The 288,358-nt window shown below is 48.3% G+C and overlaps 2 protein-coding genes and 2 long non-coding RNA genes across 7 annotated transcripts; 3 read left to right on the top strand and 1 right to left on the bottom strand.

Moving 5' to 3' along the window:
- Window positions 1-59,641: 59,641 nt before the first annotated feature.
- Window positions 59,642-93,062, top strand: LOC144145859 (cytochrome P450 3A41-like). Its single transcript, XM_077677664.1, has 14 exons — window positions 59,642-59,834; window positions 60,307-60,403; window positions 61,315-61,367; window positions 63,125-63,221; window positions 65,963-66,082; window positions 67,051-67,139; window positions 71,407-71,552; window positions 77,867-77,982; window positions 82,604-82,679; window positions 84,694-84,851; window positions 88,479-88,567; window positions 89,710-89,847; window positions 91,149-91,311; window positions 92,907-93,062. Exons 1-14 carry the CDS (start codon window positions 59,779-59,781, stop codon window positions 92,985-92,987), a joined length of 1,479 nt encoding a protein of 492 aa, XP_077533790.1. The 5' UTR covers window positions 59,642-59,778; the 3' UTR covers window positions 92,988-93,062.
- A 9,958-nt stretch (window positions 93,063-103,020) lies between these two features.
- Window positions 103,021-279,368, bottom strand: LOC144145856 (uncharacterized). Of its 4 annotated transcripts, none has more exons than XM_077677661.1 (10): window positions 278,999-279,368; window positions 216,136-216,206; window positions 146,673-148,010; window positions 142,877-143,336; window positions 129,781-130,028; window positions 124,232-124,386; window positions 118,285-118,313; window positions 113,965-116,873; window positions 113,335-113,457; window positions 103,021-107,702 (listed from the first exon to the last, which is right to left on the bottom strand). In XM_077677661.1, exons 3-10 carry the CDS (start codon window positions 147,924-147,926, stop codon window positions 107,652-107,654), a joined length of 5,229 nt encoding a protein of 1,742 aa, XP_077533787.1. In that variant the 5' UTR covers window positions 147,927-148,010; window positions 216,136-216,206; window positions 278,999-279,368; the 3' UTR covers window positions 103,021-107,651. The 4 variants fall into 4 exon arrangements, with proteins under 4 accessions (XP_077533787.1, XP_077533786.1, XP_077533789.1 ...); XM_077677660.1 differs by having other exon boundaries at window positions 216,174-216,206; XM_077677663.1 differs by lacking the exons at window positions 216,136-216,206; window positions 278,999-279,368 and adding an exon at window positions 160,724-161,147.
- Window positions 135,871-146,042, top strand: LOC144145858 (uncharacterized). Its single transcript, XR_013317610.1, has 2 exons — window positions 135,871-135,987; window positions 142,889-146,042. It is a non-coding gene; the product is annotated as an uncharacterized LOC144145858 (long non-coding RNA).
- Window positions 179,033-179,749, top strand: LOC144145857 (uncharacterized). The gene is made up of 3 exons (XR_013317609.1): window positions 179,033-179,265; window positions 179,365-179,443; window positions 179,549-179,749. It is a non-coding gene; the product is annotated as an uncharacterized LOC144145857 (long non-coding RNA).
- Window positions 279,369-288,358: the final 8,990 nt, after the last annotated feature.

Genomic DNA, 288,358 nt, shown 5'->3' with positions numbered 1-288,358 from the left:
TTTACTGCCGATACTACTTCGCTATAACGAGGTTCGACTGTATTTCTTTTTTCAAGAGAAGCTCGTATTGACTCACTGGTGTCGTGGAAGCTCGTGATGGTGTTCCAGAAAACCAAGCGCCTCACGAAAATAAGACTCTTCCCGTGGTAGGAATGGAACATGGGTTCGTCGCGGTATGAAGCCGACGCCTATCCGATCGCGCCTTGCGGACACAGTATTCAGATGCAAAGCGTTGGGGGTGATCCTTGCGCTGCGTCTTTGCATCGGTGCTGCCGTTGCTGGGCCATGGGACGCTGCCGTTGCCGCGTGCGTGCGTGCGTGCGTGCGTGCGTGCGTGCGTGCGTGCGTGCGAGCGAGCGTGTGCGCGTGTGCGTGCGTGCGTGCGTGCGTGTGCGCGTGAAGACGGGGTCAAGTGAGTCGTATGGGGTTAATTTTGGTTGGGTTGTTGTTGTTGTTGTAATCCTTTATTTCGAAGGCCAGGGGCTGGGTTAGGGTTGGTTGGGTATGAGCTGAGGTTGATTGGGAATGGGTTTGTTTAAAACTTGGTTCGGGGTTTTGAGTTTTGGTTTGGTTTATACTGACATGGTGACAAGCTTGGCGCGCACCCTTTTCTCTTTGGGGGAGGGGTTGGTTAGATTTTTGCGCATCCAGGCTAAAATATCAGGGAAACGAAGGAGAGCTACTTTCCCTATCCAAAAGCCAATCAATAAGAAGAGTTCATGTTTTCCCAAGTGTTAGGATAACATTGGCTGTGAACACGAGTCAGTTTGACGAAATTACGGCCTTGCTCTCCATTGTGCATTTTGCAATGTTCTCCCATGGAGCAACCCTTTCCATGCCGTGATATATGTAGTTCCTTCTTCTAGGTGAAGACTACGACGACGATGACTACGATGATGACGATTCCGGCGGCTACGATGAAACCAGTAAGTGTCGGTTTGATACAGCTCAACACAAAGCATTGCGGCCTCTTGATCCCCTGCACTGCAAAGTACGTACAAGCGCGGTATCATTCGGAGACTGAAAGGGCGGGCCACTCCGCCTGCGTGCGGGACAACCAATGCTGACGAGCCAGTGTGGCATCACAATATGTTCAATCCAATCCAGAGCCCAATCCAAACCCCGGCCACCCACCTTGTGCGCGAACGTGTCAGCATAACGACACTCCAATGATGTTCTACTTGGCCATGCGTGCTGCGCCTTTTCTTACGCGGTCGGCGGAACAGCACATTGATTCCTCGAGAGTAAATTTCCTACACGTCACTGCGCAGCCGAGAACCAATGCGCTTCTCCACAACCAATTCCGACTTGCGAATTTTTGTCGCCCTCTCAGACGTACAACGACCGCTGATTTCTTTCAACTACTATAATGTATCAGCTACTATAATGTATCGCGTATAACTGTGTTGCGAAGGAAAGCTTTTTTGAAGCGAAGAAGCAAATAAAATATTTGGGTCATTAGGGAGTAGAAATGACATGACCTGCTATTGAATAAGTCTCAGTATTTGCACATATTCCTTGCTGTATGTCATTGAAAAAAGAACGTTAGAGTACACCATTGTTATAAACTGAGTCTTGCATACAGGTCTCGAAGTATGAATCTTCAGACGATGTTTTAAAACTTAAAAAAAAATCTGAAACTGTGCTTGCGTTTAAAACAGCTCCTTGTGCGCTTTATTGACTGGGACCGGTTACGGAACTTTGTCAGGCATTAAATTGCCTTTTTGCCACGCCTTAATGTGTGACAAAGGTACAGTTCACTGTACTATGTAACCGATTTATTGATTGATTGATTTATTTATTGATTGATTGATTGATTGATTGATTGATTGATTGATTGATTGATTGATTGATTGATTGATTGATTGATTGATTGATTGATTGATTGATTGATTGATTGATTGATTGATTAAACTTCAGTCAGGGAGAAAAAAAGAATCGCATGAATTGTGACCTATGAACACGGGACCAAAATTGCTATTGTTCCTCTACGGAACACAGGCTTAACGGCGAAACGCTTATTCGTTCTCGCTTGATACATTTCGTGTGTGAGAAAAAAGTCCACTAAACAGCGTTGTGAGTACCCTCCTGGATAGAGAAGAGCAGGTGGCACAGAACCTCCCCCGCCTCTCCACCCCCCCCCCCCCCCATTGCGATGTTACGGGTGTGCTAATGTAGACTGCCGTTACGACGAACCAGAAAGGACCGGGAAAGTATGTTCGTGTTACGAGAAATTCTTCTTAAGCGAGGTTTCTTGCTTTGTGGACGTTACAAGGGAGCAAAAGTGTTGTTCGTCTTAACCATAGAGTTCGGCTTAACCAAGTTTCGAGTTCGTCTTAACCGGAGGCTACTGTTTTTTTCTGAACGTGGACCACAGGGACGATAAGCACAGCTGCAGGGGACAAAGATATATCAAACCTATTTATTGAAAACAATAGGCGTGCTTCGAGGTGGCATTCTGAGTGCAGCATACCCTAAGCCAGGGCTGTGCTCACTAACCTGCGCTCGAGAGCTATCCTGTCGAGCCGCTGTCGCCGGAGGCCTGCCAGAGTGCATGTACCCTACAATCACACAACACTACCTTATCTAAAAAAGCGCTACCCCTAAGCACGCAAACAACTCCCCAGAGAGCTGGAGCGACTCTCCGTGCCCGCAAGACCAGCACTATCCCGCACCTCAGCACCCTAAGCCACATTTTGGCTCTCACCTGCTTCCCTTCACATCGCTGATTTTTCGAGGACGCCGGGATACTTATATGCATGGTAGCAACTGCGCCCGAACCCCAATCCTATGTATGGATGTATTTATTGTTCGTTAGAAAGAGGAGAAGGTCCACCAGCAGGCGTAAATTGCTTCGGCCTTAGGGGTGGACACCGCAACGCCTGCTGGTGTGGGGGAGGTGGAATGGGAGGAAAGAGTACCGTACATGTTGATAGGAATTGCCCCACAACCTCTATCCCACTCACAAGGTTTGGAGAGAGCCTATCATAGACTATAGACAGAATCAAGGGGGGTGGAGAGGTGGACGCACAAACGAATTTGGCGAATTCATAAAAAAATAGCAAATGCTTTGTGTCTGTAGTGGTGCCAACATCATCCGCATTAAGCACCACTATCATGATCATCCGCATCCTTCCCCGACCATCATCAGCGGTGCGTGTCCTCGACCGTCAGCAGTGCCACGCGAGACGGATGTAATATGACTGCGCGCCTGGCCGAGCGCTTGACATCGCCGCTCCCAGTTCAGGCCGGGCTTAAGCACCAGCAATGAATGTACGAGACCACAGTATACCCAATCCAAAGCTCCTTCCTGCAGGTCTTAGGCACAACTGGTATTTTGCGTCCTTCGCGTAAAAAAATCAGTAAAACTACAGCAATGATTATCTCATTCACTAAATACTCTAAATCCTGCCTTCCACCGAAAAATATTCTGGGGAGGATCACCTAAAGTGTTGCGATTATCAGCGTTCTGGTAATCGCAACCTATGCCACGAATTTAGTCTTTTACATCTTGTCCACAAACCCACTCGTATTGCTGCCAGTAATGCCAACACTTCAGATTTAATTCTCACTACTACTCCAGACTTTACCCAGCACCTTACGTACGTCAGTAAAATAAGCGACCATTTATTACTTCACGTCACGCTAAAGGCTCAGCTACCATCAAAGAAAATAGTTAAAATATTTCAAGATTATTTTGGAGCGAACATTGAATTAATAAAGACTGAAATGCAACAATTCATGTAGGAATTTTTGGAAAACTTCGAGCAACGCTCGGTCGATGAGGATTGGTCCCTCTGCAGAGATAAAATTCTATCATTGATCAATAAACACGCAACTCAGAAAAAAAAAATCTGCTGAAACCCATGTTCCCAACAGCCTTCTAACCATTTATGCCGTGTACACAACAAAAAGAAGCGTTCGTTTCGTCAGGCATACGCGCGAATTATGCAGCCCCTTGGTTGGACTATTAGCTAACTAGCACAGAATACACCAGGGCTGTTCGCAGTGCAAAGCAAAAATTCTTTAACAACACACTACCTAGGCTTTTACAAACGAACCCACAAAAAACTTTGGAACATAGTAAATGGGATCAAAACAACGTTGGTTCAGCCCAATTCCACTGACGAGGTCGCGGTTTCCGTTGATGAATGCTGTACTGTTTTTAATAAACCGTTTTCTGCAGATTTCAATGTTGATGCCCTCGTTTGTTTTCCTGTTGCACCCAGCGAAATTTTTGAGCAAATCTAACGGATAGCTATCAACAAACTTGGTGTTCACAAACTAATTGCGGATCGGAAACTTTCTTCTACTGGCCCCGACTAAATTAATTCAAAAATGCTCAAATGTACTGAACTGTGCGCGGCCGTCATTCTACCCAAACTTTTTGCATGATCTTTACAGCAAAGTACTTTTCATGCTGATTAGATAAAAGGGAAGCTGGTTCAGGTTCACAAATCCGCTGATTCACATTTTCCTGCCAACTATCGCCCTATATTTTTTTACGGATATCCCCCGTAAAATGTTTGACGACATTTTGTGTTCCCATATATGTCATTAGGTAGTTAGAGAATAATTCATTTATCAGTAACTGCCAACATGGTTTTAAAAAATATATGTGTCGTGTGAAACGCAGTTGCTTTCTCTCACTAATCATCTGTTCATTAATGTAGATAAGGGTTGTGATACTGATTGTGTTTTCCTCGACTTCGCCGAGTCGTTTGACTCTGTTTCGTAAGATGACAATGTATTTTTGGATCAAAAGTTTCCTTCCTAACCACCCGCAGTACGTCATTGCTAATGATTTCTGCTAATCCCCTGTCTCTTCTGGTGTGCCACAAGGGTCAGTCCTGAGGCTACTTCTCTGTGTTATTTATATTAAGGACCTCCTTAGCTGCGTAACTTTCTCATATATTCATTAAACTTTTAACACGAAAGTGTTTTATTCCGTGATACATCAAGATTTCACTGACGTCATATCCGTCACGGAAATTGCGCCAGTACAATGAAGTAAGCGGCCTGTAAAGGCGCACCCCTGCACACGGGGTCTTCTTGCGGGGAAGCTACCATCAGTACTAAAGAGTACGTGATACTTAGGGTTGTTCGTTTTCTGGCTTTGTATTTTAACACGAGAGTGTTTTATGCCGGGATACACCAAGATTTCTCTGACGTCATATCCGTCACGGAAATGACGCCAGTAAACCTTTGCCGAAGCGACCCGCCAGCGGGACGTCGCTCGCCAAGCACATCCAGAAGACAGCCGCCGACCAGTAAACAATGCTCAGCTGCAGATTTCGCTTCACATTTCACTTTCGTGTTTTACCGATTCTATGACAGAGGAATCAACTAGAGCTCTTTTGCAGATGACTTGGTTATATACTATTGAATTAATTGCCCCAGTGCTTTGCATGAACTCCAGGAGGGTCTTAACCGCGTTTATAATTGGCGCGAGAAATGGCTTATAAATTAAGCATTATCATGTGGAAGACCATTAGAATATCTCGGCGGAGTAACAATACGCATGTATATCTTTTGAATAATATTCACCTGGCTTCTGTTAACTCCTACAGATATCTTTGGCTTCATACCAGGAAAGGCTTCAATCGGAATATGCATGTCGACTACATATCTAAGAATGCCAACCGCACGCTTGGATATTTGCACCGGAACTTCTACGTCGTGCCGTCGGCGGTTAAATTGACACTTTATTAGTCACTAGCTCGTCCAAAATTCGAGTACGCCTGCGCTATTTGGGACCCCAGAAAAATCACGCCGACCCAACCCATTGAAGCCATCCTGACTCGTGCCACTCGTTTCATCTTAGCGAACTGCAGCCGTAATACCAGTGTCACCTCAATGGGACCTGTTCTTGGCCTGTCTGACTTGTCCGTATGTCGCAACTACCATCATCCTTCACATTAAAAAAATTAAAGCGAAGCTTCAGTGTTCTCACGGACGCGTCTTTAACTCGAAAACGCCCCGCAGGAAAGCGAACATTCTCTGACGATGATGATGTTAAGTGACAGAAAAAAAAACACTTCCGGTGGCCGGAACCCAACCTGGGTCCCTTGCGCTATGAAGCCGGCGTCTATCCGATTGCTCCATTTCGACATGGTGGAAGCGGCTTGGAAAACTCAAACGACAACGAAAGAATCAGTCACGAGAAAGCGTCGCGTTTAACCATCGACGTCGTTAGACGGAGGGGCGCATGATTTTTTTCCCACATCGCTCACCTGAAAGAACAGCTAATGCTTCCGCCTGCATATATTTCATCCCGCGCAGATCATGTTATCAGAGTTGGTGCTTCTTCTTATCGGACTAACCTATATCGGACGAACATTTCATCCTAAGAATCAGTATTGACTGGAACCACCTCTCCGCCTCGACTGCTGCCATCTCAGAACACTCCAAATTCAAGACCGCCGCACAAAACCTCATTGGTTAAGTGTGTAGTGATACTAAGTACTCCCACTTATGTACTAGCACTGTTTGTTGTCATAGTTGTGTACGCGTACCCCCCCCCCCCTCCTTTTTTTGTGGTGCCTCTAGGCCCTGAAAATATTCTAAATAAATAAATAAATGCCACGGATGCAATTGCTGCCGTAGGTGTGCCAAGGCATTTCCTTAAAAAATTAATTTTTTATTTAAAGCATGTCCAGATAGGTATAAATTCTCGCTCCCTAATCACATTTTTATTCCTATTTTCTAGAGGCTGGGCACTTAATGGAACGAAAAAGGCGTAACTACCCCTTCACGCTTAGCCCTTTGGGCTTATCATATATCTTCCCAGCCCACGTCTACGTCACGCAGAACGATGTAGGTGGAGGTTTTCAATCTAATCGCAATGGCTAGCGGTATATGGCGTAATCGTTACATCTCTACTCCTGCGCTTGCCACCTATTCAACAATGAATAGCTCTTTTGAGCCGAAAATCTGCACGTAACGGACGCGACTGCGAAAACAAACCGGACGGGAATCCGGGTCTTGTCCTTTACGCGCAGATCCAGAGGGATAGCTATATCACTTCATATTCAAATCCAGAAAATGGCGCGTCCTCGTGGCATTCAATGTGACCTTCAAGCTCAGTCAGGTCAAGCCAGTGCATCGCGAAGTTCCGCAGTGAAAACGGCTAATCGCTCGTTAGTTCCAAGTGGAGGGATGCCGAGAAGGGGAAAGGGTGAAAGAGTGTAAGAGCGCGTGGCATCAGAAAATGATACAAGGAGGCGCTGGCTGCCTATAAATTTACTTCGAGACCCCAAGGAAGCTCGGCGACGCTACACCACGGCACATGAAATCAAAATGGCATGCGGGCAAACACTCCGAGAGACCGGCATCTCGACCATTATCAAGAGGGTACCAGGTCACGCCGACAACCCCGGTAACCAGCGGGCCCAAGGACTGCCGAGCAATGCAAAAATTAATCACCGCCACAACACCCAGGCTCAACTTCGGGCGTTCTACAACAGAGCCCCGAAAACGAAAGGCGGCAAACGAAACAACGTCGCCGCTGATACACTATTATAGCTGCCATCCCCAGAGCCGACGACCCGTTACCCAGAGAACTGTCTAAAGGAGCCCAAGTTTTCATCAATAAACGCTGATCTGGCAAGGTCACGACAGCTGACGTAATCACGTTGTAACAGCTGCGACGGAAACTTGGAAGCTACCCCGACAGCCCGCCATTATCACCGGTAATAAAGTTCTCCGGATGTGCCAATGAAGTGGCTGCTGACTTGCGCCACCTCTTCTGGAGGTGCGAGAGTCTCGAGTCCATCCGCAACAAGCATCGGCTAATTTCGTTTAACCGCGTTCAACCACGGCAAAATGTTTTAGGTCGCGCTCCTGTGGTTTCACGTCGTCCCTCGCCGTCGGCCTCGTTGTAACCGACAGAACGAAGAGGCCACGGAAGATATATTGAGCACGGAAGCGGAGGAGCAGAGGATAGTGAAAGTGGGAAGGTGTGAAGGGGAAAGCGGTTTGCCAAGGCCGCGCGAGTCATGCTCCCCGGCGGTGATGCGCTACGAGAGAACGCCAGAGTAAAGCTCGTGCCATATCTTGCTCCGTGCTCGTGCCATCGCGCGTTGCGTTCGCTGATAACGCGATCACTTCCTGAGACGCTGCAGCTCTGCGCCGCCTCCGGGAAGACTGCAGGGGCGGTATTCCCGTGTTTTGTCCCTTTTGTGTCCCTTTCAAAAGTGTCCCTTTTGAGCGAGCCCTGATTGGCTAAAAGCGAACACCCGGATGTGACGCCATGCAAGCACGGCGGAGCTATGAGCCGTGGCTACTCGGAGCAGACGATTTGGAGCAGACGATTTTTCGTCGCCTTATTTTTGGTCCGCTCGCGGAACAATAAACACATAAAAGACACTCTGATATGGTTTCAGTTCTTTAAAAGACCTTTGCAAGAACAGTTACGGTATTTGAATCAAAGGCCCACTGCTTACCGGAAGTACGTCACGATGAAAGGGACGCAAAAGGGACGTTTTCAAAAGGGACAGTTACGAGAATAGCGCCCCAGTTCGCTCTGCGCGTAGATTTCGCACTAGGAATTACCGTAACCGTCAGCCAGTGTTTTACCTTTCAGAGGCGATGCCCCTTAGCGGCCCGGGATGTCGGCGTCTCCTGTCGTTGTCGTTGTCATTTCGTCTAGTCATGGGATACTAAAACACCGGGACACTCGTTTCCCAACGCCTCAAGCTAGAACGCTTTGTACTTCAGACACGAGACTTTCACAGGAAAGCTCTACACCTCTACCGCCCAACCGTTTCATCTCCGTGGGCGAAAACACCAAGGCTCCAAGAATGCACTTATATACTGCATGCTCCGCCCCTCCCCAGGTTTCACGTTAGGGAAGGTAGCCCGGGATTATTTAGGTAACATGCTGGTGGCATTTGATGCACCATTTCTCGTTTCGAAATACAGCACCAACTATTGGCCAACAACGTACTCTACTGAACAAATGGCTTGCTATAGCAATTGCACGAAACTATTTGTTTATATTGTCATTTTTAAGGGACAACCATTACAAAGGGAGCCGCACCTAACCTTTTTCTTCCCCACACAGCTTCTATAGCGAGACATGACGACACCGATGAAGAAAGTAAGTGTCGCGCCGTTTTTTATTTACCGTTTACCGCCTGAAGTTCTCGTTCCCCGTTTTCTCATTCCCCTTTTCTTTGTACTTTGTTATTTCAGGCCCGAGGTGAGCACAAAGATTTCCTGCTTAAATATATCCACATTTCCCTGCAGGGTGATGCATGAAAACTAGCTGATAGGAATTAATATGAAAAAAAAAAAAGAAATGGCGAGTATGGTTCGCCGTTGAAAAAGCGACAGGATGCACGCACTGCTAAAAGTATTGACGCCACGAAAAAATCAAATTAACGAATGCTTTACTTGCCATCTTAAGTTCTCAAGCTAGGTGAGATTTTATGCGCTATCAACACATGAGAAATATACAGTGCCGATGCCTTTGCTTGTTTGGTGAGGGGACTGAGGGGTATACAAGCTCGGTTGTGGTTTCTTATTAGGCCCGTTGAAGAAAATTACCCTTTCGAAGATATATTAATATCTCTTTAACTTGTGGACTTGTCAACAAACCTTGACCAGCGCTCGCATTTCTGACACCGACCTCTACAGAATAAAATGGAAATAAAGGGTAATGTAAACGAAGATACAGCCACGGTGTTCGAATCGACGAGTGAGTAATTGGGTAGCCGTTCTCTTCTTCCAAAAATGACACATCCGAACACGAGGACTCTATAGGTAAAGGCGGGCTGACAGCCTTACAGAAATTATTAGCTTTCTTGGTCTCGAGTAGATGCATTCTAGGCAGGCCGTATAACAGTTGAAGCTATTGTATCTGACGTATAATGATGTCTTATTAAGTGATTGTCTCTGTACATTACCCATGTGTCGCGCGCCAAAACTCCTTGCAGTAGTGGCAAACAGCTCGAACAATATCGGGAAAGTATCGGTATGTTGATGTCTCCATAGCAGTCCGGAATCAGTTACCAACGAGTGTTGTTGACAGCACCAGCGTTGAACTGTTTCTCGCTAAATTGAAAGCTATGCCTAAATGATGCATATTTTTTGCTGTTGCCATATATTTGTAGTGGATGTATCTTTAATTCGTTTTTGAATTTTATATGCTCACTCTTTTAAAGCAACAGAGTCTGCAGTATTGTCAAATGACTTGCTAAACGTATACCCACCCAACAGCGATGACTATTTCTACGCTAATATATTTCATGTGACAGCGATTGGACGAAGCTCTCCGGAAATGATACGAAAAAAAAAAAACGATACCAGTTTTTTTCTGAATGAGCTACTCCTTCAACCCGAACTAAATGCTGCCATCCATGTCCTTTATTTAATAATAATACACAGGTCTTCTTTGGTTTTTCTCACATTTAATACTACTTCATGTCTCGCGTTCACCAATTTACACGGGATATCAAATATTTTCACCCTAAACAACGAATTCATACCACACGCACTGGTGTACGTTAATCACGCGGTTTACAGACAAAAAAAAAAACGCTGGCACTAAAATTCAAGTTTGGTTAAGACCCTGTTGAATAGGCCTGAAACCGAGCGTTCAGAGGTACGGCTGATCTTAAAGGAGCACTGACACCAATTTTCAGCGTTAATATTATTGCACAGTTCGCTTCCTTCACTCAACAGAATACCATGGCTGAAATATGAGCGGCCTGGGACGCGAAGAACATAGTTCAATTGAGTGAAGATCGTTTCCCCGAAGTCCGGTGTCGATCAGGAACCCAATCGCCCGGGCTCCGGTTGATTTGGCAGGAGGCTGGCTGGGCGATGGTGTTGAAGTTCTTGGAGGTGGCGGTCGAATTGACGAACTCTAGGCGTTGAAGTTGATTTAGTGAAACGGAAGTTTATGTACAGCTATTTACAGTACGAAAACTGGGTACATGAATAATAAACAGAAAAACTTCAAACTTCCGCTAGACGCTAGCTCCGAGTGCGCACAAATCACTCGAGCTCCTCAACTTTGTCTAACTCTCCTATTCTCGGAGCGTACACAAACCGCTCGAGAAACAACGGCCGAGACCCTGTCTCGCCGCAAGATCCGTCTAGTTGCCCGGTGCGGCGCTGCACCCTAAACCTCCGACGCGATCTTAACCTCGACTAGGGGGCTCACAACTCCCAACCTAGCGTTAACGGTCGAGACTCCTTGTCTCGCCGGGGACTGCCAGCTCAGCGCTCAGACCAGAACGATTTCCAACGGGCAAGTTCGGCCTTATAAAACCTCGAGATCACCCTCTCTCGGGAACGCCCCTGTAGCGTTCGTACACGTGTATGGGAGTGCCCGAATTCACGTAGACAGCTGTCACTCAGCACGCCACGGAATATTCAATGAGGCGCCGCCATCTTCGGGTCAACGGCACGCTCGCAGACGAGCAGGGGCGGGCGACCCCGCGGGGTGAAAGCGAAAGACGGCGACAGTGCCCTGCGCCGGCGGAATGGTTTCTTCCAGGGCGCGCGCTTCGACACCGGTAATCCCACCACCTCCGCGTGTCACGCCGACGGTGGTTCCTGGAATCCGGCGGTGCCGTCTGCTTTCTCAATGGGGGATTAACCCTGTGGTATGCGGTGGGCAAGAAGATCCGTCTCCCGTGCGCGCCGTGACGAATTAGCGACGGCTGCAGCGCAGTGTTGGCAGTGCTACGTCGCTAGACAGAGCGGCGGGTTCTCACTCGCAGCCCGGGCGCCTGGCCGCTAATCTCATAAGTGGACCTTACAAATTGGATCTCATTTATCTCGCCGACGGAGCAGCGCTCGGAGCGGCACTCAGCAAATGGACATCAGTGCGATATAACCCAGTGAAGCCAAAAGAAGTGACGCGCAGCGCTCGTCAAAAACTCGTGACGTCACTTAACGCGCGCGGCACCGCGAGCGGGCGCAACACCCTGTAAAACGGGCGCTGGTGACGTCCGCACAAAGCGGTGAGGTCAGGCCGGGATTCTGTCATATGGGCCGTTTGGGATGAAAGCGCGGGAATTCGAAACAAACGATTTTCAGGCCGTTCAATGTAATTAACTCTCGCGCGCTGAAGTATTTGAAGTGTTGTTTCAGGTTCGCCAGACCATTAAGCATCGATAAAAGCAATACAAGTGTAACAAAATTTTTGTGTCAGTGATCCTTTAATAAGCTACACCCTATTCTTTAAATAGCCCTGAACTTTTATACGCAACGACACCACCTATTGAGGAATGTGCCATGTTTTCCTTGATCGGCCACTATCTGAAGGCGCAGCTGGATTACGTTACTAGTCCCTGCGTTATCAACTGCACTATATTCAATCTCGAGTAAGACAGGTTTAGTGGACGCATTTCAGTCTTATCGGTGATGTCGTTCTGCAATTTCTCTTCCTTGTTCTTCTTCGAGCCTGTGTAACCTTGCACGCACTGTATGTTTTGTTGCCTACCGCAATCTTTACAAATGTGACAATACAGTAAATATTTGTTATAATGAAATCGTTTTATTTGAGATTTCGCGTTATTCGAAGCATTTTCTAATGCCCTTTAGAGTGCACTGCGAGCAAATCAGCCCTGCTGTTTACGAAGTGTCGCTTATAAGAAATCCAATTTCCAGTCCCTGGAATTGTTATACCGACGGTTTACTGTATTTGTTATTGCACTCTGCAAAGGTGGAAGGGGAAGCAGAAGCTCATTCTTGGAAGCCTCATGTCGGTACTCGCCCTTATCGGCATCGTCGTGGTGACCCAAATGAGTGAGTACAACCGACGCAACACAACCGGTGCAGCACAACCGAGTACAACCGTTGCAGCAGGGGTCACCCGCTGCTCGAGAGGCTAGCGCCCCCTATCGGCTGTACATTGACCTAGTACACCATCATCCGCCATGCGGCCGTTAGATGGAGGGACGGGTATTGACCCTTGACCGTATGACCCTATTGCCGCCGTATTCGCTGCGCATACTTTGCTACCTAGATTATTGGGCGCCACGGGAAAGGAACGATAGCCTTGACTCACTCTGTAGTGGCTCATGGTGTGACCATAGAATATGCAGACTTTACACAAATTAAGCAAAACCGCATTCCGTTCTGGGGCGGTGTTTTGTCCCTTTTTTGTACCTTTCAAAAGTGTCCCTTTTGAGCGAGCCCTGATTGGCTAAAAGCAAACAACCGGATGTGACGTAACGCAAGCGCGGCGGACCTACTGCGTTGGATCGCGGCTTCTTCGAACAGGCGATATAAATTTCCAACAGGCGGTTTTTGGAAGCAGTCATGAATGCGTTGATCACCACCTTGTTGTTGGCTCGCCGGAACAAACGGTCGAGAAGCAATGCAGACGCGTTCGATATGCCCCGAGAAGCATTCCGCCAGCATTTCCGCCTCTCAAAGACGTCGGCGCGCTGGCTGTGCGACGAGCTCCAGGACTAACTTGGTCGTCGGTCGCGCGGGCTCAGCGTCGAGGAGCAAGTGTTCGGTACCGGTGGCTTTCAGTCCGCGGTCGGTAACGAAGAAACGATATCGCTGTCGCAGCCCTCGGTGGGCCTGTGCATCTACGCCACCGCCATCACACAGTGCAATAAACCATCGTCTGTGATCTAGCTAATGGTCAGCAGGTGCAGTGGAATAAACGATCGTCTAGAAGCGAGCTTGATAGGTGTTGAGCAGACGAACAAAATTGACACTTATAACCTTTTATTGGTACTTTACGCGTATTGGTACTTTACGCGTACACATACCAGCTTAACGTTCGTAGATTTCACGCGCAACAGGTACGTCGTTAAGAAACTAAAATCGCCCCCCCCCCCCCCCCCGCTTCCCATTTTTCACTCGTAGAGCACCACGAAAATGTCGACGACGTAACGCACCATTGCAGGTTCTTGGAAAAGCCCGCGTCAGCATCCCGAAAGTGCGTTGATGCCAAAATACGTAACGGGAGGGTTATCTTGATGCACAAGCATTGTCACCGAACTCAAAACGGAGTCAAACCGCGAAAAACTGAGTAGCCGCAGCATTGTTTAGACTTCACTGTCACAAGAAAACAGCTCACTGCAGATGACATCTTTGGACGTTCCTCCCCTTGCGGTGAAAACTTTCAAAGTAGTAACAAAAAATTTCTTCGCGTTTAGTTTTTCAAAATACGTTCTAATAAACACATAAAAGATAGTCTCATAGGGTTTCAGTCCTTTGAAATGCGTTTGCAAGAACAGTTACGGTATTTGTATCAAAGGCCCACTGCTCAACCGGAAGTACGTCACGATGAAAGGGACGCCAAAGGGACGTTTACAAAAGGGACAGTTACGAGGATACCGCCCCTGGTTGCGTCAGGCTATCGTCAGCCTTCACTATGAGAAGCGTTGGCGGTATGTGGATTTGTCACGCTTCTTGGTGAGTGCAGTGATATTTCCGTCGTTCCGTCAGTTCTAATTCACTGTACCGTCAGTCCTTTTATTCCTTCATACGTCAGTCGTTCAGCATAAGTGTAATAAAGCAGTAAACAAATAAATGGGACATGGAGTGGGATGTAAAAAACAGTATAATGCAATCAAATTACTAGCCACAAACCCAGAACAAATGCGACATAATAGCACAAATGCGCCATGCACATGAGAACAGCTGTAATTTAAACTATATGTAGCACTATCGACGCGGCATTAGGTTTTCAAATAGGTGCACGCGCGACACATCCTGTGTGACTGAAAATGTAATTAAACGGTGAAGTATGGTGTGTCCCCCACCTAAACTGGCCGAAAATATACGCACCACCCATATTTACCAGAACAACGCGTGGAACCATGAAGACAAAATGCAAGTGTGGTTCATTCGAAGGAGCTCCTCGCCTCTCTTGCTGCAAATACCCTTTCGCACACCCATTTCTAACCGTGGAAGAGGAACTCCTTTGGCGTCAGCTTGAAATCCCTCCCTTGTTTAGCCGTACTTCATCACATACACCCCTCACTGTATCCCAGAACACTGTGCGAGCACTGCGAAGAATGGTCCACATTACATCATCATATGTGGGCCTGTAAATCTGACCCCTTCCCTCTCATCACCTCCCTCTACCAGCGGGAAACAGCGCTGGCTTGCTGAAACCCGGATATCCAGAAGTCGCTCACTGGTCGGGCAGCCACAGTCTCCGAAGCAATGCGTTCTTCGGCCCCCAAGCCGCGCTAACCCTCCGTTAAATAAAATTTTGTCTTTTTCAAGGAATTAGCCACCAGGGGGCTGACACGAACATCACGGCTCTATTTCGGCTGCCGTTTATGTCGCTCAAGCAGCGATTCTCGTGTTCATACAGCCAAAATCTAATTACCATCAGCTAGCGGAAGTCACGAGTTCTCACTGGACACCAAAATTATTCAGCTACTCCTAGAATTCATCTAAAGGCTACCATCAGAATATTCCAGGCTTCCAGGAACTGGGCCTACTTTGTAGGCCTGGCTACGAGCCCCGGCGCCGCGAGCTCGCGCCCAGCTCGAGCTTGCGTTCCAGACAACCAGGTCAGTGCATGTGCTTAAACTTGGCCGCCTGTTTGCGCAGACATTGACGTGGATGCGCTGAGCGGGCGCACGCGACCGTCAGACAATAAATAGGTCCCTGTGCTTCGCAAGAAGTTAACTACGTCGCAATCACCAAGCAGCAAGATAAAGCTACTGCGAAGACCCCCTCCTCTCGAAACCCACCACCTCGGCTACCGCAAGATCAACGTGTACCGCCTGAGAACCGGACTGAACGTTTCGCCGTGGACACCGTGCGCAATATCTCACAGTATTGCTGCAGCGAGCGGAATACTCCAGCAAGAATTCTACAAAAACGTGTTCGTCCAACTGCAAAGCCCCAACAACCTAATTGTTGCCTGCACCCCGGATTCTGAACAAGCCATCAGGCACGGAGCAGCGGACTATGAAGTCCAACCGTACATGGAGCCACCACACGCTACACGCCAGCACGCTACACGCCACACACTACATGCTACACGCCAACAAGCCTCTGCTCCTGCACGCATGCCTCATGGGCCGGGCGGCCCTACTGACCTTTCAAGGTCCACACGTCCCATTTTATGTTAAGGTGTGAAGCCTTTTATACCGATGCCGCCCATTCCGACGTTCTGTGCAAGTATGTCGCTTGTGCGGAGAACACGGCCACCGACAAGATGAGTGCCGAAACCCGGACTGTGGGCTCAACAACCCAGCCAGTGACCATCATTGTGCAACCAAAGGCAAACTGTGTAATCTGTCCCACACCACCGTTGGGAAGGACTGCCCTAAGAGGTTCGACGGCCCGTCACACCGCTACGCAGGGACCATCAACGCAGAAGGTAAGCTGGTCAGCCATAGTTGCTAATGCTCGCGCTGCTCCAGAGTTTTCCCCTCTCCCAGTCATAACGCCCGACATGCAAACACCACACACCAGCACCGGAAGTCACACAACTACTGCAGGAGATTAAACAAAACGCCGACTTGCAAAAAAGGGCAGAGGCATTGTAAACCTGCATACAGCGCCAACCTACCCCACTACCCGTCCCAGAGCCAGCACAGACAGTCTTGGAAGAAAAGGCGCTCCTACAAGTTGTGAGCCTCATAACAAAGTCCATCCAAGTCCTCAACAAGGCAATCTCTGATACTGCTGAAAATATGCTCGGGGTTATTAAAAAATAGAGTCGAGGCTGTCAGCATTAGAGAACTGGTTATCTAAAGAAATTTTACTTCCGTCGCTAGAATCAGTTGGAGACCTCAACTGAATAAACCCACAAAAAGCTACGCCAAGGTGTCTGCCAGCAGCCCCAGATGACGCAGGATGCTAGCGGTTCTTCCCCGTCATAATGACCCACTTTTGATGAATGGCGGCGAAATTAAATGAAATAAAAATCTATCAATGGAACTGCACGTCATTCCCAAGTAAAAAAGCACAATTGGAACCCTATATGCAGGCATCCCCTCCCGAAAGTTTCGCTCCGCAAGAAACGAATACGCCACAACCTACCTTGCGTGGCTATGAAACATATACGAGTGACCGCAATCACAGAACGGCGGTGTTTGTCAACAGAGAGGATGGCCCAAGAACATTTTATCGTCTCATGTATCCCCCATACCTTTATAGAAGTCATTCCGGTGAAGCCTGGCCAGTGGAACCTGTTCATCCTTAAAGGCACCCTTCAACACTATTTGAACACTGCAAGTAAACCTGCGCCACGTTAAGAGAACACTGCCAGGAATACTTGAGGCAAATATTACGCGTGCGCGTGAAGTGGTGAGCGCGCAAATCGCTGTGAAAGACGCGGAAAACCAACCACGCTCTCTTCAAATTTCCTCATTATGCCCCCCTGGCAAAGCCTAAAGGACGTCAATGCGGCCATGGCTGTCCTATTGGCCCCCGCTGGTCAAATTTGCGGAAGGAGGAAACAGCCGTCGCCGAAGAACAAGCCGCCAATAGCAACATCGAGAGCGACGAAGAACACCCCACGGAACCCAGCAACAAGAAAAGGATCATCGAAAACACCAAGGAAAGAAGACTCATGGCACGTCTCGACCGCATGGACAGGGAGCGCGAACAACTAGCAAAAACTACGAAAGAAAAGGATCTGCAGAGCGCAATGATGCAGATGCAAACCCAATTGCATACATTCATGCAGAGCATGGAAACCCAAACGTAAGCGTTCATGCAAAACGTGGAGACCGAGTTCAACACTAAATTGCAACAGTTATGGACGCAACAACATTAAGGACAAGTACCATGGCCAGACCGAAAGACAGTGAAAGACCAAGGCCGGACAGGGACCTCCTAATCTGGCAATGGAACTGTAATGGTTACCAAAGTAAAAGAGCAACGATAATACAACACCTAGAAGGGATAGAAAGGAAACCAGACATCTTCATGCTTCAAGAAACGCACTGCATAGAAACATCAAAACTACCAGGGTACAGAGCAAACGCCAAAGCAGCAAAGACCCTCAACGAAAACAAGACGGGAGCACACTGGCCTATCGGCGGGGTGTGCACGTTCGTCCGCAAGGGCATCATCTTCGTCGAGCACGAGCTGAACACCGGCTACTGGACCGACAGCTGCGCGGTGGAGGTTATCATCGGGAGGAGGACGAAGACAAGCACACTCGCCGTAAACGTGTACAGCAGCCCGATGCGCAGAAAACAAAGTTTCGTACGCTCATGCGAAAGCGCTAAGAACGATAAAGAAAGGAACGGTAGTAATCGGGGGCGACTTTATTGCTCCACACTACGATTGGGGCTATGACAAGACAACCGAAAATGGAAGAGACTTAATGCAAGACACGACGGACGCAGGGTTAACACTGATCACGAACCCGGAGACCCCAACGAGAACGGGCACATCGGTCGCCGGGGACACCACCCCGGACCTGACGTTCGTAAGGGTCGAAGACAGAGGAGACGCGACATGGAAGAACACCATGACCGATCTCGGCAGCAACCACATGATCATAGAGATACCCCGCTCGGAAACGACACAAGCCAAGAGAAAAGTAAGCACAAATACACGAACTGGGAAGAGTTTCGCCGCCAGCTCCCAACTCAGCACGAGAAAATAGAGGACATAGCCACGTGGGCAAAAGCGATCGTGGAAACAACCGAGGAAGCAACGATTGAAATAGAGACAGACGGAAACGTACACACAATGAATAGCCGACTGGCCCATCTCATCGAAGCAAAGGAGGCCTTAAAAAGAAAATGGAACCAACAACGTACGAACAGAATACTCAGAAAAAAGATCGCCGAAACTAACAGAGAGATAGAGAAACACAGCAGGGAGCTCGGCCAAGAACAGTGGGAACAGACATGCCGGGAGGCCTACGGACAACTCCACATGGGTAGAACGTGGGGACTGCTCCGGCACCTCCTGGACGAAACCCAAACCAAGGGGGAACAGCAGCATAAACTCGGCGAAATCATCCAAAAGGCGATCGCGAAGGACGGGGAGGACGAGGTGAAGATAAAACTCGACGCCAAATACCTCCCTGTTTCCCCGAAAGAAAAACAAACAGAATATCAGGGAGCGGGAAACGCCGAATAGACCGTGACATAGAAGAATGGGAGGTACGAAACGCCATGCAAGACATCAATAGAAGATCGGCGGCGGGACCCGACCGAGTAAGCAACAAGGCACTACGAAACCTGAACGACGCAACGGTCGCGGCACTGACGGAATACTTCAACAAATGTTGGAGGGCCGGAAAGCTACCGCGCTGATGGAAGGAAGCCAAAACCATTCTAATACGGAAGCCGGGCAAACCACCAGGCGTTGAGAACCTAAGACCGATATCGCTGACGTCGTGCGTAGGTAAACTGCTTGAACACGTACTCATCAACAGGTGGCAACACTACTTCGAAGAAGCAGAACTATACCCGTACTCGCTCATCGGGTTTTGCTGTAAGCTAGGCACTGAAGACGCTATGCTACAACTCAAGAAAGAGATCGTAGACTACGACACAAACCCCAGCGACAACAGAGCAATACTGGGCTTGGACCTGCAGAGTGCCTTCGATAACGTTCGGCATTCGGCGATCCTCGCCCAAGTATCGCGCCTGAATCTGGGAAAAATATCGTACAACTACATCTTCCTGACCGGCATCTTCCTGTACAACTTCCTGACCGACCGCACGACCCGAATCTGCGTGGGAGACCTACAACTACCAGAGAAGACACTAGGCAGCGAGGGAACGCCGCAGGGAGTGGTAATCTCACCGCTGCTCTTCAACCTAGTATTGATCGGGGTCGCCAACCGACTGCACAGCGTCGAAGTGCTCCGACATACAGTCTACGCCGAAGACGTAACGCTATGGGTTACCGGCGTCAGCGACGGCCACATCGAGAGCAAATTGCAAGACGCACTGGAAGCGAAGGGCTCGGGACTGGTATGCTCCCCCGCAAAGTCGGAGCTGCTAGTGATCCCGCCCAAGGGAGCGAGGCGCAACAAGCAGCCCACCAGAGACGGCGACAATATAAGAGTAAGAACAGAAGGGGGACACACCATTCCCTAAGTAAGCTGGATCAGAGTCCTAGGAATGCTCATCAAACGCAGCAGGGTCAACGGAGAGACGGTCTCCAAACTCGACGCCAAGACCGGCGTGGCGATGCGACTCATAAGAAGAGTGTCGAATAGAAGAGGTGGGATGAAGGAGGAACGACTCGTAAGGCTAGTCCAATCTTTCGGTGTCAGCCACGTCGCATACGTCGCCGCCTTTCACAATTGGCGGCAGTGCGAGCGGAAGAAAGACGACGCGATGCTGCGCAAGACATACAAGTCGGCGTTGGGGCTTCTAGGAGGCACGAGCACGCAGAAACTCGAAGCCCTCGGGCTCCACAACAGCCTGGAAGAAATAGCGGAAGCCCTGCAGATGGCGCAGTTCACAAGACTGTCGGAAACCAAGACTGGCAGAGCAATACGACAACTAGGCGTCAGCGTCAGAGAATATCTGCAGACGAAGGAGCAGATACCACGGCAGACGAGCAAACTCATCGTCGTAACCCCGATACCACGGAACATGAACCCAACGTACAACCAGGGAAGAAGAGAAGCACAGCCTAAAGCGCTGATAGCACTTCACTCAAACGACGAAGGGGCGGTATTGGTGGGCCCGGCCAGCTACAAAAACATCAACGGCGTCTTCAGCGTCCGCGTGGTCGAAGCCGAGACCGGCGAGACCAGGCTGGCGGCAAGCATGAAGACTAAGTCGCCGAACCAAGCCGAGGAAGTGGCGGTGGCACTCGCCACGGGGACCCAAGAACAAAGACGGTGCTGTATTATTCGCGAACGGCAGTGGGCAATTTTGCGAAGAACCATGTGTGCCGTGCGGCCGCGCGTATTCTACGCAAGGCCGAAACCAACAGCGACAACGACGGTGTGGTAATTAAGTGGTTCCCCGCACATGCGGGCGAAAGGGTGGCGAGCTCGCTGGGGCTCAACACCGTGGCGCGAGGATTAGCCGGCCGTGCCACGGGAACGACGGTCGCCGATGAAGTGGATCGTCCCGACAAGGACATCATGACCAGTTACAGCAAGGCGATCTTGTGGTATAGACTAGGAAGACGAACGATGGCCCTGCCTCATCCCGGGTTGACTAGGGAAGAGGCGGTAGGGCTCCGTCAACTACAGACAAACACAGTGATTACCCCAGTGCTAGCCAAGCACCTGTGGCCGGAGGTGTCGTGACTGATGTCTGAAGACTGTGCAGTAAGGAGCGGGCAAAGCTGGCCCACATCCTAAAAGACTGCATAAGCGCGAACAATGACAACAATGCTGACGTTCTCCGGCCCCACACAGAGGAGCGAAGAGATCCAACGACTACGACGTGCAATACAAGGCCGTCCAGCAGATTCTAGCGGCGGTCGAGAGGCAGCGACCGGTCGGGTCGGAGGCAGAAAGGGGGAACCCGAGTGCGCCGAAGCCCACCGAGAGCGACTCTCGCCGCTAAGAAGACGTCCGGCCTCGTCGACCCAAGACTCCATCCGAAGAGGGTGGGGTAGGGGTTACTGAGGAATCTTAATAAAGTTGTTCTCTCTCTCTCTCTCATTTCCTGTGACAATCCGACGTCGTCGACGCTGTGTACCAACCTCTTCTATTCCTGAACCTGTACGTACAGTTTTGGCGTTTCTTTTGTGTTTTGAGTGCTCGCGGAATTTGAGTGACGAGCTCCCCTTTCAACAAGACCACTTAAAACAAATGTTTATTACTTCAACAACACCCTACCTGTCTGAGCGCGCGCTTCAATCAGGCAGCCATGCCTGCTTTTTCGTGGAACCAGACCGGAAGTATACCCCTCCACGTTGGGGAGAAAAGAGAAAAAGTCTCCGGTCTGTGATATATCGAAGGCCGCCGAAGAGCACGCCGCGAGCGGCCCCCTCTCCAGAAAAGAGCGCGCAGCTTTCGTCGGGTTGTCCGCGGTCGAGTTGAGAGGGAACAATTATGCGCGATATCTCATCGTGCGTAGTTTCGGTGATAGTGAACGGATTTTCATCTTTATTGTGGAAGGAGATTGCTGGGACAATAGACTTTACCCCAAAAAAACATTCCGAGTAGTCGATGGTAAGTGCTGCAGGGTCCCTTTGATATATACAGTCCCCCAAACCAGCCCCTTACGGAGATCAACCCACTTCTGGCGGAGGCAATCAAGAAGGCTGGCCCCAACCCCTTAGTGTTCCTTGGCAACTTCAACGCACCTCATCACTCCTGGGGCTACCTGCAAGCAACTAAGAAGGGAACGGCGTTTCTGCAAGCAACACACAATTTCCAGCTTATGCTTTGCGATGACCTAACCATCCTACGAGACTGGGAGCAATTGGCGTTCTTTGCCCTAGTTGGCCTTGCGCCATTAACATTCAAACATCATCACCGTGACTGGAGCAAGTGTGCCAAGAGACACCATTCCAGATCTCGCATTTGTACGACACGTCACTCAAATTGATTGGCAGCGGCTACCGTACATCTTGGGAGCGACCACTGTATCGTCACATTGACACTGGTTCACGGCACCCTATGCCGCGAGCTAGGACAAGCCAAGCTCACAGATTGGCCCACGATTCGGCAACATTCGATTGACTTACCACATGCAGAAGAAAATCTTGAGCTCTGGAAAGCAAAGATGGTGGAACTGGTACAGCGGCACACCAAAACCATAAATTTTACTTCTGAAACACCGGTTATTGACACCCACGTCCACAAATTATGGGCAGCATTAAGAGGATAATCAAACGGTGGAAAATCCAAAAAAACCAACCGAAAAATAAAAATAAATAGCTCGAATTACTAAAGAGGCAGTACAATATGCTCTAACACTGTAAAAGCAAAATTGGAGAACATTTTGTAGTGAATTAAGTAGAACGTTGAGCACCAAAAGGACGTTAAAAATATTACGGCATCTACTGGGCTCAAAACCATCCAAGGCCGCGACGCAACAGCAGATGCAAAGCCTGGAGTATAAACACCCAAACCCACCGAACCAATTATTGCCAACTATACAAAAGAAACTATTCGGCACAGAACAGCGGCAACAAAATCACCCTCCGTACCAAGGCAACCCAACGCAAGCATGAACGCCCATTTTACAATCCAAGAGCTTCAGGGGGCACTTGCATGTCTGACACGTAACACCACGCCAGGCAAGGACAGAATTACAAGTAATCTACTACGAAACCTGAACGAAGACACGTACGAATCCATCCTGGCACTTTCCAACAAACATTGGCTAGCTGGCACCCTGCCACCACAGGGGAGGCACGCCGACATAATGCTAATCACTAAACCTCACAAACGAATCGGCATTGAAAACCTTCGACCGATCTCGCTTACATCATGACTAGGAAAGCTCTTTGGACAACTGGTGAACCGTAGACTGACAGAACATCTTGGAAATAATATCTTCTACCCTCACATAACGTTCGTATTCCGCTCCTATCCGTCTACCCAGGACGTATTGTTACAGATGAAAGAACAAATTATAGGCAACCTCAGCAAAACCACCCCAGCACCATCCTGGCTCTAGACGTTCAAGGCGCCTTCGACAACGTCACCCACGGAGCGATCTTCCAAAGACTGCGAGACACCAGCTCCGGAGCAGCGACGTACAAATTTGTACGAGCATTCCTGTCAGGTCGTACCGCTAAAATTCGACTGTGCCCAATACAAAAGCGCACATTTTCAATACCTACGAAAGGCACGCCTCAAGGCTCAGTTATTTCCCCCTTACTATTTAATATTGCCCTGCTTCAACTGCCTTCCAAGCTTTCAGACATCCCGAACTACATCACGCCTTTTACGCTGATGATCTTGCTATTTGGAAGAACACAGGATTAGCCGGACAACAGCAGGGCCGTACTTCAACAGACCATAGACTGCGTGACGGAGTACTTGAAAAGACGGGGCCTTGCATGCGCCCCTACCAAGTCAGCTTTACTGGCCCTTCGGGCACGCACACGAGGTACCACCCAACCCAACGCCACACCTAAGTCCCATCACTTCGTATACTTCAAGTTACATCACCTCAAGTCACACCACATCGCTTTTTGGGAGTACAATTTCATGCCGACTTGCTGCCTCAACTAAACACCACATTCATATAGCTGATGCACATGATACGACGGATCTGGACCCAGCAGAGTGGTCTTAAAGAACAAGGCACCTGCCGCATAGTACAAGCCCTGCTCACAAGCTGCATCGTCTATGGCACCCGATATGTCCAACTACGACCCAAGGAACACTCTAAAATAAATGCCCTAGTTTGAAATTTGTATAAGCGCGCCCTGGCACTGCCCGGTTTTACACCTACAGACAGCCTTCTCAAGCTTGGACACCATAGCACCTTGAGCGAAATTCTCGAAGCGTAACGAGCGAGCCAACTAAATCGACTAGCTCTAACTCCAATGAGCCGCGTGGTTCTCGACGAACTGGCTACTTCATCCGTACACCATCCAACGCCCCTGGGGGGCGCTGCGAGCGGTCGCCGAGTGCGGACGTGTCTCACTTCGGCTCCGTGCAAATGCCGCTTTTTATCGCGGAAGAAATTCGCCCAGTCTTCTGAAAGTGTGAGTACTTTCTCAGTTCAATCGCCGGCACCGCCCGGTGAAGGAATCTTGGAATTCCAACCATTTTTCGGCACTTTACGCCAGTTCTAACGATCGACGTGGCCGAGCGGCAGCTAACCCTAACGGAACGGCGGCTAGGCCTGGCGACGGCTTCGGCCGCCGCGGCGGCGACCACCCCTTGCGCCGGCTCCGCCGAGCGCGGGGACGCGTCTACGATGAAGAACGTGTCGGCGGAAACGCCGGAAGATCTTCAGGCAGCGATGGAAGTGAACGTGTCGGACGAAATTGGTGACTACGTGGGCCGGGATTCCGGCCGCATGACCGTTCGAGTGCGGGGATCGTCGATCGGCGGAGCCGCCTCAACGAGCGGCGAAGAAGAAGAGCACGCGGGCTGGATAGTAGCCACGCGGCGAGGAAGAAAGACCGAAAGGGAGACAACGATTGGGGACGTGTCGTCGGAGCACCAACGACAGCAGCTACATCGTCCTCGTTCTCCCGGTAAGCGTCCACAATTGACGCGTACGCAGATCAAGCAGAGAGTCAACATCAAGATGGCGAGAGCGGCGCGCATGCCTAGCCTACCCGCTAACGATCACCGTATTATAGTGCGGCCGCGATGCGGCTTTGCCATCGGGAAACAAGACCTCCTAGAATTTGTGGCGGCCATGGCAGCGTCGGCTCGGATACCGTTAGACGCAACGCTGGAAGATACAGTTTGTCCAAACATCGGACAGAACATCGTAGTCATCAGCACACCGAGCCGAGAAAGGGCGGACAAGTACGACAAGGTCAGAGCTATCACCTTGAAGGGCACCAAATATGAAGTCTTCGCGTACCGCGCAGCTCCTAACGATACCGTAAAGGGAATCATATACAACATCCCGCTTGCGTACACGCAGGCGGACATCAACGCGTGCCTCATCGGTGAGCGCAACCCAACCATCCTTGCCGCGCACCGAATGGGGGAGACTACGGCGGTCGTGGTGCTCTTTGAAGGACAAGTGGTACCTCAACACATCAAATTTGCCAGCCTCATTGTGAGATGCAAGATATATAAGCAACACAGAGAGGTCTGCCGGCAATGCGGGGAGGTTGGACATCGAAAAGATGTATGCCCCCGGCCGGACAAGAACGTTTGCTTCGCGTGCGGGCAACAGAACCCCCCGGAAGATCACGAAACAGTTTGCAAACCGAGCTGCAAGTTGTGTGGCGGCCCCCACCCGTCGGGCACGGGCAGATGCCGTAACAAGTACAAGACCCCCTTCCTCGTCCGACAACGCAAGATGGCGGCGAATGGATCAGAGAAACACAAAGGCCACGTCGGAACGGTCAGTTTTGGCGGGAAAGAGGACTTCCCACAGCTGCAGCGCGTCGAGAAGGAGAACAATGGAGGGACACGCCAGCGCTCGCTCAGCCGCAACAACAGAAGCAAAAGCAGAGAACGAAGCAAAGAGCGGAAACGTAGTCATTCGAATAACCGCATGACGTGGGCGAAAATGGCTGCGCGCAGGAACGCCCCGCCGCCCGGCCACAGCCCACTTGCGGAAGGGGCCCGGCTAAGAGGAATGAGAGATAAATCCACTCTCTCACAGAGAGGAGAAGGAAATAACGAGGTCGCTGCGCTACGAGAAGTGATAGCTCAGTTACAGGAAACGATCAAGGAACAAAAGAAAATAATTGACCAACTCATGAAGATGCAGCCGCCGCCGCAACAATCACAATTGACGTGGCAGCTGGGTAACGTTCCGCGACCCCCCGCCTTCGAACCGGCGGGCGATCGCGATGTAGCGCCATCACAGCCGCCAATCAAGATGAGAAAACGGACCGGCACGGTAGAAGCTGGCAACGAGGAGGGCATGGTGGAAGAGCCGCCCAAGGAGGACACTGGAAACAGCACCGCCGAAATTTTCAACACCGACGAGTGCCGACTCACGCAGGATGATGCGGGGATCAACTACGGTGTCCGCATCCACAAGCTCAGCAAGCGCATGGACAAGCAAGCTGGACAGATCAAAGTACTAGGCGAAAAGATCGTTAACATAGAGCGGACTACGACGAGCATAAAGAGGGACATCGTGGACCTCAAACAATTCATAACTAAACAACTCGGAACCCTCGGCGGGAAACAACACGAGACTACACAGGCATTCAACGATGGCCCGTAAAAAGACCAGTATACGTATTTGGCACTGGAACGCAAATGGACTCCGGTGCCGCAAAGCCCTTCTACAACAGGTCGTTAGCACTATGACGGACCCCCCGGAGGTCATTCTGATACAAGAAACACACATGGAGGATCCCCCCAAACTATTGGGGTACCGCACTCACTTCTCACCCCCAAGTGCTCGTACGCAAGGAAAGGGAGCGGCGCAGGGGGTCTGCACGTTCATACGCAAGGGCATCACTTTCATCCCACTCGATCCGCCGCACAATGGCTCGACGGCGCTGGAAACCTGCGCTACGGAGGTGGTGCTGGGAAAGCGTCAGCGTCACTCCCTCACTCTCGTCAATGTATACAGCAACCCGCAGCACGGGAGCCAGCGATTCAAGACTCTCTTCCAGAGAGTTCAGCAGCTTGTTCCGGGCGCGCCTTGTGTCGTGGGAGGTGATTTCAACTCTGCTCACAAGGAACTAGGATATCCACGCACGACAGCGAAGGGAAGGAACCTTCTGGAAGAGGCCGAGGCAGCGGGCTTCACCCTTCATACAGATGCCAAGCAACCCTCAAGAATCGGCACGTCCACAGTGCGCGACACGACCCCGGACCTCATCTTCACGAACGCGCCAAGCGAGGGTCCGGTAAGCTGGAGAAACACTGGTATGAACTTAGGGAGCGATCACTACATAATAGAAATCACACTGGAACTCGGTATCGAGGGCGCTAACACTCCCTTGCGCGTGCACAAGCTCACGGATTGGGCAGCCTTCCGCAGGCAAAGCACCTGCACCGTCATTGAAGATATCGAGGAATGGGCACACAACATAAATAAAGCGGTCCAGGACGCGAGCACGGAGGTCAGAACTGAGGACACCGTTCCTGCAATGGACCCTCATTTGGCCCACATGATCGAAGCGCGAAGGTCCCTTCAGCGTCGATGGAGGAGGAATAGAACAAGCAGGAACTTACGAAAACGTGTTGCGCAACTCGGTCGGGATATAGAGGCGTACAGCCAACAGCTAGCCAGACAGCAATGGCATGCAGTCTGCAAGGAAGCGGATGGGCAGCTTCATGCTAGCCGTACCTGGAAGCTGCTACGGTCTCTCCGAGACGAAACACAAAACAAGTCCTTCCAGAGACACCGGCTCGAGCAGATATTGCACACAGCGATTAAACAGCACGGGGAGGACGGAGTACGAGACTATCTCAATAACAAGTACCTACCTTCCACGCCTAGCGTCGCCCATCCGGAATATGCAGGGAAGGAAAACCCCGAATTGGACGCCGATATCAGCGAAGGCGAGGTTAGGAGAGCCGTTAGTGAACTCAACTGCAAATCCGCCGCAGGCCCGGATCGAGTGCACAACAAGGCGCTTCGCAACCTGGGCGACGGAGACATTACGGCACTCACGTACTTCTTCAACAAATGTTGGAGCACTGGTCACGTACCGAAGCAGTGGAAGACGGCCCGTACGGTCCTGATCCCCAAACCGGGAAAACCACCTAACATCGAAAATCTGCGACCCATATCCCTTACATCGTGTGTGGGCAAGGTCATGGAGCACATCCTAAACAACAGATGGCAACGCTACATGGAAGAGAACGGCATCTATCCTCCCACCATGATCGGCTTCCGTAATAAGCTAAGCACCCAAGATGCCATGCTTCTCATACAAAGTGACCTGCTGGACCAGCCCAGCGTCACTGATTGCCGAGCGATTTTAGGATTAGATGTCAAGAGCGCTTTCGATAACGTCCGGCACGCGGCCATATTGGCACAAGCTCAGCGCGTCGGCCTCGGGAAGCGCTCTTACGAATACATACGAGCCTTTCTCACGGGCAGAACGGCGCAGCTCCAAGCGGGCCAGATCCAGTTCGAGGAACGAGTGATGGGAGGCCAGGGAACACCACAGGGTGCGGTCATCTCCCCTTTCCTGTTTAACCTGGTCATGATCCCGGTTGCCAACAGCCTGGCCGACCTCCCCTCCGTGCATCATACCATCTATGCAGACGACGTGACCCTCTGGGTAAAAGGAGGAGCCACGGGGCACATACAGGAACAGCTGCAAGAAGCCATAGATCGAATAGAAACGCAACTGCAAGGGGCAGGACTGCAATGTTCCCCGCAAAAATCCGAATTACTGGTCTTACCCCCCGCCGGGCACTGGAGGAAGAGCGCTGAGGCAGAGGCCGCCGAAATCGTCCTGCACACCGGTGATAACGGCACCATCCCTCACGTGGCCAGCATCCGCGTTCTGGGCATGCACATCAACCGGGTCAGTGGAAACGCGACGGCAGTAGACCGACTCATCACAAAGATAGGAGTGGCCACGCGCCTAGTCAAGCAGGTGGCCACGAGGAAACAGGGAATGCGGGAGGCAAGCCTCCTGCGACTGGCGCAATCCTTTGTGGTCAGCCATGTAGCCTACATTGGAGCTTTTCACAAATGGCTCCGACATGAGAAGGACAAGATCGATGCGGCCATTCGCAAGGCCTACAAAGCCATCCTAGGCCTCCTACCTAGCACCAGTAACGTGGCACTGGCTGGCTTGGGAATGCACAACACCCTTGAAGAAATAGGGGAGGCGCAACGCATATCGCAAATAGTCCGGCTTGGCACCACGCAAGCGGGCAGGGAGATACTCCACAGGGCGGGTCTGACGTCGCCGGTGGACCCCCTGCCTGAAGAGGGAGACCAAAGGATACACGCGGGCAAGAAGCATCTACTTGCGCAGCAACTAGTCGTGCCTCCACTTCCCCGCAACGTGCAGCCGGGGCTGGACGAGGGACGTCGTAGAGCACGAGCAAATGCGTTAGCGCACATGTATGAAGACGATGGCTCGGCATATTACGTCGACGCAGCCGAACATCAGCACAAGACCGGGGTCTTTGCACTCTCGGTAATACGAGCACGCGATGGTCAGTGTGTAACGGCCGGCAGTGTCCGGACCCGTACGGCCGTGCAAGCTGAAGAAGCTGCCATAGCGCTTGCGTTGACCTGTCAACCCGGTCAAACCATCACGATACTGAGCGACTCCCTTTCTGCTGTCCACAGATACAGCAGAGATGCGATAAGCAGCGTCGCGTGGAAACTGGCACCCACAAACAGAATGGCCCGAGCATACCTCAGATGGTTCCCGGCGCACATGGGAAACTTATCGAAGGGGACCCCCAACCGCAATGAGGAGGCGGACAAAGTTGCACGAGAGCTCGCACACCGTGTAGCGACTGCCGAACCTCTTACGTCGCGGGCGGAGGGAAATGAGACTGACTGCGACAGCTCCAATGAAATGCACCCAATCCTGAACTATGGAGACGTACTCGCCTGGCATCGGGAGCAACGGAGGAAGACAGCGCAGCCACACCCACTCCTCACCCGTACCGAGGGAGTGCTTTATCGTCAACTACAGACAAACACAGTGATTACGCCGGCGTTGGCGCGTTATGTGTGTCCAGGATACTACGCAAGTGACACGTGCTGTGTGTGTGAACTGGTGCTAGCAGACTTACCACACGTAATGTGGGGATGTGTAGAACACGAAACTCAGGGGTACCCGCGGGTGCTCCCCCCGAATGTGCAGTGCGCGCTCAACTCTACGGACCTCAGTGCGCAACGGACGGTGATCCAGCAGCTGGAGCTAGCCCTGGCTAGACAGAAACGAGGCGGATCGGGCAGTCACCAAGGTGGTGGCTGTAATGCCCCTCACGCCCGGTCTCCCCAGGCACATTAGTCATCCAGCCCGGTCCTTTCGGGGACTCCACGGACGGGGCGGAGTCCTGCGTGACGCACCCCCCGGTGCCGGATTTTACCGAATAAATGTCTTTATCTCTCTCTCTCTCTCTCCAACGCCCCTACCCGGGTCCCATCAAACATAAGCCCCAATATCAAAGTCGCCGCCCTTCCAAGAAACATGCACCAGGAATACAACAAAGGGAGAGCACGAACAAGAACAAGATACTCAAGCAATAAATTCACCAACAACCCGGATGTCTATTACACAGACGTAGCTAGAAATCCCGACCGCCAGGCCCACGTTGCAGTGGTCGTGGGTGCTGAAGGGACAGCAATATCAGCTACAACACGACGAACAACCGACCGATGTCGCAGAAGAGACAGACATCGCCCTAGCGGCCACTTTCAGCAAAAAGCAAAATATTACAGTCATCACTGACTCACAAGAGGCATGCCGGAATTATATATCAAGGCGAATATCTCCACATGCGCGCACAGTTCTGCAACACGCCAAAACTCTACCGACCATTCACATTGTTTGGACGCCGGGTCATGCCACCCTCCCCGTAAATGAGGCGGTTCACGCAACTGCCCGCGACATTTTGCACTGGGCATTCCCAAGGGAGGTCGACGACACACCTCCGATCGCTTTGCCAGTCACACAGCTACAAAAACATACACGGGCATCTTATACCATTATCGCCGTGAACGTCTCATTTACCCTCCTTCTCACCCATCACTCAATACACAGGACTCTCGAACCTGGCGCCGAATTCAAACACAGACTTACTACAACATGACAATTTTACATCATATTTCACCAACTGTTTTCCCCTACAACTGCACATAAGCAATACACCGAACACCACCTATCGCCTCGCACGGGAGTGCGTCAAACATCGCAATCCAATTCTATCATTTACATTGGAGCAGTGGAAATTAGGCTGACCGGCTTCCAGCTCGAGGATCAGGAGCACCTGATCCTTAGGCGCGGGCTTCTCGGGGGCCCGAAGGCGGCCTGGGCTAAGGCTATCACTCACTCTACTTTCCCCGTCCCCTTTTCCTTGAAAAAAAGGGGTGTTCTTCCTTCTCTCTACCTCCCTCCTATCTCTCTCTCTCTCTCTCTGGAGGGACCCTGACACCACTTCTACCAGGAACTGATTGATTGATTGTGGGGTTTAACGCGCCGACGCAACGCAGGTGATGAGGCGCGCCGTAGTGGAGGGCTCCGGATTAATTTTGACCACCTGGGGATCTTTAACGTGCGCCGAAATCTCGTGCACACGGGCGTTTTTGCTTTTCGCCTCCATCAGAAAAGCGGCCGCCGCGGTCGGGAATCGCACCCGCGACCTCGTCCTCAGCAGCGCAACGCCTTAGCCACTGAGCCACCGCAGCGGGTGTCTACCAGGAACTTCACACAAAGAGAGAATAGCTATGCTACCCACTGGTGCCGTTTCCGCACTCAACTCATAGCATATTATGAGCAGTTTGTTGCATTGGCTGATGCCGACAAAATCCAACGCAAATAACAGGGTTTGTAAGCTTGCAGAACGAGCTATTTGCGCTTAAATTTAGTGCGCATTATTTTAACGGTATTAACTAATAGTGGGGTGAAAATGGAATTGACGAACAAATACATAAACACAGAAGCACTAGTGAGTACGGCGCGCGCTATGCTCATCAACGCTCCAAGCTGCTCAGCCCACTTGTGCAAGGCTCCTCTCCTTCGGCCGTATACCGCTTGAGTGGCGCAACGGCAGACTTCCCCAGGAGACATTCGTGCCCTGGGCCCTCCGATCTGCGACTTCTCAAGACCTCGTTCCCCCATGTTCTATCCCCTTAAGGGTTTTTTTTTTCATTCCACAGCAGCCTCCCAGGGTAATTCACGTGAAATAAAAACGTGCAAAAACAGCCATCGGGAGCGTTGGGCTTGACTGTCACGCCACAGACCAACTGGCATAACCAACACGTCATACCCAATGTTTCACGAAACATTTACTATCGAGAGTACCGATAAAACAACGAGGTACAAGTACGGCAACAAAAGACGTGTGCGGACAGCGGTACTAGAGCGGTACCGTCGCGTTATCCCTAAACACAAATGGTAAACAGGCTAACAAAAAAGATGTTTTTGTCGTTGGGAAACGTTGGGAGTGTGGCATAAACTACTTGTATTACATATTTAGTTTACCGCTATTTCTTCTTTAGTTACTTTTACGAGAGAAGCACCTTAGGGGCTCGGGCTGTTGGCGTTTCATGTCATCGTCTTCTCAAGTCATCGTATTCTCATGTAGTCACGGTACAAAACACCGGGACACTCATTTTTAAACGCCTCGCGCTATAACGCTTCATCTCCACGGGCAAAAACGCGTACTAAAAGAACACACCGGGGCACTCGTTTTCCAACGCCTCCCGCTACTTCTTAGCATACTTCTTAGCTTGATCTGGCGTGCGACACGAACGGAACTTACGGCGAGTCTGTCTCTCATTTAACTGCTTAAATCCGGTTCAACGCAAGAGAGGGCGCCACCGCCTTAGCAAGCGCGCGATTGCTCCTCCCACCGGCGCTTCTCCGGCGCCCAATCATCGCGTGCCGGGTGTCAAGAAGAGATAATTTTTAAATACACTTATACACTGCATACAGTGCCAACCCACGTTTCACGTCAGTGGAGATGGCTTGGCATTGTATTGTTACTGTAGAAATTAATCGAATTTGTGTTTTAAATATAAATTTGAAGCCCCAAGTTTTTTTCTTATTCGGTTATTTTATTGTTTATTAAACATACTGCCAATAACTGCTGAGATCCTCGCAGGAAGGCCGTATACATGTTACATGTCAAAGTGTTAGATAAATGTGGTGCGTACAGAAGCTGTAAGCTAGTACACATATATTGCCCATGCAGCGAAATAGGCAAAAATCCTGCGAATTTTACAAAAAAAATGCGACAGCCTACAAGCCTGGATAAAACTTGTTAAAACATGCATCAGCGTATTATGTTACTAGAGGCATGTATACTCAACAGTAGGAATATTTTCAGCAATTTACCCGGACATGTATTCAACAGTACAGTTTGTTCCCTACACTACAATACTGCGCCGTTTTAAGTGCAGAGCAGATCACTTTAGGGGCCGTACTAAACCACGGTCACGCTATTTAGCCACCGCGGTCATGCAGCGTCACGCACCCCAACAGAGGCTTCGAAAACAGAGGCTTGTCCCTCGATTCAGCCTTCCGGTCAAGTGTTAAGAGGATATTTGATCAAGAAGTTTATGTAAGCAGAACCGCTTGAAACTCCTGGAACCGCTGGAAGTTGTCGCACATGTCCTGCTTATTTAGCGAAAAGAAAACTGTAGGTACATTTCAGAAAAAAATATATCGAATTAACCGGCAGCCCCCGCGTCCATTTAGTTAGGAAAACTGATTGTATTGGTTTTTACGATACATAGTAAGGGAAAAAATGTAACCGCCGCAGAAGGAAAATACGCGACGCGTGCAAAACATTTCAGAATGGCTCAAGAACGTGGGAGATGAAAGTAAGCACAAAAAGAACAGAACTCCCGCTCGTCCTGTTCCCGGAAGAACAAGATACAACAGTTAAAGAAAACGATGCGAGCTGTCCCAAGAGAAGGCACGCGAGCACCGCGAAGGCGGGAAAATTGAATTGAATTGAACAAACCTTTGTTCAATTCATCAAATGGGGAGTGAGGGAGAGAGTATAATACCATGAGGGGAGGTAGCGAAGAGCGAAGAAGGGCGCAACAGCCCGTATGGTGAATCACTGCTCTGCACTTCCGACAGCTTTCACGTTAAGTGGACTTGCTTTACTTTTTTTTACCACTTCGCAGTCATTTCTTTTGCCCGGGCTCCCGGGAAGTCGGCAGCGGCGCGTGGTTCCGATAGATCGGGGTCGGCAACGCTGGAGGTGGAGGCAACGCTGAAACCAGAAGAGACCACTCTACCGGAGCGTACACCCGCGACACGACGGCGACCGCCGCCAGAGGCCAGGAGGGCCACGAGTCCGAGCACAAAGCGAGCCCCCAGGAAGAAGAAGAAGAAGAACGGCCGGAAAGGCACTACCCTCGCCCCCACCAGCGCCAGCAGTGAAGCACAGGACAGCACAAGTGCGATCGTTGGGACGAATGAAGGCGAAAGGCCTACAGAGGCCGAAACCGCCGAGAAGGGGGAGTCGAAGCTCGCCGAAACCGCCAATAATAGAAACTCGAAGCTGAACAGGACGGGAAAGATCCACGCAGTGACGCCCAGAGCGCATCCGAGGGCAAATAAGGCACCTTTGCGGCCTCCCAGGGAGCCTAAGGAAAGCTCAGACACTGTTACCAGTGCGGACGCTGAGGACCCTTTCACGCTCAATGACTTTCGTGAATGACTTTCAAGCACCTTTCTCATGGCATGTGTCGGGAAAAAAATTGTGGGGAAACAACTTTCCGAGCAGTGATAAAATGGTTTTTGAAAAAAAGGGTAAGGAATCGTGGCTAAATTGAATTATAAAGTGTTCCATGGTAACTTATGAAACACAGTTTAAAATATGTTTCGAGCAAACTTTTAAGGGTGGCAGCTTTTGGGTGGCTGGAACGTAAATGCTGTACATGATCGCCCACTTTCCACCGTCACATGGCACTTTCCACCTTGGCACTTTCACTGCCCCGAAATGTCCGCTGTCGGCTGGACTTATAGCCTTACTACTGTCGCTGCCCAAAAATTTACGCCGTCGCCTGGACTATAGTCATACTATGCTCTATTACTGTCCCCACATTTCCGGCGTCGGCTCGAATATAGCCTTAGTACTTTCACTGGCCAAAACATTACTGCCGTCGGATCGACTAAACCTGGAGTGGTGAGCGCTTAAACTTTTACTAGTAGAACAGGGACGAGAAATACTACAAAACAGGACTAAGCGCAACTAACAACGGATTTATTAACGCAGATTGAACATATATATATACACGTGCTTGTATAAAAAAGGTACAAAAAAGAAGCTTGAACATATGTGATAACAACTGTACACGGTTTACATGGAGCGCATGCTCAGTTCTTACTGCGACAAGACGTATATTTCCCTTTTTGATAATGTGATCGATGGAGCGCTGCCGTGTTCTCCTTCTTCTCCAGACACCATATAGTAGGTGTCCCATATCTTCCGCTGCATCTTGATCTTTGACCTCAGGACCACTGACGTTTTATGGTACTCCGGCGCGCATTACATCTTGCATAATACTGTGCCAAGTCGCTTGGCGCGTTTATCGACGGGCACGCGTACTTATGTTATCAGAGCCATTTATTGAGGCAGCGAACAGTCTGGCCGATGTTTGATTTGCCACCGGGAAGGGGAATTTCCTAGATAACACCTTGATCGCATTTCGCAAACTTCTGCACGTGTTTTACAGCACAGCTCGGTTCGGCAGTGTCGTCATTTCCGTGCAGGTTAACTTTCTTGCAAATGCCCCTTAATTTGTTGGGTGCTGTAAAGACAACCCGCATGGCGTGTTCGCCGGCCACCTTTCCAAGTCTGCGCGATATAGCATGGATGTATGGTAACACCACTAGCCTTCATTTGCTTTTCTTTTTCTTTGCCGTCCTTTCCGCTTTGCGCTCCTTCCCCGCCATCTTCAACACTTTTTATGCGGCTGATGCAATGACCTACTCCGGGTACCCTGCGTCCTTAATTCTCCTGCAGGCCGATGCTTTCGTGCGTGTTATCGCAACTTGACTTCTTGAGGACCTCTGCCAGACATGGCGTAGCAATGCCTTGTTTTATGGATTTTGAGTGGGCTGATGCATAATGGAGCCAACCTTTTTCTGTACGGGTCTTATACATCCACCCCACGCAGTAGCCAAACTTGATCGACAAGTCAAGGTACTGCAGGCAGGTATCCTTGTGCTGCTCAAAAGTGAAATTCCGGTCCTTGAACTTTTCAATTATATTCAGCGGGTTGTCCTGAGTGCCGCGCCCCATCTGTGTACACACAGGGAAGTAATCCACATACGACAAGCACTTGATGACGTGGATGACCTGGAACTCGTAAAAGGCAGCCTACAAGGCTCGGTCACCTTCTGAGAGGAATAGCTCGCACAGCACTGGGGTAATGCTGGAACCTATACAGATTCCGTCCTTCTGCGAGTACAGCTCTTCATAGAACTCGATGATTAACGAGTGCCTCTGCACTCGTTAATCATCGGGACAATGCACTGAATATACTAGAAAAGTTCAAAGAAACCCACGAAGGACTGGAATATCATTTTTTAGCAGCCCAGGGAGACCTGCCGGCAGTACCTTGACTTGTCGATCAAGTTTGGCTACTGTGTGGGGTGAATATATAATACCGGTACAGAAAAACGTCTGCTCCCTTAAGCGTCAGCCCACTCAAAAACCATAAAACGAGTAATTCCGACGTCATGTCTGGCACAGGTCATCAAGGAGTCAAGTTGTGATAACGTGCACGCGATCATCAGCCTGCAGGCAAAAAGACTTAAGGACGCTGTGTACCCGGACCAAGTCATTGCATCAGTCGCATAAAAAGTGTTGAAAATGGCAGGGAAGGAGCGGAAAGAGGGAAATGACTGCAAAGAAAAAGAAAAGCAAGAAAGGCCAGTGGTGTTACCATACATCCATGCTATATTGCCAGACTTAGAAAGGTGGCTGGCGCACACAACGTGCGTGTGGTCTTTCCAGCACCCAACAAATTAAGGGGCTTTTGCAAGAAAGGTAACCTGCACAGAAATGACGACACTGCCGAACCGAGCTGTGGTGTAAAACACGTGCAGAAGTTTGAGAAATGTGATCAAGGTGTTGCCTACAAAATTCCCCTTCCAGGTGGCAACTCGTACATCAGCCAGACTGGTCGCTGCCGCAATGAGGCTCCGGGAACATAAGTACGCGTGCTCATCGATAAACGCGTCAAGCAACTTGGAACAGCATTGTGCAAGATTTGAATGCACGCCGGAGCACCATAAAACGTCAATGCTCCTGAGGTCAAGGATCCAGATACAGCGCGAGATATGGGAAACCTACTCTATGGTGTCTGGAAAAGAAGGAGAATACGTCAGTGCACCATCGATAACATTATCAAAAATGGAAATAGACTTCCATTGTCACATTAAGGACTGAGCTTGCGCTCCATGTAAACCGTGTGCAGTTGTTATCGCGTATGTTTAAGCTTCTTTTTTGTACTTTTTTTTTATACAACCGCGTATATATATGTTCAATCTCCGTTAATAACTCCGTTGTTCGTTGCACTTGGTCCTGTCTTGTAGTCTTTCTCGTCCTTGTTCTACTAGTCAAAGTTTAAGCGCTCTCCGCTCCAGCCATGCAGCACCAACAATCCCTTACAGATGCCCTGTTAACGACTATAGGCTTTCCGCACCGGCTGGACTATAAGCCTTGGCACTTTCACTACCCACCCCGAAATTTCTGCTGCCGGCTGGACTATAGCCTTACTACTTCTGCTATCCCAAAATTTCAGCCATCGCCCGGACTATAACTTTGGCACTTTCACTGCGTCGAAATTTCCGCTGCCGGCCTTAGGTACTTCCGCTGTCCCAAATTTCCGCCGTCGACTGGGTACTTTCACTGACCCGCAATTTCCACCGTCGGCTAGCAAGTTCGCTTACCCGAAATATGTGCTGTCGGCTGCTGTTTAGCCGTAGCACTTTCACTGACCGACATTTCCTCCGCCAGCTGGCTATAGCATTGTCACTTTCACTGACCCAAAATTTCCGCCGTCGGCTGGGCCTTGGCACTTTCTCTGCTCCGAAATTTCCGCCGTCGGCTGGAATATAGCCTTCGCCCCTTCACTGGCTACAAATTTCCGCCGTCGGCTGGGCTATAGCATTGTCACTTTCACTGCCCCGAAATTTCCGCTGCCGGCGTTAGGTACTTCCGCTGTCCCAAATTTCTGCCGTCGACTGGGGTCCTTGGTACTTTCACTGGCCCGAAATTTCCACCGTCGGCTGGCAAGTTCGCTTACCCGGAATATGTGGCGTCGGCTGCTGCTTAGCCTTAGCACTTTCACTGACCGACATTTCCGCCGCCAGCTGGCTATAGCATTGTCAATTTCACTGCCCCGAAATTTTCGCCGTCGGCGGGGCTATAGCCTTGGCACTTTCACTGCTCCGAAATTTCCGCCATCGTCTGGGAGATAGCCTTGGCACCTTCACTGGATACAAATTTCCGCCGTCGCCTGTACTATAGCATTGTCACTTTGACTGCCCCGAAATTTTTGCCGTCGGCGGCGCTGTAGGCTTGGCACTTAATTTAATTGCTGCCAAAATTTCCGCCGTCGGGTGGGATATAGCCTTGGCACTTTCACGGATTCGAAATTTCCACCTTCGGCTGGGCTGCAGCCTTGCACTTACACTGCCCCGAAATTTCCGCGTCCGTGTCCGTTCAGCTATAACCCTGTCACTTTCACACCTCCGAAATTTCTGCCATGGGCTAGGCTATAGCCACAGCACTTTCGCTGTCCCAAATTTTCCGCTGTCGGCTATACTCTAGTCCTACTACATTCGCTGCTCGAAATTAGCGCGCTGAAACAAAATTTCGGCTGTCGGCTTACTGCATCCTTACTATATTCACAACCGAAAATCGCGGGACTGGCTGGTCTATAGCCCGAATTATTTTACTGCTCAAAATATCCGTCGTATGCTGGACTATCGCCTTGGCACATTCACTGCCCCGAAATTTCCGCCATCGGCTGGGCTAGACTTGGCACTCTCACTGACCCGCAATTTCTGCCGTCGGCTGGGCTATAGCGTTACAATTTCCGCTGATCCAAAAATTTCTTCCATCGGCTGGTATATAGCTTTGTCAAATTGACTGCCCCGAAATTCAGCCGCCGGGTTTATAGCCCAAATACTTTCGTTGACTAAAATTCCTGCTGTCGGCTAGACGGTAGCCTCACTACATTCGCTGCCAGAAATTTGCGAGCTCGGCTGGGGTATAGCACTAATACTTTCGCAGTCCCAAATTTCCGCCGTCGACTGGACTACAGCCTCGGCACATTCACTGAACCGAAAGTTTTGCTGTCGGCTGACTATGCCTTAGCACTCTCACTGCCCAACCATTACCGCCGTCGTCTGCATTATAGCCTCGGCACATTCACTTATTCGAAAGTTTCGCTGTCGGCTGACTATAGACTTATTACTCTCACTGCTTCTATATTTCCGCCGTCGGCTGGGCTGCAGCCCTAATATTTTTGCTGCCCCAAAATTTACGCTATTGGATAGTCCGTAGCATCACTCCATTCACTGTACGAAATTTGCGCGTTCGGCCTTACTATATCACTGCCTCGAAATTTCCGCTTACGGATGGACTATTAGTTTGGCAAATTCATTGACTCGAAATTTTCGCCGTCTGCTCGACTATAGCCTTACTACTTTCGCTGCCCCAAATTTTCATTGGCCTTTTCAGTGCCCAGAGATTTCCGCGGTCGTCTGGGCTATAGTCCTAATACTTTAGCTGCACCAGAATTTCCGCTGTCCTCTGGAATGTACCTTTAATATATTCACTGCCCGAAATTTTTTGCTGTAGGCTGTACAACAGCCTTACTACTTTCCGTATGGAAGCCTAAAAGCAACATGAGAAAAACAAATTGTAGCACTAAAACACGAGCTGGGTAACATTACGCACAACGTGGACGAGCAAATAATAGCTGCTGTAAAATTTATTATGACTACAACAGCACTAGGCCTGTTGCGATGGGAGGGGGAAAAGGGAAGGGGATTACGTGCATCGCACTATGGAGGCTTCACACGCAAATGTCCACAATGAGAGTGCATGAATTCTCTTGTTGTCGCGTGTCGGTCGGATCGAGTCCTCGTATGTAGATACCTATGACGGGCGATGTTTGTCACGTGCGTCCTTCAGTCCTTCACAGTCCCACACCAGGTGACGCATATTGGGCGGCTGGGCGGCCAAGCGCACACTACACTGGGGCGGCGACAAAGGTGGCGGGTTCGGCTGCTTGGAGTACTTCTGTGCGTGGTTCCACCTTGCGACCATGTCCTCCGTGACGGCACAACCACTTCGTGCTTTCACTACGAACACTTGGGCGCCCCGGGGAAGACCCTTAGGTAGGGGATCCTCAACGGGTGGTACGTACGTGGGTGAGGAGCTCTTTGGACCTTTGAAGCTTGTTCCTTCTCGCTTTTCTTCAGGGCTATGACTCAGGGCTTTGAGAGGAGTGCGCTGAAGCTGCGAGTGGTGGGAAGAGCGAGCGTCACTGGCCAGCTTGTGCACAGTCTCATTGTCCGTGTTGCCAGAGTGACCGGGTACTCAGAGGACCTTGACATCAATATTGTTGTTTCGTTGTAGTTCGCGGCAAGCCTGCTTTATGGGTTGTGGTCACTCGCGGGGGTCAACATAACGATCCTATACCTGAGTTTAGGCCAGCCACGTTAAATTAGAGGGAACTACTGAGCCTGCAAGGTTAGCTAGCCATGTCCCACTAGTAACTAAACAGGAACTAGAAAAGGCCCTCAAAGGTATGGAAAGAGAAAATCTGCAGGTTACGATGGCATAACTGTGCATTTTTTAAGGGAGGGATCAGAGACATTGTACTGCAAAAGCTTGCTGACCTATTCTACGAAGCCATAAGTACTTTGAAGGTGCCCATATCCTGTAAAAACGACAATACTCTCCTGATTGACCAAGAGGGATATGACAAAAATCTTAAGAATCACAGACCAGTCAGCCTACTTTCAGTTATTTACAAGCTGTGTTCCAAGGCAGGAGTTAACCGCATAGGCGACAGCCAAGATTTGCAACAACCCAGCGAATAGTCTCGATTCAGGATACTACAATAGACTACGTCCATATCATCAATCAACTAATAGAAAAATCCGCGGAGTATATACGCCCATTTATATGGCATTTATGATTTCGAAATAGCGTTTTATTCAGTAAGCACTACAGCAGTGCTTGGAGCATTGAAAGACCAGGGAGTATGGGAGCCCTACGCAAGACTCCTAGACGACATATATAATTGATGCACGGGCAGTATAATCCTTCGCAAGAAAAGTGAAAATTCCCAATCAGAAAGGGAGTGCGACAGAGAAATACCCTTTCGCAAAAACTGTTCACAGCGTGTCTGGAGGGGATATTTAGAAAGTTTGACTGGGGACAACGCAGAGCTAGTGATAAATGGGGAATACTTGAGCCATTTGAGGTTGGCAGACGAGATAGTTTCTCTCAGTGAATCTACACTGGAAAAAAATGATTGCAGAACTACAATCAGGAAGCTTCGCTGTTGGACTAAAAATGAATATGCATAAATCTAAAGTAATGCTAAACATGCTGAATGCTGTCCCTTCAGTATAGGCAACGAAACACTATAATAAGTAGAACAACATTACTACCTCGGACAGGTGGTCAGTGCTGGTACCAACCACTGTAAAGAAATCCGGCGGAAAATGAGAATGGGTTGTGCTGCCTCCGGCAAGTAGTCACATATAATGAAAAGTAAGCCAACTTTATCCCTAAAACTAAAGATATACCACCAAATGCCTTCTACCGATGTTGACATACGGAGTGGAAAATTGGAGCCTTACTGAACAACCTGAAAGCAAACTTAGGTCGTGCCAGCGGGCCACGGAGCGAAGAATGATAGGAGTAACGCTCCGGGACAGGAAACGAGCATCCTGGACATACCCAGCTTTCTCGCTCAAAATTACAACCTCTCGGGAACCTAGAAAAACCACTTTAGGAAAATGATATTTGGCATAAAGCTAGAAGTCAACGTGCAGATTAAAACGCTAAAAGAATATTTCAAGTTTCTGAATATCTTTTTTTTTGTGTAATTCGCTGTCAAATCTAACTCCCCATGCATTTCTATGGGATAGTTCCCATGGCTCAGGAACCCAGTCGCGCAACGTGCGCGACTTGAAACTGTGCACCAAGCAAGTATTCACCCCAAATATTAGCTGTGCAAAAAACCTTTTCATTTCGCTAAAAAATTGCAGAGTAATCACTGTTGAAAGGACTGCCATGAGCGGGAAGGCTGCACATGTCAAGGGGTAAACTCGAGTAGAAAATATCGTAGTTAAAATTTGGTTATAGAAATAGACTTGGGATGGCCATGTAGTGTGACGAACTGACAACTGGTGGGCAACGAAGGTAACAGAATGAATTCAGAGTGACGGGACTAGAAGAAGCGGAATGCCGTAACTCGAAAGGGGGACAAAATGAGGCAGTTCAGAGGAAAAGATTGTTCTCGGGCAGTGCAGCACAGTAGCGGGTGCAGGTCAGAGGCAGAGGCCTTCACGCTGCAGTGAACCTAGATAGGCTGTAGGTAATGAAGGTGGTAATGGTGATGACGATGAAGGATAGTCTACTTTTTTACGGGAGAAGTAGCATCCCCTCACCTACATTCCCGATTAAATGATCCACGGTATCTCATGGAGCACCGTTTCAAATAATCCAAAACAAAATGCCGGGATAAGAGCGTTTAGGTATTTTAAACCTAAAGGCTGCGACAGTCTACCTTTCTCTTAAGAAAAGTGGCACCCTCCGCCTCCATTGCCCGAAATCGAAGATGATGCAGAGATGGGGGCTCATCGTAATGTAAGGAGCCCGAACGGATTCGAATGCTCGTTTCCGCATTGCCGCATTTATCGCCGTGAATTCGTGATTTGTATTTGCACGCAATAGTGCAACGCCACGTAGGCATCGCAGTCTGGCGGTACACAAGGTCGTGCTTCCAGCACCGTGTTTTAGGGGCGAAGTACCTTAAGGCCGAGGCTGTGTCCGGCATCCGTCCGTCGTCCGTGCTCACGGCACAACACCCTGTAAATCGAGACATCTGTGAAAAGGTTCACAAAAGGTTAACAAGAACAAAATAAAAGGTTCACAAAAGGTGAGAGAGAGAGAGAGAGAGAGAGAGAGAGAGAGAGAGAGAGAGAGAGAGAGAGAGAGAGAGAGAGAGAGAGAGAGAGAGAGAGAGAGAGAAACGTTCATTAGGAAAAAAGAGGTGTCGCGATTGTCTTAGGGGTGGTGCCCTCCTTCCACGGGCCCAGACTCTTCTGCTCCTCTCCGGGCTGGACGCACAGCACCGTGTGCAAACCGAAACATCTGTTAACAAAAGGTTTCCACAAGGTTAACAAGAACAACATAAAAGGTTCACAAAAAGTTGAAGAGAGAGAGGGAGAGAGAGAGAGCTCCTGGAGAGCCATACTGCGCATGCGCGAGGATCATTGGATTGGATTGAATAGAATTAGATTTGGATTTGGATTGGATTGAAATGAATTATATTGAATTGGATAAATTTGAATTGTATTGCATTGGATTGGATTGGATTGGAAATCGTTGGATTAGAAATCTCAACGTAAATCACTCTCATGGGTGATTTACGTTAAGAACGCTCCCCGGTGCTTCGCCCACTCGTCACGATTCACTTCGGGGAGATGCGTGAATTTGTTTTCTTACAAAGTATTATAAAGGTGAGGGGCAAAGATGGGAGCCGTGCGCACGCCATCGAGTTAATACACCGAATGTTCATGGTAAACATGGCATTGAGCCAACGCGTTGGAACCATGGCACACAGGATGGGCGCCATGAAAAAAAAAACGATGCCAATTTTCCATGCTCTATTCGTGGTACAGAAAACGACGAAAGTCATGGGTATTCACCCGGAAATGGGCGGCTGTTGTGTTTCAGTGTTAGCATGCTCTGGTGAATTATTCGTAAGAGGGAAGAATGCTTGGCAGGCGAAATTAGGGTTTGCGTGCCGTTGACCGCACCGGATAGTTTATTTCCTGTGAGCTGATAACAGCTCAGTTTGTGATAAGGGCGTAATTACGGTGTTTCCGCGGGAAATGGTAGCGCTCGTGCAACATTTGTGGACACGTTTCTCGCACAACATTTGTGAGCAAGTTCAAGCGTGACTGTTCTCATCTAGGAATGCCCAGGAATGAACTGATTTGTATTTAGAGGCCCGGAAAATGCATAGGAAGACGCAACGCGGCGTAACTTCTTGATTCCTTTGAAATCGCTATTCGGTGCCGTTTTGCGTATGTAGTAAACATTGGCGTTAGTAGAAGGCTTTAAGTAGGAACTAATCACAAATGCGTGTAGAGCACCCGTTTAACCAACGGAAGAGCGCTTAGATACAGGATCATTTAACATAGTGTACATTGGGCCCTTTTTGTATACATCGTTATCGTCAAATAGGCTCGAATGACATCACCTTTGTCGCAGGCCTTGCATGAGTCGCCGTCAGAAATTATACCTGATCATCCCAAGGGCGGTGGGGGGGTTCTCCGAAGGGTCTACGTTTTTTAACACGAAAGTCTTTTATTCCTGGATACACCAAGATTTCACAGATGTCATATCCGTCACGGAAATGGTGCCAGTACAACGAAGCAAGCGGCCTGTAAAGGGTGCACTCCTTCACACACGGTCGTCTTGTGGGGAAGCAACTTTCAGAACTAAAGAGTACGTTGTAGTTAGGATTGTTCGTTTTCGAGTTATATATTTTAACACGAAAGTGTTTATGCCGGTATACACAAGATTTCGCTGACGTCATATTCGTCACGCTAATGACGCCAGTGCACCTTTGCCGATGCGACCCACCAGCAGGACGTCGCTCGCCAAGCACACCCACAAGACAGCCGCCGACCCGCAAATCATGCACAGCTGCAGATTTCGCTGCACATTCCACTTTCGTATTTTACCGATTTCTATGACAGAGGATGTTCATTTTGTGATTGCAACTGTGTTCACGGTGCGAGCTGCGACCTTCCCCTTTTCTTCTTATCCTTGCTCCCCCCAGGGACCCATGGCTTCTAGTTTAATAAAGTGTTTCACTGACTCATCAACCACAGTTTTTTGTAAACTGGTGAAGCAAGACTGTGGCGTCCCTGGAGCTCAATTAATAATGCCTTTATGTTTTCCCGTCCGAAATGCTGTAAGTGGGGCGTTGAAAAAAGAGGATCACGCGAACTTTACCGTCCTCCTAAAAACATATAGAAATGAATAAAAAAATAACACAGAGTGCAGAACAGTTACGCAAAAGTATAAATAAATATGCGCAATACCGCATCCTCGTTTGCTTTCCCTAAATTTAAAAAAAGGAGGATACACAAACGCCTTACAATGATATTATAAAGCAGTTGTGTAGGATACATTTGAACTATGGGGTGCTATTCCAGAAGGCCCGAGGTTGAGTGGTCCTCGGAAGACACGCGCTGTAGCGACACCCACCTAATGTGATGATTATATTTTGAGGTGGAGTTTGAGTGCTTTCAAGCGAAACCTCGGCCCTCTAAAACCGCCGCGGGGCGGCTCCGATTCTCTCGCTGTTTCTTCCACTGAAATGTGTTTGCTACGTGGCTTGAGGTTGGCTCCGGTGCAGCTCAGCGCCATGCCCAAACCAAGTAAGCGAAGCAGTTCACTGCAGCGAAAGGAACGCGCCCTTCTCCTGACTGTCAAACGTGACCGGCTTTGTTTACGTGCGGACGGCGGGCGTAGTATCAGACATCGCACCAATTTAGCGTGTCATGAGCGCGTTTCATCATTTTACGAGTGCATTTTAGACGTTGAAGGCGTGTCATCTCTCGTCGATTGGGTTGTTGCTATGTATGAATTCGGCTGCCGTGGGAAAATCTTGTCTTGGCCGCTCCTATCGTTCCGATTAGAGCGAACTCTTCGTTCGGACCGAACCCCCCCCCCCCCCCAAGACTGTGGCAGAATTTGACTGACGGTGGCCTGGGGACTCCATTCGTTCATTGTTTGCTGCTAATCTTTGTTACCGGAGCACCAAATGCATGTGACTTCGTGGCTGCAACGCCACCCCACCGGCGAAGTGGACGCCATGGCAGCCATGGTTGGGTGGGGCTTCGGTCGCTACGCCGCGCCCACGAATGAGATGGGTGTGTGTGATTGACACGAGAACTTGGAGGAAAATCGGGATAAATAATGCGTCGCCGAGTTGAACTCGTCACTCGTGTTGGCGGCTGCAGCGGCGTGGTTAATTGTTCACGGTCGCCGTAACAGGCATACCTATCCCAACGGAGTTTCTCTTTAGCGGGGAGGAATTTTAAGCTTTTTCTCGTCTCTCGAAAGTACTGTGCATTGGCTGTGCAGCCATCTGGCACCTGACCCCCTTTGTGACGACTTTGAGGGGGCTTTCCCTCCGTGACTGCCGAAGAGCAAATGTTGTGTGCGCTGCGGTTTTACGCGACAACACCTTCCACGGAAGCGTTGGTAGCGACTGCACCAACGACCGCCACCAGTCGAGAGTCAGCCGGTATGTGCGGAATAGAATTACTACAGACATGGTTTTCGCCGGACATGGCTTCGCAGGTTCTACCATGCGTTTATCCGTCTGCAGCTGGAGCGTACGCTTTAGTCGCGACCTCCGTGGTCGCGACCGCTCGATGTAAAGGAGGTTTCCCTCGAGAGGCCGTGCTTCAGTTATCACCTGATAGCAAAACGTTCCAATGTGGCGTTGCATGACCGTGCGCTTTATTTATCGTCAGCGCGGCAGTCTCTTGAGGCGTTGCGTGTCACACCATTTTTGCGAAAACTTTACTCGCAGGATAGTAGGCAATCAGCGGCGTGTGTCTATTATCGGAGACGATCTTTACGCATTTTAACGGGTTTTTTTCCGGCGTCTTCGTCATCTGGCAGGAAGCGGAGCATGCAAAGCTTGTGAAGGGAAGAGTTGAGACCCGTGGTTGGGACCGAAAGAAACAGCACGACGCCAGAAGGAGGGTGAAAGTATAGAGTCCATAAAAAGAAACCAACTGTAGAGAGCTTCGTCGAACAAGAGCTGTGAAGAGAAGTGTGAAATAAAGGAAATAAATTTGAAGAGCTGTGGTCGTTGGCAGTCTCTTCTTAGCACATGCACAATTGGGTGACTTACCCGCAACTGGGAGCTTTGAGGAGCGAATGGGCTCGGCTTATGAAAATTCCCAAAACAGTGAATTGGAAAAGTAGAAGTTCTGGAATAATGCGTGCACTGTGACACGTGAACGTGATGGCCCATGAGAAGGACAGGTGCGCACCAGCCAGGCAGAACCCCGATTATAGGGGGGCTGTGGTGTGTTCCAGTCGTCTTGCTGACGAGTTCACTACAAAATGAAAGAGAAGAAACTGACACAAACACGGCAGAACAGGAAAGAATCCGGTCGAAGTAATGCCGAAATTCATGCCGAATGACAAGAAATAAAAGCGAGGAAAAATGCGCAACTGCGATATAGCAGTGAAGAATTATCGCAAGAACAATTGTGAATTGTTCAGAAGTATCGCAAGTACAATGTCTCAGTTCTTATTAAGTATTGCCAAGCTAGCGTTCGCCTTCAAATCATGTAAGCAGATTTAAGTGCCCCTAGGGAATTTCGTATATGAAAGCGGGCGGAGGTTTCGATAACACCGAGCAGCATTTACTTTGAATGTGGCGCGTTTCCATCACTTGTGTTCGCCAGTCGGCCTTAGTCACTCGATTGCATTATCTGCCACCGACGGCAGAAATGGGCAGAAACTGCTTCTTAGGACAACAAATTTCAAAAAACAAGCTCATAATACCGCCTAAAATACAAAAAAAAAAATGAACTTTGTACTGAAATGCAGAATAACAAAATAAAAGCGCGATAAAGTGATGTAGTTGGATTTGCTTGCCCCCAGTAGCCGCTAGTGCAGCAGTGGAGCGAGAGAAAACAGTGAAAAAGGCGTCACGCCCTAGTCGCGCCTGCTTGTAACGCGCTGCCCTAGACCGGTTACGTCACCCCAACAATCAGCAAATAGCATGAATTGCGTTTTTAAAGCGCTTGAACTCCGCCTCAAAATATTATCATTACGTTACATGGGCGTCGCTAGAGCTCGTGTTTCGTGAGTTCCGCTCAATATCGGGCCTTCTGGAATAACACCCCAGGCCAGAGTTTTAAAAGAAATAGCGGTGTTATCAACGGAGTCTATATAGCAACTCGGTTCTAGGAGGCGCTGCACGCGGATTTTCACACAGGCCATCCTTTTTCAACTCAACTGGGCGCGCTGATAATGCCAAGCGCGGTCCGCGCGATTGTGCCGGAGTCGCACGAGGCATATCGGATGCTTTACTGTTGCTGCTATCACGACTTTGTTGACTCGAGCAGCTGTAAACGCAATAGCGAGCTATCTCGGGCTTTCTGGAATAGCGCCGCTCAACACAACATCAAGCCTTGGCAGTATATATATGCATGACCTTGGAAGATACTTACATGACCTTCACAAAATATTAGGAAAACAGTTGCGCAGCATATATCTCAGCTTTGTAGCTAAAATCAAGCTTCGGCAGTATACCAGCAGGTAGATCATAAATAACAGTAACAGGCAGCATGGCATGAATTTCTCTGTGCAGGAAGAGGGAAAAGAAAACCAAATAGTTACAGAAGTCTGAGTTGACGCAGACAATAAATTTAGGCTGTGTTCAGACTACCGATGAAAAGGCCATATCGTTATCTATGGACGTAAAAAAACAGCATGCCAGGCAGTTCGGTTGGCTGAGACGTGAAATGACGTCATTCCTTAAAGTAATTACGAAACTTGTGGCAATGATCTGAACCCGGCCTTATGTAGACGGCATTTTTACGCTGCACTCTGCACTTATTGGCTGCCACACGGTTTTCCTGGAAGGTCAAACTTGTTAGGATTGTGGTTCTATAGCATGTCCGGCTTCAAAATCTTGCGTTCTTATAATAATCAGGCATATACTTATTTGTGCTACCACTATCACGACAGCATAAAAGCAATCGCCGTCACTTTGATGCTAAATTACGGACATGAGGGCCGTTGCGGTTTACGTCACTCAATTCACGGTAACGTAATACGCGGTAATTAAATTTTTAATGCACTTCCTCTTTGCGTTCATATGAGTGACATTCTGAAAATTGTGGCTCGGATTGCTGTTTAGAGCAACAACAATAAATACAGAGAAAACACGACAACACACCAAAAGTAGATTTCAGCGATGTACAGACATTTTTCACATATACACTGCCATTTATTACGCCTTTTGCCACAGAGATATGGTCAATATAAATGCAAAAAACATGAAAGTAACCTATGTTTTACAGCTCTGACGTCGGCGTCCAGTAAGCAATATGTTACCAATGTAGTTTGCTTCCTACCAAGGTTTTCTAAAATCTTTGTTCTCGAATGTCATTTTCTTGGGCCCTGGACCAATCGCGATGGAGGGACCTTGGGGAACTAAATTGTATTGGAAAAACATTTTTGTGCCTGCAGTTTAAGTCCAAGTTAAGACTTCAGACTTGGCTAGTGTCGTCCTCGCTGTCGCCACCAGGGTTAGAGGCCCCCCGCCCGTTACCGGGCTGCGAAGACTCCTGCCTGGCCAACGCCACGATGACCCACTGGACGGCTTCGAGTTGGAGGTCTTGGTTGTCAGATCGCTTCGCCTCTTCAAATGCGGGCGGAAGTCTTCCTGATGTAGAATCTTCTGGGAAGTTCAGACAGTCCCAGACGATGTGCTCAATACAGGGCGGCGGGAGCGCGCGTCTGGCGAGCCGATAGGCATTGGTTATCTCGTTAAAGCTGGTCATTCGGTCTCTTGTGCTGAACCACAAGTGATCACCGCTCGACCCGGCGCGGTCCGTTAGTTCGCGCGCGTGGGCGTGTGCGGTTTCGTTACGGTTTGCGTTGGTGCCCGACACTTCCCCTGCGTGTACCGGAAACCACTTGATTCTTGCCCTTTCCAGGTGTCGCGGTGTCTCGTTTAAAATCTTCGTCGCAGCAGCAGAGACCCTGCCTCGGGCAACGTTCCTGATTGCCTGTCGCGAATCGGTAAGGACAGTGCGGCAGCCCGGGTCTTTGATGACCAGTGCGATGCCCACCTCTTCGGCCTCTCCGGGTGTACTGCTCGTCGTGCTAGCCGCCGCTCTGATACTCCCCCCGGCATCGATGACAACCACGGCGAAACCTCTTCTGCTCGCATATTCGGCAGAATCCACGTAACGGGTGCCCGCGTCACCGGCGTGCAGGTCCGCCAGCGCCTTGGCCCTCGCCTTGCGTGTGCCTGTGTTGTATTCGGGGTGCACGTAACGCGGGATAGTGTCCACGCGAATTTTGCTCCTGATCTCGTCCGGGACGGGCGTCTTGGCTCGTTGTTGTTCTTGATATCGGATTCCCAGCTTCTCCAGGATTCTCCAACCATGCTTGATCATAGAAAACCTTTCCAGCCGGGAAAAGCACCGCTTAGTTTCCTACGAGACAGTGAACTGGAAAAGTCTCCTTAGATTGTAAACACTGCAAGTTCCTCAGGATATGTACTCTTTCGCGCTGTGGTGTTTATCTACTTTTTTTCTTAGATTGGTGTTCTCTTTCTTTGCACCATTTGCTTTACATTTTAATCCAGAGTTATCTCAGCGCCTTCCTTTTCAAATCTGATTTCTGTCGGAACTTTGCTAGCAGCATTTCCTTGTATATCGCTTTCAACGTTTTTTGTTTGCGTTCTCGCCGTTCTACCAGTTATGTCCAACATTCACAACTCATCACTGTAGTCATCTGCCATCGTGCGTATCAAGCCCTGTCACTCGCAGGGCTCACCTCACCAGTTCACATTAAAGAGCCCTCTTGCCCTGTTTTTTCCAAGCCCCACATCAAATATTCAGCCGACACCGGTATTCGTTTGCAGTTTCTGTGTTGTAATACCTTATGGGCACTGATCAGTTCGTAGACGCGCTCTAGTTTGGGCTCGAGATTAAAGATGTTTATTGTCTCCCTCTCTCTTCTTTGGCGTAGCGGGAGGCTGAAAAAGTGCGCCGGGAGCTTGATAGTTGTGCGGATTTTTTATTTAGTAAGCCTCACTCACGCATACCTCGGCTCACTTGTCAAAAAAAAATCGCCATGCGTCGCCCCTGGCTGTGCTGACTAGGAAACGCGTATGCGCGGACCTGTCAGCCAAATTCCCATTGGCTACGCGGTGGCCCGCAACCTGTTATCAGAATTCCCATTGGCTGCGGGCTGCGACGGCCTAGCAACATACTATGTCATGTGAATTGCGGGGAGGCGATGACATCAGCTGTCAGAATCAACACACATAATTTACAATCGATTCAACAACACCCATGAGGCCACGAAGGAAAAGTTACACTAGCAGCATACCATCGGGCGGAGGGTGCGGTGGTTAGCGCGGAGCCACATCTTTGTCTCTTTTGCCTTCGTTCGCGTTCTCTTCCTCGTCGTTTGCACCAAGCATCTAATGGCATTGATGTGTACTACGCGCCAGTGTTTTCTGGCACCAACCATCCAGACAAGCGCTGAGGAGCATGGCTGGCGTTACGGTCGAACATAGTTTCCTCGTAGTCCTGGCTTTAATTTTTAACGTGATGAAGAAGACGATGAAGAAAAAATCAAATATACTTGTTCTCTTTACGTGTTTTTGGTTTGCTGATTTTGGCTTTGCTGACTTTGCGCGGAACTTTGCCCACGTGGCATCTATCCAAGTTTGGGGTGTACTTTTTCGCAAAGATGTATCGGGGGGACGAGGTAATGACATCCTTTTTGTGGCTCAGTCGCTCGCGTCCCATCGAACACGATCATAAATAAAAACGCCGGCGAACGCTGCCATCAATTCGCTTGGCTTTTTCGGCGAGTCAACCATTAGTGCGGCTTCTTTGCGACACAAAGAAGACTGGGGTAACAAATTCCGGGCCATCTCCCCTAACGTGAAGCCTGGTGAGGGGCGAAGCATGCAGTGTATAGCGTATTCTTGGCGCCTTCGCGTTTTTGTGAATCGGGTACAGGTATACAGGTATACAGCCAAAAAGTCTCTTGTCTTCGAAGCACAAATAACTCTAGCGCGAGGCGTAAACGAGTGTGCCGGTGTTTTTTAGTACGCTTTACGAAGCGCTCCGGCGCAAGGCCTAAACAAGTGTCCCGGTATTTTTTAGTATGCGCGTTACGTTCTAGCGCGAGGCGTAAACGAGCTTCCCGGTGTTTTAGTACCGTGACTACCTCATACGAACGACGATTACGAAAACGACGACGACGACAGGAGACGCCAACAGGCTAAGGGGCTTCGCGCCTAAAAAGGAATGAAGACTATTCTTCATCACTTGTCTCCAAGTCCAACGTACCCACTCAGGTGGCTTGGCCATGAACTATTACAGCGGCCTTCGGAAGGTCACGACCATCTAATTTGTTACGTTTGGCTGCGACTTCGACATACCCAGGGCCGTACCCAGAGGGGGGGTTTGGGGGTTCGAACCCCTCCCGAAATCTTTTCCAAGCAGCATGTAAACAATACTTACTGTTGCTTTCAACAAAACCATCCCCTTCCCAAAATTCATAACCTCCCCCGAAAAAAATTTCTGGGTACGGCCCTGGACATACCCACCAACAATTGACACATACTCACTAAGAAGGATTGGCCAATGATGTGTCAGCTGCCGTAAGAAGATCACGGCCAATTGCCAACTCCCAATTTGGCTACGACGTCTACATACCGACGACTAATCTCCCGTACCCACCCAGAAAAATGGACCAGTAAAGATGACGACACCCGTCAGAGGTTCGTGGCCAATTCGTTGGTTCTTATTTGCAGAGCACGTCAACATAGATAAGCGCGTACGAGGAGCAAAAACAGGCCGTGCAACTAACTGCGCAGGCAGGACTGCATGGTACGAATGGCGCGAAAGTTTGCCATTGAATGATGATTAATTCGCAAGAATTAAATAACTATGTTGGCGGGAAATCCCACGTCCATGGCCCAACAGATGGAAGACGTGTGGTATACCAAATTTCTGATGGACAGCACACAAAATGTTGGACTCTGAAAGAATAAAATAATTCCCATATCAATGTTCGTAATGATTCCACATTTCACAGGGCAGCTCCGATAAACAAAATAACCAAATGAAGTATTAAGAGAACTGGCACATTTCAACCAGTGTACTACGGAATGCAGGAGAAGCACGGGACCCCTCGACCCCCGCAGCTCGATGACTGCAGTCGGCTAAAGCTGGACCTAGCGATCGGGTTGTAGCCTTCGACGTAGAAACGCGTGTTACGGCCCCTTGTATTTAGTAATAAATTTGAAAAATATGAGCACGGTGGTTACACAGGTAGCAATTATATGAGCCGCATGGCAGAACCCCAAGCGAATATCAAGGGCTAACAGGCGCAATTGGCCAAAAAAATCCGCTCAGTCATGGTAACCGAAAGTTGAATCAAGAGTCGCAGATGGAAGACGATGATTATTATAATGACAGGGCACATGCGTATACCACTGAAAACTACACATCTGGCACAGCCGTGGCTAGAATGAACGCCCGGCGTCCTCCGCGGTCGACACATTGCACCGGCGAGGTGTGAAATACGATCGACTTACAACCGCTTACATCAGCAACAGCTGTGAAAAATGGCGCCGCACATAATACCGGCACATTCGTTCATAAGGAGTGCTTATACATCATAATCACAATCACAATACATCATAAGGAGTGCTTACGTACCTACAATATTTTTCAGTTTTGAGAGTGCTCAACAGAATCAGGACTCACGGCATGAGCCAATATTGTGACTTCTCCGCGAACAGGTGCTCTCTTACTCAATAGCATCTCAATAGCTTACTCAATAGCTTACTCAATAGCTTACTCAATAGTTGGCGTACATTCATAACATCAATAAACTCCTACACAGACACAAGGAAAGTATGGACACGAATACGTAAACTCAAGGGACAACAAACACACAGCCTGCCTCTGGTCAGCACTACAGGGGACACACTCGAAAACCAGGCTGACACACTCGCACAACACTTCCAACACGTGTCCAATTCAGCACACTACACAAACACTTTCCTGAAACATAAAGCCTGTTGTGAAAAGAAGTCCCTACGCGACAGCAACAAATCACAGACTTCTTACAACTCCCTGTTTTCACTACATGAGCTGAGGGCTGCTCTAAGCACATGTAAACCCTCAGCTCCAGGCCCAGACAACATCACATACACAATGATACAACACCTGCACGCAGACACACTTCTAACACTCTTACACCTCTATAACAAGATTTGGCTTTCGGGGCACATTCCAAACTCTTGGAAGGAGGCTATAGTTGTAGCTTTCCTGAAGGAGGGAAAGGACCCGTCGTCCCCCTCAAGCTACCGTCCTATAGCCCTCACGAGCTGCCTGTGCAAGCTCTTCGAGAAGATGGTAAATCGCAGGCTCGTGTACTTCCTCGAGTACAACGGTCTTCTCGAGAGCTGCCAGGCAGGCTTTAGGGTGGGGCGATCGACGAACGATCAACTGGTAGCTCTTGACTCGTATATCAAGGATGCCTTCGCGCATAAGCAGTATTGTTTAACTGTCTTTTTCGACCTTGAAAAGGCATACGACACCGCTTGGCGTTATGGGATCCTTAGGGACCTCAAGTCATTCGGTGTATCGGGTAACATGTTAAACACTCTTGTTAGTTACTTGTCAGACAGAACGTTTCGAGTAAGAGTTGGTTGTGCACTCTCAAACGTTTACGTGCAAGAAAATGGCGTGCCACAGGGTGGCGTGTTGAGCTGCACTCTCTTCATAGTAAAAATGAACTCTCTTGGTAAGGCACTGCCACCTACAATCTCTTATTCCATGTATGTAGATGACGTGCAGATATCCTATAAATCATGCAATCTGTCAATCTGCGAACGTCAAGTCCAGCTTGGTGTAAAGAAACTTGCCGGCTGGGCAGACAAGAATGGTTTTAAATTAAATCCTGTAAAAAGCTCCTGCGTTGTGTTCTCCAGGAAGCGCGGGGTCCATATGGACCCAGACATTACTCTTAATGGCGTGTCGCTTCCTGTGAACAAGGAGCACAAGTTCTTAGGTGTTGTGTTTGACCAGAAACTCACATTCATTCCACACATCAAGGAACTTAAACATAAATGTCTGAAAACAATGAATATACTTAAGGTTCTCTCCCATCAATCTTATGGTTCCGACAAAGAACTCCTACTACGGCTCTATACTGCTTTGGTTGGGTCTCGTTTAGACTATGGCAGTGTGGTATATGGGTCGGCGACTAAAACAGCATTGCAAATGATTGACCCAGTGCTACACTTGGGGCTTCGTCTCGCCTCGGGTGCTTTTCGCACTAGCCCTGTCGAGAGTTTGTATGTCGAGTGTGATAAGTGGAGCCTTGAGAACCAACGAACGTACATGGACTTGCTATATGCTTTTAAAATTTCATCACTGAATAATCATCCTTTTTATACTGTCTTTAACGATACATCAACATCTCTGCTCTTTGCAAATCGCCCATCCATTCCTCTGCCCTTTTCACTTAGAGTGAGAGAGCGAGCCTCGGATCTCAGTGCTTCGTTTTTAGATGTGTACAGGTCATCCTTTTCTAACAGTGTACCGCCTTGGCAAGTTCACCCTGTGTCGTGCGACCTTTCTTTTATGAGACTTGACAAAAATCGTGTACCACGAGCTGCAATACTGCAGCAGTTTCTGTCTTTGCAGTTTAAATACACATGTGCAGAATTTTATAGTGACGCTTCTAAAACCTCCAGTATGGTGTCGTGCGCTGCTCATGGTCCTAATTTCAATGCAGCCAGAACCATGAACATGCACACATCAATTTTTTCAGCAGAAGCGTATGGAATTTTACTGATTGTACGACACATCCTTGAAAATCACATTCCCAATTCCATCATATATACAGATTCTTTGAGTGTTGTTCGCGCACTGTCATCGCACAAGCCCCCCAGAAACCACATAGTTAATCTTGTATTCTGCACTATCATGTCCGTGTATGCACAAAAGCATGAGCTGGTCCTCTGCTGGATCCCAGGACACGCAGGGATCTCTGGGAACGAGTTGGCAGACGAGAGGGCCGGTGCTGCTGCACTCAGGAACACTGTGGACATTACAACGGTACCCTATACAGACCTCAAGCCACACATAAGACAACACCTGCGCAGAACATGGCAAACACACTGGAATGAACAGACAGACAACAAACTACATGTAATAAAGCCACACCTGGGACGGTACACATCTGACTCACACAACAGACACACGGAAGTCGCCTTGGGTAGGCTGCGGATAGGGCACACCCATGCGACGCACACGTATCTGCTGACGGGATCTTCTAGACCCCAGTGCAGCAGGTGCGGAGAGGCCCTATCCGTAGTGCACATACTAATCACATGCAAGGCACTTCACACAACACGTCACAAACACTTCAGAGAACTGTACAGACAACATATCCCACTACATCCATCGCTGTTTCTAGGTGACGATGCCATGTTTTCCGTGAAACGTGTGTTTGAGTACTTGTCAGACGTGAAGTTTTTAAACCTCATCTCCTATCACGCATAATCATATCTGGCCCTATACACCAGCCATCACCATTGCCGTTAATTGATTTTATTGTTAATTTGGCTTCAGTAGCTACTATTTTATTTTAGATACTTTTGTTTGGCGCTCTTTGCCCCAGCTGGCCTTGCGCCAAAAAACTCTAACCATCATCATCAACACATTGCACCGGTGAGGTGTGAAATACGATCGACTTACAACCGCTGACATCAGCAACAGCTGTGAAAAATGGCGCCGCACATAATACCGGCACATTCGTTCATAACGAGTGCTTATACATCATAATCACAATCACAATACATCATAAGGAGTGCTTACGTACCTACAATATTTTTCAGTTTTGAGAGTGCTCAACAGAATCAGGACTCACGGCATGAGCCAATATTGTGACTTCTCCGCGAACAGGTGCTCTCTTACTCAATAGCATCCGCTTAACCAAATCGCGCGTCCTCAAAGCCAGCAATGCGCAATCCCATGGCAATAAGCCTAAACGGTTCACTGCTGTTGCGAGGATACAGCTTGCGGCCTCTTTTGTCCACAGCAAAGGCCGATATTCGGCGCTACAACACATTGGTGCATTGAAATGGATTAGCGCCATGTTAAGTCGACAGATTCTACTAAAATTAGGCGCTTAAATTTACGTAAGACCACCTCTACATTGAAGTTATGCGACCAGGAGGACACAGAATGAGGTGGTAATTATTGATGTGGTGGCTTAATTAGCTAAAACTGGATAATTAACTTTTTAGTGGCTGCAGTAAGCAGTCATGTTTGTATTGAAATGTTGGACGCAATCGTGTTTCTATGCGGTTTCATTTGGCGGAATTTCTCTAGCGCATCTGTACTCCGAGATAATGAACTGCGAAGTTCAGTTGCCGTTCGCATGATTACGCATGCAGGACAGTGAAGACCGGCACAAAGCTCCTCCCTTTTTTGACGTGCCTGCTGTGTGCGATGTTAGTTTGACAACGGGGTGGAGGCATAGGCAAAAGCGATAACTGGCACACTTTCAGTCTTGGCTGGCGTTATCGCAATCTGCAGTATACTCGGAACCACTATCGAAACACAGATCAAAAGGGAGGAGCTTTCAGTGTCTTCAGTGTCTAGCATGCGTAATCATGTGTACGGCAATTGAACTTCGCAGTTCGATATCGCGGAGTGCAGATGCACTAGAAATATTCTGCCAAATGAAACTGCATTGAAACACGATTTAGTCCAACTTTTCAATACAAACACGCCTGGTTACTGCAGCCACTAAAAAGTTCATTATTCAATTTTTGTAATTAGCCACCGACATCAACAATTGTGCCCTAATTTTGTGTGCCCCTGGGCGCAAAAAATCACTGTAGAGGTGGTGATGACGTAAATATAAGCGTCTATTTTTTTAAAAACCTGTTGACTTAATTTTCATCATCATGTATAGTTTCATTAGGCAGAACTGTGCGCTTGTTGAACTCACGAACTTATCGCCACAACTTCCTGATTTGCTAGCATTTGTACTTTTAGTGACGACTGTTCAAATTTCTTCTGAAATGTCCCAGCCATCCATACTAGTGTACGGTGGTCCGGAATGAAAAAAACCTTCAAAGAGTGGCGGATTTATTCACCAGTTTACAAAGTTACTGCTTAATAAAGCGTTTTCAATCTTCAGTACATTTTCTCCATTAAGAACTGTTCTTCAAAATTGTTCTCAACGTATGGAATGCAAGAAGGACCCCTCAAGATCTATACTTATCGTATACCAAGAACAAGGCGTTGAAAGTGTGAATTTCCCGCAAAAAATGCTGAGAAGCACCCGCGAATTCATTCAGACATAAACCCCAAATGGCAGAACCTCACAGTCCCTGTCGTTTGCAGCCTGTAGTCCCAAGTCAATGTAAAACTTGTAATAACATTTCCATGGAATTATATTTGAAAAAAAAAAATGGCAGCATCTCCACTCCTTGGAGGATGGCGGGGGTGCGAATTACGGGGACTCGAAATGACATCCAAGTTGCGCCCCGAGTGACATCAGATTTGCGCCCCGACCGTCACTCGATTTGAGCCGTGAGTTGCGCCTTGATTATTCTCTAAATGAACTGCAACTTACTGCTCAAATCAAATTTCGCTTGCTTTTCGCTTGATGGTGGTGTGCGCACGGATGGACGCGGACGGGCATTGGGAGGTCCTAAGGTACTCCGAAATGTTTCAGGCGAGGGAGAAAGCCGTTTGACTCTCGGGTACTAACTCACGGTCGTAGCCCAATGGGTAAGACGACTGGCACTAACTCTGTCTGGTCTACCAGACACAGGCTCGCAACCTGTCGATGCCTGTATGATTTTTTTGCGATTGCAAATGCTTTGCGCACGTACGCGGACGGACATTGTGCGGTGCTAAGGTACTCCGAACCAAGAAAAGAGTATGTTATTTTTTGCAGGAAAGGAAACGGGTAAATTTCGTCTTTGTGTCCTGAGTTAAATTTACGCTCAGCAGTATTTAATCAATTATGATCCAACTATAGCTCAGATTCTGCCTGTTCTAGTAGAAATCCGTTCAATCGTATCAGAACTGGCGTACGTGCGCCAACTTCCCCCTTTCCTGTGTCAACCCATCTCGTTTGAATAACGCAACTTGGACACTGATAATATTAGTTGATTTGCTTATCCTTACATACTTATCGCTGGGCATAAAAAGTTGGGCAACTATCACAGCACTGGCGAGAGTTGATGCGTGGGCACGTGTTCGTAGTTTCTCCTTCTCTTGTTTTGTCATTTTTGCGCTGTACTAACCCCCCCCCCCCCCCCCCCATTCGTATCATAGTGCACTATTGTTTTTTTCCCGATCGATAAGAAGAGTCGGGAGGGCACTGTTTGCCTAGTGGCTATCCTTATCTGGAAGGAAGTATGTCCGCCAGAAAGTAACAGCCGAACGCCGCCGCACAGCAGCGAGCGCGAAGTTGCGGTGCGCATCGTCAATTTTAAAGGTAACCTTGCGAGGCAGCGTATACTTAACTTAAGACCAGAGATCAAGCCTTTCTTAATGATGGCACCAGTAATCATCCTCCTCCTTGGCATAATTCTACTCTATTGCGTAAGGTAAGCAAAACGTGCTCTTTCTGGTTTACCATAACATATTTGTTTGCAGCTTTCAGCCTTGGTTGTCACTCTCCTTCAGTGCCGTTCAGTGTTTAAAATGGTTAACATTCACACGAGTGTACAGCCTTCACTCCGGTGTACTATTAAAGGCGCAAAAATGTTCTGAGCAAAACAGGCTGTGTTAAACCTCGACCTTCTTCATGACCCTTGACCCTTGACCTTCTTCCTAAGTTCGCTTGTAGTTAACCTTCAACGTCTTTTCTGGAAAGCTGTGAGCGGGAGTTTGATTTACTTGTGATAGCGTACACTTATGTTTTCTGTCAAATGCGGAGCTTGGGTAAGTATAAAACACATCATGTCACTTTTAAGTTCTACACGTTTCATAAGGGAGCGGTCACGCTGCATGACATAAACATTCCGATACTGATGCACAGTATTAAGAGCCGACGACAACATTTGTTGTTAAATGCAGAGCTGTGAGGCGGACGTTCAGTTTCTGGCATGGAAAAGGTGTGCCGTATTTGACCCTGACAGAGTACCTCGGCGTGCTCTACGATGCCTTCACCAAGGTGAGACTTCTCTCCAGTTTAGTCTCCGTTGCAAACGCGAAGTTTTGGAGAACATGTTTTTTTTTCACAAAAAATGCCCACTCAATAAGTTACCCGACACCCCCTGCAAGATAAAAGTCATACTTTGAACAGTGCACAAATAAAGCAGAAGGTAAGCGGTCCGAATTTTGAAAGGAAGCAAACTAGTTCCAGCCCTCAGCAAGCGAACAGGATATATTTTCCGTATCGGTCTCATGACGTTCTTTCAGATACGACACCTTTACATGCGACACCTTTACCAAAATCAAAATAAAGCAGTCAAAGTTATTAAAACGTCAGTACAGAAGTATTTGTGCACTGTTTATTGACTGTTCTTCTCTTCAAACAGTGGCCAGTCATGCCAAAGTGCTGAATTTCGTTTCCTTGACCTTTAAGCGATTTCGTCCATGTGGAATTTACAATAGCATATCAGGCGCTGTGTTGCATATGTGGTATTAGGGATTAGACAGTGTAACATACACTGGTAATGTCGCACAAGTGGACTAGAAATTTACTTGATCTTTCTAGAAATAAATCCTTGCGGATATCCGAAGTCTATCAACTTGAATTTTCGGTCCGAGTCATCCAAGCTTGGCCTCGGAATGCCTCAAAAAAACATGCACTCCAAATGATTAGAGGCAATACCTCACCGGCTTTACTATATTTTCTAATGCAAAGAAATATAAAACAAATATAAACGTTGATTTATTATTTACAAGTAGCCCGTTTACATAATGATCAGAAATAAATACGTCGCGCATTACTGAATGACTGACTGGCAATTAGTTTCGACAAATGTGCGCAGTGATTCTAGTCCTTTAGAAGTCCTCTTGCACTAACAGGTTAATACAGTGTTCGTTTTAGCTACTTTGTTTCCTATTTTGCCTTTACAGCCCTTACCTGACGTCATTCGAAGCAACCATCTTAAATATGGCAAAATTTATGGGTAAGTGTAATCACTGCCGTTCAGTGATGCGGAGTTCACTCATAACTTTTGTACAACTTTTTGTGGAGTATGGCGACAAAACTACATCTGGATACATTTTAGCAACCATACGTATTGCAGAATAATGAAAATCTCGCATTATTCTGCAGTTCAATAAATACGAATATTTCCACATATATACTTGCTGTCTGTACATCAAACATTTTAGTATAAACTTCTGTGTGGTCATCCAGTATGTTAACCACCTATGCTATCATGAGCAGACAGTATTTCCTAACAAAATTAATAGGCCCTGTTGTTTGGATTTCATCTTATTTGATGAGCAAGAAGCTGTGAAACATGCGTTCAGTTTAAAATCATCGCTCTAGCGAACCGGCGCTGTATACTGGCAAAAACTAGGAGGTTGCTGGTTTCGACACCCCTTTTCACCTTGGGTGCGAAGTCCGTGGTTACGGTGCGTGTACTTGTAAATAGCTTTACGCTGGTTACTCTGACAGGGGAAAACACGATGGAAATATCGTACTGGGAAAGCTTTTTGACGATTTTATCGGCAATAAGCTTTTAGCGCACTGTCTCTTGTATCGCCTTTTATCCCGCGGTCTCTTGTACCGTCTACAGCGCCCGTCGAATTTATCGCAACAAATGTGTCAAGCTGAATGATAGGCCAGTGACTGATATATTGACCCCTTTACAATAGAGCGGATGTCATCTTGTTCTCCAAAATGGCTAGGGTGTATCATTGGCCGATATATGAGCGTCTCTGGCATGCTTAACTGTTCGCGGTAAGACTATAGTATTTATCGGAATTAAATCAGCCTGTTGTTTGGTATAGTCACATGAGCCTACTCTCCTCATGTGAAGCAAATCAAACAAGTGGCTTGAAATAGGCCGGCGCTGCTTTACAGCTGCCCATTCTCCCAACTTTGCCATACACCATAAAAAAGGTTTTGGGCACTCAAGTTTACTTACTTGATTTGAATGTGTAAGCAGTACGGCTTCTCTTGCAGTGGTTATAAAAAACTTCTCTTCTACCTTTCTTTTCCCTCGTTCGTTAGCAGTTTAAAGAGCATTCGGAACTCCGCACTGAGACCCTATACGACTCTGTATTATGCTTCGTTGAACGACCTTCCGTGGACCCAGCATTACACACATGATATAGCAGTAAAATTTATCTAGAAGAAGCCATGTTTTCGTGTTCCACGCACCTAAGCAGACTTAAGTGTCCCAGCACTTTTTCTCTCATCTCTCCTTCTCGAAAGATATGCTTCACGGGGCATTGGCGTAGAGTTGGGAATGAATCTTAACAAGTGTGAACAAATAGCCTCACAGCGGGGCCTCCCTTGGTTGCATTCCTGCTTCTGCCGTGGTTATTTATAAATTTGATGATGGAGCGTACGTTTTTTGGCACCATTCGCTTCCTACAAATGCATTTGTTTCACATCATCGGGCACACGATGATTTCGCATAGTTGGCAAAGTTTGAAATCTGAAATACGAGCTAAGAAAACGTTAAGCAGCATTGCTTCGATCTTCAACGAGCTGTTGTGCTGCCTTTGCCGCACTTTCTAAACAATAATGGCGGGAACAAATACCAAAAAATCCATCGAAATTTCGAAGTACTGATGATAGCTTATGCATACTGTGTTTTGCCCTCTTCTATGAATGTCATCCGTAAAGGCACAAAGAACATGCGTAAAGGCCCACTGGTTACAGTGCACTGACGTTATAATGTACTTACACCTACTTTATACAATACAGATCCTACCAAGGCTTTGTGCCATGCCTCGTCGTTGGAGATCCTGATCTCTTACGGGTTGTTTGCGCAGAAGATTTTAAGTCGTTTGTTGACAGAACGGTGAGTAGAGCTTACTTCACGTAATCAAAATATACATGTGCAGCAAATGAAACAAAAAAAACGCGTTGTTTTGCGAACTTTCCTGCTTAATGTTTGCACACGATTTACACGCCGTGATTTGTGAGCTCAAATTTCTCCCCAGAAAAAGAAAATGGGTGGGGGAGAGTTTGAGCCTATCAGAACAGTATTCTTTCCTTCTTCGCTCTGCCTTCATTTTCGCAGGCAGGAACAGGCGCCTTGAGCCTCCAAGGTTGAGGGCTACAAGCGAGCGTATAGGGAAGCTTTTTTATAGGGACATCTGTCAGACGTCATATGTAAAGGGCGCTTCCTGACGGCCTGGCGAGGGAGGGAAGATTTGCGCCGGCATGTGTTCATCGCGTTGTGCGCATCACCTTCTGCCCATCATCCGCAATAGAAGTAACCAGAATATTTAAAGGGGGCGAAAGAACCGCAGGAGCATGGACACAAAGAACAGGAAATCCTCAAAATGCGTTATTGTTAAACGTTGGATTGAAAGCAGTGCCCGGAGGTTTTTAACCATAAGAGTTCCGGGAACGCCTTCTCGGCTTGCAAAAGTGATGGGGACCACACGATAAAGTACGCTTAAACGCGATACAAATTCAAAACAATTTACTTTCGCAGCAGAAGTCACCCACATACATATTTTTATTCACGCCTTTGGTGTGCCTGGCTTTCTCGCACAACTGTAGCGTTGCCCAAAAAGCACGCTTTCCAAAAAGCTCAGCATACATGTCACGCGCCGAACCCCTTTTAAAGACGATGGTCTTTCTTGGGCTACTTACCCGCGAAAATTTTGTTGCGTCTCTATGTTTTTCGTTTTTTTAGCAAACGTTCATTTGGCAATACACGCAAAACATCACACTAGTACAAACACAGCAGAGAGAAAATTCATGTACAATGCCTACTGGTATATACAGACACTGACAATGGTCAGCACAATTACGTTAACCATGTGCAGAAGGGGAATGTACTGTATACCTGTGCAACAATACATAGCTACGTACAAAAAGAATTGGAATATATGTTAAACAGGAGAATCTGGCCCTCGGTTAAGCCGACCGGCCAAAAGAGAAAGCAATTCTTGAACGAGACGTTTCCACACTACTAAATCTGGGGTAATGTTCACAGTTGTTAACACTGTTGAGCAAAAATAACACATCAGGCATATTTGAAGCAAGTCATCAACGAGGAAGTTATATTTGCTTTGTTTTTTTAATTAAAAATACATGACTGCTTGATTTTTTTCAAAACCAAATAAAAAATACGCCTTGAAAAAACTATTTTTACCTCGAAATAAAAAAAAACACTTCCGGCGCCCTCTTGTGGAAGTATTGCAAGTTCTAAAGTAACGAAGGTTCCAGCAGATGGCGTGAACAGTGGAACGCGGAAACATTGATTTGCTTTGGGTAAACCTTCACTGTGTTTATCGGGACAAGAGCGAAATGGGAGGGTACCAGCTTAAGGCCATCGTCTTCCGACGGTATTTGCAGCGAAGTGAACATATAGGCGGCCTTTTGTGTGTGTCTGTGTGCGTTGGTGGCAAGGTTTGGTTGAAAGGCGAAAAGTAGGACTGGCCCGGAGGGGCTCGCCGACACTCTGCAGTTTCCTTACGAACCCCCTGATGTTTTCGGATCCCATTTGAAAACAACTGGTATTTGATACAGTCTCTATTGAAAACTCAACATTAATGGGTCCTAATACACTAACATTCAGAGTTTTAGATGTGAAGCCTATTTAGGTGAACCCCGACGGAAGTTAATCAAGATTGTAGACGGCTATTCTGGGGGAGTCTGCAAAAATACAACGAAGCGGCACGATATACGGCGACTATATTACATTTATGATTTTTGCTGCTGTAGTACGCAATTCCTGCGCCGGCTTTGCATGTTGACGTCTGTGTTTGGCTTCCGTGCTCCGAGCAGCATATCATAACTCTGAACAAAATCTTGGGGTCTCCGTAATTCGTGAAGCTACTGCGGCATCTATTCTTGTCTATCACGGACACCTACCTCTATGATACCGCACCTCCTCGTTGGTGAATATCTTCGGAGGAGCTATGGAAAATGATTGGATAGTGCTTTTGCGCTAGCGAAATAATGAGTTGGTGCTTCACTCAAGGCGCGTTCTCGTACGGCGATTTCACAGGTGAGTCACTACTGCAATGGCGCTCGTGCCAACGCACTCCAGACTTGCTCCAACTTCTCAAGCCCACCTTTTAGCAGTGGAAAGCTTACTTGGCTAGCCCATAATCGGATATCCAGCTCAACCTGTTGACCCGAGCGAGGTCAGTCAAAGTAAAGAAATCCCGTATTGGGGTTGCCTTTCACGAGGCGAGGTCCATACATCGGCCTCTGCTCGACGAACAAAAAACCTCTCTCTCTCTCTCTCTCTCTCTCTCTCTCTCTCTCTCTCTCCTCTCTCTCTCTCTCTCTCTCTCTCTCTCTCTCTCTCTCCTCTCTCTCTCTCTCTCTCTCTCTCTCTCTCTCTCTCTCTCTCTCTCTCTCTCTCTCTCTCCCCCCCCCCTCTCTCTCTCTCTCTCTCTCTCTCTCTCTTTCTCTCTCTCTCTATCTATCTATCTATCTATCTATCTCTCTCTCTCTCTCTCTCTCTCTCTCTCTCTCTCTCTATCGTTCTACAGTACCGATCACGCTGACGCGTATCCTTAGCAGCCGCTTTTCAAGAATGATTAATAGTGTCACAGTCCTGCTTTTTATTTTCAGGAGGGAGAGGTAACGGGGAACGTCTTGTGGGACAAGATGCTCCTCAACATGACGTCGGACGTCTGGAGGACCGAACGAATGGCCCTTTCACCGGCTTTCACGCCGAGCAAGCTGAAATCGGTACGTATCCAACCCCGTTTATTGCTACGTGTGCAGGCTGAATTTACCCGAGAGGAATGATTTGGAGCCATCGACAACAAGCAAATGGGCCACGCTTCCACAGCAAGAGAATAACCAAATATTAATTAAATGTCTTGATGGAACGCCTTGAGCACGCCCTTTGTCTGCAGTATCCGCCTGCGATTAAACCAGCAAAAGTTGGCGCATCGTTTCATTCTTATGAGAAAAAATAGCCGTCATTCCAAGTTGAGCTATTTTGTATCGGCAGTTGCACTTTCCCCATAACAGACTTTTTTGCAAGTTTCAACTCAGGACGCTAGCTTTGAAAGCCTATGTCACTGAGAGAAGGAGAAAGGACAGGGACTGTGAGAGAAAGGAAGACGTAACCACAACTGTCCTTTAGATGTAGGACCAAAATTGCACTTGACGAGGACGCGGGACAGGGGTGCAATGGTAAGGAAGCGTAAGTTTGTAGGAGCGGACGAATATCTACAAAGATGGAAAGGCAAACTAAATAAGTAAAAGTAGAAGCGGCATGGCATTTCCGCGTGCTGATTGATTACACACAATCATCCGGAAAAACGTCGGAAGAAAGTGCCAAAGTTCTCGCATGGCGTACTATGTTTTGATATTTAGCTCCGCACAGTTTATGGAAAACACCATGGCCAATTACGGTCGCTATTCAATACAAGAGGTACATTCACAATTTTGATTCCGGCACATGCTATGGGAACTTGACCCCTTCGATGTCCGTATAGTCTAAACAGCTTTAAATTCAATTTTGGTGACCAGTGCTTAGCTTATGTGCGCCTTTTCGACATTAACGGGCGTTTCAGTTTTCCAACAAGGGTACCTTTGTTATCTGCGAAGCCCTTTTTTACGCAGTGTAACTGAATTTAGCGACACTTCTACGCTTTAAGCGTCAGTACACACTTGTCTCACAACCTTTCTTTTTTTCTCTGCCACAGATCTTTCCCAGATTCCTGGAGCTTACGGAACGGCTGCGCATGCAGTTTGTCGAGCAGGCTAAGCACAGAAACATTGTCGCCGTTCAGAGGTCAGTCTTCGACACTCATTTACGAAACGTTTATGTAAGTGAACTTAAAGTGAGCATTTTACTTAATCGGACTCGTCAGGTTGGTCATGGCGTGTACAGAATTATTACATGTTTTCAGCAGTATGTGAACATCGGCTCAAGTATTGACGCTACGGAGCTATGACTTGTTTCCACACTCTGCATACCCTAAAGTCTGTTTTCTACAAACTTTGGCAGTCCTCTGCACGCAGGAGAATTTTGTGGGTTACTACCGGCCCTGGTGGTAAATAAATAAATAAAAAGTAAATAAATAAATAAATAAATATACCATCGCCCAAGATGACGCACCAGCGACAGCCGTTAGCTACAGAGGGGCCCTCAAAGAGAACTCGGTCTCGAACACAAATGACGTGAGTTTGCTGGCTTATTGTATTAGATACAGAAATGGTGTGATCCCCACACGTTGCACCAATCGACGAAGGCTTTGTTCAGGAATTTGTTCTTAGGCTCGTTGTCGGCCGTCACATATGCGGCATGGTGTGACTGCATTCGATAAAGGTTATCGGCGGATTGCCTCACAATGGAGGGCTCTATCGATATTCTAAGCACGCGCTTTCATTGATCGTCCTGCACGCGTACCTCCTCCACTAAGCGACATTCCCGCTGGCCTCCGACACTTGCGTCTATCAGTGTTCGAGGTATCCACATTCTTCAAGCGATGTAAGCACTTCCAAATGCCAAAGCATATTTAATGCACGACCGTCATGAAGTCGCGGGACGGTCATCTAGGCAGTGTGACAGAGTGCGAAACACCTCACAGACAGTTGCGTGGTGGTGGTAGTAGTGAGGAAGAATATGATGAGGGCGAGAGGGGAAATAATAACGCGTCGTGAACACCGAATCTCCAGAATTCTGTCAAAACGAAGGTGACACCTGGAAAAGACAAAATCGTATGAGAGACGAGGGCGTGATGTCACAAATCACGTGATTTTTGCGTCGCAATGACAAAATATTTTACTAAATCCAACGTGTTGTCACCCTAAAGCTTGTTTCACCGCACCATTCACAGTTAAGAGGAGGTGTATCCCGTACAGGAATGGTTGTCACTTTTTTTCTGTTGACATAACACATTGCGCGGACTTATCCTGTGAGACCTGCCGTGCCATAACAAACAGTTTTTTGCGCCTCACCTAGTGCCGGTGCTGGGCACGAAAGAGGCGCCCCCCCCCCCCCCTTTCCCATTTAAAGTTTTCCATTCGCATGCCGAGACGCGGCTAATATCGGACGAGACAACTGACTCAGCTTAATATCAAACGTCTAGCGACAATTATTTTTTCTGTCACAAGCATTGCCCTAATATTGGGTGTCTTGGATGTCTGGGCTCAGCACTGCGACCAGGTATCTTGCAATGCCCGTGAAGAAAAGCACAACTTAACAGAACAATCGAAAAGACGCCCACGGAACCTGGAAATTTTGCTTTTTTTTTCAATTTCGAATGATTTCATAATTTGGTTTTGTTTGCTTATTCCTTTCCTCCACCCTTCACCTGCTCTGAAGGACAATCCTGCGTGTGCCACTGCATGAAGGTGGAGAGTTTATTGCGGACGGCAGAAGTGAACTGTTCTCTACAAAAGCTGTCGTCCATTCAGTGACCTATTAAAAATCCTCAGCAGAGCAGAAAGCTGCGCGCACTGTACCACCCAAAGCCGCAGATCTCACATTCATGCACGTAGATCTGTTGGCTGCCTCACAACAAGACAAAACATTCCCCAAAAATCATAACTGAGAAGAAAGGTTACTACCGGTAGTAGAGAGGCCGTGTGTTTGGCGGTGTATACCATTTTGAGTTTCAGTCTATGGAAAAAGACTTGTTCGACAAACGTTATTAGGCACTTATTTTACATTAACATACTGTCATTTTCCATAAGAAAAACCCCCTAAACTAGCTCCTCCAAACGTTTTTATATATTCTGTTTTGTGACGTCACAAATCGCCGAGTGACAATACTCGTAAACCGGTCTTCTGCCTGTGGTCTTTCCGGGATTTTCTAATCAAATGCTTCCGCCCAAATCGCTGTAGCAGAATTATTGGCACCGTGATTTACTGATACAATACAACATATTTCGGTCTTCACACTATCGTTTGAGGGAAAGTGTTGGGACGCACGAATACCGCTTCCGCGAATGTCTTATGTCAGCCGTAATGCCGTATTTTCAATAAAGTACATTGAAATGTAATGACCAACTCCCGGAAATTTGGATTTATTCCCAGCCCCTGCGTTTCTGCGCCCCCCGCTAAAATTCCTTGCATAGGGGAGTATTTTTTTAAAGCGAAAGCTTTCTTCGTGGAAGCGATGGCGTTCGGTCGAAAAACGAATGTATTTTCCCATAGACCGGTTGGTCGAGCGAAAAGCTCTGATAAGATCTCTCGACACACAGCGGGGCGTGAAACTAAGCTTCCATTCTGTCAAAACGGCTACTTGAATATCGCGGAAATGGAATGGTTCTAGATAAGGCAATACACGCATCGATCCCGAAGAAGGAGCAGAATAATATGCCTTTATCTCATAAATCACGTATCGGCATACATTTAGATCGATTCTTACAGGTGTTCATTTAGCGCACGAAAGATCGTCGCATGGGTTCGTTCTTCGCTCGCGATTCGGGTCTTTGAATGTTGGACAATCGACTGGACGCGCTTTAGCAGCGAAGGTTGGACGCATTTCTAGCGAAGGTTTTGACGCCCTTTTGACGCAGTTTTGAAGTGAGGAAGCTTTCGCGCTTCTCTCAACTTTCCTTAAAAAGGTATGGTAAAGTTTTTTTAAAAGTAACCTTCATTGCAAATACAGCCTCGGCTTCCAAAAATCAAACCCGCTAGCTCGAGCGTATACGCTCGAGCTGGCGGGTTTGAGATAGCGGGTTGAGATAGCCTGCCTATATATAGGCAGGCAGCCCGTTATTACGATTCTTGAAAAAAATTCTTGCTTACCAAGAAACCAATGCTGCGTGTCCTAGCAACTAGATTGAGTTTTGACGGAGTGTTTCCGTCAAATGCCGACGCACGTAGAGTGAGATTTTTGTTGGTGCGGAGCGTCCATGACGCTCTGTGGTAGCAGAACTGGTGAAATCGGGGAACTTGATAAAGAGGCAGAATTTGGTGCTGCAGGGTGAACTTGTCGGTATACACAGATCACAGGTGGTTTCAGAAGTGTCCTAAAAACAACAAAAAAGAGAAAGTTCAGAGAGGGGAAATACGCTAAGGAAGAAACATCTGCTTCCTCCCTATGGCCGCCTGAGAGATTATTTAAATCCGGGAAGCTGTGGCTGGGCCCACGTGTGGCGTCGGCTAACACAGCGGGAGGACTAGAACTACATTCCAGAAGTAAAAGCAGAAGCTTTTATGTTTATACACCATTTCGTAATCTCCTGTAAGGACCATTTAGCGCAGACATTTCGCTGCTCTTCCCAGCTATCATACGTGCGCATGAAACGACGCGTTCTATACGGGAGATACAATGACTCGGCGCAAGTCTACGTACCTGGCCCTAACCCATTAGTTGCGGGCTCCTGTGGTGCAGAATTATCGTCAGCACAAGTTTTGCGAGAACACGCACCAAACCCGAATTTGGGATTTTGTTCTCTTTGTTTTTTCAGTTACTTCAGGATTTTCTTTTAATTATTGCCCAGTAGTGGCGCGCACGTCGTCCTGTGACATTTAGTAGTACAAAACATCTCCTTCCCTATAGCTTGTATGCACTTGCGAGGCACACAGGCAACCATGTAAGGGCGCCGTCGCTGGTTACGTGGGGCTCCGCGGGATGGCGGTACTTGTCCGTGCTAAGCGCGTGACGTGTGTTGGATGTTCCGAACTCTTGCCCGCCGAACGCAAAGTAATGCCTCGAGAATCCAATGTGAGTGCGATTAATAACCTATCTGTTGACACCACCGTTTAGAATCGGGTTGAAACGGAGCAGACGACGCACGCCGGTGTTATTGTTTCTTCGGCGTGCGGACGCAGTGGCACAAGCCGCGCCATATCCGGAGCGCATCGGCCATGTTCATAGCCGTTTCCAGTGTTGCCAAGCAAAGCAATTGACAGCGATTTTTTTCAATGAATACCACCTATACGAACACCCTAACAATTAAGCGGACGAGCTTGTATGTTTGCGCATGTACAGATGAGCAAGGAAATAAAAAGAACGCACGAATATCTCACTAGCTCGTCTCAATATAAAGCCACGCCTCTGCCTGGACAACCACCCTGCATCTGATGTTGTTCTTAATTGCAGGCTATTTGAGACCTGTTCCATGGATGGCATGGCAGCGTTTCTGTTCGGCCTCGACCTTCACACCAGCGCCTCTCCAGACCATCCTCTTGTCACGTGCTGCAACGGCTTCTTCAGTGCCAAGAGCGGCTGGAAGGTCGTCATGCTCTGTGAGCATAAAGCTTTGATCTCGTAGCATTTCATAAGGATCACTTCGTCACTCCTTAGGCGCTTGAGTGAGAGCTTCCAAGCTTGTATAAGGGGGACAAGGACAGTTTCCTGCACTACTGCTGTAAATAACCGTGCGAGAAACGCTAGCGGAACTCTCTGGGGCAGACACGCTTCTTTGCAGGATTATCGCCTCCAAATTAATTGACTTGCCCACCTAAACCATTGTAGGGCACCCACATGGACTGGATTCAGTATGACTCCCTCATACTCTTCATCAGGAACTGTCATTTTATGTCCGCGGAAGAACTAAGCTGCCTCCTGTGGTCTACATTACGTCACATCTTTTAACATCCCGATGTGTTTGTTCGGCTGAGCATTGTATAATTTTTGTGCTAGCAACTAATTTTTTAATCTCACCCCAGCTTCTTGTCTTGGCCTTCTGACTATATTATGACCAATGACCACGACAGCTCAAATTTTGTGCCCGTAGCTATCGCAGTTCATTTATATCTTAAGTGCGGTTCTTCATTCTATTTCTCTGCGCGACGAGCGATGCCATACTATCCAGAAGAACGTAAAGAATAAAAATAAAAGTAAAAAATTGTTTCGGAGCGTTTAGAAAATTACCTTTTAGCTCCTCACCTTATAATTTTATTGCACGTTTGGAACAAATTTCGAGTTGCAGTCGAGTTCAGGTAATGTGGAGTTGATCGCTTGGACCCCTAATCTTGCACATCATGCAGTGAGCACAATTAGGACAAGAAGCGCGTGATATCGGGTTCGCCGCCAATACGAAGTATACTTAAAGATTTCCTCAGCGAGGTTCACGATATTGCAAATGGTTATCATTCCGCAGTGGCGGTATATTCTTAAGTTCACGCTGTTGTATTTACAATAGGTTGGGAACCCCGACTTCATTAACACCAGACAAAAGCAATAAAAAGACACAAGCGACAGGTGTTCCCGTCTTTCTAGGTTTAACATATACCGGTTGATCAAAGTTAAGTCGACAGGTTTTTTTTAAATACTAGGCGCTTAGATATACTGCGAAGCTTAATTGCCGATCGCATGATAACTCATGCAAGACCGCGAAGACTGGCGCAAAGGTCCAGCCCTTTTTCTGTGTTTCGATAGTGGTTCCAAGTACTGCAGATTCCGATAACGCCAGCCAACACTGAAAGGGTGCCAGTTATCACTTTTGCCTATGCCTCCACCCCGTTGTCCAACTAAGCACCGAACACAGGAGGCACTTCACAAAAGGGAGGAGCTTTGTGCCGGACCTCACTGTCTTGCACGCGTAATCATGCAAACGGCAATTAAACTTCGCAGTTCAATACATTGGAGCAAGGATGCGCTAAAATAATTCTGCCAAATAAAACTGCGCAGAAACACAATTGCGTCTAACTTTTGAATACAAACATGCCTACTTACTGCAGCCACTAAAAACTTAATTATTCTTTTTTAGGGTATTAAGCCACCGAAATCAAGAATCACCACCTCAATCTGTGTCCCCCTGGGCGCATAACCTCCCTGTAGAGGAAGTATTCACGAATATCTAAGCGCCGAATTTTCAAAAAAACCTGTAGACTTAACTTTGATCACCCTGTATATGTATTTCAAGTTGCTTATGAATTGCTTAGAACGGTGAATGAGTAACTTGTTTTGCAAGCATTGAGGATACCTTTTTGATACGGAGCGCCTCAGCAGATTCAGTTTCACCGTCAACTTTGTCCTGCTGAGTGAACCGGCAAATGACCTTCGAAAAGTTATTAACATAATAGACCTTATATACTGGTAGTGGTAAAGATAACTATGCAGGAAAACACTCAAGTTACGCCATACAGTACGACCGGAAAGAAAGTCGTTTTGCGTGGGTCTTGAAAAATCGAAATCTTGAAAACCCAGTAGCAACCGAAATACGGAAAGACAAACCGTGCGATGGATTACAGTGGGCTGGTTGCACTACGGAAAGCACTTCCGCCGTATAATACACGATCTATTTCCTCTACTACATGTCTCCAATCATTACAAACTTCCGTATTTATAAACAGTCGAAACAGCACCTCAGGAAGCCCTTCCCCAAAAAAATCCATCACAAGAAACCATGTAAAGAACGGTGTAAGGTCTCATGTTAAATGGGTGAGTGAGCAAGCGAAGATAGAGGTTACTCTGGTAGAAATGGAGAAAACAGTTGTGTTGTGCACGCCATGGCGATGCGCACGAAACCGAGGGTCACAGAAAGTCAGGGCAGACGCAAGCATAGGAATGAATAATGTAAGAGGGAAATATAAGAAAATGTTCGAGGGAGGAATGGATCTGACCAACGGCGGAAAGAGGGTGGAAGTCGTACAACAACGTATATCGTGAACAATGACTCCTACCAAACCATTTTTTCCCCTTAACGAGGCTGTGATGTCATTAAAACGGCCGAATTCGATACATTGTTCTGTTGACGTGCGTCTGCAAAGCAATTATTGCATAGTGTAGTGCCAGTACGAATGAAGTGACATAATGCTGGTTTTGCTTTGCGAGATGATAGGGCATAATTTAGGTCTTCAGGTGTCTCAAAGCAGCAGCAAAGCGTACTGTAAAAACGTTCATTTATTTAAGTAGATTACAGTGTTGATCAATATACTTCTCCTAGCCGCACGTGCTACACACTAACACGGAAAATTCCACAATCATGAAGACGGCCGCCACCGGTTGCCTTGCAATCCTTGCAATCCAATCCAAGCTTTCAGTTGCGAAGGCAGTCAGTCCTCTGCTACTAATAAGGCGGGACTATCACGCCGAGATGTAAACAAAGAACGAAAGACCATTTAAACTTAGGCGCGCATTGTAAAACAACGACGGAAGCAGTGCAGCTAGATATGGGCTGGGATTAGTTTTAAGTTGAAGTAGCTCGGAGTGAAATGTGTTCTAATGAGAGGTTGAGAACAATGGACCGCTTAAGTGGACACCTTAATTTCTTAGGTACGTTTACATGAAAATCCTGGACATGGAGTTGCGAAGAAAGACTAAAATCATGGCGGTATGAAAAAATGCAAAGAACAGCAAACACGCAAAGACTGCGAGGATAACCAAAAAAGGGCCAAGAGAAATGACCAACTGGAGGGAAAAAGTGGAATCGAACATGTCGGTAGAAATGTGCAGTGCACGAAAACTTGATATCAGAAAGGAAAAGCTCTACGATAACTCCAAGAGTAGTAGGGCTGTTCTTTTCGGGCCTAGAGCACGTTGCATTACGAGGAGCTTCGTATGGGAGCATATTATGGCACATTATGCCACGTGTGCCACATTATGAAAAAACGTTATGCCAAAATATTACGCCACATTATGCCACATTATGCCACATTATGCCACATTATGCCACATTATGCCACAACGTATTCTAAAACATTATGCCAGAACATTATACCACATTATGCCGTATTATGCCAAATATTATGTCACGTGGGTTATGTTGGGAAAAGCCAAAACGCTTCAGCAATTTTTTTGCTGGGATGGGACGTTATCCGCCCAAGTTTATATCATCAAAATATTCGCCTTCCCAAGCCCTAGGGTATAAAACAGACTAAATGAAGATTGAAATTTTAGTTGGAGAAAGGCAAAACGAGGATTATTATAGCGTTTAACAGCTACCACCCGGTACTAACCAAGTTTAACTTGAGCCTGCCGCTCAAAGAATAAGCACAACATATAGCAGCACTACAGCATAAGTAGTACAGCATTAAGTCCTTTGATGGGGTGGAACAAATCGTCACCCCGATAAAAATGAAATGTCATAATAAATCAATCAATCGCGTGAAATTCCTTGCGCCACAAATCGGAAATGAGAAAACTGCGTCCACGGAGCTTGCCGAGCATTTTTGAGAAAAAAAAATTCTAGAACACTTATGATCCTCGTATTAGTTGCATGTAAATCGTACCATACGCATCCATCGGCGAATGTCAGGAGGAAGGCCTCGTCGGTGTCTTGTAGCCCACATGGGTCGGGCTTGTGCGTGGAGAAGTCCATAGGAGACATCTCAACCTCGCCTCCACGGCAGGAGCATGAGATATGGGTAGCCCAAAAAGAAACTGCAGAGCTAGACGTTCACGTCGTTCCAAAAGAGGGCGTTAGTAAAACGCCCACGCGCACGCACGTCATGCAGAAAGACGCGCCATAATTCGAAATGATCTTGCGGAAAACACAAGCCTAGTGGCGGCATCCGGTGAACGTATTTCAAATGAAGTTCAACCTGGCGGCAAATTAAGGCGGACGTCATGGGCAACGTCATTGCAGCGGATGGTAAAAAACAATCCGTGGGCCGAAGAATTCATATAGGGACGGAATACACAACGCAGCTGTTTCGGTTTCATTGGGTTGAACACATTCAACAACAGCCTGATTTATCGGGGCGCAGTACAAAAGAGTGCGGGAAACTGCTGCGTCTTTCCGGGCGGCGGTGTCACGTGATTGGCTACGGGAACGGCTGTGTCGCGTACAGAGAGAGAGAGCGAGAGAGATCTTTAATGTAGTTTGGCGATGTTAGCCAGGCTAAAATGCCTAACTTGCTACGCCAGTTGATGGCGTGATGAAGATGATGGCGATGATGTTGGAGAACTTGATGCGCACACAGACGTTGAGTTATTTACAGAGGCTGTATAGACCTGTGTGTTTCAGGTACTCTATCAGAGCTTTTGTAGCCCATAAAGCACGTGTGGGACATGCCCACGGTCCTAAAACGTCCTTTAGTTGAATGTCTACGCACACACACACGCAAAACTGCTGCGTCTTGCCGTGCGACGGTGTCCACGTGACTGCCTATGGAGCGGCTGTGCTGCGTTCAACACCACACTCACTGCCCCTCCTCGCGTTTCCGCTGTTGCCGCACCGACCGTTCTCATATTCTCCGCGCCTCGGCTGCTTGCTGCGCCGCATGCTCTCTGCTTACCGGGATGTAATGAAGAATCGCATGAGCGGAAAAGGACGCGTCTACACATCCGTCTCCGGCTGCGAAAACCGTTTTGGCTGCGGCAAGAACCCCCGGGGTGGCCGCTCCCACGCCCCTCCAAGCTGCTAGATATTTTTCCACGCCGCATTGGAAACGGCTTGCTCGGGGCACATGTGTCTGCCCCTAAATGCTCCCGGAAGCATTCTGTTCTCGGACCTTTCCCGCCTGTGTCCCCCCGGGAATACATGTGGGGGGTGCATCAAATGGCTTTGCTGTAAAACTGATACCACAGGCGCTACAACAATTAGGAGCACAATATTTTGGTAGGGGTGCCACATTCGTAATGATGAATAGACTGGTTACTGGGGCGGGAAATTCGCTTGTCATGTTGGGATACCATCGAGAAGCTTTGTCTGGAGCGTTACACCTTTGATTTTTATTAGGTTCCTGTCGAAGCAAAAGCGCTCGTCAGTCATTGCACTCAGAGGAACGCGCATTTTTGTATTCAAATGAAGACTATGTCAGCTAGCGAATTAATATACAGGGCAACTGAGGGTTCTCTTTTTTTACTAAGCGGACGGGATATAAATTTACTAGCGTATTGCATGGAATCCAGAACAGGCATCACGTGATTTACATTCAGTCTATTTAAACACTAAGAACATGTGAACTATATACCGTAATGTACTTGATATTTCATGGTAGTTTTCTGTAATAGAGACACTACGAAAAGCCCTGTGAGCACGTCAGCTATTTCTTTAAAAATGAAAAGCTTCAGAACTGCATCCCGATACGTTATACTAAGGTCAACTTCACAGCGTTGATGTATTCGAAGAACTGGCGTCACGAAACTGCAAATCTATCTTTCTTTCTCTTTTTCTATCTTCTCATTTTTCCCAGATTCCCAAAATTTTAAAACAGCCTCTAAACGTGCACCGCTATTCCCTAGACGTTATCTTAATCGACTTGGGGGTTATCGATATCTTTTGCCCTGCATTTAAAATAATTTCAAAAGCGCGCTGTTGTAGCCGAAGAGAGAAAGCCCAAACTTTAGTTGCTGCACACTGTGCGCGCCCTGAATGCATGATTGAATGTACGATAAAGAAATACTGCATCTCCGTGTGCTTCAGAATAATATATAAGCTTATATATATATATATAAATATATATATATATATATAAATATATATATATATATAAATATATATATATATATATATATATATATATATATATATATATATATATATATATATATATATATATATATATATATATATATATATAAACTGATGACCGGATAGCACAAAAAAAACAGTTTACTCCTGGCTTTAAAAAAAGTGCTTCTTACTTGTTTCAATTGTTTCTTTTTCCAGATTTGATGTCTAAAGTTTTCAAAATGCTGCCTATTGAATTCCCGAGCAAGTACGGCTCTCAGCAAGTCATGAAATTCGTCGAAGTGATGGTCGAGAAGCGACTGCGCTCTAAAGAGGTAATAGTAGCTCACCGAGAATTATGTATGGAAAATAAATTGAACTCCACCGCTGTTCCAGCTGAAAGAACCACGCATAAGATCGAGTCGTTGTGCCTTGAAGGGAAGTTTCGGCTCAGTCATATCTGCTGTTGAATAAGCTCGGGAGTTGTTTTCTTTTCAAAAAACAGAAAAAGGATTTAAAAGATCAAGTTTCAACAGCAGAGCTGCTCAAGCTTGTACTTTCGCCGTACGGCGTTGCCAGAAAACAAAAACAAAGAAAAAATACTGAGCGCACGTGAGCGTGTGGCTCGTGAGGAGAACCACGTGAAGAGCTCGCAAAAAACAAGAAAAATACCGAGTGCACGTGAGCCTGCGCCTCGTGAGGAGCACCCAGCGTTGGCCAGCTCGACCTTCGAGAACACTGTGCATTCCTGTCGCGGCGTGATCTATCGCGTGATCTTTTCTATCGCCGGTTCAAGTGCGTTCGCGCCTGAAGTGGGCAGCACAGACGCCGAGTTCACGCTACAGACACCGAGTTCTCGAAGCCGGTTTCCGCGGGTTCTAGCGCGAGCTAACGCGGTCCACTTTGGGAGAGATGTGAAAGCCTGTGGACGAAACGATCCGGACCTGCCAGTCATGGAGAATTTTCAGCGGGAAGTTCGGAAATTCATGTGAGGTGAACAGTCGGGTCGCCGACGAAGGGAGCAGGTTCGCCAGCGCTCTTCTGTTTCTCTAGCCTTGCACCACAAGTGAAAGCTGGGCCATTTTTTTTTAATGCACCAAACGTATACACACAGCGAGCTGCTAGTAGCGACAGAAGGTTCCGGCAGCGAATAATGCGGCAACGAAAAGAACTCGGGTTGCCTCCACCCGGCGGTCCATTGCAAATATCAATGGTTTCATCAACCTTTTAAAGAGGGTGCGCTTTTCAGTCGAAGCAAGTGCGACGTTTTAACTTAGCTCTCCGCAGTATATATGGCCCGTCGACAGAACACCATTTGTGCGCTTATCGCAAAAAATAAATATGCTTGTCACAAAAAAAACTCACAAGATATTTAGGGTACTCGGTTTCTAGTAAATGCTTAGTAGCCCGTTTCGCTTGCGCTAAATTTGCTGCGGCGGCGAGTATTGCATAAGCCATTTTGACATCACAACCAATCTCAGTCGCAGTTCGACGGCGCGAAGAATATAAAGCCGAAGTATTGGACCTGGACAAGAAATTTAGAATTTGAGACTGGGTGGGAATCCAACCGATAGCCTGTATGATGCCACTGCGGCTTTTTATCTCACATGATACTCACTACAGTACAAGGTGGTAATAGAGGTGTTGATATTTTCAGCAGTTATTTACAACTATGTACGCATACGAATGGTCTGTATGTACGAACAAAACTACAAAAACAACAATAATGCACACATGGCTAAAATGAGGGCCACAACGAACATCTATTCAGCTTAGAGTACCAGTATTAATGGCAGTCATTTAGGCCATAGAAGGTTTTGAGATTATGATCATTCTACAAAAGTGGATACGGAAGAAACTTGTTTATCCATCATACGCGTGTTCCGTGAGCTATGCGAGGCGATTCAAAAAATGACCACATGGAACATCAACGTATCCGATTGATACAAAATACCTAAAATTACGCTGTGTCAAATCAACGTCCTTCTTATTAGTTTTTTGTAAGACACCCCAGAACAGCATGGTATCTGGAATTCCTGCAATTTACGAAATAGTGTTCAAGTATTTTCGAGTACGTGCACAGGCGACAGTTTACCGAGTGTACGAAAACATTTCTTTCGCGTAGCCACCTCGCAACGGGCAATGCTTCGCTGGGAAGTTACGAGACGAAAGTTTTTTGTCGATGATAAATGGGGCATTTTATGGACACACGAGGGAACGCCTTCTCCGGGCCGATCTGAATAAAAAGCTCTATACAGCTAGTGGTACTGGGAAAACTATGAAAAAAAAAAGACGTAGCGAAGTTTCACCCAAGATTCTTTTAGCACATATTCAAGGGAGAAGCTAACCAAGAAAAACAGTATTAAAGTGTACACTTCATGCATACCCCCCCCCCCCCCAAGAAAAAAAAAACAGATTGTGAGAAACAGACTGTGGTACCACAAGATAAGGCAAGAAAACGATGAGGTTGACTTGCAAGAACGTGCGAATAACAAGGTGGATGAAAGAAAGTAGAAATCCGAAACTATTTGCCCTGCAAAGATGGGTTAACTCTTTCGTAACCGCGGGAAAATTAACCGATTTTTAGGGGTGCAAGAAAACATTTTCTTGCTAAAAAAATTGGTTAAACACTAATTACAGGAACACAAAACGCAGATTATTTAACTGCCTTTCCAACAACACTAGATTTCTCAATGTTTTCATACATCATAGATGCGAAAAAATATCAAAATCAAAATTTTAGTCAAGTTGTCGAAGAAAATGATGAAAAAGGAGTTGTGTATAAGAAACGAGCGGTAGTAGAGAATAATTATAATATACGTATTGTAAGGGAACATTTCGAAAACACGCCCTAGAAAAAATGTCGACTTACACGGAACAGTTTGTCGGGCTCCATGGAAGATAACAACGCAAGCGCAATGAAAACTGGCATCACATGCACCAATTTCATCGCCAAAAACACGTTAAAAGCACGAGCTCAGCCACATATTTGCAAATTATGCGCTGCAAAGTCCTTGGGATAACGACAAGGGCCGTCACTGCATGCGCTCCAGCGAAGAACGAGCGCGGTGACAATAAGAGTTCAGGAGGACGCCAGGATATTTGAGAGGCACACAATATTGTGGGGTGCCGGCATACTCAGTAACAGTTGATGTGAGTTCTTATCAGCCAAGAGAGCGAGCGAGCGAGCGAGCGAGCGAGAGAGAGAGAGAGAGAGAGAGAGAGAGAGAGAGAGAGAGAGAACTCTTTAATGTGGACAGGAGAGGACAGCTCTGTGGCAGTGCTTGCTACGCCATTTGGGGATGATTAAAATGCAGTGAGGTGGATTTGAAAGATTAGGAGACTAAACTAAACACATACTAAAACTAAACACATACTAAAAAATTCACCCGATTAGACGCAAGAAACAAAACTCTCAATAAACTTGCATAGAAAGGTTAACCACATGGTACCGAGGAAGCACAGCACGCCAAACCAACAAAAACGGTAAAGAAACGTTTATGAAGACGCGAACACGTACACATGTGGTCACGCGCACAGTTCAAGAGTTCCAAATTTTTCTCTAGTCCAGAGTCCGGAAATAGACGCAGCAAACGTTTTTTTTTTTTCCTAAAGATGAGTCATTATTGTTGGACCAGGGTCCAAGAAGGTGCCACAACTGAAGCCTAGCTCCACGTCGTACACAAGGCAGGCAGGTAGCCGCTGTTGCTCGCGCAGAGGCAAATCGCGGGCACATACACAAGTGTTCGGCAGTCTCGCGCTCAGCACGCGTGTGGCACAGTGGTGAATACTCCGAATCCATGTTGAACTTTAAGCTTCGGTGTGCGCCACATTGAGGCGCGGTCGATGCATTACTCCTTCAGGCCCTTCGTTCCGGAGGGGTGGAAAACAGAGTTTACAGAGAGAGTCAACGGCATGCAGAGGTGGATATCCGCTGTGAGGGTCCTGCCACTTCGTCATTCGCTCATTTCATCCAGTTGTAGAGATAAGGGCACAACTATCCTTGCGAGAGAAATAAAGCTGTCGTGTTGCGTAGCGAGTGGCCGGCGCTGGAAGCTGTATCAGACCTTCTATTCCCCAGTGACCGGGCAGCGTTTGAAGCACAATGTGATGGCTGGCGCGATCTGCCGCTGTGTGTGTTTCATTGGTTTCAACTAAACACTCGCCACTGCGGCATCACGGCTTTCGAAAAATGAAAAGGGACGCAGTGGAAGCGTAGTGAAATTAGACTTTAAAAACGTCGACAGCCGGTACACGCAGTTCGTCGTACAATCAATTTGACGTGGTTAGGCTAAATATAAAGGTAGCCACAGGTTGATGCTAAATACAGAAAGAACTACAAACCCATTTAAGTGGACTGGCCTGTAACGATTACCGCTATTGCTGGAAGCCCCTGTCAGTTTCACTGACTCCCATTTGGCTGCGACGTCAACATAATCATCCACAACTCTCATACGTCGAGTTAAGGGGATCTGCCAGAAGCGATGACAGCTGTCCTTAAAATCTCGTGGCCGATTCACCAATTCCCGTTTGGCTACGTCGTCAACATCAAACAAAATTCTCACAAAGCCACTCAGCAAGGGCAGTGACGACGCCAGCTACCATCAAAGGTTCATCGCCGATTCACGGATAAGCATTGGCTGTGACGTCAACGTATACGCACTCGGATTAGCACCTGGCGCCGTTCAATAGAGCATTAATGCTTTCGCATGTACAACACACAGAAGTGCTTACGTGTGCTCGGACCTTCTACTTTAGTTTTTGTTCGTCCCTTGCTTTCTGAGCCGCAATTAAAAGTAAAGTTAAATGTACAACTGTAGGCTTAGTGCGAATATTTTCATATCAAGGTGTCATTCACGCAGATTACACTAACCAAATGCAAGGTAAATTTTCCCATTTTGAGCTCGAGCGACAGGTTCTGACTACCGTATTTTCCTTACTTTTTTTTTCTTTCAGAGGTACAATGACGTCCTTCAATTCTGTTTGGACACTGTAAGAGAGGTGAATAAAAACAGCGACAACAAGCTAACAGGTAGGAAAATTCCCGATCGCCAACATTGTCATTACAATTTTTTTCGAACTAAGTACAAGCGTGTGCAGTGATTTGCATGAAGTACCAATGACAGTACCGAGTTGGCACAAAACACCGTGTCAGCACTATAGCTTCATTCCAAAATTGCAGCTCCCACGTCGCCCTTTTCTTTACTGACATGTTCGCTGGAAACGGTCAAACACCCTTTCCCACACAGTTACTTTCGTCAGCCGTGGGCTTTAGGAATGAGTAACTGAGCTTTGATGGGGCTTTTTTATGTGGTTACGTAGATCAGATATGAAGTCGAGCATTAGCCAGTTAAAAAAAACACGACATGTTCCCTGAGAAATTGATTTCAGTCGTTTCAAATGCGCTATCGCAAATGAACGGTACCTTCTATTTTTGTTCACTCCAAAATTTAAACCAAGCTGTTTTTGCCCAAAGCCATACACCTGAATTTATTTATATTTATTGAAAAATATAGCTGGCCAGACGAACATAAGAGGAAATAAGAATGTACAACCACATATGCTGCGTTGCTAGACGGAAACAGGTGTAGCAAACGAATACAATACACAGAAACTCGAGCAGTTTTATTAATACATCAGAACAGGGATATATATATTTCATGTAGCTTATACGATTTCACAAGCGCGGATGTGCAGTGACATGTGTCCATTTTATCGATAAATGCGTTCAAAACAGGATGTGGATCGCGGAGTAATAATACCCAGGTAATATCAAATGGCACATATGGCGATAAACTTCATCTATAAAGCATCCTTTTTTTTCACTTCGCTTAGTTTCAACGGGCGACTGTGGGACTTATGAGCAGAAAACACAGCTGTATCACTCGATATATGGTACCGGACAATAATAAAATCGTCTATGTTTGTCTTATTGAACAACATATAACTGTACTTGCCAACGATGAGCCTTTGCAAAATAATATAGCCTTTTCCTATATACGCTTGCTACGTACTTAAATATCCTGTATGTTTGGTCTCTTGATAGAAAAGATTGGTGCTTCAAAAAAAGATGTGTTCGTTTTCATGTCATTTCCTCAGTTTCGCCACACGGCCAGAGCACAAATATTTCATGTAAGCAACGCATGCTTCGGGTTTAATAAAAAGGTCCCAGCATTGTTGCATGTGTTCTGTATAAAAGCTCACTTAAAAAACTGCAACCTGTTGAAATTGAAGAGACTCAATTCGGAATTTTTCCCGCTTGATTTGTGCGGAAGTCACTCCATTAAAAACGGAAAGAGTACTGGTTTTTAGACTCGCTGGTGAGAAATTTTGGAAGCAGATACTTAACAGTTTCTAACGCACAGATCACCAACGTGTTTTTTTTTAAGTTAAAAACACTTGCGAAAGAGGCCCGTTGGTGATTTAACGTTTATTTTAATTTATGGAGAAATACTCCTTTTGAACAAACAAGGAAGTTAACAATTCCGACCCCTACGCAGACAAGGACTAGAGAAAAGTGCACGACAAGCAAGGGCTGAATTCACGTAGAAGTTGGCCCATTTCCCGCGGCAGATTTTAACGTGGAGTTGTACTTACCATACCACCGGGTTCCAGGTTTGAAAGCTTTAAGAAAAATCTGGGACCAGGTTTTGTAATATATACGGTAACCTCGAATGTCTCAAGGGAAAAAGAATTCAGACCAAATGCTTTGTTGTCTTGTCGCAAGGCTTATAGTGAATGATGGACACCATAAACATCTTTCTATGCGCACTTTTGTCGCTTGGTTCTCTTCCGTCGTCCAAAAATCTTGAATGCCTCAAATGTGAAATGAATATTATGCTAAAGTCAGCAGCGGCTAGTCGCAAGCTTGGAGCCCAGTCAACAACAAGTACCTGCAACAACAACAAGTACCTTGGAGTCAACAACAAGTGCCTGCATACACTACAACCGAAACAACCGAAGTCATTGGCACATTTGGGAGCCCATATTTCGCCCTAGCTATTCCCACAGTTACGCATTTGCCCCGTCTTTTTCCTCTATTACAGAGTCTGAAATGAAGGATGTGGCGGCAGAAATCATGGTGTTCTTCATCGCTGGCAGTGACGGCGTCGCGATATCGCTCACGTTCTCAGCTTACAACCTCGCAATGCATCCGGAGTACCAGGACAAGCTCGTCGAGGAGATTAATGAAGCCGTGAAAAAGGTGCGCATTCCTCGACACAAGTTTCAGCGCGTTAAAATAGTTCGTATGAATAGGCGAAGAGAATACAGGGTGGTCAAAATTAAGTCTACAGGTTTTTTTTTTAATTAGACGCCTAGATTTGCGTGAAGACCACCTCTACAGCGAGGTTATGCGCCCAGGGGGACACATAATTACTTGGTAATTATTGAATTCGGTAGCTAATTAACTAAAATTGAATAATTAACTTTTCAGTGGCTGCGTAAGCACGCATGTTTGTATTGAAAAATGAGACGCAATCGTGTTTCCACGCAGTTTCATCTGGCAGAATTCTTCTAGTGCATCCGTACTTCGAGATATCGAACAGCAAAGTTTAATTGCCGTTCGCATGATTACGCATGCTAGACAGGCGAGAACGGCGCAAAGCTCCTCTCTTTTTTTTCTGTGTTTCGATAGCGGTTCCGAGTACTGCAGATTGCGATAACGCCACCCAAGACTGAAAGGGTGCCAGTTACCACTTTTTCCAATGCCTCAACCTCGTTCACAGTAGGAACGTCACAAAAGGGAGGAGCTTTGCCCCGGTCTTCGCTGTCTAGCATGCGTAATCATGCGGACGGCAATTAAACTTCGCAGTTCGATATCTCTGAGTACGGATGCGCTAGAAGAATTGTGCCAAATGAAACGGCGTAGAAACACGGTTCCGTCAAACTTTTCAATACGAACATTACTGCTTACTGCAGCCACTAAAAAGTGAATTATTCAATTTTAGTTAATTAAGCCGCTGACATCAATAACCACCTAATTATGTGTCCCCTGGGCACATAACCTCATGGTAGAGGTGCTCTTCATGTAAATCTAAGTGCATCGTTTTTAAAAAACCTGTCGACTTAATTTTGATCACCCTGTATATTGTTAATGATCAAAAGGTAAAAGTGCGCCTACTGTGTTCATCCGCAATACGTTGCAGTGCATGGCTTTAACTTGCCATTAAGTTAAACTGGGAAATTTACAAAGTACCGGTTACAGAGAAAAGCTTTCCATTTGCGTCACGGAAAGGATGTTATGTACCCTGGGACACTGAAGTGGATTTGTCAAGAGAGTGGCTCAAATGAACACACTTTCCATCGTTTATCCGGTTGATAAGTCGGTAATTGTTTTATAAAGCCCGAAAGAAGAAAAACTACTATGCGCGGTCTGTGGCGGACGCACCAACTAAAGGCTGTGACGACGGGAGGAGGTACACCATGATTGGACGATGTCCAAGATTAGCATTCAAACAAGTTTCGGTTTCGGTTCTGCAAAACAACACCCTTGACATCCGCCGTTATTGTTGGATGGGCATTCTCGATATCTCAATAATTGTCATACCACGCTTCTGCCATGTTGTTGGCTGTAAAATGGCTAAGATAAGCCTCCCAGGACGGCTTGGAATCGTAGCATTCACTAGCCGAGGCCTACGCAGTGCATGAACGCTCTCCGCGTCGCCGCAGACGCTCAAATGCCATGCAATTTTCCCCCATATTTGGAGCTTGCCCCACTCATGCCTGTATCGTAAAAAGCGTGTTCGCACCAAGCCAAGGGTCTGCTGATTCTGGCCTGTGCCCACTGCCCGCAAGAAGTCGGTGTTTATGGCAACAGCACGCCAACGAGAATTCGCTAGCGAGTCAGTGTCACTCTGCGCGTGTTTGCGAACTCGCTCGTGGAGCAGTGAATGTTATGGCACAAAAATGGTGAACTCAGCATAGGAAACATCGGCCAAAAATGAAAAAAAAAATAAACTTATAACAAAGAAAAGGAGGTATCCTCGGGGTTTCGATTTTGCGACTTGCAACAGTAACATACCTAGCGGCCAAGACCAATTGGCCACGGGCCAGCGCTGCCGGCAGTGAAAATATAAGATATATACTGTATAACCAGTTTACACTTTTATTTAGTTTTAGCATTTCAAGCAGCTTCGATGACTATTTGTTGCATAGTGCTCGTGCAGTAATCGTGCCCCAAATTTCTACAATATCTCACGTCTAGCAATTGCATTTCTTACACGGAAAAGCATTCGCAGATGTGTGGTCGTGCTGCTGACCAGTGTGCTTGTTCACCCAGCGCAAAAAAGTGCTTTCCGCTACATAGTTTCACGCTGTACGGTAAAAGTTTCAGTGAATTTTATTTCCTTAGTACCTATATTGACTTCGCTGACTCTTCTGCCGCCTTCAAGTGGCCTATAGATTTTTCCCACCATACCAGTGTCGCATGTGCGCTTGTGCAGCGCTTGTGTGGAGCGACCTAGACTTGGAGCTTGATACAGTGTAAAAACTAACAAAGTAAAGAAAGGCACATTCTTCCATCCACAAACGTGTCGTGGCTTAGTTTCAACTGAGCGAACGAATTGCGACGACCCGTCGGCGGCCAGCGGACTAAACGCTGAGCCGACTGACTCTGTCGGCGAGCCGTGCAGTAGCGCCGTCAAGCCGTGTTATTTCCGTCTGGCGTCACACAAAAACGCCAAGGAAAATGAGCGAGGATGCAGAGAGGAGGACAGCATTTTCGAATTGATTTTTCTACTAAATAAATTCGCGTAACCGCACTCAGAGTGGCCGAAACATGGCCTATGGTCTCCGGACTATTATTTGCGGTGTTAATCGCGCGCAATGTTTACAAATCACTTCAGTGTTCCTTTAAAGGAGCCATGAAGAGAATATACAACTTCGTTTAGTTTGAAAGAACTAGGATTCAGTATCTCAGTCAGCTTCATTACAGCCACAAAAGATGTTTCTTAACGAAAAAAAAGCAAGAAGTATTTAAAAACTTTCAAATTTTGCGCCACAGTGACGTGTTATGAGCAAGAATGACGTCATACGGGCCAACAATAAAACAATTTTCAGTGCGTTAACTGCACGTTAGCATTCAATTGATGCGGTCAAATGGAACTAGATGCCCCATTACAGACGTACAGTCATTTGTTGTCGCGACAGGTCAGTTTGGCGGCCCCAAATCGCATAAACAAGGTTCCGTGACGTCATAGAAAAGTTGCGGGAAATTGGCTAGGGGGTCGCGACTGCTTCACACGTTTTCTTTAATATCTCCGTTATTTGTTCGAAGATTGCGATGATATTGGTATCATTGTTATCGGGACTAAGCAGTCTTTCTAATAAACCCAACTTGTATTTTGTCTTCATGGCTCCTTTAAGGCTGGGGTTCTTGGGAAAAGACTGATGGTTATGGCAACATTAAACACGTTACGGTCATTGGGCCTTTTTGATGATTCCAAGCGATTTTGGGACCGAAAGCTAAAATGAGAAAATCCGCCCGTCGCGGTAGCAGGCGGTTAAGTGGTCTCGTTGCTGAGCCCAGGGATGCGGGTTCGAATCCGGCTGTGCCATGTTGGCTGCTTTTCGGGTAGAAGCAAAAAAGCGAAATCGCCCGTGTGTTGTGATTCCGGAGCACGATAAAGATCCCCAGGGGGTCAAAATTAATCCGGAGCCATCCAGTGCAGCCCATGGCGTTTTCAACCCCGAAAATGAAAATTATAAAATGCAGGAATTGCAGCTTTCGGAGGGGCTATAGGTTTAGGGCATTATTACTTTCTGCTATCACATGAAGCTTGCGTTGATGAATTATAAATGCAATTTAAATTTTCTCTCGTTCATTTTCCAGAACGGTATGACATATGAAGCCATAAACAGCATGCCGCTGCTAGAGGCCGTCGTAAAAGAGTCTCTTCGTATGTACACACCAGACTCGTTGTAAGTACGTTTTGATGCTGGTAACGCCCACTGTTCTTCTATTAAATAAGAGGTTACATCGTTCATGCTCCCACTCCCAGCAAAAGCGATGTCATCGAGAACTCTCATTATGAGTTATTTGCCAACAACCGTGCTTTCTAATCATAGCGCATTTATAGTATCCTGTTGAGATCAGTACGTGTTTGCTGCGATGTGTTTTAACGCATGTCTGTGATTTTCAAAGAGAATAACGAGCACGCTATTCTGCATTTATTGCCTGTAGCTTGAGCTGCGCCGTCTTTAAAGGGACCCTGCAACACTTTTTTCAACTTTTTTTGACATCTTAAATGATCGCAGGACGTATAGTCAACCAACACATCACTACTTATGCAGGGGGGTCGCAAAGCACCTCAGCCACAAACTGCTTTGCCCATCGGCTAACTTTGAAACTTGCTGAAAAGATTTTTCTCTTCCTCGCTCTTGTCGTCCTTCGACCACTAGAATTGCGTCATTACAACGGTGCAGCGGCTATTAGCCGGCTTTCCTTCAGTTGCAGCAATGAAAGCATTCGATAGCCACTTTAAAAAAGTCACAAAAGCAAATTGGAAACGGAAAGCATATCTGCTGCGACGAGAAAATCACGCAGTGCTGCCCCGTGCTGGCGACAAGTATAGCTTTCGCAGTGCTACCAGACGCTAAGGAGAGAGTGGAAGCGTTTATCGAAAGTGTTGCCGAGTCCATTTAAAAAGGAACACTGCACTGCATGCTGGATTCCTGTACTCTAGAAAAAAAAAACGGACGTTCGAAACAGGCCGTCGGTGCTAGCTTTGCTTGATCATCAGGACAAGGACAGGTTATAAATACAAAAATCGTTCAAAAATCGTTGACCCCATTAAAATGCTCAGAAGTATCGATGAATAATGCGCTCTAAAAGTCAAGCAATGCAGTAGAGTCTGAAACCTTTATGATATTATCTTTCCAGATTTTACAGCTAAACATCCGATGCTTATTGATTTATGCACTTTTCCCAGCGTGGGAAAGGCGTTCTTGATATATTGTGGACACTCGCTGTCATCCACTGGCTTTGCACATCGCGGAATAACACCGACTTTTGTCACCTTTCATCAAAATTCGCAGTGATAAAATATGTTATCCTTCCACAGCCTGACGAGGCGTTGTAACAAGGAAACGACCTTGTATGGAATAGACTTCAAGCCCGGAATGTGCATCGAGTTGCCTCTAACCGGCGTACATTACAACCCAGACTTTTTTCCGGAACCCTACGCTTTCAAGCCGGAAAGGTACTGTGCGGCACATGGCGTTCATTATCAAAATTCCTATGAGCAGTATTACTGCCATGCAACCATGCATACGCACGTAGGTCACTAATGAAAAAATAATATATGAATTAATTTTCTAACTGCAGCGGAAAAAGTACATGATGACCTGTATAAGCTACTGAATGGCAGATGTGTGTAATCATGTACGCCTAAAGGCTAAAATTATGGCAATTTCACATGTGCTTATCTGTTTCTAGTGAGCTTACCCCTCATCGGAAGGCTATACGGGTTGAATAGCATTCAATTGCTAATTAGTGTGGGGTAGTAGAATACTGTGCATCCATCTGGCCGAATGGCCGCAGAAATGGACCGTTTCCCAATAGCGTAGCCCTCTTGCGGCGGACGCCCGAACCACGCTTGAGGGATCACGGCCGGACTGGAGCAGCGGCGAGCGCGCACGAAACTGCGCGCCCGCCGCTCCTCCAGCCCGGCCGTGGAGGGATCACGGCCTCCGCGATCGGCTGCCGGCGGCGCGATTATAGAAGAACACGCCCCTTTTTCTTTTTTTTTTTTCCCGCCTGCTCTGCGCATTTGAGGAAACGGTCCCGGGCGCCACGCATCGTTTTGGTGGCAGATAGATTTTTCAATGGCAGCCGTAGCGCGTGCCTGTCGGCCGCTTTCAGGGCTCAGAAAACGGAGCAGCACTTCGCTGGCTCGCCTTTCGCAACTGGCAATTCCAATATGGCGTAGTTTTGTTTACATTTTGACCCTCAATAATGACGGATCGGTCGCTGGGAGCGAGAGTAGCACATGCGCAGAGCGCTACTGGAAAGCAGTCCATCTCCAACTCGGACGCTCTAGTGTATATAGGAGCGGTAGTTGAAGTTGTCCCTCTGGGTATATTACCGCAAAACTTCAGTTGCTGCGGGCGACTTTTTATTGTTATGGTTTCTCCAACGTGAAAAATCCATTTAAAAACACAGAGGTATCTTAGGGAGACTGTCAGTCCTCGTAAAGCAAGGTCCCGTGTATCCCGAAGAACAGGACGCGGTCAGTCTGCCTATATACCTGTGAATGGCGCATTTCTTCCCGTGAACCCCGATACTCTTTCTTTTCAAACACAAAATTAGTCAGTCATGCCTTGTCGAGATGAGTTATTACTCGTCTCTTTTACCTCTCGCGTTGACTGGAAAATGTGCCTGTAAATTCTACAGTAATTTCTTTGTCTTCTCGCATCAGCACGCGGAAACAACACTTCTAGGTTGTTCAAACCAGGCCCAGCAAAGAGTTGCTCCTGCAGCCTCTTGTTTCGCGCCCCGCAGGTTTTTGCCCGAAATGAAAGACTTGCTCAAGCCTTACTCGTTCCTGGCATTCGGTGCTGGACCCCGAAACTGCATCGGTCTACGAGTGGCTCTTGTTCAGGCCAAGACGATGCTTGCCTGCATCCTCCGAGACGTGCGTTTCGAGATGTGTGACGAAACGGCGGTAAGTGACGACCATAACCGGCGAGGATGTGCGAGGCGCAAATTAAACTACCCGAAAAAAGTAATTTGCAAAGAACTAAAAACTAGATAGAATGGGCAGTAAGCACGGGTTATAAACACTGGTTTTGCACAGCGGTGATATTTGCTGCGTGCAGTACCTGCGGTACGGAGTTTAACAGTTTCGTGGTTCTCTTACATCGTCGATAATTCCTAATGCCCTCTAAAACCGGCCTCCACAATTGGCCGCTGCCTCGCCACAATTCAAAATTGTGAGATGGCTCAGGTATGAACAACGGTCGCGGGTTCTATTCCAGGCCACGGCGGTCGTTTTTCTGATGGAGGCGAAAAGAAATGCTCGCGTGTACGAGATTTCAGCGCACGTTAAAGATCGCCAGGTAGTCAAAATTAATCCGGAGCCCTCCACTACGGCGCGCCTCATCGCCTGCGTTGCGTCGGCGCGTTAAACCCTACAATCAATCAATGAAGCAATAAACAACCGAGAGAAACGGTGCTTCGAATACAGTTTTGGCCGCAGCTAATTTGACTACATCGTCCGAAACTTGCGTAGCAAAGTTATAATTATAATTACATTTTGCCTTGATTCATTGGTATTTCGTTGGAATAAAATTATTCGCGATTTTTGTGCTGGGTGGTGCGCCTGAAAGTGCACAAACTTTTTGGTCGTTTCGTTATTTTTCGCATTAAATCTAATCTTACCACCCTAGCAACCGACACCTTCGTGTACACGGAATCGTGTACGGAGTTGCCAGGGCGCAACCAAGCGCACCTCTCAACGGGAGCGCTGGCCCAGTGCAAGCTCTGGCCCTCCTCCCCAGCGCCGCTTTTGCCCTTTCCCTCACCTCTCAGACTGACCGCCCTTTGTCAGAACCCCCATCCGGTTATGGTGTGTCCGTTTCCCGCAACGCGCTCCGATTTTCTGCACCTCACAACGCGACCTTGAAACATAGATTTCCAAGGCTTTCGTCTTGCAATCCGCGTTGGGTAACCTTTTTTGCGAAAATGTATTCAGACCACTTTTGAACGTAAAATGTTCAAACGAAACCCTCACCACGTTTTACATCTTTGAGGCCCATTGGACCCTTGTATATTAGCCTGAGCAATCGCGTTGCACTTTTGAACCTAAAGTGTTCAAACGAACTCCTCACCAAGTTTTACATCTTTGAAGCCGATTGGACCCTTGTATATTAGCCTGAGCAATCGCGTTGCACTTTTGAACCTAAAATGTTCAAACGAACTCCTCACCAAGTTTTACATCTTTGAAGCCGATTGGACCCTTGTATATTAACCTGAGCAATCGCGTTGCACTTTTGAACCTAAAATGTTCAAACGAAATCCTCACCAAGTTTTACATCTTTGAAGCCGATTGGACCCTTGTATATTAATTAGCCTGAGCAATCGCGTTGAAGGTGGAAGCGTGACACCTCAAAGTATGGGAGGGAATTGTGAGGAAGGTGGTAAGGAGGGCGACAGTGAGTGAAACAGCATATTGTTAACCTAAGGAAATGTAAAACGTTTCCCCGGTAAGCATATCAATGTGCCCATCAACTGACATAACTTTTTTCTTGTCGTTTCTAGGTTCCTGTTAAGTTTGTTCCAAGGCGCCTGCTCCTTGAACCGACTACAGAAGTGAAGCTTCGCGTCGTTCCGCGCTGTTGACAACGAAGGAACATTGCTGCTCGTTCCCAGGGTGCTTCGTACAATTAATAAAAAGAACCTTGGCAAAGTTGTCGACATTGCGTGCATTTTCCTGTAAGAAGCCCCGAAAGGCATGTGAACAGCGTGACTAAAATATGTAAGGCGGAACCTTACACAAGTAGAAAACTTTCGAAGAGAAGCTGGTAATTAAGTGTAAAAAAATGGTGGCCATCTCACCTTACGAAAGTGGAGGTCCAGCGAAGCTGTCGTAAACCACTACGAATTGTAATGGAGGAGGGTATGAAATGTTCATCTTGTCTCGCCGGGCTTGTCGCTTGCGTTCGCCTGGTGTCACTAGACAAGGGTACAGAGTGTCGGCGCTCTTTCCTCCTATTTTTCCGTGCCGCCGCCATGATCATTGGCCGGTTCGCATTAAGTGACCTTTGTTTACACTACGACGGTTTATGGGTGACGCCATTTTGTTGTTTATGCATGTTGTTCGGTCAACTCTGGTGGGCTCAGCTTGTCCTCCCTGCTCTGCGGCTGCGCGCGACTGACGTTGTTCCGAATGCGAATCGAAGATAGCGCGTGTAAGAGCATTTCAGCAGCAGATCTGTGACCAAAGATGCCGTTTCGCTGCGTCTTCGGTAGTGTTGTTAACAAAATGAACCGGTCGAAGTTAACGGCGAGGCGCGGCAGTCTCGCAACACTGATAAACGCCAAAATGGCCGCCACTGCTGACTTGCGTTCCTCAGTGGCGGTACTCTAATACCTTATCTACTGACGCTACCCTCGGCATCTATGACGACAAATGCTGCAGACCCTGCCTAGCCTGACACATGCGCTCTGTGTCTTCGGCAAGAACTGTTTCATTTAGTGACACTAGTCCTGTATAGCCTTCAAAGATAATATGCTAACATTATTTTTACCAGGAACACATGGTAGGGGGTCCCATTATTCACAGGCGCCTTATAATCCATAATGCGGTTTCGGTGCTTGTTTTGTGCTTTTCTTGGCGAATTCTGAGTTCTATGCTGTTTGCCTGATGCATGCGCTCGGCGTCTTAGGCCTTGGCGCCTTGACGTTTTTGCCCACGGAGGTGAAACCTTTGAGGGATAGAGGTATACAGCTTTGATGTAAGAAACGTTATCGAAACTGAAACTTGTGGCGAGCGCACTGAGGTGTAAAAAATTTCAGGGCCTTGCAAACACTGGTCGCGTATATGCTCGCTTTGCAGCAAATTTCGCCGGACGGCGAGAGGCTTCTGCCGCCCCTTTCACATTAATGCCTCTCTTCTCCTTCCACCTCCCATCTCTCCCGCTGTGCCCCTCCTGTTCCCGGCCTACCGTAATAAATACAATGACGGTTTGCTGAATTCAATTCCCTTTTCCCGCGTCGCACTGCTGCCGCGCCACCGCCTTTGTCGTTTTGTTGTTGCGAGCCACTAAGGGCCCTGTGGCCTTAGTGAGCCACGAGCCCGAGGCGCCAGCGCGAGTGATTTTTCTATTATGGTGTTAAAATAATGTTTTACCGCGTTTTCTATTGTGTCCTAAAATTACGTCCGTGGCGGCTTTTAGTTAAAAAACGCCGCTGGTTAATCGCGGTCAATTTGGCTCAGGACCGGGTTAATTGGAGATTAATGGGATAGGCCTTTGCCCTGCAGTGGGAGTATATAGGCTGGTGATGATGATGATGATGATACCCAATGTTTTCTTTTTTTAGCTTTTTGAGGAATGTTAACAGTTTGAAACTGCTGCCAGATTTAGTAGTTTGGAAATTGCTTGCGTATATAAATTTAGTTCAACAGTTCTCTTACTTCTTTTAGTTGGGCGGCTGAATCGAGGGAAAGACAGGCAGACATACATACCAAATTTTCCGTTTAAGCAGAAGACTTTATAAACTTTGCTGTAGTGCATGCCGTGCATCCACCGTATCATCCCGCACCGTATGGACAAATTGCATGACAGCGGTTACAATGTTCACGGTTAGTGCAAGCAACAGAAAGCTGCTAACGCTACTGAGAAGGTGTCAGTCGGATGTTTTAGGATAGCTTTGCGTCTCGCATTGCTTCTTATTATCATGGTTATAACTCCTCTCGCTTTCTGGTTAACAGACTCCAGACTGTCTTCAGCGTCCTCTGGAGTAATGCAAGGGAGAGTTGAGTTCATGGCTTTTTGAAGAGCAGCTTTCTTGGTCTCACTGATGGCGGTGTCGTAAACAAAACCCACTGCAGGAAAGCCAACTTTACACAATGGGTTTCCACAAGGAGCACATGATGATGACGATGAACGCACTGCAGGAAAGCCAACAAGAGAAAAACGCTTCAAGCGGTCCGAATCGGACCTGAGTTTCCTCGCGTTATGAAGCCGACGTCTACGCGATTGAGCCCCAGGTCGCTTTTTTGTTTGTTTGTTGCCGGTCTTTGCAAAAGCCATTACAGCGAAAATACCACAAACTACTAATGGTCGAACACACATACATAATGTGGCCAGCCGTCACTATTGCTTGACTTAGTCCTTGCATCATTACTTCAGTACAGTCAGAGGCTCCACAAATTTAACTTTAACCAATCAGGGACAGGCTGTTGTGTTTTCTGCCTTTCAACAACCTGAGTAATATATGTAGGCGAACGATTCGTCCCCCTCCCATATTTTGCGTTTCCTTGTGTATTTTATTTTAGTGTCAGTGCTCTGTTTATATTTCGGACCTCTGTTTCCCCTTACGTCGAGCTGGCGAACGTGCTACATCGGTCGCCTCGTTGCTCGCCGTCCCGTGTGCTGTGTTTATGACCTACGGGGCGGCGCCAAGACATCCTACACCGGCAGCTTAAGTGGTCTGGCTCCGGGGCGCGAGACGGACGGTGCCCAGCCAGTGGAGCGTTTGGAGCGTCAGCGAGTGTGCGTGTGGTGAGAGACCTGAGCGGATCGCGAGAAAGCGCATGTGAGCGAAAAGAACGGCGCCGCCCAGGCGCATTTGTCAGTTTTGTACTAACCCAGGACAATAATAAAACAGTTTGTTTTTGCCTTCTCCTAAAATATCGTACGGAAGCTATTATTCGACCGTCCCTCTTCAAGCAAGAAAACGACCTGAGCGAAAGTTAATTCAAGAAAGTTAACATATATTTTCCCGAAATAATCCACATCTCCATGAAGCCAGACCACGCGTGCCCGCCAAACGCTGTGGAGGCCCAACAGCATAATTAGGCCGTAAGCGACCCTTCCTCATTATCAATAGGTAGGTACCGTATACCGTGAGAGTTCAGTAGAAAATCTTCCTGTGGTGTTTCTTGCATGATGTTCCAGAAATGTACATCCCTCCAGCCGTGTATGAAAACGTATTCAGTGTTGTCCGCTGTTTCAAATTGTACAGTCGGTGCACAACGATGTGTCGAACCCTCTTCTTTCAACCAAATTCGCACAGTTAGTGCCCAATTACAGGCATCCTTTTAATCCCTTTGAGTACGTTCTTCCCTGGTCCTCTACTGTACAAGGTTATGTATCCCGAAGCAGGGAACAAGGTGTCACATACATTCTTATACAGTTTTCTACGTGCCCCTTTACTTGGGCAGTCCGTCGAAAACCGTGCTGACCGGAAGCGATCCAACACGACCACCTCTTTAAAATAACGTATAAATCCTCCCTGCGTATGCAGGCTGGATACGACAAATTCCGGCAGCGCTTTAGACAATTCCATCTGACAAACTGTCCGCGAAAAATGGGTCATTTGTATGCGTCAGAAAAAGAAACCTGCTTACCAAATGGTGGACAAACAGGTGGGCCAGTCCAAGACCACCCTCTTCGACACGGCGAAAACGGTTACAAGTTGTCTATACTGCACCTTTCCCAGGTAGACAACCAAATAAACACAGCAAAAGCACAGTGCATCCTTCACGCACACGAGCAATGCATCACTTGCATTGCATACCACCCCTTGGTAACAAAAAATAAATTGCCCACTATCACTTTAGAAAACAGTTAAAGACTGACCTCTTTCCACTCCTCCTCCCTTTCATGTAGTTCTCTACATTTGTGCACGCCAGTATGGTTTGCTATATTTTTAGCGTTCTTAAGTGATTCCTAGATACTTGAAGGCCACTGCACTGAAATTGCACCTCGACCAAATTTACTTTGAACATTCCGCACATACCACCAAACACACTGGGGCATGCTAGTAGCCCCGTAAAATGCGTTGTTAATAAGTTATAATTGCGTTTAAAATAGTCTGAATAAAAATAGCCTAGTCTAAAATAGCGCAAAATACGGGATGAAGGAACACATTGCAAACAGACGGATGCTGTTTGCACTGTTTCTTTGCACTGTTTGTTTTTTCAGAATGTTTCACCAGCTCGCCCACATAAAGCTCCAGTTGCTGCAGGTTTAAAATATCTCCGTCGCAGGCAATTGTGCACCTGCCGGCGGATCGCGTAAACAGCCATGAAGCGGAAGTGACATTGCGACCGGCCTTGCGCTTTTTCCTACTGCTAGCCAGGCGAACCGGACGAGCTTCGCTGGGCGCGCTATCCGGCGTATCGCCAACAAACAGCACGGCCTCAATGAGCAGGATCGTCTACGGCTCGTGCACAGCTTTCTCATTAACCGTCTTATGTATCACCTCCCTTACCTTCGTCTCACACCCACCCAACTTAACACAATTGATGCCCTTTTGCGGAAAACCTATCGACATGCACTACTCCTTCCTCCCTACACATCCAATGGCAAACTCCTAGCCCTATGTGTCCACAATACCATCAGAGAGCACCTACACGCTCACCACACGTCTCAACTGACGTGGCTAGCCTTGTCTCCAATAGGGCCCTACATCCTACAAGCTATTAACACCACGCCCCCCACACTCCCTACCCCTCCCACCCCCATACCAGCTCACATCCGCGCACACATTAAAATCCGCCATCTCCCAAGACACATGCACCCCACATACCATGCAGCTCGCCGGCATGCCCGAGCAGTCGCGCACTCCCACAAATACCCCCCAGCGTCACACACCCTCTACACCGACGCCGCTCCGTACCCCGAACGCCCCGCGCACTGCGTTGCAGCCATCGGACATAACTCCCCTCACAGTACAGCCACTGCCACCATTCCAACCTCTAACATCACGACGGCGGAGGAGGCGGCTATTGCCCTCGCGCTTTCCCAGCGCCCCACCCCCCTGTACGTCCTCTCCGATTCGCAGACAGCCATCCGCCATTTTCTCCGGGGCAACATCTCCCCACAAGCCCTGAAAATTCGGACCATCCATCCCCCAACTGACACCGTGTGCCTGCTGTGGACTCCAGCCCACACAAGCGTAGGCGCTAATGAGGTGGCGAACGTACGTGCTCGTGAACTAGTAGACCGGGCCACCGCTTCAACTACGCCTACACGCGGTGCCCCTTCCGGTAGCCCCGCCGGGCTCCTGCATTACAGAGACATCACCCTTCACTACCGCCTCCTCCGCCGCCAGTACCCTCCACCACATCCCCAACTCACCCTAGACGCAGCTCACTGCCTGCGCGTCCTCCAGACCCACACCTTCCCACACCGCCCTCAGCTCGTTCACACCCACCCACACCTTTTTGACTCCCCAACATGCCTTGCCTATCATTCCTTGTGCGAGTGTCCAGCAGACCCCTTTCCCCCTCTTCCTTCCCCCTCCCTCAGGGAGCAGGCGCTGCGCGACCCGGAGGCATCGAGTCAAGGCTTCGTGACCACCCGGGCCCTGGCGGTCGCGGCGGCCCTGTGGACCGCCCCCACCCCCCTCACCTGATCCCTGAGCATAAACAAAGTTGTTTCTCTCTCTCTCTCCTAGGACTGCGGCGAGGGCGAAGCGTTGCGTGCAGGTTTGTCCAGGCCGGCTGGCCGGCCGCGAGCCGCCGCTCGCTCGCCGGCTGGGCTGGCTGGAACGTCCCTTCAGCCTGGCCGTAATGGCTGCGCTGTCCTCAATTTCGCTTTTAGAATCTCCGATATTTGATAGTTGTTCCCGCCGGGGATACGCGTATTTCAGCTGTCATATTTTGTATCTTGCAGCCTTTTTAGGCAGACTACACGGAAATAACGTTTTCAGGCCGTCGAAATTGTGAGTGGAGTTGGTCTTTAGTTAACAGGGCTTGTTTCGCAGCTCACGTTCGCGAGGAACCTGGTGCCGAAGGCCAGTTCCCATGCCAGAAACTCAGGCACCTCCTCCAGTTTACCCCATTCCCTGTTATGGCACCGAATAGCTTGACGTTGTCATCACCTAATGAACCCCTTTCTTTGGTTGTACAGAAAGCATCAATATCGTCTTCGTAGGCCAAAAGGTTTACTTCTGCGTTGCACAACTGAAACTCTTCAACGTGCTCGTTTTCAACGATCTGTAGGCACAGCGTCTCAAGATACAGAAAGAAAAGAAGAGGGGTTAGAGGATAACCCTGACATACCGACCCTTCCACGCTAATGGGGCGCCCAGTGTCAATTGTTTACGATTAACCTCGTAGTGCACTTCCGATACGCGAGAGCTACAACCTCCTTGACAATAGTGCCCAGATTCAAATAATCCAAAATATGTAACAATAATTCATGGGACACTATCAAAGGCTTTCTCCAGGTTGAGCTGAAGAACCCATACGCAATGCTTTAAGTGAGCTTCGGCAGCATCGCAACGATCCAACGCACACCGCGCCTTGTGCGTGTTTGCAAAAATCGTACGCCCTTTTATTCCACACGTTTGGCGTGGTACTAGGTGATAATGGTTTGTATTCTCTGTGCAAGCATCTTCATAAATATCTCCCCATTCACGTTTTACTCTTCCACAATTTACTCTTTGCCGATGATTGTGTTTTGCATAAAAGTACCTATTCTACCGACCGACCTTAAATATAGCATTTATAACATAGTGAAAAGGTGAGGTGAATGCGGAATGGTCCTTACTGCGAATGAAATATGCTTCCCCCTCTTACTCGGAAACGGAACGCCACATGTATGAATTGAAGTATATCTGTACAAACTAGTTATGTTGTCTTCGAACCTTCTAATCACAAAGAAATATTCCGTCTGCGTTGCGGGAACAATTTTGGCATTATACTTTGCATTAATAACAACAAAACTCGAGTATGCATGAATTGTTCTGGATCCACGAATTATAAATCCAACGTTCATAATGCCAGTGCAATCGAAAGAAAAGCTGCAGGATTTATTGTTAACAAATTTTCCACAACTGGCGAATGCAAAATTAAGTAACGGAATCCGTTTACTCGAAATATCAGGACAAGATTTCAGGTTAGAATTCCGTTCTTTCCTTCTCAACAAGTGTCGCCTGACCCATCGTATAATACTTCTCCGCACCGCCAACATAACGCGTTCATTCCTTAGTTTTCAAGAAACGGCATGCTCAGGTGCTTCAGTACGATAGCATTAAAATAACCCATTGAGCCAAAAGAAAAATTGGTTGGGAAATGGTGGTTGGGGAGCGCAAACGGTGTGGGAGAATAGAGAGTTTTCGCTCTACGTATGTTCCGTGTTGTACGTAGTTACCGTGTTGACCGGGACCCGTCTGGGCACTTGGGCATTCGTCGCGGTAGGGGAGATTAGTTCCGCGGGCCGGTCCTCGCCATGCCCGTGGATTCGTCACGGTGGGGTGCGCCTCCACGCCCTTCCGCGCGCGCAGGAGCAGGCGGGTCCCGGTAAACACGGTAACTACGCACACGACGGAACCGACGGACTGCTAAGCGGCATCGTAAACGGCCGGTAGTCACGGTATGCACTGGCACACCCAACCAGTGGTGATTGAATGCCCGTAACAATACCTTTCTTGACTGAAAAAAATTGCCCGCGTATCTGCTCCCTTCGGTGCAAATGCCGTCGAAAGACGATATTCTGCCGCCCCCTGCCAGGTAAACGGATTTTTTCTCTTCCCCCACCTCTACGCTCTTCCTCTCCCGTTTCGCTCCTCTCATGATAAACACTGTAGAGGTTTGCTCAAGTCAATTCAATTTTGTCGCATTCCACTTATCGCGCCATCCACTAAAACATTTTGCTATTGTTAACCTTGGAACACTGCCAATTGTTTTCAAGGCGTATTTATTTTTATTTGCTATCGCAAAAATCAAACCTATAATTAAAGGAACAATGCGAATGTAACGTCTCTATTCATTTCTTGTCTCAAATATGCCTACGTCACGCATCTGATCCTGTGCCCATTGCAGTGGAAGACTTCCTGTTTCTATTTAATCATTCATTTATATTACACTTTCGCGACCGTCTCCTCGCAAATGTTCGCGGCCGTTATAATCCTGCCGAGCATGCCTGCAGGATTGATTGGTGCGCCCAGTCCCAGGGCTCGATGGTGTCAGTATCTGCAGGACATAGGCTGTGCGCAAGAGCTGAAGCTGCCAGGTGAGAAATGGAGTGAAATTTCCCCAATTATAAATTTGTGTATTTTAAGGCAAAGAACATCATTGAATAAATCTAACACCTTTAACACGCGCGAACCTGGCTTACTGGCAGTTTCGTACACCAGCAAAACAGCAAAACGGCGCCAAAAAGCTTGTTCTGTGGGTTTCCTTAGCGGGCGGCCGCCGTGCTCCGATGATTTGCCCTGCCGCTGATTTGCTTAGTTGTAAAGCAAATGCACCATCTAGAGCTTGATAACGTAAGAACTTCAATAATAGCGGAAATTCAAGGCTTTGTACACCTGCACAAGGCGAAGTGACGATCGTTGGGATTACACTGCTTGGATTTTCTGACGATGCATGCATGCTAGCAGGTATGGTACCTTCGTTTTCGCCATAGAACTGTAGCACTTTTTCTGTGTTAACTATTTGGAATAAATGATGAGGTTAACGAGCTGCGCTTTGCTTGGCGCCGTATGAACAGAGATTATAAATGCAGCAAATTAATGTACGCAGTCCCTGTTGTGTTTTTTTTTGTTCTTGTATATACTACTGATTATACAAGTGCTTGGCTCTGCAAGTTTTTAGATTATTGCCAATACGTCATTAGAGTCCGACTCACTACTTTGCAGGTCGCTCCCGCAGCTCTGGCTCCAAGAATATTACATCGGGTATGTGAAAGCCGATCAGCTAACATTCAAGGTTTGGGGGTTTTTGAACACTAGCGGGTCAACGTTGTTTTCCGTAACTTGTTGAACCGTAGGAGTCTCCCTCTTTGCTTCCTGTTCCCAACGAGCTGCTTAGAAAGGCATGCATCTTCCAACTTCGTTTCAGTGCAGCCCGTGTCAGTGGTGGTAGGAACGTTGTGAATATATGCGAATCAAGTCTGCCCATTCCATCTCTCTTGGAAGCAAAACGATCATGCAAGTATGCAAAAGTAGTCTTTAGATAAGGCAGGTTGTGCTGAATTTGGAAACCGCAGATTTTGCGTAGAGTCATTTTGTGGAGTTACAGGGCATCGATTTTACTGAGCTAGGCATGCAAGGCAAGCACAGTTGTGGCTTCCGGTAGCTCTAAAAGCTCCTTTAGCCAGCACAGATCCCAAGCATTTATGTCCGCCTAAGCTACATTCCAAATAAGAATGGAATCGGACAGACCAGGATAGCAGAAGTCTACTGAAGAAACCTTCACCCTGCATTGGACATGAAAAAGGCTTTTGATGACGAAGCTGTATTCTTTATGCAATGTAGCTCTTTACATTACATTTGATGACGGAGCTGTATTCTTTATGCAATGTAGCTCTTTACATTACATTGAACACATGTTTCAGTTATATAAGGCGCGCCTCATCGCCTGCGTTGCGTCGGCGCGTTAAACCCTGCAATCAATCAATCAATGTTTCAGTTATTACGAAACACAATTTTGCTGCACTAAAGGTGGCCAAATTTGGGGGGCAATTAAATAAATGTTTGAATAAATAATAACTTCGGCGCGTTCTCATGGTTGCCCACACAACCTTTCTATTTCCCAGTGCTAGAGCATATGCGCTCAAATTTTATGCGGATGACACTCTCTTACCTGTAGTAACCACATGTCTATCCTTCGTTGCTGCTTGGTCTGCTGAGATGCTTTTTGTCTGCAGCGTACCCTGTTCGTATAATTTATAAAACCACGCACAAAGCTTGAACGTGAGGAATATAAGACATTTTAATGAACATCAATACCAAGTTTAAATGTTTCTGCACATTGTCAACGTTGAAATATTGTTGCGAAAATACAAGCAAGTGAGCACAGGTTCTCGTGATAAACGACACAATCAATTACTGTACATACTTAAGTTACAAAAGAAATCAAACAACTGGGTGATGCGCAGGCGGTTACATCAGGCGCTTATTTAGGCACAAAATACCATCATCAAACACTGTTAGCACCTCTCGTGAAAATAAATAAAAGAACATGATGCTATGCTTCAGTAACTTCGTCGTGATTGCTTCATTACCTCACTCTTTGGCTTCTAACTGCGAAAAGAATGTCCCGACACCCTTTGACACCGTCAAAAGGCAACACGCATTTATAGCATTGAGAGAAACATAGACCATATCGTCCCACCTTGGAACATAAAACGAGATCACAGCGTACTGGACGGCCGGCTGTTTTCACCGCATGAAACTTTTTTTTTTCTCACTGAGCGTACAATAAAAACACTGAAGAAATTATTGCAAGAGTCAGGGTTTAAATTTTTTCCCAGTGAAAATAACTTTTGTTCTCCATCCCACTCAGCTGTTTATGAAGCGTTCTTTTGCTGTTTTGATTTCACATGCACCACAAAAGTGACACAAGAACAGTTGCCTTGTCAAACTCTAGCATCCATCTTACAGCTGGCAAGAGAGCGCTTACGGAGAAATGTCGAGGTAATATTTGTGTCGGGAAATGCAATAATGATATTTGTGTCGGAAAATGCAATCAAGCCTACAGGACCCACAAACGCACCGTGCTGCTTACTCGGAAACAACAGAGCATTTTAAGTCTGTGTCTCAATTTTTTTCCTGTGTCAAGTGAGTCACTCACTGCAGCTTTGTTTAGTCATTGGAATGAAAATGGCACTGTAGTATCTAGTACCAATGGGAAATGTTAAGCCAACTGCTTTGAGTGATTAGCGGAGATCAGGTATTGGGTAAATCCACACGTGACTGCCACAGGCCTTGCCAGTCCTAAACATTATTCACTTGGCCCCAAGGGAGCATCAAAGACACACTATCATCAGGAACAACGAAAGGTTTAAAAGAACCAGTTTTAGCAAATCCGCTTCTTCAACTGCCCACCGCTTATGCTCATGCTGTTTATTGCATCCAATATCACTTCCAGACCAGCCAATGTCCTGCACACGATTTTCGGGGTTGAACTTGTAATGACGGGAGTGGTGTTGGCTGTTAAAAAAATAAACCGTACATTATGCAAGTCTTTGTTGCAGATGCAGCGGCAATAATATCTGCTATTGTGGCAGAAAAATGACTTGTTTTAATATATTTGCGGTGGTTTGGGCGTGTTGTTACTTCTACAGGATCGATGGAAAACGAAGACTAGGACGAAATAAGGACAAGAAGGTATGCAAGAGCACTGTTTCACGAGCCGCCATTTCGTGAAAGAACGCTGTGTAGGGAAAATAAAACGGTAGCACTGCATTTCCAAAACCCCCTAACCGTTTCTTTACCTCATTCTTTGAAGTGTAGAACAGTATTTTGTCAGTATGTGAAGCCCCTAAAAAGCACAGCACTAATTTTCATATAGGGCGTTTGTAGGCCACATGGTCCCCTCATTTTGTGCATTTTCAATGCCTCTACGTTATCCGCATCTTAGTTTTGCGATAACGCTTAGTACTTACGAAATTTATTTTTTAAACGGAACTCGTCTTAAACTCCAGCACCCCTCGCGGCCTTGTATCGTGCGTCCAGTTTCACAGCAGAGATATCCTGACTCACGTTAGGTGCTGCAAGAGGCCCTGTATTGCAGAAGTTATCTGTACTATATAATGGTCCGTTGTGAAAACGGTTTTATGCGCTAGTGCATTTACCAGTACTAATGCAAGGGCTGTACAACATTTTGATTTACAGCATTTTGCTAGTATGACATGAGTGGTTTCAAGTGAAACATCGGGAACAAAATAAAAACTTTCTTCGAACAAACGCGTCAAGTCTCTAGATAAATATAGTGACATCGTGCTTCCAACGCAAGACAAACACACCCACGAGTTCCCCATTCACACAGCGTTACCTCTTCGTACGAGGCACTCCTCCTGCCACCACTGTTCCACGAGTCGCATGCCTCTAGAACCAGTCCACACACAACTCAATTTTGTCCGGTCATGCAAAAGCTAATATTAAGTACAACCGGTCAAAGAAACAACAGGGTAGTTGCACACGCCCTTTTCCTGTCTCGTCGCTCCAGCACATAAATAAGTACAACAGGTTAAAAATGTCTCGAATAAGTGGCGGAATCTTCTAGAACCCAAAAACAATAAGAACTTCTGGTGTTCACTAATGCAATTACGTGCGAATTCCGAAATCCTGCACGAAGACTTCTTGGAGAAAACATCAATACCAACAGCTATTACACCTTCCACATCAACGCATCTCTAAATTGCCATTTCAGACCTGTTATGGAAGGCCTAATTTGATATGAGGCCAGTTTCCGACACCGCAGATGTATGCTGGTGTCGCACAACAGCAAGATCGAAGTTACCCTCGATCGGTGTCCCAAGTGGTTGAAGTTGGCGTCGGACAATTAATGACTGGCTCACGGAACAAAGCCAAGCTATCTTCCTCACGAAAGACTGTTAGTTGATTGCTTCAACGCATTTCGTCATTTTTTTCTAGCGAGTCTTAACAGATAGGCATTTTGTGTAAAGTGCGTTTTCGACAAAATTAAGCTATAAGACAGGACAGAAAAATATAAATGTTACAGTATTGCCACTTCTCCCTACGTGCGCCATGCATTACGATATGCTGTACTGTTGATTAACAGTTCCCTACCTTTGATTCACGCTACCTAATTCCTTTTGAAATTAATTTTTGTCTGTACTACAAGCTACGTACATTTTTAAAGTTCAAGCCACACCAAGAAAACACTGCATTGCCCCCTAAATCCCCTACGGCCGGTCAAAAATGCTACGTTGTTTAAAGTACACATGGCAGGATGTCTACTATGCAACGTAGTTGAGACTGGGAACACAGAGTTACATTTCCTTGAAGCACTGGTTAGATTTATTGGAGAGTTATTGCGTAGTCTTATTGTTTTTCCAGAAATATTGAGATGCAGAATTTGAAGGCCTCCTTGCAAACGAATTCGTGGCCACTGGCTGACGCATTTCATCACTCGTTCCAGGCATTATAAGGCACGTCCTATAGCAGAACTGCTTTGCTCGAAAATCTTTGTACCGAGCCTACGTGGCAGTGTGCACCGCTGTAGAGACTAGTTCTGGATGGCGATTTGTAAAAGTGCGCTGCTTCCTGACAAATTGAGTAAGCACGGTTTGGGGGCGCAGGTTATTACAAAAGAAAAAGCCATCTTGCACGTACAGTTTTATCAAATTTGGGTGTTGCAATGAAATTCTGCAGCCAACCAAAGCTATGTGCAATCACAATCGCTGATGTCACCACCTCAGCTTGCTTCAGTCATGCTCGCGATGCAGATGGTAACGATATCAGATCGCTGTGCACGCCACGACTTAAACGAAGCTCATGCAATGAATACGCCCACGACATCAATAAAAATAGGTATGCTTGACAATGAAGAAAAACGATGAAGTGAGGAAGTTTACAGCATCCAGTCAACAACTACAAGAGCTACGAGGTAATACCAAGTCACAACGGTAACAAAATATGGTCCAACAAGAGCAAACAAACAACTGAAGAACATGAACAAAGCTCACGTTCAAAATGAATGTGTGCAACACTCTGCAACAGGCCCTTATAAATAACGTGAAAAAATATGCACACCTGAAGCATAATAAAAACATGGATGAAATCGCAGAGTATAAAAAAGAAAGAAACGGTAACAAGAGTGCAAGAAAAAAAAACTTTGAATCCCGCACTACAACGAGTCCAGTCACACATGCGGAAACACCAACGCAAAGATAAGGTTCTCGCCAGTGACTTGTCCGGTAATGTTCGCCTACAAGAGATCGTTCCCAGGTGCGCTAACAAAACTAAAAAACTAAACGGCCAGTCTTCACCCCAGCACGTCGCATCCATTGCTGTAGCGAAGTAGAATCTGGCTAAAGTAAACAGTAACGACAGCCGGTGAAACACTGCGCACAGGAACATCACTTTTGACTAGAGCAGGGTGCCGTTCTCCGGTGTGCGTGCGTGTGTGTGTGCAGTCATTGGTGGCAGTTTCTTTGCGAGTCTGCAAATGAGCTGTCCTGTTAACTACACAGGGACACAATAACTATAGGGAAGAAAAACAGGAACACACGGCACGCGAGGACAACGATGGCGATGATGCTCATCATCATCATCACCATCAAGTATATGGCACGGCACGCAGATATCGCACTGGTCCTCATCGCGCGCACCACTCGACGGAGATTCCAGGCACGTGTTCTCCAATGGGGTGTTCTTCCCTCGTACGAGTTGTCTTGAGCAGTGTGAAGGACGGACCGGAGAAGGTGAATTACCCGGACGCAGCCTCAGTTAATCACATGTTCAGTTAAGCCTTACGAAGGATGATCCTGAGTTAGGCATCCCGGATGGCAGCAGAACAGGCAAAATTGTTGCTTTTTCTTCGCCGTCGGAGACTGAAGCACACGGTAATGCGGCGCTCTAACGCTTGGTCCCTTGGCATACGTGAGAGTGATTCACCCAGTTGTTCCGCTGCAAGCGAGAAAGAACAAAGAAAGTCGGACGTGTAAGGAGGCAGATCAATGGGAAATTGTTTATGCCATTTGCTCTAATAATGCAGTCAAAACCAGCGATAGTCCTGCCTCTTGTTTATGTCCTTTATGAATTTCTCTCACTCAATTTTAAAATAACCATGAACAAACTTGCCTAGCAGCAGCTATTATTAAAGTGTGAAGAGTGGATGCTCCAGTTTTTGCTGAATGAAATCCTTGGAAATGCCAGATAAGGCTCTAAAAAGCAACAACCAAGAATTTATGCTTTCCTCAGTTGTCGCTAATGAATCATGGCCGACCCAGTCATACTTAACGTGTTGCTCTCAGTGTCTTTTAAATGCTAGGAAAAAATGAAACCGCTTACGAAAGATGTGTAAAATGTTCCCCGACAAGGATGGACCTGAGTGATCCTCAACTAGTCAAACCTAGACATAACAGCGCAGAAAGTTGACGTACATCAACAAAAACCAGACAAGCAACAAGCGCTGCATTTTGTGATGGTTTAAGCCAGCTTCTGTAGCTGTTATGTCTGGTTTAGTGGAGTGTACATCTCGCCAAAATAACATATTTTTTGCAACCTCAATAGGTCGCCAAGCAGCATTTCCATCATGAGAAAATCATCTCCATATTGGCGGATTTGGTGTCAAAATAACTGCAGCCATAAATCTTTTTCTACACAGTATGACACCTTTATGGTGCAAGAGCACGAGGGCATGTATTTTTGCACAATATTGACAGGCTCACAAGGATCAATTCGGGGTCATGGCGGGTATGTCCTGCTTAGTGTAAGGAAAAAAAAACCACAGCTGTACAGGCCAGTCTCAAGCCCTCGTAACTCCTGAGCTGGCGGCGCATTAACCTTAAAAGTTCATTTTGACGACTGCACCATATCGTATTAACAAGAGTATAGAAATAGAATCTCCCACAAGCCGTAAGTACTCCATTGCCACATCACTCTTATATAAGACTGCGATGCTTGCAGTTCTAAAGAATTGCAATAAGAATGTAATCCTTTTTTACGATGGCCAGTTGCTGAGAAAACGCAGTGACTAATGAATTTATTGCTTTCGAGTTCGAACAGCGACGACGTAACCCAGAACAAAAATAAAAACAATACAATCTGCCAGGTGAATATACTAGTCTAAAAGTGTGTTGATATTCGAATGAACATAAAGAGTCGGCTACTGCACATTATGCCACTTAATACGATAACTATTCAAAATGATGAAAAACTAGAAAAGTGGGCAGGAAAAAAAACGCAACCAACCAATTAAAAACAGAACCCAGAAATTTTCTGAGAATGAAGCGATAACATACCTCCACAGCCTGAACGAAGGTGGTATGTAAAGGAAGAAAACAAAAACAGTTCAATGCCGGGTGCTACAAAGACATGTGGTTATGTGTATGGCCTTGCCACAAGAGCAACTATAAACTTGTTTTGGTGCAGTTAGTAAAGAGAACTGACTTGACACAGGTAGTGTAATCCTGACAGCAGGGCAGAAAACTTCAGCAGCTACAGCCTTGAGATAGTTACTGCCAAAAGATTAGAATCGCACAAAAAAAAAGGGAAGGCAAAAATTAGTTGTGCACTTGCTCTCTTTTTTACTCTCCACCGAAAAAATGATGGAAACTAGATAAAAGCCACTTTGCAATCTTACATTTCTGTGCAGTGTTTTTATGCGGCATGCTGTAAGTCAAGCTTTACACAAGTGTATTAGGTTTTGCCAAGTAAATAGGAAGTAGTAAGCATTCGATAGCAGCAGAAAAACTTCCTTCCACAATGGAAAAAAAAAAGCAACGCATCGTTTCGTGTCACAACGAAGTTCCAGGATTAACGAAAAATTTGTAGAAACACCTCAGTGGGAATTGTCTGGCTGCGCGAGAGCATTCTTTCCAGGGACCCACCTATCTAGGAGCTAGGACTTTTAAACATATTTGCCTTGAAAGCACAAGGATCAAGGTCATTTTATTAGATGAACAGTAAGATATTATTCAAAAGCCATTGGTATTTTCATCAATTCTCTTGTGACATATTACGGACGAACAGATCTCTGGGGGTGTCGCAAAAGAATGCTCGCACATTAGGAATGTGCACTGCATAACAAGTACAGTGTATTTCAACAGACAAGGAAAACTTGGACGTCACGCTACTTTCATTCCACATTTTCTGTGCACATCTTTCATTGCCTCTAACCTTTTTCCTACCTTGAACTAGCCTAAATAACCACTTTTAATTTGTTTGTTTCACGACCAAGTGCGTGGCCAGTATTTCTGGGCGTAAAACATCGCTAGATGAATAGATGGCGCCAGGAGCTGCACTAACAAAGCAGTTTTCTTATGCCTTATGATATGTTGGGCATGCTGGTCGGTTTCCTAGATGCCACGTACCAAAATGTTTTCTGAGTCCAATTCAAAAATACCTCATCAGTGTGACTAAATCTGCTTACAGGTTTTCAATGCAGCTTCCCTTTTCAACAGAACAAAAATTTCTGTACTGCTACACACCATTTGCATCTCTTTCCTTACTTTCCCTTTGCCTTCTGGCTCTCCTTGCTGTATTCTTTGACTTCTGTGCTTTACTTTCTTACTTGACTTCTGTGCTTTACCCTCCCTGGCACATTTGCATGGTTGAAAGCACTTAGCCAGTACAGATACTGGCAGTATATCCAACGTAAAAGCACACTTCATCCTGAGACACTGCACATATCCCTTCGACAGACAGGCTGGTCACACTTCACTGTTCTTCGTTGCTGGGGTGCATATGTTCTCATGTGCCACACCATGAACCTCTTCCCATTGGCTGCCCGGCGCCTGCACTAGGCACCTTTTTAGTCGGCCGGACCAGTAGAGAAGCCCTGGTGCCGGGATAGTGTGTTGATCTTGCATCCCGCATGCACGGATTTGATTCCCATCCAGACCAAAAGTGCCACATTTTCGTTTGCAAGCCATTATGTATTTACTTTGTTTACACAAACCCCCCAGAGATTGTTGACATCAACCCAAGCCTTTGCGACATGTTTTTACTCTGTGCCGTCAGACAGTTTTAGTGCCGTTCAATGACACTAGATTTTGAGACTCACGAATTATGGAATGCGTTCGCATTATTACAGCTGTTTTCGCCTGCATTGTCACCTGCATTTGTTCCACAACCTTCTTTAATAACAACATCTGCCATTTGCGTTCACGTTCTTCAGGAATTTGCTATGCATTTTTGCTGCAAGGGACTGTAAAACAAAATTTACAACATCCCTAGCTGAAACATTTTCTGATTAAAGTGCCAGTGTAAAATCAGGGAGTAAACCAATATGTACGGCAGATTTATTCCAGGTGTTCGTTTTAATTTTAGAGCACTAAAGTACTTAAAGAACTTCAAGCTCTTGCCAGTCTTTTTTAGCAACTCACTAGTATGAATGATTTTCATGATAGAACTAGTACTTCATTTATAGATTTGATCTCTTGCCTAAAAATATGATAATTTAATCACTGCTGTGTTTTCTAATGAATAAGTTGTAGCTTTCGGCAAATATTTTCCCCACAGTGGAACTGTATAGGCACTAATCATCATAGCATCAGTTAAGGGATTTGAATTAGACACGTTTCCCTGCCTTCACTGTCACACAAAAAACACAAAATGTACAGCTCTTATTTCCCCATAATGCTGTTCCAAAACGACCGCCCCTTGAAGCCGGTATTAAACGAATAACTCTCCTCAACAGAGTACTGAAACCAAATTCTCGCATGACGTTTTTTTTTTTTCGCCGTTATGGGTGCCAACCAGCCCACTCATCATAGACTGCCACATTAGATGGCCAGTCACTGAGTAAATAATTATTTGCAGCCTCGTTTATTCAGGTCAGTTTCGATTTCGACAGAATGAAGGCAGAGGCGGCCATGCATGACAGAAGAGCGCTCAGGACGTCAGCGTTCTCGGCACACCACTGCCGGTGTGTACGTGCGTGGGTGCTGTACGTGTGTACGTGCGTGAGCCCAGAGCGTCCATGGTCTCCACCATCCCCACACAACCAGGCAGCATGACGTCAGTCCCCAAACTCGTGACGTGATACAAACGTCAAAGCAGCGTGCGCCAACCACAGCCACTGCGTTGGCCATGTCATGGGGGCCCTCACGTCGGCAGTTTGAGGCCAGGAAGAGCAGATGGCGTCATGGTGATGGCGATTGCAAAAGGTATCCATTCTGAGCTTTTTTGTGTGAGCAAAGATTGAGATGGATTTAGAATATGCCATACCGAGCAGTTACTATTGAAACTTGCTGGGAGATAGTATCTCTATATTCAAAGGATGCCTTTTACATAGTTATCTCAGTTTGGAAATTTCGTGTCAGTACTCCTTTAATTCGGCGTTTCCAACTCCATTATCTCTGCGCAGCGCTTACGCAGTATGTCTGAACTGTGACCAAAGCACCCAAAGCAAAAGCAGGTAATTAGTTCAGAAGTGCCAGTGCCTCCAGAAAAACAAACCAGAGGTACTGCCCATGATCGCACCTCATTGCCGCAATCACTAGTTCCGTGCATTTATGGAAATGGCAGCACTAGCTACCAATGACCATAAAAGTAGTGTGCAGGGGCAGAAATGTGATTTCTGACCTGTTGGAGGGAAAATCTGAAGGTAACAAACACCGGTGTTTGCAGACAAAAGCGAGATCTTGCAATGCACCTCAGCTCATTTGCCCACATTGTAAACAATGGTTAGGGAAGTTTTTGTTGCATTTGTCGGTAAAAACTTTTGACCTCTGCCCTTACAACGATACTGAACCATAATGCAACTAAGTAATGTGACTCCTTGTATCAGCGGTAAAAAAATATTTCACATTATGAAAAAGTTGGAATAAAAGGTTACGCCTTGATATAACAGTGCTAGAGCTCAGTGTAAAAAAGGCTGCATTTAAGGGCATGATACTGGAAGTGTATAGCTCCATGGAATGTCTCGGCATGCTACCTTGAAAGGATCTAAGCTAATGTGCAATAAAAAAAAAACTAAACCAAACATCGAATAATCAATGCAACCTTTTGCACTAACTCGCGGACCCTGAACACCTGTCTTCAGAGTAGTATGTTCATTCCATCACATAAAGTTCAATGTACCGAAATCCATTAAACACAAAGCACATTCACACACTTAGCCTCCCCTAAGATCAAAACACAAGCGCTTGAAGAAAACACGAAATTAGTTCCACGCATTCAAAAGCAAAGCCCACTGCTGTACGCACATACACTTTCACCCAACGGGCTTCACGTGGCCAAATAGTTATACAACTCTCAAGCAATTGCGGGTGTCTCTTGCCTACCCTAAATTGCACTCCTCCTCCCTTCAGCTCAACCTGGTCTACTGATGTCAAAGTTCATTGCATTTTTTATTGCGAGTACGAACTGCTGTAACTAGACTTGAATACTGCGCCTTAGTAACAGGAACCTCAGAGCTCTGAGAGATCGGTCTCCCCTCCTTGTATGCTTCTTTCACCATTATCGAGAGCGACTGGTCGGGTGCGCTCATGTCGCATTTTCCTTCCCAAAACTCTAATCTCTTTGCTGTGCTGGTGACAGGGTCCCGACAGCAGTAGTGTTCAAAGGTAAGATGGGGATGCTCGGTCTTCACCTGGCATTGGGGCCCACAGTACCAGACGTTCTGGCAGCCGGAACACATATATTGGGCGTACTGGCCGCAGAGGACGCACGTGTTATTCTTGGCCTGCATGCCGCTTTGCGGGACCTGAGGTGGCTGTGAAGGCAAACGAAAAATAATTGAGAGACATTTAACATCCCTGGACTGCTAGGGAAAGCATCGGGTGTGACACATCCGATGTAGTGCTTATTGCTCTGCCGTTGTGTTTACGCTCTATGGCACCATGCACACTGGCTGCAATTACAAAGCGGCACTATAGCTTTTAAAGCGGTTTTAAATATGGCACTGAAAGCGGGTGTTAAGCCTTTTTCAGTACTAGTTCTATGTACAGTTGCGTTGAACCGACGAATTTATGTCACTATTTTGTAAAAAATGTTATGGAATGTTTCTACTCAACAACCTTGTCATCATATGGGAACTTAGTTACTAGAGGGTTACTATGTAAAATGTGCTGGTAAAAAAAAACAAGTGACATGTTTTTTGTGAGGTGCAATGCATTTAATAAATACCGGGTAATGACTCGGCTGAAAGCTACCAAGTCACGATGCCAACATGAAGTTAGAAGATGTCGTGAGACAACGATATCGTGTGGGTGGAACTCACCTGATGAGGCATTGCCAGATCGTGGGTGGGGACTTGTCTCGCCATCGACTGCGCGTGGGCAACCAACTTATCGTCAGGGCGCATTGCGAGCCTCTCCTTGGCCACTTGGTGATGTGAAAGGAACTCTTCCCGGGACAGTCGCTTGGCTGGATGCTCCCTGCTGGGTGGGGTAATGCCTTGAACTTCTGCGCTTCGCTGCTGCTGCTGTTGCTGCTGCTGCTGCTGTTGCTGTTGCTGCTGTTGCTGCTGTTGCTGCTGCAGCTGTTGCTGCTGTTGGTGGTGTTGCTGCTTTTCCAGACCACTCCATCCCGGTTGAGCACCATACAGACCATGCTTTGACATCTGAAAGGCGTAACGTTCGTGCAGTCCCTCCGCATAATTGCTCCACGTGGCGTTGGTCATTGCCGGATTCAAAGGCACATCTTCCGCAAGCAAGCGCCGTTGAGGAAATGGATTGTATGTCTGGAAAGCACTTTGCGCGTTGGCTGGATAAGCTGGTGGGCCGCCTTGCATTTCGCGTGCCTTCATGGCTTGCAACCACTGGGCATGCTCTTGGCTCAACGGTGCGGTGACCTTCTCTGGCTCTCTCTGTCGGTGCGCCGTCTGCGCCACAGATGGCTGTTGAGGGGTGACACGCACGTCTCCATTTGGCTGTGGAACACTGGTACTGGCTGGAGAGTATTTGCGCTTTGCCGGAGGTCTCTGCATTTCCGCTGGCGGCAGTGCCAGATGCTTGCTTCTTTCGAGCGAGTAATAGGGCCGCCCGAATCCTGCCATCATAGCTGGGTTCTGTGATTGGGCCATCATGGCTGCGAAATCCCGCTGCAGTTCCATGTTCCGCATGTTAAACATGCCGGCACCAATCAGTGGCATGTTCATAGGAATGTTTGGTTGAGGTGGCAACGGCAGCGGGTGCCTGCTCTGCTGGGGATGCGGCACGGAGTAGGGAATGAGCCCAGGCACAGGCTGATGCCCCGGTGACGTTTTGGACAACGGAGAGGGCAAAGAGGGAGGTGATTGCTTTTGCTGGGTGCTTCCCCCAGACGATGCTGACCTCTGCCTCGGAGCAGCTTTTGGCTCTTCCACTGATGGAGATGCCTTGTCTGGTTGAGAACCAGGGCTCTGTCCCTGTGCAACTTCAAACGAGCTCGGATATCTGGCTTCGTCTTTTGAGAACGTTTGTGGCTGTTCAAGGGACCGCTTGTATTTTGCTTCTAGTTGGTTTAATGTCCTGAGCTTCTCTGCTCTTGCACATACCACTTTTTCGTACTCGGCCTCCTTCTGAGAGGCCAATGCATCCAGGTATTTTAGCTCTCCCTTAAGCATCTCCATTTCTGTTTTTAGATTGCTCGTCTGCGATGACTGCCCAGCTGAGTCTCCCTGCGGTGTGTGGGGTGAAGTTGATGGAGGCTTTGCGTTGGCAGGCACTGGTTGGAGTGCTGGAGGGCCTGGTCTTTCTATTCGGCAGATTGTGGTTTCCTTATAGGCGGGATCCCCCTTCCCATCTTTGGCATAGGGGTTGAAGCCCTGGGGAGGAACATTTTTAGTTGTCGGCTCAGGACTTTTCTTAGGCCCTTGCAGCCCTGCATAGGCACCAATTTGCTGAGCTTGTGGATTCACTCCGTATGCCTGGTCCATTGCTTTGTAACGCTGCTGAACTTGACAAAACTCTGGCCTCACATTACGGGGTGAATCGTCCCGAGTGAGTGCTGGGAGCGGCTGAGGTGGCTGGTTCGCTGGTTGGGCTTGGTGTGCACGAGGCATCGGGTAAAATGGCTGGTGTGACTGCTGGGCTGGGTGGGACATTTGTACTTGGCGCATTAGCTGCGCTTGGTGCGACGGCGGTACCTGATGCGGGAGAGGGTGATGCGGAGGAGCCTGCTGTGAGGGTGGTGCCTGGTGTGGCTGCAATGCCTGGTGCGACGGTGGTGATGGCTGCAACATCTGTGCTTGGTGGGGTTGTGGTGGCTGATGAGATTGGGGTGACTGGTGCGACAGCTGCGGGTGGTGCGGCGGCGCTGCTTGGTGAGATGGTGGCGTTAGGCGAGGAGGTGGCCCGCCGCCTTGGTGGGCAGGCTGCGAGTGTTGTAGTGCTGCCGAGCGGTCTGAAAGTGCGGCCCTGTACTGCTGCTGTGCCTCAAAATGGCTCGGCATAATTTGCGGTCCTCCAGACACCCTTCTGAGTGGTACACCAGGAGGCATCTGCCCGGGTGGCAGATGCCTTGGCTGTAGGAGCTGTCCGCGAGTGTTCATCATTTCGTGGTAACGACGTTCTTCTAGCCACCTCTGATGGTCCGCCATTACAAATGCGTGAGGTTGGAAGAACGCAAGCTGCTGACGGGGAGCCACAAGACTTTCGCCGCGCCTGGCAGAGTCGCTGAGGTTTATCGGCTCCGGTGCGCCCGTCTGGGGCTTTTCAGGGCCCTCAGCTCGTGCAACGCTAGCTTCTGCAGACATGGGCGACTCTAACGGCTTGGCCGCTGCGGACAACAGCAGAGCCCTAGAATCTCCGCTTCCTTGTTCAGCATTGGGCGACGAGCCTTTTCTGGACACTCCAAGGTAGAGGACGTCGGAATCACTGGACTGGTCCTCCACTGCCGCTCGTCCCTGCGACATTCCCTCTGCCTGAGACTCGGGCGACTCCTGCTGTGCGGCTTCCCGGTCGGGAGTGTGGGGAACACAGGCTAACATTGGAGCAGACGTGAGGCTCTGTGTGGTCATGGGCATTTCGAGGGTGGCATTCCCAGCTGCCATGCCAGCCTCCAGAGAGTAGTGCGGCCGGAGAACGGACGTAGACGTGATAACTTGGGACAGACGAGGGTCGCTTTGATAGGCTTGCGGCATTGCTGCAACGAGCATCTGGCGCTGCATCTCCTCCTGGGCCATTTCATCTTGCTGCGGCACCTCATCTGAAACGGCAGAAAAAAAAATGCTATTTTCAACTGTTTCTACAATTGCTTATGAGGCATCTACAACTTCTGCTCTCTACAACTGCATGCCCAGACATCTGGGATTAAAATCGTTTTGGCCTGCCCACGATTATTCAGCTTTCATGGAGCGTTCTCTTCAAGTTATGACAACAAAATATTCATAATAACTCTTGTTTTCATTTTTCCGCCACTAAATGAGCAGAGCATACTGAATTTTCTGCGTTTCACTAATTTATTTTTATTAATTTACTTAAACACGCACACAGCTCAAAAGCCCTTCGTCAAATCTGCAAAAATGCCTCCAGTGCGTGCTACTTGCTTAAAATACATAAGCTTGCCACTCTGTTTTACTTTGTGAAGGTCAATCTTAACGAGACGTGCAATCGTTCTTTTCGAACTTGTTGAACGAAACTCTATATTTAATACAACAAAGCGTCACAAGTCAGCGTATGCATGAATGTTCGTTGAAATTTCTCCAAGGAGGGTGAACGACACCAGAGGAACCTGCACTATTTTTTTTACGCAAAGAAACCGAGCATGAAAAAACTGCATAATTATAAGCAAACAACACAAAAGTTATTTAGCTTCTGCACTGATCTGAGAAGTGAAATTTAGGTTCGCAGTGTGAGACCATCACTGCCTAGCAAACGGGATTTCGCCTTCTTTGTATGAAGCCACTTATGAGTTAGCAAAACGAAAAAAAAAATGTAACGGCAGACAATTTGGCTTCTCCAGTCTCTAGATATATAAGGAAAGCTCATTTCCTTGGATCAGTTTAGCCAACTTCTCGCCTAAAGTTAGGCACTTCTAGGCCGCTGCTTGGCTGGTGGCAATTAAATGCTGTGCAGCCGCGGTGTCAGTCGACAGTCGATCATGAGCATGTGACTGTGTGGCTAGGTCTGGGTCTAAGTGCAGATGTCCTCACAGACATTGGGTATCACCATTTTCAGTCAACCTCCCATGTGGATGCGTGCTGTGTGTGGTCATAGGGCTGGTGCAGCAAATCTCTTCCTACAATGTTTTTGATGAGAGCCCCGATGATCAATATTTATTTAGTAGACATGCAACCGGCGGCATCTTTAGTAACTTATGGTGCACAGATATTACATAAATGCTATGTTCACGGAGCACAAGTAGGCAGTGGGGCTTAATCCATAAGGCATCGTTTTCACAACCTGGGGGACTCGGATTCAACACCAGGTTTGGCAGAAAATTTTTTCACTATCTCAAAGAGGCTTCATGCAAACAGATGTGAAATCCAGTTTAAGCCCTCGGGCACTCGCTTAGTTCAGGTTGCATGGCTCTGTGATAGACACATTTTCATTAGATGCTGGGCTCGTAATACCAAGGAAAAAATGTTTCTAGCAAATGGTTGATTGAAACTGCATACCTTCAACTTTGACTTCATCTGTTGGGGTCCTGGAAGAAAGAAAACAAAGTATTTGTTGAGATTACGTGGTAGAATTTTGCGTTTCGCAAAGATACTAAACAATGCCTTTATAGAATTTCCGCATGTTATTCATGCATGCCGTCACTGCAGGTTCCAAAGTGAAATGAGTCCGAATTAAAATATATATGTTTAGTAAATATGATCACTAATTTTGGTTTAAACAGGTGATGACCCTGTGGCAGTCAATAAACAATCATTACATGCTGTCTGCACACATCCTGCTATCTAGTAGAATATAGATGAACAAGTGCTGTATACGTGAAGAACTCCCAGATACAAATTTCATAAGAATGTTCTGCTGGGAATGCAAGAGGACAAGAGTGACAATTCAACAGGTGGTCCCATGTACTATTATGAAATCAACAGCATATGCCAGGCATGCGTGTCTAGCAGCAATGCACTGATGCGCCAGTTGCTAGATGCTGTCAAAAACATTATAATATGTATTCTTAAATGTATTCATGACAGTTAACTGTGAAGAGCACAATTAAAAATAATAGCATGTGCTGAGAGTCGGGATGGGGTGACAGAGTGAACAGTGCTATCTTCCTCTTCACATTAGGTTATTCAAAATCTTCCTGTCACAACCACTTCTGCTAAAATACCAGTTTGCAGGCCCCTATTAAGTGAACTCCAGTGCTTTCACTACTATCTATAGAGATTGTGAGTATGTGAGTTGAACTTCGTCCAGTTTTGTTGAAGGCCAGGCGGGAGCAAGGCCTACTCAAATGTGCTAAATGGACAGCAAACGCAGCCTAAGAAACTGGTCACACACCTGGTCGCTTTGCTGCAAATTACGTCGAAAGACGATACTGTCTCAGCTGGTCCTGCCTAGCCCTCCCCCGATCTTTCCCTCCACTAATTCATACCTGCTTTGTTCTTCTCTACTACTGCCTTTGCTACCACTGACTGCATCAATCCTGCCTTTCCCGTCCTTCTCTCTTCCCTTCGAATCCGATCCTCTTCCTTCCCCTTTCCTACTTCCCCACAACACCCTGCCCTGTTTGGCTCCAACACTCTCCCTCGTTCTTCGCATTCTCCTCCTCTATGCTTTTTACAGACCCTTTCTCGCAATCACTTACTCCACTTCCCAATCTCTCCCTCCTCTCCGCGCATCTCTCCTCCGCCCATGCTCATTGTCATGTGTTTCCCCTTCTCTTTAATTTCCCCTTGTGCTTCTGTCCTATCACCCTCCCCTTATATCCCGCTCGCCATTTTCTATGCTTTCCTCCTATCTCCCCTGCCTTCCTTTACCCCCTCCTGTCTCCCCTTATCCTCTCCCTCTAATTCCCGTCGCCGCTCCCCATTCTTCTTTCTCCCCCTTTCACTATCCCTCCACTTCATATCTTAAGACATTCCCCCTTGTCTGCTACAACCTCACCACTTACCGCCCCGGCCGTTCCCGGCATCTTTTTTACCAGGGTGTCTAGCAAATTGCCGAATTCGATTACCCTGAGGTTTCCATGTTTTCCATGACCATTTTAAACGAAATTCCCTGACCTATACAACAGGCGCCATTCTGTGGAAATGGTCCGTGAAGCACATAAAAAGCGCAGATAAAACACATTCTATCACAGGGAAAAACACAGTTGTTGCAAGTGCCCTAATTCTCAAAATGCACTTTGATTAACTTCAGTTTGTTCAGTTTGAGTTTTGCTTGCCTTCAGTTACGGCTTCAGAGAGTTCATTTCATCTTGAGGGACAGAAGCTTGAAGTTGCGCTTCAGCGAGCACCTTTTGCTTTTTTTCTTGATTGTCCTGGCTCAACATGCAACGTGAACCGCATGGCGCGTTTCTGCACGCGATTGGGGCGTGCAGGCGTTGCGCGTGCTATTTTTTGACGCCCGCGTCGACGATTCACGCGCGCGCTCAGAAAATAACGCGCGTCGCGCGCGGCAGTGGGCGGAGCCTGACGACTTGCGCCAATAGGGAGCCGCGCGCCTCATGGCGGCAGTTTCGAACCTGTCGAGACAGCCGGCTGGCTCCGCCAGAGAGGTTTAGGCTTACTACCCCGGCAGGTATCCGCTCTTTCCAGCCCCTACAGGTGGCGCTGCGAAAAACGGCAATGGCGGTCGAGACGGTGATCGGGACCCGGTAGCAACATGCGTGCCAGCATCAGTACCGGCCTGAGAGCCCATTGCTCCGCTCGAAACGAGTACTTTCTTGAAAAGTAAACGCATGCATAGGTAGCTGATCCCGAGACAACATTCGATTTGTTTCAGGGTGTCTGCTGCGGTGGGAAAAGCGCTGTGTGCGAGGCAATCCGCTGCGCATGGCTCGGCCGCACGGAAGTTGTTTGAGCGCAACCCTACCTCATTGGGCAAAGAAACTCGTACAGAATGTGCAACGCTAAGTTTTTGGACATTATTGCAGTGTACGTCATCGTAGTGTACGTTTTACTTTAGGCGTGTTCGTTTCCGTGTGTACAAACTAGGCAGAAGCCCGTGCGCACGCGGCCGATATGTGCGTATTGCGGTGTTTTGTTTGGGTGTAGTAAAACATAGTTATGACATTGAGCAGTAAAACGGCGAAGACGAGGCATCCATTACGTTATATCAAGTTGTATACCAATGAACGAGTTAGCATTATATGAAAAAAAAAATTATTGTCCGCCCATGTATTTGCCCGTGCAGGTAGCATACACTGGCGTGTGACATTGAAGTGTACACTGTTAAAATACATGCAGTGCTTTACAGTTGCGCTTCTCCTTGTGATAATTAATTTAAGAGGAATCACCTGGCTGAAATTACGTTATGTTGACTTGACGGCGGGTAAGATTTTAAGTGCGTCGATATCAAAACGAAAACGGGAGCTACCAAATGCACTCAAGAGGTCGCATCTGACCTATCAGACCCATTTACAATATTCTTGCTCCGACACAATTATTTATATATTCAGTCATTAATCAATAAACGCACCCCCACATTCGCTTCTCGCGTTCGTGTACGTGCAAAAAGTTTTAATTTGTTTAATTTGTTTGCGTGCAAAAGCAAGTGGATTGGACAGCCTTTGCTACTTATATGTTTGAAAGCAGTGGAATTGAGCCAATTTCACAAAAGACAAGCGAAGATCGGCTGACACATTATGCGGCAGTAAATGTAAATAGTACAGGACGATCACAAGGTTATACAAAAAGCCTACAAAGTAGGAGTCCTCACAGCTAATAATTATAACTATTAAATGTGGCAGCCGTAATTAAGTAAAGAATAATGAAGGCCACGCGTACGCACGCGTGGGTCCGAAAGACTTCCGTTTTTCTCAGTAGCAGACGCGATGAGTCCCAAAACTCTGTTCGTTTACCTGCAGGCAGCTTCTATAGCTACAAGAACGTTTAGAGAATACGAACACTCGTTCAGCTTATATTTTCCGATTATTTATACAGCATTGTCGATTACTATATTTGCGATTTCTATTTTCCTTTCGCTTCTGCGAGCCCGCTCGGATGCCGCCGGCCGCCTGCGCCGGAGCGACCAGTCCGCCGATCACCATCTCCCGGCTTCGCACAAATTCCGCGCGGCGTCACTAGCGTCGCTGGAAAGAGCGAATTGCGTGGGCACTTTCACTAGCGGCGCGGATGATGTTTTATAGTACCGTGTTCGCCCTCATTATGATCGAGCTCCTTTACCTCACAAGCAACCTTCCCCATCTTCCCTCTGCGACAATTTCTCTCTCTTTCGGTTGCTTGGACATTCAATCTGGTTGTTTTTAGATATTCTCAATTAGTAGGAGTGTGCTTTGCTACTGATGTAATTCGTGCGTGCCTTCTGCGGCATTTTAGATAGCGCTTAGAAGCGGTCGCACGAGCTCCCGTCACCACTTTGCGACTTCGCGGTCCAAGCCGCTGCCGGCAGCCCCGCGCGCAGCGTGCGGGTGGTTCCGCGGCAGCGTCAGCGCGCCCATGCGCGCCTGTGACATGCCCGGCGCGTTTTCGCGAGCAAGAAACGCCCCATGCGGTTGACGCTAAACCATTTCATGTTCCTTTTTGATTATGTAATTCTGGCTCCTGATGTCATAAGAAAGAAGTTCTTTCAAGAGTCGCTCCTAAAAAGCGCTGCCATTTAAATTCGCTGAAAAAAAAAAAACGCGTTGTGCGTGCGATTTGGGTACCCCCCTACATCGTCCCTCTGCGCACGTGCACCCAGCAGCCTAAGCCAGCTGCGAGCTGCAGTAGACAAGTATTAACTCTATGGCGAGCTGCGTGAACCGCACGGCGAGTTTCTGCACGCGATTCGTGCGCGGTATTTTCACGGCCGCGTCGACGATTTCGGGCCTGCGGTGGCTCCTTTCTTGCACAAGCAAGTGCGTTTGTGCCTTGAATAGCATTTTCAAGAGCGGTTAGAAACGGCCGTTCGAGCTACCGCACTACTCCGCGGCCGGTGCTGCCGCTCGGCACGCACCCTGCGGGTGGTTTCCGCGACGGCGTCAGCGCGCCTCAGGCGTGCGGCGCGTTTTCACTTGCAGAAAAACCAGAAAATGGTTCATGCGGTTCACGCTTTCGTCGCGCGCGAGCATGTTGCGTTCGGTAACTTCTTGGGGGCCTCCAACACTGGTGTCCCCTATTCTAAAACTGTGTGGGCAGGCCCCGAAGTAATTTTGCCTGACTGGTACTGCTTTATTGAAAAATTCCGTGACAATTTCCTGACTTTTCCCGGTGGCTCAAAATTCCCAGACTTTTCCCTGTTTTCCCGGTCGCTAGACACCCTGTTTACCTCTTCTCTCCCTTTCCCACCTCCTCTTTTAAGTGCTATTCCTACCTCTCTACTATTTCCCCACTCCAAGCACACTCTCCCTCTACACTACGTTCTGTAACGAGTCCTCCCGTCTCCTTCCCGCTACTTTTTTCCATCCTTCTCTCCCTCACCAATCCCATTTTCTGTCCTCTCTTCCATTCTCTCTCTGTCCGGCTTTCATCCCTCCCCATTCCCTCTTCCTATTCTCCTTTCGTCAAAAGCACCGATTCTCCTGCCCCTTGCCTGTTATTCCCCAACTGCAAATGCGAACCACTTCCTTCACTTGATTCTTCCCTTCCGGGGCATCTCCGTCCCCTCCTGCTTCTTTTTCCGCACTTATCCCGCCTCTCCCTCCTCTATTCCACTCATCCTGTGTATCCCACTTTTCCTGTTCCCATTCCGTTTTATTTCTCTCACCTAGCATTTCCCCTCTGATTTCCAGTGGCTCAGTAACCGGGCTAACCAGTAACATGTCTGGCTGATTGCCCCCAAGAGCAGAGTGGGCCGGGGACCGGACACCGCAAGAAGAGTCGGAGCGAACCTGGCAACCGATCCTCACACACGCCTACATCACCCAACGTTACCGACTAACGAGACAACTCTATCCACCAGCTACTGTTCAAGAAACGAAAGAACAGGAAGTCATCCTGAGACAACTGCAAACTAACACGTACCCACAGCCAACATGACTACACGCCATCCATCCTACTCTTTATGCTCCTGTATGTAGTCATTGCCAAGCACCATGCACACTGTACCATATTGTCTGGTAACGCCAACTAAAACCAGATCTTCCCCCATCCCCAACCCCTCAGGCGAGCAGTGGGAGAGTACGCTGGCCATCTCCTCTCCTGAAACGCAGCTTTTGCCAGCGGAAAGGGCGAAGACAGCCGGCCGTGACCACAAATATGCGTACTTACTTCAACTGTAATTAAAGTCTCTCTCTCTCTCTCTCTCTCTCTCTCTCTCTCTCTCTCTCTCTCTCTCTCTCTCTCTCTCTGGCTCTCTGGCTCTCTGGCTGGTTCCAGTGACTGACAGATAGACCCACAGAGATTAAAATTTTCGCCTTTGGGTAGCCTAACAATCGTCTTTAAAGCATGGCTGCTGTGAGTACGTAGGCACGTTAATTTCCCGACCAACATTGGCGAAGTGGCTTACACAGCAACGTTCTCTATAACAGGGTTCTCGTCCACGGCGTCTTCCTCGCAGCAATCGTCCTGGATCTCGGACATGGACCGGCTGAGGATGTCCGTTCCCGGAGGGTAAATACGCTGAACCTCGGGGGCAGGAGCTGCTGCTTTTGGCTCCGCTTTCTGCGAACACATTGAAGAGAGGGATAAAGCACATGCTATGTTTTGGTGCCAACTAACTCACAGGCGGTCTTTTGCAGACATAGCGGGGAAAACCTCCATACAGACAAAAAAAGGAAAACTACTGCGGCGAAAAAAAATCGTACAAATAATGGACAGCAAGAATTTACGAGACAATCGTCGAATTCCTGGGCACAGTATTCATCATTGGTACACCCTCTCCTTTGTACGTCACTACGAACACATTGTTCTGTGCGACTGCCTTAAAATTTAAGGTCATCCACATTTGTCCTTTTAGAAGTATGTAGCGTACTAAGCATGAAGTATTGGGCAAAGGCACCCTGCGTCGATATGATACCGCCATACATTTAATTACGAATAAAGTGAAGCCACGCATTGCCTTATAGCTCAAGAGGAAAGCAGTCTGCTGATCGCACAACGCAATGTTGCATCGAAACAGACTTTTGGCTACTGCAGACCTTACTGCATTCTACTCCCTTGCTAACGCAGAATACTGCAAAGTGCACGCGCGAAAGAGGAGTTTGGGGCTACCTAAAATGGAGTTGTTATAAGGGACATTTTGGCTACACAGTTATTCAAAAACTCTTCACAACTGAAGAAAAATTCGTCCTGGGTCGGAGCTTGAGCTCGGGACGAAAATAATTCTAAGACAGCCGCTCTACCAACTCAGGAATGCAGCAGGCTAGCCATTTAGAGCATGAAAGCGGAGTAACCAACAACTGTAATTCCGGAAACGGTTAAGCTCGTTCTACAATGGTGCGAATTTCGCCGACGAACTTCGCCCAGCGGCTGCAGACGCCCCGACGCGGCGGCGTGGCGACGACGAACAAGCAACGCTGGGCGAAGTTCGTCGGCGAAATTCGCACCACGCAAAATGAGCTTCAGTCGACCGATGCTATTGGAATCCCCCAAGCGAAGCTAGTTTCTGAGACGAAAGAGTTTACGTATACTAGGAAATGCAGACATTGGTCCGCATAACGTTTACCTGGAGTGCGGTTTTTCTAACACACGCGGTTCAAATCAAATTTCACCCGCAGAAGATAAAAAAAATAATTTGGACAAAATGTTCATACCTAGAGGAACTAGAGAGAACCTGTGCGGAAAAACTAAGCTAATAAGCGCGCTGAGTTCCGAAAAACGCAAGGCAGGTCGCTCCATCTTTAAGCGAGCCAAAGGATTTCCCAAGTACCGCTCTTGCTTTAGTGCAGGCTGCTTCATTTATACGCATGCATATATATATATATATATATATATATATATATATATATATATATATATATATATATATATATATATATATATATATATATATAGTTGAGAAAATGGTAGACGCACGATTAAAAACAAAAACAGTGGTTTACTGACTACTGACGTTTCGACTGGAGGACCAGTCTTCATCTCGAGTCTCAAGATGAAGACTGGTCCTCCAGTCGAAACGTCAGTAAACCTCTGTTTTTGTTTTTAATTGTGCGTCTACCATTTTCTCAACTATTTCTTCTGGCTCCTCGAGAAGTTTCTTTTACTGCTTTTATATATATATATATATATATATATTGTGGGAACGCGACCTTAGCGCGTTCCCTTTGGTTCGGCTTCGCCACACCGCTTGCTCCTCGCGGGAACTTGCTCGGCAAGACGTCGGCGAGGGGGATCTACCTCCTCGCCGTAGGAGTGTCTTTAAGCCGGCGAGCACGCGCGGGATGCGAGCTGCGCGGGGGGAGTCGGAGCTCGGGAAGCGAGGCGTCAGGACGCGCCTGGCGACCTTCTTCCTACGAGGATCGGGCAAAAAGGAGGGCGACAATGGCTGCCATCGGTGTCCCAGCGAGGCAAACGCGAGCGCGCTGAGGCGTCAACGGAGATGACTGTTGTCGCGGTGAGTCGAACCTCTCGATTCCCTTAAATTGCCCGGGCGAGGAACTAGATCCTCGCCGTCAACCAGCTAGCCTGCATGCTCTTTGAATGTTTATTATCCTGTAATAAATGTCAATGAGCGAAAACACTTGTCGCTTCCTTTGTTCCGGTGAGCCACGGCCCGCCGCGGCTGGCGCGGCACAGTGCGCCGCCGCGGGGTGGGGGCAGATAGCTTGCTAGCTTGGCGAAACGAGAAGACGAAGACTGATTAGTCTCTCTCGTCGCCGGTTTTGCTATTGCAGGGAAAAGTAAACCAATCTACTTTAACCCCTATAATCCCACATCTGGCGCATCAACGTGGGGCTGGCTCTCGGAACATGGAACATGTCTTTGTTCGGTGTGAGAAACGTTCTTTGTCCGAACCTGACAAGTGTTACTGCTAGCGTGAATCAGATCGCTAGCGGAGGCAGGCGTACTTTCTTGAGAGCGGAGTGAACGTTGCTACATAGTGCTAGAACATGTGAGCGCCGAGTTTTCTCAGTGCGCCGTTTAGGCGGGACATTTCTGCCGCGGCAAATTGAGGCACTGAAATTCTAAAGTCCAGCACCCATGACGCGCTAGGGCATAAGGCCCGCGCTCTAATAGCAAGCCCGAAGTGAGCGAGTACGGAAGCTGAGTTGTTTGGCCCGATTTTCTTTTCTCTGCTGTCTCTTTTATCGACTCCGGGAGTCGGGCTCTGGGAGCCGTGTGGCCAGGGGCCACGGGTGCCGTAAGGGCTGTCTGGTATTGCGGCTCGGCACCGGGCGTTCCGACATCGCAAGACGCGATGGGCGCCGCCGCTCATTAAGCTGTTTGTATTGCAGCGAGCGGGTAGGGCCGACGACAAAGCCGATGTCTCCTTCACGGCTGTGCGAATGGGGCAGTAGAGCAAGCCTCTGGGTTGCCGGTCGTTGTCAAAGATGCGTGTTGCCCGAAGGCTTTTCGGAGCCGGCACCGCGTGGGAGAGGGCACGACCGAGGGGGACGTAGCTCGGGAGCAGACGGACGGGAAACGGCCCCTCTTCTCCAGTGAATGGCGGGGTGCGTGTCGTCGGAATGCTTGTTTTAAGTGGTTCTGCACGTAGCGAGAAAAAGATCTCCTTCGCCTCAAGAAAGTGAGTTTTTTTTGTGCGCTGTCGGAAACCGTCTTTTGACAGCCGCAATTGTTTAGCGTTGTGCCACGCGGCCGATGCTGAGGAATAGCATTTCTTCCTTGCCTGACTTCATGGCTTGCGGGAATGCCGATGTGATACGCAATGCGAGTTGAGTCACCCAGGCTTGCTTGCTACGCGATGTCTGTGATGCCACCTGCTGCTACGAGTCTATGAGCGTTCCAGAGCTGGGGACCACTCGCGGCTGTCCTGGCGTGGCGGCTACTTGGAGGAGGCCTGGCAGCGGCTCCGTGGGAGCTCCCTACGGCTGCTGTTTACCTCCATGATGGAGGGCGTGTTTGGTGCGGGCGGCGCCGTCGTGTGCTTCATCGCATGGCGTCACTTCGGTGCTGGGCCGCACTTTGCGGTCGGGAGGCTCCTGGGCCTGCTGATACGTCCTCGGCGCATCCTGGCTGAGAGCAGCGGCTGTTCGGCGGTCATCTGTCAGCGCAGTCGCTACACTTGCTTGGGCTGGCTTCAGCCCTACCCTTCGAAACCCTGGCCTGCTGTCTTCGGCCAGGGCCGGACGGGACCTGCTGATCATCACCACCGACTGACAAGAGCGCCAGTGCGAGCAACGATGCTTGCGTTGGCCTGAGCTTTGCTGCGCTACGTCGAACCTATGGCTGAGGACTCTGCGGCCCCCGTTGCATTGGGCCAGCCTTCTCAGCGGGTCTTGACGAACGCAGCCCCGGACACAGCTGTCTACGACGAGACTGCATCTGTGCATGACATGCGTGTTCGAACAACCTCGGTGTTACCTGCGACACCTGAGCGTTAGATTATGCATTTGGCTGACGATGCCTGTTTGATGACGGCGAGTGCGAGGACAGCTACTACGCGGGGGCGAACCTTCATGTTCTGTATAGTGTAACGAACATTGCGTTTAGATGTCCCCGTGTACTATCCTTTCCACCGTACGGAAACGTTTAAGGTTGGAGGGATGTGGGAACGCGACCTTAGCGCGTTCCCTTTGGTTCGGCTTCGCCACACCGCTTGCTCCTCGCGGGAACTTGCTCGGCAAGACGTCGGCGAGGGGGATCTACCTCCTCGCCGTAGGAGTGTCTTTAAGCCGGCGAGCACGCGCGGGATGCGAGCTGCGCGGGGGGAGTCGGAGCTCGGGAAGCGAGGCGTCAGGACGCGCCTGGCGACCTTCTTCCTACGAGGATCGGGCAAAAAGGAGGGCGACAATGGCTGCCATCGGTGTCCCAGCGAGGCAAACGCGAGCGCGCTGAGGCGTCAACGGAGATGACTGTTGTCGCGGTGAGTCGAACCTCTCGATTCCCTTAAATTGCCCGGGCGAGGAACTAGATCCTCGCCGTCAACCAGCTAGCCTGCATGCTCTTTGAATGTTTATTATCCTGTAATAAATGTCAATGAGCGAAAACACTTGTCGCTTCCTTTGTTCCGGTGAGCCACGGCCCGCCGCGGCTGGCGCGGCACAGTGCGCAGCCGCGGGGTGGGGGCAGATAGCTTGCTAGCTTGGCGAAACGAGAAGACGAAGACTGATTAGTCTCTCTCGTCGCCGGTTTTGCTATTGCAGGGAAAAGTAAACCAATCTACTTTAACCCCTATAATCCCACAATATATATATATATATATATATATATATATATATATATATATATATATATATATATATATATATATATATATATATATATAAATACGCCATAGATACTCGGGACATGACCCTGTCTGCTACGACTGTTGATTTCATTAAAATTTTTGCATTGTTACGCACTTCCTGGTGTTCACGCACAAAATATTTACAGTGGTTCAATGCATCTCTAAAAGCGGCACGTGCGTTCCCTATGTGCGCGCGCGTGTGTGGATGACCTTCCCGCAAATACTAAACAAGCAGCCTATATACGATGCCTTTACGAGGGGCTTTCTCCTTACCTACCTCATTTCTTTGCGTGCCGTATCAGCCCGCGTCTCTGCAACTGATATCTACCCTGGTCGCCTTTACGGCGCTTATCAGTATCGCCCGCGTCCTCGCTGCGTTCACAGAGCCCCCCAAAACAAAGCGGAGTTGCGCGCCGGCTTACGGGTCGAGAAGCCGTACTCAAACGCGCTTTGATCTTTCCCGCACTAAGAAATTGCTTTTCCCGGCAGCCAGCGGCTCATGGCAGAAGCGAGAACGGACGGGAACGATCGAGACGAATGTTGCTACCCTCGCCTTCGTCAGAATGGGTTGATGAAGATGGGCTACTAGATGAACAAGAGAGCAGCATCATCGTCTTCATATTCGTTTCTGTTCTCTAGTGTGAACCACTAACATACAATCAACCAGCCACCCCAAGTTCATATTTCCCGCGCTTTTCCGGTCTTACCTCGTGTGCGGTCGGAGCAGTAATGGCGAGCGGCTCCCTCATCGTGGCGTGCTTGGGCATAGGCGGCGCATCGGCGAAGTTGCCACCCCCGTGTCCCATGATCTTCTGCTCTAGCCAGTTGAAGCCCGGCAGTTCTTGAGCCAGCCGCTTGTAGCGGGACTCGTCGCCATGTTGAGGTTCGCCTCCTACAGTTCCGCTGCTGCGTCTGTGGTCCTCGGAGTTCTTTCGCTGCTTCTTGCCACTCGCTCCTGCAGTGAGCACCGACCGAAACAAAATGTGAGAACACACAGAGTGTTGCATTTCAGCCGAGCTTACATTTGCCTCGCCTTTTCGGGGCGCCAACGCAGGCATCCACAGGAGGCAAGTTGCCATTGCAAGACGTGGCATGGCGTCTTCCAGCCGAATCAACGTGCCAACAAGCCAGGAAAAGCACAGCACAAAAATAAGCATTGAAGAACAATACAAAAATGTAAAAAAGAAACATTGCTGCGTGTGGCAAACGTATGGTTATGGACGAACATGGCTACGAGAGCAGTTCATGGGTGTAAATCTGGTTCTCGCGCCTCTTCTCAGTTGGGGCGAAATCTATACAAGCAATGAAAAGTTTTAATTTTTTCTCCAAGACTTAAATACCGGACCCAAAGATCAACAGACAGCAGGCCGTTATAACTCAGCGAAAACTTGCTGGCCACGATTCCCGCCTCAGACACAGAGGTTCCTGGGACCGATACCCATACATTTTGAGCCGGCAAAAGCCTTTTCTTTTCCGGACACGTGAGCAGCTGCGCATGCGCTATAATGTAGCAACGAATACACGGCGACAGACACACGCTGAGAAAAAATATTCCCCGCAAGAAAATTTCGTGCTGTACTTCAATTGCGTAAAAAAAAGGAACGAAGACTGAAGACAGACGACACGAAACAAAGAGACAACACGAAACAGAGCGCTCTGTCTCGTGTCGTCTCTCGTCAGTCTTCGTTCCTTTTTTACGCAATTAAAGTTCAGCATGAATTACCAACTCGCCCAAACCTACAGCATACTAAGCCACAGAAAATTGCAACAAATGTCGCTGAGAAACGGCAGCTAAGAGCACCGTCTTTAGGACCACCGCTAAAGTAACGATGAAAAGCAACGTACAAACAATTGCCAGCCATACAAACCCACTACATGTCATCAAAGACAAACAAATATACAGAAGCTGCTTTCGAAAACATAAACAAATACACGTACGGAAGCTGTTTTCGAACCACAGTAATTAAACGTATCATGCCATTACTGAACTGAGGGTGCAATCGAACGAAGAATTTCACTAGTCGAAGCCATACTTTTCGCAGAAGGGTTTTTGGACTATTTTGATCATCAACGCCATCGGTATAATTATCCACAACGACAGCCTGTTATTTACTGCGGGACAACGCTATCTCCCTTAGCCCTCCGTCTCTTCCTACCTGCCTCCTCCGGATTCATTTTTTGCCGAATTTTTAAACTACTTTATCCAACCAGTCTGCCTTTCATCGTTTCTAGTTCAATTCCTCGCAACTGTTACTGATGTAGCCCACCCAATGTTCCCCCACATCGCATCCACAACATAATCCATTTTTTTTTAATCTAAGTTAAGACGTCTTCTACAAGTGTTTGCATTGCCTAAGCGTTACACCTATCGTATCTATTTTCATAAGACAATTGGGTGCGGTAAGAGCAGAAGTTATTGTCTTATAAGGTAGGATCCAAATATCAACAGCTATATCAAATACCCAATGATACAATGAGTTACCAGAACAGGCCGACGAAGACCGTAATAGTGATCTACCTGTTCTGCGACTTACCATGTTAAACGACGGCCACACTGCTAGGCGCTTTATAATTACATCACATTAGTTCCGCATTTACCTTAAAATCTACCAATGATCTTTCCACATGCTCGTTCTGGACAGTTTTTGCACGTACCCTCCGCACTCGCCAAGCAATGCCACAAAGAGTTCAAAAATACCTGCTCGACGACGACGAAGTCGCCTCTTGGCCATAAAAATTACGTCGTCGCTACCTAAAAAACAAGAGCGTCTGGTACCGTACTAATAGGGCGGCCTACATTGGAGGTATGAACGTCTTTGCACCGAACCGTCGCTGCCGACGTTTTCGTTACTTGTTCCAGACGGCAACACAGGTGAAGTGTTACTCAGGCGCTATGATGCAGGGAATGTAATTAAATGTGCTTGAGATTCGGGCAGAAGTAAAGAAAAAGAATCGTGATTGCACAACAATTCTGCAACTTACCTGGGAGCTTTTGAACACGGAAAATTATAGTTCTTTCTCCCAGACGCACAAATGTGCTCTTCTTGTTAATAGCCTTAGGAGTGGGAGAAAAGGTATAATAACCGCGCGAAAAGTGATTTTTCACTTACCCTGTCGTTTTGAACTAGAAAACTGCGTTTGAACGAAATGAGAACGATACTTAACAGGTTATAAAGCGAAAAAAGCTTCTTCATAATGCAACCAATGCTACTGAATATTTTGTAAGTATACTTTTCTTTCAACAGCCTCTTTTGTCGTCAGATGTTTCTAAAACTTGTCTTAAAAGAATAACAGACAACACCGCACATTGGATGGATGTGGAGCCCCGCACATAAGCCACGCGGTCGAAAGAGCGGATTGTTTACGAATTCCGAAAGGTTGCAAAAAATCTTGCAGCTGCTTTTTATCGCGCCTCTAACGCAAACATACAACGTATTCTTGCCACTTCTTGTTGCCCGAAAGCAAACGGACGCCACTGAACCTGTCTTTTCTCTCTTCCACGAGCATTCAAACTTCCCGCCACATATTGCCCAGTGGGCTTAATCGCGCTTGACCACTCAAGTTGGGGACTGTCCATCCTGTTGCAATGTCGGCAAACACGGACACATAACGCGCGGCCTTCTAACCTAAATGTTACACAGCGCGATTAAGCCTATTCGACTGCTTGGAACATACACGTTACCACGGAAAACTCGGCCGTTGAGGACACCTGAAAGTCGCTGGCATGCACAAGTACTGAAGAATTGTTTGTTTGCATCCCGGACTAAAGGAGGCCTCCCACCGGGCGCGCGCCCAACCATCAGCGCCTGAAGCTCGTCCAAATAAAGTTTATTCACGTACTCACTCACTCTCTCATTCACTCACTCAGGAAGAACAGGGAAATTTAAAATAACTATTGTAAGCATGACGTAAGTAGTGGTGGCGGAGTAGGTGAGAGGGTGCAGGGGGGGGGGGGGGGTTGTAGAAAGCGGAACAATCGTGTTTTTTTTTTCTCCTAGAGAAACAATACATAATCACTCCAGTCTCTCGTTCCCTTTATCCCATTTCAGGACACGAAACGGGCTCCTGTATCCGTCAACTGGGAAGTTAGTCAAACGACCTTGTTAAAATGCCGCAAATGAGACCGGACATCTAACTAAACCGCGGACATTTAAATGAAACGGGACGTCCAAATCAAGTAAATCAAGAGAGAGAGAGAGAGAGAGAAAGACTTTATTTATGGCCAGCAGGGAGTGGGAGGTCGGAATGCGCAGAGCCTCCACATCCCACCCACGTTCACGACGTCTTCGGGACTAGGCCCCGCCGGCGTCGGCGTGAGCGGTGCGCGAAAGGTACTCGGGAGTTCGTCCCTTTCCCCCCCGTCTGCGACTCGCTCCGCTTCTGCCTGGCGAGAGCAGCCTCGAGCTGCTGGACGGCTAGAGTTTGTGCGGCCAGGTACGTCGAATATACGGCACTCGTTATGGTGTCCGGCAGCCGGCCGTAGAGGTCGGCAGCTTCCACGGATCAATTGTCGACTGGTCTTCGTCCCGTTCCAATGTATCAAGTTTCGAAGGTTCAATGCGCCGAATCTGCACCCGGGCTATGAGCGCACCGTGGTGAAGGGCCCCGGATCCGTTTCAAATGAATCAAGGTGTTAAGCCGTACCCTTGTTTCCCGGAAAACCCGGCGTTAAGCTGCATGTCCACAGCCCGGTGCGGGCCCAGGTCGAACCTCCTTGCTTCACGGAGCATATCCATGGGAAGACTTCAGGCAGAGTCAGCTCCGTCCTCAATGTTTTCTGTCGATCGTCTTCGATCTAACCGTGAACCAAGTTCGTTCACCGAGCGTAGAAAGCGTAGCATGCTGCCTTCATTCAGTAGTTCATGCGGTCACGTGACAGTCGCGGCAGTATGGCGGCACCGGGCGCTCATCTCCTCATCTCGCAGACCGAATGACATAGCAGAAAAAGGCGGGAGAAACCGATTGATCGTTTCCCGGTGCTATAGCCGGTGTCCAATTAGACTCTCGGCAGCAAACAACAGAAGCGTCTGGCTGCTTCGAGTTAAGACGAGCCGGAAGAATCGGCTTCCAAAGTGCGCCGCCACCGCCATGTCCACGACGAGTGGCGCGCCGCTACCTAATAAGCCTGGGAACTGTCGGTTCCAAGGCTTATGCAACTCGAAGGCGAGTCCCAGACGTCTCACCTCGGCACTCGAGGCCGGAAGACGGGAATTTCCGATCTCATGATCGTCGCGTCGCGAGCATTCCCGCTTAGCGTTGGGGAACAGCTTTACCGTTTGGTACGATGATCTCCCGCTGAAGCAATGTGTGTTTTCCCCGCGGCAGTGGTTTAAATCTGATTCGCAGTTAACGGCATAGGTGGTATTCATTGAAAAGTTTAGCTGTCAATTTCTTCGCTTGGCAACACTGGAAACGGCCATGGCATGGCCGCTGCGCCACGGACATGGCGCGGCTTGTGCCACTGCGCCCACACGCTGAATAAAAATGAAACACCGGCGTGCGTCGTCTGCTCCCTTTCAACCCAATTCTCAACGGTGGTGTCAACAGAGATGTTATTAATCGCACTCACATTGGAGTCGAGGCATCACTTCGCGTTCTCGGGGGCAGAGTTTGGAACGTCGAACACATGTGCTTAGCAAGGACAAGTGCCGCCATCCCGCGGAGCCCGATGTGACCAGTGACCGCGCACTCACATCGTTGCCTGCATGCGTGCCTCGGCAGTGAATACAAGCTACATCTGAAGAGGACTTTGTTCTTGACGCCTCTTTGCGAAAGCTGCTCTCCGCTTATACGCTTATAATAACCCAGCCACCACGAGCACTTTGACGTAAAACGGTGCAGCAATGCTGCATTGTATGCACTGCCCTTGTGTCGTTCACCCTTATTAAACCCAGTGATCACAGTGTGTATTAACTAAATAAATAAATTACTCAGCACTTCTGAAGCATTCTGCACACAACGTATTTTAGAACAGTTGTTATTGTAGGCAAGCTCTCGCCTTGTGCGCTATGTCGACGTTGTTAGCTAAACGGCCCACATAGATATCGAAGCCAAGCCTCGGCTCTGTTGTGTACAGTGAAGTGAGGCGACGAATCACACCAAAGCGTTCCTCCTCCAAGTAGCTCCTGATTGTTCTCACGTAAGGTGCTGTACGAGAAATGCCGCGTTGCTGAAATGGTTCGGAGTGGTCTACCCTCAGGGCGACACTGCTAGGGGAACCGGCGGAGTGCGGGCGGGGATGGCAGCTGAAACCGAGGGAATGCATGCTATCGAAAGGGCTTCGTGCATTTAAAACCAAAAAAGCTTTAAAACAATACCTCGGCTGATGTGAGATGAGGCGTGTACTTGCGTGCAAAGGCCTGAAGAGCCGACGTTGCTCCGGAATAGGCTCAGATACAATAGAAATCTGCAGCTTTAGACTCAACGTCAACTGTTCGTGTACGCTAGAATGCGATATTGGCAACAAAAGTAAATACTCAATGCGACTGCATTGCTGAGCAGCTATTTCGGCGTGCTGTTCTTGACAGTTATTGCCAGGGGAGAAAAGCCGGAAACATCTGGACTACAAACAACGTATCAAAGTATACGTAAGCTCCGCTAGGCGAATTTCTCTCTCTGTCTCGTTGTATTTTTCGAGATAGAGAGAAGGACCTTTTCTTCTCTGGTGTAGGGACAAGAAACAGCTGTTCTTTCGCATTGTGGTACGCGTGTCTTTCTGGACAATAGCGACTTGATAGCTTCAGCGGTCTGCATGTGGCCACATTGTCCTAAGATTTTTTTTTCTTTTGCCGTCTCGGCAGCCGCGAGTTTGGCGTTGGGCATTGCGGAGGAAATATGTCCGCGCACGATACCGAAGGAATATTTGTTCCGTCGGCGGTGGATTCTGTAAGTCCCGTTATTCCCGAAAACATCGGGTAAGCATTCAACTCATAGCTTTTCTTTTTGGAAATGTCCCTTCTCGCGAGCTTAAAGAGTTCGCTATAGGGATGGAATATTGTTCACTTAGAAAAGCCACGTTCCAGCCAAAAAATCATCAAATCATGAAAAGCCAAAAAATCATCAGCAACATGGCTGCTGATGATTTTTTATCTTTAGATCGGTGAAGTTTATTTCGTCCACTGTTTCATAACGTATTCAGAGCACAGACGCTAGCTTGCCGTTCCATATTTTTCATTTGCTACAAAAGTACCACTGAACCATCTGTTTCATCGAAACCTCGCACACAATTAACAATTGCCCTGACACGTATCATTACACCACACTTCGTTGTTTCGATACCAATTTAAAAAGAAACTGATACCACCGAAAACCGCCCAACTGCCACACTGAAATACGGGCAATAAACGTTTTCGCGCTGTCATATCCTGTGCTTCACGCAAATTTTGACAGGTTTTCCTTGAAGTTGCCGCGTGTCGTACATTTTCACCTAAGGCCGCAGAAAAACGATGTTCAGGTATTAGCAGAAAATACCTCACCCACACCACTAGGGCACGCGTACTATATAGTACATAACATGAAACCCGCAGATTACCTCTGGAAGTCTATTTTCTACTGCGCTCAAATTCAAATTCAAACGAAAATATGAGAACATATGGGTACATATGGGTTCATATGGGCAACAAATAGGAAATTACTATTCACTGAAATTATTGCTTGCTAAAACTCAATAACTGAATGATTGCCTGAAATCGCTGAGTGTAACTGGCTAATTGATAGTCCTTGATTAGATGAATTATCAAAACAGCGTATGTAGGAATGTTTTGCTGCACGTATGCATGCACGTGCGCTGGCCGATGCATACCCAACTTGGCGAACGCCAGTGACGTACGTCACAGTAGCAGCAACTTCGTTGTAAAATACCTACTGTGCCAGCCTCAACCCGCCTCGTCAGCCACACGTAGTCCGCGGGAAAATCACTCAGCATTGTACAAAAAGATAAAAAGAATTGTCCAAACAGGGGTGAAAGATCCACTGATAAAGCGATTTATGGGGAAACAAATTCCCGGCGACCGCATTTCCTCAAGTGCATGCATGGAATGCTCGCCAGGTGTGCGCCAGTAGTTCATAACGCCCCACGCCACGAACGAGCCTTCACTTTTTCTGTGGGCTATTTTTACGCCACTGACTCACCGACGTAAACAGAGCAAAATCCAGACGAAGCAACAACAGCGCTTGAATTTCCCGGGTCCGAGTGAAACAACAACAGGTGGCGGGAGAGACTTACGTTCGTTGGGTTTTGCAGCCGAAAGATAGCCGACCGGGTCTGCCGGTGCCGTTCCGCGTATAAGATCTATCTGTACACGATGTTCGCGCTGGCAGGAACACAGCGCCGTTCACATCTCGTTTCGAAAGAGCAGAAACCTTCTTCCAGGAATCGGAAGAACGTTCTCCCTGAACGCGAGGAACAAAAGACTATAGACGGCAACAGTGTCGCAACACGGATAAATTTAGCAGCTTTTTTTGACACAGACTCGTCCCTTTCAACATTGCGTTGCTCAAGACGCTTTCCTAGGCACGTGCGAGAAGGTTACATGTGAGCCCGTTCGCAATTTTCCGCGGATGGGATCGCATTTCCGTCACCAGCTCCGAAATGCCGCACTCCGAATGCATAAGTCGCAGTTTGGTGGAAGTTGTATCATTCAAATTTTCTTTTCATTGCCTATACTAAACACGCAAAAGCTCGCCCTTTCGGAGTGTTAAAGGGACACTGAAGTGAATTTGTCAAGCTCCCGTTTTTGCTTGCACTGTGTAGTCTGGCTCAAATTAGCACACTTTTCATCGATTATCCGGTTGACAAATCGGTAATTATTTTACAAAGCGCGAAAGAAGAAAAACTACCATGCGCGGTTTGCGGCGGCCGCACAAACTAAGCTGTGACGTTGGGAGGAGGGGGCGCCGTGATTGGACGATGCCCAAGGTTAGCAATCAAACAAGTTTCGGTTTCGGTCTGTAAAACAACATGTTTGACATTCGATGGCGTCGTTGGATGGACATTCTCAATATCCCAGTTATCGTAGTACCGCGCTTCTGCCATGTTGTCGGCTGTAAAATGCATAAGATAAGCCTCCCAGGACGGCTTGGAATCGTAGCATTCACTAAGGCCTACGCAGTGCATGAACGCCCTCCGCGTCCCCGCAGACGCTCAAATGCATGCGCTTTTCCCCCATATTTGGAGCTTGCCTCGCTCATGCATATATCGTAAAAAGCGTGTTCGCACCAGGCCAAGGGTCTGTTGATTCTGGCCTGTGCCCACTGCCCGCAAACAGTCGGTGCTTATGGCAACAGCACGTCAACGAGAACTCGCTAGCGCGGCAGTGCCAGCCTGTGCGAGTTCTGTGGACTAGTTCGTGGAGCAATGAACGTTGCGGCCCAAAAAAAGGTGAACTCAGTCTAGAAAACATCGGCGAAAAACGAAAAAGTTAACTCATAAGAAGAAAAAAAAAACGCATGTACCCGCGGCAATTCGAACTTGTGACTGGCAAAACACTTGCGGAGACTTACCTAGCGCACCAGACGACTAGGCCACAGGGGGCCGCCGGCGGCAATGGAAAATATCAGGTATATAATGTATAACCAGTTTACACTTTTATTTAGTTTTAGTATTTCAAGCAGCTTAGGTGACTATTTGTTGTATTGCGCTCGTGCAGTAAGCGTCCCCCGAGTTTCCACAATAGCTCACGTCTAGCAATTGCATTTCGTAGACGGGAAAGCGTTCGCAGATGCGTAGTCGTGCTCCTGACCGCTCTGATTGTTCGCCCAGCGCAAAAAAGTGCTTCCCGCACCCTAGTTTTACGCTGTACGGTAAAAATATCAGTTGATTTTATTTCCTTAGTACCTATCTTGACTTCGCACACTCTTCTCCCCCTTCAAGAGGCCTTATATTTTCCTACTGGCGTACCAGTCAGCGAAGCGTCGCATGTGCGCTTGTGCAGCGCTTGTGTGAAGCGACCTTGACTTGGAGCTAGATACAGTGTACAAACTAACGAAGTAAAGAAAGGCGCATTCTTCCATTCCCAAACGTGCTGTGGTTTAGTTTCAACTGATCGAACGAATTGCGACGACCCGTCGGCGGCCGGCGGACTAAACGGTGGGCCGACTGACTCGGTCGCGGAAGGTCGGCGAGCCGTGCAGTAGCGCAGCCAATTGTCAGCTCCTCTCCTGCTGACGTCACACCAAAACGCCACAGAAAATGGGCGAGCGTAAAGAGAGGAGGACAGCATTTTCGAATTGATTTTTCTACTAAATAAATTCGCGTAAACGCGCACAGAGTGGTCGAAACAGGGCCCAGGGACTCCGGACTACAGTTTGCGCTCGTAATCCCGCATTGTTTACAAATCACTTCAGTGTCCCTTTAAGGGCACTACATGAGTAAACGCCGACCACATTTTTTTTCAACGGGCTCAACGAGGAAGGAAAGCATTATTTGATCGGGGGGCAACGTTTTCTTTTCTAAGTTTCATCCGAATAGGCCTCGCCTGAGATGTACCAACTGCATTCACCGAAAAGTAAGCACAGGGAAGCAACACTGCTTCGCCGAACCGCGGTGGAGAGCGGGTAATATCCACTGTGTCAACCATCCATAAGAATAAAAAAAAAAACGCCTTATTTTGCCAGATATCGACGGAGAGCGCAAATGAACGAGGCTTCGCATACTGTGAACCTAGGCCTAGTTTTTTATGACAAACTTCATCCGAGCGAAGTATCAACGTCTCCGTCACCACCATCGAGGTCTGTAAGCGCCTGTCCGATACGAGGTATCAAGCCCGCAACCTCGCACGCATACCCAACGCTCAAGCTGAATTAAGGTGGCTTTAGCCAACACGTTGTTGTCTTCGTTGTGCCTGCCTGACGTCAACCCTAACGTTACGCTTTGAGCTCTAACGGCGTAAGCCGATACCCTAAGTTTCGTATGCAATGGGTTTTCCGTTGCTTGGCACGCGCCCAGGCTCAACGCTACGCCTACCAAACGCGAAGCCGACAAGCCGGACAAGGCGCTCCCAGACAGACTGAGAAAAACAAAAAACACGCGAAGGGGAAGGGTAACGATGTTATGAAGGCAAAACCATCTGTTGATTGATTGTAGGGTTTAACGCGCCGACGCAACGCAGGCGATGAGGCGCGCCGTAGTGGAGGGCTCCGGATTAATTTTGACCACCTGGGGATCTTTATCGTGCGCCGAAATCTCGCACACACGGGCGTTTTTGCTTTTCGCTTCCATCAGAAAAGCGGCCGCCGCGGCCGGGAAACGAACCCGCGACCTCGTGCTCAGCAGCGCAACGCCTTAGCCACTGAGCCACCGCGGCGGGTCAAAACCATCTGTTGATTTCGACAGAAGGTAAAATCAACAGAATCGAATGAAGGCAAAATCATCTGGTGATTTCAACAGAAGGTAAAATCAACAGCGTTGATTTTATATTTTAGTTGTTTGTTATGTTGGAGTTAAATCCCGCTGTCCCTTTTGTATTGTCTCCGCTTATACCTTTATTTATTCACCCAATTATCCGTCCCTGTTACATTGTACTAAATTATGCACATCTCCTTGACCTCTTCTATTTTGCTCACAAGCGGTGTTATTTGCTAATATGCTTAATTCAGTATCCTTCTTGTTACAACTCACGCTTTGTGATATCTCCTGCAATTTAATTTGTTGTTCTTGTTGTTTACACGCTACACATCTTCGGAAACACTGTATTTGTTCACAATATTTTTTTTTTTACTTTACGCGATGCCATGCAAACCGCGCCACGAATCGCCTATGCCCCATTCAAGTTGTTTATAACAACTTTCAGCCCAGGAATCCATGTATATGTATCTAGATATTTTTAGTAAATAAACTCAACTGAACTGAATTACCAGAGGTAACAGCACCTGTTGATTTCAACAGAAGTTAAAAATCAACACAAGGCAAAACCATCTGTTGATTTCGACATCAGTTAAAATCGACACTGTCAACATAAGGTAAAAATCAACACAAGGCAAAACCATCTGCTGATTTCAACATAAGTTAAAATCAACACTATCAACAGAAAGTAAAACCACCTGCCGATTTCAGCACGCGCCGACCCCGAGCTTTCAACTCACGCCGCCGCCAATCCCAGCGCTTCAGCAGTCCCCAGAGATCTAGGGCGATAAGGTGGCGTCCACAATACCGGCACATCCGCTCCGCAATTGCACATCAGTGCCGTTGCAGTCACTACATCATAAGGTTTGCTTAGGTATCCTCGCAATTTTTTGTAGCCCTTAAATCCAATGGTGCCGTATTTTGCATCGTTCCACGCCACGTGGTGGAAGAGCCACGCTTCGCCCCTATGGCTACGAGTGTCCGACTAGGGGGCTAGTACTTTGGTATTTTGGCATTATTCAAACACAGCGCACAGGAACAGAACACAGGGCAGGGACACGGACTCAGCGCTGTGCCCGCGTTCATCCGCTGTGTCCTGTTTCTGAATAATTTCATACGATGTCGTCACTTTTTTCTTCAAGAAACCTGAAAATGAGAAGCCCGCAAATGATTTGATTCTGCCCTGCCCTATCATTAAAGCAGTAGATTCAACGGCATCACGCTCACATTTAACACAAGCGCCGTAAGGACCTTAAGACAAGAAAGACTCAACGAACAGGATGCCAAGCGGCATACTTGTCTCTCAAATAAGCTGCCGCGCGATTAAGAAATGAACTGAACAAGTTTTGCCGAAGCAGAGAAGCGTTCAATGCCCGCAAAGACGCGAAACGGTAACGCAATAATGCCTTGCGGTAAGGCAAACAAACGCATAAGTGATCACTAAGCGAAATTTATGAATTAGTACCATCTGTCTGGGCAGAGGCTTCTACAGCTTTGACATATTTCACACCACAGGAAGAAGAAAAAAACCTGGGGTAACACATGACGAGAGAGACTGGGTGAAATAAATGAAAAATTGCTTAACGTTGCAATACCACCCGGCGTGCGTGAGTGAACACCGGGTTGCATAGCTGAAGTGCGAGAGCGCTGAAACAAAAAAAAAAAAAGAACGTGGGGAGAAGAACAACGCAAGACGACCGTTCGTTCTTTTAAATGCAGAGCAGTTCTTTAACTCACGATGTCACCCGTTCTAGTTGTCTGTAGTAGTCCGCACCCCTCCCCCTACACTATATAAAAAAATAATACTTCCCGGCGCCTGGTTTCGATCCCACGACCCTGCGGGCGGAACGCAAGGTACATGGTGCTCTACCCACTGCGCCACAAAGCCGACACAGAATGGAGGGCTACGAACGCGCCTTATATCCTTGACTCATTCAAACTACGTCAAGAAGCTGATACAACGCATTCACTACCTGTGGGCGGAACGCGAGGTACATGGTGCTCTTCCCACTGCGCCACAATAATCATACCCACCTGCTAATAAATGATGTCACGTGACCACGTAATTACGTCTCCTCATTTAATTACAATACAACAACCAACAGCAACAAGTGCAACAACATTAACGTAACGCAAACTACTTAACGTCGTGCGCCCCCGGAAATGCTCTGCATTTGATCGTGCCCCTCGCGAGGGGGATGTTTAGTTTCCTGCCGCAGCAAGAACCAGGCGGCCTCCTGCGCAGTTTCTGCACGGTTTCTGCGGCACAAACACACGAAAACAATGACAAATTTCCTTTTTTTTTTTCTTTAAAATTTAAGCGCTTACTCATCTGGCGCCCACTGACACCATGCTAACAGAGTTGGGCTGAGTGGCATTATGCCAAGACGTCAGGGCAATATATCTGTGGTACGCCCGTCGTGCCGCGATCCATCGAAGACAATGGAATTCCTCTGCCTCACCTATTTGTGCAGGCGGAGGCGGCGGAGGAGTCGGTGTCGGCTGGTCTGAGGAGCCGCCAGTTCCCTTGGACGTTTCCTCGTCAGAGCTGAACTGGTAGTCGACGGTGTTGTTGCTATCTGAGCCGCCGGCGCCAGCGTTACCGCCACCGGCACCACCACCGGCAACGTCCTCTTCTTCTTGGGAGCCAGCGGTCTTCCACCGAGACCGCTTCCGCTGGCCGTTCCGGAGCGACGAAGACGCAGTTCCTTCCCCGTGGTCGTCACTCGGGCGGGCTCCTCCTCTAGTACCCCTGTCCTCTGGTTCGGAGGCGGTAGACCTCGAAGGAGTCTGTGCTCCTGCAGGTCGCGGGTTCGGCTTTCGGCCGCGCTTCTTTGCCGGCAGAGGGTCGGCTTGGAGAGGTGTCGTCGCGACGTCGTCCAAGTGGGCGGAGTCGGCGGACGCCGCTTTTCTAAGTAGGCCCTGCGAAGAGAGTACAAGTTCCAGGAGTGTATACGTGCGTGCTTACAAAAAACTGATCAGTTGTCATTTTATCTGTTCACATTACAGAGTCGCTGACCAAGCAACCGGTCAGAACAGCTGCGGGATTTCACAGTGGCATTAGATTCATAATGGGTAAAGCGCTACAAAGATGAGGACACGCGACGAAGACCTTCGTACCGCTTACTTGTAAGTCTTCGTCTTTGCAGCCCTTTACAACCATGGATTTCCCATTCGCACTTCCGGTTTTCTATGCACAGGTAACATCGGCATCGAAGGTTGATGGAAGATGAAAATAGTTATGTACCAAGATTATTTGGTCACCGTATGTGGTGGAGAACCTTCTTTTCGAATGCTGTACATTGACTAACTGATGTGGGGATCATTAAATACCCTACCCCCCGTCCGCACAGAAACATGAAAGAGCAAAAGCACGTGCCTGATGGAGACATAGGGAAGAAATTGGAATTGTTTTTTAGGAGTACAGTGAATTGAGCGAGTTGGTATTGATTCATAATGTAACTGCGCGGCAACGCGAGGACACAGAAAGAGGCACAAACAATACAGGACGCGGCCCAGACTAACAACTGATTTTTATTCAGAGAACAGGTAATTTATGGAAATTCTTGAATGTATTCCTGAATGAAAATCTGAGTAATTCCTGAGTAAAAATCAGTTGTTAGTCTGCGCCGCATCGTGTACTATTTGTGCCGCTTTCGGTGTCCTCGTGTTACGGAGCAGTTATATTATGAATTGTCCTTATTTGACTTCTGGCGTGTACAACCGTTTAAGATACACGAGGCACCCACCATTTATTCCTGCTGGCGTCAACAGAAATGATTTCAGCATTGTCTATGCTCTCGTTTGTTAAGTGCAAAGGAAAAGTTGAATAATTCTAATTTTAGACATTTAATTTATTAATTAGACATTTAGACAGTTAATTAATTTATATCGAAATTCAAACGTTCACCGAATCCTTCGTCATGTTCGGCGACCACAAGTATCACATTCACAGTACTCCTGAATACGAAATCGAGGCTTCGACGGAAGCCCGTCTGGTCGGGAATACTCCTGAATACTTCCAAATCAACGAATGCTTAGAGTCTGGATCGACAACTTACTCAAGGCGCGGAAACAAAGCCACACACATGCGGTAAACATGAGGTACACGGGTGCAGAGTGTTCACAACGACTGGTGCACGTGTCGGCACTTCTGGCGAGCTTGCGCGAGAAAGTCTGTACACAGCCACAGTCTGTACACAGCCACAGTCTGTAATCAGCCACAAGTATCGGATCCCCGTAGCGACGTGCAGCACGTCCTTCATTCCATACTCAGTATTCATTTATAACGTATCCAGGATAGTGCTGATAAATTCTACAGAGGAATGCAAAGACCTGGAATTTCTCCCTCTACACGCGTTTCACTCTAGCTAACTAATAGAAAGCGGAACTTATTGAAGTTGTTCTGGTGTGGTATCACCAGCACAACTTGAGCGCAACAGACCTAAAGAGACCAAAAGCTAGATTCTCTGGGGTCTATTAGTTCGCTAACCTAAGAGAATCACCTAGAACACCTAAAGGATAAGTGGTCTTGCTTGCAACATCAGAGTCAATTCTAAAAACTTATTCCGACGAAGTTCTCAAGGTACGTGCAACCGGTTCGCAAATATGATGCTACAGCCCGACGTTATCACATATCCGTAAATCCTGCGAAATGTAACGGTAACACGAGAAAACCGATGGGGAGAACACTGAAAATTCGGTAGTGCTCCAATGAAGGCCCATTGATTCACCGGTCAAGCACAGTTCGCTGCAAGCGACGGCGGCCATAAGCTAACGCAACTTCAAGCGAGATACACTTGACTAATACCCGCATGTCATTCGATCAAATGAGTGGCTTCGAATGCCATTCATAATCTGCCGGGCTCCACTACAATTTCGATGGCATTTGAAAGCTTTAACAACCGCTCGCCCATTTGCATGGCGCTGCTCATGACGAGTTCAGTTTTTACACAAGAATGCAACAATGAAATTTAGCTGCAGTCTTTGGAAGTAAAATGATATATTATAAATAACGTAAGCTCTGGCACAGTATTTGCTCAATTCTGAATCGCAATCGAGTTTTTTTTTTTGTGTGCTGTTTTGTGCTGTCTGACCACACTGGTTTGTCGCTTGCTGGCAATGGCGTTGAGAGTATGAAATTATGACATCTTGATATCATAATTCAAGTGAATAAGAACTAACAAAGTCCCACAATTAACAATATTTTGTTTGGTTATAAGTACGCCAGTAATGTATTTGTTTATGATGACTCGGAACGCTGTGCGCAAGAGTGCTACAAATGGCATTCGAGAGCCTCAAATGTCTCTCTAAGTGCTCATATGGCTTGAATGTCATTGAAGCCGAATGCCACTTCAAAACCCAGCGGAGCAGCACAACTTCGCATTTAAGTCAAATGACATTTGGTTCAAATGACATTCGGAAGCTAGTGTAGCAGGGGTATAACTAAAACGTGCGAGATACATATATGAGCCAGCTTTCTAACTGCTCATAACCACTCTTCCCCGCAAAGGGAGTCTTGAAATCACCGACATCTTCATGCTCCCCACCCTACACGGTGGCTACCCACAGCAATCGCAGGACTAAAACAAGATTCTCTGGAATAAAGTTTTATCTTTGTCTCTCGCCCACCGTGGCCTCAGTGCCTTAGATCGTTTTCCTCCCCTCTCCCCACTGGACAAGTAACAGGCGCGGAAGTATGCGTTTCAACTCTACGGTTCAGTTGGAGAGATGTTCGGACTAAATTAGACTCCGGTGGTCAGCTATTCTGGTATTTGTTCCTGAGTCGGTCAAGAAAGCTACGAACGATTTTATTAGCTCTCCGCTACCACAACAGGTGACGACAAGTCCGTAACAGTTCGCAGACGTCCGCATAGACCTGCATGCATGCCGAAGGGGCGGGAACTTACTGTTACCCAAGCACGTGGAAGCGCTGGCGGCTGAGGAAGTGGCGTCGCACTTAGTGAAGCCGCCAATTGTGAACTTCTCTTAAGTGAGTGAGTGAGTGAACAACTTTAACGGAGCTTCAACGTTCACCCGCGCACGGTTTCTGCGTAGGTTTGTCCACAGTCTGTTGTTGTTGCCTATTACCCCGCCTATCGAATGAGTCCTCCTGTTTTGGATTGTTTGAAGAGTGATTAGCACGAACTTGGCTTCCTAGAAGCCGAGTATGTTCGCTGACTTCGCATTCTCAACAGCGGTTGCCACTATGATTGCTATTATGTTGCCATTAGGAAATCTTAAGAATTGTGTGCTCACCATTTTGGACTTTTTGGTCCTTTGATCCTTGAGCAAGAGCCGTCTGGCGCCAGTGTCGGAGCACTCGTCGACACAGCGGCTTCGGGAGCCCGCGTGAGGTTCTGCGGCGGCTGTCGGAGACGCCGTGTCCCGCGGAGAGTCCACAGATGAGGATGAGCTGAGCGGCCACTTGCGCCTAGTTGCAGGTCCAGCCTCACTGGCACTGACATTACTCGCCGCGGCAACAGCGTTCGTCTCGGACGCGTCACACCCTACACACTCATCGTCAATGACGAGGCTGCCTTCTTCGGGCAGGTCGTCGTAGTCATCGGCGTCGACACCTTCGGACAAGGACTGCACCGCAGCGGCAGACTCGTCATCCTTCTCCTCGCGCTTCTCCATGGCATCTAGCAAGGGGAGGAACAGCTCGATGGCCTTCTGGTCCACCTCAGAAGCGTCCAGGGACCGCGACACGGGGCTCTCATCGCCCGACAAGTTCTCGTAGTTGTCGCTGAGAACGTAGTTGCAATTCCCTGTCTTGGAACGTTCTGGTACCTCTTCCTTCTTGCTCACCAAGTTACGGTCACCACGACGCGGTTCGTCCTCTGCTCCGTCTGTTCTTGGGCGCTGCTCGTGCTTCACGGGCTGCAGTTTGCTCTGCACCGGAGGCGGCGACGGTGAGAGCTCTGGTGATTCGGGCCGCTCGGAATACTCCTGGGGGGGAGACTTAGGGCGGAAAGACGGCGGCTCTGAGTCAGCCCTGTTGCGGGACCGGTTCTCGCGCTTCAAGATTAGCGACGGAACCTTGGCTTGGTGCCGTTCTTCCTGATGACGATGATTGGGATGACGTTGGCTGTGGTGCGACGACCGCGATGGAGACCTGGCGAGGGTAGGTCTCTCGGCCTTCGTACTCGCGTTCGACATTATGACGCGCGACTCTTCTACCCTGAAGATGGGCGGTTCCAGCTTGATAGTCTTGCGCACCTTGTCGATCACGCTCGGCAGCCGTGGCACACAGGTGAGGGCGCTACGCTCGAGGCATTCGCGCCGCAGCGCCTCCAGCTGCTCACCAGAGAAGCCGCCGTCCGCACCTTCTGCGTCGTCGCTGTCGTCGTCAGGCGGCGGTCTCGGCGGAGGTGCGACGCCATCTTGCCTGGCAGAGCCGTTGGGTCCGTTCGCACACGGGGGCGTTTGAGCCGTGCGAACGTCCTGCTCCCGGGTCATGGGCGGCTGCTGGCCCGTCTGCTGCATGGCCGCCTCACGTTGCCGCGGCATGCGGGCGCGGCACGACCGGTGCACTCATTGGAACAGCACGCAGCGACGCCGCCTGTCCGCGCCACCCCGCGACCCACGACGGACCTGCGAAACGCACACCACGCAAGAAGACCGTCAGTGCGCGAGTAGGGGAACAGCGTGCTTTCGAGTGAGAACTGAGCCAAACAGTTGCGAGCAGATAGCAACTGAGCAACTACTCTCAGAACAATCATAGTCACTTGCTCACCCACACCGAACATGGCCGGCAGCCTCAACCACCCAATTTTTTTATAGCGTAAATGGACGTTTGCACGCCCCCTGCCTGAAACGCCAATGATTATGACACTGTCATGACTGCCAAAATGGACCATTTACAGCAGAGATTTCTAAATGAACGTTCCGACTGGGCGAATGAACACGTGGAAAGACAGTTTTTTCCAGAATGTAGCCTATTTAAAGTGGCTAAGTATGTATTGTCTGCATATTACACAGAACTGTCCTAACTGAACGAAACTGTACCTAGCGAAGCTTGGAAATTTCCTCACACAACACAGCGGAGAACTGGCATCTCTGTAAGATACAAGCGTTTAACTCAGTGGTAAACGCAGCTAGCGCCTCGCGGATCTGGTTTGGGCACCATGCCTTGTTCACTAAGTCATGATACATCCGCTTCGAGGACCTAAAGAGGATGATAAAACCCCAGAACAATTCACCCTGGCTGAGTTGGCACGAACGACCCTTTCTCAGCCTGCCGGAGTGAGAGAGAGAGCACGAGGTCCAATTTTTAACACGACCACAAGTGCAGAGCACTTCGCACAAGAAAGAAACTCGATCCGATCGTTCAACCTGAGCCCAATGTCAACCACGGATATTCCCCAATTAACAATGGGCCCGATTCAGACATCATTTATACGGTCCAGGTTTACCCTCTCTCTATATATATCTCTCGCTCGCCCCTCGTTCCTCTGAGCCGTGTGGGACGCGCTGTTAAGCTCCCCCTTCTGCGACTAGCTCCTGCTGGTTGAGAGAGCGGTGGAAGTCCGGATTACGCACCGCTACCCGTGAGTACTCCAAAAAGACTGCCGTCAATGAATTAGTTTTAATCTCTCTCAACCACGGAGCTCGCTGCGTATTCGAACAAATGCACTGGTCTCGTATAGGCATCTGCATCAGGTCGACCCATTCCACATTCGTCGACCAATTGGACCCCTCCGAAGACCACAGAACACGCTGTTCACCGTTATGCCCTGCAGCGCATTCTGAATTAGCATGTGTATGGGTCCTTTTCGCGGAATAACAGGCGGCGCATCAAGGCCTGCCTTTATTTCTGCGCGAGCGACTACAGCCCCGGAAATGCACCCCCTTCACGCTCATGGATAGCAACACGGTCGATGCCTTTGACTTGCGGTGCCGCCCTGGTCACTGCGGTGGAATTGTGGTGATGAGCGGACAGACTCTGCCGCCCATAGCCAGTCCAGTGTCGTCCCATCTACATAAGCCAACTACCCGACGGGATGCCACGCCCTTCGCACCGTCAGTGGTACACGGATCGGGACTTTCTACCAGAACTGATTTGGGGAAGACGTAGAAAGGCATTGATTCTACATGGTGGCGCGGGGTCCGCACAAGACCGATGATGATACTACACATGATACAACGGCCTGTTGTAGGGGCCGTTGCGATTTCCCGCTGTGTCAGCGCTTGTCCCGTGTATTTTTCTCACAGCCTCTGTATGCCTTCGCGCTGTAATGAGTCACTACAAAAGGCTCCTTTAACACACAGCAACGGGCTCAACCTTTGCGTCCGACCTGCGACGTTCGCGAGGACATTGAGCATGTACCATGCCTGCGTCCTCGTTTCACGGCAATTAGGCTTTTGGTGATGGGCTTACTGGCCTACATAGGATGCATGTGTGGCTTAAACTCGATCAACTGTTGGCTCGTGGAGTATGCGAGTCTGGGAGCACTGCGAGAAGGTTTACTTTGGCCTCGGCATCTATACAAATTGCTTGTACCACACTCTGTAAATATAGTGTGCAAAGCCATACGACCCTGGCAGTGCATGCGCACGCACCTTAGATTGGTAAATGTTCGCACGTTTGCCGCATGATTTTACTGCAGAGCTGTATTGGGGTAGGTATCCGGACATTTTGCGATTTCCTCACATCATAACTTCTTAGGCTCCACGTGTATGAAGCGCGAGACTTTCCACAGCAAGAGGCGTTCCACGGCACGCGCTTTACCTCAACAACAGTAGAGAAGAAAAAAAGAGCAGCGGCGCAGCGCGTAGGAGACAGATCAAAGCCATTTGAAAACGTAAGGCGGAAGCGGATCGTGAAGTAAATGGTGTGAACCGGCAAGAGGACGACAGCCTACAATTATACAAAACCGCTTTCCCATTCAGAACCCTCAAGAAGTGCTTAGATGTCCTCGGACCGTGGGTTATTTGTGATGACCTCACCCCCCTGGTCGTAAGTCGATGGTTTCAGCGCGGATGCGTCGGGACAAAAAAGAAGTGGTTGACTCGTTTCGTGCTGGAAACATTTCGCTTGCTATGCCACAGCGATCCGGCACAACTGGCCACCCGGCTCCGTTCTTGCGTCGATTTGACATTATCCGAGAATGCGTCTGCAGGTGCGAGTACGGCGACCAATGCATATCGTAGCGGCAACAAAGCCATTGTGACTACCGCTACTAAGTGACATTGACTTTACAGCAATGCTGGTCAACTAAATTCGCACGGCGGAATGGACTCAAATGTTTCCATTCATTCACTCACGCACGCACATACACACGCACGCACACAACTGATGATGACAGTTGCGAATGTTTATGGCGCAAGGCCAACTAGGGCAAAGGGCGCCAAAACAGTGGTTATGTATGAAGGATGAAGATGTAAGCTGTAAAATCGCTCAACAAAAACAAAATTAAAATCAGTGAAAGACAATGAGGATGGCTGGTGTAAAAGGCCAGGGTGTGATAGTGAGTGGTATGAAATTAGGCGCAAAGCTACGCGTGATAGGAAATGAGGTGGAAAAGTTTGATTTCGCTAAGAAACTTAAAAGCGCGCTGTAGAGGAATCATGGGATCATCCGCTAAAAACAGTGCTGGGTGTAGTGGGATGTGTTGTCTGTATAATTGTGGGAAGTATGTGTTGTTGTTGTGTAGAGTGCTTTACACGTAATTAGAATGTGAATTACGAATACACACGCACAACTAGCATGCGGACGGAGCTCAAGCCATGTAAGCTGAAATGAGGCGCGAAGTGAGAGTGCTAAACTCCTACACAGACGCTTCGCCCGGTGGTAACCGTTATTTATACGTTTTTTTATTCCAAATAGCCAACAATACAAAATTTAACAAACGCAGACTGTTTTGGTGACAGATTAAAACTCTGCGAGGGGAGATTTTCCACACAAACGCTTCCGCAAGCAAAGCAAGCCATGCGTCTTTATTTTGTTCAATGCTCGAGCCAGCACTCCCATAGATTTAAAATATTCACCTCTCCCTTTTAGTCTGCTGCTGAATACGCTTTTTCCGACGGAAAAACAAAACAAAACCTTCTATTCGTACCCTAACTGCGGACACGAATACCCAGCCTTTATCAGACGTGTAGACGTTAGATGTTTCAATGACGCTATTCGTGAACTTAAAGAAAATTTTCACTTGGCATAATCGATGAGAAACTTCGCTAAATTTCTTGGTTTCATTGATTGTAGGGTTTAACACGCCGACGCAACGCAGGCAATGAGGCGCGCCGTAGTGGAGGGCTCCGGATTAATTTTGACCACCTGGGGATCTTTAACGTGCGCCAAAATCTCGAACACGCGGGCGTTTTTGCTTTTCGCCTTAAAGCGCTCTAATTTCTTAAAGCGCTCTACGATATACACACCGAAGCTTCGATACAATTCAAGACGAACGTCGCATCTGGATTTAAATATTGAAATTACGTGCCGCTTTCTCTTTGTGACTCAATATTCGCGGAATTTGTTCCTTTGTGCAATTCGCACAACAGAAACTACGCGAGAAACAAATGGTCATTTCACTTAAAGCCCTGTAAGGACAAAGCATTCAAGTAAACAAGTCTATTTAATTGATAGGTAGATTACAATGGAATAAAAATAGACTGACCCATTCATCTTCACTCCGCCACAAGTTCCGATGAACATTATCCCGCGATTTTCAATTTCCACGTAGCCACCCATCCGCGCAGCCAATGGCACGCCATTTTCACGCTTGCTGCCGGCACTTGGTAAACAAAAACAGCCAGACAAGAGAAGTCCACGAAGAACGGCCGACATGTGGCGAAAGATAAGTGCCGAATTTAGCTCGCTTTGTCTTGATACCGAGAAGTTGCAAGGAATATAGAAGTGCGTCGAGGTGTTTACGCGGCCCTTAATGTAACCTAATATTAGCCGCCTGCCGCCTATTCCACAACGACTGCGTGCAACCGCAGCTGCCGTTCGGCTTCCCAGAATCCTCCTCACCAGCAGTTGTGAAATGCGCAACACAAGTGAAATTTAGCGACATCACCATCCATTTCGGCCTCTCACACATTTGGAGAACGGATGGTGAAATGAGTGACGACGCATTGTTCGAAAATCAGCAGAATGTCTTGTTTATCGCGCTAAGGATTTCGCAGCCGGCCGGCCGAGCACTACTGGCACGCAACAATCGTTCGCAGACGATGGAAATAGGTAAACAGACATAGTTTGCGGAATAATAGGCGCTGTTGCTATCATGCGAAACAGAAATGTCAGGAATTTCCAAAAAACTATATTAACCGGAGCTTGAATTACTTAAGGTTCGGCTCATTGTGGCGTTAGCCCCCTAGCTGAGCACTAGTGACGATAACCAAATGACGACTACAACGCGGGTTAAGCATAGGATGAATGAGAACGGGGGGAGGGGGGGAGATTCTGCAAAACGACGGTTTCGTTTCACTCCCCCCCCCCTCCCTCACGTAATGCAAAAGTACTACGAAAACTTCCGAGGACACCTAAGCATTTTTCACGAGTTTTGAGTGCGAAAGCATTCATGTCTAATCACACGTCGGTGAGTGTTCTTTCGGGTTTCGCGATGCGCGTAATGTTTTCGGGTTTTTGGTGCTGCGTATATTTTTACGAGAATCGCGATTAAATGGGGCGGGTTTCTACGTTAGCATGTTGGCTGTAGACCGAAATGATTTGAACAAATATTGCACAGAAACCTACTGCCGCACACAGTGGTCTGGCTCGCGGGTGCCTACTGCGCCGCTGGGGGAGGCCCGAGATGAGCGTTGCCAAATGACGTGTCGCTGAACGGTGGCCGAAGGCACCGCGGCACTCCCCGGTTTCCACATGGTTCTGCGCATGCCCAGTTGGTGCCTAACAGTGCGGTCTTTTTCTTGTGTTTTATTAATGCAACGTTGCGCAGTCACGTGGGTTAAAAAGCCATTTTGCTGCGACAGATACCGCTGATCACCGGCGAACCGGTAACCCCAGTTATAAGTCGTCATCGCCTTCACCGACACGAGTTGACCAGCAAACAAAACCATCATTGCCACGAGGTCGGATAAGGTGCAGATCAGCGCGAAGACACGAGGGAACGGTATAGGTGAGAGCTTGCGCCATCTTTGGCAGATGATGCGTAAATACCATTGAAGTGTAAGCGCCTTGCCAGTGAGAGTTGGCCAACAGCGATCAATCACAGCACGCCGGAAGTAGAAGCAGCAATGAAACAGCGGCGGCGTGCCCGTGTACGAGAGTATGTGAGAGAGCACAGAAAAACTGCCAGTTACAGAAATATAGCCCGAACAAGACACCTCCGTAGGTACAGCGACCACTGGCACTGAATATCGAAGCAGGAGTAACCATGCTCGGAATTCACAGCAGTAAAAGCATCGCAGCAGTAATGCTCAAACGCCGAAGATACCAACAGAGTCTCGTGTACATATTAGGATAATCTGGCGCTGCCCGCTGTTACGATTCAACACGCCGCTACCATGTGCGCGCGTGCTACAAGTTTGGTGCAGTGCGGGAAGCTCCGTGTGCTTGGCGGCAAGGCCCATCTTCCTCGAACATGTTTCGACAAGCCGGAGTGCGTCCGCCCCGCGGGCTTACGCTGGCGGTGAAACACGCCCGCGGCAATTGCAAAACAAACTGTTCTACCGGAGATAGCGTTGAGACTTGAATCTGCAAGCGGACGCCGCCTGCGGAGACCTTTCGTTTCCCACCCTTCTCAGAGTGTTCTTGTGTGTCGGTCCCTTGTTCGGGCCGTGTGCAAAGCACTGGGGAGGCCGAGGAGCCGTTAACACTTCTGCGTGTAAATTCAGCGCTTTCAGTGACCCAGCCGAGACCACATCGGGCTTCCGTAAGGAGCGCTGCTCGGTCCGAGTCAAGCTGTAGACACGCCCGTAACGGTGCCGTTCCTGTACAGCCACTGATCATCTCTCGTCATGCAGTAAAACCAGTTATGTTTCGCCCTCTACTCTTTGTCGCAAACACCAAAGCAGCTCTTCTGCTCACCGCTCATCCACCACGCCACAACTAGATGATTGAGCCGACGGAGCTCGGTACGGGGACGCTTTAGCCAATGTAGCGCCCCGTACACAAAGAAAAAAAAAACTGGCGAAGCTTGCACCAAGTCGCGCAAGGCTTCAACCAAAGCGAAGCTGCAGGATCTATCTCTACGTGAGCACTGAAGGACACATAAACACGCATTTGTACACGTTTTAAATTGTTTATTTACAGGCTCCGTCGTCGTTTCGCACTGTGGAAGTCGTAGTCATCGTCATATGCACCCATGTCGTCGTGTTCGTCATGCCAAGTATTACATGCGCGGTAGCGCTTGACGGCAGATGGGGCGCAGCGGCGGCGCGTACGTGCAGGACGCATGCGCGGCGTTCCTGGAGTCGCGTCAAGGTTCCGTGGAGCAGCTGTTGCGCCAGCTGTGGCGTTGGTGGTTGCTAGGCAGCGCGAGGCGTCCCTCGGGGTTGTCGCCAGTTTTTTTTTTTTTTTCTTTGGGTAACGTCATTGCGCGAGCCGGGGACGCTCGGCGTGCTCGCCACGAGGCGCGCGCTCACGAGCGAGCGGCATTTTCTTGGAATTTTTAACGCATTACACGCCCCACATTACGGTCAGCTACAACAGCTCCGCTGTTAAAAACGACAAAAAACTTTTAAAAAGACAACAGTAACGAATATAACAACTCTCGAAGCATTTCATAGTTTCCACGACAAGACGTCTACCTTCGCTTCAGAGAGCGCTTCTTTGCTGGCAGGAAATGTGAGAGCATAATTGATAACACAACTGATTGCCCAGGCTGAGTCAGAAGCTGTTACGGTCAGGTGCCAGTGTTGGCCAACGACGGAAGGGTAAAAAAAAGATGCACAAAAGGTAGCAAATTTTTGTTTTAGTGGAAATATCGCATCTCTTGTATAACCTGGCTTTTCTCGGGCAGCTCACGATACCTTGCTTGCCTATAAACCAATATTTGACACTCGCTGATTTTCTCTGGCGTTTCCCTTCAATTTCTTGCGATGTTAAACAGCCCACCACAAAGTTTTCAGAATGAGACCGGCTACCCTTTTCAACTTCGCCTGTACACCAGCATTCGAAGACGGCGCCAAGGAGACCTTTTTTTTTATTGGCTTTACCCTATCCCGACAATATATGGCCAGTCAGAACAGGCTATAGGAAAGAACGCGATGCACAGGGAAAGCTGGGAAGAGAGCCTCCGGACCGGATGGCCATCAAGCCCCGCCCCTTGTTAAGCGCTCTCGTGCGGTGCTGCCGCCTAGGGGAAGATGGAAGCGCGCGCGCAGTTTGGCCGTCACAGCTTTTACGGTGGTTCCGGGGGCGTAGTGTATTGCGCAAATAATATCGGAGTTTTGACGCTGCCTATCCATACACACTGTAGGATTATGAAACAAAGAGTGCTTCAAACAATGGTTTTTAAAAGCCGCTCGCTTCGTCGCTGAATATCGGGTCTATTTGTTTAAGAATAACAAAGGCGACAGCAGTGCCCTGTTTTTTACCAGTCGTTGGAACACTATAGTTCTCGCCTACGAGAGAAAACAATCATTTTCTTCCAGTGCTGATGCATGTAGCAAGCCCAAAACGCTTAGTCTGTGCTGACAGGTGTAAACAATATTTTCTTACAATAAAAAAAACCGGGCATTTGCGACGCCTGCATTACTTGAAAAAAAAAACAGACCAAAAAATGCGACCTTGCTGCAAAGTTTGAACGTAGTCAAGCCAGCCTTGTATCTGAATAAATGTTTTTGAAGCGGCCTTTTTATTGTTGCACTATTAGGTATGGTCGCCAGTAGCAGGCTGGTACGATACGCCTTCGCGTTTACCCTGTAGACAACTTTTGATTGCGTTGTACCCTATGGCAACCATTTAAGCGAAATGGGAACCATGGTAGAAAGACAGCATATTTGTATAATGTTTACCAGCAGAGGTTTTTGTCTGTTAAAAACCTGCACCGAGAAGAATTTGCCAGATACATATGTATGCTCCCACCTAATGCTTTGGCGAGCTCCTTCTACCCCCTTTAGCCATTCACGATTTGTGACGCCACAAATCATACTGCGCGGAAGTGAATGAGGCGGATACCCGCTCTAACGTGGCATTTCATACTGTAACTCTTGCGATTGCTGTAGGTAATTCCACGACACTGCGACCCATCGGTATAAGGCAAGTCGCTTTTTACATTTTATAGTGAACCCCTAACGGGACAGACATCCGATTTTTGTGGAGTGCATACCCTCTAACTCGTATGAAAGCCAGCGTTTTATATAGTGGGGTAACCAGAATAAATTCGTAAACAAATTGCCGGAAACAATTTTAATTTGGCATTAAACTTCCTTAAGTATGAAAGGTGGTGTCATGAATACTGTCTAAACGTTACACTGCAGTACGTGCCCCGGTCACGTTACGTGCAAACCTTGCAGCTACTTAGACGTCTATTCACTTACTGAAAGCCTTTTAGCACAAGTATTTGTACAAGTTCAGATTTTTATCTTCTGTTTGCTGCATCGAAGAGCGTCGTAAAACCTTAATTATTCGCGTGCAACCAACAGCTCAGTTTCGATTTCGGAAACCTCGATTGGCTGTTGGCGTCGCGGCTGTTTATAACGCAAAAAAAAAAGAACTTTCAATGCGTAATTGAAAAAAAAAAGATGCACAGAAGAATAAGAACGCCTGAAATTAAACATTTTTTGCTGGAGAAAAGTTTTTAAATACAGCTTTTCATCTCACATACATACGAAAGTATGTTGCGCTTGTCTATGTCATGGTTGCCTGTATTAGTTTTGGGCAGGACACGTACGGTAGGTAGATATAAAAATTCCGATTTAAAAAGTTCTAGGGCGCTATCAGCAAAACCGTTTCCGGTTAAGGTGTTGCAAATTATGCCCCTTCATTTGGACTAGAGAACATACACTCGAGAAAAATCGGTTGTCTGCCCCATTAAAAAGAGCTCGGCCAAACAAGCTAGAGACATACTGGACATCAAAAGAAACAAGGAAATGGAATTTGGCGCACACGATGAGGCATGTGGCAGCTCATACACATGATCATCCAGGCTAATAAGTCACCCATAATTATTTGCTGTCAAATGTCCCAGTAAAACAACGGCTGCGCCAACTAACGAAAGAAATTGCGCCTGGCAATGAGCTATCTAGCCGGCCATATTGGGGTGACATTACTATTTTCACAGAGCGCTGGAACTGTCCGTAAATGAGTGAAAATCTGGCGGCAACACTATCACTTTTCCTTGCTAGAAAAATGCTTACCATATGGTAGCCTACCACAGTGTAAGCGCAGCCAATTAGTACCATCTTTTCGACACTTGACACCGCTCTGCAAAAGCGGACTTATCGCTTTTAGTTTCAAGAAAGGGAAGCAGCGTCTAACCATGCTTGTGTCGTTTTACCAAAAAAAAAAAAAGTCACAAGGAGGAAAGCTTTCTGTTCCCGAATTTTTGCCGCAATAACATGCAATAACTGCTACAAATAAGTGCACATCGATGCTGTGTTAGAATGACAGCTCCAACCTTATCAGAACGACGAATAAGCACGATTCTAAAACTGGCGCTCCTTGCCAGTCTTAATCCTCCGAGCTGTTTTGAACAAACGTCGTAGAGTGCACACGGAAGAACTACGCATGGTACGTTAAAAACACGAATTACGATCACTGAAACAAGTTCACCCAGACTGCGAAGATTGATAACTTCACCCGAAGGTTTTTACCAGTAGCCTCGTAGTGGGGTGCCCCCATTAGCATCCACGTATTGTCGGGCACTGCAGGAACTCCTAAATTCTACTGCGGCTGGGACTAAACGCGGGTGACGCAGATATCTAACAATATATTTCATCGCAGCAGACTAACTGCAGAACCTTCACGAATGGTGGGAAAATAGTTTCTCCAAATGTGCATCTGTGCAGTTGTAATTGACGCATATGACTGCACCTCGCTTGAGGCGAAAGCGCCGCGCGCGATCCGCCAAAACAAACACTACGGAGTACATGTATCTAAACAACGTGCGTTTCCCTGAGTTACCCGTGCGCATCACTGCGGATTCACTCAGATACCACGGTTATTTACTCGGTTTATAGACCCGCCGCGGTGGCTCAGTGGCTAAGGCGTTGCGCTGCTGAGCACGAGGTCGCGGGTTCGATTCCCGGCCGCGGCGGCCGCTTTTCTGATGGAGGCGAAAAGCAAAAACGCCCGTGTGTACGAGATTTCGGCGCACGTTAAAGATCCCCAGGTGGTCAAAATTAATCCGGAGCCCTCCACTACGGCGCGCCTCATCGCCTGCGTTGCGTCGGCGCGTTAAACCCTACAATCAATCAACTCGGTTTATAGGCGCGAACCAATGCGATATAGTACTTTTACGGAGGGAATGCGCAGAAATGTGCCGATACATGTGGCGTTGTCTAGCTGCCAGGTTAGAAAGCTGTGCGCATTCGCTAATCTCCTACACGTTTGAGAGTATGGCCTCCCAGTAGATCAAAGGCCTGCTCAGTGGAGCAACGCCGCAAATTTGTTTATTTGCGCAGCCAAACAAGAAGCGACTTACGGGCCAAGCTTTCACGTCTTACATGGTCCAACCTGCTTGCAGTGCTGGCTTGGGAACTTGGCTTCATACTATAGATAAGAGCCGCGCCTGCATGCTGCCATGCTGGCGCACGGGAACACAAAAGTTCAGTGTCAAGTTAAAGGGACCCTGCAATGTTTTCGATAAAGGCTCTCACTCATCCCTTCGTGCCTGTAAGAACTGGAAAAGCTATAGTTGTCGTCAGCACAGAGCGACGCAGCGTGATTTGCTCGTCACAGCAGGTGCACCTTTCAATTTCTGCTTTGCTTTTGCTGCGGTTTTCGTTGAGGTGGCCATCGAATGCGTTTATTAGCGCAACTGAAAGGACGTCGGCAAGGGCCACAATATAGCACGAGTGGCGTCACTTCAGCGCACTAACAAGGTCCATACCGAAAAAGACAGACAAATCTTTTGGGCAATTCAGCTTCGAAGGCAGTGCTATTTGACTGAGGTGCTTTGTGACATCCTATACTATGTACTGGATGCGCTTGTTCTGAAAGCATTGCAGGTTTTCAGAAAAGTTGAGAAATATGTCGCTGGGTACCTGTAAGCGCAAGACTATGGTTAGTTCTTTAAATGCCACTGCCATTTTATAGCTACTTCACTCAGTTTTGGTCTGTCGGTTACTGTAACCAGGATGGACTGTCGGTATCTGTCCAAGCGTTTTTCCACGGTAAGGCATAAAATTTGACCTCCAAACAGAGGATGGTGGAGAGGGTGGAGGGACGGTGGGAGAGATCGCATGCAGGAGAGGGCTTTGCAGAAAAAGCACGTTGACCTACAAACCGAGGAGAGTGGGTGAAATGAATTCAGCTCACCAACGTAAGTCTGTCACACATCCGGAAGATTGATAACAGCGTCTCCCTCACCGTCATTGGAGTTCAGTTCTGTTTATTTTCTCTCCCCTCAAAATACAGATGACACCGGCAAGACGAAAGAAGTATTTTTTTACCTGATACACGGTGAGGACATACAATAGCTTATCCCCTTTTGTTTATGCAGTGGTGGCGAAAGGCGCAGCTAAATATTTATACTGACAGTGCACTCGTTTACGCGGCATCCGATCTACGAGCCACGCCGTATTCTCAAACACTCGGAGAAGGTTGCGCATGCGCGAAGCTTCTAGATCGGGGAGCTTTAGAAAGAGCAGCGTGTATAGAAGAGTGTGCGCTTCGTTGTTCCCATCTCTCTGCTTTACCCCTGCATGATTTCATGCGCAACTTGTCCCACCTTGTGCACTAATGTAAAACTTTCATTGACGATTCTGCCACCGGCAACAATGCTTGATCTGTTCCTACACATCGGCAAGTAAATGTTATCGCCGTTTTACAGCCAAAAACAAACGTTACGAGGACAGTTAGCATGCGCAAAGCGTCGCCATCGTAGTTCGATACGAAATGTTCAAACGTTGTCCCGAAAATCGTTAGTTGGCACGGAAGCTGCATTTACGACGGCGACAAAATCTGGCTTCATCGCGAATAAGTGTTCTAAGCGGCCTAAAAAAATCCGAAGCCGTCATCCGACGTGCCTTCCATGTGCAGTCACGGCGCGTTAAATTTTAAAATTGAATATCGAATACGCGTTGCGGCAATATGGCTTCTGGGACACTGCCTCGTGTGAGCTGATGCTGTTTCGTCCCCCGACAAACACACATGAGCGGCTCAAGCAGCGCAGGAAATACACAAAGCAGGCAATTCTGACACCACAGATCAAAACACCAAAGCTTGCACATACCACAAAAGATGACTCAGCGTCGGTTCCAGACACACGTGGTCCAGGCACCATGAAACGCGCATTGCCTCTCGGCTCTTTCCTGGGCACGCTCGCACAGGCTTGGTAGCGAAACTGGCACGAAACCACAGCGCAGAACCCGGACGGCATGCAGACCACAAGCTGCTTCCCTTCCCTCGCGAACAGGGTTAGTCCTGGGAGCGCGCGGTTCGGGGCGATCAGGAATTGGCGGCAATGGCGACGGGGGCTCGACACGGCGCATGCACGTACGCGGGCGCTCCAGTTGTTCTCGCGCAGCCCCTTTTGCCCACGGAGGCCAGCGCAGTTGTTTTCGCCGCTGAAGCAAGTGCCCCGGCGAACATCACCGCATGATAGGAGCCATATTCGCAGCTGCTCCGTCGATCAGGTCATAGGAAGCATGCATGCCGCCGCAGCTGTGCCAACATACCGCGCCGCACTCATGTGCAGGTGCGACGATGATGTGCGGCGGACACAAGCGTCGCAGGTTCATGCTCACTCACACAAGGCGACATGGCCGCACACGCAACCCGCTGCTTGTCGCGAGGCCTTCGACGGCCCATTCAGCGCCTTCGCTGTTGTGAAGATGTTGCTAAGTAAACGCACAGATTTAGTATATTGACTCTAGAAGGAAACGGCGCCACTGGGCCCATATGCACTGGAACCGCGCATCACATTATGGTTGCCATGGTACGAAGGAGTTCGAAGGAGATAGAATAGATGATAGGTGGCACTTGATGAGCGACATAATAGCGGCCAAGATCCCTCCATCTTCACCTCACGTTTTGGCAGCCTGCTGTGATACCCGTCGCGGTGTCAGCGCGTTTCTTTTTGCGCCGCCAGATGCCGCCAGTTTGACGTGGACCAATTGCTAGTGACGTTATCTAGCAGCCCCAGAAAGCGAAGCTTCCCCCAATGCCTTGCTGCTTGCTGCTTGCTCCGTGGTCTCGGCAGCCACGGCATGTATTTCTAAAGCTCCTATTAGCAGTTGCGCCCAAATAGTCAAGCTCCGATTAATATGAAACCAAATCCCGCAGCTATGACATTTCATACGCGAGGACACGTAGTTAAGATCTCTGCTTCAGAAGTGCAGTGACATGGGCTGATACCCAACGCTTTGGGGACGTCAAAAGCGCTTTGATCTTCAGCTATTGTTTATTCAACTATTGTGTTTCATGTGTATTATTGAACTATTGACACCTGTCACAGCAAAAGAGCGGACCATTATCCGCTTCGTTTGTTGCACAACAAGCAAGCGTGGAACGATGATTGAACGGTGCGTTTCGGAAGCATACGACGGCTGTTTGCGCACTGCTGCTTGCACGTGCTGCGCCAGTGCGGGGTATGAAGCAATCTTATTTCTTCTAAAACAATTACCCTTAGGTTATCTTAACTTACCCGTTGTCTACGCCCACCTGCAACCTAGACCGAACTTCGTTGGCTGTGGCCGCCAGTAAACGCTTGAGTAGTTCAGCCTCCAGAGCTCGATATTGCGTGCAGTTTTCCCGAACAAGAAGTTGAATTATGAGGCAGCACGTGAAAAAAAAATTACCCCATTGCATTGAAATTGCTGTTACAGCTTCTCCGGAAAGAATAGAGGACAACGGAAATTGATAGCACTGCGCTTGCTAAACAAGGAAATTACAGCTGAGCTCAAAGCTCCAGAAGTGTGGCAACAAAGGGTACGACGGTTTTGTTGCAATGGTAACAAAGTTTGCAATGGTAACAAAGTTGTCCTCGAAATAAGCATCTGTTAGGAAGTGGTTTGTGTTGGCAAGCAGACTGCAGTAGCTACGGCAACAATGGGTTAGCGAAAGACATCTAGGTCAAGGAGACAAAATTTGGACACTTTTTGCTCTTTCTGTCCACAATTTTGCTTCTCCGCGACACATCAGCCTTCTTTTGTTCAAGCCGGTTGCTTCCCACAGCATAGAAACACGAACTCTTTTTCAACAAGGTTGCGACCAAAAAACGCAGTTGAGCTGGATGCGGAAATACGTATAGGCGTATTGGCACGAAACAAACCAAATGTTTAACAGTGAGTCCCACATGACATTAACGTTATATTAAATATATGAACAAAAAGTCGATGGGTCGGACCACTCACGATGCCGGATTACCCAAAATATATTTGGGTTTCGCTGGGTTGCACCCATTCACAAAACAAAACACGACTGACCAGGCCGCAGTCCAAAGGAGTTCACGGAACTGCTGCGCCTTGCCGGCCGCCAATGTCAATGAGATCGCCGGCGCCGGGAGCGACCGTGTCGCGTTCGACGCCGCGCTCTCTTTCCCCCTTTCGCGTTTTTGCTGCTGCTGCTGCGCCGCTCCCTCTCCGCTGCTCTAGTGCAGCGTCGAGCGCCGACGCCACACTCTCTCCAGCACTCGGCTGCTCATTCCGTACACAGGTTTCTGCTCGCGGACGCGTTCTCTTCCCGAACATTTCCCGGCTCGGGTAAAGCCTCTGGGAACGCATTTAGGGAGCAGCACACAGCGGCTACAAGTAAACAGCTTAGCTGTAAAAACACTTGAGCGTTCCGCCCTTGCGTGTTGTTTTCCCATTTTTGCTTCGTTGTCTTTGTCTTTTATTATGCGATGAAGCTTGCGAGATGAAAACGTAGAAACGAGCCCTTCTTCTGGATCTCTTGTTTGCACTAGAGTACCCAGACTGTTAAATGTACACGCAGGCCCAACCTTGGGGCGGGAGAAACGGCAAGGACATTCCAGGTCGTACGACGCAACAGGGAATGCGAAAAACCAAACGAGCTCAGCGGCCTTGGCAGGAGTTGAATAAACTGCTCGTCCAAGCAGCGACTGACCTTTCGCTTGAGCCAAAGAAATGCGATAAGCAATCATAACTAACGCGTCAAATGGAAGCGGTATGGCAGCCGCAAAATAGTGGGCAGACTCGGCCGAGATCATCCGAATTCGCCCCTCACGCCCATTCATCATGCTACTCCAAATTCCACCCCAGCCACAAACACCCCACCATCTATTCCCACGTCCCCCACTTGACCTGGCGTCTTCCTACTGCAATAAAGGCTCTCTCTCTCTCTCTCTCTCTCTCTCTCTCTCTCTCTCTCTCTCTCTCTCTCTCTCTCTCTCTCTCTCTCTCTCTCTCTCTCTCTCTCTCTCTGTTATGCAGTCGAGGCTTAAACAGTTACGCTTTCGGGGCCGCGGTATAGGCGGTATTTGTTGAAAATTTTAGCAGTCAATTTCTTCTATTGGCAACGCTGGAAACGGCCACAGACATGGCCGATGCGCCACGGACGCGGCGCGGCTTGGGCCACTGCGGCCGCACGCCGAAGAAAAAAAAAACACCGGCGTGCGTCATCTGCTCCGTTCCAATCCGATTCTAAACGGTGGCGTCAACAGAGATGTTATTAATCGCACTCACATTGAACTCGAGGTAATACTTTGCGTTCGGTAGAATTTGTAACGTGAAGCGACGTCATGTGTTTCACAGCCGTGCTTAGCCTGGACAAGTACCGCCATCCCGCGGAGCCTGACGTAACGAGTGACGGCGCACTCGCACGGTTGCATGGAGGAAAAGAGGGGTGCTTCAGCTGCGGGCCGTGCGCACAACGTCGCCTAGCAACAGACGCTTGGCCACAGATATGGCGGCGCACTCGCATGGTTGTCTGCATGTATTCCACGCCATTGAATACCGGCTATACGTCAGCCGTAACGCGGCCTGCGCGGTACAAAACAAAAACAAATTAGTGTCATAAGCCATGGAGTTGCACTTTAGCTATGAGGGGTGTGGGGTGTTGGCAGTACCACATTTGGGTCTTCTTTCTTGGGAAATCTTTCTTCGCATTGTGCTAAGTGCAGCCAATGCAAACCTAGTTTTCCTGCCACTAACATTTTATTTAGGCACCGTGATCAAACAACCCGCGAAATCATGGAGGCATTCCACATAGCAGAACGAGGTGGTAAGCGTGTAAGCCAAACAAGCGTATGTCTCCATCCTAAAGAGATTGCATATCTGCGTGTGTCTTGACTGTAGCATGTGTATATCTAGTTGCGGTATCACCGTGACCTTTGTAAATTTGTTTCGGCCATGCGCACTGTCTTTTTATTACTTTATTGTTTGTGTTGAGTATTTATATTCACCCTTCCTGATATTAAAATTTGGTTGTTAGACCAGCGGCTGTCGTTGTGTTTCACTTCCTTCGTCTTTGTCTGAGTTCGCGCTGGTTTTATCCAAGAATGTCTTTCCAACTAGCCCAGCTTGCAACCCTCCTTGCTCGGTCAGTCTGGTGGTCGGGTCCGGTCCTATCCGGGGCCCATCACCCGCAGCGCTTCGGTGGCGCACGCCACTGGGCCAACAGCTGCCGATTACCGGCCTTGTGGCTTGAAGCGTACGCTCGGCAGGTACTCCCCCCTCTGCCCCATGGCTAAGAGTGTCATACCAGGGCGGGTTGCTGTACCCGCCGCGGTGGCTCAGTGGCTAAGGCGTTGCGCTGCTGAGCACGAGGTCGCGGGTTCGATTCCCGGCCGCGGCGGCCGCTTTTCTGATGGAGGCGAAAAGCAAAAACGCCCGTGTGTACGAGATTTCGGCGCACGTTAAAGATCCCCAGGTGGTCAAAATTAATCCGGAGCCCTCCACTACGGCGCGCCTCATCGCCTGCGTTGCGTCGGCGCGTTAAACCCCACCATCATCATCGGGTTGCTGCACCGTGCAACACCCGGAATTAAATCCTGTCCTGGGGAGCTACTTCGTCTTGTCGTAGTGACTGCACACACGTGGCGAGGGCCGCCGCTGCTGTATACGGCTTGGCTCCCTCGGGCCCCACGTTGGGCGCCAGATACGTGGGCCTCAACTGGGCAATGCATTCACTAAAATGCGAAAACATGTTTCTAGCGCGGCCTTTTTGTCATTCACAGCTCGCGCCTGAGACAACGCTCCAAACGAAGCATAAGAAGACGCCTTAGTTCTTAAGCGCTACCAAGGCCACCTTTCTTGTGAAATCAGAATACACAGGTAGTTCCTCAATGCAACCAACGACAAGCTGTTGTAGCGCAAAATATCAGGCGGATAAAGAAGCGCCTGCACCTAAAAGTGGGAACCTAAAAAACTTGAGATTTGCCCAATCGAAGATACGATGCGCTTAACTAATTTCAACTCTGCCATATTGGGAATAAAATGCGCAGCTGCGGTCGGCTGTTCTGAAGCTATTTACGCCATATCGCTGCAGGAAGATTGTCAAAGCAGGGTTCTTATAATTGGATTTTTTTAGAACACACAATTCAATGTCGCATGAGCCGGTCGTAAATCCTTCAAATGGGCCAGCAGAAACTGCTGCAGTAGAACGATGGTATGCCTGTCTTGTACAGCTGCCAGTTCCGGACAAACATCGGCGGCTTCATGCTGCGTCACTGAAATACGTCCCTCAAACAGCCCCATTTTCTAGATAGCGTTCACCATTCGTTAACAATGTCAAAAAATAGAACGAGCTCGCGGAGAGAAAACAGGAAAGTTTCTGCAGCGCGATACGCGGCAAAACAGTAAACGTCACAAATGGCGGACATCCGTCTGGCGCATTGCGTATAACGCGCTGTTTCTTAATTGCAACTAAGCTTACAAGCAACCTCACATTCTTTTGAGTTAGGTCACAATAACACTGCATATTACGAGAACTTCTAATCTGAAAACTCGACTAGTTGCACAACGAACGAAAAGCCATTAATTAAGGCTAACGTGACATTAACCGGCATACTAGGAGAGACCAAGAATTGTGTTCCGTTGCACACACAGGGCGCTGACAGCGCATCGCAGTGCGAAACGGCGCTTGAGCAAGGCAGCTAACAAACTGTCAGGGAAATGAGGATACAAATGCTTTCGCGCAAAATAGTAGCGCCCCCTGACGTCAGCTTGTGGGCTTGCGCCGCTGTCGCTCGCTGCACTTCGATTAAGTGTGACAGCAGCTTCTGCGCTCGCCAGTTAATTTTGACGCTCGCATTATGAACTTGTAAAGCCCCTCCATAACCTCGAGCGGTGTCTCGCAACAGAAAAATTAGTCGTTCCATTAAATGTGAAAGCTGTCGGAAGTGTCGAGCAGTGATTCACAATAACAGGCTGAATCGCCGTTATCTGCTCACTGCTGCCAACCAATGCAATTGAAATTTCCCGCCTTCGCAGTGGTCGCGCGCCCCCTGCCTGAAACTGCGCCAGCAGGAGTTATATATTTTTTTTTTGTGCTTGCTTTTCCTCGCGCATGTGCCGGCGTTGCACTGCCACTTTTGTTGGCTTACTATCGTAAAAACCAACCCAACGAGCGTTCCTAACTAAATGAAAGCGGGCGCTGCCGGTTAATTATGTATATTTTGCCTCAAATGTAGCCTACAGTTTTCCTTGCGCTAAACGACGGGGAGATGTATGACAAGCGCCAGCGGTTCCCAGAGTTTCGAACGCTTATGACTATAGAAACCACTTGGCTTTCGAAGCCTCTGGGTTACGCCGCGACCACAGAACGCCGTGTGGGTCTACTTGGGCCCAGCGAGCGAGCTACGACGACAAGGCGAGCCCCTAAAGAGCTCTGCACTCAAAATCATGAGCCAGTCCACTGTGTGAAGGTGGACGACAAGCAGACCTTCCTGCACACCGAAGTTAAACCGAATTTAGGTATACATTAGCCATGGTTGAGCGCGGTTAAACCAAGTTTGTCGACCGAGGACTGCATTCGCGCCGAGCGCGCGCAGTGAACGCATCGCAAGGCGAAACACACGCGACTCGATGCAGTCGGCGCAGTAAGCGCGAACACGCGGTGAACTTGGATAGAGCCAGCGCCTCGTATTGTTTTTCTAGTGTAACGCCCCGTTTGCTCGTTTCACCTATCCCAGTCTCCGCATCCCTCCCATTGGATTAAACGAGCGACTAAACGCTTTCACTACACAAACCCATAAGGCACTGGCGTGACCTTGGCTGTGCTTGAAGGTTAGATAGACGCTACCAGGAACTAGCCGTTTTATGTGCTTAACCTAGCGTAATAAGCTTAGCTGAATAATTTATAGGTAAATCATGGTAACTAGTTCTTGCTAGCTCGTCAGATAAGTCCAATTCTCAGCCATTGCCTTGTTTCCTAAAGGAATTAAAGTACGCAATGGGTGGGCCCTGGTGTTAGTTTCTCCGGCCGATTAACGCGCTTTTTTCACGAGACAAGCACGTTCGAATGCAATGTTGCCTACGAATGCAAATTCTTCTGCAACGTCGAACACCCTGCCATATGTTAGAGTACAAGGGTATCAAGAAGATATTGGGGACACTGGCACCGTCATTTGATCAGTGGGAGGCCTGCTGACCTGTGCGGACCTGCTGAACCAGCGGGGTCTCGTGACCTCGGCCGTTCATGCTGCGGCAGGCCAAGGCATACTTGGGAAGCCAACCACAGAGTGTAATCCTTTTAAGGCCTTCGCAGAAGATCATCCCTTAGTTCCCTCACCCGTTTGGTTCAATAACACTACTAGTACATATACCTGCCTGACGGTTTCATAGAAACCCTGAGCCAACCACAACAAAGCCCGCTTTACCATTCATTATGCGTGGTGTTCCAAATCGTGGTGCGGGGAAGAACGGTGGCGATAACATTTTCAATGATTTTGGCATGTTCTGCACTAATAAGCAACTTCCACTGCTACCGCCACAGTAGATGTCCAGCGAAGCTGCTCCTTGCCCCTGGTGATGGGATATGCAGTACTTCATTGTTTTCCGGTAATGGTACAGGCGGCGGTGGTGGTCGTGGTTGTGTACTTTGTTATCGTAGTGCTAGCTTTGGATGATATGCCGGCATTTGCGTCACCCGAGTGGTACCCGATGAGCAAAATATATGCCTCCTTCACTATCAGTCCACGAGTTTTGTGTGTCTCGAATGAAGCTGATAACGAAGCGCGATATCTCCCCGCGAAGTGTCCAATACACCACTGGAAAGAGGACGTGGTCTAGAGTAGTGCGTGGAGCTGTTAACTTGCGGATCGCCGAGAACAATGCTGTTTACTCTACAGAATGCTGTGGGTAGCACATTACATAGTGTTCCACATCTTCTCCTCCTCCTCCTCCTCCTCCTCCTCCTCCTCCTCCTCCCCCCCCCCCCCCCATGGCATGCACAAGGTGGTCGCACTGGGCCCAGCTTGAATCGCCGAGCTCTGGTCTTTGCTGACCATATTCGGATGCGATATAAAAGAGTGGCATCCGCTGTTGTTAGACCCTTCGTGACACAAAGTTGGTGTTAGTGGGCACGTGGACAGTTAGAATGGTCGCTAACTGCCTTTCTTGAGACGGTCCGGAAGTCACCGGAAGCTTTCACAGTAGGTGTTAATGACAGTGCATGTCGTGCCATCTGATCAGAGGCCTCGTTGCCCTTGATACCAGCATAACATGGTAGCCATAGGGTTCCATACTAAAATAGACTAGAGGGAAATCCGGCGCTGCAGTCGCGGGCCGTCGTAGGCGCCGCCATTGCAGCTAGCAACGTTCCTCGCCTACTTGGCCTGGTTAGTCACAAGGCTTAGTTTTTGCCTCAAAGCAAAATCAGCAAAGGAGGGTAATATATTCTTGTTCATCTTGCATAACGCTTATAAATAATCCCTGAGAACTAAATCTTTCTGGAGCTTCAATTTCATGATAACAATACAAATTCGATTAATCTTCTACACTAATATTGTTGCTTTTTTGCAGCCAGAGGCAACTTTTCAGCCTGTTCATGAGCCATGCCAATAACAAGTGCAGCGTGCCTGCCCGATACATGACAGAACGCTCGCTGAAGCGCAGATCCCCTTGAGAGTGGCGCCAGATTTCCCTCTAGTATATATTAGTATGAAACTCTCTGATGGTAGCCACTGGAATCGAAGAACAAAGCCCTTGCTGGTGAGATCCTTTACAAGCTGTAATGAGCACTGCAAGTCTTTCCGGTATGGTTCCCACGCTGCAAGAACAGCACTGCTGCTTTAAACCAGAACTTGTCGCGGTCTGAAGCTTTCGCCAAGCACGCGCGTTCGTAACATTCTCTCACGGTGGATTAAACCAGGTGGTCTAGTACAGCCGCCTAGGAAAGCAGAGCAGATGGAATGACGTGCGCTGCTGCCCTAGCCCCACGATGCTGATCAAGTGAGCCATGAGTAAAAATTTGCGAGTGGTCTAGGTACTTTTTTTTTTCGAGATGATCAGGTACCAAGGACCTGTCTGCTTCCACGAGGGTGTTGCGCTTGATTCTGAGATGGGGGGCGTGGAGCTTACAGAGAAGATTCTCACGCAACTATGGTGGCACTGAAGTCTGTTTTTTTTTCTCCAGCCACTGAGGGCACAACATTCTAAGGGTAATGAGTGCAGTGTGCGGATGAAATGCTGTTCTTGTGCGCACCCGCCTGAGTGTTGTTCTTCCCGCATCATTGTAACCGTGACGCATTATCGGCGTAGATAAGCTCTGTGAGGCCAGCAGGCGGGGTGTAGAAAACTGACTTTCCTGCAGGCCCTTATCGTTTGCTGCTGCTTGAGGAACCCCCATTGCTTCCCTGTATAATACCTCGAAGCGCTCAAACTGTGCATCTGAATGGGAAATCAACGGCATCGGGTAAAGAATCCTTCCTACTCAAGATAAGAGCAGAGTGGCAATGGTACAGGCAATCGCTTTGTTGCCAAGGTCAAATTGAAACACAATACGATTGACTGAAGTAATTGTGCAGCACGCGAGTCCTAAGTACCCCATGCAAAAGCTTGGAACAAGTCCTTCTTCTCGTCTTACAACCGTAACCACTTTTGTGTCTCGCTCTGTCTCAGCCATGCAGAGTCCTTATGCCTGAAGGTGTCGACGTGTGTTTGGGATTTTCCTAAGGTGATATAGATAGTGACGGTTAGCTTACCGTAGCTCGGGTTTGCACCAAAAACATCTGCAGTCAGTGGCATGGGTATCTGGTTCCAGCATCAACGATTCTATAAGCACTCAGAGCTATGTTGCTCATATTGTGTGGGTTGTAGGACCAGCACGACACAGAATATTCTCGGGAAAGCGTCGACCAATACACCTCCGCTGGTTAGTGCTCTCTGTGAGTTGCAAAGGCAAGTTTTGGTACTCGCACGAAATGAAGAAAACCCCGGTGGTAAGTTTTGACCAAGACACCTCGCCGGGTATGTGCTTCTATGTGTTGTTGCGACCGGGCGGGGGCACCCGATCCGATCTCCGTGGCCTCCGACATACGAGTGGTAGCGTGTATGATGCGAGCGGCCAGCCGCTGTTGCAGCCGTGAAGAAGTCCAGAAGCCGTAGGCTAACGTAACTGTTTACTTCATAACGAGAGGTGAGCCGAAGCCAAAGAACAATGCCCCGACGGGCGAGGTTACAAAACAGGACTCGAGCAGAGCGACAACATCGATTCGCTGCTCTAACAGGAATTGAGTTACAACGCTTGGGCAGCTCTATTTATACCCAAAAGCGATAACGGTCAAACGCAACAAGTGGGAACACGCACAACACTATTTCCAGAGTTCGTAAGCCGTTCATAGCCTCGGGCACATTGAGTCCGAGAGAGGGGAGAGAGGAGGACTCCGTTGCGATCGACGTGGCCTCTGTGTCCTTGAAGAGCGTGGAGACGAGCCACGCCTCCAGCCGCCGAAGTTTTGATGAGCTGAGAGCGAAACGTCTGACGCGGCTTGTCGCAACTTGCCACCGACATGGTTGCGCCTATTTTCGAAGGAGCACGCAGGGGATTCGCCACGCAGCCGAGGAGTGATGCGGGACAGTACGGCGGCGCTGGCCGATTCGTAACAGTGTGTATAACGCCGTTTGAGTACTGGGACTCGCACGAAACAAAGATCCCCATGGTAAGCGTTGGCGAATATACCTCTTTGGGTGTGTGATATCGGCTCTTTCAGGCTTAACGTGAGGCTGCAGGTACGTGTCAACGTTGTTAGACCTCGAAGTGTAACGTTGTGCCTATACGTCACAGTGTTGGCCAATGCATCACTACGAATGTGCTCCGGTGCAAGCCCGTAACACTAAACTTCTTTTTCTCGCACACGGACAGCAAGAAAAAAGCCCATGAACTAGAGGCCAACAGCTTCGCTGCAAAAATAGTGCTGCCAGATTACTTTCCCTCGTCTCACGCCAGAACAAACTATAAAGAACCATCACGGTGCTACATATGCTACAGAAGCTGTGCTCCCGGCGTCTTCTACCAACGCAACAATGAACGAGACTAGCATTACGATGATTTTATCAGTGCATGCAATCTAACTGTACTGCTTTCTTTTGCTCTTCCACTATATAGATTCCTTACTCAATGCTGAACAGGTCGGCACTGGCAACTACAGGCTAAGCTCTTCCGATGACTGCGAGCAATGTAAGCGGATGCGAAATCAATTTTAAAGAGCAAACAAGTTTTTTGTAGCCGTCACTGCTTTTGTGCATGACGATTGGCACGCTCAGCTAACAAAACACCGAAGGGTTTCAGCTCCCGCGCATACTGTTCTTGAAGCTGGTGTAGTACCCAAGAGACAACGGGAAGTATACGAAGTAGCCCCATGGGCGCCCTGCTGCTTACATTTCAACTGCATCAGGCAGTGATATATGCCCTCGCAACAAGATCGGTGTCAGCTTTACTGATAGGGAATGAACGTCCAACACAAAACAGATTTCTCTGAGAACTTATTTTTAAAGAAGCTCAGTCCTCATGTCTTCAGACAGCATAGAGAAAGGTTTTTTTTTAAGCGACGGCTTATAGCGATGAAAGTGTCATAAAGAAGTAGTTGTGTAGGGCGAGAAAGAAACGTGTCATTCCAGACAGCTTAAGTATGGACGGTTGAACCTTGAGTGGCCAGCTCAGTGGGCCCGGGCCCTGTCGACCTGGGCGCATTGGGACTGGGCGTACGAGCAAAACTCCCTGCTGTACGCAGCCATATCAACAAAACAGTAAATGATACTTCAAAAAGTTTGAAGGGAAACTTAGCCAAAGAATCGTAGCAACAAACAAACCTGCGTCAAGGTGTGCGCTAGCACAAAACCTTATCTCACATAGAAAAAACGGAAGCCAAAACACAATTTGCTCCAGATCAATAGATTAGCTCACCGAGAACACGAATATACCACCCGTACGCGTAGCCTTTTTTAAAAAAATAAGGTAGAAATAGCGAAAATGTGACGAAAGGTGCCACCGCAACTGGCTAAATCGCGAAACTTGCACCGGAAGTCCTTAAAAACGTCTGGCGTGCGCAATGTCTTCCCTGACTACCACTGGATGGCGCTACTCGTCCATACTTGTGGTGGCGGTAGCGCTTTACGAGGGAGCGTGCGAGCTACGCACGAGCGGTTGGTTCAACGCCAACATTCGCGGGGCCTCAAACGAACAATATGTTTTTCTTCAACAAAGCGTCAATACTGACCACAAGTCTCACAAGGAATATTTGGCTTAGTGGTCCGGAGCTCCAAATGATGTGGAAGTTCGAGAAAGAACGACTGATTTGACCGAAACTGACGAAACTTCACCGTACGTGGCAGCGCTGTATTCGGTTGCTTCTATACCATTATGCCTCCCCGCTGCTTCGCTTGCTTTCAGTTTATCGTGACGCAAACAGCGGCTGAAGTCGCTGTTTGCGTCACGTTTTATCAGCGCTTGATTAGTGACTTCTCAGCAATTAACGGGGCCATGCAGACAAAACACAACTTTGGTTCATTCGAAATATTGCCTCCTTAGAATCGTACTGACACCACTTTTAACGTAAACTTCGCTCAAATAAGCTACACAATTAGGAATAAAGGTAATGACAATGCGACCCACTAGCTCATTTTCCACAACAGAACCTATGATGTCACATGTGACAGCTCAGCGATTGGCTGAGGCCAGCAAAAGCAAACGCAAATTAGGAAGGCTATAAGCTTACCGAACGAGCTATTTGAGCTAACATTTAGGGCACATCCTTTTTATAGCAGCAAGAATGGTGGGGTGAACAGTGGCAGTTACGAAGTACACGTAAACATAGAAGTACCGACGCGTACAGCTGTTGGTACTGCGCGCACTATGCTGTTTCAGTTGCACAGCACTGCGGCGCTTTGGGGTTGTCCGGCACTGGCCGGTTGGCGTAAGCGACGGTGTCTTACGTGACCACATTTGTCAAGCGAACACCACGTTACACGAAACGATCATTTTCTACCTTAACAAAAACAAGCCAGGTGCAAATACGGTCAAAAACAAAGGCATAAAACGGCCCGCCACGGTATGATGGCGCCATCTAGGTTGACTAACGGAAAGAAGGCTCCCCAGCACATATTACATCATTGCAGACGTCACGAAAACGCGATTTGGTGGGACAATCAAAAGTTTAATTTAAGTTGATTAATTTGTCAGTGAATAAAGTATCCCTTGAATGAAGTATCCCTTGGACAAGCGCTGAGAGCACCACAAAACACGAAATCTTCCGATTAAAACAAACTTGTATTTTGTCTCCATAACCCCTTTAAGGAATTTTTCGGCCCATAAACGCTAAAATGGGTACGGAAAGGTTAGACTTTTGTTTGAAACCAGCGTGCCTGCTGCCTTCAGTGTACCTTTAAGAACTAAGGTAGGCAAGGGCCCTATGCCAGCAGCACCTCACCCTGCAAGCGAATTAAAAACATGCGCATCATGCTGTTACGCTACGTTCCAAGTTTAGTGACGTACTAAGGTATACCACTTTTCGATATTTCTGTTTTCACACGCTGTCTCCGCAGCAAAATAATTCGCTGTTATCACTCAGATGATAAACAGTGATAAATTAGGGCTATAAACTTCGCGACGTTTCGCACAACCCCGGAACCTACACCTGCGAAAACGAAAGCTCGCACTCTCAGGTTGGCCAAAACGTTGGAAGTGCAAGGTGAAGATACCAGCGGCAGCGAGTGTAGAATCATCCCTTACTTAATTTTACGTTAAACGTCACAGTACAATGACGTACCAGTACGTACGCCGTACGAATATACAGAGCCAGCTACGCTTCAGATTACCCTACAAGTTTCATCAATTGCTATTTCATATCAGTAATCGACCAAAAAGGATCTAATTTTGGTGCAGTCGCACGAAAAGCCAGCACGGGTAATCCGCATAGGGCGCTGTACGTAAGCCCGAACAAGTGAGTCTGAACCTCGCCAGCGAATAAAATACACGACTGAAGATAATAAACCAGTTACACCCACGCAGACATTTTGGGCGGAACTTGGCAATTACCCAGCACATTTCGACGCGTTAGCTTTCTAAACCCCTTTTTGGAGTTGTTGCTATATATTCGGTGTTGCACGGGTGCCTACGAAAGCTGGCTGACGGGCTCCACAGCAAGCGCCTCACTGCTTACTTTTCCCTCTCTCTCTCTGCCAACTTTCCCTATCCAGTTCGTCCATCCACGTCCAAACAGAGAGCAGCAGAAGGGACGCTTAATTACCGCTACTTCCGATGCAAGCCGTCTGTGCTCAAACGCAGCTGGTACGCCTATCTTCGCAAACCAGTGCTCTAGAAAACAACGTTATACCTGTACATTTCTGACTGCGCGCACATGCGGCGGACTGAACATGTGCGCTTGTCGGAATCGACGCAAGCTAAGCGTATATACGACCGAGCTTATTTTGCTCTCATACCTGCCTTTCTGAAAGTGCCGTCTATCAAATCTCTCTCTCTCCCTCTCTCTCTCTCTCTCTTCCCTGCTTTGATTATCAGAGAGTGTTTCGTAAGTCTACCACGCGAGAAATTGCCGCATTTACAATCTCGCCGCAAATGAAGACGAACTTCCCTGCGTATGCGACAACGACGGGAATTGTGACATGCACTCGGAAAGCGCGCATTTGGTGTCTCGCGATGACGCTACGGCAGCCAGGTGCAGCATTGAGGCGCTGCGCTTACACCGGCATGGTGCATTAAAATGGTTAGGGCGTTTGTTAACTTTCGCCTGCCGCGAAGAACGCAGAAAACATCAATTGCAAAACGGCAGTTATAAAAGAAACAATAGTGCATTGCACCAAACGTGGTAAATGCGACCGAAAGAACGCCAACTCCAGCCGTTAAGCTAAGGCGCGTTTACAAGCCCATGTCAGCTTACGGCGTTTATAATGCATCCGGCAGGTTCGTTGTTACCGACTTACCCAGGCAATCACGTCAGAGTGTAGCGCGGTTTTTTTGAAGAGGCCTCCGGGGCAAGGATACTAATTTTGGACGACGAAGTCACATTTACAACGGTAGGCGAGGCGGCGATTCCCCGGGGAAAAGGAAATTTTAGCGAGACGAATTGCAGAGAGGGTTGCGCCATCTAGGCGCCGAAGTGGAAGTTACAGAAGCCGACCCAGACAAGTAAACCTGCCGCTTGTCGGCAGTCTGTAGCAGCTTGGATTCTTCCGGTGGTGAGTTGGGATGATATAATTTACGGCGAGCACCGTTTGCACGTGGAGGAAAGTCTGCGTTTCAAGCCAGCATAACCTAAAGCAACTGCTTTAGTGAAGTGCGTTTGCTCGTTTTTTAGGTCATCAACCTGGACAACGAGGGTTGTAAAACAAAGTCATTCTTTCTTTTCACTTACTGCTATAGCATTGCACCCGGCGCATATCGCAGGTGTATTTTCAATTTTACCGTTGCAGGCTAATAAAAAGAACGGATAGATTGACAAACCGCCTCCACCGTTAGCTTGTACGTTCTGATAGTGGCACTGCTCCGATGTAGCTTCGTATGCGTTCGCTTCCATCATTTTCCAAAGCTCGGCCTGCTGATTACAAGAGAGGGATAAAACTCTGGCCCTCATTGTTTCTGCAACTGTGTCCTGAGCCCTTCGCGCATAAACCGCATACACATTTTTCCCTCACGGAACTTCGCGCTTAAAAACACGCAATACCCGCTAGACTTTCGCCGTATCGTCCGACTTTTGAAGGGCCTGTTATGAGGTATAACCCAATGTACACTGAAAAAGAGCCCAGCCAGTGGCACCCGCAATCTTCCAGATCTTGCAAACACTGTGGTTGATTCCTCGGTCATAGGAATCAGTAAAAAACGAAAGTGAAATTTGCAGCGAAACCCGGAGCTGAGCATGATTTGCGGGTCGGCGGCCGTCTTCTGGGTGTGCTTGGCGAGCGACGTTCTGCTGGCGGGTCATTTCCGTGACGGATACGACGTCAGTGAAATCTTGGGGTATCGCGGATTAAAACACCGTCGTGTTAAAATATAAAACCTGAAAACAAACAACCCTAAGTATAACCAGAGTCCTTCAATGCTTTTCTGGTCACGAAACTCCGCCGTAACGCTATGGGAGCAGTTTGCTATGTCGCCGAAGCCGCCGCGGGGCGGCGCTGAGTGCACAGTGGGGGACAGACGAAATGTGCGCGCCGCGTCGGCGAGGCTGCACTCCCACGGAATCCTGTAGCATCGGCGCGTTGTTTTCTGAGTTTTAAGTTACCAGTTGATGTGACGCCTTTGGTGATATTGTGCGAGGACACTGGGCGGAAATGCCCAAGACTTGTTGCGTACCGGGATGCCGCTCCGGCTACAGAGGTACGAGCGAAAAGGTCTCGTTTTGCTTTCCAAGTGACGCCGATAAGCGCGAAGGAAGCCGGCGGCTTTTCTTTTCAGTCGCAGCATGTCCGTGTCTGCGAAAAACATTTTGACACTGCGGACGCTGTTTGGAACGACACTTTTTTGGTGAAAGGAGACGTCGTCTCTTTGCGACGTCTCCTTACTTCGTTTACATTAGGTTTGTTGTGCAATAGTGCCATGTTCGCGAACATTTGCCGTGATGCGTGCCTTGGATTTGTTTGTTTTGTTACTTGTGCATGAATGCACCCTGCTGTCTGATCTTGTGTTACGAGCTGAGCGCTAATTTACTTTTTCTGTCGTAAGCAACGCTCGGCAGTTTTGTTTAATAAGTAAAAGATGTAACTTTGTCGTCACTAATCCAGACTTCCTAACTCATTAGCAATGTTCTCGGTCTGTACAAATGTTTCTCGAAAGAAAAGCATTTCCACACAAAAGAATGCATAGCAAACTTTGAGGCATTCAATTCGCTAACACTCGGCTGCGCAAGTCACTTTGCTGACTGTTTCTTCGACGCTTATGCTTTCTAGCTTATTGCGGAACACAAGTTCGCTCCTTCCTTTCAGAACTTTAAGTTGCCCTTGAGTACGTGACATCGCTGCGCTGTCTGTTGTTTATGCTTTTATAGTTTATTGTGTGAAAATGTTTTCTGCTATAAACCGTATTGTTTTAGGAACGCTCCATCATCATTGAGGACATGACGATATGTATTGAAATATTCCCTTCGTGGCATTATTGAGTCGTTAGCTTGACAACATGTAGTGTATTTTGACCAATGCGAAGTAGTCAGTTGAATAAATCAGTGGTGGAGCAGCAGCATCATGCTCATAAACAGGTGTGCTTTTTTTTAGAGACTTTGAAACACTGCTTCATTTCAGTAGGTCAAGCATCCCCGGTCAAGTATCTTCATAGATATGCCTCGCGAGTATAGTCGATCATAGCAAAACGGCCTGTTAAAATAAAGCATGCAACATCGAAGTGGTAGTTGGATTTGGCTCGGAGGGTGGGACATTTCTGGGAACGCAACTCATTCGGAAATTGGAGCTTCCCGAATGACCTTGAGTGGCTGCACAATATTGCGCGAGACGCACTTTTCCTCGTTCTGTGCCTATGTAACGTTACTCTGTTGAATGAACCAACTAGCCCAACAGCAAGTTTTATTACCCTGTTGAAGTGCCATGAAAACGAACACACGGTAGCTGCGAACTCGAACTTAAACTTGGTTAGAATCCTAGAGATGGGCACCCAGCCGAAAAAAACCATTGGCCGACCAATTGGTCCAATTGGCCACCCAATGGGTCCATATGGAATCCCAATGGGGCCAAATGGAAACCCAATGGGGCCAATTGGACCTATTGGAGCGATCCGAATTGGTCCCATTGGCTCGATTAGGATGGCCAGTTGGCCCAATTAGACCCATTGGCTCCAACCATAAAGTTAATACTACTGACTGCTCCAACATGATGTACCGATTGGGGAGCCATTTTGGATAGTATTTGGATAGTATTCAATTACGACAACCATTTGCTGAAATTTAATTCTCTCTCTCACCCTTAATTTGAAACCTTCAGAAATGTTCAAAACTTCAACCTTTACAAATGTATATTTATGAGGCAATTAATTTTGATATTACAATCAGCGATTCAAGATAAAGTTCTCAAAAAAACAACAAGCAAACACTAAACAAAACTTTCCGACACGAGTAGCCAAATTGTTTTGAAATAAAACCATGATCCAATCCAATCGAATCCAATCCATAGACGTACAGTGGATAAGTGGTATTCAACGTGGTGCTGGTGGTGTATACGTAGTGTAGGCGTGTTGGTCGGTTGCACACGCAGTCTTCTCTGACTGTGCATTGCATTGGAAATGTAAAGTGGTCTGCAAGAGTGGGAGAAGTGGCGACGATGATGTCGCACACCCAAAGCAGTGTGTTTCAAGATGCATCTTTACGCTGAACGCCGCTAAGCCTCGCACCGAAGGAAGAGTGCCTCTGTTTATGTGAGTAACATAGCTGGTTTAATTTTCCTTGCCAATTTCACTCCTCATAGCGTGAGCGGTATTATTAAGAATTAATTTGTCTGCCTAAATGTATTTCAGGGCTGTTCATGTTACGATTGACGGGTTCACGACATCGCCACGCAACGGAGTTCGCCATGCATGGGACGTTGTTGAAGAGGTGAGCTCACGCCACTCAACATTTCAGTGCCTTGTTGTTTGAATGCGCGAAACTGCGGTTCGCGCATTAAACCCATTGTTCGCTTTTGCCACTCACTTTGTGAAGGTCCAGCCAGCCTGCGGCGAGCGGAGCACGGCATGGACAATGGCCTGTGGAAAATTGCTTAAAAGACGAACTAGTCTGCATGCTGTGTATACAAACAGAGAAATAAAGATATTCATCCATTCCAAGAGTTGTATTTGTGATACAGGTAACCAACGCACTGCAGCGGCAGCTCAGATGGAGTGGCTGCAGCAATGGGATAGAACCAACTAAAAGTGCAACAAGTTGGCGGCCAATGGGAAGACCTATTGGCGGTCCAAATGGCCGGCCAATAGGTCACCCAAATGGCCGGCCAATAGGTCATCCAATTGGCCGGCCAATAGGTCGCCCAATTGGCCGGCCAATGGGTGCCTAATACATCATTGGCCGACCAATTGGCTGACCAATTGGCCGACCCATTGGAATTCCAATTGGTCGGCCAATGGTTTTTTTCAGCTGGGCATGTATCAATGCGACGAAAGCTTCATCGCTCGCACTTTGAAGCTTTGCTGAAGCTCTATGTAATGAGCGCACAGGAATGAGGTCAACTGTAACAAACTAAACACACGAAATTTATAGCTTTAGTTTCGGTACCGCAGCCGCGGCGATCATCGGCGGCGTAGACGGTCGGATTGCATAGCGCGATCGGCGTCGCCGCGGGGGCTCGCTGCGCGTATCATATTTGCGAATTTCTAAATCTGAGGCTTCGCCAGAGTCGCAAGCCCAACTAGATAACCTTCGCTTAAACAAAGCACAATTTTACGCTGCCTTGCACGAGATGAAAGAACTGCTGCAACAACACGTAAATTCATAACTGCTGCGGCACGACTGGCTCTATCGAAGCGTTGATATCGTGCAAAGGTAAGCGAAGAAAACTTTCACACGCGAGTGCAGCAGCCACATTGTACGTCAGGCCAAATATGAGTAATATCAGAATATTCTATGCGCTATCATAAACTGAATGATTCTGCTTGAGCTTTAGTTTCGGTACCGCAGCCGCGGCGAACACCGGCGGACACCGGCGGCGTAGACGGTCGTATTGCATATAACTCGCCCGATCAGCGTCGCCGCGGGTGCTCACTGCGCGTATAATATTTGCGAATTTCTAAATCTGAGGCTTCGCCAGAGTCGCAAAACCAACGAGATAACCTTCGCTTAAACAAAGCACAATTTTACGCTGCCCTGCACGAGATGAAAGAACTGTCGCAACAACAGGTACATTCATAACTGCTGCGGCACGACTGGCTCCATCAAAGCGTTGATATCATGCAAAGGTAAGCGAAAAAAACCTTTTCACACGCGTGTGCAGCAACCACATTGTACGTCAAGCTAAATATGAATGATAGCAGAATATTTTATGAGCTATCAACAACTGCCTCGAACGGGTACCAGGTTCGGCAGAATCTTGCGCGCGGGTGGCGCGGGCATGAAATGCCCCCGCGCTGACAGCGGCGACCCTAGCGGCAACTTTTGTCCCTGTATGAAACGGGAGCCGGAGTTTCGTGACCAGAAAAGCATTGAAGGACTCTGGTATAACGTATTCTTTGGTATTAAAGGTTGCTTCCCCGCAAGAAGACGGCATGTACAGGGGTGCACCCTTTACAGGCCGCTTTCTTTGTAATGGATATGACGTCAGAGAAATCGTGTATCCGGGAATAAAACACTTTCGGGTTAAAAATTGGGGCAGCTTCGCACTAGTGGCGCCAAGATTGGGCAAACAGCGAAACTGGCGGCCCCATCTAGCCAATTCCTGGTTAGACTACGTTTATGCGTGGTTATGCTAGGAGTCTCGGCCAAGTTTTCTGCGTTGTTATGCTTCGAGACTCGGTCACGTTTTCTGCGCAATGAACGCTCTGAGCAATGACAAAGCAATGAACGCTCTGTCATTAAAGTATATAAACGTACGCGTGCCCATATGCTTTACGGTGAAGCTCTAGGAGTAGCGGAGGGCGCAGCGGTACGAGCGTTTGCTCAAAATTTTTGAACTCGTTCGGTGACCACCGTTCGGCCTGTGTGGTCTGGCGTGTGGGACGCTAATGATACGAAAATTCCAGCAAATCCCGAAACAGGAATCTCGTCACCCCTTGCAGCCACGTAGTGAAAAGAAACCGCACTAAAAAAATCGGCCGCGTATCTGCTCCTTTAGTCGCAAATGTCGACGCAAGACGATAGTCGAATGGCACCTCTGGCAAGTAAATGCATCCCTTCTCTTTCCCGCTCACCTCTCATGCTGTTTCCAGTCTCGTTCCTTCCACGATAACAGGCTACAGGTTTTCTCAAGTAAATTTAAATTTACCGCGTTCCACTGCTCCAAGTCGGGTGCCTCGATGTCAGCGCTGCCGTGCGGCGGAGACACGCGTGAATCGAGGCACCCGACTACAACGTTTATAGAAGCACTTTGCCCTACTCCACGAGCGTTCCAAGCGGAAGTGGAACCGATCTGGTGGAACCTTTCGTTGCTGTTGCCATTTGTTGTTTTTGAATTCCTCCAGGTAGCGCGGGCAACAGCAGGCGATGGTTTTGCAGTTGAAGTAGTATATTTTATCTGCAATCGCAAAGAACAGGTATCCGTAAATTCTTCACTAAAGGAACACTGCAAATATCACTCATGTATTGATTTTCTGCCTTACATTTGCGTAATGTCTCGTTCTTGTTCAACAATGTTGACAAAAATGAGCATTAGGCCGGCTTAGACGGTTAGATTTCGCTGTGAGCATATAAGACTATTGCACAGAATCTGTGTTGCTTTGGCCGGCCGGCTGGATCTAGTGACCGGGCAGCCTTCGGGCTGTGTTAGTATAGTAGCAACAGGCGCTGCACTTGTTTGTTTCTGGTTTGTACGCTGTATCACTGATACCAGGATTTTGTGATAAATTTATCCTTTCACGACAGGCAGACAGACCAAAATTTTCCCGTTCAAGTAACCCAAGAAAGACTACCGTCTTTAAAAGAGCCGCATAAATTTCCAGGTTCGTATACCGTAGCAGATGGTTTAGCGAGCAAGCAGCAGCAGCCGTAGCTAGCGCAAGCTAGATGTCCGTGGATCTTCGATTGCGAAAACGCGAAACGTTGTGCAGAAGTAGAGACAACCAGCGTGATCCTCTCGCTATCTCTGTAGCTGGTCTGTTATCTGGGCCTTTGTTTGGCGCATATAATGAAGAACAAAAGGGGGGTGTACCTGAACAGATAAAACGCCGATAGCGCATTAGAGTGCAGGCGTCGCATGTTTACAACTCTGTCCATATTGCTGTATTCGTTGTGTCAGTGCATCGTGGAAGCGATGGCGGGCGAAGCAGTATTAAGTGCAAACGCGTCCCACACCTGGCATTCAAATCCAAGAGATTTCCCCGTCGAAAATGACGACAAATTTCTGTAGTTTGTCGCATTTTCGCCTGTCGTACTGTCGTTTTGCCGTATTCTGGTCGTGTCGTGATTTTGATGTGTCGTGTGTCGTATTCCCGTCCTGATTTTGATGTTCAGTCGTGCGGAACTCCTGTCTTGTCGTGATCCTTATGTTCCATCAGTAGTTGCAGATGGTTTGAATGTTATTGCCCATTGTGAAGAGTAGCGTAAATGGCAGTCCTGTTGTGACTACAGGAATGTTTGTCGTTGAGAAAATTGACTTTGTCGTTACGACAGTAATGTGTGTCGCAACAACAGATGGCTTTGTCGTAACAACAGGACTTCGGTTGTGACAAAAAAAAAGTTTTTTTGTCTTACGACAGGAATTCTTGTTAGGTTTTTGCGATATTCCTGTTGTGATTTTAGACTGGGTTGTCCCCACAACACAAGTTTTGGCGGTAAAAAAAAAAACGTTTCTTTCAAATGTCAAATGAAAGAATGCAGTGTGGAAGCGCAAGGACGTGGTATAAATTATATAACCGCTTACCGTGCAGGTTGCTTCATTAAGCTATTTTGTGAATTAATCACACAAGAGCGCTTGATAGATGTTTAACTGCACTCACACTTGAACGATCGCCTTTAAAAATCGCGTAAACAGTGGCTTGCACTGTATTGGGCCAGTGCATTTCAACAGCTCTTTGCATCATGCAAGAAAACAGCGGTACTTCATTTCAATGCGTGGTTTCTAGTGCCTTCGAAAGAACAGAAAATGTAAGAACAGGAGACTGCCGTTATTTAACGCCACTGCCTAATGTTTGTAGTTTTTACAAGCATGCTTTCAAAAAGAAAATTGGCGCAGCTTGCACAAGTTGTGCAAGGCTGGAGAAACAGCAGATCTGGGGGTCAACCTTGCTTCTCTGACAGTGGATTCCAGTAGAGGGGGAGCAGAAAGAGCAAGTCCGTGTACGTTCCTCGTATGGAGAGCGGCAACCCAAGACTGCCATCCTCGACATTAACGGCCGCCAAAACGTCGTTGCCGCCGACCGAGCGAAGCCCGCTTACGTCGTCTCCCTTCCACCCACCCAGGGCTTTCTTGTTTCAACGACCCCGACCCGGAATTCCCAAGCAGCACCGACCAGAAACGTCACGTGGGCAACGCAACGGCCTCCGGTTCTACGGCCTCCGACTCTACGGCGGGGTAGTCCTGTAGCTACCGGCGCAGCACGGTCCGCCGCACCGAAGACGACGACGACGAAGGTGGGAGCTCCTCACGTGCGCTTGATATTTTTTTGCGCTAAAGCCACTGCGCGAAGGTCATGCCGGGCGCCTCGAGCCGGGGGAGCTGTTTCAGCTTGAGCTTGGTCCGTTGGCGTTAAAAAAAAAAAGATACCAAGAAAATAACTTCCCCTGCGCAAGGGGCCCCACACGACCTTCGCGGAGTGGCTTTAGCAAACAGAAAAAAATACCGGGCGTATGTGAGTGTGCGCCTCGGCGAGTCCGGCGTCGTCCAGTCTTACCTGTTAACAGGATATTACCCGGTATTCATCGGTATACCCTTCTGCTTTTTAAAGTATCACAGCCACTTATAACGGCGCGAACAAAATTACCAGTAAACGAGGGAAGCACATATCGTTGCATGCGCTCGTGGCGGCTATGTTGTAAGCGCACTAAAGGCGGAATTGAACTTTTTTTTCTTTGAACTGAAAGATCACACCTTTCGCAGCTGTTTTTACTCTCGTTCACGGCAAGCGATGCTTCATTTGTTTACAAATAATTATTCAAAGCTGGAAGTACTCTTTCTTTGTCCCTTCCTTTTTTTTTTTTTTTTTTTCGTGACCGCAAACAGCCCGTCATGCTTCGCGAAGCGGCACCGCCAACGGAATCATTCAAGCAAGAGAAGTGCTGCCACCTGTGAGAAGGAGCAGAAAATATTCGCGCGGTCTCCCGGGATATATGCGTTTCCTGGTCAGTACAGCCAGCTGTCACCTGGGGCGGTATTCTCGAGTTTTGTCCCTTTTGCGTCCCTTTCAAAAGTGTCCCTTTTGGTGAGCCCTGATTGGCTAACAGCAAACAACCGGAAGTGACGTACCGCAAGCGCGGCAAACCTACTGCCAACCTTCTTCCGTGCTGCCAACGTCCACTTCTTAACCGGAAGTACGTCACAATGAAAGGGACGCAAAAGGGACGTTTTCAAAAGGGACAGTTACGAGAATACCGCCCCTGAGCTATATCACCGCATAAACGTACCTAACGCATAAAAAACCACCAGAACTGAAATAAATAACAGCCATAACGGACCTGCAATGGTTGAAAACCACGGCGTAGAAAAATATTCAGCAGGAATAGCCGAAACCGACCTAAAAGGGGAAAGCCCGGAAAAAAAGTGCAAGAAGCGGTAGCTGAAACTGACCAAAAGGCAACGAAAATACCAGAAATCACATTTATAATGCATAAAGATGGCATAAATAGAGTATATGCGTAATAACGAATGTTAATATTCAAATATGACAAACCATTCAAAATTTAAAAAAAAGCGGGAACAGGATTTGAACCCGGATTAGGATGTTTGCTTCGCAGGAGCAGAACTACTACACTACGAGACCAAGCGGTTCTGTGCGATTAAATTGACGGACACATGCACGTGGACATAGCTTCAAACATTCCCCTAGATGGCACCACGCGTCACTTGGCTATGCTGACTAGGAAACGCCTATACGCTCCCGGCGTAGGGCACAGGCTCCGGCTTTCTGGGCTAGTTCCTTACCATATACACTGGCGCTAGCGTCTGTGCGGCTCACATCAAGGTTGTCTGTGCCGCCATGGGCCTCCATGCGGGTCGCCATTATACCGTGCGTTCGCCTTAGTTCCACCATTGCCTTCGATTGAAACGTTTTATTTTTGTAAATTTAAATACAATGCGCCAAAACGCAAAGAAGAGTGTGTAATTATATATTTATAAAATAAAACACGCTGTCTTAAAGCTAAAAAAATAAAACTGAGGCGTGTTCTTTTTTACTGAAAGTCAGCCAGAACGGTTATGTCTAATATTCTGCAGCAGACCATGCTGCTTGTTAGCAATAACGTAAAATTTTAGTAGAAATTCATTAAGGACTGTTATTTTGCAAACATTTCAAATAATAAATTGTTTGAAAAGCTCAGAAAGTTTTCAAGCGCGTATCTGTGAAAACATCGCCTTCGCGGAGTTGTCGTTCGTGTTTTCGTAACAAACCGTCTGCTACAACTTTCGCGGCGGCAAATTACCCGCTGATTCGAGATGCCCGGGCGCTGTTAACATGTGTACTGCTACTGCAAAAAATAGCCGGGAAGCGCACTCTCCTTGCCACAAACTAGCGTGTTTGCATTGTGGGTTTGTCCTTGCGTGTATGTGCTTGTACGTGTACTGGTGGTCACTCGTCCGCAGTATAGTCCTCCGCACTCGCTTGCAGCGAAGCATAGTAGCAAGAACTAATGGCGGGAATTTCGAGTTTTCAAGCCAAGTGAGAAAAGCGAAGCCAGTTTCGGCTATTTCGGTCGGAGCGGCTACCTCGTAGACATAGCAAAGCATAGCAAGGAAAGCAAGCAAGCCCATGAAGACGCTTAAGAATCCGATAGACATGCCAAGCCAGCAGCTGTGACCTTCCCATAAGGCCACAGACGCCCCACGCCGACGTGGATTCCCAGGCGCAATTGCCCGGTTTCTTTTGGAACAGGCTTGGAAAAGATCACCGCGTCCCTCGGTCGGGATCGAACCTGAGTCGCCTTACGAAGTCGATGTCAGTCCTATTGTGCCACACAGGCACACGTTACCCATACGCAAAGTGTTGGCGTGATCTTAGCGCTGCGCCGTTGCCACGGGTGCTGCCGTTGCTAGGCCGCAAATACGCATATAATGATAAAAATAAAGGAGGAAGTCATGAATTAACGCATTTTGCCCCCCAAATTATTGAAAACTCAATCCAGTGTCTTTTATAGGCCTTTTTAAGGGATGCAGAGCCCTCTTGACTACTTTCGGTATCAACGCCAGACTGATTCTGAAACAAGTCAAGAGAGGGCGCCACAGCCCCTCTGGCGAATCACTGCTCCGCAGTTGAACGCTTTCACGTTGAGTGTAACTGTTTTTTTTTTATTCTTGGAGCCACCGGCCCTTGTGTGTGCCGCCTGTGTGCCACAAACACCGGATTTTCGACATTCCAAGTTAACTTTAATTGGGAATGTCGAACTTAACTGGACACTTTAAGCTTTTTACAATAAGTTGTGTGTTTGTAAGCTACAAACTATTTTTTGTTGTATTTAAGTATTATACAGCTGTACGGGAGGGCCTGTGAATCTATGTATTCATCCCCACTCCCCGTACGCTTCGAGTGTATTTCTTGTGTGTATGACATTGAATGTTGTTGTGTTGATTGCTGTACCGCTCGACTGCCCCGTGAAGCAAGAGCCTCTGCCAGGCTATAGCCTTTAGCTCTTGCTTCCCTTTTCATAAATTGGAAAGAAGTGAATAAACTTGAAATTTGAAACTAACGCTTTCGAATTATTGCCAGTGGCATGCGCTCGCTAGATACGAGAACACGTGTGCCCTGGCAGTAGATTGACCGAAAAGAGGAATCAACTCACGACAAGTACGGCGGAAGGATGAATTTGATTCGAAGAATAGGCCAGATAGATTGCCTTGGTTCACGGCAGCCATCGGTACCAGTCGTTTAACTGAAGCTCTCAGGTTTAGCTGAAGGAGTGCGCGTTTCTACGCAGAAAGCTGGCCAAGAAGGTCCTTCACTGAAGGAAGTTAAAGATGCAGAGAAGTTAGCAATGGTTAATTTATATCAACAGTATTAGTGTTCGCTGCGAAATAACGCGTGCCCTCGCAAGAGATTGGGCACAATTGTAGGCATGGATGCCAAAACATCCGAAACTCCAGGCCGTCACATCCTCAGAAGAAGAATAGGCTCACGGAGATAAGGTAGTGGCAATGTCATTATGCAGTATCCTTGAAAAATTCTGTGCTTATCAGTGTTCCAATCTTCTGGGGTTGCAGGAAAGTGCCACTTCCGCAAACACAACCACGGGGCAAACCCCCGCCACCGTGGAATCCCCAAACGCGAGCTCGCGTGGTTTCTAATAAAGAACGCAAGCTGACTGCGACACCGCATGTCTTGAAAATTGTGCCTAAAGGTACGAACACCTCGCCCCCGTCACCCCTTTATCGCAGAAGCGCCCAGGTATTTCGCGAGCACTCGCGAAAACACATTACTACAACAGCTGCAGTAACACCAGTAAAGCGACAGTCTGAACACGCGTTCAATCGAAGGGACGCTTGCTAATTAATCTGCCACCATTGCCGCGTAAGAACACGCAATGCAGCGGTCCGTCTGCCACGTCAGCGTAAACTGGCGTGGACGCCAGGCAGTGGCGGCACGTGGGAAGCCCGTATTGACCGGTATACCCGGGACAACACGCCAAGGCTCCACAGGTTGGCAAGACGAGGGGGCGGGGCATGGCGGAGCCGGCGACGATACCTCACGATGTCTCTCGAGCAACCAAGCACAAACCAGAGGCGACGCCGCCCGAAACAATTCCCCGACGTACGTGGGAACAAAAGAGGGCGCGAGTTACGCCCCCGGAGATCGATATTTTTAAATGACCCCTTTCTCGGAGCCAGGCACGAGGATGTCCCCGCACTCAGGCCCGATCAATGCGCCCGGCAGCGCCGAGTACAGCCCGGTACAAATTGAAAACACTGCTGCCAGGTGTCCTTCCGACGCGCACGGGGGACGCGGAGAAAAGGGCGCCATTAAAAGCGACGGCCTGCTAGTTTTGCAAGGTTCTCGTTAGATCGACCCACCGTTGACGTCCTACGTGGACCACGACAGATCCCTCCCCAGCGCGCTCTTTAATACCATAACTCTTGCCAGAGTCTTTAATGGCTCTCTTGTGAGAAAATGGACGGCGAGACGAAAACGAGCAAGTTACCAAATTAAGTACCAACAACATGCTAGCGCGCGCCATTCGTTAGAACGCCTGTTTTTTTCCCCTGTCGCTCTGTATTCACTAATTATCTGCCGCGAGAGAACTTATAAAAAACAAAAATCAGCCGTGGAGAACGGCATCTGCTAAAATCTGTTCCCATTATCCTGAAAGCTTCGTTTCACATCGATGGTGTAAACATGTAAAGTCTGAAAGACTGAGTTTTTCCACAAGTGAACGCGGGGGCAGTGCAAAAGCGACCGGGCGCACGCAAGAAAAACAGGAACAGGAAGGCGCGCCCCCATCGGCACCTGGCGAGTCTTTTTGCGGACACCCCAGCACGTGGACGTCACCCAGCGACGGGTACGAGTCCTCTTTTTTGCTGTCTCGGTATTCCTTCCTCGGCCATTCTTTCTCTTCTATCCATTTTAAAGCGAAGCTTTACTACTCTCGTCCACCAATTTCGCAACAGACGCGCAAGTTCACCTTTTGACCGCAGACACCCCCTGGGACACACCCCTTCAGGCGCATCGCGTGACTCGACGGGACCGCTTTCGGCGCTGCGCAAAAGGCCCCGTTTTCAGCCGTTCTGCTCAACTAGCGGCGACTGCCGCGGCCGATCAGCTGATTGCCAGCCGACCACACCCGCGGCCTCCCACGCATGCGCCGCTGGGTCGTCTCGGGCTACGTGACTCGTCTTGCGCCCGGCGAAGAGGAACGGCGCGTTCGCCGTGAATGAAAGCGAGCCCGGGCCTCCTTCTGTGAGCGTTGCACGAGACCGAATGGCTTTGAGCCGTGGCCGGAAATACAGCTACATCAAATGTTAACCAAGCGAAACAAAGTCTGAACCAGACTAAGCCAAGCTCTTGCTTTGCATATCCAAGGTTAGCTGAGTTAAGCCACAGCCATTTTTTTCTTCTATCCATGTGGCTCAACTTGCCCATGCTGCGACTCCTCCATGCAGAATGTGAATGTGTAGCATCTGATGTGGATCTGCCTGGGACAGCATCAAGTCCACCTCCGGCACCTCCGTGCAACCGCTCTCCATCCTAGCCGCCCTCCTGAGCTATAGTGCTGGGCGCGTGGACCGTTTAACCGAGAACTCCTCAACTTCGTACACGAAGCTAACCTATCCGTGTATCGTGAACGCGTTCACTTGTTATGCCAAAGGGCCAGCTTTGTAAGAAAGAAAACATTCTAAACGTCGCATCACGGCTCCTAAACCACACCTGGGCTGCTTCCGCCAACGCGTCGTTTATAAACCATGCTACAGCATCCGATCGTTTGTATTTGCTCACCCGTTGATGGTGGCTGAGGCACTTTTCCACACCGTGCCCGACTAGTACCCCACAGGTACGTGGCTTTTTGCGTTGCGGCCATAGGGTCGGTAGGATGGCTTGCCCCCGCGGTGGCGTTCATCTTCGCTCGAAGTGGCCAAATATCGACGAGTCGGTAGCTAGAGCGAGGATTCCGCGCATCTCTTGTCTGTGACCGAATGGTGCTCACAAAACTACGTCACCAAGAGTGCGGCGCGAGCATCGAGGACAGCGGCGCGAGGACAACGGCGATGGTACACCGGAAGTAAAAGAGGAGACGTGATGTGAAGCCCACATCATGTGGCTAGTGCGCCACAGGGTGAAGCCCCTGCTTCACCCTGCGGCACACCAGTCACCAGCAGGCCATGGCGCTCTGCGAGGTGGACCGCCGCACTCCCTCCCAGCGCTGATATGGTGGCTAGAACGCGCTGCGGTCGCTTCCGCTGCTCTCAAAGGCTTAAAAGATGGCGGCGCACATAGTGCTGGCAGAAACGACTTTACTACTGTAACCTTCGCCCGTAGGACAATAATGTTTTAGCATTCCTACACGTAAGCAATCTGAAGTGACCCTTTGCTATTCCTTTTATGAGTCTCTTGAATTATGGAGAAAATAAGCAAACTTATTGAACGCTACTCCTGCGGACGCGAACGGTGTTTCTATTATTGAAAGGAAATAAACAAATCTGCATATCGTTCGGACGTTGACTCCCATACCTGAGCACGTAAAGAAAAGAAAAGAAAAACCCCAGACGAAACAATATTACCGACCAGCGCGTGATGATTGCTGACGAACGAGTGCCCCAAAACCATTTCAGATGGTGGAATTATTTATGCAAATGACATACGCTCACCGGTTTCGGGCGCATACAGTACCACTAAATCCTTAATTCCCCTCCAGCGCGAACTTTTTTTTCCGCAAGCGACAGCGTAAGTAATTCGCATACATATTGCAGTTGGTAGTGGAAGGTCACTCTGACAATTGACCGCCGGCGGTCGATGCCCAGAACGGACGCGAAGGAATCGCAGTTGTTGCGGGAAAACCAGAAATGATTCCCGCTTCGCTTTCGCAAAGCAACGAACGACTGAAACACTCACGGCCCGTACGCAGTTGACGTCGCCGTTGCGCGCGCACACCTCCGCAAGCCGCCAGCGGCTAAGCCTCACGCATCGGCGGCCATCATCGGCACAAAAGCAGCAGCAGCAACAACGAGAGAAATGGAAGGAATTCCATGCAAATATGATTGATGAATCGACAAACGCGCTCAGAGATGAAGCGGCTGCGCAAACACCCGTTGGCAAACGAAGCGCGCGGCACTCCGAGACCGAAACACAGGGACGGTATTCGCACACGGGGTTCGCCTACGAGCATTGCTGGCCCCAAGCGAGCGTCGCCGTGACAAATAGCATGTGTGCTCCTCATCTCCGTGACGGACGACCCACGATTTTGGCCATATCACTTGTTACTCCGTTTGATCATCTGCCCGGGCAGCGTTTGCTCAACAGCGCAGCTGCACATGCTCCCGCACCATCAATCGATGGCGACGCACGTATACGATACGCAGGAAGGATGGCTTCGGAGCTGGTCGGTCTTGTAGTGCCCGCAGAGCCAGTCAGCAGTCTGCCCAAAGGCGCAAAGCGAAGAAAACGCTGAGCGCCACGACAGGAATACGCTGAGCAAGAGACGCTGCCTTCTTTCGTTATTAACGTGAAAGCTTTAGTTGACTCGGTATTTCAGGAATCCGTACTTCCAACTGCTACAGTATACATCGGAAATCTGTCGTCTTGCGCTGGCGAGAAATGGCCCACAAGATAGCCACGCAAAGAATACAGTTCCTCGGCACTTACGTGTTCTTACGGGATTTTAAGGCGAAGGCCTGGCGATTATCGAAGACATATTTGCTGCTACACATTGCTGGCATTTTCAAACAGCAGAGCTGTTGAAGTCTATAGTTCCGCCGTCGAGCATTACCAGAAAAACATACCAAGAAAAAATACCGAGCGCACGTCAGCGTGCGCCTCGTGAGGAGCGCCCGGCGTCGTCCAGCTCGGCCTTCGAGAACACACTGCCCAGCGTTCGTGGCGTGAACACTCGCGTGCTGTTACCCACGCCAGTTCACGCGCGTTTGCGTCTAAAGAGGGGAGCACAGACGCCGAGTTCGCGAAGCCGATTGCCGCGGGTTCTGGCACGTGCTAACGCCGTCCACTTTGGGAGAGATGTGAAAGCCTGTGTAAAAAAAAACAATCCGGGCCTGCCAGTCAGAGAACTTTCAGCGGCAAGTTCGGAAATACATGTGAGGTGCAACAGCCGAGTCTCCGACGAAGGGCCGCCAGCTCTGCTGTTTCTCCAGCCTTGCACCAACTCTATGCAAGGTCTCCAAACGACGTCGAAGGAGCGGCTGCTTCATGTTCTTTGTATGCTCGTTGTTTTCGCCTGAACAAGTATTATCCAGTTGATTGAGCGCATCCACTGATCTCTGTCGACGCTGCGACATCTCTGGCCCCTCCACGGTTTGTCGCCAAGCAACAGGATGACCCCTCGGGGCCGTCCACTGCTTTGGATCGCAGCTCACCAGTCGCTAGGCCTAACAACCCAGTCGGTGTACCACTGCCGCGTTCGGCGCCGCGCGGCAATGTCTCACATGTCGGAGAAGTTCGGAATAGCTCGATCCACGCATCTGATGGCGACGCTCACTGCTACAGACGCTGCTACTGACATGGCACTAGACGACTCACCACCAATGAAGGTAACGCCACCGCTCCTCCCGCTACCTCCGGCTGACACGTCTAGTCTACCGAAGCGCCTGTCGGACCTAACAGCACCAGCAGTCCCGACCGTTGACACAACTGCGCCAGCAGCCAAGCGGGTGTACAGTAGCCACAAACCCGTCGCTCCCACGGTTGGGTGAACAAGCTACATCACCAGCTGCCCCACCACCCAATGGAGCGACCGGAGGTTTCCAGTGCGCCACGGGTAAGCCTACGAACCCCAAGACGTACAAGGTTGCGATCAAGCCTCGGGGGCGCTTCAACATTTTCTCGCTTCCAACGAAGACATTGCCGCGGACGCTCTTCAGTTCCTAGGAACGTCTGGATTTACCGGCTACGCTAGCCACAATCGCACCAACTCAATATCAGTATGGGTGTCGTCTCTGGAGGCTGCCGAGCGATTGTGCTCCCTGGATTGTATTCCTATTACGCCTGAAAAGAAGCGCCTATACAAGCGTACCTGCTATCAGGAACTGACATCAGGCGCTATGTCGTTTATGGTGTGGACCCCGGAGAAAGTTCAGTCTGGAATTCGGTGCGCCACCCACCAGGTGCTCCTTGTTCGGTACATGGGCTGCCACCGTACGCGCCTTGTTACTCTACGAAGCCCACTGGAGCCACCCGACCGTTTCCTGTACAACGGCTGCGTATCCCGCCCTCGTCCATACAAAGCCAGAGTGGTCCACTGTTATCAATACTTTCGTCAGGGACACCTGAGCAAGTCGTGCCCATTCCCTGCACCAGAACCACCGGCTACCGACGCATCGGAACCAACAGCTACGCCGTCGGCTGCATTGCCACAGACCCGAGTTTCGGTGTGGTCTGTGCCGTACAGATGACCATGCGATCACGGACAAAAATGTCCCACTAAATGCAAAGCCATTCGCGCTAAGCGACACGCGTGGCGACGCCAGTCTGGTCCCAGCGGAATCCCTACGTCTAACCGGTTTGGTTGCTTGGAGCAGGTGAGGAGCAGGACGCAATGGAGGAAGACCATATGGAGCCTCCGGAGAGCTCCTAGTCCGTCACTGGTCGACGTACTGCTACGTGCTTCGCCACTCCCGTCGCAAGTGGAATAAGCAAAGCCAAAGTGAAAATGAACCTCCTGATATGCACGAGCTGGTTGAGGTAGGCCATCAGTTGGCCCTCCTGCAAGCTGAGGTCACGGAGCTCACCCAGCGCCGTGCTCGGCTAATTCATCACCCGCAACGCCAGCAGCCTCCACAACAAGGTCATTCCAATCAGACCCGTTTCTCGCCCTCCAGCCTGACCACGGCAAAGCCAGTCTCCTCTGCCCTTAACCACCAAGAACTCCTACACTTTGTGGTGCAGCAGCAACAGCACTTGGTGTCGGTGTTAGCAGCCCAACTCCATTATGCCTGAACCACAATACTTGGTGCAATGGAACTGTCCCGGGCTCACACAGAAAACTGGAGAGATTCGAGAACGTCTTCGCCTGGGAAAACTTCGTGCTTGGGCTTTCCTCTTACAAGAAACTAGAGCACTGCACGGGCCCGGGCCGGGCCGCCCGAAGTCGATTTTCGGCGGGCCCGGGCCCGGCTCGGGCTCAACGCCGTGGGCCCGGGCCGGGCTCGGGCCGGGCTCGGGTTCGATCCCGTGGGCTTGGGCCGGGCTCGGGCTTGAATTCATAGGCACGTCCGTTAATAGGTCCGACGTGAAGTGTAGAAAAGAGCATCAAAATGAATATTCTTGGTTTATTTTTACGCGCTTCTTGCTGTTAGTTGTACGCATTGTTTCAAAAACGTGTTTTGCTAGGTCTGATGGCCACTGCGATTTTAATGACATTTCTTGTACTGCATCAAGATTTTATATTTTGGTGTATAACATACCAAAGATACGATTACAAGGAATGCCCAAGAGGGGAAGGAAATAATTAAGATATCCTGGAGCTGTACACCTATGTCTATGTATGTACACGTGTGTTTTAGATGTCGCCCCAATCAAAATGCGGCTGCCGTGGCCGGGAATCAAACACGCGTGCCAGAGAAACACCACCGCTTAACAACCACTGCAGATGAAGTATTTCAACGCGCGTACATACTCGTTGATTCAAATGCGGATCAAAAAATTTCAGCAATACCAACTTGTGGCCGTGACAACCACGTGAAGTTGTCAAGAGTCTGTCAAAGGTGATAGTGTCTCTCGTCTAAGAATACGAGCTATTATTACGCCGATGTGGCGTGAACTGCGGACAGTGCACTTTTAAACCCTTATTTTTTGCTTTCAGTTCATGATGTGCTTGTACAGACTAAATGCTCCGTCTGATCGCCCGGAATATAATAAACACACTTTCTTCAGCGTCAAAAACCGGGCCTGGTCACACGCGCGGGCCCTCCCTAGGTCAAAAAAAATTCCCCCGCACCTCCCCGAGGGGGATTGTGAGGATGCAGAAATGCGAACGTCGAACGCAACGTCCTCGGGTACCATGCGAGGAAAGCACCGCACAACCTTCGATACGTCGATGGGCACGTTCACCGCCTGTCCCTTGATTCCAAACTGCCCGTTGCCTCGAGTCAGCCGCCTGATGCTCATGAAGGGGAGTCCAGGCGCGATGAGCCGCTCTTCGACCGGGTTCAGATCGGGAAGATGCGCCGGCCGAGGAGGATAACGGTAGCCAAAACTCACGCAGCCCTCCTCTTCGCAGCTTTGTCTTCTTCTCCTTCTTCTTCAGCGGTTCCCCTACGGAAAGATGACGATGGTGGTTGAACGCGAAGCTATCTCGTGATGGATTGTTTGGTTGGCCAATCCCTAGGGGCATCATGCCACAATCATCATCAGACGCGCTGCGCCGCTCTTCGACCGGGTTCAGATCGGGAAGATTCGCCGGCCGAGGAGGATAACCGTAGCCAAACCTCGCGCAGCCCTCCTCTTCGCAGCTTTGTCTTCTTCTCCTTCTTCTTCTTCAGCGGTACCCCTACGGGAAGATGACGATGGTGGTTGAGCGCGAAGCTATCTCGTGATGGATTGTTTGGTTGGCCAATCCCTAGGGGCATCATGCCACAATCATCATCAGACGCGCTGCGCACGCCGGCCAAGGGACGCACGACAACCCCCGACTATAATGCATTTCTGCATAAAATAAATCACCGGGCCTGGGCTTGAGATGGCGGGCCCGGGCCGGGCTCGGGCCAGGCTCACTTATGAATGCCCGGGCCCGGACCGGGCTCGGGCTAGGTGTTACGGGCACGGGTCGGGCTCGGGCTTCGCGATGCGGGCTCGGGCCGGGCTCGGGCCTTAAAATCAGGCCCGTGCAGTGCTCTACAGGAGACTAATTGCCTGCCTCACCTTCCCAATTTCACCGCTTACACTAATGCATCCATACCTGATCGGCGCTGTGGCCCCACCAGCTCTCTGCCAGGCAAAGCCGCCATTTATGTACTGACGTCTTTAACACAAACTCCGATCCCCTTACACACGTGGTGCACGGCATGGCAAGAAGCGGTTGCGGTTAAGGTGCAACTACCCCGATGAGCTGTAATTCTTGTGTCATGCTATGTGCACCCACACAGCGGACGTGCACCTCGGCTACGATTGGGCTGGCCATCCTCTCTGCGCCATTCGAACGCAGCCTCTCCCATACCTGCAGCTGGGGACTTTAATGCTCCTCATTGTGACTGCGGGTACCCCACCTCAAGTGAACGCGGGCGTGTGTTACTGGAGCACTTACTGGACCACCTACGCGCCGATGTATTCATCCTCGGATGCCACCGTACTCACCGGACTTAACATGGTGGCCTGGGGGTGATCGGTATCATGGCAGCGAGAAGTAGACTGCTGGGGCAGTGACCATCACCCCATTAGGATTGGCATTACCCCAAGCTCGACCCGTCGCCTTCGGCGTAGCTGCACGGTGGTCAATTGGGATGCCTTTCGGGGTAAAACTAACACAAACCTCACGGTGCTCAGCCCAGATCCAATCGCTGTTATTAGGCATGCTCTGAATGATGCCTTTCAGAAAACTTGGGTAGAGGAGTCCCGGCCAAAACCTGACCTCCAACTTTTGCAGCAATGGTCCCAGCGCAAGCAAGCTGAAGTGGCTGCCTCCCGAGATAACTCGTCTGTGGAGGATCGAATACGCTTATAACGTCTGACTGCGGCTGCCAGGCGTCATAAAAAGCGTCTGTCAAGGCAGCGATGGCTGAGCTGGTGTAAATCGCTCGGCCCATCGGCGACTACATCATCCATCTGTCGAACCTTTCGTGCGATGGAAAGTGGAGGCCGCATTCCGGATGCGGCAGCCAGTGCATGTCTGGCATTGGCCAAGACTCCCGACCAATTCGCCACCGATGTTTCCCGCGCCTTGTACCCTGCCTATGACATCCTTCCAGCCAGTAGCCCGTGCCCGTTTCCTCTGTCACATCAGGTTGGTTCACCGCTCTTTGACGACGCGGCTCGTGGAATTCAATCTGCTTTTACCATGGCTGAGTTCCTAGCTGCGATTGAGCACGCAAAACTTCGGACGACTCCGGGACTGGACGGCATTACATATGAGGTGTACAATAACCTCGATGAACCAGCGCTTAGCCATCTCCTCGACTACATCAACGAGGTTTGGCTCTCAGCCGAAATACCAGGGTCGTGGCTTCACGCCGACATTGTGCTTATACCAAAGCCAGGAAAGCCACCAGACCATCTTCCCAATTTGCGTCCAATCGCCTTGACATCCACGATTTGCAAGCTTTTGGAGCGCATGCTGGCGGCCCGCCTTTGATGGTGGTTGGACACCTTAGAATGGTACTACCCATCCCAGATCGGGTTTAGACCTCGACTGGGTACAGAGGATGGGCTAGGCCATTTGTCATCAAAGGTGCTACTAGGCGGTCGTTCACACAAAGTGCGGACAGTCCTTGCCATGGACATCCACAGGGCCTACGATAACGTCAGCCACAGGAAAATCCTGGAAACTCTCCGACGCCTTTGTCTACCATATACAAGGTGTGCGCTTTCATCGAGACCTTTCTTACTGAAATATATTTTTCTATACGAATCGGCGGGGCAAGCTATGGCCACTTCACACCAGTTCGCGGAGTACCTCAGGGGTCGGGTATTTCGCCCCTCCTTTTTGATATTATGATGTTGCCGCTTGCCTGGCATCTGGGCTCCATACCAGACCTTCATTTCCTCGTCTACGCGGACGACATAAGGGTATGGACCGTCCACCCAGACCTGAATCGCCAAAGCGTAAGCCTTCAACAAGCCCTGACAGACACGCAGACATGGTGCCAATACGCTGGACTGGCACTTTCAGTGGATAAAACAGCCGTTATGCCTGTGGCCAATGCTTGGGGCCGCCGCAAACTGGCGATTTCTCCCCTCAGACTCCAACTTTTCGGCCAACCCGTACGCACTGCCACATCTCTTTGCGTGCTGGGGTCGAAAATTTCTGCGTCTGGGTCGGCTGTCATGTGGCTTCGATCTGCCCGACAAAAAGCAGGCCAGATGCTTCACCTGATTCGACGCATCTCGCAGAAGTCTGGTGGGTCCTGCTCCAAGATGGCTCGGCTCCTGGTGAGGTCAGTACTGCAGCCTCGACTGGCTTATCAGGCCCAATTCCAGTACATGACCCAGACGGAGTGGGCCCGACTTGAGGATACTAACAGAGCCGCAATGCGCACCATCACCTGCCTCCCTAGAATGACCCCGATAGCATCGCTCCAAGCTGAGGCTCAGCTGAACACGCTTGGCGAACTGGTCGAACAACGTAGCTCAGCCCGTATGCACAGGCGTACTTTTATTGCGGAAGCAGCGGACTTAGCTAATTATATGGGTTGTTCCCTACCTGCTTCACCAGACTGCACTGTAACCAGACCGCCATGGCTCTATCGCCAGGTTACCGACAATCGACCACTGACTCGACTTCACACTCGATCTACCAGAAACGCATGTGCGAGAGGATCGCTACTGACGGCGGAGTCCCAGCACGAGGCGGTAGAGGCTTTCGTGGACGCTGGGGCCCAGGATGGTGTTTTATCCACTGGGATGCAGTGTATCGTCTCTCCTGACGCCTCTCAAACTTGCTTCTACCAAACCATCCGCACCATGCCATCTCTACTGGCAGAGTTCACAGCCATCCGGGATAGCCTCTAGGCATTAACGCCGGCCTTACAGCGCGCCCCAGTGGGTTCCATCCTGCATCTTTATACGGACTCCACGGCGGCGATACTGGATTTACGCCGAGTATCCAACAATTGCGCTATTTCAAGGGACATCCCCACACTACTAGACACGTACCCCTGCCCTATACGGCTGTTATGGGTTCGGCGGAATACGCTCCCCGTTCACATTACAGCGGATAGGGCTTGTCATCCTACGTCTATTCCTCGGCCGCTGCCAATGTTAACAACCGGTCTAATAGAAAACTTTCTTCAACGGAAGGACGATCTGCGTCGCGCCACATGTGCCCTCATCCCACCGTGTGGAACGGACCTCCCCTGTAGATTTGCTCGATGGGAAGAGGTTTTGCTGCGCAGGCTTCGCGTTGGAGTGGCGCTTTCACCTGCTGTGACACGCACGTGGCCACCATGCTACCATGCCCCGTTCGATGACACCTGCCCCTTTTGCACAGCTCCAGCCGCACACGCTGATGCGGACCATCTAATATGGGCGTGTCCTTCACTGGACTCAGCAAGAAAGCGACACCTGAGAGGCACATGCCTCCATCCTGGAAGACCCCCCCGACCTTCAGCGGTGTCTCTGGGGACCCGCCCACCGCTCCCTTCTTGGCTTCCTTCGAGAGACGGGTGCCCATCTCTACTTGAAAATAAGTTATTTTATGCCAACGGGCATTCTATCACAAATAAAAAACTCCATGCAAGCTGCGCCAATTTTTTTTACGCTTACGTCTCGTCTTTTTGCACGAATTGCACCGGCAGGCAGTGTGGCTGCCCTTCATTCCTCTGTGTGCACTTGTTCTAATCACGTGCCGTCAGACTCATCTGACACGGCGCACTCATAAGGCTAATTCTAGTTCCGATTTTGCAGGATGCTGGGCTAGTGCAGTGCCTATAACACTTGACTACTGCGCCAGCGACCAGGGTTCAAATCCCGCACAGACCCAAAAGTGTATTTATTCTCTTTACTGCGGCGGCCATTTTGTCACCATTCATGTAGGCGCCGACGACGACTACGATCACTACGTTTGATGAGGCACCTCACAAAACGTTCAGACTCACTTTTATCATTTGAAGAGTATCAACATTTAAAGTTCGGGTGGAATGTTCATTTTTGTGGTTCTCGGCGATGCGAAGTGACCTTCACGGAGCTGCGCTGCAGGATTGCAAGGCTTAAATTCTATCTGTTCAGGTCAGGACTTTCACCTACGGAACTATGTGTGCGGTGCCAGGTCCCTGAAACAATCGAACATGTTTCTCTCCACTGTCGCCGTTTCTCAACAGCTAGACAACTGCTTTTGAAGGACCCAATTGAGCGTTTGGGGTTGACTTTTTCGATTCCTCTTATATTATCTATTGGCGCATCAGATTTGGGGTTTGCAAAAAGGGATATACAGTGGAACCCCGCTGATACGTCCCCCAGACTTACGACGACCCGCTTCTTACGACGGATCACTGCGGTCCCGGCAAACTCCCCATAGAAACAATGCATTAAAAACCCCTATGATATGACGCTCGGGTGCACGCAGTCCGCTTCATACAACAGACCCTGGCGCGGATAAACCGGCGCTTTTCCCATATTTTAAACCGCTTCGCCGCCTCGTCCTGACCTTCTCAATTCTTAAGCCCCGTTTGGCGCTGCTGGATGTGCAAAAGTCCGCAGGTGGGCCCGACCACTTAACGAACAAACGCAAGCAAGCAGGCCGGTTCTCGTGAGCAGGGGTTAATCTGCGACGGCCCCACGCGGCAGCAGTACGCCAACGCGCCAGCCACGAGAAGTCGAAGTTCAGGGGGCAGGTGGACCGTGAATTTGAAGCTCCCGTTGAGCCGCAGACGAACGCGAAAACACATACGACGCAACCGCACGGCGATGACCAGCTCGATCCAAGTTTCTTCCTTTCACGACGCTCTTCCTCCCTATATATCTGCTCTCTGCTTATCACTGTCTTTCAAAGGCGCGTTGTGACTCCGCGATTTTCTTTGCTAGCGTGGTTCAATTCACGTGCGTCAGCGGGAAGGGTGGAGTAAAACACAGGAGGCGATAGGTGGAGACACGTACTCACCGGTACCTCCATTTTGGGTCACTCGCTGGCCGCAGCAGGAAGTCACTGCAGCAAGACCGCGCTACAATTCTCGCTGCAACGCGGTTTACTCGCGAAGGTTGAGTTATCTTATCTATTTCGCGTGGCGGGTCTTGTGGGAAACGAAAACAGCCATGTGTTGAGCACTATGACCCAATACCGACGGCACGGCACCTGTTCAAAGGGTGTCTCCATCATGTACGGCAACACCGGTTTTTTTTTTTTTTTTGTTCATAACCGCCTTGTACTATAGTGCGTTTCCCTTGGCCTTGGCAGTTCTACATTCGCCTTTTCCCCTCTCAATTTGCTCGACCACGTCGGCCATATATCGCGCAGCGTGCGGCGCTTGGCTGGCGGGCTAGCTGGACGCACACAAAGGGGAGGGCAGCACAACATAAGCGTTGCTTTTTTAAATGCAGAGCATTTCAGTAACTCACGATGTCACCCGCGTTGTCCTGTCGTAGTCCGCACCGTCGTTGTCCGCACCCCTCCCCCTACACTATATAAAATAAAATACTATCCGGCGCCAGGTTTCGATCCCTCGACCCTGCGGGCGGAACGCAATGTACATGGTGCTCTACCCACTGCGCCACAACGCCGACACAGAATGGGAGGCTACGGACGCGCCTTATATCCTTGACTCATTCAAACTACTGCTGACGAGCGCTCTCTCGTAAGCAGTTGCCACAAGTGCAACAACATTAACGTAACGCAAACTACTTAACGTCGTGCGCCCCCGGAAATGCTCTGCATTTGATCGTGCCCCTCGCGAGGGGGATGTTGACGCTACCTCTTGCAGAGACCTCGAGTGCAACCGCCGAGAACAAGGTCCCACGAGCGGCGCGCACGCCGTGGACTGGTGGCGCCATCTGTCAGATGCGACGCGAACTACTATCAAGGCAGTGCGAAAAACGAACGCGCGAAATACAAACCGGGCTTTTACTTGGGATTTCAGATAAAGGTTCGCAAATCGCGTGAGAACGCGTTATATATAGCAGTTTAAATAAGTCATTACCCCACCTGTCCCGTGAGACCGTCTACTAGGCCAGCATTTACCTGCACCCCGGTCGTGCGATGCTTTCTCGCGGTCCCTCGAGAGTCGTATTATCGGGGTTCCACTGCATATAATTGCATTCAAAATTTTCTTTATGCTTCAGGTCATTTGAAATGCTGAAGGGTGCTAATTAATGGGTAATTCGAGTTGTATTCATAACTAAGTTTCCTTTTACGGCCTCTTTCCGGAAATGATTAAGTATTTTGAGGTCCTCACGTATTTCAACAACCGATTTAGCCCTGGCCAATCCCCCCTTGTGGGTACGTGCCAAAATCTTTGAGGAGGACATCATCAGCATCATCATCAAAAAGGTAAAATAGTTGAACTGTAAATAATGTTGGGTCAATTTGGGCCTGGCTGAGAATCGAACCCTGAACCTCTGGAATGCGGGCCGAGCTCGCACCTTCAATGACACTACGGCTGCATTGCTCTATAGCTGACCAAGCGCGGAACTACGGAATACACTGCGGCCTTGTACTTCGAGAGACGAGTATTAGGGGCATGCACCGAGTGCCTGTAGGCTAATTTGAGCACGCTAATTACAGAAGCAGCGAATAGGTAAACAGTCGCGCTTAACGTCCTCTTTGCTAGGTGATACGAACGCGGGTGCCTGTCGGCCTCCAGGCTGCCTCGATGCACGCCAGGCCTCCGCCGTCGCTGGCAGCGAGGCACCCTACATGCTCCACTAACCGGCATCCACTGAAACCTGGAATCGTGCGGCACTGCCTCAACAGATGGCGCGCAAGAAGTGCCAACGCGTGAAGTGCCGCCTGACGTTGAGCCGAACGCTACAGTTTGAGCTCAAACGTCGACACACGGTACCTCCAGCTTGACGGGCGATGGCTTTGCAGTTGCTTGGCACGTCGTTAAGCGTAACGACGGCGCATAGACTCTTAATCTTAAGGCCCAACCACATGCACGCGTAAAACCGGCGTACTCGCGCAACGACGTAAACCGGCGTAAGCGCGTAAGGAACCGGCGTACTCCGGCGTACGCCGAATGCATTGGTACGCGCTTGTTACGCCCAAGTCAGAGCGCGCCAGATATCGACGCAAACTTTCGGGCGTACGGTGTTGACGTACACCTCTGGCGGTGATGTTATCGGCAGTCAGGTCGCATAACAAGACAGTGAATTGATAAATAAGCTAACTTCACTATTTATTATGCGATAAAACGAAGTAATTTGTAAAATACGGTGACCAAACAACCGGACAAAACACGCGAAGCAACGAGCAACTATGGGAGCAAGGCAGTTTTACGCCAAATGTAGCGGAAGGGATTCGTTGGTTTTGTGCCTGCCAAGTATGCATACTAATCCTTAACGTTTTTTAATGTCCCGAGAACTGTTTTAGTTGTTTCTGTATTAAATATACGTATATTTTCTGAGACTAGGCATTATTTGCTTTATTTGAGTTAAAATGTAGTTGAACTGGTCGCCACAAAGCTGAGTCCGAAGTAGTCGAGCCACACTGCGCGGCGCATTGGTTTACGCGCGCGTTGCGGCGATATGTGGTTACTCGCCCTCTCCGACGTCGTCGGCCGGCGTAAAGGCAGCGGCGTATGCCGCCGCAGGCGTACGTCGTTGCGCGAGTACGTCGGTTTTACGCGTGCATGTGGTTGGGCCTTTAAGCACGGAATAAGCATGGGGACAAAGCGTCAACTCGACGGCAACGAATTAAACTGCTGTGCCCTCACGCCATTACATTATGTTTTAAGTTTAGCAGCAAACAATAATGCCGATTCGTGAAAAGGACGCAGCTGACCAAACGCGAAAATAGGTGCTAATTCCTGCGCATTCAGTGTAGTGAGATAGCAGAGCGGTGAACAAGGTGCACAGTAGTGAACCAAATCTTGCGCGTTTCCCATTCGTGGTGTCTTTGGTGTTGCTATTACCGTAGCTGTATTCCCTTTCGTTGTGGGTACAAGCTCAGCATTTCCTGCGCGCATAGAGCGCCATCTACTGCTTCGCTTGCAACACTGTTTTTCTGTGTTTATTCAACCACTAAAGGAGCTCCGCCCTTCAATCTCAGAAGCCTACGGGTAGTATCATTCGCTTCGGAACGAACGCCAGTGGTTGGAACACCGGAAATGCAATTGTTTTCCCCGAGACCCGCGATTTCTTTACATTTTAAACGTTCTCATAGCTCAATTCTCCACACTTTTTTACCTCGGAAGTAAACGTAGTTTGCTATCTTTTAGGTCGGTTTAGAGGTGGTGCGGGGCGTATCGGCACGTTTAATTAACGTTGTTCATTGCGCCGTAAGTACCAGCATTGTACAGGTACCTTGAAAGGGAAATTCAAGTTTCGATAGGGCATAACAGCATCATGAAAAGTGCAGCTCCGGGCAGTCGATCCAGACTCGTTGCGGGGACGTGTACAATTCACGCCAGCATTCGATCCCAGAACGCGCCGTCTACGATACCGTTATGCGACCTGTTGGCCAGATATTTGAAGCCGACTTCTCGGTTTTACAAATACGCTCACGTTCTCACGGCTTGGAAGCGCTCACTTGCTTTTATTCGCTTCGCGCAAAGGGCGACGACAACTGCAGTTTGTCGCAGCTGCAACGTTGGAAATGACGACGAACAAAGGGAACGGCAGGCGGTGTTGACTGGGCCCTCACGATGTTTCAAAATATGACCCCATTTCACAGATGTCACGCCTATCAACGCCACCTGCGCTGCGTTCTGGTAATGGCACGTTAAATGTCTCGGCAGAGAACTTAAGCTAAGCGTTCAAGGAGCGGAACTCCATCACCTAGAAGTAGGAAAATGTTTCGTCGCCACTATGTTGAACCGGGTGCAAAGACCCGCATCGACGACCGCCATCCACGCCGCTTACCATTTTAACTTTAAAATAAAACGGGTGTTCGTTGTTATTTTAACGTTCAGCGTATCTCTTCGTTTGTTTTTGTCTATGGCGAAGAATAAAGGTCGCTTGAGAATCGATGACTCAAGCTAAACAGAAAAAATTCACGCATCTCCACGAAGTGAATCATGACGAGTGGGCGAAGCACTGGGGATTGTTCTTACCATAAATCACGCGAGGCATTGCCCACTCGCGCATGTAAATGAGTGACAACGCGTGTGTACAGTATATACAATTTCAATCCAATCCAATCCAATCCGATACAGTAAAGCCCGCTTATATCGAACAGCGGAGGATTGTAAAATAGTTCGATGTAGCAAAAATGTGATATCAAAAGTTAATAAAAAAACATGAGAAAAATCCTGCCGACGGCGTCACGAGCTAACGCTGAGCTCTTACCACCCTGCAGTTCACTATTGATACGACACTTTCTCGGTAAGAAAACATTAATTTATTGGGGAGGAAGAACTGCGCGAGTGTAGCCTGCTTTTTGGAGCACAACGCGCTGCTGGTGACTGCTTGCTCCACGGTATCTAAACAGTTGACAAGCACAAGACCGCTGCCCTCAATGGCACTGCAGTATCACCGTAGCAGGGCCACGGCAGCGACGGCTTGACTCGTGCTCGGAAGCGGTACGGAGTCCTCGGCGTCTTCGACAGAGCCGAGACAAGTATGGATACAAGCGAATAACGGCGAACCCAGCGAACCGAGCAAGTGCGGGCAGCGAGTGGCGCGGACTTGAAGTTCGGTGACACCGCAGGCCGCAGCGCCAAACGTGGCACTTTCGGCTCCAACGGCATGCACGCGTGGAGCTGGTCCACTCTGTCACGGCCGGTTTGGACGCGCCCGAGCTCGCGCGAAAGTGGCAAGCGACACCCGCGCCGCCGCTGAGCGCCGATGTATTGCGGGAAAGCCTGCCACATGCCTAAGGAGAGCGAAAAATCCCGCGCGCGAGAATTCGATATATCCATTGAGCGAAATCGCGTTCGATATAAAAAGTTTTAAATGCATGTAATTTTTACCAGAATTATACAAGAGTTCGATATAGGCAATAATTCGATATATCCGTGTTCGATATAAGCGGGCTCGATATAGGGTTCAATATAGGCAATAATTCGAATTCAATTGAATACAATCCAATTTAATCCATTTCAATCCAATCCAATTCAATCCAATCCAATGCTCTTCGCACATGCGTGACGCTGTGTAGACGGACGCCAAGGCACGGACAAAGCGAGGTCCTACGGTGCTTCGCACCTAATAATATCATTGGTAAATCCTTAACAATGCGTGAGCATCTCACTCCGTTCCTTGGCGACCATCAGGGTCGTGCGCGTTCAACCATCGTCGTCGTTAGACGGGAAGGTGCATGATGTTTTGTTTTTTTTTTTCATTTCCTCTTACTTCTTTACAGAAATAGCCCACCTATCTGATATGTCCGCCTAGAAAGGGTCTTTCTCCTATATACTGAAAAGTTTAACTGTCAATTTCTTCCTTTGGCAACACTGGAAACGGCCACAGACATGGCCGAAGCACCACGGACATGGCGGGGCTTCTGCCACTGCGCCCTCGTGGCCCACACACACACACAAAAAACGGCGTGCCTCGTCTGTTGCGTTTGAACCCGGTTCTCAACGGTAGTGTCAACAGAGATGTTATTAATCGTCCTCACATTGGGGCGCATGCTTTACTTTGCGTTCGGTGGGCTAGTTTGGAACGTGCAAAACACATCATGTGCCTAGCACGGACAAGTAGCGCCATACCGCGGAGCCCTACGTTACCAGTGACGGCGCACTCACATGGTTGCCTGCATGCGTGCCTCGCCAGTGAATACAACCTATAACCTGCCCCCAACGCCCCCAAAAGCCGATCTCCTGCACTGCGCCTGATCGAAAAAGCTGCGCTGTCGACGCGGCCCGAGCTCAAGGCATTCTGGAATGACGACGCCTCTCCGACGATTTCCTTGATTAAATTGAAGTTTGTTCTCTCTCTCTCCCGCTCTTCAGTAATTCCTCCCCTTGCCCTCAATGTGCAGGCTGTCCGAACGGGATTCATGCTCTGTGTGAATGCCCAGCCATGAAACCACATCTCCAACTCCAACCACTGAGCATTTTGCGTATTCCGCTCGCCCACGCCGGGCTGAACGAGGCGTCTGCCTTGCCGGATCAACTAATTCCTGTTGCTCGTACTCAGCGCTGGCTGGAACTGGCTCACAACCACCAAAGCGTTCTCGACTAAAGACGCTCTATCCTTGGTGGTAATGAAGCTATTTTTTAATTAGTCAGTCTCGCGAACAAAACAGTCTTTAAAAGACCCCATAGAAAGGCTACACAATGAAACAGAACCCATGCGATATTTAATCTCCGCACGACAAGCTCACCCCATTACTCAGCTTCCCTACAGTTCCTCTGCTATTTCCTTGTGTCTGCGCTGATACGAACATTGCTTCCTCTTTAACTGCTCGGATCATGGCTGCAGCCAACGATAATGTTCGGCGACGAGTCTTTCCGTCGCGTTGCCTCGCTCAAACCGTAGAGTTTGCTGCTCTGCCGCTATAGGAGCATGAAAAGGAGGCCAGCGAGCCTTGTTGGCTCAGAGGTGTGTATGCAATTTCAAAAAGCAAAACTAGAAAGTCACTACTCCTCGGCAAGGAATAGTAGTTGAGTCGTCTCGGGAATGTGAAGAGGGCCCCCTCCAATCATTAACAAAACCCAAAAAGTCGTTAGGGAGGGCAGGAGGGGACAGGGGGGTTGCCGCCGCAGGCGTCAGTATATGCATGCTGAACTCGTCGAGCGGAGAGTGAGCGTTCTAACGCGAGCTGTATCATTCGTATAGTCACAATTCAACGCGTTTTCTTTTTCGTTCTGATAAACCACATTACGCGTTTACTCAAAAAACATTGGCTTCTTGAGCGTCAAGGGAGGCGCATCACAATCTTTTATGACCTGCAGAACCCTTCAGCGCCGCGGCGAACCAATGAGCGAGATGCATTTCCTCTAGATCTCCAGTACAACGTTCGTCATCCACCCCACAACTTTTTTTTTAGATTTTGGCACCGCCTCTTTGTTGCGCGCACATTGTCTAGAAGTGAGCATGGCATGCATGCACAGCTCGCCTGACAATGGCGAGGCCAATAATCGAGAATAAACTCACCCGTCACACAAAACACGACACAGATACCCGCCAGCCATGTATACCCGCCCATGAATCAAAACGATGTTTTGTTTTTGAAAAGGCCTAATCTCCTACTCCGGCGATTCTCAAATGGATCCTTACGGCGCTTGAAATCTCTCTCTCTCTCTCTCTCTCTCTCTCTCTCTCTCTCTCTCTCTCTCTCTCTCTCTCTCTCTCTCTCATTCATTTCGCTTTTTTGCAAACTTTCGCTGCAATGCAAACATTTCTTTTTGCATTGCAGCATTTTGGCATTTCAACTACGCTTGCATTGCAACGACGCTTATTTTTTTCTCCGCCTTGCACATCTCTAACGTTAACTTTTTGCATAACACGCGAGCTACGGCAAAACGCGAGACACACAGGAGGCAGCATATAAGTGTTTGGGTGACTGTTGGCTGCAAGAGCAAATCTTTCGGCAATATGGCAGGTGTGAGCGCAAAATACAGCTCGAAAGGCGGACATTGAATATGTGCGTGCGACTTTAGCTGCATGTGCACACTGCTTTTTAAGTTACGCAGATCAATACAGGACATCGTGCGGATCATCACTTTTGCGAGGCTATATGGGGTGGGTCTCCAGCACACTCAAGGTTGAGAGCTACTGTTTTATGCCAGATCGTATAAGGAAGGATGGCCCTCCTGAAAGCACCGCGAGTCTGGCTCGCGACAGGCACGCAAAAGCAGGCGAAAGAGTTTCTTCGGCGCCCACGAGACTCGCGGCGTATCTGAGTGGCTCGCTCGTCTCACCAGCAGGTGGCGTGCAGTGGAAAATAGGTTTGGAACCGGTCCTTGCGCTGCAGAAAATCTCGCCGCGCGGTAGCATTAGCATTTGCAGAACGTATTTCTGTAACGTTTACGGCAAGTGAGGTCGTATAGCCGCCCGACTCCATGCTAAATTCCAGTGGCAAGCCCCGCGCTTGTTGCGTAAACTTTGAACGACTGAACCAATGCCAAGTTTCATTGGCGGTTACGTATAATGTAAAAGAGACTTTTCTGTCCAAAGATTAGCTGCTTTGGTTCACTCTTAACCACAGTTGGTTTTCCATAAGTGTTGAGTTTCAATAAGAAAGCCTTTGTTTTTTAGTTATGATATTCATTACTAAATGCGGCGAAGGAACGACCCAGCGGAGCTCGGAACAATAAAATTAAAACGAAAGCTTCACATGTCTCCTTACGGAAAAGATGGCGGCGTGCTTGTTGGCATGACGAAAACATGTCCGTAAAAATTTATTCCTGTCAGCCGCGCGATCCCCATGAGGCAGAATGAACGATATATGGTACCACGGAGAAGGAACAGTTCCGCGCCTGCGCAGTGCGCCCCCCCCCCCTTCCCTTCCCTTATAGCTCCTTCAGCCTATAGCTTCGCGCCCTTGCCCATGCCTCGCCCAGGGGCGCATCAGTCATCTGCGAGCCAGAACACACGGCACGGCCCATCGCTGCACTCTCTGCCGGCGCTGCGGTTACGCCCACGGTTACGCCCACAACAATGCCGGCAGAAACAGCTGTAATACACGTGGAAACATTACTCGAAAACATTTCAACCACCGGACTATAATGATTTTGCCTTCCCACACGTAAGCCGGCTTATGAGTATGAGCCGAATACGTTGGGTTGTCGGTTAAAATATGAAGAAGAAAAAAACGAAACTATATCATATGTCGTACTTTACTTTTTTGGAGAACGTCGTCTTAAAACTTTCAGCCGACGAGTCTGTCGAGGAATTCAATCTGACCTCGTATGTGTTACCGATGTAGTGAAAAAAAAAGTTCGAGCAGGGTACTCTTGCAAAAAGCCAGATTCAATAGAAAGCAACTAGATACGTGACCGCGACCAACAAGCTCCTACGTTTTTTTTTGTTTTTTTTTTGTTTTTTTGCACAACTTAACAAAATGCGATACCAACGTTGCAACTAAAAGGCAAACACGGAAAGCTGATACTATTCCACGAGGAAACCTTCGTATACGTTCACAGCACACCTTCGAAGAAGGCAATTTTCTGCCTCTGTCCATATATCTCCACACAGCCCCTTATACTGTCCCACCGCACGAACCGCAAAAAATTGAATTGGTAATCTGATATTCAAACAGGCTTGGAACATGAATGGCAAAAACGAGTAAAAGAAAATGAAACGATAATTTACTTACGCAACGACGAGATCGCGGAACACATTTCTAAAGGAAAGATCGCATTCTAGGCTATAATCTCGCAAGGCAATCGGACACTGTTTACAACTCTCTTCAGCGCCTACTCTTTTTGACAAATTGGCGCAGCCACGTGCGCATCAAGCAAAATATAAACTTTAGGCAAGAACCTAAACTTCAAGCAGGGTTTTGTAACGTAATGAATACTGCGTGCACGGCGTGGGCAGAACGACTTGATATGAACGAGTGCGAGTAGGCTTTTGTAACGCAATGAATACAGCGTGCAGAATGCGAAATTTGACACCGGGAGACACGAACCCCCGTTCTACGAGGGCTGAAGAAAACCTTGTATGTACACATTAAATGCAACGTGGGGTTAGGAATAAATTGCGAGATTCATTTCGGCCACCGTGATATGCCATTTTTCAAGAAGGTCCTTGCATAACAAACGATACAGCATTCGTAATTCCACTCCAGGTGTGCTTTGTATAATACAAGTAGGAATATACGCCCACTGTATATGTCAAGACGATTGAAAACACGCCTCCAGCCCGATAACTCAGTTTGAGCCGCAACATTTTCACGGCCCTTTCCAACTGTTATTGTCTCACGGTGATCACTCTACAGGTCGAGAATAATTTGTCCCAGAGCACGCTTAGTAGTATATCCCGTTCTTTCAGCTATAAGCTACTGTGTCCTGAATGCATGTCACCGTGAAAGCCGCTTCTATGGCAAGTAGAGCTACTTTTTTACGCTTCCCAGTGAACCCGATCGTTTTAAAGGGACGGTGCAAGGCTTCTTTTCAACTTTCTTCAGTCACTTAAATGCTTGCAGAAGGTAGTCAACCAACACATCCAGCACTTAGATTAGGGGGCCGCAAAGTACCTCAGCCAAAAATTACTGCTGTATGCCCAACAGATAACTTACAAACTTTCTCAAAAGATTTTTTTTTCTCTTTGCCGGAATTGGCGTTCTTCGACCGCTGGAACTGCGTCATTACAGAGGTGTAGCGGCTATTGGGCGGCTTTTTGTCAGTTGGAGAAATGAACGCATTCGATAGCCACTTCAAAAGAAATTAGCAGTGGCTTAGCTCGGCTATGCCAGAATATACGTAGCGTGAGCTAAGGTTCGGCTGGTTATTCTTAGCTTTCCTGCTTGTCTAGGATGGGCTTGATTATCATGCTTACTGCTGCTTCGATGACACACACACAGTATACGCATTATGTGACACATGTATATTTATTGAGCGGCTCCGGCGCAGCGTCACCAATCGCGCTAGAGCTAAGCTGGTTCCACCGACGCACGCCGGTGTTGCTGCGACGCACGAGCCATCGGTTCCACACCCAGCCACCCCTCGCATGATCATAAAGTGGACCGGGCCACCACGTGCGGCACGGAGGTCGGCGAAGACGCTGGGCGCGTGGGGTGTGCGAGAGACGCCGGGCAGCGAGCAACGTTCTGTGCGCCGTGTGACGTCCCTGCTCCTCGCGCATGCGGAGCACGGCTCTCCGAAAGCTACGCAACACTGGTCAACCTCGGTCCGTGTAGCTGAAGCTACAAAAGAAAGCCACAAAAGAAACGGAGGGCGTATATATATCCTGCGACGAGCAAGTCACACAGTGACGCTCCGTGCTGCCGATAATTATAGCTTTCACGGTGCTTCCAGACGCGAAGGAAAGAAGGAAAGCGTATATCAGAAGTGTTGTAGAATGATTTAAATGCGAAATTATTACTTAGTTCAGTAGGTGGAAAATCTGGAGTCAGGACCAAGCGATGACACACGAACTGGCCGAAGATGCAAGAACAATAAGAGTGATGTGAATGAGTCGAAATAACATTCCGTAAATCTTCATTTTGCTGGGAATCGAATCCAGAGCCACCGCAACGCGATACGGGCAAACACCCTCAACGCCAAAACAATTCGAAGGTACTAGCTCAGTAAATGCGGGCCAAGTGAATTCGTCGTAGCTTTATACATAAAACGTGTGTTTTGAGACACGTACTGAGGCCTACATGAGTAATTTGGCGATGCTAATACAGATGGCCCAATTAGGCGAGCAGCGAGGTACCATTCCACTTAGTGTTTCTTTGCTTAGAGTGCAACAGTGGCGCGATTTCGCGGCACCCACTGAAACCTGCGGTACTACGGCGCCCTGCCAACAGATGGCACACGACCAGTGAGCCGGCCTGATATTAGGCCTAACGTTATGCTTTGAGCTCCAACGTCCGCAACGGGTACCCGTACCTTGACATACAATGGTTTGACGTTATCTGGCACGTCTTAAGTCTCAGCGTTATAGCTAGGTAAAGTTGAGCCTGGATATAGGCTTAACAAGGGCGACTAGCGAAGTCTCAAGGTCATAGAAGAGAAGAAAATAACTGTGGTTGGTTCCTCTGTCATAGGAATCGGTAAAACACGAAAGTGAAATGCAGCGAAATCTGCAGCTGGGCATTATTTGCGGGTCGGCAGCTGTCTTGTGGGTGTGCCTGGCGAGCGACATCCTGCGGGCGGGTCGCTTCGGCAAAGGTGTACCGGTGTCATTACCGTGACGGATATGACGTCAGTGAAATCTGGGTGTATCGCGGCATAAACACTTCCGTGTTAAAATGTAAAATCCGAAAACGAACAACCATAAGTATAACGTACTGATAATGATGATGATTTCTATTGGTTTCCCCTTTGTATCGGGGTGATGACATGTCATCTTACCAAAAAGGACTAATATACATATGTTTTACACTTTTGGTTTAATACTATCGCTGCTTAGGGCAGGCACAAAAAGCTTATTAGGCACAAAATACTTTTTTTTTCCTGTTACAGGTGGTAACTGTCCCAGGCAATATTCCCCTCTCTGCTTTTCGTCCACCAGCATTCTAATCTTCTTTTCGTCCCCTCGACAGCCTTGAAGGTAACTTCCTCTGTGATACCCTTAAATCCTAGGGCTTCTGAAAGCCCAATATTCCCTTCATGTAGATTTGGATGGATACCCTCACATTCTAACACGATGTGCCGCATAGTTTCTGTTTCTTTTCCGCAGACCACGCATACCCCATCATTTTGTGAATACTTCCCCACAAAACTCTTAGTTCGCAGGCAACCTGCTCTAGCCTCAAAAAGCAAAGCACTGCCCTGGGAATTATCGTAGAAATTTTCCTTTCTGATGTTCATCTTCTCAGCCCTGTACATCTCTAACGACGTTTTAGCTTCCATTTTTTCCCTCCATTTATTCGTTTCAATCTGCCTTGCCTCTTTTTTGGTTACCTTGGCTGTTTTGGATTCCCCACTGTTCTTTCCGTATTTCATCGTTAGCCTTCTAGTCTTTCTTAACCACTGCGTGTCCACGCTTTTCAAGTACAGGTACCTAAAAACCTTAGTTGCCCACCTTCGTTGATCCATTGCCCTCAACCTCATCTCAAAGCATATTTTACTCTGAGCTTCTCTAACTTCAAACGACGCCCAGCCCATATCTCCCTGAACTGCTTCGTTAGTTGTTTTTCCATGCGCGCCTAAGGCCAAACGTCCTACCGTTCTCTGGTTTACTTCAAGGCCTGATAGAACGCTTTAGAACTCTTAGTACTAGAACTCTTAGAACTCTTAGATAGAACTCTTTAGTACTAAAGGTTGCTTCCCCGCAAGACGACGCTGTTTGCAGGGGTGCACCCTTTACAGGCTGCTTGCTTCGTTTTACTGGCGCCACATTCTTGACGGATATGACGTCAGGGAAATCTTCGTGTATCCAGGAATAAAACGCTTTCGTGTGGAAAAATGCAATGAGAACGGACGATGAACGCGATCAGGTCCCGTTCGGCAATTGTACACCAATCAGTTCGCGTACACTGTGTAATAGGGAGCGCTTAGGTGCCTCCGCAATCTTTTCGTCCATGATGACAAGACCCTAATATATTTTTCGTAGGAGCGAGCGCTTATAGCAGTAGGCTTGCTTTTTTATGTATTGAAGAGAGCTATGCAACTCATTGTATAACAAACAGATGAGAGCAGGGGAGGACCCAGGTTTTTTCTGAGGAGGGGTGGGGTCAGCTTTTATAGGTGACGATGATGATGTTTATGACGATGAGGTGGAGGATAGTAGCCCTTTTTGATCACCGAAACTTCGGAAAAGCAAAAGCACAAGAAACAGAAAAACACCACCAACAAGACTCTTGCTACGACCGAAGGGGTCACCTTCTTGGGGGCATAAATTCAAAAATCAAGAGGGAGGTCAGGACATCCGCAACCCCCCCCCCCTCCCCCCCCCCCCCCGTCTCTTCGCACATACACACTTTGGATCCGCCAATGGATGAGAGGTTATTTTGACTTCGAATGCCTTCCCCGAACTTCGCTATCATCTGAAGCATCGCGTTCTTGAAACCCGCTACCTTTTGTATTTATGCTATAGCTGGAAGTGCATTGCAAGACTTCGATGAGAAAACCAGGTCACGATACAAAAAAATGGCTCTTGAGAAATTTTGCGATACTATCGTCTGTGGACACTTCCCTGGCTTGAAAAAAAAAAAAAAAAGGTGCAGTGAGCCAGAGGAAACTTGACACCGAAACAAACGAGAAAGCGCTTTCTTTTTCCAGGTATTTTCCATTGGTTTTTGCCTTTAGAACAGGACGAATGATTCTGGCTTCATGATTCATCGTTCAGGAGGCCTTGTGATAGCGGTGGGGTTGTGAAATGTCTTGTGGAGTGTCTGTTGCTTCAGAAATAATAGGAATTCGTAAGAGAGCTTCTCCCTGTCCCCAGCCCCGTCGGCCTATCCTGTGTCAACGTTCTTAAAAGGACAATCGGCTTCGGAGCAGATATGAATATCGTCTCTTCTTTCTCGACCACTTCACGACACGAAGGCGACAGTGGGTGTCCGGACCAAGCATTTCACTCGCGACTCACCCCAGCAGAGACAGCTCGACACACTGTGTCGCGGGACATTGGTTTTCCAGACTGCGCACTTATCACGGAAGTTGCGGGCTTGCATTGTTCGATACGGCACGCAGTGAAGAGATAAGGCGCAAATAAAGAGAACGGCCGATAAGCGGCGGGTAACTGCAAGCCGTTCATTCTTGGTTCGACTACGTTGCACCGAAAACGCGCGCGTAGTCGCACACCTGCAACCGGGCCATGCAAGACGGCAGAAAGTGCTCGTGCCCTAGAACGGCGTCCTGCGGCTCAGTGTCACGACAGTTCGGGGTTCAGCACCCCTGATTTTCCCGCTCCCCTCCTTACGTTAGAAGGTACAGTCCTTGTGAAAGATTTCTAGGCCACAAAGAATTCGAAGAATAAGCTTAACGTCTGACTATGACCAAAAAAATTTACGGCGGTAAGAAAGCAAGGTATTTTCTCTAACTTTGCGGCATAAAACATTTAAGCCTCACTCGAGAGGCTTATGCACATATGCATGTGCATATGCTTAGGCATATGCACATTCGGCATGGCCTAGAAAAGTTTGAGAAACACTATACAAACAGCAACGGCAGCAAACGCTTCGAATAGAACTTAACTTGCGCTTAGAGTTGCAGCAATGAACGCTTTCGATAGCCACTTTAGAAAAAAAAAAGCCACAAAAGCAAAGCAGAAATGGAAGGCGGGTCGGCTGGGACGAGCAAGTTACACAGTGTTGCTCTGTGCTGGCGACAACTGTAGCTTTCACAATGCTTCCACACGCGAAAGAAAGAGTGAAAGCGTTTATCGGAAGTGTTGCAAGGTCCCTTTAACGCCTAAGTGGTTCATAAAAAACGGCCAGCATACGCTCGGCAAACAAATGGCCGAAGGCTTCACCTGAAAACGGAGTAACGGGAGTCAAACGTCGAACTGACCTCGTGGTATCGCCAGGGTAGAGATGCAAGGACCTGCAGGAAAAAGGAAAAAAAGAAAAGAAAATATGAATTGCAAAAATAGAAGGCGATAACATGAACCGATAATGCAAAATACCGGAACGGTTCATGCAACTTCGTGACGTCGTTGCTACCGCATTGCTACACCCTGGCTGCGGCATAGCTGCAACATTGCTACGGCATTGCAACGAGGTATGAAATAGCCGCGATACGACTTTGCTATACTGTGCCAGTTTGACCACGCTGAACTATATGCTTTGCAGCGCGCTTTTCGAGAAGCTAATAGAAGTAATTTTACGCCGATCGCACACTGAAATCGTATTACCGCGCCCTCTCCTACCGCACTCCAACGCGTAATTACTGTGAGTTGTGTCGGCACGGCTACTTGCACCTGCACGTTCCAGCTTTGTTGCCACAACAACGGCACCCTCATCAGTGCACAAGCCCAGCTGAGCGCTCTCGTCGTTACCATAGCAACGCCAATCAGTAGAGGAGAACCAGACACGATGTCGATCGGTGCAGTAACACCACCTTGCCGCAGAACATTTTAACACCAGTGTGCCAGGTTACGTTGGCTCAGCATGAACTATCTCAGAAAAGGAGGTTAAAATGTGCTGATAAATATCTGGGCTCGGTACGATGGCCCGACTCTAACTGATGCTGCTAGAACCTTGTCATAAATGCTTTCACCCGTCACGGAAATGACATCACCAGAAAAACTTCGATTGACGCGGTGGCGCCGGGATTCGAGACACGAACTCTTTCGCCGCAACGGGAGGTACGAAACGCGCTTCCGACTGCGCTATGAACAGACGCATGAATACGACGACAAACGCTCCTCATAGCCTTCCTTTCAGATGGTGCTGCCATCTAGGAGAGGCGAAGCAAGTAGTGCATCATGACGCTAATCAGCGCCGACAGTTGGCACCTAGATGACAGCGCCTACGTGAACGCGCGACGCGCACGTAAGCTGCGGAGAAGGCGACTTGCTGATGTCGCGCTAGTGACGGGACACGGTCCGCAGCTCCTTTCGCTGCAGCGGACCGTGTGTTCCCCAAACTATTCGGTGACAACCCGTTTGTTTTCGTTCGTACGGGCGGTTTGCGAGCGCCTGTGGTTTCAGTCGGATTTACGCAGTGCTCTGACGCGTGCAATCCAGTGTCTAACGTTGATGCGTCTAACGTTGCCATGCCGACGAAATATAAATAGCAACGTGGAAATTTATATCGATGCACAATAAACATTCAACTGCTCCTGTGAAGGCACATTTCACTTTCGTGTTTTCCCGGTTCCTATTGAAAAGGGAACAACCACATTTTTCTTTTTTTCTACATCGATTTATTTTGCACAATAAAAGCATGCCTGGAAGCATGCTGAAAAGGGTATTAAAGTTGTGTTGAACGTCTTGGCTTGAGTTGAAAGCACAACCAAAACAAAAACAGACATTTTTAACAGCGGAGCTGTTTTAGTGCTGGGCTTGACGACGGACTGCACTGGCATCGTGTCACGCTACCTCTGGAACGGGTTTCTGCGCCTCGCAGGAGCCGGTTTCCAGAACAGAAAAAAAAAAATAAGAAAGTTCAGAAAGGTCCTAGGGCCGTCACATTTTCATATAAGACGGCTTACATTGCCCCTGAAAAGATGCCTTTCAAGCAATGCATTTGTATTTACAGGTGAAGCCAACCTTAAAGAGATCTGTGTAAGCTTTGTCTCTGAAAGCTGGTTTCCCCACATCCATGCTGCACAGTGAAGCATAAGCATTTACAGAGGAAGTGTGATTACAGAAAACGGCTCTAACTTGTGTTATCAAAAGGTATCCCGACAGAAATTATAGGACGATTAGCCGCTAAGGCGACTATACCATTATTATGAGTTTCACTTGCTTCTCACAATTAGTTGAGCGCACAGTGAAGTTGCAAACGCTACCGAATTTCCGCTTGCTCTCAATACCTGGCCGTCTGCGGAGGGAGAATGGTTACAGAAAACGGCTGTAACCGCTGTTTAACCCGGACAATCCGGAAACAAATTATATGACAATTACCGTCTAAGACTATCACGCACAAGAAAGACGTGGAAGTTAAACGGCATCCTCGTAAACACAAACCCCAGGTCTGCTGTTTCAGCAGATTTCACAGTAGTTGGAACTGGGTTTAATTTTCGCGCTGTTTCTTTTCCTGTGGTTGTCTCCCTAACCGTTCAATAAAAATATGACAATGTCTGTTCAATCAGCTACACAACTTAAGTCTTGAAAAGTATCCACGCAGCACACGGACAACTGAATTGGCACAGGGCTCCATCCTGGGAGACCCCCCGATCTTATGCGTTGGATATGGGGACCCCAGTACCGGTCTCTTCTTGGCTTTCTGCGTGCAACTGGTGCAATGTTGTACCTATAAACCACCCTGTTATGCCGTAGGGCAATCTATCGCATTAAAAAAAAATGCGCAATTTGTTATTCAACTCAAATCAGACGTGAATATTAATAGAAAGTACCAAAGTCACAAATGTCTTGTTTTCCGCAAGATACGTATCAAATCTAAACCCACCCGCCGCGGCGGTTCAGTGGCTAAGGCGTTGCGCTGCTGAGCACGAGGTCGCGGGTTCGATTCCCGGCCGCGGCGGCCGCTTTTCTGATGGAGGCGAAAAGCAAAAACGCCCGTGTGTACGAGATTTCGGCGCACGATAAAGATCCCCAGGTGGTCAAAATTAATCCGGAGCCCTCCACTCCGGCGCGCCTCATCGCCTGCGTTGCGTCGGCGCGTTAAACCCTACAATCAATCAATCAAATCTAAACCCGGAAATCAAGTATCGAAGTTAAGAAACTTTCCTGTTTCTTTTTTAACTTTTGGTTCTCTTTACAACACTGATTTGAAAAGAAAAATAACAACACTCCTCCTGTGCATAAACGGTCCCACTGTCACCTCGTTTTCTTCAGTTTCATTAAGGTACGCCTCATTGCGTTTTCATAGGGATATTATGCAGAGTTCGCATCAACAATAATGTTTAGGAGCACACATTCGCGATCACCGGTTCAAACACCGCAAGTTACCTTACCTTACTTCAGTCTGCAAACATCGGGAGATTTTTATTTTTATCCGGTAGTCAGTAGACATCTTCCAAAATCGGTACATCTAAACAAATGTCGACCGAAATGGCAGCACTAAACTGCAGCACGCTCCGAGCTCGCATCTCAGTTGGAAAGAAAAGTACCGGGCCTATTTTCAGAAAACGCATTGCGACTGTACGTACTGAGTGCGCCGACTGGGTTTTCCCAACAGAAGTGTCTCGAGGTAAACACGTCTAAGAACTTGGTAAAAAGTAAAAAGAGTTTCGCTAGCTCCAGAACGTTCGCAAGTGAGCGTATAGTTTGCAGGCTTCTGGTCTCTTTTATTGCACTGAAAAAAAAGGCGGGCATTGCTACCCATGCGGTTAGTTTGAAACATGTGATCGCGATGGCGGTACAGCGCAGTGGTGCAGCAGAGAAATCCCAGGCAAACGCATCCCTGCACCCTGCGGAGCGCCACGCAACTCGCCGGAGAAGCGCGAGCGAGCTCCACGGGTCAGGTTCCCCAACCTCCGTCACAGGCCGCTCGGAACTTGTTTCGGCGACTCTCCGCCAGGTGCAAACGTCGTCTGCAAACGTCGTCGTCGGCATGGCGCGGGGCTATTTTGAACGACGGTACCTAGTGTGCTCTGTGCTTACAAAGCTGAAGATTTCGCCAGGGTGATTTTAAGAGCTTAGACTGCTTATTTGGATCAAATGTGGGCAAAGAAAAACTTGAGTGCAGTTGGCCTTTAAGTACCCAAACTAGCAACTGTTGTTGCGTTAAGTGATTATAGGGGGCATTTCTGGGTGCACGCAGGGGATCAAAAGGGCTGGTGGATAACTATCTCATTGGCATGGTTTGGATAGCAGCCATCACTGCGCACTAAGAATGCCAGCAAGCGTAAACATCGTCGTTCAGCCCGTTAAACAGCAGAGGAGCCAATGCACGAGCTGACGCCGGCAAAGGAGCAGAGCGGCACTCCTGAAGCCTTCTGGCAGCTAAGCGATGTGCGCATGCGCAGTTTCCTTCACTCACAAATGGGATGCATGTACACTCGGAGAAAACACCGTAACTGAGGTGGCATGCCTGGGGTACTTGAGGTGGCTGTGGTGGCAACCCTGCGTTCAGCGGTGTTCACCGCTGCCGATGCGGCGCTCGGCTCGGATGAAATAAGGCGTCGTTGAAACTGGCAAACAAACCGACTGCCATGCTGAACGTAGTGAAAGTATAACTGCTGACCGCTTTGCACTAACCACAAAACACCGCAAACTATGGACCGGACAGAGAAGTGGACCCGCAAGTCACCGCTGCCTCTGCGCTGTTGTCTGCATCGATGTAGGCGAACTGTCCCCACTTTCGTCTCGAAGCCCTCGTCGTCCATCGCACATTGTTTTACAGCGCTTCAATGAATGCCACCACTGACCCCAGAACCTAAAAAAAAAAAGCTAATCCGAAAGCTATTGTCGTCGCTACGGGGCTCTACCACGTCTATGTTGCTGCAAATTGTCCCGTGACATATTAAAATGAACCTGCACAGCAGGTTTTATAGAAATCATTTCAGTTGCGAGAAAAAAGTTTTCCGACGACAGCGAGCGTTGATTCGAGGTTTGCTTAGAGATGTGCGCTGTGGTATAAGTTATTTTAAAGAGTGAAGCTGCAAGCCACCACATCAATCGCTCGCTCAGCAACAACTCGCATGGGACAATCGAAGCAGCGGTTCACGATGCGTCAAACTGGAGAGACGTAACGCAATAACAACAATACAAAGAAGGCCCTCCCTTACGTCGTCTTTAGTTTTCCTAAGACATGCAGGTTTTGTTTTTGTTGCGGTGTTATCTGGGTGCTGGAAAGAGCTACTTGTCGCAGCCATCGCAGAGTCAGCGTTCTGATTTGCTCCTCTCAAGAGCCCTTCAGAAATGGTGTAGAGTTCTTTTCTTGCAAGATCGCCACTTCCTCCTTTTTTTTGCGCCATCAGAGTTGCACTCGGCACTCCAGAATGTCGAAGGGCTAACCGCGGTGCAACGTGACATCCCTGGCCGCACACGCTGTCGGCCATCCTTGTGGCGGGTCGTGCCATAAGTACAGTGCTTAGATTAAAGGCACACCTTTGGGTACGACCACTGCTCCTTCTGTACAATAAAAACATGCAAGATTCATTTTTAAAGACGATAGTCTTTTTTTGGGCTAGTTATACCCAAAAATATTGGTCTGTCTGTCCCTATGTCTGTCTGTCTGTCGGTCCGTCGATTCAATCACCCGACGAAAGGATAAAAGAAACCTGAAACAAGAAGTTCGTACAAGGAAAACCTTTCCAAACCACTAAATCTGGTGCCATACTTCATGCTTGTTAACACTGTGTGAAGAAAACATTACACATGTTTGAGGCACAACATCAATGCACAACCGGCACTAAGCAGTGTTCTTTAGTTGAAAATACACGGGCGTTTGATATTTGGGATAGCAAATAAAAAAAACGCGAGCTCGTGCCCCACCCTAGACCTCGTGGCGGCATTCCAAGTCCACTAGTAAAAAAAGGTTGCAATAGATGGCGCGCGAGCAGTGGAGCGCGGTAAATTTAAATTGACTTGAGCAAACCGCTTGCGTGTTCATCTTGGGAGGAGCGAGACTGGAGGGGAAGAGCGTGAGGGGGGGGGGGGGGCGCTTACGTAGCAGGGGCTGCAGAAGGCTATTGCCTTCGACGACGTTTGCAGCGATTGCAACGCTGACATTTTTTTTTTCTTTAAGTAACGCGCCATTTAAATTATTTGAACGAACTTGCAATAGGCCAGGGCAGCTCTCCGTTGAACAGTGGGCTACCGCACCATTTGCGAGACAATAACAAGCCACGGTACGGCTCCGTTGGGACGCCTATCTCGTGCGGAATACCAGGCTCACCAAGCAGGGTTGCCCACCTGAGTCCGTGGCAGCTACGATGTGTGAAGCCCCATGGCGGCCAGTTTTGCCCGATGTGCAAGGTATTCCACCGTGTTGGATACAATGGTTGCCGCGTGTGGCTGTGATTTTCTATGAGTGCACTGCAGAGACACGCCTTCACTGGCCAACAACACAGAAAAATACCTTGTGAAATTTGCCACATCCGTGATGTTCCTGAGCTTTGGACGTCTGACCCGATCGGCTGCGGGCGCTTCGTGGTGCCGCATACAGACGTTGTAATGTGCAGTTACTGCAAGCCCACCTCACTTTTGAATTTTCCGAAGCCCACAACCAACTCTTTCGTGTCCGGTTAGCGTGTAAGGTTCACCGTGTAGCTTCAATGAAGGCAATACACGAAAAGTTGATAGAGAAACAAAGAAGTAAATTATTGGGGAAGTTCGTTACAACCGAAAAGGAAGCTGGCTACACCAAGCTTCGAGGGTAACACCCCTGAGTAATAAAAAGGTACAAGTGCCGTTTTACGGAACCACGAGGTAACAATACAGGTAACAATTACATAATACAGGAAAACTACTGAAGGATTCCGCGTGCACTCAGTGAAGACTATACCGCGCACAGTACATACACCTCTACAGACCAACAATGATTGTATTCTTCAGGTTTGTGCCCGAAGACTAGCACATCATGCATCTGGAAAATCACACCTGCTAACCATGCCACCACTCCGGCCACTGCGTGTTGAAAGTGCTCTGGAGCTGAGGCTATCCCGAAGGAATCAGGAAATGCCAAAACCCTTCGTTAAAGTCGGTCTTAGAAAACACTTTTTCCTCTTCAAACTGCGCAAGCGAGTGTTTGGATGCGGAAATCGGATGCGCTTCTTGGCACGTGTACCGGTTTAGTTCCGGGAGGTCACCACAGATGCGGACGTCACCGGATTCTTCCTGAACAACGATCATAGGCGCACACTATTCAGTTTGCTCCGCTACAAGAGTAACGACGTTGAACTGTTGCATGCAGTTCAACGCATCTTTGGTTTTGCCGTAGAACGGTGAGGGAACCCGAAAAAATTAGGTAAAAGAGCAAGACATAACGTTTTGTTGTCGCCAAAGTTTGTAGTCCGTCTCGCGAAAAGTCGTGGGTGTTGCTGGAATGGCGACGTTGGCTTCGCTTCTAAGTGTCAGAGCTTCGGGAATGTATCCAATTCTCCCAACCTAACAGTCTCTTTTTGAGGGCCCTTAGTGAGAAGACTTCATGCACTGTAGGCTTGCCAAAAGCTGTGGTATATAGTGGAAGGGTGCCTCCAAGGAGGTTGTATACAACCTCCTTGGGTGCCTCTCACTTTAAAGCCTCGCCTTCTGGTCTACACAGCTTCTTTCGGGGTCTACCAAGTTATTGCCGAAACAAATTGCCCATATGAATGATTGGGCATGGCTGCTTCATTTGCTCATGTGCCTATTTTGAAGCGCAGTAACGTCTCGCCAACTCTTTTGTCTGCAGCACGGAATCCTGCTCCGTGGTCTGCAGTCTACCTGTTGAGAGATTTTGCCGCTGTTGTACCCAGCAAGGCGACGCTCTTGCTTGCAGTCGGCTGTTTACGGATGACAAGCATACCGAAGCGTAGCGGCCCCTTATGTGCCCGTTAGAGCTTTTTCAGGACAAGCTCGTGCGGCTGGTTGTCTGTACCGCACCATCGGCAACATTTGTTTTGAGGGCTTGTCTACAGCATTGTGCCGGGATGCCTGGGGTTGCGACGATGTCTCTGGTTTGGAATTTTTACTGTGGACACAATATATGTTGTGATATTTAGCCGCCTGGCAGTGAAGCCCCGATTGCTGGCTTTTGGCGCCTTCACTGCGACGTTCTTGAATAAAGGCGTTCTCGAGCGTGAGGACTGTGTCGAGATTCACTTTTTCGAACAACTGCGTGTCTCTAAGACCTACAAGGCAATCCCGCTACAGCTGGTCTCGCAGACTCCCGTAGTCGCACGTCTGGAGGGGTTGCAAAGCGCTATCGAGGACTTCTCGACTGATTCTCTCGGTTTCTGGATGCGCTCGTCAAATTTCACTCTCGAAAATCACGTTTCACCAAGGTGCAAATATTGGCCACACCTTTCGAAAACTCTGGTGTTTTCCTCAGAGTTGGCTTGCGAAAAGTTGAAGGTGCGCAGGATGGCCTCGTCTCGTCTCATCTTGTCTCGTCTTGCCTTGTCTTGTCTCGTCTACCAACATAAGGTAGATGATCGTGCTGACTTGCTGCTGCCCTGGCAGGTTTTGAAGCCCTGATGCCGAGTGGAAGTGGAGGAAACGCTGTTTCCACGATGGCCATTTGTTCACAAAAAACGTGAATGATTCGGGCGGAGGTATCGTGAACGACGACGCCATGACAACGTAGCTGTCACTCGATGACTAACAGCATTATGCTATTCGCGGCGTACAGTGTAAACCAGCGGCCAGACGGGTCCGTCAGGCGTATACAGACACATCCAGACGCGGCGAAGTGGAGCCGTAAAATGCGTTCATTTCTGAGGCATTCAGGCTCGTCTCCGGGCGGCGCGGCATCTCTCTGTTGGCTGGCTGAGAACTACACATTGATTTTCTCCCCCTGGTCGCATAAAGGGAGCATTCAAGTAGTACGTGAGTCACGTCTTCAGTGTGATGTTCATACTTGCAGCAGGTGTCGTTAGAATCGACTACGGCAGAGGAATTTCAAGGTATAGCGACGTCATGACGAATACAAGTAATAACGTGTCGACCGAACGACCCAGACGAAACATTCATGTGTATGTAAGGAGTGGGTACTCTGGGTATAAAAGTGATGCGCGATGTTTATGTCAGCCGTGCTTTCAGAGTATAGCGCGTCCTCAGTTATCTTAACAATCAATCCACATCACCTCTCGTAAAAGGAACGATGCTGCATACGGAGTTTGAATGAGCTGTAGTAGGAAGCTGGTAGGGTATAGATTTTCCACGTATTGCAGTGTGCCCGGCAATCCACAGAAATGCTGCAACGACAGACCATAAATTTTGCCATCAAAGCGCAATCGTAAACAAAACCGATCTCAAGGCGAATGAATGCCTACCATGTTGTCTACGACGGTGATAAAGATGTTTACGACATAAATAAGAGGATGCCAGCGCTCTTTCGTTGAAATGACTGGGCTGAGAGGTTTAGTAAAAGGAGTGGTAACACGCTCGTTGTTGCGGTAGCGAGGGCGAACGACCCAGTCGTCTCGTCACTACGATGCGAAAGTAACTGCCTACGCCACGATACGCAAGAGGCGACATAGTGCCCCCTACTCCTGGCAAGCCGCTGTTTTATTTTAAGGCGAAAGCTTTATATGTCTCAGCGTTCGGTCGACCTCCAACGACCTTGAGCCGAAACAGGTTGTCCAGGCCTATCTTTTAAAAACGCTAGCGCCAGCGAAGAGAATTACGGTAAATCAAAGTGATTTTAAGTGGTGGATTAGCGACTAAAGTGGACGACTCGGCAAAATAAGATCGATGACTAAGCAAAATAGTGGACCACCCAATGAATAAAGGGGGTGACTGAGCGTAATATAAGGTGCGACTAAGCTAACCGAGCCAAAAAATTATGACCAATAAATAAATAGGTCGTTTGCATGACTAATTGGGCTGACAAATTAAATTGGAAGATGTGGATGACAAAGGTAATACGTGCACATGGACGTCAATATAACGGTTGTCGGTAAGATAGTCACACCGCAAATGGATGAAATATGTCGAGACGGCGGCAGTGAATGCAGAAAAGGAGAACGTGAAACAGGGTAAATCATGTGTCCGTCTTTAATGCAAAGTCGTATTCAGGATAAAACCAAAAGAGGCCTTGGGAATCTAGATATCAACACGCTTTTCCCGCCACCAGCTGCGCTACCAGCCATGGCGGGTGAGCTTCCGAAAAATAAGGCCCCCTAAACACAGCCTAATTGTTGGCCTGAGAAATGAAGAAACGAAAACATAGGTCCTAGTCATTATAGCTTTTGCGGCCGAGTGGCCGTCCTAGATAAGTTCCACGTCACCGACCTGCATCTTGGGAGGAGATGTCAGTTTGCGGGCGGAACGAGGCAACCTCTATCAACGCCAACGAACCACAAGTGCGTCGCGACTACCGCTGTATGCAGTGCTTGGCATTGCAGAATGCCGATTTTCGTTCTGAACGAGGCTCTCATGTCATTATGGGGCGCGCTCGCAACCAAGTCCTCCCACCTCTTTTCTCCCCTTTTCCCCTCCGCGAGCTGCGGCTGCACCTGACGACAAGCGCAACCACCTCAGGAAGCAAACAAACTTTTGCTCTATTGCAATTAACGTTATTCCTCCTCCTCCGCGCTATCTTTACTACCACTGAAGCTCATCAATGAAGCTCCCACAAATTCATAGAAATGTTCGTAACGGCCTAGATTGCTTCTTTTAGAAACATATCGCTTCTTTACTGAGATACAAAATAAACAAGAAACTCATTTTGGTTTATCTAGTTTTCACTAGATGGCGCTAGCAGTCTAGAAAGCAAGAGATTTGTTTTATTATTTCAGTACAGAAGTGACATATCTCTAAAACAAGCAAACTAGGCCGTTCTGAACGTTGATATGTATTTGTAAAGCTTTTCGTATTGGCGCACGATGATTTTTAAGTGGGTCATGAGGTAGTAACTCTGGTAGGAATGTTAACAGGTGAGTTCCCTTAAAGGCCTACTGCTTCACTCAAAATTTCGGCCTCTTTAAAACCTTAATTCCGTACAGTCTGCTTAAAAAGACCGCCAGATACAAAATATGCCAGCTGGAATACCCGTATGCACGGCGGAAACGACCACCACAAATCGGCGATGTTGAAATCGAAGTTGAGAGCAGCGCGGTCATTACCGCAGGCTGAAGAGGCATTGCAGGCTGGAGTGACTTTTCAGAGATACTAAAATGATAGTAGGCGCTGCGTGCTGGCCTGCAGTATTCCTCAAGCCCGAAATGCGGGGAATATATGTTCATCTTCCAGGAGCCATGTAAAATACCATTGACATACGCATCAACAGAACTAGACTGGACATTAGAAAGAGGCCATTAGAGTTTTGGTCAGAAAAATATATGGAAGATACGGTGGCAAGCACGTTAGAACACAAGTTGGTTTGCATTCAGAAAACGAAAACAAATTATTTTTTCCTAATTTAACAATGATGAACTTACTAGGGTACACGGACAGGAAGACCTTCGCCATCCATTCGATCGATCGATCGATCGATCGATCGATTGATTGATTGATTGATTGATTGATTGATTGATTGATTGATTGTAGGGTTTAACGCGCCGACGCAACGCAGGCGATGAGGCGCGCCGTAGTGGAGGGCTCCGCATTAATTTTGACCAACTGGAGATCTTTAACGTGCGCCGAAATCTCGTACACACGGGCGTTTTTGCTTTTCGCCTCCATCAGAAAAGTGGCCGCCGCGGCCGGGAATCGAACCCGCGACCTGATTGATTGATTGATTGATTAGTTAATTAATTGATTGATTGATTATCTAAATGGACAATAAAAGATCAATAACTTTATTTGTTTTTACTGAGAGATCACGTGTTTGCTAGCTCTCCCGTCTTTTGTTGGACGGCCAACGCTGCCTTGTTTCCAAAGAAAGAAATAAGTAAAGATCGCAATTCTCTCTGTCATTTCCTTTCCTTTTTTTTCGTGACGTTTCGAGCAATGCACAAAGAGCCCGGAGCGCGCGCCCAGCCGGATTTCGCTCGATCACATTATGGGTTTGTACTTATGTAAATATGTACCGATGGTCGCTCGCCGGCACTAATCCTCGCACTTGCTTATAATGAAACACAGCTGTCTTCGCAAGAATGAGTGAATTTTGAGTTTCCAAGCGAAGCGACGTTCAGCCGTTCCAGCTACCTCGTAGACGTAGCAACGCATAGTAAAGAAAGCTAACCCAAGAAGACCCTTAAGAATACCATAGACATTCCAAGCCAGCAGAACTTATCTTCCAATAACCTTCCCCCATCCCCGCCGACGTTAATTCCCAGGTGCAGTTTCCTCTCTAGTATATTTACTAAGAAACAGTATGGGCTCGATGAAGTCGGCGAAGCTTTTCCCAGAACCCAGGACGTGACTGCGCTTGTACGCACGGGAAAACATTTCAACAAAAGCGAAACTGAAACGAGGCCGGGCTGAGGCACATTTTATAATGCTGGCAAGCTAAGGTTCGCGTATTTTAAAAAAAAGCGCTTGACTAGCAGTAGTTCCCGCATACATTTATTTTACATTAACAAGACCCCACTGCCTCAGTGTTTTTTTTTTTTTTTTTTTCAGAAAAACGCTTAGGCAAGCTCCACCAATCCCGTTTTCCAAGCGTTCGCAATTTGTGACGTCCCAAATGGTAGTGCGGAAAAGTGCGTGGGGCGTCGACACCTGTTTTCGCGAATTCTACATTTTCGGTGTTGATAATCAGCTACTGCTGCTTCGAGTGGCTTATTTGTGTTCACGACACCCGCATGTACCGATATCAGCCAAGTTGTATTTGCCCTTTAGTGACCTTTTAATGAGGAAGAGGCAAGAACTTCGCGCGATGGGAAAAGGGAATACGGGAGGAGGAAAAAGAGCATAAGGATTATTGAACAGTCATTTTTGTTGTGTCTCAGGCGGTAGTCGACGACAAGGGACCGGCGACTGATCGAGACGCGACGAGCCGGAAGCACGAGCCGTAAGTACGAGTCTTGACCTCCTGAAGCCCAAACAACGACTGAGACGACGAACGGCCATTTATTCACGATGACACACGGAGACACTACTACTACTAAGTGGTTCGAGTGAAAAGGAAAAGAAGATGCACTGGGGATATTATTGAGCCCAGCTGGGGGCTCACCTGCATACAACCCAGTGCGGGGGGGGGGGAGGGGGAGGAGGGGTATATAAAGATTAGAGGAGAAAGGGAGTGATAAAAGGATAGGTGGGAGAAAGGGAGAGATAAAAGGATAGGTAGGCGAGCACAAGACGCGTACACACGGGATTGGCTAGCTCCAATCACGTGTGTTACTCAACAACGACATCTATGAGACACACTCAACACAGAGGCACACCCAGTGCGAGTGCGCTCCGAATGATGGCGCCACTGATACACCACAATATTCAGTTCTTGTGTAGTGCACTTGAGTTGAAAAAAAAAAAAAACACCCTGGTGGGCACTTCAGCTGTTGTCCGGTTTGTGCTCATTCATTTCTAATACTACCAGAGGACGCACTGAAAAAGGGGTAAAAAAAACGGAAGCCTTTAAATATCATAATCTCTAAGTGTTGGTACCTCATAAAGTATTCGGGCCGCTACACGCTGCCTTTAAGTGCACGTGCGATATCGAAATCTCGGCCACATAAACTCTTCCGCAACTAATCAGGGTGTTTCCAGAACAATGTAACCGTTTCACATAACTCTGTTCAAAGGTCGATGATAACATTCAGGTCGGCGTAAACAAAGCCAAGTGGGGGAGATAAAGCGACTCCAAACCATCATGTCCTGAATCCAGGAGTTCTAAAACAACTGTCCATCGTGATAAACTGATATCGAAAACGATGGCTCCCAGCGATCCGGTCAACGACGATTTGTGCGAATAGTTCCATGTTCTCGGGCAGCTACGCCGAGTGTGCATTGTATACCTCGATGATCTGCCGCTTGCAGAGGCACGCTGTCCGACCAATGCCATTCACGCTTCGCAAGGTAGGCAGACATCCGGCCGCTTGTGACATGCACGTACATAGCATACGCGATGTTTTTTGCAGCGCAACGCGAGGTCGTTGGAAACCCTCACTCCAACTACCAGGCAGAAAACACGCAACCTTCCTGTCATGGGCTTCCCTTACACTACTGACATGCACAGCCACCACCGTGTTTGAGCTCAACCCAACTAGAGATATATTTATTCCCTAACACATTAAGCATTAACGCAAACCTACAGTGAACAATAAATTAAACCCTGTTCCGCTCAGTGTGAAATCTGATGAAACAGCGGACCTGTAGTTAGCTTGTGTCGGCTCGAATGCCAACGTGCGCTCACCGTAGAACGACAGCGCCGTTTCTGCGCAAATTCTACGGTTCGCGCAAAGGAATCAGCAGCTGAACGTCAGCGGCAAGGCGCTCCCTCCCCTAGCGGGAGGGGGAGGAACCCGTCGGTTCGATACCACAGCGCCCACTATCGGCGGGTCCGGGAAGCTGTATCTGTAAAGCCACCGGCGTGACGCACGACCGACAGCAGACTTACGAAGAGGCTCCCGCCTGCAACAGCCCCAATTATACTCCAATGCCTGGAGTAGCCAGCTCCTGTTTGGCTTGGAGCTAAACTCTCCAATAAACAATTATTTCTCACTCTCAAATCTCGAGCACACCGCGGGATAGAATGCAAAAAGATAAAATAGCACGGAAGAATATCCTCCAGAGTTCCCACGGTTCCTCGAAGGAAGCAAAACATATACTGGCTCGGTCCATGTGGCTCGATTGCTGCAATGTGGCAGCCCGCTTGCAACGACATGGCCGCCGGTTGTCGCCCACACGTGTCGAATGCTCAGAGCCCGAGACCCTGGAGCACCTGCTCTCCTCCTCCCGCCAGCACAATGCCCCGAGAGCAGAGCTTCGGGCCGCACTCCAGCGACTCGGGCTGCCCAGCCACACCCTGATGGACCTGCTTTTTACGACGTGGCCCAACTCCATCCGTCGGGAAGCCTTCGGACTTTGCCTGGCCTTCCTCGAGGACACCGACCTCATAAAACGGCTGTAGCCCAATGCCTGCCGGCCAGCCTTACGCACTCCTCTCTTTCTTTCTCTCCCTCTCCCTCTGTCCCCATTTGTTCTCGCCTATCCCCTTTCATTCCCCCTCTCCCCTCTCCGGGCTGGGTTTTATGCTGGCGAACTCCCAAATAAGTTCAACATATCCCCAGTCCACTTCTTTTCTACTTTCTGTTTCAATAAATCACTTACTCATTCACTCACTCACCGTGCCTCCTAGCATGGAATATCGTTAATGTGTCCATTCCAAATCAAATGAGCCCGTACGGTAGGACCAGCAAGACCTTATTATTTTTTATTGACGCTTCCGGGTCCCACGTGGAAATCACGTCGCTGTTCCCAACAATACCAAACGACGCTTCGAAACTGTCATAAAGGCGTCTGACGCATTATTCATTCCTACTGAATAATTATGGATTCAAGTAGAAATGCAATATGTTTAGGAGCAGCCACATTAGAACGATAATTGTGACCGTTTTCCGCATCAATATTTTCTGCATCAATACATCCATTAGGATGTTTGTACGGCCGCCGACTTTATTGCAGCGCCATTACTAAGCAGGCGGCTGCACTCTTCCGGTTTGCGCAGGTTTCTATGGAGACGTTTAAAAACACGTACAGGTGCAACAAAAAGTAAACAGAGCACGGCCTCGTGAAATTAGAATAATTTTCTATCTTATGAGGCTACCAGCATAAATAGAGCATATGCGGCCGGATTTAATTTATAATTACTTCCTTGAAAAGACACTTCGAGGTTGCTGGCTAGGCACGTGGCAGAGAAGTCCCCTCAAAATCTTCAACCCATGCTCCATTTACTTCTTGTTTCACCTGTACATATTGCGTGCATGTGTACACCGTGTACATATGTGTAGCTCCGACCCACAGGTCGCCTGCCAGAGCTACGCAAGAAGCAAGGTCCCTTCTATGCCACCCCGCATTCTCACCAGCAAGGCTCCAGAGCACCTTCCCGAAGTCACAATAATATGGATCCCGGACACAATTATTTTTTTTGCACTCGGTCAGATACCATGCTTCCCGGGCGCCACGGGGGGATTATTATACCCAGGAGCCCATATTGCTGCAGTATAACGGCATCTTCAGTACCCGCGACTCACACGACAAGCTTTGCCCCTCTGCTCCAGTCCTCAACACGAAAACAGGCAGCCTTCTGACGTCAGCTTTAAACTAACACTTTCAGGAATATAAAAATGCTCCGCACCATGCACCCTAGCATTCATCCTCCCAACAAATGTTCTTCCTGCACAACAGAGTATGCCTCCCTTTCCCACGCTGCGCAGGCCGGCCCTGCATTGTGAACCTTTCCCGGATAAAGTACAAAGAAGTCGAAAACTGGGCAATTTGGTACAGATTCATTGTGGTGAAACAGCGCGCAAAACCAGGACACAAGAGAAGAATACAACAAGCCAGCGCTCGTGCTGTTGTTGTCTTCTCTTGTGTCCTGCTTTTGCGCGCTGTTTCACCACAATATATCCCGAATACCCAACCCAACCCTTGAACAGTGGAAAGCTGCGCTGCTCAGCCCGGACCCGGAAGAGAAAAGCTTATGCGACGGGCCGCGAGTACAGCCACAGCTATAGGAACTCTGGAATAGGGGCACCTCTCCTTCTCAAGATGTGGGCACCATTTTATAAATAATTTTACATACAGTTATTCTTCTGAGCCTGCTCAGTCGAGATGCAGCGGCTTTTGGTGGTTTAAGTGACGGCAACGACCTCTCAACGGCCGCATTCATAAAACGAGAATAGATTGATTGACATCTCGCGCGACACAATTTTCAAAGCTCAGGTGCCCGTAACGGTCGGCAGGAAGTGCCTTGGGTGAGTAAACGTTGTCTTTCGTTAAACCGTGGCACTGCACTTTTGATTAACACGTCTCTGCTCACCTGTATTAAGCAGCTATGTTCTGTCAGATATGTGCACAAGGTCACGTACGAACATACTTACCGATGACAGTAGATGGCCGTTATGGTAGCATGCAACAACCTCATTCGTAAATTATGTTGTTGTGGAAGTGTTCATTTTTTTAAGCGCAAGGTACCCGTGACGTGAAATTTAAATTAAAAATGCGATGTTGCTATATCTACGCAAGCATAACGATGCCAAAAAGAGCAACAGACATAAATCGACGCCAGAAACCTATAGGGGTTTAAGAAGATATGCTTCGCATATAAAGTGTGCTTTCCGTGACACAGGTTGTGACCATTTGTGGAGTGAATGATTCTATTACAGAAGAGGATGCCTACTCGGCAGGTAGGGGGAGGGCATGTGGTGGCCTTAGGAGATTCAGCTGTAATCCCATTTAATTGCTTGTGCAGACACGAAGACCTGCCTTGGCTTCCGCTGCTGTAGGGTATACTACACATTTTCAGCGCACATATTCTTCTCATGTGTCTGGCTCTTTCCTGCTGGAGTCACGTCATTTGTAAACAAAGTGCTTTAAGCCCCATCCCGAGCCGGTTTCGCACGGGTAGCACGTTGCGCGAAGGTTCCCAAGAGGGGCAGAGGTGTCACCAGCATGTGGGCCATGCACGAATGATCTTCCTTGTGGACGGCACGCATGCTCTCCACTTCTACAGGAAGTCGTCTATCAGAGCTGCTCCAGTCAGGGATTTATGAATGACAATCTGGCTGCCCCAAGCAGGCCTTTCGGTGGATGGTAGTCGTTGTTGGATATCATGGATGAAAGACACTTCCTTTAGGGTTGTGAGTGGTGCGTTTCTCATCTGGATTAAATCGAGGTTAATGGTGAAGAGGAACGGTCATTACTAGCTTTTCTAGGCGGTTATTGTGCTACTTCATTGTTTCTGTTGGCACAGCGTTCGGCACCGTGACAACCCTCACCTTTATCACTGTTTTTGCTCCAATGTTCTCACATTGTTTCTTAATCATGTCGCTTATCAAACCTTTGTTCGCTGTCATTCCAAGAGACTTATCGGTTCTTGGTTGTCCGCGAGTACGGTCAGTTGCTCCCATAATGTCATTAATGAATTAATGTCAGGGAGTCGGCAAACTCCTTGATTGCGACAAGAATGGCGTAGCGCTTTCGTTTGTTTGTGCGAACACGAAAGTCGGAGTGTACAACTACAAGCCTGCTGTACCACTGTCTAGATACCAGACTGCGTCCGTGTACACAATGTCATTCTCTTTACGTGGATATCACGCTTCGATTTGTTTTTAAAGCGAAGCTTCCAGTGCCTCACTGATGGCACCTGTGCGCACCACAAAACACATTGCAGGAAAGACAGGTGATGATGATGATCGTGAGTTAAGTGAAGGAAACAAAAGGCATCCGTGGTCGGAATCGAAGCTAGGTTCTTCGCGTTATGAAACCGACTTCTATCCAATGGCGCCATTCCGACTACAAAAGGGGAACAGCGCAAACTCAGACAAAAACACAAGACGAAGAAGGTGACAAACACGAGCGCTCACCTTCTTCGTTTTGTGTTTTTGTCTGAGTTTGAGCTGTTCCCCTTTTGTAATCATGCCCCAACTCGCCCAAGCCTTAACCCTTGCCATTCCGACATGGTCGAAGCAGTCTGGATTTTGAGAGTAGTGAATAGACGTTGTAACGTTCATTGCTCCACGTGCAAGTTTGCAGAACGCGCGCAGACTGATACTGACGCGCTAGCGAGTTTTCGTTGGCGTGCTGTTGCCATAAGAACCGACTGCTTGCGGGCAGTGGTCACAGGGCAGAGTCAGCAGACCCTTTGCTTGGTGCTTACACGCTTTTTACCATACAGGCATGAGTGAGGCAAGCTCCAAATATGGGGGAAAAGCGCATGGCATTTGGGCGTCTGCGGTGACGCGGAGGGCGTTCATCCACTGCGTACGCCTCGGCTAGTGATTGCTACGATTCCAAGCCGTACAGGTAGGCTTATCTGACGCACTTTACAGCCGAAAACATGGCAGAAGCGCGGTATGGCGATTACTCGGATATCGAGAATGCCCATCCAACGATAATGTCGGATGCCAAGCCTGTTGTTTCACAGAACCGAAACCGTAACTTATTTGAATTGTAATCTTGGACATCGTCCTACCACGTAGCACCCTTTACCTGACGTCAGAGAGGTTCGTTGGTGCAGCCGCCGCAAGCCGCGCATGGTAGTTTTTCTTCTTTCAAGCTTTATAAAGTAGCACCGCCTTGTCGCCCGGATAAACTCTGAAAAGTGTGTTATCTGAGCCAGTCTACGCAGTGCAAGCAAAAGCGGGGGCTTGAGAAATTCACTTCAGTGTCCCTTTAATATAAAGTTGAACAGAAGTGGAGTGGGGATATTTTGAACTCATCCGGGAGTTCACCAGCATACAAACCAGTCCGGAGGAAGAAGAGAGCGGGACTGAAAGGGTATAGGTGGGACTCTGCCACCTTCCCGTTAAACCCTTTCACCCCTTCTGCGCGCCTGGGAGCACTGCGAAAGATATAGTTATCGCCAGCACAGAGCGGCAATGCGTGATTTATTCGTCGTAGCAGATACGCGTTCGTTTCTACTTTGTTTTTGTGGCGATTTTTTTTTTTCAAGTGGCTACGGAATGCGCTTACTCCTACAACTGAAAGGAAGCCGGCCATTGGCCACTACACCGCTCTAATGACGTCATTCGGGCGCTAGAAGAACGTCAAGATCGGGACAGAGAGAAAAACCTTTTGAGCAAGTTTAAGTTATCTGATGGACATAGAGCAGCAATTTTTGGCTAAGGTACTTTGCCACCCCCATAATCTAAGTACTGGATATGTGGGTGGACTACTACGTTCTGAAAGCATTAAAGATTTAGAAAAAAAGTTGAAAAAAGTATTACAGGGTCTCTTTAAACGTGTCGTATCGCCGCTTGTACGCGTTGATACGTAGCGTGATGGAGTGTTAGGCTAGTGCAGGACGAGGCCGGCTGCAAAAAGGGACGGAAAAGGAGAGAATGGCAGCCAACACCGCTGTTGACGAAGCGAAGCTGACCACTGAGACAAAAGAAGCATGAAAAGCACAGTTGGCACGGTGCTTGGTTGTGGGTCTTAAATGAAGTTTGAGTAACGCCACATGTTGGGGGATTCTGCAAACCGCACATCCTTCCGCACATCCTTCAGCCTGCGAGGCAGCGTAATACCATTGTAAAACATTCCGAAGGATAGACCAATTGATCTTACATTATTTTTTTTCTTTATTGTTGCGGCATGCGGAATTCCTGTTCAGTAGTAGAAGTTGGCCTGCTGTTTCGCTGTTTCTATCGTACGTTGTCTTCCTGCATGCATCGAATGTTGTCCATGATAAGTATTGTTCTCGCCTCACACGTTCGTCTGCAAATGAGTACATGTTTTCATTGATCTATATCATGACATTGTGCTTTGTTATTCATGATGACAGTTTGGTGAATGTTTCATTGCATGTGTGTATCGCTTCCCACATCGTCTGCAACTCACTTGATGTTTTTATTGGTCCGATCATGACATTCTGGTTTTGTTGCATGTAATGAAAGTTGGGTGCATGTTTCATTGTACATTTCGTATACACTGTCCACGTCAAATGCTTTGGTTTTTTTTTTACTTCCTTATTCGGCCTCAGTTCAAAGGCCCCTCGACTGTGGCTTGGCACGTTCATGTAGTTCTGATATCACTGATCAATCGTCACCTTTAAAGGCAAACAGGCATGGTGCTCACGCTGGTCATGGGACAGCGCAAAAGTTCTTGACAGGTTCACCACAGCAACGACCACAGATAACACCAACAACATAGAAAAAAAATTGCACCATCTTCCCGTGGGGAACCCTGATGAGGATGCGAAGCATCATGGGTGTTCCGTGTGGTTCCATTGTGTTGCCGTTATGTTGAGTGCTCTGCTGTTTAGTAGCGCCAGAGGGAATTCCGCGTCCTGGTCCACACCGGTGGCAAAGGCACGCAAGTACTGTTGTGTGACAGCGAGTAGGCGGTGGTTCTCGAGGCGCCGAAACTCGTCAATCATGTTCTTGTCGATGTTGTCGTCTCTGTGGTAGAATGGGTAGTCTCCGTCAGCGTTGGTGAGGTAAAGGTTGTTGACATTGGTGCACCGGCTGAGAGCAACGTACACGCCCTCCTCTTCGCAGCTTTGTCTTCTTCTCCTTCTTCAGCAGTTCCCCTACGGGAAGATGACGACGGTGGTTGAACGCGAAGCTATGTCGTGATGAATTCTTTGGTTGGCCAATCCCTAGGGGCATCCTGCCACAATCATCATCAGAGGCGCTGTGCACGGGGCACGGACAAGTGACATCCCCCCGAGCAAGAGATGCTCCATTCAGACCACCCCAGCGACTGTTATGTAAAGTTAATGATCCCGGAGAAGGAAGATGCAAAAAGCAACTTAGTTTCTCTACATCTTAACTTTCTTGTTAATATTTATGAGGTCGTCTGATACTGTCATCGTCGTCGCTAATCGTTAGCCCGAGGATGGGCGCCTCCTTCCACACCTTTGCGCCTTGTTGCGCTGTTGCTCCGTACGTTCCATGAAATAGAATTGAGCCGTCACGTGTGCGCTCGTGCTCGTGTTCCGCGCGCTCGTACATATAGCGGCGTAAAAAAATTCACGCCAATACACCCTGTGAAGGTGGTTGGAAAGTGAAGCTGTAAACGACACCCACAACGATTACCCATGCGACATCACTTGAATTCACACACGTAGCTCTACAAAGAGTGAAACCAGAGAAAAGTGAAATGCACTTAACCATACCCTTTATTACTTCAAAGAGATATTCTTTGCTAAGGTCAAATCCATGCAGAATTCATGAATGGCGGTTGGTTGAGTTGCATTGGTGAAGCACATTAGTAGAAACTCTTTTTTATAATATTAAAGGACGCTCAAACCTGGTGTTGGACAATCTCACTTCTCTCCCGTCTCTGCCGCCCCCGACGAAGGCACGAGATCGGCGGCAGAGACAAAGGAGAAGCGTCTTTTAATCTTTATAAACTCCTAGAGCATGCGCAAGGCGCGCACACGGCCGCTAAACGTGTCGTGGGCTGAGCGCACAGCGCGCGAGAGGTCACGCGACGCTCTCACGTGGCATTCAGCGATAATGCAAGGGGGTAATCCCACAGATGTACTCGGTGAGTGCACCGTCTGTCTCTCCCGTCTCCGCGTGGGCTCGTAGCTCAATCGGTAAGACAACGGTATCTCGCTCCGTTTCTCTGTTCACTCCAGGTTCAATTCCTGGCGGTGCCAGTAACTTCTTTTATTTGTTGGCGGGAGTTTTCTGTTGACACCAACGGTAGCGACAGAACCCTTGGGGGGGTAGAGGTAAAAATCCTCGCTTGAAAATCTCATTCTGGGACGAGCGGTATCGTTAGCTGACAGCCGCCTGCTTTTAATTTCGTGAATGTGAGCCACCCTACAAGTTTAGCCGCAGTTTAAAGCACTACGTTGTCCTATATATGATCATTCAGTTGAGTAGGTACATGCTGACGCCGTACAGCAAGAAGTGATAGAAATTCACGCAATAATGTGTCCTCGAGTAAGAAAGGAACAGAAAAACTTCCACGTAGCCCAATATCGTTTAACTAGATACATTATTGTCAAACTTACGCGTCGTACCGGCCCTTAGTTTAGTCTAGCGCCAAGAGGGGTGTGTGCTATTAAAACTGTATAACTTAATATAGCACAAATAGAGCGATGCGTCAATGTCCGTCAATTCGTATACGCATAACCACATTTCACAGAACCATGGCGTTGCTAAACCAACAATAGCCAAGAATAACCAAGGAGCCGACCCCCACTCTCGCGCTAATCTCGAATCGACCACATGAAGCAACGCTACCGTCTTTTACTTCAATGAAAGCTGATCGCACGATAAAACTGCGTCATCCGTAAAACTGCCTGTTTGTAAGTACACTATATGCACGAAGCACATTAGCAAACAACAGAAGTAGTGATACTTTGGTTACTCCTACAGCCCAAAACCCCCTTGCCTCAATCTCGGCACGCTCTGTGCAACTCGGCGATGTCCAAAGAAGCTCTACGGTGCAGGGACGGGGAATATTCGCTACCGCTCGTCTCAGGACAAGCCGCCCCGGCATAAAACTTTTAAGACACTTTGCTCCCGGAATATCATTCCGCCTTACCCAACCGAATCTTTTCCTAGAATTTCGGATAGCTCCGTCACATTAACGCCTACAAGGGCGGCATGCAAGCCATGTCGTGATAACGCACAGACAATCTACAGCTAACCGGTACGCAGTAAGATATGAGTGCTGCGTTTGATTATGCAACTACATTGCTGTACCATGGTCATCTGAGTCAACACTACTTAAAACTTAGGCCAAGTTGTGACCCCGGGATCCAAACCACGAGGCAGAGGTAATTAGAAGGATAAGAATAGGATGGAGTGCATTCGGCAGGCATTCTCAGACAATGAATGGCAGCCTACCATTGTCCCTGAAGAAGAAAGTGTATGACAGCTGCATCTTGCCGTTACTCACCTACGGGCAGAAACGTGGAGGCTCACTAAGAGGGTTCAACTTAAACTGAGGACGACTCAGCGAGCAATGGAACGGAAGATGATAGGTGTAACATTAAGGTACAAGAAGATAGCGGAGTGGGTCAGGGAACAAACGCGTGTTAAGGACATATTAGTAGAAATTAAGAAGCAGAAATGGACGTGGGTAGGGCATGTAATGCGAAGGCAAGATAACCGTTGGTCATTAAGGGTAGTAGAGTGGATCCCTAGAGGAGGCAAGCGTGGCAAGGGGCGGCAGAAAGTTAGATGGCAGATGAGATCAAGAAGTTTGCGACGATAAATTGGTCGCAGTTAGCACAGTACCGGGATAATTGGAGACTAATGGGAGAGGCCTTTGACCTGCAGTGGGCGTAGATAGAATGATGATGATGATGATGATGATGATGATGATGATGATGATGATGACGATGACGACGACGATGACGACGACGATGACGATGACGATGACGATGACGACGACGACGACGACGACGACGACGACGATGATGATGATGGTGGTGGTGGTGGTGGTGGTGGTGATTGTAGCAACATAAAGGGCTGAGGAATCATAGCTAGCGCCACACCACGCCACGCGCCAGCTTCAGGGTGTCGGTCTGCGACACACAACTCGTACGCAGGCCGATTGTGGCATAATGAAGACGCATAAGAAATATTTGCACTAACAAAACGCCCCAAGGCTACCTGATGTAGCATAGGGTAGACTGTCACGCGCGTGCGAACACGCTGATGCCCGATGCTGATGCTTTTCGGTGATGTCCTATGGTTGATAACCACGAAACTGCTCAAGTGCTACACTCCCTGCGCAGCTTACGAACACAGAGGCTCACACGAGCTTGTGACAGAAGTTGCTGGCTACGCGAAAGAGCTCTCGCATCACAACACCTTGCCTTGGGTTAGACCGCGCGAGGCAGCATCAGACAAGGTAGTCAATTTCTGCTTGAAGACAAACACCGCTAAGGCATATGCTTTTGTTCAACGTATTAGGCGGAACATTTCGGAGTGAATCGCAGGATTAATATTCATGACAAAGTTCGCCGTGGACTACTCATTGATTGTAGGGTTTAACGCGCCCACGCAACGCGGGCGATGAGGCGCGCCGTAGTGAAGGGCTCCGGATTAATTTTGGCCACCTAGGAATCTTTAACGTGCGCCGAAATATCGTACACAGGGGCGTTTTTGCTTTCCACCTCTATCAGAAAAACGGCCGGCGCGGCTAGGAATCGAACCCGCGTCCTCGTGCTCAAGCACCTCGCCGCAGCCACTGAGCCACCGCGGCGGGTGCCGTGGGCTACTTACGCGTCGCCAATTTTGTATTAACTTAGAATTGAGAAATTAGTGCGTCACCTAAACGGAACTGAACGCAGACGTGGAGCGAGAGACATGGGCTCCCTTCATTAAAGGCTAACTCTAGAGACACGTGCAGAAAATAGAACGCAGGCTTTACAACGACACGCCGAATAACGTTCCCGTTATCCATTGAAACTAACCTTCGTGAATTCGGCTCAAAGCAGCCGATTGTCCAGACCTTCCAGTTTGAGCCCCTATATACAGGGCGGCAGACACTACTCGCGCGCGCACAAGCATGCCATGTTTGCAAATAGTGGCGCGCAATACCCTGGCGGCGCTGTTTTGTTGTTCGAGCACGATGTAATTGAGAAGCGTTCGCCGTGTTTACGTTCCGAATCGATCCTCTCCTTTCTTTCTTTGAACCCTGCACGCGATACGCCACGTGCAGGTTATTGTTACGGGTGGTCCAGGAATTCATTTCGGGAGCCTGCGGGTTGTGTTATATTCTGAGCTCGGCGAAGGACCCGAGTCCTCGCTCTAAAGGCCAGGCCTAAGCCCTCATTGAATTGCAATAGCTGCGATCGATAGAACAGCTTCCCGTATTGAGTGCGCTTGGGTCAAATTCTGCAAGCTGTTACTGTTTCGCTCGTGGCTCACACGAGAAGATGAAAATAAGCAGCGTTTTTTTTTTTTCCGGAAAGCATTCTCATTTTAGGCACGCCCCTTTGTTGGGCACAATAAGAACGGCTCATGGAGATTACATTTATTGTCTACCTGACACGACCCAGTCCTAGATTTCGACTAGAATGGGAAAAGAAATGGTGTCACCAGAGAAATAAAATGGAAGACCCTTATGTTTTCGTTTTAAGCATGGAACGCAATACCGTTATTGGGTCCCGTTCGCGTCGTATCACCATTCGCTTGTCGTGCTTTTCACCCACACAAGGTGCCCGCAAACGGTGAAAACTTTCCGTGTGTGCGCGTACGCCATCTGTTGTAGCAGCGCCTTACGATCCCGAGGGGTTTCAGGGGGCGTCGCAAGGTGGCGCTACGAGATGTTTCGCTCAGACCTTTTGATCAGTGTCGACGACGCCGATGACGCAGGCTTTGACACGGGCCTTTTAACACTGCGCGTTAAAATGACTAGGTTTTTATTTGTTTTTTCTTCTTTTGCGGGATCATCATCAGCATCCACATCCTGTCCACGCCCACTGGAGGGCAAAGGCATCTCCCATAGATCTCCAAGTATCCCGTTCCTGTCCTAACTGCGACGAATTTATCCCCGCAAACTTCTTGATCTCCTCTGCCCACCTGACTTTCTAACTTTTGCCAGATAGGAGAGATGAAAGAATGCATTGCAAGCGTCACACGCAATTTCCGACGCTATACATGACACCAGCCGGTGCTTAATGCGGGCACCCCTTAAGGTTTTAAGCGTTTGCGTACACAAATACCCACTCCCCCTTTTTCTTCCTTCTCCCACTGCTTCCAGGAGTTCGCTCACGTTACGGAGGAAGGCGACGGGGGGAGGTGAGTGCTCGGATCCACTGACTTTTCTTATCATCAAATAAAGGCGCAACAAATATTTTCTGGCGCAAGCAGTGCACTAAGCTATCACGGCTTCTACGTTTGCTCCAACCACGATGGTCACCAATCTAACAATAATCCTAGGAAACAAAGAAAACGAACTAACATATATGTAGAGGCCCCTACCGGTATGTACCCGGGCGTTTTCTTTGTAGAATTGTTGAAAGTTATTGAAGAATTAACTTTTTTTTTCTCTGTTAAGTTCGAGCCGTACGGCTGTTTGTTGTCCCCTGGGGAAGTCAGGGTGGGCCAAAGGGTAGGCGATTATTTTTGAAGGCCATAATGTTGCGTTATGTTCTCGCACGTTACATGCGGTAGTTTGTCTTCATGCCCCTGCACAGCCTTTAAATGTCCGATTAGCCTGGCCTCAATAAAGGACTTGTCACTTTAAACGCACGCCCTAAACCATATCCTTTGTCGCCAAACGATGATACCACTGTTCGGGTACGCACCACCTGAAGATCGTTCGAATCTGCGCCTGAACATTCGAGTTGGAACAATAACCTGTTGATCCTTCAGAGCCAGTGCACCCTCGAAGCATTCTTAAATACGTCACGACCTCGCTAGCCACAAGGGAACGCAGTGTTTATTGTAATAGCTACTATAGCGAGCTAGTCCCAATGGCTCTGGGCTTGAAAATGTGGTTCAACGGACAGCTACAAAGAAGTTTAAACCGGACAAGTATTAACGCTAGGAAGAAATGGGAAAAGCTTAATACCTACACGTACGAGCACATGACGCCTATTTCTTGAACCGTGTTCCGTCCGGTGTTTTGCGCCTAGCAACGCAATGACCCCCCCCCCCCCCCCCCCGAACAGGATGCCTCGTCCCAGACCATGCACGCATTACATTTTTGTTTGCACGATTTCGACCCAAAAATTTCGAAAAAGAAAACATTCGTTAAACCTAGCGAGGTTGTTGACGGTACATGCCAAACCGCATTGCCTGCCTTCAGAGCTCTAGAAGCCGCCATTCCATCCGACCGCACTCAAACTCAAAACGACGCGCTCCACGACAGGTATCACAACAAGAGCACTCCACAAAGCCGTAAAGGAAGCCTTATACCATGCTCCATGAACGCTTATTTGCAAGTGGGATGCTTTACGTCGACGCCGTCGATGTCAGAAATCGGCGTACGCCATCCGGTGCACGCCGAGGCATTCTTCTCTCCCGGAGCGCGATGGGAGCTTCACCGCGCAGCTTCAACGTTACGCGTGAAGCCTGCTGGCGAGTGAGCCCGGCGCTCACTACACAAAAACCGCGTGTCAACTCCGCCGCACTCCGCAAAAGCAATGTGTCGTGCGACGGCGTCAGTACAGGGAACGTCAGCATAGAAGGCAGACCCACGAGAAGTTCGATAACGGACAACACGGCTGTGACACCGAGTGCTGCATTGTCCCATTCAGCTTCAGCGGTACCGCATTCTGTGCTGGTTCTATCTCTCTGTATCCTGACAACCTGCCGAAATGAATGCATTCGTTTCTTTTCAGACTGAGCGTACCCGCCTACGCGGGCTGCTGTCAACCGTTCGTACTCGCGTGTTTGGCAGAGAATATTTACCAGAGGATCATTCAGTCATCAGTTCGCTGTCAAACGATGCCAATCAGGCTTTAAACAATATATCGCAAAAAAGCAGCGAACCGCAAGTTCGCATCCAAATCAACTAAAGTTCTACCTGTCGCGCAAACGGTTACCCGGATTTAAAATGATGCGATAAGCTGCGAGCACACGATAATTTGCATTGCGGCGGTAATAGTTTTAAACACGATACTTTCATTTTTCGAAATCGTGGTAGTTCTTGTTGGCTCTCATCGCCCCCAGATGCCACCGCCACCCTGCTGGCTTGGAGATTTGGTGTGAGGGGGAACCACAACTTCACGGCCACTGAGTTGACGAAGAGGCGACTTGAGTGGTGGTGGAAGAAAAGTAGAGAAGAGAGGTGGACGTGCAAGGGGTAATCAAACGCATGAGAATTTAGAACAGCAGTGGGAGGAAAAAACAAGTGTGCAAGTGCAGGAAAACGGGGGAGGGGGCGATGGGAGCTTAAAACCGGGGGGAGGGGTAGATTGAGGGAGACAAATCCATTATGGTACTTAAAGGAGCCATGAAGACAAAATACAAGTTTGTGTTATTCGAAATATTTCGTGTTTTGTAGTTCCCCCAGCGCTTGTTCGAATGCAAACGCTGCTTTATTTACTGAGAAATTAATCAATTTATGTTAAAATTTTGATTTTCCCGCTAAATCGTGTGTTTTCGTAGCTGCAATGACATCACAGACCGCTCTGCAGCCTAGGATCCCTTGATACACGCGTCCGCTGTACAGAGTAGAGACACGTACACGCTGGGGCCGCCATTTTGGATCGCTCGCTCGCCGCCGAAGCAAAAAGTATCGCCGCAACGCGGTTAACTGGCGAAGTTTGAATCAACCCATCTGTTTCGCGTTGCTGGGTCGCGTGGGAAACGAAACGAACAACGCGCTGAGCACGTTGACCCAATCACAGCGGCACGGGACTGTTCAAAGGGTGTCTCCACCCTGTACGGTATCGAGGTATTCGTGTGGTTGTTTACGCTACTGAACCTAGATGGCACCACCATACCGTGGCGTGTCGTTTTCTGCCTTTTTTTTCGTTCTGGGAGAAAATCGTTTCGTGAAACATACTGCTCGCTCGAAAAATATGTTCACGTAAGACACTGTCGCGTCAATCAATCGGCCAGTGTCGTCTGAGACAACCCCAAAGCCCCGCAGTCCTGTGCAGCTAAACAAGAATAGTGCGCACAGTACCAACAACAGCAGTACGCAGCGGTACTTCTATGTTTACATGTGCTTTCGTAACTTACACTTACCACCATTCTTACGGCTGTAAAAAGAATGTGTCCTAAATTTAAGGCAAATAGCTCGTTCGGCAAGCTTATACTCTGCCTAATTTTCGTTTGCTTTAGCCGCCCTCCGCCAATCGCAGAGCTGTCTCGTGTGACATCATAGGTTCTGTTGCGGAAAATGAGCTGGTGGGTCGCATGGTCATTTCCTTTTTTCCTAATTATGTGGCTTATTTGAGCGAAGTTTACGTTAAAAGTGGGGTCAGTATGTTTCTAACGAGGCAATCTTTTGAATGAACCAAACTTGTGTTTTCTCTTCATGGCTCCTTTAAGGGTAGGGCAAATAAGTGGAATAAAACAGGCAAGTCGGTCGCTGGCAACCGAACTCCCGATACAAAGGGAGGGCCTCTAATCATCATCATCTCTGCTGCAACCCTGCCAATCTATCGGCGTGCTAAAACAACATTCTGTGCTCCCACCGTTGTCTAGACTCAAGAAGTTCTTTATCATTTTAAATAGTACAATTTTCGTTTTAATCTGCTCAGTGGCTGCAAAGGTTTTCGATATTGTTTTCTTTTTTTCGTTTTGAGGGGAGGCTTCGATGTATCCTAAAAAGCAGGAACAGGTTCGTTGATCCCAATACTACCAATAATGTCGGCTTTTCTCTTTCTCTGACAGAGAGACAGAGAGAGAGGGAGACAGAGAGCCAGACAGAGACAGAGAGAGAGAGAGAGAGAGAGAGAGAGAGAGAGAGAGAGAGAGAGACAAAGAGAGCGACAGAGAGAGAGAGAGGGGGGGGCACGCAGACAGACAGACAGACAGACAGACAGACAGACGGTGTACATCTCCAATACTGTTGAAGCGAAAATGCGGCGGGGTGCCCCGTGTTGGGGGGCCAGAAAATGGCTTATGCAAGAGTCGGGCTTCGGGGCCCGACGGATCACTTGCATGATAAATGCCTCGCTGGCGACATAACGACGGCGACCGCGTGCACAGATCGCGTCAGCCCGCCCTCCGACATGCGAGGAATTCCTCGGCAAACCTGCGTTCCACATCGCTTGCGAAAGTTTTATGTCCGACGAGACACGGCAGAGATAATTTCACTCTCGCTAGTGTAAACGTCCCCCAGGAGCACTTTCGCCGCGTGTATCTCTTCGCGTTGCCCATACAGCACGGCCCTCCTTCAAATATAACCGCGCATACTAAACGAACGACCTGCGGAACACCTGTAGCATTAATTATTCCAGGGGTTTCGGAAGACCGTTCGTATAGTGCTGCGTCTACAGCCACGACAGTTATGAGTATATAATCCCCATGCAATTATTAACTGTGATAAAAAATGAACAGGGGGTGTCTCGGGGCTTCGTTCGCTCGCACTCAAATGGGGTCTCGCTCGTTAATGTAACAGCTAGCTTTTGTCACAACTATACACTGTGCAATGCCTAAAGTGGGGACTATAGCAAAACCTAGTTATAACGAATTTGCTTCATTTTAATTCTCTCTTTATTCGAATGATCGCTTTAGTCGATGTTTTGCACGGTCCCAAAGGCTGTGCGCGAGGACCAAATATTTGCCGCTTTTAATAAAGCACCGCTTTGAACAAAGCAAGGCCTGAACTGGAGTAGCGTAGAATACCGGGTTGGTAGAGATTCATTTTCACAGCGCAAAAAATAACGGGACAAAGCGTATCGAATTCGAAAAATGTTTTACTCGTGTGTTAGCGCTCCGTCTTCGTCGCTTTTATAAGCTGAATTGGCGTATCTTGATGAGAGCGGTGCGTGAGAACGTGCGCCTACGCATTTGCTTTTAGTGGGTTCACGTGTCATGTTTTTATCTTCGTTTTATACCTTCGATGGCTTTATATTAGTGTCTATAAAAAATTTACTTTTGGTTCAGCGCTTGTCCATTGTGTTCCTCCTATTCGTTCCGTTATTTTTTGCGCGGTGAAGATGAAGCAAGGCTTTGAACTAAGTCAGATGCCTGTCCGAGAGCATTTCGTTTTAACTAGGGTTGGCTGTATTACTTCTCAAGAAGCGCGTGCCAAATAGGATGGAATTCTGGCAACGCACGGATCAAACTATTCAAGACGAACTGCAAAGAGGGGGCCTTATTTGCCGTCCCCTGCCCGCAACACGACGAAGCATTTGTCGCTGCCGTGCGCGGAATGCTTCCGTCTCCTCCCCACCGAAAATTATTCGGCACTTAAGTCTGCTTACGCGTTTGGAAGCAGGAAGCCAGGGATTATCGGAGACTCCTTCACTGCTGCGTAGTGTTCGCGTGTCTTTCTTCGCTTCCGGTTCTTCGTCTTTTGACGCGAGCTACTTTGACAGGCAGCCTGGGCCAAGTTCACGCGTCAGCTTCCCCACATGCACCTGTTCTACCCACGTGCCGTCACCAGCACCTTTGACGGGGAACGCCTGCGGCTAATTTTTGTTCCATTACGCCCGGGTGCCGGTTAGCGCTGTGGCCGCCCTTGACGGGCCTGATTAAGGCTCTCAGCTACGCGACGCACTGGCGCGGGGCTCGTGAGCGCTAATGGAGTTCAAGGTAAAACAGCAGAGAAGATGGGACTCAATTTGAGGGCCGCTACCGGGAAACAGTGAAGCCCACTTGTGCCCAGAAATGACCTTTCTCAAGAGCTCCATTTCCCTCATTTTGCGTCTACCCCGTTGCTTGAAGCTTCACGCAAACGACACCGCCGCCCTGTCGTCGACCTCTCTAGCATAAATTTCACCAACGCTCTCTGTCTTTATCATTACTCCTCGACTGGTTTACGCTTGCCTGGTAAAACATGCTTGCCCTTTGCTAGCATAATACCCGAGCGCGCGTGCGTGCGTGCGTGTGTGTTGCGTAAAGCCATGTCCTGTTGTACTCCGGAACCGCTGCAATCACTCGATACGGCTGTGTATCTATATTTGTAAATAAAGTTACTGCTACCAATTAAGATCCTGTTAGTGCACTTTCCTACTACGGCTGTTACGACGCGGGTGAAAATTGCCCACGAAAGCAAATTTATTTTTAATTATTTACCGTCTCTTTACACCGACGGCCATTTTGGTACCACTCGTGCTGCCGCCGCCACCGACGACTACGGTTATTTTTCGCGTGTGATGAGACAGCTGCGGCTTTTGCCCTAAGGAACCGCTGGGTATTGCAGGAACTGCTGGACACCACCGCAAGTAATAATTTATATCCCTTTGCTATCTTTTCGTTTTTGTCCCCTCAGAAGCTGCGTTCAAATAACTTCTTTTTGAAGAGTGTGAATCAAAAAAAGAAAAAGAAAAAACGAGCCGCCAATTTTTAAATTTGGATGGTCTCTCTCTCTCTCTCTCTCTCTCTCTCTCTCTCTCTCTCTCTCTCTCTCTCTCTCTCTCTCTCTCTCTCTCTCTCTCTCTCTCTCTCTCTCTCTCTCTCTCTCAAAAAAAAAAAAAAAGGCGGGATAAAAAGGAACCCTCAGCCCCTTTGTTAAACGACGTACCCATTTCTTGGGAGTGCCACGATTATTGCCGGCTGCCTAAACCTTAGACACACTGCATGCGCAAAGACGCGGTGGAGAAGCTGGAGCATCTGCCGACAATTCACACCCCTTCACACATTATTTCACACGGCGGCCACCGCGTATCGCCACAATGTGGATTGCGGACGCCTATCTGCCCCGTCGGAGCCATGTTCCTTTTCCATATTGCTCCCAGTAGTACGTCGAAAAGGGGCAGCTACGCTCCCGCCCTGAACAACTTTAGACAACCATTTCCCCCACGCTGCAACATGCAATGTCTTACTCGTACAACAGGTCACGATGGCAGAGCCAGACTTTCATGCGCGAAAGTATCTCTAATTTTCTCTTCTCTCTGTCCCATAAACCCCGTTTGGGTAATTTCCCCTGCCCGTTCTCGGCCTCCGCCCCGCACGCTTACAGCCGCACACAATGAACGGCACTGACCGCCACACGACTTTAGCCTACAATATGGCCCAAACTTTTAAAATTCGCGCCATGGGTGTGCTTATGACCGCCACACGACTTTAGCCTACAATATGGCCCAAACTTTTAAAATTCGCGCCATGGGTGTGCTTATGACCGCCACACGACTTTAGCCTACAATATGGCCCAAACTTTCAAAATTCGCGCCATGGGTGTGCTTATGACCGCCACACGACTTTAGCCTACAATATGGCCCAAACTTTCAAAATTCGCGCCATGGGTGTGCTTATGAAGCCTGTCAGCCAGGGGCGCGTGGCGTCGGTGCAAGAGCCCCTCCTGCGCCACTTCTGTTCCCCTTACCCGGCGCGCGAACCCCGGCTCGCGCTCTATAGTTATTATACCTCGAGATTTCGTGCCCCTCACAACGCGCTAACTTTAAACACAGGGACCGAAGGTGTTTACATTAAAAAAAGAAGACCCGTTTGCCGCCACCGTTGTGCCAGTCACAGGGAATATCGGCAGGCACCGATTAGTGAAATCACTCACTACGAGGTCCCAGAGGTCAGCTGAGGAGTTTGTCAATGCCCCGGCTGCGTTATAGCTGAAAGAAATTATACCGAGCACAACTCACACTGAGTCAGAAGTGTTTCTTGCGAGCACCGCGCCAAGGCAATGTGGTTGTAGCAGCGCCCATAGACGTGTTCACTGACAAAGTGTCCCGGCGCTGACGCACATCGCCACAGAAAAAGAATCAAGCCAACATTATATGCCGAGTAAGGCGACAGTGTCCGAATCCGCATACATATATTTAAAACCAGTTTGGCCTAACTTTTCTCTTTTTACTGCCGTTAGCGAATGCCGTGAAACATGAGTTGCTCATCACTCAAGCAGCAGTACAATCCCGTTGTCTTAAACTTCTTTCCCCGCAAGCCTTGAATGAAGCCTTAACACGAAGCTGGCAAAGGTTTTCTTCATATGAAAGTCAGAGCGATGTTGATGTGTTGCGTTTGACCGCGTTTTGGATGCGTTCGCAAAGGTTCTGAAGCCGCGACGAATATGAATATCATCCTGGTGACTACTAAAAAAACCATTTGCCGCGTCTGAAGCCACAAACTTAAAGTGTATATAAGTCACGCTAAATGCCTGCACGACCGTCGCAACGTGATGCTGGAGCCTTCAGAAAAAGATCTTCCGACTTCCACTGCCGCTGTACTCAAGGCATCTGAATAGGAGATTTGTAACACTTGGCAGACAAAAATGACGCGCGTCAAGTAGCAGACCTGAGACATTTCAGTGGCCAGATATTTAAATACTATGTACCGTTTTCTCGGTCTGCACATTCACTGAACAGCGTGGCTTTCTTGCGTACTATTTATGGAATGGATTCGTTGTAGTCGAATAGCAGCCTTCCCACTCAACTAATTTTGGTCCGTTCTAAAACGCTGAATCCAATTCTATGCGATCACATGAAATCCGGCTGGGCACAAGGTTGCTGTAAATGAGTTTTCTATCGACCATCTTATATCGGAATGTATCCACGAGCAGAAAGAAAGCCAAAAAGTTGCAGAAGATTTCTAAGCGTATTTTTACTACATGAAAACATGAAACCGTATCCCTTCGTTAGGTTCGTCAATGAGACTTCTGCCGAAGTCGACGTTAAGCCTACAACACCGACATCGGACTGACTGCACCTACTTGTAGCAGAATCACTTGCCCGTGCTACAACTGCACTGCCTCCACAGAAGCTAAATAAAGGTCAACTGAGGCTGCAAGCCTAGATTTTTTATGCATGCGCTTTTCGTTGTGTTTTATTTTTACTAATGCACACGCTATGAAATGCGTAGCAGCCAGAGGGAATTGAGTGCGGCCCACGGGTTCAGTGGCTAGGTCTAGTGGTTACGACACCTGGCTTACAACCTAGAGGGTTGGAAGCCAGGTGTTCGATCCCCAGCGCCGGATAATACGGCTCCATGTTTGGAGGGCAGCCCATTCGGTTAAAAAAATACAGTGAGGCTATACTAAATAGGTGCAGCCATATAGGAAGGCTGCCTGAGAAACAAACACCACTTCCTCCCCTCCTGGTGACCCCGGCGTAGTATTTGGCCGCAGCCTACCTATGAACCGAAAACTGAACTACGGGCACCTAGCTCCCAGCAACTGTACAGCACCTGACGAAGGCGGTGAACTTGAACCTGGCTACGCCTAATACTTGGGCTCAGCCCAGCGAGGCCAGTTAGGCTGTGCAACTAAAGGAGCCTCAAGACGTTGAGTGGAATATCGTAGTATTATACCCATGCTACACTAGCGTACGAATGCCACCTGAACCAAATGCCATATCACTCAAATGCAAATTTGTGCTGCATCACTGGGTTTTGAAATGGCCTTCGGCTCAAATGACACTCAAGCCAAATGAGCACTCAGAAAGACATGTGGGGCTCTTGAATGATATTTCTAGCCCTTTTGGGCACAGCATTCCAAGACAGCTTATATAAAATTACTGACGTACTTAAAACAAACAAAATATTCTTAATTGTGGGACTGTTTGCCTCTCATTCAGTAAAGCATGATACCAACAAGTAATAATTCCATACTCTCAGCCCCAGTGCGAGCAAGCGACAAACCAGTGTGGCCAGACAGCACCAAAAAACCTCGATTGCGATTCAGAATTCAGCGAAAATTGTGTCAACGCTTACACTATCGATAATTTGATATCATTTTAATGCCAAATACTGCTGCTAAACTTTATTATTGCATTATCGTGTAAAAACATAACTCGGCAGCAGCAACGCCACACAGCATGGCGAGCGATTGTTAAAGGTTTGAAATGCCATCGAAATTGCAGTGGAGCACAGCGGATTCTGTATGGCATTCGAAGCCCTTCATTTAAGTCAAATGACATTTCGTTCGAATGACATTCGGACGCCAGTGTAGCAGGGGTATTAGGCGAGGCTAGGAACAGGTGATCGCTTTAAGGTGTTGAATATCGGATACATTGCGTGTTGCCGTTGACATAAAGAAAAGACGGAGCCTGGGGTAGATTTATTGGCCCACGTGAAGAGAGAAGCAAATGTGGAATAATTCTACAGAATTAGAAATAGGCTTGCAAAGACTGTGGTGAAGCCAAGTAGGAGGTACAAACTAAACGAAGTGCAATCCTAAGCACCAGCGTCTGAGGAGATTAAGCTGTTGACAGTTTCCACGAGGATGCCAAATCAGCAATGAATAACGTCAGCAGTGAGTGATCAATTGTGATTGGAGGCGCGCTAGAAAACTTCGGTGTAACCAAGGGCTTTGCAGAGAGAAGGAACCCGAAGGTGTTAAATAAATTCTTTTGGAAACAAATGAACGAGAAATATGCGCGGGAAAGCCCAAACTACGAAAGTAAAAATGAAATCGAGTTAAATTCTCAGTGTCTATTAAATTATTCTGCAGAATGTTGAACTGCTAAGCAAGCACAGAGCTGTGATCACAGGCTAGCGAAGAGTATAAGTAGGCTACATCTAAGAAGGAAAGGGACGAAACTAGAGAAGAAGGAACAAAACTTGCAATCAGTGGGCGCCAGGGCGCTGAAAGTTGGATTAAGAGTTCAGGACGAATTTGCGGTATTAGCCGAGGTGTCAGAAAGCACAGACAACCTGAATGACCGCCTAAGAAAATCACAGAATAAGCAGTTACTGTTGGGAGGCGAGGACCTGGAAAACAAACTGGTAAACTATCTCAGAAAACAAAGTAGCTGATTGAAAAACGTAGGAATGTGAAAGTATCACTAACAAAAGGGTAAATCGAACTGCGGAGATGTCAGAAAAAACAAAAGCAAGGAATTAACAAAAGCATGGAAAGTGAGATTCGTGCCAACAACATGGCAAGGATTGAAGACCCATTAGCCATAGTCTGACGACGACGACGGCGACGACGACGATGATGATGATGACGGCGATGGTGATAATAACCAAAGACGGAAATATAAAGGAAACAAAGACGCGACGTACTGGCAGAGATGGAATGCATGCACTGAGACGGAAATGGTAATGGCATAACAAACCACCTGAATAATATTATCAAAGCAGCGGAAAGGTTCCATGCAAATTTTACTCCACTAACGTTAGGTGAAGAAGCAGTACTGAACGGACAAGTTTGGTTCGCGAGATTCTAGCAGTAACTGAAGACGAACTGTAAAAGGAGCTCAAGGAAATGAAGAGAGGTAAAGCCCCAGGTGACGGCGCAACAACCGCGGATTTACTGAAGGATTGCGGTGACAGTGTACTTGGGACGCAGCAATTTTATTGACCGAATACCCCTGGACATTGCAGGTACCACAGGCCCAACGTAATTCCAATTCACAAGGCGGGTGACGCCAAAGAGTTTATAATGCTTACCGACCTACCAGCCTACTCTATATAAGCTGTTTACAAAGTTATCAGATAAAACCGCGCGAGTGACACCCTAGATTTGGAAGAACCAACGGACCAGGCTTGGTTTAGTAAAAGCTGCTTAATAATGGTGGACATTCGTGCCATCAACCTGGTTCGAAACAATCGGCAGGCTGTAATAAATTACGAAAAAAGTTATTAATGCAGAGTAGAAAACACTTTCACTAATGGCAACATTGCCAGAACAGACAACACGCACGCACGCACACGAACCCGTGCACGTGTACGAAGACGCACACATAGAACTGCGATCACCCGCGCTAAAGAGAGGCAGCGAATCGCGCTATCCAACGTCCTTTTCCATGGAGCTAGTGTACACGCTCATTTAAGCCGGAAGCTTACACGATTGTTTAAGCCGATGAAAACGGTATCGCAAAAAAAAAAAAAAAAAAATCTGAAAGACAGCCAGGTGCCGCTTCCGGTGCTCTCATAACACCGCTGTCATGCTTATCGCCTCCTTTTGTCGAGCGGTCCTCCGTCGATTAATTACAGAGGTATCTCACTTCCCCTGTTTGTACGATGGTGTATTCCGCTAAATAATCACTTACGACGACGATGCTCGCGTGTGGCGAAAGCTTTTCATTTTGTTTTGGCCTTCTATCTGGTGCCTCCCTAGATTACGGTTTCTCCCGGCGAACCAGCGTCCCCAGCGTATTATAATCCCCAGACGCTTGACACGGCGAGCACCGTTGCCGCGCTTTTGATGATCCCGCCCAAGCTTACGATCGCCGTAACGCAGCGAGCTCTACTTGCTGCCGTTGATTGATCAAGCGAGGAGCCCAATCACGGCTAGATGAAGCTTTCAAGCTAATCAAAGCTGAAATAATGTTAAGGCTGCAGAAGAACGTCCGTACTTGAGTCACCGCGCATTATTCTTAGTTAAGGAACGACTAAGTTCCGTTCGGCTGCTTGATTACGTAACCGCCATTGTTAACCTCATTATACCTAAGTACCTTGCCGTGCTTTCGGTTAAAACCGTAAAAAAAGCCAACAAAATTATGGTATGATCTGATGCAGGTACGCAGGCACCCAGGCAAGCCTCATTCGGTTCGTCTGCGTCAGGCGGGCCAGAATAGATCTTGCTTGCGCTCTTTAACATGCGTACAGGGGGGATTAGAAGAAATACGAACAACGGAGCACACAGCCTCCGACGCATGCCACACCGTTTGGCTGCATTGTAAGTAAACTGCTCGCATGCGTAGTTCTTTAAGAGCGCTTGAGAGTGTGGTCCACTGTTAAGACTGTTACGGGAAATGCTAGACAAAGAATGACGCCGGTGATTTATTTCGGCCTGTCTTTTTATGCTCTGTGACCACTGAGCCCCCTGTTATCTGCTACATTCGAGAGCCAAGCGCGCAGCAGGCTGATTGCAGCTAGCACGATGCCCTTCAACGATCATCCTGCTGCAGTGGCGACGCAGCGTGACAAGGTGCCTCAAATTAAACGACCGGCGTCGCTTCTTGATCAGGCATTTCTCATAAATGTAGGCCACACTCTCAGACGCTCTCGAAGCAGTGCGTATGCGCGCAGTTTACTGACTTTGCAGCCAGACGTTGCAGCGTGCATCGAAGGCCGTGCGCTCCGTTGTTCGTATTTCCTTTAATCCCCTTTGTACATCACACTTCCCTTTCTGTGCATAACGCTTTATTCCCCGTATCGACACTTCCTCCTCTCGCGCCGTTGCTGGTAGCGAAGGCAATGCACACAAGTAATCACAGACTTCCGCCGGGCTCCCGACTGCGCAGGCGTGGCGCGTGCTGACGTCACACGTCCTCTTTCTCCTCCACCGTACTATCGCTCTACCGCGTTCGTTAAGGCGTCAGAGCGTTTGAACATATTTATTGTGGTCAAACCTCCCAAGTGTCTCTACACTAATAACGAAATTCAATGCCCCATGGACCCAGGGTACCACACAGTCGAGTGTTTAGAATGCGCAGAGCACAGCATTTGGTGCTCCCGCAAATTCAGTCGGCCAAGCAGGCGTACTCAGCATCGCGCGTCCCGCCATGTTTTAAGAATAGGCACTGCGAATGCTGTGCAGCGCAAATCAGTGTCGGCTCGGCGAAGTTGGATAACGATCCTCTGATGTACACAATCGTCTCATTATGGTACACAGGGATTAAATGGTGAATCCTAGTGTAGTGTGATACGCTCGAGCTGTTCCATTCGCTTGAGAGCAGTGACCCGGTTTTCAAGCTCGTGATTGTTGACACCGACAACAAGCGAGAACTCACTGCGGAAGGTGTGCATGCTTTGGGGACTGCGCAATCGCCAACACTGTTTACCCGTTATCGCTCCGGAGACTATACACTCTGCAATAGGCTTCCAGCGCTCCCAATTCAGTGCGCTAACATTCAGGGATCATTTTTTTCTGCCTCGAGGGATCGATCAAAAAGAGAGAGGCAACCGGGGCCACCAACTTTGCTAAATCTGTACGTGTTTACCACAAGCTCATTCCATGTTTTAATGAGCAGAAAATAAACGTGCTTGTGCGAGGGATTATGCTTCGTCGCGTTGTAATTTCCTTGGGTTTTTTTGCATGGGCGCGCACACTGCTAATATTAGGAATCGAATTTGGTACGAAAGGGGTAAAAATAAACTCTGATAAGCACGGTCTTTCTTACAAAGAAAAAAAAACGTCACAAAGGCACCCGCTAAATTTTTCCCACTACATACGCCGACGAAAACGTTTCATAAACTTTTCTTGTTTAGCCTCGACCGCAGTTAATTTTCTTGTTGCTTGTAGCACACACCGAAGCACACACGGCTTTCATTTTTTTTAAGTTTGATGTAGCCGTGATTGACGTTGGCGCCTGCGCACCATACAAAACTAAAGCAGACAAGTACGCAGGCCCAGGGAATTGCGGAGCCGGAGCATAGGCTAAGATGAGGAAAGAATATAAGCCAGGGGCTAGGTAGCGCCACTATTAGAAGGTGGCAGCGTGCATCAGTGCATATAATTCAGAAGAACTTGTTGGTCGAGTTGGTACATAGTTGACATGATTTTAGAGACGAACACATGAGAGCGAACAAAACAACCAATTTATTGATTTATCGCAGGGGTTTCAAAGAAATCTGTATAACACAGCGATGCGAAGACGAACCGAGGTTACATCTAAACAGGTCAATTAAAGCGGAGAGTTGGCTACTGGCTGATGAACTCATAATTCTAGCGAGCTTCAACACAGGACTGAGAAGGAAAAGAAACACGCTAGCGTGCATTTCCTCTTTCCATTCTTCGTCCTGTGTTGAAGTTCGCTAGAAGTATGAGTTCATTAGACAGGCCACTTGTAAAGCTAAGGTCGCGCAGCATGAAAGAGAAATGAACATGTCGCTGTCAAGTCCCATCTTACAGGGAAGCTGTATATGGCAAACCCCCAGGTTTTCATTCCGGTGAAGCAGCTTCACTCGGCCCCGCTTATGTGCTCCCCCTCGCACAGCCGACTACTCTTTCACAGGTTTTATACCGCTCGACACCACCGATGCCTCTTTCATAAGTTGCACAATCGGCCGATAACGGCTGATAACGGCTCTGCCGCCGTTATCAGCAGTCGCACTTTGAACTCGCTTTGGGAGGGACGCGTGTCGTTCGCTCAGGGGAACAATAGCGGGAAGTGAAGGGTGATGATGATGATGGTTGGAGTTTTTTGGCGCAAGGCCAGCTGGGGCAAAGAGCGTTAAACAAAAGGAAGTGAAGGAGCATCGGCGCGCGCCGACGCGTGAATGGGCGCAAAAACGGCCGATGGCCGCTGCCGCAGAACGTGCCGCCACCACCGTCGCCACCTTAAGTTCCACCTCGTCGAGTAGCTGCGAATCCCTCCCGGATGAAAAGCAACTTGCCCACTTGGAATGCTGACGTGATTGATTGATTGATTGTGGGGGTTTAACGCGCCGACGCAACGCAGGCGATGAGGCGCGCCGTAGTGGAGGGCTCCGGATTAATTTTGACCACCTGGGGATCTTTAACGTGCGCCGAAATCTCGTACACACGGGCGTTTTTGCTTTTCGCCTCCATCAGAAAAGCTGCCGCCGCGGCCGGGAATCGAACCCGCGACCTCGTGCTCAGTAGCGCAACGCCTTAGCCACTGAGCCACCGCGGCGGGTGGAATGCTGACGTGAGCCTGTAATTCTTGTGTTCAGCTTGAAGGGCCTTAGGAGCGGCATTTTCGCCGGGGTCTTTCACGCCTCAGCACGCGCACATCACCGGTTTCCTGGCTTATGTGTGCGCAGATGGGGGTGAAGGGAGGGGGGCGTGCACGCGCAACAAGGCTTCGCGCCCTCAACGGGCATGTCTGCACGGAGGGCAGCAGACAGGTAACATTGGGCTGCTAAACGTCCGCGCAACGGGCATGCCCGTTCTGCTGTCAGGAGATTTAAATGCGGACGTTCAGCAGCCCAATGTGACCTGTCTGCTGCCCCAGCTTCGCGGGTCATCCCTGTTCAGAGTTGAAGGGCACTGATTTTCTTTTTTCGCATGATATCCCTCTACGAGGTAGCGGGTTGTTTGGTACCTGCTGTAAGCTGAACTTGGTTTCGCGATTAGTCTTAATTTATGCTGCACGTCCTTATCCTGATAAGTGCTCGTCTATTTATTTATTTATTTTAGATGTCTAGATGTGCGACCAGACGCTCTGTCTACGTCGGCGCCCGTTAAAGATCCCCAGGTGGTCAAAATTAATCCGGAGCCCTCCACTAAGGCCCGCCTCATCGCCTGCGTTGCGTCAACGCGTTATACATTACAATCAATCAACCAATGTGCGATCGGTTCGTCGGTGCATCACTGCGCTGAAAATCTCTTTGGAACCCATGCAATAAGTTCGCGTTGTGAGTAGCACTTGTATCGCCCGTCTCATACGTCCATCTTTTTTAATGCTAAAATACTGTCACCAACTTTTTATACACGTATGCCCTATTGGTTTATTTGGCTGTAGAGATCCCGTATTAACCTTTGATGGATAACAAGTTCAAATTATTACTCCGTAAATTCATGCCTTACTGTTATTTGTTGCAGCGATTATGAACTGATTGCTGAGACCAGTTATTTACTGCCAAATATTTTAGCCTGGAAATTTGATCGACCGATTGATTGATTGATTGATTGATTGATTGATTGATTGATTGATTGATTGATTGATTGATTGATTGATTGATTGATTGATTGATTGATTGATTGATTGATTGAACAAAAACAAACAGTAATTGGGCACCGCATTGTTCGCAGAGGAGGTTAGTGCATTCGTCGCCAGACACGTTGATGGCTGCAGTCAGCCAGCTGCGTAGCCCGCTCCAGCTTTCGCGCTGCTTCACAAAAGGTCAAAGCTCCCCCACGGGCCGCACGCGCTGCGCGAAGGCGATAGATGTTTCGAAATCTGACCTCCCGGCGTACAAGCAAAAGCTTGCGTTATAATGGCGCCTATCAATGCCGACGAAGCGAACGAGCTTTGCCGCTACCGCGGCCGCATAGCACCCCATCCACATCCGCTTCGAGCGCAAATCAGCGCGATGACGAAATAGTGTTGTGCTGCTCGCTTTCGCAACGATAGCTGACGCCCCGACTCGACTCTCGCAGTTGAAGCAACGCGGAAATCGCTAGTAACGAAACGGTTTCAGCGCTCAGGCATAGCACGGCGCTTCCACAGTTCGGAAACAGAACCGCATCATAGTTTCCCGGCGATTGCAGCGCAAAACTAGTCGAAAAAATTTCCCCGCATTTCCCCGAGGGGAAGAATGTGAAAGTGCGAATGCAGGAGTTGAATTTGCGCGGTTCGGTAACGTTCGCGAAAGAGAGATCACACACACACACACAACTACAAAGAAAGAAAGATGCATTTATTCACAGACACCTATTTGTGTTGCCGTTGTACTTGATTGCTAGAGCGGATCTCAGCTTTGAAATTTCGTGTCAGTACTCCTTTAAGCGGGTGCATTAGCCCTTCTCACGCCCGATTCCTGGCCAATCCCCCACGTGGGTATGTGCCATGCACAGACACCTATTTGTGTTGTCGTTGTACTTGATTGCTAGAGCGGATCTCAGCTTTGAAATTTCGTGTCAGTACTCCTTTAAGCGGGTGCATTAGCCCTTCTCACGCCCGATTCCTGGCCAATCCCCCACGTGGGTATGTGCCATGCACAGACACCTATTTGTGTTGTCGTTGTACTTGATTGCTAGAGCGGATCTCAGCTTTGAAATTTCGTGTCAGTACTCCTTTAAGCGGGTGCATTAGCCCTTCTCACGCCCGATTCTTGGCCAATCGCCCTAAGTGGGTATGTGCTAAAGAAATTAGGAACTCTTCTTGGCCAATCGCCCTAAGTGGGTATGTGGTGCGCGCGGACGGACGGCGGTGGACGCGTGATTCAGAATACTTGGCCAATCGCCCTAAGTGGGTATGTGGTGCGGACGGACGGACGGCGGTGGACGCGTGATTCAGGGTCGCTTAAGAAGTGCATTCGCACTTAAAACACGCCTCGAAACATGCACGCGTCGTTTTGAATGTACTAAACTTCACCCGTGCGTTACTCGGAAGGTTTGACGAGGGTAACAACAACACTTTTGGAGCTGTATACAGTTGGCACACGTATTAAATGTATCTAAGGAACAAAAGTGACGCCGACGCAGCGACGCCGCAATGTAAAGGCCTAAGAAAGGCGCCAATCCGGGCTGTCGTTGAATATCGGCGTCAGTTCGGTTTGCTTTTGATGTATTGGACAGTTTTAACCTTCAGAATGCCGTCCAATAATAGTTAAATTTTCTAGCTTTAAAACAAAAGACAAAATTCTACACGAAAAGAATAATCTGAAAGTGCGCAATGTCAACGTTACTGAAGACTTCTCGCCTGCAACACGCCTAGTTCGCAAAAAACTAGTCCAATTTGCCAAATCACAGCCCAACTCTCCGTTCTTCAAACTAAAGTATAACAAACTTCTTCTAAATGATAAATACTACGTTTACGACCACGTAACAGATTCCGTGATGGAAGCAACCACGCTTTATTCCCATGAAAACAATACTCCCGATGTATCCGCCCCCCTTCCCGAACAACCTCCGGTTTCACCAAGCTAGCGGGTAGCGAGGGGTAGTGGTAGTAGTTCCCATTCTGCGCATGCTTCCATTTTATTCACGAATATCAGAAGCTTAATCAGTAAGCGCACTGAAGTGTCAGCAGCAATTAATTCTTCATCTGCAGATATTGTAGTGTTAACGGAAACTTGGCTCCATAGAAATATACGTGATAGTGAACTTTTTGATTCATTTAACCAGTTCCATCTTTATCGCCGTGATAGGGACGCAAGGCAAGGGGGCGGTGTTCTAGTGGCTGTTAAAAAAACAATTCGAATCCTTTTCACTTAACATACCGCCGGTTTTAGAAATCGTGTGGGTATCTGCTAAGCTGTCGTATCGCAGAATAATTTTCGGTGCATGCTATCGTCCACCAAATTCCTCGCTGACGTTCGTTAGCGACCTTCACGACGCTATAAACACGGTTGTATCCCGATACCCAGCATGTCCTATTTTCTTACTGGGTGATTTTAACTACCCAGGAATTGAATGGTCGGCCTCAATACCATTTTCGACACCGTTTTCATCTAGTACTCAGCAATTTATTGACTTATGCTTTGCCTTTAACTTAACACAATTAGTATCACAACCTACGAGAGTGACGCCAACTACCGCGAATATATTGGACATTGTTCTTACAAACTGCCCTGATCTGTGTTCGCAAATAACGTACATGCCCAAACTGAGTGATCATGCCCTTTTAAACTTAACTGTAACAATTCCACTGCAAAAACGTTCCATAAAAAACAAAAACCATTCGAAATTATAACAAAGCCAATTTTGCGGAAATAAATAGTGAATTGCATTTATTTATAGTTGATTACTTAGATGGGTTCGATGAACGATCGCTAGGATGCAACTGGGCGTTATTTAAGAACAAGATCATTGAATTAACAGATCGCTTCATACCTACTCGGGAAATACCGTGTAATTCGAATGCTCCCTGGTATAACCCAAATATTAGGCGCTTATCAAACCGAAAGAAGCGGCTGTACCGTCTCGCCAAGACATCTCACAGTATTTATAGGTGGTCCTTGTACCGCTCAGCAGTCAATGAGTATATTGCAGCGGTCAAAACTGCAAAGCAAAACTTCTTGACAAATACGATGCCCAGCTTTTTGCAAAATAACCCGAGGAAATTTTGGCGCGTCGTCAGCCCTACGGAAGATTCTCGAATAATGTTAATTGACGCAAACGGCGAACCAATGCTCGATAATGAGTGTGCTAGTGCGCTGAACAAAGTATTTTCAGATGCTTTCTCTACCAGCTCCACTTCTTCTTTACCCAACTTTAATGGTCGGGCCTACGTAGCGATGTACCCTCTGCAAATCGACCCAAATGGAATAATTAAGATTATTGACTCACTTAAAACTAGTTCTTCCGCTGGCGTTGATGGTATTAATTCCAAATTCCTTAAAAGTACCAAACACAACTGTTCTATTATCCTAGCTAAACTTTTTCAGCAATCACTAGAACAAAGTAATATCCCTGATGATTGGGAAATAGGCAAAGTGGTACCTGTCTTTAAATCTGGAGATAAACAGTCCCCTTTCAATTACAGGCCCATATCTATCACTAGCATACCGTGTAAAATCTTTGAACATATAATTTATTCTCATGTTGCCAACTTTCTTGAATCTAATTCATTTTTTGACCCCGCACAGCACGGCTTTCGAAAGTCTTTTTCATGTGAAACCCAGTTAATTTTATTTACTAACAAGCTTCACTCTATTCTGGACAACCGTTCCTTTGCTGACTGCATTTTTTTTTATTTCGCAAAAGCGTTTGATAAAGTACCGCACCAGTTACTTCTTCACAAACTAAGAAATACAGGTCTCGCCACCGGCATAATCAAATGGTTTGAGTGCTTCCTCGTGCATCGCCAGCAATTTGTCATAGCCAATGACACCATTTCATCTTTAAGCCCGGTTATTTCAGGTGTACCCCAGGGCACTGTTCTGGGTCCACTACTTTTTCTCATCTACATCAATGATTTGCCTGAGTGTGTTTCATCATCAGTGCATTTATTCGCTGACGATTGTGTCATTTTTAGGAAGATTGATAACGATAATGACATATGCACACTTCAGTCCGACATCAATTCCATATCCCATTGGTGCAGTACATGGCAAATGACATTAAATACTAATAAATGCAAATCACTGCGAATTTCCCGTATCGCTACTAACCCGCACCCGTACTTACTTAATGGGAAAATCCTCGAAGCTGTTACTTCATATAAATACTTGGGCGTTCATATCACTGCTGACCTATCATGGAATCTTCATATTGACTATCACTAATAAAGCCAATCGAATGCTTGGCTATGTAAGACGAAATTTTCATTCCGCTCCTTCTTCTGTAAAACTGCTCCTTTTCCAATCCCTTGTCCGTTCACAACTTGACTATGCTTCATCTATATGGGACCCATCTACTGAAGTACTGATTCACCAGCTAGAAATGATTCAGAATAACACCGCACGATTTATTCTAACTACCAGCGAGCAGCCAGTGTCTCCAGAATTAAAACTAACTTGAATCTCCCATCTCTGACGTCACGACGAAAAATTGCACGTTTGTGCTTATTCCATAAAATATATTCACACGGCATGCTTCACAACGCACTACTTAGTCCCCCTTCATTCGTATCTTCTCGTTTAGACCATGCTCACAGAGTTGGTATTCCTACTTGCAACACTAAAACCTTTTCTCACTCTTTCATTCCACGTACCTCTAGGGACTGGAATCATCTTCCTTCTGATGTCGCTACGATTAGCAACCCAGACTTGTTTCATTCCGCTGTGTGCAACATCATCACCTAGATTTGTCTGTTGTCTGTAGCGATACAACGGTTCCTGCCAATCCCACTTGTTTTGCTGTTTTGCTTCTATTGTTTTCTTTAGTCTTGCCAGGAACGCCAGAACTGACACGAAATTGCAACTGACCTCCTGTATTACTCCTTACAACATGTATACCTTAGCTACGTTTCTCACGTTGTAAAATAATGATTACAACCTTATTTACTGTTTTACGTTTGTTTTAGAGGTGATATGTACTCGCAATGTGTTCGTTGTACTGCATTTTTCTTATTTCTTGTTATGTATTCACCCACTCCCCTCTTCAATGCAATTGCCTTGAGGGTATTCCAAATAAATAAAAATAAATAAATAAATAAATATACTCGCGTACTGCAGGGTCGCGCAAAGACAAATAAAAAAAAATATGCCGAAGAAAGAGACTTAGTTTTGTAGTAAAAGCTGCAACGGTTAAGTCTCCCTATTTATCAGACGAATAGCTGTCGTCGATTTCTCAGTATTCGTAAGGGATTACTTTATTGCGCAGGCTGCACGCAAAACACTTGAGAAACTTTCTCCAACGTATAACACGTCTTCAAAGGCCTTTGCTGAACGGAAAGCGATAGATGATGCAGGACTATCTGCGCCCACAGCATGCGGTGTCGTCTGCAACGCGTGTGCACGTGCGTCCCGCGCGCAGCAGACGTCCAACGGCAGCGGCCAATTGCAGCTCGGCGGGGTACCTCCTCGTAAGAGCTCCGCTGCGGTAAACTAGAAGCTTATAGTTCGCTTCTTTGCTGGAACTGGAATGACGGCGACGAAATGCCGACGCTGGTTGTCACCGAGCGACAGCCAGCCAGGATACCTTTGCTAAAGCGAGAAAACGTGACCACGCGGACAATTGGAACGCAAAGCTAGGTTGCAACGGTGCGCGAGGGGTGTGCGAGAAACGTCGCGTTGCGGACTCCCTAAGCCGGTGCAAGGCGTGCGCGTAGGGCCCAGCCTCCAGCCGCTAGAGAGAGTGACGAGATGCTCGCGCTTGCTCAACAGTCCAATAATGGATCTTGTAATAACTGCTCTTAACAGCGGAGCTGTTTAAACTTGAGCTTGGTCCGGTGGCGTTAGCAAAAAATACCAAGAAAAAAACTGCGCCGCCTGTAAAGGGTGCACCACCGCGGATAGGGTGTTATAACAGTGAAGCCGGCTTTCGGGCCCGCTCGTATGCACACCCCTCACTATACCATTTGTATGTAATACTAGTCTTTCTTAGGCTACTAAAACGCAAAAAATGGCGCAGCTTGCACTATTATGGTGCACGGCTGTGGAAAGAGCAGTGCTGGGGGTCGACCTAGCTTCTTCCACCCTGGGGGGGATCGACCGGAACGGCCTTGTAGAATTCGGCTAAACTTGGCCTCAACCTCAAGACTTAGCCTATAGCCTAGCAAGAACCTCGCAAAATAAAACTTGGCCAAGCTTAGCAAAACCGACCAAAACTTAGCAAAACCCGGAATAAACTAGGTCGACCCCAGCTTCGCTGTCTCTCCAGCCTTGCACCACTAATGCAAGCTGCACCAATTTTTTTTATTATTTCGCGCTATTTAGTAATGAACACTTCCCCCTATTTTATCGTGTGCATCGGCTTATCTATCGCAACATTGTGATCTGGCAAAGACATGCCGATTATGAATAGAAATTTCCCGAACACTGCTGCAATGAAATCGCTTTTCTTCGCCGCGTGCGCCACAATGGGCGCTGCCGACGCCATAGACGGCTTGCCAGCGTGGCGCGACAGTTTTACGGTGCGGTGACGATATACTGCTGGCAACAACTGCCACGTCGAACACAAACGAAATATCGGATCGGATTACGTAACGCGCTTAGACTAGAACCCTAAAATGTCTCTGCCAGCTCTAACAGGCGACCCGATCTGTCAGGTTGAACATCGACGTGCACATGCGATCAGGTCCGTTAGGCTTTCGGCGGCAGAATAACAACGCTGGCAATACGAAGCAGCTGCTCAGCGTCGGAAGTGAACAAGTTTCGTAATAGTAGATCTTGTGTCCTCGGCGTGCACTGATATAAGTTACACTGCTTTCAGACCTCGGGTGCAGTTCTACCCATTGATGCCACTTTCGAATTGTTTTCTGTTGCTGCTGTTTCTCGACATAGCTCCGCTGGTGCGTGCATGCGTGCGTGCATGTGGGTGCACCATTTTGCCTATTTTTACTTCTTTTGTGCGTAGCCATTTTATGTGTGTCTAAATATATCAATTCTCTGTTGATTGCTTTAGAGCACAACTCGTGTTTACCCAGCGAAATTGGAGGTATATAATTAAATTCAGTCCGCCGTACACAAGAAAACAACAGAACGTCGTCTCAGGCCCGCGCGTCGCTTAGTGTTTGTACTGAAATTCATTAGTGCCAAGGCACAACCACATGCACGCGTAAAACCGATGTACACGCGCAACGACGTAAACCGGTGTAAGCGCGTAAGGAACTGCCGTACTCCGGCGTACGCTGAATGCATTACTACGCGCCTGTTACGCCCAAGTCAGAGCCCGCCAGACATCGACGCAAACTTTCGGGCGCGCGGTGTTGACGTAGACCTCTTGCGCTGATGTTATCTGGCGGTCAGGCTGCATAACAAGACAGCAAATTGATAAATAAGCTAACTTTACTAATCGTTATGCGATAAAACGAAGTAATTTGTAAAATACGGGGAGCAAATAACCGGACAAAACACGTGAAGCAACGACCAACTACTACTACTACTACTACTGCAGTTGACGCAAATGTAGCGGAGGGTTTTGTGCCTGCCAAATATGCATACTAATCCTTGACGTTTTTTAATGTCCCAAGAACTGTTTTAGTTGTTTCTGTATTAAATATACCTACTTTTGTGAGGATACGCGTTACTTGTTTCATTTGAGTTAAAGTGCAGTTGAACTGGTCACCACAAAGCTGAGTCCGGGGTAGTCGAGCCACACTGCGCGGCGCATTGGTTTACGCGCGCGTTGCGGCGGTATGTGGTTACTCGCCCTAGCTCTCTGACGTCGTCGGTCGGCGTAAAGGCAGCGGCGTATGTCGCCGCAGGCGTACGTCTTGCGCGAGTACGTCGACTTTACGCGTGCATGTGGTTGGGCCTTTAGAGCTCGTATTGCGCCCCCAAAGTTGGTATACCTATTTTTTTTTTCTTTTATACAAAAGGGATCCCATTTCGCAATCCCGCAACATTAATTAAAAGCTTGTCGTCCCAATTCGCAATCCCGCAACATTAATTAAAAGCTTGTCGTCCCAACGCTCAGTCGAGGCAAACAATCCGCCATCCATCTGTTGCCAAGCAGCTTCCGAGCCGCCTCAAATTTCGCTCCGTCGCTTCGCTTCGGGGCGCACGCGTGTGCAGCAAGCGAAATTATTAAAAGTCGCTGCTGCTTCTTCGCGTCGTCTTAGCTCATTTATTCCGTCGCACAACCACCGCAGCTTAGCCAGCAAACACGCGCTCTTGCAAGAAGCTACACACAGAAAGAGGGGTCACGGCATAGATGCTATAACCACGAACTTCGGACCGAGTTTCGAAATTTCGAAAGAGGGCGCACGCAAGCCAAACTGTTCCGGCACGGATGCACAAATGGCCAGTGACAGCCACGCGCACAGCGACATTGCTCAAGAAGGGCAGCTCCGGCTGGGTTACCTACGAGGAAACGTTATTCGCAGCGCGGCAGTAAACATTGGCCAACGCGCGGCTTGATTTGCATCGGATGGGTGCAACACCACCTCGCCCCGGGGTTGTACGGGGTGGAATAAGAGTGCAAGAAAAGTGTAAGTGTGCTGGAATGCGTTTGGCAACACAACTTGAAGGGGAGTCGACGGCCGTGGCAGTGAATCGGGGCAGGCGCGTGGCGGGGAAGGGACTTAAAAACTCCGTTTATTTACCGACACATTTTCTTCCACAAGTCGACGCCGAAGCCTTTTGGTGCTCCGACCCAACATTAAAACAAAACAAACAAACAAAAACACTTCCCCGGTACTTGTGTTTGGGGGTTGTTATCGTCACCACATTCTGCGTAATCGCGACCGCGTTCAGAGCGTACTCTTTGTCTCGTTACGTAAGAGTATTTGTTGGGACAGTTTTAAAGCGGCCCTGCAACAAACACTTTCCATAAGTGCTTTCACTCTTTCCTTCGAATCTGGCACCACTGCGAAAGCTATAGTTATCGCCAGCATGGAGCGGCACAGCGCGATTTTCTCGTCGCACCCGGATACACCTTCCATTACTACTCTTTTTTTGTGGCTTTTTCAAAGTTGCTATCGAAAAGAGTTTATTGCTGCAACTGAAAGAAAACCGGCCAACAACCGCTGCATGGTTTTAGTGACGTCACTTGAGCCGTGGAAGAACGTCAAGACCGGGAAAGACAGAAAAATATTTTGAGCGAGTTTACAAGTTACAAGCAGTAATTTTTGGCTGAGGTACATTGCGACCCCCTATAATCTAAGTACTTCGTGTGTTGGGTGACTACGCTTTGCAAGCATTTAAGATTTCAAAAAAAAAAAAAGTTTAAGAAACAGTTGCAGGGTCTCTTCAAGCGCCAGAACCAGCCTTCGACTGATTTCACTTTCACTCACGAGATTTGGTGATAGCGCGCGAAATTTGAATGCACGCCTTTTGTTTCACCCGCGCCCGGGTACACCCAAATATACAAACAACTAAAAGGGAGCACTCAGGCGTTCTGATGCGCGACATGTTGCACCATTGGGCAGTTTTAAAATGCAGCGAAGCGTTTAAGGCCCCTGTGGTACTGGACGGCCGCCCTGGATGAAATGTCCAGGAATGCTACTATATAACGTTACAGTAACTTCTCATGATTGGCTAATGATTGGCTATGCGAGGTAGTGGCAGCGTCGTTATGTATCGAATCTATTACCCTAAACACACGGTCGGCACGTGGGGTTTTTATCCATACAAGAACCCCACGTCCGCAAAGTGAGGAAGTTTAGGGTGAGAATAACGGAGAATATATATATATATATATAAGGTAAGTAGAGACCGAGACATTCGAGAAAGACACTATAAATAAAAATAAAATTAAAATTTTATTTTTATTTTTCATGCCTTTCTCGGGTGTCTCTGTCTCTACTTACCTTATTTTTTTTTTGCGCTCTGTGTGAGCTTTTTGTTTCCATAATATATATATATATATATATATATATTATAAGTAGAGACAGACACCCGAGAAAGGCATTAAAAATAAAAATAAAAGTTTAATTTTATTTTTATTTATAATGTCTTTCTCGGGTGTCTCTGTCTCTACTTACCGTGTGTGTGTGTGTGTGTGCGCGTGCGTGCGTGCGTGCGTGCGTGCGTGCGTGTGTGCGCGCGCGCGCGTGTGCGCGTCTATAATCTCTAAACATATTTCTACCCCTTTCATAGTTTATCTTGGCATCAATTGAGATTGTAAGCGCGTAATGTTACAGCACCATACGCCGTGGCTCTCTGCAAAGCTTCAAATCTCAATACGTAAGTTTCCGCTCGATGCAAAGCCTGCGACGCCGACAGTGAACACGCCACATCATCATAGTGAACAGTGAACACTCGCATGCATTTGGCCTTCACTGCAACGTGACCCCGCTAGAAGACTCAAAGGGCGTGTACATTCGGGTCCACGAACGTATACAGTGAAGCAGAGATGACGCAAACAGAGCGGTATTTTTGAAGACGCCTGTTCGCAAGACGCGACTCATCTGTCTGCACCTCGACATTCGACATTTAATTATTCTAGTTGCAGCTAGTCGTGCAAGTGCACGTCCCCAGCGCGACGCTTCCAGTGCACACTGCAAATATTCATCGTACGCGACAACGTACTTAATTCTCTCCCTTTGACGCAATCGCATCAGGACGTTTCGTCACTATTTTGCGTTAATCGAATGACGTTAGAAAGGGCACAATAGTAAGACAGCGTCGACAACGCAAGTCCGAAGGTATGCGACACCGAAAATAGTTTGATTCCGCTGAATTTCGACATTTAGTAGTCTGAAAAGAACGCCTGTGGGTTTGAAACGAAGGGCGCTCGGACGGAAGTCAACAGGAACCGGATTCGACCTAGCTTATTCAATGCAGTGCGAAGGCCAAACAGACAGAAATTGACGAGTGGGAAAACGTTCGAAAGTGTTAAGCACGCATGCGGCCAGAAGGTTGAGTATGATCGAACTTGAAGTTTAAATTTTGTTCCACATTAAGAAAACTTTTACGAGGAGCCCAGTAATGTGAAGACTTGAGAAGTCCTGATCCCTGTTAAGACGGGGCAGCGTACAAGGCAGGCGGCCGAGGGAAGGAGTACAACGTACAAAAAACAAGATATCGAGGTCATAGATTGTGGCTTGAACCAGAAGTCATGCAAGGCACAAGAAAAAAAGAGAAGTCACCATGTCACAATGATTATACAAACTTTAGGCGGAGTTGTTTTGATGACATACAGGATACAGCAATGTTAGTTGACCGTTGTGCTGCTGAGCACGGGGACGCGGGTTTGATTCCCGGCCGCGGCGGCCGCTTTTCTGATGGAGGCGAAAAGCAAAAACGCCCGTGTGTACGAGATTTCGGCGCACGTTAAAGATCCCCAGGTGGTCAAAATTAATCCGGAGCCCTCAACTACGGCGCGCCGCCTCATCGCCTGCCTTGCGTCGGCGCGTTAAACCCTACAATCAATCAATCAATCAATCAATCAATCAATCAATCAATCAATCAATGTTACCCGTTGTGTCTGCATTTTCGTTCTACCGTCTTTTCGTCCTGCGTTCAAGCTGAAATTTGCATTCAATGTGAACCAACTCGTCCAATCCCAAGCAAAGGATGGCAAAGTTTAGAAGTGTCAAGGCCATTGAAAATTCGCCACTTGATTTCTATAATTAGTTCTGCATTTTGGCGATACGCCACAGTTCAGGCTGGCGTACATTGTAATTTGGGATGTTTTTCTCTAGCCTTGCTGGGCTTGCTGTATAATTGTGGCAAGTAACCTAGCTACAAACAGTATTCGGTCCTTTTCAGCTGAGGTTTCTCAACGCCTTCTGCGACCCCTAAATGCTAACACTGAGATTAAATGCTTAGCAGTACATGCACTGCGCAGTGACGACGATAAACGCGATGTCCCCTTAACCTCAAGCAGTGTCGCACTTCCCATTTGCTTTCTGCCCTCGGCGCCCGAACGCGCCGCCAACTCATGCCGCATTTCTAGAAGGCGAACAGCGTGATCTTCAGTGCAGTGAAAAGGTCATGACCTTGCCGCAGCTGGAGTGTTTTGACGGTAGAGCGAAACAAGAAATACTGGCGACCTTTCGAGGGGAAAGTGCGTCAGCGTATTGAAGTAACGACGAGGTTTGTTCGTGCAAATGTAGCTCTACATTCCCTGCCAGATTATTTTGGTGACACATACATCAAACTGCAGCGGCTTTGCGAGCGACAGAACGCTTAAGAGGTGGTTCTGTGATTCCGGAGAGTTGGGAGTCGTTGGCGCCTAACTCAGTATAGGCATGCAGTGCTACCAGAAAGAAAAGAAACACTACGTCAACAAATCTACAGCGCCTTGGCTGCTGTAAATTTCTGCGGTGTTCGCATTCGGGGTCAAATCTTGCTGTATCCAAACATATAGGCTGCGAAATAATGCCGCTAGGTTCCCTATAGAAGCCCAATTTTCGCGCAAAGTGGCCGGACGTCAACTTTCAAGTTCGAAATGTGGATTTTTACCCCCTCGAGCTGCACCTACGATATAAAGCACCCAGTACAAAGCTACGGGAAATGATTCAGAGTCCCTTCAAGATCTCTAACTTTCACCTTAATCTGGACAAATGGAGGTTTTTTTCTATTTTTCGCCTCCATTGGAAGAACAGCCGGCCGCGGCCAAGAACCGAACTGGCGATTTATTTCCTTAGGGATTGAGCAGACTTTCTGGGAGTCAGCTTGCCTTTCCAACACCTGTTCCACCTACGACTAAATAAATAAATAAGTTATTTGCCCCAGTTACTCTACAACAACGTGCTGGAGGTCCACAGCGAAAAGTGATCATAAATACACTCCGCAGCGAAAAGTGTTCAAAAACACACTTCAAGGTGCCTGGTTGAGACAAGTTTTGCAACGTTTGCAGCAACAAAAATATACTACGCCTGCTCGTATTTGGGGGTTTTTAACTTTTTTATGGTTCTTTGGACAGCGCATGTCATGAACAGCAACATAAACTACTCTCTTCTGGCGTAGCAAGCCAGCGTGACGGCTCGGCTAACATCACCGTTTTCCATTATTGTTTTTACTGTCTCTTTTTATAGCGCACGCGCTAGCGTCGCGATGTAGATTGAATGTGATAATTTTATTTGGTAAGCATTTTTCCCGGGTACCTCAAAGCCGTGTGTCTACACAAAAATGCCTAATTGGCGAAGTTAAGGCATTTAATCGCTGTAGTAGTGTAAGGATAATCTTTTAAGAGGAAACAAAAAAAAAACGGAAACGAGACAAAACTTTGTCCACTATGGCTATCATAACCAAACCTGGCAGCAACCATCCGTCCTCCAATATACAAAAACAGAAAGACTGAACAATCTACAGAAAGAAATAAAAATGAAGTGAGAGAATTGAACAGGGCTGCCTCGTCTAACGTTCTCATGCGATCAGCGAAAAAAGTAAAAAAAAACATACGAATATTAAAAAGCTGAAAAGAATCGAACGAAATCGCACGTGCGTGTCTAATCCAGCGATCGAATGCAATTACCTCGGAAACGAAGCGAAAACACAGCAACATGAAAAAGGAAAACGAATTCGCGAAATCACAGAGGTCTACCTCATCCAGCGCCCTCCCACGACCAAAAAACAAAAACAAAAAACAAAAGAAGACAACAAACAAGAGAACGCTGTCTGCGTATACCGTACTTACCCGATTCTAACGCGCACTTTTTTACCGGAAAAATAGGTCGAAAAATCACATGCGCGTTAGAATCGGATACGAAACCGAAACTGCCGAAACAGCAGATATTTCGTCCCACCGTGGTCCCACCCATCGCCATCGCCATCTCAAGATGGCGCCAAAGCTCTTAGCAACGATTTTTCGGACGCAGGAAGCATAAGCTCCCTGTTCTATGGCGTAAGCGCCTGGGCTTTTCTATCGGCGTTCACACAAATCTTTAAATCGTTCCACTTGCGTGCTTGTAAACAGCAATGGCAGCAGCGGCTCTAACGCGTTCAAAACGACCGGTCGGCTGAAGCATGCGCCTCTGGAGAAGCTCGCGGGATGGGCGTGCGAGGCGTGGGCCACGATCCCATCGACCATAGTTGAACATTCGTTCAGAAGTGTGGCATCGCGAACGCGCTTGACGGCACCAAGGACGAGATGTTGTGGTCAGCGGAGAGCGGCGAGGAGTGAGATGAGTGAGATTACTTCGAGAAATAAATCGCCCGTTTCTCTCGCATTCGTTTTCTTGCTCAGAAATTTCCGTGCGCGTTACAATCGGAGGTGCAAGTTTTTTTCGTTTTTTTTTTTTTTTGCCAGGAAAATCGGTTGCGCGTTAGAATCGGGGGCGCGTTAGAATCGGGTAATTACGGTAACTGTTCTTTCAACGCCACGCCACCACGGATATTAACGCGGCAGGCGATACGGAGAAGCGTCGTACGGATGCTTGCGCTTTAGTGGGCAATTCTCGGTATTCCTGTATGTTTTCCTCGGGAACTTCCGCGCAGAGATGTTGGCTGTTTCTTAGCCCATCGCGGGTGTGTTTCTAACCCATCGATAAAAAGAAAACTGGCGCGTTGTGAACTTCGATGAAATTGGATGAAAACAAACAAACAAAGAGACCCAGGACACCTAAGCAGAACTGATTGGTTGTGATAGCGGAATCCCGAATCTCCAGCCGAGCGCCTCAGACACCTTACCTCCATCTCGCGTTGTCGAAGGGTTAGTCGCAAACGCCCCCCCCCCCCCCCCCCCCCACCCGCCATGCCCCACTGAACCTAGAGTCCTCCCCAACTACAAGCTCTCTCTCTCTCTCTCTCTCTCTCTCTCTCTCTCTCTCTCTCTCTCTCTCTCTCTCTCTCTCTCTCTCTCTCTCTCTCTCTCTCTCTCTCTCCCCTACGGGTACAAGGGCGCTAGAGTATACAAGCGTCTTTTGCTGCTGTTGTCGAGGAAAGTCACTAAAGGATCGCGTCTGTGTAACACGAACCACTTCACAAAATAAAAGACTTCTACCGAAAAGAAAATCACCCGGAGTAGTAATAAACCCGGTTTGCGCGCATGCAGGCCAGCGCGCTAAAGACTCTGCCACGAACACCAAAACTTCGCCAGCACCCGCAACGCAAGATTACGAACGACGTGCAACAGATTATATACCTACCGTTCAACCTGGTTCGCCGCGAGACGAAAACAAATGTGGCAGTTATGTTTAAGACTTCCAGGTTGCCGCTGACGGCGATCACACAGACATTTTGTTTCAGTTCTTTTCCGCATCGGCTGGTTCCAAATACGAGCACCAGTAGCAGTTTTCGAATACCTTTCTTCCAAGTTCTCCCGACCGCAGACGTAGTGCGCCTGCTTCGTAAAGCCGGCGCACTATCTCTGAACACGTTTTTTTTTTTTTTCATTCAACTCTTTTATTTGGGTACAGAAGAAATGCGCCAACTAAGCCCTGAACAAAGTTAAATTCGCAGAAGGCAGGCAAGAACTAGCAAGGCTACACACTGCATTGGAGAGCATACCACGTTTAGAAAAATGCTTCAATAAAATGTGCCGAAATGTATTTAGTTTTGGGATTTCGCCTGCCCTACTCCAACCTCGAGAGAAGACAAATAGCATCTGAGAGAGGGTGCGGTGGGGGCGTATATTATTGTGTAAGAAACCTAAACTCATGCTTTTTTTTCTGTATTTTCTTTCCTTTAAAGCGCGCGACCACACTCAGAGTTCAGCTGCATACGGGAGACATACGAGTCCGTAGTGCCACCTCGAGCATAACACGTACGTCTCACTATCCGACGCGCCTCATACGGACCGAGCTACAGCTTCGGCGCGCCAAACCTCCCCGATTTGAATCTTTAGAATACAAGCGGCTCAATGCGAGCCGACACGCGGCGCTCGCGCCGCGAAGCCCGCCAAACGACGACCCATAAAAATACGCGGGCGAACGAGACGAAGCCGACTTATATAGCGCCTGAAGAGCAGCATACTTCCCGCCGGCATATATTCTTTATAGGCCCAGCGTCTGTCCATCATTCTTCTCAAAAGACCGCCGTATGAGTCACACTCAGGGCGCCCGACAACAAAAGAAAGGAAAAAAGGCAAGAATATGCCGGCTAGTAACCTCGCCCACCTCCCGCCCCGCAGCCGGTTTTGTAAACATAAAACTCCCTTCGACGTCGGCCTCCCATCGTTATCGCAACAACGCTCGTTAATTACATTATCGCCGTTCTTCAAGACGAAACGGCCACCGCGCGAAGCATCACTGAAGAAGGAGACCCGACATTTGAATTTGTCTTTCGATGCCCCGTGAAAAGAGCGCCTGCGTTTTCGTTTTGTTTTTTGCCAGAGCACGGCAACAATTAGTTTGCAGCCGAACCGGCTTGTAGCATCCGTTTTCCGTGGTTTCTGTGCCGGTTAGCCCGCAGGCAATTAACAGTTAGCGACCCCAGTAACGTGACTCTGAGAAAGCCTTTCTGAACCTAATGATAACTATAATGACGATGATTGTGATGAAACGATTTTAATAAAAGGTTATGAGATAGCATTTTCACCCGAAGCAGTGCTTCTATAAAGGACAGAAAAAACGTGGGAAAGGGAACGATGTGTCGGCAACGATATGAGCTAGAACGTGCATTTCGGCGCAAACTTCCGCGACGAATATCTTTGCAATAGAGTTTGCGATTTTTCTGACGTGGTTTACAAAGTGGTTGCGGGGCCCATTAATTTGAAATATATTCACCTATTCTAGAATCTATGCGCAAAAGAAAATGTTAAAGTTAGTGCTAACGGGAAAATTTATCACAACTGTTATGGTCCACTTGATGCCGCAGGGGAGAACGAAGAGGAGGGGGAAAAAACAAACACAGGTGCTGATTTCAGGCGCCTCTACTAGATTCAATACAGACGTATCAAATGAGCGATTGTCGGAAAACAGCCGGAGTCGGTGTCTATGGCAGCGAAACGGTTCCTAGACCACAATTCATCGAATAGCACGCGTTTTAACTCGGCACAGTAGCGAAAAGTGACCATCCACGCCGGTACACCGTAAATGAAGAAACGGAGCGGATGAAGGCTGCAAGCGAAAGAACAGATAGCCAGCGTAATCCACCATCGCTGTCGACTCTCCTTTTGCACGGCACAAGGAATGCGCAGCGGCTCAAGGTGTATGAGATAGATCGAAGCCATTCGAAAGCGCCGGCAGAAGCAGATCGCGGGGCAAATCGTCTCAAGCGGCAAGACGACAAAACGCATCAAGAACGCGCGCAGAGAGCAAAGTGTCTCAGGCATTCAACTGGACATTATGAATACTTTCGCATTCAGAAACCCCAAGACGCGCTTACGTGTCCTCGAACGTTTTCACCGGAAAAAGACGAGATCTTAGGTTTCACCGGTACTGTGGGGCGCGGGATTAATTTCAACCACTCTGGATTTTTACCGTGAGCCTACATTTAGTCACACGGGCGTTTTCGCTTTTCGCCTCTATCAGAAAAGCGGCCGCCGCGGCCTGGATTGAACCCGCGGGCTTGGGGTCAGAAGCAGAACGCCTTAGCAACTGAGGTACCGCGGCGTGTAGAGCCCAAGTGTGGCCGCCCTGTAAAGAACACAGCCGGCTATTCTATATAAGAACGTTCGTTTAAGAGTACGTCAAAATATACGTGATATATTCCTTTATTTTCGCGCTCTTCTGAGCAACACACATCCATCAAGATCAAATAGCCTCACCGACAAATTCTGCCACCGGCAACGGTCCGCTAAAAAAAGCGGCCACGGCTTTTTTTTTTTTTTTTTTTTTTTTGCGACAGGCGCGGATCAAGTTGCAGGGCACAAAAGGGAAGTTTCCGTCGACCACTAACCTCCCGCGAAAAAAAATACACAAACGAAAAACAAAATCAGAGAACAGAAGTACAGCTTTTGCGTTCGACGGAATGTTCCGGCCACCAAACTACAGCGTTCGCCGCTAAGCAACTTTCAGTTCGCTGCTTATTATTTCTCCCGAGCGCCGCACCGGGAACGCACCTGTTACGACGACGACGGCGAACACATTCGCATCGACAGAAGCCTTTCACGTTACAAGTGACTGGCGAGACGGCCGGGCCGCCGTTATCCAACGCTAAAATTTCAGCCGCCCGTGGGACTCAAAACGAGCGAAACGTCATTCGTTTTACGCGCTTTCCTTTTTTTTTCCATTTTATAAGAGCCCTTTTTCGCAGCAGCAACGTGTCTTTTTTTTTTTTTTTATCCGTGCGTCGTTGCTACCCGTAGCTGTTCAAATGGGCAGGAGGATATATAGCAGGCGGAGTTTACACCACGACAGAAGGAAACAAAAAAAGCATCGATAGGTTGCAATCGATTAGATACGCCGCAGCTGCACCTGAGCAAAATTTTCGTAATATAGTGGAGGTGCCCGGATTACTTTAAATCATGCGTACATTTCCCGCTCACGCCGCAATCTCGCAGCCGGGGAGTTGCGTCAATCTGCTCCGTTGATGAAACGGCCGCCGCGACTGGGGTTCGAACGCGCGACCTCGATGTCACAAAATCAACGCCATAAGCCAGTGGGCTTTCCCGGCGAGTGAGATGAAATTCCGCGGAACCCGCAGTATAACGCGCCAAAATATCGCACCACAGATTTCAAAACGACCCGGCGCGGTGGCTCAGTGGCTAAGACGTTACGCTGCTGAACCCAAAGTCGCGGGTTCGATTGCCGGACGCGGCGGCTGCTTTTCGGGAGGAGGCGAAAAACGAAAACGCCCGTGCATCGAGATTTCGGCTCGCGTTAGATATCCCCAGGCGGTCAAAATTCATCCGGAGCCGCACCAGTACGGCGCGCCTCATAGCCCGGGAATGGCCGATGCGCGCTAAACCCCAAACATTTGAAAACAAACAAACAAAAAGAATTCCAAACAGGACGACCACTCAGCCCCATAACGCAGCGCGTTGTGGAGCTGAATGATATTACTGACCACGTTATGGATCTGGCCGCTTATAACAGCCTTGCGTACTACTACAGCGCACGAGCGCCCTGCACTGCCAGCGTTAACGGAGGAGTAAACCGAAAGCCGGGTCGAAAAAGCACGCGCCCATTATAAGCCCCCCGGCCATTGCTGGATTCGATGGCGTTCTATCGGAAACCGCTGATAGTAGCCGCCGATAGCGCGGTGTCGAGATTGCCGAGAAGCAATCGAGGAGGCCCACTCGAACGGGCTCACAGAACGGAAAACAACCGGCGATTTCGCCGAGCGATGGTGATATAGACGGGCAGAGCTGATTTTTCCCAACGGGACTTCACGGCAGCGCGACGTGGCGTATAGTGTGTAGCGGACGTGCGAAAAGAAGTGCACCTACAGCCTTTGTCAAAATGTCCTAGGCCACGCCAAACGCTACTGGGCCACAGAGAATTCAAAGCAAAAGGTTAACGTTTAACTGTGACCAAAATATTTTATGACAGCAGGAACAAAAGCTGTTTTATCCAGCTGTGTGCCATGAAACGTTTCAACCTCGCTCGAAAAGTAACCTATACTCGATTTTTTTTTTTTTTTTTTTGTGGCCGACCCCTTCCGGCACGGCCTTGAAAATTTTCACACGGACTGTACCTTTCTATCCGGATATTTCCCGATGGGGTGATCGTGCGGCCATGTTTGCTTTTATGCAACCGTTCGCTTATCGCTCAGCTTATGTAACCCGAATCGGTGCTTTCACAAAACTTTAGTGGCTGCGATTGCAGAGCGCACTCGCGCTCTATCAGATGTCCTTCGATAGCGCTAGTCCTTATCTCCCGCACGGCGCCTGCAATATGAACGGTGAAAGAATCAGTAGGGCTCGGCAAACAAACGAAGGGTGGTGATGATCTCAGCCGTTCGTCGAGCTTTTTCTTTGTTTTTGTCGGAGAGTGTGCATACAAAAGCCGGCCGACTGGGCCACGCACGAAACATAATTTACCGCCGAGGGCTGTTGTGCGATGGCGCGAAGAAGCGACAAATTGCTCTCTTTCTCTCTCTCTCGCATAAAGGGGGAAATTTTGCATTAAACGCGAGTGCGATTTGGCGCCGCCGGGGGCTGTTGTTGCCCAGGTGCACAACACCTGATTGCGCCGTTAACACGGCGCAGAGAGTGCGAGAAAGAGAGGGGGGGGGGGGGGGAGGGGCGCGAAATGGAATGCATTTTTATTTTGTTCCCGTTATTTGTATATCGCGCGCAAAATACCAACGTCAGCGCTTCTGTTTTGTTGCTGTTGCGCAGAAACGATCTGACGGCGAGGGGAAGAAAAACGATAACAAAACATAATGCAGTGTCCGCCGCACAGCTGGCCGGAAGAGTCGAAGAAAGCGGCCGACGAGAGGCTGCAAAACACGGCAACGCGTTGCAGCAACCCAAGATCGCAGACGGCGGGTCTGCGCTAGCTCGCCGCTCCTAGCCCGGGAGCGAACCTCGCGCGCGCCGTGTTCTGCATAAACCGCGCGAAGGACTGACTGACTGCTGCTTCGCACACAAACACAGGAAGTGGTACCCTTACCTGTACGTGCCTGTCGTACTTCGTCGTCTTTTTTCGCCCTTTCGTTCCTTGTTTGTTACTGCTTCCGTCGCAAGCGCCGCTACAAGCCGTGCGCGTAGAACACGTCCGCCCGCTCCGTCATCACGTGTGCGTCGACGTCGCCAACATCGCCACCGTCGCTCTTCACCCGGCTGCGGGGACGACACAGAGCTGCACACTTACCGCGCACCCACTTGCGCCGTCGTCACACGGACGCAACACAATCGCGGCCGGCGAGTAGAGTAGCCTCCGCCGCGCGCGCTAGCACCGCAAGGGTGCTTTACCGGGTGGTCCGCCGCCGCAGTAGTTCCGAGTCGCTTCGGAGTCGACTAGGGCGACGCGACGCGCTCACAGCACCGGCACACCAACAAGCACCACGTGGATCCCGTTCCGGCGGTCGCCGCCGCCGCTTCCGAAGCCCTCAAGGGAGAAGAAGACGCCGCCGAGGGTCTCGACGACTCGTCGTTCGCTCCACGTCGATGCGATGACGCCGCCGCCGCGATGCGCTGGAAGGGAAGGGAAAGAAAGGTTTGGGAGACCTCCTCCCTCCTCGCGAGATAACAGCGCAGCCGGAGCGCGGGAGAAAGAAAGGACGGCGCCGCGGCGCTGGCATGTATCACAAGAGTCGTTCGTCGTCGGCGTCGGTCGACGTCGCGGGAAACGCGCGCTCCGGCAGAACAGCAGACGACGACCCGTCGGCAGCGGCGCGCCGCGGCTGCAAGGTGTGCGCGCCGCCGGCCCGTGACGTCACTCCCAGAGCTGGCCAATGAGGATCTGCCCCGTGGGTTTAAAAGCCGATCGGCCCCGTGCGGCGTTCCGCAGTCGCTAGCGTGCGCCCGCGCTGTCGGTCGTAACCGCGGCTACCGCGAAGCGTCGCCGCGCTCGCGCGGCACGCGTGCCACGGCGAGATGGAAAAATAATCGAACGGCTGCCCGGGGATCTCGAAGGTACACGCCACCACAGTGGCCGTGCGGGGGTTGGTTGCCTCGCACCCCCAAAGGAATTGCGTGCGCGGCTCGGCAGTGCAGTCTAGTAGAAAGGGAACACCATAGACACGCCGTTATAACCTCGGACTTCTCATCTCCCTCCGTGTGTATGCCGCAGCGGCGCGTGCCGCGATTTTAACTCGATGCGCGTCCGTCACTGCAACCATCGATTTGTGGACGCTGTCGAGGCCGTCGGCGCCCTTCTTGGTTTCTAAGAATAGGATATTCGATAATGGGCAGGTTGGATTCCGGGAATGCTCAAACTACGCGACTTCAAGTGTCATCTTTCTTTTGCCAAGTGACATATCGATACCCGAGATGTCGTCAAGTATTTTTGTCTGGAGCTGGTTTCTATTCTCTGCTCGTTTGAACTACTCGCTTGCAGACTGCGACATATTTGAAGCAGAAGTTCCCCGAACTTTCCCCCTCATCCCTCTACCCTCTTCTCCCTCCCTGAGCTATGATGATGATTATGATGATGATAAGTTTTCTTGGCGCAAGAGCATCAAGGCCAAAGAGCGCCTGTAGTATGATGAGGATTATTCGGGTGGGAATATGAAGTAAAGAATATATGAGGCGTACTTTTTTTTTTTTCGAAATGAGCCAGACACACCTAACGGAAATTTGAGAAACAAGCGGAAGTTTTTTACCTGACCTAAATGCAACGCCGTCAAAGCTATAATACGACGCATTTTACATGCCAGCTAGGGGAAGTTTATGGTCACAAGTAATTTGAAAATATGCCGCGAATATCAGCAATATTGGGGTGATAAGCTTGGGTTTTTCTTGCTCATATTTAATTGAAACACTCAAGTTGATGCGGAATTCGTATGAAAACTTTATTTAAATTGACTTTCAAGCGGGGTGCGATTGAGTGTTTGGTGGAAAAGGAATTAAAAATATGCATTAGGGCTTCCAGAACAATAGAACTATACATGGAGAGCAGGTGAGTCCATTCGGAACCATTTTGCAACCCTTTTCGAAGTTTTCCCACGAATAATTTTTTTGGGCACGCCTGAAGGCACTCACGACTAAGCAAGCTCTTAATTGTTTTGCCATGAATTTCCTAAACGCTTAATAAGAAGGCGTCACAGATCTTCTTCTTCTTCACCTTAATGAATTCGTTCGTACTCGCAGAGGGGGGGGGGGGGGGATTTGCCAGGACGTGTAAGCGGCGGCTATTCAGTTAAGTACTAAAATGGTAAATATGGGAGTAAAGAAATTATTTAACCAGAGTCATTTCGTAGGGTAGGGTGAGACGAAATGAAATCATTGTTTCACATCTCTGTCTCATTTCGTTCACTTCTTCCGTTCACTTCGTCGTTGGTATCTGGGGGCAGATATTTCGTCGATCTCCTAATTGCCGACTGAATTCGTAATAAGCAGGCTTCGAAAAGCAAAAAAAAAGAAAAGAATTCCGAAAACAGTTATAAACAGTCTGAACATTCAAACCAAGAGCAAGCGCCGATTGGGCAAATGGATTTGACGCATTTTGATCCGTGAAACAGCAGGATCTGGCCCATTTTCGATACGAACTACGATCTGCGTACGCGTGTTTATTGCGTTATCTCAACTATTTTATTGCCACCCGTTTTTTTAGAAAAAGTTTCCGAGATTTTCTTGTCACTGCAGTTTCATCAGACTTAGTTTAGGTTTCTGGATCTGGCTCATTAAAAAAAACGGTGCATATAATAGTAGATATTCGAAATTTTTGTAAAAACAACACGAACATTAAAATTGGTGTACAGGGCCAAGTAAAAACAAATGTCGCAGTGACCGGTACTTTCTGCACGTGCCCCATGCCACAGTCCTTGCGGTAGCAAAGCGAGACCCTTCCGGACTCAAGCGTGAGGTGGTGGCTGGGCTCACGAGTGATATCACACATCTCTTTTTTAAAAAAACTACATCTAACAGGTACTTAAACACACGGTTAAAAGGAAAAAAATGGCTCGTCCGATAAAAACAGTAATGGTGAGTTGCCGTATCATGCGCGTGTACAGTTCTGGAAAATTACGCTTTCTTTGTGGTTCAAGTAGTTTGCAGTCCACTAGTACGTGAATGACTGATAACAACCCTCCACATCTCGAGCAGCGTGGCTGTTATGCTCCTTTCAATAGGTAGGCATGTGTAACGTGGGTATGGCCTGTCCGCAGTCTATAGAGAGTAACTTCTGTGATCCTGTCATGTTTCTCAAAGATAGATATACCTAATTTGGGTCTTACCAAGCGCAATTTGTTTGCTGTTTGCCCATTACCGTCTTCCTGCCACTGGTCACGTATAGTCTCTCCCGTAGGTACGATTTAAAATCCTCGCACGGGATGCATCTGATATCTAAGTCACTCCGAGAGAGAGAGAAATAACTTTATTCACATAAAGGGTTAGGGCGCGGTGGGCACGACCCGAAGGGTCGCGACGACTGCAGCCGCTCGAGTCACGAGCTCCTTCTGGAGCTGGGGGTCCGAGCGGCCCAACGCCTCCATCCACGAGCGGCCCAACGCCTCCATCCACTGGTCAGGAGAATTAATTGGAGGGAATGGGTCCTCATCACAAGCCCACATTTGGTGTTGGACCGTGGCTTTTTCACCGCAGCGGGGGCAGAGCGAGGATGGGTAGAGGGAGGGGTGGACATGATGGAGGACGGCTCTGCACGGTAGAGTCACTCCGAAGAACAGCAGCTGCAGCATTCTTAATTTCCCGCTAGGCCACAGTGGCCTAATCTGTGGGATAACCCGATCACCAGCAGCCACCTCAACGTCCAGCGACTCATGGCATCTAGGGCATCGGCCATCCGGTGATCACTTGTACTCCCGGACTACGAAATCACTCCTACTTTATGGCTCAATAAATGTTTACTACTAGAACTTGCAGCTCTTTGAATAGTTGTAGGCTGCCGACGGACTGGTCGGCAAGGTTATCAAATGTTCGAAGAGCACATCATTATTATCGCCACCATACCGCTGATGTTCTTCAGCCGGGCCGAAGTCTTTCCAAAAAAATTTCCTACCACCCCTTCCCTACGTCACCAAAACAGCACAATCCTTGCTTACAACTTTTATATCTCATATTCGCACTTTTTTTTCTCCTTATTTGCATCTCCACCGTTCCCATGGTTACGGTTAAGCTACTCTGCTATTACTCTTGTTATCGTTCATGCGCGTGACTCTTTGAGCGCAACCACACTTTTCTGTCCTTAATTTCTTCTGGGACGTCCTCCGCACGAGCTTGATCCCTAATCTGTGAACCCCGCTTTTAATTTGCTGAAGTTACGCGTATCAAGTGCTTTTCATTGCTCTTAATGGTGATTTAGGGTTTCTTTCAAGCGGCTGAAAAAAGTCCGACGTTTCTTGGAAAGTTAACGCCAGAAGTACGCACAGGAAGTATGGATGTGCTTCCTTTTTAATCACTTGAAAGTGCTTCTCAAACTAGCGTTATCGCACTGTTACTGTGCACCACATTATTTTTCTCGTGGTTTTGAGTCAGCAATGCAACTTTTACAATATTTTTGTAGTCTTACGTATATTTTGGCTTTTATTTGGCTGATAGGCAGTTCACTGCGGCTGTCAGGCTTCCGGGAGTGATATTTATCTAGGTCTCGTTGAAACCACTAACATGGCACGCCAAAGAGCAGTCTCGGAGCTTTCCTGCGTAGATTGTTCTAAATTTGTAACATTCGTATGCCATTAGCAAATCTCAGGTGACCCAAAGTTGCCCCGTCCACTCGAATCCTTGACTTATCCCGTTACCTCATACCCATGTACCGTCTGTCTGTTGAAGTTATTTTCGCCATAAGACGGGAGTAACGAAAGCGTAAAAGAGACGAAAATACGGTGTAGCAGTAAGCGTTTGCAAATTATCGGTAGGCATCCACCTTCAAAGTGGGTAATAAACTTAAGTGCTTCTAAGGAGGGAGTTGTGGTTAACATTTTGCAAGTTTTCAAGTACAATGTCCCCTCAATCGCCGAGCAGGTCCTCAGTAAGTATGTCGCGTACTGCACCTTTTTCCGTCTTAATCTCTTTCAGCACCTTCCTCGAGTCCCTAGAGTATTACACATCGCCGGAATCAACATGCAACAGCACCAGGGTTGGAGAAAACACGTCGCTGCAGCCTAGTCAACGTCTTTCCCAACTCAATGCATTCGTGGCATACATATCAAAATTGGTCAGTACGAAGAACATATGTGGTACATTTACAGAAAAACACACACGCACGCACACACGCACACACACAAAGAGATAGAGAAAATTTATTCATGCCCAGGGATCAGGGGAGGAGGAGGGGAAGGTTCAGAGGGCTGCCGTCAGCACATAACCAAGCCAGACAGCGTTGTAATTTTAAAATACGCCTCGGATGGTTGTTAAGAAACTGGGATAGCGAACGCCAGGCCGAAGAGAGACGGGGTAAATAAAACAGCAGAAAAAATACGCGTGAGCGCAGCAACATCAGGAAGGCCCCGCTGACTGCTGACGTGGCCAATACGGTAACGTGGTCGATGGCTCCGCCGCCGCGGTGCCAGCGCTGGGAGGACGGACTCGGCGGCGCCAAAGCGCGCAGTGCCAGCCGGGTTTTCCCGCTTTTTAAGTTTCTTTTTTACCTACGTGCTCATTAGCTGGGTTTAACGACGCAATTTGAATGTTGCGCGAATAAAAACGTGCTGACCCTCGCTTTAGGCCAGCATCATGAGCGCCTGATCAGCGCAATCGCGGTGCATTTCCTCTTTTCGCCCTCAACTTTGTTTAAACACCTGTTCTTTTTTTGCCGGGGTAAGTGCTGCCAGCGGCACCAGGCGGGGAAACAAGAGGAAAATCATTCAAGCGTATATGGATGTTTCGCTGGAAACTACACTGAGAGACGATGGAGTAACTGCTGCCCTAACTGCACGTAACAAACTTTTCTTCCGCCTTCTTCCCAATATCCCTCTTCTCTTCCCATTAACCTCCTCTCAGTCAGCTCCGCTCTGTCCCCTTGTTCCCTTTCTCTTCCTACTTCTCTCTCTTCTACCTCCCTTCTCCTCCTATCCCCTCATCTGATCCTCCAACTACAGTTCACCTTTCCTGACGTCCCACTACCCCTATTCCCCCTCCCACTTTGCTTGTAAGCCGCATTTCCCTCTTCCTTTTTCTATTCCTTTCTGGCTCCTACCTTTCTACACCGCCGCTCCCCTGATGCTCGCGCTGGTCCACTTCCCATCACCCTGGTGCCCCCGCTAATCGTGTCCAGCTCTCACGCGCCCCGCAAGGTCCTCCTCTTCCTTTATTTCTCCTATTTTTCTTATCCTCTCACATTCTCCTCCCTGTAGTCTCCTCCCTTCATCTCCCTCTATGGATCCTTCTTTTCTTCTCCAGTACGTTCCTTCTCGCATACCCTGCCCTTCCCCTTTCCCCGCTGTCCTCTCACCATCAGCTATTCTCGTCCCTGCCCGTTATCCACTCGTCATCATGCTTTACATTCTCCTATTTCCATTCCGCTACTGACCTCCCACCCCTTCTGCTACATTGTTTCTCCATCCCCCTCTCCCTGCTCTCTTTTCTCGGTATCCCATTCTTGCTCCACTGCACTCCATTCTCTGCTCCCTTCCTTCTCACGTCGACGTTAGCATTCCCATCCCACTCCTCTCCTCATTTTTTCTCCTGTCATATGCTCTTCTGCCTCCTGTTCATCGAACATTCCGCTCTTTCTCTGTTACTCTCATCCTGTGTCTTTCTTCTATCTCCCTCTAAAGAGCCAGCAGCTCGCCACCTCGCAAGTAGTCTGGTCGCTCCGGCCGTCATCAGCGGGGCTGGGGTACTTTCAAAGACATTTGCAACCTAGCTCTTTGGGTAAGTTGCAAAGCCCCTTGCATGGGTTAGAGCGCAGCTCTTAAGCGCCCGCTCCTGTGGTTTCGCGTCGTCCCTCGCCATCGGCCTCGTTGTAACTGATAGAACGAAGAGGACACCGAAGATAGAGCGACCAGAAAAGCGCAGAAGGAAGTATGGCGAAAGTGTGTGGGAGAGGGCGGTATGCCGAACCGCGCGAGACATGCTCTGCGGCGGCACGAGCTACGAGATAACCCCAGAGTATCGTCCGCCGCCGTGCGTTCGTTGATGATCACTTCCTGCGACGAACGAAGTGCTGCCCGAGCAGAGGCTCAGAGCCGCCGACGCCAGAATCGAGGGTGCGCACCGTCGGCGCAGCAGCTATGCGCCGTCGTCTGGCAACCATGGTAGCCCCGTGAAAAAATGGCGGGAAAATTTGCGGGTACGCCAGCCGAAATGCTACCGTGTTGAGGTAGCCAGCGTATAGTAATAGAATAGTATTCCCAACTGCTCCGCCGAACATTCTCTTCTGTAGGACGGTATGGGTCCTCAATGTTGTTTATTAGTCCTCAGAAGAAAAGCTTCGTTATGCGGTCGAGTCATGATGTCCTCCTAGGGCTCACGACACAAGAATGACGTCCGAACCTTCGAAATTTCTATTTTCAATAGTGAGTCCCTGTTTTCTTTTTTTTTTTTTCTCGCACAGTTAGTGTAGGTCGAACGCGTTCGCAATGCCATAAATTCACCTCAGCAGACATGACAGTGGGCCTCCTCGATTATCAGTCCCGGATCGTCCGTGGACTGCCCGAGACGCGATCCGGCGCTCAATTTTCCCGTGTATTCCTATGGGGCTTCCGGTCCGAACGCTGTCCTCGAGCTGCATGCCCGCGGACGGTCCAGGACTGGTAAATCGAGGATGCCCAGTGTGTCGTCGCAGCCTACGTCAACGAATGAACAAGCAGCACGATGCGAAGAGAACGACTCTTTTGAACGCGCTTTTCTAGCGACACATTGCGCGCGAATCGGTCACCAACACTGGGAAGGTGTCATACACATTCCCAATTTTAAACTTATCGGGCACTCACACAGTAGTTATAATGATACGGTGGCACCTCCGACAAGGTAAAAATTTGGGTTGGTTGGTACATATTCAAGAATAGCAAAAACAGCGCAAAGGACGGGACAAAGGAAGAACAACAGGACGAAGTGGAATCCCGTCGACACGATTCGGCATATTACGTTTTTCGGCATAATACGTTTTTCTTTTCGTTCCCGGCCAACGTCCCTTAGAAATAATGCATTTTTGTGCTTTTATTACGATCACATTTTTGCCGAAAATTGGATAATACGATCGAGAAAGCGGATCTCGACCGACATTTCTAGTAATCTTGCGTTTATGCTTCGGTATACTCGCCCAAACCGCATTCCAACAAGTCACGACCTGCACATTGCCGAGACACCGATGAAGCGCCGGTTTTCCCGCAAAAAAAAACGTTACTGCAATGCGTGGCCGTTCCGTGCAAGGCTGACTTGCAAGGAAGTCAGGCGATGCACCCCGCCTTTAGGAAATCGTATCAAAATCAAGGAAGAAGGTGCGCAATGCTTGCGGCAGGCGTGGCTGACTTCCCTTCCTGACTTCTCCCATGGACCGTGCTTCCCGCACAGTGGTTTGTTCTCTTTTTGCCTTGTTGCTATGTGCGGCCGGGTTTCCAGGCTTGTGACAACGTCGAAGAAATGCAAGGTGCAAGTGGAAATTGTACGCCAATTCGAAGAGAACCCGAAGAGGAAGTGCGTGGAATCGGCAAGCGAGCTCGCTTTGCCAGTGTCAACGCTCAACACTATTGTCGGTCAGCAAGAGTAACTTCTAAAGAAGATGCAAGTTTTTGGACCTGGTGTAAAATGAACGCGAGGTGCGAAGCATTAGTAAAAGGAAAACATCCTGCTTATATGCTTCAAGGAAGTTAGGGTGACAGGAGTGAACTTTGACGGGTCAGTCGTATACGGGAAACAGCTGACAACGCGGCGCTCTCCTTGGGTATTCAAAACTTTCAAACATCCGGAGGCTGCCTTCACCGATTTACGCCACAACACGGATTGCCGTACAAGGAAGTGTCTGCCAAAGCAACCGGCAGCTTCTTTTTGAACGTTTCAGAAGAATTTACTCCTGGACATGTAAAAGAAGGTTGCACAAATTGAGCAGTTGCTCCATAAAAGTGAGTTGCTGACGGAGAATGCATATTTTCGTTCTTTTTTTAACCTATTTGGATAATACGATTTTCGGATAATACGTTTTATTTTTCGGTTCGCGTGAGAAACGTATCGACGAGATTTCACTGTATTCTGTTTTCATCATCATTAGCTCTCTTTTTTTGTCCACTGTAGGACGAAAGCTTCTGTGGAGGATACAAGAGGGAAGCCCGACCCAGACACCCCGTTCTCGTAAGGCAAGGAACACATTGTGAGCGAGGCCGTGGGCGCAGCTTCGTCTTCCTCTTCACCCCGCCTATCGCCCTCTGCCTGCGCCCATCTCCTTCTTCATTTATAACAGCTTCTCATATATGTT

This window comes from Haemaphysalis longicornis, unplaced genomic scaffold, assembly GCF_048455015.1.
Source record: "Haemaphysalis longicornis isolate Haplotype H1 unplaced genomic scaffold, Haemaphysalis longicornis Haplotype H1 scaffold_7, whole genome shotgun sequence".
NCBI classification, from domain to species: domain Eukaryota; kingdom Metazoa; phylum Arthropoda; class Arachnida; order Ixodida; family Ixodidae; genus Haemaphysalis; species Haemaphysalis longicornis.
This window is presented reverse-complemented; position numbering and strand designations above follow the sequence as displayed.

Coding starts and splice junctions, on each gene's coding strand:
- LOC144145859 (XM_077677664.1), top strand. CDS start 59,779: ATGATGGCACCAGTAATCATCCTCCTCCTTGGCATAATTCTACTCTAT. Junction 66,083..67,050: donor CGCCGAGCAAGCTGAAATCG/GTACGTATCCAA, acceptor TCTCTGCCACAG/ATCTTTCCCAGATTCCTGGA. Junction 82,680..84,693: donor CAGCGACAACAAGCTAACAG/GTAGGAAAATTC, acceptor CCTCTATTACAG/AGTCTGAAATGAAGGATGTG.
- LOC144145856 (XM_077677661.1), bottom strand. CDS start 147,926: ATGCCGCGGCAACGTGAGGCGGCCATGCAGCAGACGGGCCAGCAGCCG. Junction 113,458..113,964: donor ATCTGGCAATGCCTCATCAG/GTGAGTTCCACC, acceptor TTGCCTTCACAG/CCACCTCAGGTCCCGCAAAG. Junction 107,703..113,334: donor ACTGTGGGCCCCAATGCCAG/GTGAAGACCGAG, acceptor TCTCGCTTGCAG/CGGAACAACTGGGTGAATCA.